Source organism: Manis javanica, chromosome 3, assembly GCF_040802235.1.
Source record: "Manis javanica isolate MJ-LG chromosome 3, MJ_LKY, whole genome shotgun sequence".
In the NCBI taxonomy this organism is placed as follows: Eukaryota; Metazoa; Chordata; class Mammalia; order Pholidota; family Manidae; genus Manis; species Manis javanica.
Genome location: NC_133158.1, coordinates 34,527,101 through 34,815,458, shown reverse-complemented (window position 1 = coordinate 34,815,458; position 288,358 = coordinate 34,527,101). Strand labels below are relative to the sequence as shown.

General features: G+C 42.7%; 6 protein-coding genes, 1 long non-coding RNA gene and 1 pseudogene across 13 annotated transcripts; 4 read left to right on the top strand and 4 right to left on the bottom strand.

Moving 5' to 3' along the window:
* Positions 1-6,252: 6,252 nt before the first annotated feature.
* Positions 6,253-7,165, bottom strand: LOC108401757 (vomeronasal type-1 receptor 90-like). The gene is given in 2 exon segments (XM_037024010.2): positions 6,253-7,057; positions 7,059-7,165. Coding segments are annotated over 2 exon segments (912 nt in total).
* Positions 7,166-33,246: 26,081 nt separating this feature from the next.
* On the top strand, positions 33,247-35,076 carry LOC108389016 (nuclear receptor subfamily 2 group C member 1-like; annotated as a pseudogene).
* Positions 35,077-73,504: 38,428 nt separating this feature from the next.
* On the top strand, positions 73,505-74,215 carry LOC108400074 (vomeronasal type-1 receptor 90-like). Its single transcript, XM_017665266.1, has one exon. The coding sequence runs from the start codon at positions 73,505-73,507 to the stop codon at positions 74,213-74,215; it is 711 nt and encodes a 236-aa protein (XP_017520755.1).
* Positions 74,216-78,251: 4,036 nt separating this feature from the next.
* CHCHD4 (coiled-coil-helix-coiled-coil-helix domain containing 4) lies at positions 78,252-91,116 on the bottom strand. Of its 2 annotated transcripts, XM_017665269.3 has the most exons (3): positions 90,865-91,116; positions 82,670-82,768; positions 78,252-79,377 (listed from the first exon to the last, which is right to left on the bottom strand). In XM_017665269.3, the coding sequence occupies exons 1-3, from the start codon at positions 90,884-90,886 to the stop codon at positions 79,082-79,084; spliced, it is 417 nt and encodes a 138-aa protein (XP_017520758.1). In that variant the 5' UTR covers positions 90,887-91,116; the 3' UTR covers positions 78,252-79,081. The 2 variants fall into 2 exon arrangements, with proteins under 2 accessions (XP_017520758.1, XP_017520759.1); XM_017665270.2 differs by lacking the exon at positions 90,865-91,116 and having other exon boundaries at positions 82,642-82,768.
* Positions 91,117-91,275: 159 nt separating this feature from the next.
* TMEM43 (transmembrane protein 43) lies at positions 91,276-118,705 on the top strand. 3 transcript variants are annotated; one of them, XM_017665268.3, is made up of 12 exons: positions 91,276-91,443; positions 105,350-105,499; positions 106,338-106,472; positions 107,098-107,192; positions 107,804-107,853; positions 108,119-108,188; positions 108,825-108,895; positions 109,770-109,891; positions 110,119-110,193; positions 110,700-110,801; positions 115,715-115,832; positions 116,753-118,705. In XM_017665268.3, exons 1-12 carry the CDS (start codon positions 91,432-91,434, stop codon positions 116,953-116,955), a joined length of 1,203 nt encoding a protein of 400 aa, XP_017520757.3. In that variant the 5' UTR covers positions 91,276-91,431; the 3' UTR covers positions 116,956-118,705. The 3 variants fall into 3 exon arrangements, with proteins under 3 accessions (XP_017520757.3, XP_017520756.3, XP_036879845.2); XM_017665267.3 differs by having other exon boundaries at positions 91,276-91,506; XM_037023950.2 differs by lacking the exon at positions 91,276-91,443 and adding an exon at positions 94,703-94,818.
* Positions 118,706-119,738: 1,033 nt separating this feature from the next.
* On the bottom strand, positions 119,739-177,986 carry XPC (XPC complex subunit, DNA damage recognition and repair factor). Of its 2 annotated transcripts, XM_037023948.2 has the most exons (16): positions 177,740-177,986; positions 173,502-173,697; positions 163,279-163,397; positions 141,432-141,555; positions 140,313-140,397; positions 138,637-138,794; positions 138,043-138,163; positions 132,489-132,578; positions 130,744-131,634; positions 129,162-129,322; positions 125,814-125,895; positions 123,025-123,159; positions 122,775-122,944; positions 122,169-122,262; positions 121,633-121,722; positions 119,739-120,578 (listed from the first exon to the last, which is right to left on the bottom strand). In XM_037023948.2, exons 1-16 carry the CDS (start codon positions 177,840-177,842, stop codon positions 120,366-120,368), a joined length of 2,832 nt encoding a protein of 943 aa, XP_036879843.1. In that variant the 5' UTR covers positions 177,843-177,986; the 3' UTR covers positions 119,739-120,365. The 2 variants fall into 2 exon arrangements, with proteins under 2 accessions (XP_036879843.1, XP_036879844.1); XM_037023949.2 differs by lacking the exon at positions 121,633-121,722.
* A 19-nt stretch (positions 177,987-178,005) lies between these two features.
* Positions 178,006-190,148, top strand: LSM3 (LSM3 homolog, U6 small nuclear RNA and mRNA degradation associated). Its single transcript, XM_037023951.2, has 4 exons — positions 178,006-178,147; positions 180,283-180,393; positions 182,353-182,448; positions 189,844-190,148. Exons 1-4 carry the CDS (start codon positions 178,127-178,129, stop codon positions 189,922-189,924), a joined length of 309 nt encoding a protein of 102 aa, XP_036879846.1. The 5' UTR covers positions 178,006-178,126; the 3' UTR covers positions 189,925-190,148.
* A 38,492-nt stretch (positions 190,149-228,640) lies between these two features.
* On the bottom strand, positions 228,641-280,957 carry LOC118973439 (uncharacterized). 3 transcript variants are annotated; one of them, XR_012129060.1, is made up of 4 exons: positions 280,688-280,957; positions 242,657-242,875; positions 239,219-239,413; positions 228,641-237,599 (listed from the first exon to the last, which is right to left on the bottom strand). It is a non-coding gene; the product is annotated as an uncharacterized lncRNA (long non-coding RNA). The 3 variants fall into 3 exon arrangements; XR_005062750.2 differs by having other exon boundaries at positions 228,641-236,887; XR_012129059.1 differs by having other exon boundaries at positions 228,641-239,413.
* Between the last annotated feature and the right edge of the window lie 7,401 nt (positions 280,958-288,358).

Sequence of the window (288,358 nt, the reverse complement as noted above, 5' to 3'; positions counted from 1 at the left end):
TTTTATGTACAATATCATGTCATCTGCAAATAGTGACAGTTTGACTTCTTCTTCACCAATCTGCATTCCTTGTATTTCTTTGTTTTGTCTGATTGCCTTGGGTAGGACCTCCAGTACTGTGTTGAATAACAGTGGGGAGAGTGGACATCCCTGTCTTGTTCCCAATCTCCGAGGAAAAGCTTTCAGCCTCTCGCTGTTAAGTATGATGTTAGCTGTGGGTTTATCATATATGGCCTTTATTATGTTGAGGTACTTGCCCTCTATGCCCATTTTGTTGGGAGATTTATCATGAATGGATGTTGAATTTTGTCGAATGCTTTTTCAGCATCTATGGAGATGATCATGTGGTTTTTGTCCTTCTTTTTGTTGATGTGGTGGATGATGTTGATGGATTTTTTAATGCTGTACCATACTTGCATCCCTGGGATGAATCCCACTTGGTCATGGTGTATGATCCTCTTGATGTATTTTTGAATTCGGTTTGCTAATATTTTGTTGAGTATTTTTGCATGTACGTTCATCAGGGATATTGGTGTGCAATTTTCTTTTTTTGTGGTGTCTTTGCCTGGTTTTGGTATTAGGGTGATGTTGGCTTCATAGAATGAGTTTGGGAGTATTCCCTCCTCTTCTATTTTTTGAAAACTTTAAGGAGAATAGGTGTTATGTCTTTTCTGTATGTTTGATAAAATTCTGAGGTAAATCCATTTGGCCCGTGGGTTTTGTTCTTGGGTAGTTTTTTGATTACCGATTCAATCTCGTTGCTGGTAATTGGTTTGTTTAGATTTTGTGTTTCTTCCTTGGTCAGTCTTGGAAGGTTGTATTTTTCTAGGAAGTTGTCCATTTCTCCTAGGTTTTCCAGCTTGGTAGCATGTAGGTTTTCATAGTATTCTCTAATAATTCTTTGTATTTCTGTTGGGTCCGTTGTGATGTTTCCTTTCTCATTTCTGATTCTGTTGATGTGTGTTGATTCTCTTTTTCTCTTAATAAGTCTGGCTAGAGGCTTATCTATTTTGTTTATTTTTTCAAAGAACCAGCTCTTGGTTTCATTGATTTTTTCTATTGTTTTATTCTTCTCAATTTTATTTATTTCTTCTCTGGTCTTTATTATTTCCCTATATCTGCTGACCTTAGGCCTCATTTGTTCTTCTTTTTCCAATTTCGATGATTGTGACATTAGACTATTCATTTGGGATCGTTCTTCCTTCTTTAAATATGTCTGGATTGCTATATACTTTCCTCTTAAGACTGCTTTTGCTGTGTCCCACAAAAGTTGGGTCTTTGTGTTGTTGTTGTCATTTGTTTCCATATATTGCTGGTTCTCCACTTTAATTTGGTCGTTGATCCATTGATTATTTAGGAGCATGTTGTTAAGCGTCCATGTGTTTGTGAGCCTTTTTGCTTTCTTGGTACAATTTATTTCTAGTTTTATACCTTTGTGGTCTGAAAAGTCGGTTGGTAGGATTTCAATCTTTTTTAATTTACTGAGGCTCTTTTTGTGGCCTAGTATGTGGTCTATTCTGGAGAATGTTCCATGTGCATTTGAGAAGAATGTGTATCCTGTTGCTTTTGGATGTAGAGTTCTATAGATGTCTATTAGGTCCACCTGTTCTAATGTGTTGTTCAGTGCCTCTGTGGCCTTACTTATTTTCTGTCTGGTGGATCTGTCCTTTGGAGTGAGTAGTGTGTTAAAGTCTCCCAAAATGAATGCATTGCATCCTATTTCCTCCTTTAATTCTGTTAGTATTTGTTTCACATATATTGGTGCTCCTGTATTGGATGCATATATGTTTATAATGGTTGTATCCTCTTGCTGGACTGAACCCTTTATCATTATGTAATGTCCTTCTTTATCTCTTGTTACTTTCTTTATTTTGAAGTCTATTTTGTCTGATACTAGTATTGCAACACCTGCTTTTTTCTCTCTGTTGTTTGCATGAAATATCTTTTTCTATCCCTTGACTTTTAGTCTGTGCATGTCTTCGGGTTTGAGGTGAGTCTCTTGTAAGCAGCATATAGATGGGTCTTGCATTTTTATCCATTCTATTACTCTGTGTCTTTTTATTGGTTCATTCAGTCCATTTACATTTAGGGTGATTACTGAAAGATATGTACTTATTGCCATTGCAGGCTTTAGATTCTTGGTTACCAAAAGTCCAAGGTTAGCTTGTTTACTACCTTACTGTCTAACTTAACTTGCTTATTGAGCTATTATAAACACAGTCTGAAGATTATTTCTCTCCCTTCTTATTCCTCCTCCTCCATTCTTCATATGTTGGGTGTTTTGATCTGTGCTCTTTTCAGGAGTGCTCTGATCTAGAGCAGTCCCTCTAAGATACCCTGTGGAGGAGGTTTGCGGGAGGCAAATTCCCTCAACTTTTGCTTGTCTGGGAATTGTTTAATCCCTCCTTCATATTTAAATGATAATCGTGCTGGATATAGTATCCTTGGTTCAAGGCCCTTCTGTTTCATTGCATTAAATACATCATGCCATTCTCTTCTGGCCTGTAAGGTTTCTGTTGAGAAGTCTGATGATAGCCTGATGGGTTTTCCTTTGTAGGTGACCTTTTTTCTCTCTCTGGCTGCCTTTAATACTGTGTGCTTGTCCTTGATCTTTGCCATTTTAATTATTATGTGTCTTGGTATTGTCCTCTTTGGGTTCCATCTCTCGGGAGTTCTGTGTGCCTCTGTAGTCTGAGCAACTATTTCCTCCCCCAGTTTGGGGAAGTTCTCAGCAATTACTTCTTCAAAGACACTTTATACCCCTTTTTCTCTCTTCTTCTTCTTCTGGTACCCCTATAATGCAGATATTGTTCCTTTTGGATTGGTCACATGGTTCTCTTAATATTGTTTCATTCTTGGAGATCCTTTTATCTCTCACTGTGTCAGCTTCTATGCATTCCTGTTCTCTGGTTTCTATTCCATCAATGGCTTCTTGCATCTTATCCATTCTGCTTATAAGTCCTTCCAGAGTTTGTTTCACTTCTGTTATCTCCCTCCAGATGTCTGTAATCTCCCTCAGGACTTCATCCCTTAGCTCTTGCTTATTTCTCTGCAGCTCTGTCAGCATGTTTATGATTTTTATTTTGAATTCTTTTTCAGGGCAACTGGTTAGGTCTGTCTCTGCATATCCTCTCTCAGGTGTTGCCTGAACTATCTTGGACTGGACTGTTTTTTTGCCTTTTCATGGTGATAGCAGTGGCTGTAGGCAGGTTGCGGGTGTGTCAGCTGGGAGAAGAAAGTCCTTTCCTGCTTGCTGGATGCTTTGCCCTTCTCCGCTGTCTGTGTTGGTTACCCGCACTCCTGGAGCAGCCACTGGGTTAATCCCATAAGCTGCTGTGGGCTGGGTCTCTGTCAGAGCAGCGCAGAGCCCTGTGGGTAGTGGCAGGCAAGCCAGGTGTGCTCCTCCGTGATAGTGGCGCCCCTGCCGGGCAGCTGTGTGCCAGCAGCAGCCTTTGGGTCTTGCCCAGGTGGCTGCGCATTGGGCTGGGATTCCAATCAGCTGCTGGGAGCACACCTGCTCCCTCTGGCTCTGCTGCAGGTGCACGCAGGGCTCTCCCACGTGGGCCTCTACCGGGCTCCTCTGGCTCCACTGCCACCGGTGCGCACGAGCCACACCCGGGCTCTTCAGTTGCGGCTGCTGCAGGCTCACACAAGCCTGTCCTGGTCCCCTCTGGTGCCGTTGGCGCACGCGATCTGCTCCCGGTCCCTTCTGGTGCCGCCGCCCCCGGCACACGCTGCCACTCTCCCGCTACTGGGCCAGTGTGTTGGGGTCCACGCTGGTTGGAGGAATGACTGGCAGGCTGCTTAGTGCCATGAGGGGCTTCAGAGCTGTGCTGCCTCCCTGGGGTTTAGGGTGCCTAAGGTTCCCCAGGATTCCCAGCTGCTGGCTAAGTGTGCCGGGATGACTTCTTCCAGCTATGGGGTCCCTGTCTCTTTAAGGCTTGCAGAAAACACTCGCTTTTCTTTTGTCTCAGGGGCACCATTTGTGGGGACCTGCCCACAGGTTTTGCTTTTCCGTTTCTCTAATATCCAGCCCCCGTGCACCTTGTGTCTGTGCTCTGGGTGTGGATTTCTAGAGCTGGTTGTTTAGCAGTCCTGGGCTTTCACTCCCTCCCCATTCCAACTCCTTCCTTCCCACCGGGTTCTGGGGTGGGGGAGCATTTGGGTCCTACCTGGCCGCGGCTTGTATCTTACCCCCTTTGTGTGATGTTGAGTTCTCACAGATGTAGATGTATCCTGGCTGTTGTACTGCATCCACTGGTGTCTCTTTTAGGAATAGTTGCATTTATTGTATTTTCATAAATATATATGTTTTGGGGAGGAGATTTCCTCTGAACTACTCATGCCACTATCTTCCCATGATCCCCCTGCAACTTTTTTGAAAAAGTTTATTTTGACAATATTTGCTACTTGTCTCATTATTTTTATGGAAGGGGGAATTTTCAGAGGTCCTTTTCTGCACATTTTTTGCTGACATCACTCCCTCTCCACCATCTTGCCAAATATTCTTGATCTGGGTCAAAATATAACCTGATTAACAGCATATCAGCTTGCATAAAGATGCTTCACTTGTTGTGAATAGCATGAACCTTGAAAATAGGTCTATATAGGAAATGAAAAGATATCATTACTCAAATTCTCTGAGGATTGTGTTGATTTGTGATTCTTGGCAACTTAAAAGTCTTGGTTCAGGCCCACAGCTCTGAGTCTGGTCTCTCCAGTCATCCTGCAACTACTGATCATCATGCAAATAGTTTCCCATTTGGTGCATCCCACATGTTCCCCAAATAATCGATCTTTATTATACATGTTATGTAGTTCTTACTATAAAAAAATCCAATTCATCTATGACAGATGTTTTGGGACTTTTTCTGTAACATCCCAAAGCCTTCAAAACTTCAGTAAAAGCAGAAGAAATGGAATGTCATCCTTATTTCCAGAGGAATGGTTTCACAGTAGAAACCGATTGGCCTGTGTATGATCAGATCCATTCAGTCAAGTTACTGTGGCCACAGCCATGGAGAACTTTCATTGTCCGGAACCATGTAATATCCTGTAACCCCCACTCATGGCTGACAATGTCAAAACAACCAAAGAAATGACTTTCCCATGAAAGAGGCTGATTCTCTTGCTAGAAAAATGGAGAAACCATCTTGGAAGGTAAAGTAAAATATGAACTATAACATCTGTGCGACTACAAAATGTTTCACAAAAATAATTCCAATATATTTAGCCCTAGATGTGTGGCTGTTGGGTCATTACATATAGGGCCTTGCCTGACCTCCTAAATCATCATGAGGTAAGCATACACTTTCATTTACACAAAAATCGTTATCAAGTTAAATGGAATGTGTGAAGTGTCCTCTATGACTTTTATGTACTTGGATAAGAGCTGAAAAATCACTTTAAAGTCTGTTTCCTTTAGTATTTGAGGAATCACTGGGGTGACTGTTCTTGTTTATGCAAGAGTTACTCAAAAATAATTTCCCTGCCCTGGATGGTGCAATAGATCAATAAGCATTTTAATGAATTCACATCATTTACCAGGTCACTTGGAACACACATACTGAAAATAATGGACAAGTTTTGCACGAGACAGGCACAGCACTGCATACTGAGGCCAGTAAGAAATCCAGCGCTGTCACTTGCGAGAAAGTATCTGGGAATAGATCATGCTGGACCAGGGCTGTGATACAGGACATGAACCCAGCTCTTCCAGGTGCACACTCTGCATACAGAAACCTTAGACAGCTTGATCTGGAACAACTCTTAACATATTTTCAAAAATTTTATTAGCATGGCAATTAGAAAGGAAGGCAAAGCCATTTCAAAGGGGGTTTTAAGTGAGAAAACTGACACACCCAGGAGAATACATGTGTACTACCTTGTCAGACTAAGCACAGCTCACTGAGAATAAAGGCTTTTAAAAAAGTGCCATGAGCCATCCAGCACCTGTAAGTAGTGTGACTAACCCAGGCAGTGACACATGAGAACCGCCCTGTGCCCTGTGGGTGTCTCCCTGCTTCCCCTGAACAGAAATATGAAAATCATGTGTTATGTCAGATAAGAACACAGTTAAATTATCTAGTATATACTTAGCAACATGTATCAGAGTAAGTAGGTTTAACAGAAAAACCTACCTCCACAAAATTTCATTAACTGAGCATATCATGAATGCCACGGATATTCACTTGAAAGCCACTGAATTCATTCATCTTTTGAAAAGTTTTCCACCACTGGATAATTTAACTATTACTTTCCTTCCCAACATGATTTAAAGAAAGTGATCATTCGATTTTTGGTGCTGATTAGCAGCAGAGGACTGATGGTGGCATAGCCATTGGCCATAAGAATCTGGACATACAGACGGACAGGCTCACTGTACCACACCGTCCTGGGGGAGGAGACAGCACAGTCCACACAGTACATGGCCACAAAGAGCCCCACCAGCAACAGGATGTTCTGCATGGCCCTCTTTTCGGGGGAAGCTTTTGAAGAACGTTTGGTGCTGTTAGAATGCAAGGTCGACTGCCTCTTATGCCTCCACAGGAGCAGCACCATGTAGCCACTCGAGAAAGCCATGAGCCCCAAGAAGGTGACGTCCTGGAAGGCCACCAGTGTGAAAAATATCTGCCTGAGGAAGTAGTTTTGGGGCCAAAGAGAGCAGGATACAGTGACAAGCAGAAGATGGCCAGAGGTCACATTAGGGGTGGCAACAGTGGACAGTAAGGAGCGACTGCTAATGGCCATATTGTAGACTCATAAGCAGAGAAAGGAAGCCAGGTTAGATCGTGAGGATTTACATTTGAACTTTGCCAGATAGGAGCTTCTGGGGCTAAGGATGACGGGCTGGAGCACGCTCAGCCAGCACGTGGTGCAAATGGAGAGGCCCCTCATCAGCTTATACAAGTAGATAAGTGACTTACAGTTGAAGTCGTTCCAGAGACTAGGAGACCCAAAAATACCCATGGCCATGTAACCCACAGTGATGAGCATCACCGTGTGGGTCCCAGCCAGATGAGCGATGGTCGGGTCGGTGGGCTTGGGCCTGTGCTCGGATGTGGAAAAGGAGGAGGACTGTGTTGGCCAAGATCCCAATGGCAACTTCAGAGAAAAAGGCATTTCTTACGCCAATAGTACTAGGAGGCTTGCTGTTTCCTCCCATACTTACAGGGAAAGAAACAGATAGTAAGTAACGGGAGAAAAATGGGGAAAATGATCTCTATCACGACTGTCGTTGCCTCCTCAGTCTCAGGTGCTGTAGCTGTTATCCAGCACGCGGACTGACCTGCTGCCTCATTCCCGCCCTGCAGCGCTCAGGCCACCCTCACACCCTCCGGAGGCCGTCCCCACCCTCTGCACAGCCCCCCACCTCCCAGCCGAGGCTGGGTCGCTGTGTCATTGCTGGGCTTCCCCGGGGCTACAGTTTTCCTCCACGTTAAAAGTTACTGTATACTGTGGGAAGCATTTCCTCATTTTTCAGGTTTTCTTTCCTGTGAAACAAGCCTCACACCAATTCAGTTTTAAAAATTGAGACTTAGAAACACACAGCATCGCAAAACTGATCAAGGGGCATGTTTTGGCCACTCTCAGTTGGAGTCTTGGACTGTGTCACTTTGGTTAGAGAACAGATTCTTCCAAATACAAGCGTTCAGGGAACGCAGGAGTTTGCAGGCGCTGTACGCGTGCAGTAATGTTCAGGAAATTGTGGCTGAGGCAGATGAGTCTTCAAACACCCAGGAAGGTCTTACCTTCCTAAGAAATAAATTCCACTGTCGGAGAAGAATATGCTGATCTCATTTCTCCAGAGCACTGAGTTGGGGAAGTGACACTTTGGTGCATCCGTAGGCAGCCAGTTCACTTGCTTCCATGGAGTGCCAGGAGAGACAACAGGAAATATAACTTGAAGCATACAGTGTTCTCCAAAGACACAGACCCCAGATACATGTTTCATAATTTCTGTATTATAAAATATTAGGTATTATAATATTATAATACCGCACTTTCTGTGGTAACATTTCTATGAGAAAACGTAGCCTGGAGAAAATGAGCATTGTATAACAGGCTAAACAGATCCTGTTGGTGCGTCTCCCCTGCCATGCTTCAGGCTTACCCACAAACTGCACACGACTGGGTGATAGACGGGGAACTCTGTCGTCAGCAGGCTGATCTAGGGGACCTTCCTCTCTTGAGGCTCCAAGGAGTGGTCGGTGCTGAGATGGGACCTGGATCTCCTACTATGACAGGCACAAAACTCTCATTTTACACACTGGAGAAAACAAACTGAGCTCAGAGAGACTTGAGGTTCTGAACATACTGCGATAAATCACAGAGAAAGTAACATGGCAAGAAAATTCTGAAATAGGTCACAGAGAGGCCACACTGTGAAAGAGGAAGGAAAGACTGCGTGGTCAGGTGAGGAGAGTGGAGCATAAATGGACTCAGAACTGGCCAGTGGAGCCCCGCATTTATCTTGAAATTCCCCACCAGGAGATCCCACGGTTGAGGGTGCGGGCTGGGGTACCTTCAGGAAAAGAGGGACACAGCTGACAGTCTCTTTAATAGTCTGGTCGAGGAAGCATTTACTTTAGACACTGTGTCATCCTGTGGTGACCCAAATCATGGGTGGTCACGTGATCCATCATATCGTTAAGTGGACTACAAGCTGGTGAAGATTGCTGAAGTCAGTACGTGGGGGCCCGTGGTCCGGAGACGGGAGAGTGCAATGTGAGGAGGGAACCCTGCCCCAGACTCCAAGGCAGACCTGAGTGCCTGTGGCCTTGTGGATGGGACAGATTACAGGGGGAAGGAAGAGACATCTGTTTTCTCATGTGCAGCAAGAACGTAATGATGCCTGCCTCTTAGGTGGAGATGAAGTGTAACTAATGTGATACACAGCACTTTGCGGTGTGCCTTAGCTACGTGAAAGAGTGTGCTTCGGGATGCTGTTATCATATAGGCCAGCTTCATCATCATCGTCATCATCTGTAAGTTAAAGTAAAAGGAGACAGAAGGATCCGGAGGGTGATACTGGTCATGCACACGGGTATGGGTTCAGGCTGTGCGCATACTGGGCAATGCGCTCTACCAACCTTATCTGGGAAACCGTGACAAGAACTATGGAGGAGCAGCCTGCACAGTCTGGGAAGCGAAATCATCACCAGCTAGATGTCACTGCTGTGTGCTGAGATATTTGTGCAATGTACAAACTCCCCAGAATGCAGACAAACAGGAGGAGCATTCGGACGAGGGCTGGCAGCTGATCCCCAGCACCTGGGTGAGAATTACCCAGTGTTTGCAGATAGAAGGGAGTGGAGGGGCCCACTCAGACTACTCATGGGAAATGTAGAGTGCCAAGACTTTTAGTCTGCTTTGAGACAAATCAGAAGAAAAAGTATTTTTCCAAAGAATACAAGCAGAAACCCTTGAGACACTTCATCACAAACACTACGCTGGCAGTGCTGGGAAGCCCAACAGGCCTGCTTGGGAATCTGCTTCCTGATCCACCCGTTAATGCAATAAGAGCAAACTCTGGCTTTCTTGCTAAACAGTTTTTACTTTTTTGTTTTATTCTTTGTTTCTTAATAACAATAAGTAATTCACATTTATCTGTTCATAATAAATACATTAAATATAGGCTGGGAAAAATATCCTAAAACCTACACAGAGATGTCAGAGCCAGAGGTGGTTTACCTGGTCCTAAATTGCCCTCCTAACTAATGGGTTCTGAAAGGGGAAAGGATATTTTTCAATATAGCATTGTAGTATACAAAATAGTATACAAAAATAAATCAACAAGTGGACACAAATACTCTTTCTTCTTGCCAAATTCCAAGAGACTATGTTCTTATGTCCTAGGAGCCAGTGGAACTATCACTTACTCTGTTTATTGTTAATGTAATTGCAGACTCATCCTCCTTGAGTCTTTAAAAATTTCCTACGAGAGCACAAGCTTAAGTGGTATGTCATTAATGCGAAATTGGTGAAATTAAAGCTGTGACAAGAAAAGTTTTCATGAGAACATCTGTTCAGTGTGTTTGGAATGTTAAACTCCTTTATAAAGGGATGTTACGAACAAAACCCTCTTTCCTTGTAAACAACTGAAAATCATTAGCTTGTATTCTTTTTTTAATTACACAAACCACTACATGGCACCTTGCGATAATAGTTCTATTAGTTTTTGAAGATGAAACCAGCAGAACGAGTATATTTCATTAAAATTGTCATCCAATCTGATGACTGAAAGTATGAATATGCATTAGTAAAGTCTGAGTCTAAAATGAGTAGACAATACAGTGTCTACTTAAGAACAGATACAAGTCAGTGAAATTAATTTTATTCAGAGAAATGAATGTGAATCTAAGATAAGTTATTTCGTATAAAAAAACAACTCGGGGAGCCAAGATGGCGGCGTGAGTAGAGCAGTGGAAATCTCCTCCCAAAAACACATAGAGCTATGAAAATATAACAAAGAAAAATCTTCCTAAAATAGAGACCACAGGACACAGGACAACATCCAGACCACATCCACACCTGCAAGAACCCAGCGCCTTGTGAAGGGGGTAAGATACAAGCCCCAGCCCGGCGGGACCCGAGCGCCCCTCCCCCCGGCTCCCGGCGGGTGGAGAGAAACCGGAGCAGTTTTTTTTTTTGGCGAGCGCTTTTTGGAAGCCTTAGAGGGACGGGCCCCCGTTGCTGGGGAGGCAGGGTGGCGGGACCGGTGAGGAGGTGCCTGGGAACGGCGCCGGAGGACAAAGAATATCCCGCGTTTCTCCCTGCGAGACCTGGGGGCGGGTGCCTGAGACCGGTGCCTGAGGACGGAGGAGGTCGCGCGTTTTTCCCCTTTTTTTTTTTTTCTCTCTTTATGGCAAGCGCTTTTTGGAAGCCTTGAAGGGACGGGGACCCCAGTGCTAGGGAGGCACGGTGGCGGGACTGGTGAGCGGGTGGCTGGGACCGGCGCCTGAGGACAAAGAATATCCCCCGTTTTTCCCTGCGGGACCGGTGGGCGGGTGCCTGAGACCGGCACTTGAGGACAGAGGAAATCGCGCGTTTTTCCCCTTTTTTTTTTCTCTTTTCTGCGAGTGCTTTTTGGAAGCCTAAAAGGGACAGGGACCCCGGTGCTAGGGAGGCAGGGCGGCGGGACTGGTGAGCGGGTGCCTGGGACCGGCACCTGAGGACAAAGAATATCCCGCATTTTTCCCTGTGGGACCGGTGGGTGGGTGCCTGAGACCAGCACCTGAGGACGGAAGAAATCGCGCGTTTTTCCCCTTTTTTTTCTCTCTTTTTGCCAAGTGCTTTTTGGAAGCCTTGAAGGGACAGGGACCCCGGTGCTAGGGAGGCAGGGCGGCAGGACTGGTGAGCGGGTGCGTGGGACCAGTGCCTGAGGACAAAGAATATTGAGCGTTCCTTCCCTGCGGGACCGGTGGGTGGGTGCTTTTTGGAAGCCTTGAAAGGACAGGGACCCTGGTGCTAGGGAGACAGGGCAGCAGGACCAGTGCGCGGGTGCCTGGGACCGGCACCTGAGGAAAAAAAAAAAAAAAATCGCGTGTTTTTTCTTTTTTTTTTCCTTTCTGTTCCCTCTCTCATTGTTGCTGTTGTTGTTTTGGTTTGGAGAGTGCTTTTTGGAAATCTTAAAGGGGCAGGACAGGTCACTTAGACCAGAAGCAGGGAATCTGGGGATCTCTGGGCACTCTAACCCCCTGGGCAGCAGGGAGCACAGAGGCCCCTTACGGAGATAAATAGTCTCCTGGCTGCTCCCCCTCTAACGGGGCTCCACCATTTTGGAGGAACAGCCCCAGCCAGGCCAAGCCCACAGCAACAGTGGAGATAAACCCCAAAGCAACTGGGCAGGAAGCAGAAGCCCTGTCTGCGCACAGCTGCCCAGCACAAGCCACTAGAGGTCGCTATTCTCCCAGGAAAAGGCTACAAACCAACAAGAAGGGAAGCTCTTCCAGCGGTCACTTGTACCAGCTCTGCAGACTATCTCTATCACCATGAAAAGGCAAAACTACAGGCAGACAAAGATCACAGAGACAACACCTGAGAAGGAGACAGACCTAACTAGTCCTCCTGAAAAAGAATTCAAAATAAAAATCATGAACATGCTGACAGAGATGCAGAAAAAAATGCAAGAGCAATGGGATGAGATGCAGAGAAAAATGCAAGAGCAGTGGGATGAGATGCAGAGAAAAATGCAAGAGCAGTGGGATGAAGTCCGGAAGGAGATCACAGATGTCAGGAAAGAGATCACAGAAGTGAAACAATCCCTGGAAGGATTTATAAGCAGAATGGATAAGATGCAAGAGGCCATTGAAGGAATAGAAGCCAGAGAACAGGAACGTATAGAAGCTGACACAGAGAGAGATAAAAGGATCTCCAGGAATGAAACAACACTAAGAGAAACATGTGACCAATACAAAAGGAAAAACATTCGTATTATAGGGATACCAGAAGAGGAAGAAAGAGGAAAAGGGATAGAAAGGGTCTTTGAAGAAATAATTGCTGAAAACTTCCCCAAACTGGGGGAGGAAATAATCGAACAGACCATGGAATTATACAGAACCCCCAACAGAAAGGATCCAAGGAGGACAACACCAAGACACATAATAATTAAAATGGCAAGGATCAAGGACAAGGAAAGAGTTTTAAAGGCAGCTAGAGAGAAAAAGGTCACCTATAAAGGAAAACCAATCAGGCTAACATCAGACTTCTCAACAGAAACCCTACAGGCCAGAAGAGAATGGCATGATATACTTAATGCAATGAAACAGAAGGGCCTTGAACCAAGGATACTGTATCCAGCACGACTATCATTTAAATATGATGGTGGGATCAAACAATTCCCAGACAAGCAAAAGCTGAGGGAATTTGCTTCCCACAAACCACCTCTACAGGGCATCCTACAGGGACTGCTCTAGATGGGAGCACCCCTAAAAAGAGCACAGAACAAAACACACAACATATGAAGAAGGGAGGAGGAGGAATAAGAAGGGAGAGAAGAAAAGACTCTCCAGACAGTGTATATAACAGCTCAATAAGCGAGCTAAGTTAGGCAGTAAGATACTAAAGAAGCTAACCTTGAACCTTTGGTAACCACGAATCTAAAGCCTGCAATGGCAATAAGTACATATCTTTCAATAGTCACCCTAAATGTAAATGGACTTAATGCACCAATCAAAAGACATAGAGTAATAGAATGGATAAAAAAGCAAGACCCATCTATATGCCGCTTACAAGAAACTCACCTTAAACCCAAAGATAAGCATAGACTAAAAGTCAAGGGATGGAAAAACATATTTCAGGCAAACAACAGTGAGAAGAAAGCAGGGGTTGCAGTACTAATATCAGACAAAATAGACTTCAAAACAAAGAAAGTAACAAGAGATAAAGAAGGCCACTACATAATGATAAAGGGCTTAGTCCAACAAGAGGATATAACCATTCTAAACATATATGCACCCAATACAGGAGCACCAGCATATGTGAAGCAAATACTAACAGAACTAAAGAGGGAAATAGACTGCAATGCATTCATTGTAGGAGACTTCAACACACCACTCACCCCAAAGGATAGATCCACCGGGCAGAAAATAAGTAAAGACACACAGGCACTGAACAACACACTAGAACAGATGGACCTAATAGACATCTATAGAACTTTACATCCAAAAGCAACAGGATATACATTCTTCTCAAGTGCACATGGAACATTCTCTAGAATAGACCACATACTAGCTCACAAAAAGAGCCTCAGTAAATTCCACAATATTGAAATTCTACCAACCAATTTTTCAGACCACAAAGGTATGAAAGTAGAAATAAATTCTACAAAGAAAACAAAAAGGCTCACAAACACATGGAGGCTTAACAACATGCTACTAAATAATCAATGGATCAATGAACAAATCAAAATAGAGATCAAGGAATATATAGAAACAAATGACAACAACAACACTAAGCCCCAACTTCTGTGGGATGCAGCGAAAGCAGTCTTAAGAGGAAAGTATATAGCAATCCAGGCACACTTGAAGAAGGAAGAACAATCCCAAATGAATAGTCTAACATCACAATTATTAAAACTGGAAAAAGAAGAACAAATTAGGCCTAAAGTCAGCAGAAGGAGGGACATAATAAAGATCAGAGAAGAAATAAACAAAATTGAGAAGAATAAAACAATAGCAAAAATCAACGAAACCAAGAGCTGGTTCTTTGAGAAAATAAACAAAATAGATAAGCCTCTAGCCCAACTTATTAAGAGAAAAAGAGAGTCAACACAAATCAACATAATCAGAAATGAGAATGGAAAAATCACGACAGACTCCACAGAAATACAAAGAATTATTAAAGACTACTATGAAAACCTATATGCCAACAAGCTGGAAAACCTAGAAGAAATGGACAACTTCCTAGAAAAATACAACCTCCCAAGACTGACCAAGGAAGAAACACAAAAGTTAAACAAACCAATTACAAGCAAAGAAATTGAAACAGTAATCAAAAAACTACCCAAGAACAAAACCCCGGGGCCGGACGGATTTACCTCGGAATTTTATCAGACACACAGAGAAGACATAATACCCATTCTCCTTAAAGTGTTCCACAAAATAGAAGAAGAGGGAATACTCCCAAACTCATTCTATGAAGCCAACATCACCCTAATACCAAAACCAGGCAAAGACCCCACCAAAAAAGAAAATTACAGACCAATATCCCTGATGAACGTAGATGCAAAAATACTCAATAAAATATTAGCAAACAGAATTCAACAGTATATCAAAAGGATCATACACCATGACCAAGTGGGGTTCATCCCAGGAATGCAAGGATGGTACAACATTCGAAAATCCATCAACATCATCCACCACATCAACAAAAAGAAAGACAAAAACCACATGATCATCTCCATAGATGCTGAAAAAGCATTTGACAAAATTCAACATCCATTCATGATAAAAACTCTCAGCAAAATGGGAATAGAGGGCAAGTACCTCAACATAATAAAGGCCATATATGATAAACCCACAGCCAGCATTATACTGAACAGCGAGAAGCTGAAAGCATTTCCACTGAGATCGGGAACCAGACAGGGATGCCCACTCTCCCCACTGTTATTTAACATAGTACTGGAGGTCCTAGCCACGGCAATCAGACAAAACAAAGAAATACAAGGAATCCAGATTGGTAAAGAAGAAGTTAAACGGTCACTATTTGCAGATGATATGATACTGTACATAAAAAACCCTAAAGACTCCACTCCAAAACTACTAGAACTGATATCGGAATACAGCAAAGTTGCAGGATACAAAATCAACACACAGAAATCTGTAGCTTTCCTATACACTAACAACGAATCAATAGAAAGAGAAATCAGGAAAACAATTCCATTCACCATTGCATCAAAAAGAATAAAATACCTAGGAATAAACCTAACCAAGGAAGTGAAAGACTTATACTCTGAAAACTACAAGTCACTCTTAAGAGAAATTAAAGGGGACACTAATAAATGGAAACTCATCCCATGCTCATGGCTAGGAAGAATTAATATCGTCAAAATGGCCATCCTGCCAAAAGCAATATACAAATTTGATGCAATCCCTCTCAAATTACCAGCAACATTCTTCAATGAATTGGAACAAATAATTCAAAAATTCATATGGAAACACCAAAGACCCCGAATAGCCAAAGCAATCCTGAAAAAGAAGAATAAAGTAGGGGGGATCTCACTCCCCAACTTCAAGCTCTACTACAAAGCCATAGTAATCAAGACAATTTGGTACTGGCACAAGAACAGAGCCACAGACCAGTGGAACAGATTAGAGACCCCAGAAATTAACCCAAACATATATGGTCAATTAATATTTGATAAAGGAGCCATGGACATACAATGGCAAAATGACAGTCTCTTCAACAGATGGTGCTGGCAAAACTGGACAGCTACATGTAGGAGAATGAAACTGGACCATTGTCTAACCCCATATACAAAGGTAAACTCAAAATGGATCAAAGACCTGAATGTAATTCACGAAACCATTAAACTCTTGGAAAAAAACATAGGCAAAAACCTCTTAGACATAAACATGAGTGATCTCTTCTTGAACATATCTCCCCGGGCAAGGAAAACAACAGCAAAAATGAGCAAGTGGGACTACATTAAGCTGAAAAGCTTCTGTACAGCGAAAGACACCATCAATAGAACAAAAAGGAACCCTACAGTATGGGAGAATATATTTGAAAATGACAGATCTGATAAAGGCTTGACGTCCAGAATATATAAAGAGCTCACACGCCTCAACAAACAAAAAACAAATAACCCAATTAAAAAATGGGCAGAGGAACTGAACAGACAGTTCTCCAAAAAAGAAATACAGATGGCCAAGAGACACATGAAAAGATGCTCCACATCGCTAATTATCAGAGAAATGCAAATTAAAACTACAATGAGGTATCACCTCACACCAGTAAGGATAGCTGCCATCCAAAAGACAAACAACAACAAATGTTGGCGAGGCTGTGGAGAAAGGGGAACCCTCCTACACTGCTGGTGGGAATGTAAATTAGTTCAACCATTGTGGAAAGCAGTATGGAGGTGCATCAAAATGCTCAAAACAGACCTACCATTTGACCCAGGAATTCCACTCCTAGGAATTTACCCTAAGAACGCAGCAATCAAGTTTGAGAAAGACAGATGCACTCCTATGTTTATCGCAGCACTATTTACAATAGCCAAGAATTGGAAGCAACCTAAATGTCCATCTGTAGATGAATGGATAAAGAAGATGTGGTACATATACACAATGGAATACTACTCAGCCATAAGAAGTGGAAAAATCCAACCATTTGCAGCAACATGGATGCAGCTGGAGAGTATTATGCTCAGTGAAATAAGCCAAGCGGAGAAAGAGAAATACCAAATGATTTCACTCATCTGAGGAGTATAGGAACAAAGGAAAAACTGAAGGAACAAAACAGCAGCAGAATTACAGAACCCAAAAATGGACTAACAGGTACCAAAGGGAAAGGAACTGGGGAGGATGGGTGGGCAGGGAGGGATAAGGGGGGGGAAGAAGAAGGGGGGTATTAAGATTAGCATGCATGGGGGGGAGGGAGAAAGGGGAGGGTGGGCTGCACAACACAGAGAGGACAAGTAGTGACTCTACAACATTTTGCTAAGCTGATGGACAGTAACCGTAATGTGGTTGTTAGGGGGGACCTGATATAGGGGAGAGCATAGTAAACATAGTATTCTTCAGGTAAGTGTAGATTAAAAATTAAAAAAAAAAAAAGAAAAGAAAGAAAGAAAGAAAAGGGGGATTACTCCTTAACAGGATAAAACTATTGGTAAATCAAAGATCAACACATGCTTTAAATATCCTTAATGTTGATCACTTAAAGGGTGTCAGATGATCAGCTATGGAGGTACTCTTTTCTGATAATATTCCTTTCTCTTAATTAAAAAAAAAAAAAAAAAAGCAGTTACTGTGTGCTGACCTCCAATGAGTTCTGCACAGTGGTATAGAGGGCATGTCAAAGTGTGGGCAAAGGGTCTGTTTGTTTCTACGCAGAAGATCAAGGCCTAGCTTGGATACCCAGAAAATGAACTAAGATACGATATGAGGAGGAGCTTCCGGCATCAGCACTCTCTGGAGGACTCGTGCCGGGGGATGATCATCAAAAAGCCTCCACAGGGATCCGGACGATGCTGCGGTTGTGGCTGCATCCAGCCCACCATCTCCTGGACTTGCCATGAGAAGGAGGAGGGAGATGTCTAGGCTGGCATGTGCATACAGTGAGACAACGAATTTGACCGGATCTGTCTGTTGGAACTCAACCAGGAGTTGGGAGGGGTGCAAGTTGTAGCACCCCAAAATCTCATGACTATAGACTATCTATGGTTAAAAGAACATATGGGATGTGAACAGATCCCAGAAATGGGCTGCTTTAATTTGTCTGATGGTTCAAGTACAGTTGGAAAATATCCATCATATCATAGATAAATTTTCACAAATGCCTAGGGTGCCTAAATGGTTTTCTTGGCTTCACTGGAGATGGCTGGTAATTATAGATTTGCTTTGTTTATGTCACCGTATTCCTATTATGTCAATATGTGTGTGCAAATTAGTTAGTAGTTTAAAACCTATACATACTTAAGGTACTATACAAGAAGATATGTCAAAGAAATAATCAATCCTCCCAAGTTTCCTTCATATGCTACATCTATAGCTTTTCTTCTTCCTTCCTAATTACAAACTTTAAATAGAATTCGTGCCTCATATCGAATTTACCGAGTATCATAATTCCTCCAGGTGGTAAAGATACCTCGAGACAAGTGCTGGGCATAGAAGCCACAGGGCATAAATCTGCAAAGAAGTAAAAAGCTAACCTTTGCAAACAATATGGCTTCTCTCTCACTTACCAACTTTACATTTCCCTGTATGGCCCCGGAAGATGACTGGTTAGCCAGAGACGGGTAAGATTCCTCAAGGGAGGAACAACCTAAGACAGGCACAGTCGCAGGGGGGCCATCAGGTGAGAATTTGGGGATCAACAGAGGTGAGGCTCAGAACCTCACCCCCCCTGTTTTGAGAGAAATCTTCTGCATCCGTGGATGTTTTGCTGCCCTTGTCTAGCCTGGATTAATACTTAGTCCATAGGCACACACCTGATCATCTGATCATCTACATTTGCCTTCTTACAGCACTAAACTATGTTTTCTACCTTTATCTTGCATCTACCTACCACTTCAGCATTTTATTAAAAATAAAAATAATAATAATAATAGGAGAAATGTGGGATCAACATATAAATCAAGTACAAAAATCAAATGAATATTCATATTTGACCTGATGGTTTATAGGTCATATTGCATGATCAAAACCGAAAGTTTCTGTGATGACTGCCCTTGTACTGTTCACCATGTAAGAATTTATTCACTCTGTAAGAATTCGTTCACCATGTAAGAACTTGTTCGTTATGCTTCAGAAGATTGGAGACTGACGAGAATTAGGCTTGAGATGGATTAATGATTGTACATTGAGCATTGACCCCCCTATACTGAATTTTATTGTTGTTAACAACCATTTGATCAATAAATATGAGAGATGCCCTCTCAAAAAAAAAAAAAAAAAAAATCCATCACTCAGATAATTACAGTAAGAATTTTTGGTATACTTTCTTCCATATATACATAATTATACTGTAAATATTCTGTCACTACATCTAATATTCCTTTTTAAATGCTGGCAGGTCTTGTTCATTTTTTTTAACAAACAAGAAAAATAAAAACTGCATCAGAATAATAAAAAAAAAAAAAAAAAAAAAAAAACAACTCATTTTTGTGAGTGTCACCAAATTAAGTGATGAACATATTAAGAAAACATCTCCACTGCATTCAAGAAAAAAAGAATCCTCTGGGCTGAGAAGGGTTGTCAGAGCTGGATGTTTACTACCAAAGCCTCACTATCAGACCCAGTCTACCTCCTTCTACCCCCTGCCTAGACCTGCCCCCCACCCCCGATTCTAAGTCTGTGGAATCCAGAGGCACTTACCCGCATGGACGTGTGGGGTGATCTGTGCACGGGAGAGCAACCCGTACGGTTTAAAGGCAAGGATGTCATTAGTTCATCCCTGTAATTTTCGTGTCTGTAAAAAGGTGAAAAGTTTCCGCTGGGGAGGACAGAACCATAGAGTCCCCCAGGGGAACATTTTTCTTGTCTCTTTACTTCATTCTGTCCTGGGAAATAAGTCTGTGAAGAGCTGAGCTCAAAACTTTTCCATCAATTCCCTTGCTTCATCTTTGTGGAGGGACAGGAGAGTCATGTTCATGGTAAACAATACTGAGTTCTCTCCTTCTGATCCTGAAATCAACTGAATACAGTCCCACTCAGACTTTACAGCTGCCACTGCTCTGAAGGGAGAGGGTCCTGGCACCCTACATGAGCTGGCAGTGGCTCCAAGTGTCCTTTCTTTACAGTCTGTGATGGGCACCCTTGTCTCCAGGCGGGTTCTTAGAGGGAACCAGGTATTATTGGTTGTGTATTCCATGATTTCTGAGCTCTCGGTTTTAGGTTTCAAGCTCTTGCAATTTAAACAAGATATAAAAGTATCCCTCACGGCCATAGGTGAAGGTAGCAGAATCCATCTGGAGCCAATTCCTTTCATTCTACAGGAATCCCTAAAGGTGATATTAATATGCATCCCTGCATACAGATGAGCCCAGGCCCTTTCTCAGACAGAAGAAGGCAAATGTCTGAAAGAGCTGTACCCTTTTGCATTCTGTGACTGAGCTACTGAGAAGTCTAAGCATTGAGCCCTCCAGGGCAGCAAATGAGAAGTACATCCTGAGGGGCAGGGGTGGTGCTGAGCAACAGGATTTCTGGCATTAAAAGAACCTCTGGCTTAAAATGTTCATGTTCTATGAAAGGAAAAATGCCATACACCTTGGTGTTGAGTGACTCTCAACTTGTTTTTATTAAATTCATTAGGAAGGGAGACAGAAATTTTTGCTAAGAATTAAAGGTATTTGAAGATCAGAGAGATAACTAGCTACGCCAAATATCAACAATTAAGACTATTATTGGTGTGATAAAAAGTGGCATAAACGTTTATGTTCCTGGTGGGCCAGGAAGTGACTTATTATGTGGCAGGGGGACTCTGCAGGCCACAGATTAGCTGTCATACTGGTCACAGTTTGAGAAATTTTCAAATGTTGAGTACTTACACAGAATAGAGTCTCCATACCTGAGTGGTAAGGGTGTACTACAAGAATAGACGGTTATTTTCTATATAAACATTTAATTGTTAGTTAATCGTAGATTCACATGTAAAAAAGAATACAGAGGGCTCCCACATGCCCACATTTATTCAGATGCCTCCAGTGGTAACATCCAGCAAACTAGAGAACAGACAGCCTAACAACCAGGTATTGTCATTGACAGTGAAGATACAGAACATTTCCACAGCTATAAGGATCCTTCACGTTGCCATTTCGAAGCCAATCCCACTTACCTCCCGTCCTCGCACACTCCTTAACCCTTGGGAACCACTGATTTGTTATCCATTTCTCAAATATTTTCATTTCAACAATGTTATATAAAGGGAATCATATAGCATGTGCCCTTTGAGATTGGCTTTCTTCACTCAGCCGTCCTCTACAGATAGCCACTGTCCTGTTGAGAAAGAGCTTGGCCTGCTCCTGGGCCTTACAGACTGAATGCCTGACCATGGGCCACCAAGTTACCATGCAATACGAACTGTACAGCATCAGGAAGATTGGTTATTTCAGTTTCACTTAGCCCTCTTTCTGGTGTTTGTGAGATTCGGGTTTGTACGAGGTTCTTTTGCCATTTCATATTTGTAATGAATCCTTTGGAATAATAACTTCCTGTAGGTGGCACCCTCTAGTGCCCAAAAGCTCTACTCTCTGGAGCTGCCTAGCACCTGGAGTGATGGCGAGTGGGGCCAGTGCCTGTTGGGAGGAAAGAGCTCTTTCATGCTTCCCAGTTGCAGTGCCTGCCTCCACTGCCAGGGCCATTGGGCTAAGAGCACAGAGAGGAGCTTCTGCATTATGCCCCTGTAGCTGCCATAGGCAGGGCCCCCCTCTGGCTGGCCTGGTGCAAGGTGGGGAGCAGTAGGTTTGTGAACTATTGCTGGCCAGGGGGAAGGAGCAGCAGGCTGCATATTGCAGTGGGCGCCTCGGCGTGCATCACCGACCAGGGGGATGGAGCACCTGAAGCTCCTGAAAGTTCCCAACCTGCTGGGCTGAGTGTGTTGGGACAATTTTATCCACCTGCCCTTTCTCCTGAGTGGCAAGCTCTGTGTAATCTTTGCCCCTTTAGCACCCCTCTTGCCTTTGGGAAGTCTTTCAAAGTGTTCACCTTTCTCTTGTCCTGGAGTGGCTGGTTATGGGTACCTGTTCTCCACAAGCAGCTGGAATCTAAGTCTCTTCAATTTTTGTGCCTGTCTTTGCTTTCTTACCTCACTAATCTCCAGAGCACCACGTTATGTGGGCTTGTGCTCCGGAGCAGATTTCCTGTGCTGGGTGTTCAGCAGACCTCGGCTTCTGCCCTCTCTCTGCTCCGTTTTTCTTCCTCCCACCTGTGAGCTGGGGTGGGGAAGGGGCTTGGGTCCCACCAGATTTCAGCTTTGCTACTTTACCCTTTTCTGTGAGGTCTTCTGTTTTCCCCAGATGTAGGAGTCTGTCACAGTCTTCTTTCCAGTTGCTCTTTCAGTTTTAGTTGTTTTTGGTGTATTTTCATATTGTATGGGGGTTTGGGAGGAGAATTCTGTCTCATTTCTCATGTTGCCATCTTTTCTTGAAGACTTTTCTTTATCTTTCATTTTCAAAATACAGTTGTGAAGTGTATTGGTGTAGATTTGGGGGATTATCTTTTGGGGATTTGTTCAGTTTCTTGTACCTACATATAGGTTCGTGTTTCTTGTCAACTTTGGGAAGCTTCAGCCATTTTTTCTTCAGTTCCTTTCAGACCTGTCCCCTTTCTTCTCTCTTCTCAAGCCTCTGATGACTGAATATTAGGTCTTTTTCTCAGAAAGGTGGAGTTTCCTGAAGCTGTGTTGTTGTTTTCTGTACGATTGGTGTTTCCTGGTTTCTGGCTTCTTCAGCTATAATTCTGGGACATATAAGGCAAAAGAAAACTCAAGGAGCACACCAATATATCTGTCTTAGGCTCCTGAGGTTCCTAGCCTGCCTTTCCACTCTCCACCCTCAGTCTTTTATTTGTTTTATATATAGTGCCTAGGGAGTTTATTTATACTTAATTGAAGGATAGGGAAAATTACATCTTCATTTTCCCTGAGGTGGAATTCTGAGTTTTTATTTAAATGTGCTGTGACTGATATAGTAAGGGCTACATAATTTCTTTGCCTAATTATTTGCTGGTGGAAGGAAGATTAATAATTACTAAATTGTCAGGATAATTGAAGTTATCTATTAAAGTTATTTAATAGATTGGGGAAGGAAACTAGGATTTGAGTCCCACCAAACTGTCATTGTGTTTACCTTTATTCCCTTCATTATAGCCTTGCCTGGAATCAAAGGCAATTCAAAACCCAAATGCCCATCACGTTCAGAGAGAAAAATGTCCAAAATAATTTCTATTTTTCCTGAGTTTTTTAGACAAGGCAAATAATTGTCATATTTTTCACATCATAGGCTTATTAACTGCCTAATATGTTTTTTCAAGAGTTGTACAGTTTCAAAGCTAATCAGATACCAACCAAATGTCCCTTTTAAAATTACAGTTACTATTCTCTAAATGTATTCAATTAAAAAATAACTTGTATGGATTATCATCATTAATTACCTCTCTAGATTTATTAGATTGTTAGATATATTCACTTTTTTATATGTCAAGATTTTTGCAGTTTTTCTTTGACATTATAGCATATTGTATTTTATGTGTTCCTGTCATATGGCTGTGTGAAGAACTAATCCCTAAAATTGGATCAACCAGTGAAAAATGGATACACCATTTAATTCTTTTGGCAAACTTTGAGGGATCAGTTGGTAGATCATACAATGTAAGGATTTTCACAGAAGTGACAAACTTGATGAAAAAGCTATAAGGAACAAAAGTCTCTTAGGAATTATAACATTAATAACTAACTATGGAAAGTTTTTGCCCTAAAGAAGTTGGAGTAAGCACACACTACCTTGTCTTTCTGCAAATATAAATCCTGAACAGAATGCATTTGAGTACTATTTGAGTTATTTAAAGCTATTTGAGCACTTTGAAAAGTAAGTGGTAGGAGGCAGATTGGGGAAGGAAACTAGGATTTGAGTCCCACCAAACTGTCATTGTGTTTACCTTTATTCCCTTCATTATAGCCTTGCCTGGAATCAAAGGCAATTCAAAACCCAAATGCCCATCACGTTCAGAGAGAAAAATGTCCAAAATAATTTCTATCTTTCTGGTCTGGTAGTGGGAAACTAGACTCCTTAGGATCATAGAGGGTAGGGAAAATATTTATATTAGTTCTTTATTTTTTTCCTTCTCTCCCTTGCAACCTGCCAAGCAGTATCATTTTCTTTGATATTGACAATGACATTATTGGTGACAAGCCAGGAACCTAAAATTATAATGAAGAAAACCTCTTTCTGATCATAGGAGCTGTGGTATCAATAATGTGTGGCATATTCCCATTGATTTTATCCTCTGTTCCTTTTCCCATTCCTTGAATTAGATGTGGACATAGTTGGAAGAACTACACAGCAGAGAGAGGATGCCAAAGACTCAAGTTTTGGGCTGGAAGACTAGAAAGAGAGGCTACATGGAGTAAGAAAGTGTAGAGTAGATTGCAGATTGAAAGGATATCAATAAAGTGATCCCACAGAGTAGTGTATGAACTTCTGATGTCAGTTCCAAATTGTACATGTGTAGATATATTCATAACTTGATAACTGAACTACAGGGCAGGTCACCCAGGCTCTACAACAGCAGTTGAGTAATGAACACAAAGGATTGATCTGAATTCATTCAGTATACTCTGAAACTGAACTGATATTATAATTACAGCCCACTGAAGACAGGTCAGAACTTGTGACTGGAACCTCATCCAGTGAAACACTTGCTAATTTAAAAAAAACCCACCATGCTCCTTAAATCTGAGTACAATTCAGGTACATATAATATTCAAGATGTCCAGAATCAATTGCAAGATTACCTGATATATGAAGAAGTACAAAAATCTCATCTCTGAGGGGACAGACAACACACCCCAACACCAAGACACTAAAGGTGGTACAATGTTGGGGATATCACATAAAGACTTTAAAACAGCTCTTACGAAAATGCCTCAAACAGTAATGGCATACACTCTAGAACCAGTGGATACAAAAGTCTCATGAAAAATAAAGCAGATGTAAAAGAGAAACAAATTTTTGAACTGAAAAACATAATAAATGAAGTAAGTTCACTGGATGGGATCAATAGCAGAATGGTGATAGTAATGGGAAAAATCAGTGAACTTTAAGACAGATGAAGAGAAAATTTCTAATCTGAACAAAGAAAAAAAAAGATTAGGGGAAAAAAAGTAAACAGGAATTCAGATACCTGTAGGAGAAAACCCACAGGTCTAATATTCATGTCATTGATGTTCAAGAAAGAAAGCAAAAATACAGGGGATCATAAAAGATAGTTGAAGATATAATAGCTAAAAATTCACCAAATATGATGAAAGGAATATTTTTATGACTCAGGAATCTCAGGTAACTTCACACAGAAAAAAACACAAAGATATCTGTGACCATTTATATCATAATCAAACTGCTAAAAATAAAGGCTAAGAAAAATTCTGAAGTCAGAGGAAAATAATGCACTTTGGGTAAGGGAAATACTATTAAAGAGATAATTAATTTCTAATTACAGACCACTGTCCAAAAGGAATTGGAATATATGTAAGGTGTTGAAAGAAAAGAACTGTTAATCTAGGATTTTATATCCAGCAAAAATATCAGGAATGAAGCCTTTTGGAAAAAAATATCCAAAAAATTCAGGAATGAAGATAAAAGTATTCTCATGAGAGAAAACTAAGATTTTTGTTGCAAGCAAACTGGATTTAAGACAAATACTAGAGGAAGTCCTTTATACAGAAGAGAAATATCAAAAGGCTATTTGGAGGTTGGGTCCAAAATGGTGGTACAATAAGAGCCTGAGCCCACCTTGCCTCACATACTCACTAAATCTACACTCACAGAGAAGTTCATCCTGAGGAAGTGCTTATGCCTGAAGGAATACCTTTGGCACAATAAGGGATACATAAACCATATTGAAAAATTGCAAGAAAGATGGAGACATGGTAATGGATGGAACTTTACCTCCAATGTGGCCCTGCAGTAGGGAAGAATATCACTGAGGAACTGGAATGAAGATTCATTTCCCCTGGGATACAGAAAAGGAAAGGCCACAGTTTAAAAGATTTAAAGGCCAACATTTTAACTGAAAAAAAAAAAAAACAATTTTCAGAATTAAAGCACCTGTCATTGGTTGGGGAACTGCTAGAACTCTCTCCAGGATTGGAGATGCTGATGAGCACCACTGTTTATGTTCCCCCTAATCATGGATAGGGCAGAAGGGGAGCAGAGTGAGTGTGATAGTTTCCTTCCCCATGAACATTGTTAATGTGCATAAAAGCAGGTTAGGCACCATTATTTAAATCCCCTCACACCCCGCATATTGATATGTGTGGATGGGAGCATGCATATACACTAACTCTAGACTTAATCAAAGCAGTCTTTTGGACCCCAGCTACACTCAAACTCACTTGTCAGAGATCCAGCTGGCATACCAAGATGGCACTAGCACAATGCCTATGTCACTTCACCCTGCCAGCATCCCTTTCATTCCCAGACACCCTGTTACCATGGCCCTGACTGTACCCACCTAGCAGACCTCCAGACCACACCCTCTGGCCCTGCCTATAAGCCACCAGGACATACTGGGGCAGCACTCCTCCACCTCTGGCCACCCCATAAACATGGTCCTAGCTGACACCCATGCAGAGGACCCCCAGACAATATACCCCTCTGGCACAGGTCACTTTGTCAGTGAGGTCCCAGCCCATTGCCCAACCAGGAGGCCTCAAGACCATGGCCATTTGACACTGGCTCACATTCCAGCATGGCCCAGGCTCTTGCCCACTTGGCAGACTTCCAAGATAATGCTTTGAAATCCCCAGCACCAGGATGCCCAAGCTCATGCCCACCCCACCTTCATCCAGCCAGCTAAAAGTGACAAGCACAAGCATTCTACCAAGGCAATGTTCCTACACAAGGCCATGCCTTCAAGACTGGGGGAGTATCCCTTTCACCTAATCTATGGACACAAACACAAAAGTGAAACAAAATGATGGGACAGAGGAATGGGCTTGAAGCAAAAGAACATGATAAACCACAGACAAAGAACTAAATGAAGAGTTAAGCAATCTACCTAAAAAAGTTTCAAGTAATGGCTATAAAGATGGTTACCACACATGAGAAAAGAGTGGATGAACTCAACAGATAGAAGCTATGAGAAAGAACCAGAGATGAAGAATACAATTAATGAAATGAAAAATACACTATAGGGAATCAACAACAGATTAGAGGATGCAGAAGGACAGACTAGTGATCTGGAAGACAGAGTAATGGAAAGCACTCAAGCTGAACAACAGAAAGGAAAAAGAATAAAAACAAATGAGGATATGTTAAGGGAGCTCTGGGACATCAGACATCCTAACATTCACATTATTGGAGTTCAAGAATAAAGGAGACAGAAAGGGGTAGAACACTTACTTGAAGAAATAATAACTGAAAACTTCTATAACCTAAGGCAGGAAACAGACATTCAGCTCCAGGAAACACAAAGAGCCCCAAACAAGGTGAAACCAAGGTGGTCCATTCCAAGACATCAGAAATAAAATGTCAAAGACAGAAGACAAAGAAAGACAGACTCTTAAAAGCATAGAGAAAAGCAGTGAGTTACATACAAGGGAAACCCCATAAGGCTATAAACTGATTTTTCAGTGGAAATTCTACTGGCCAGGAGGGAGTGGCCTGATATATTCAAAGTTCTGAAGGTAAAAAAAAAAAAACTTACAACCAAGAATACTCTACCCAGAAAGGTTATCATCAGAACTGAAGGAGAAATAAAAAGCTTCCCAGATAAACATAAGTTGTAAGAGTTCATCACCACTAAACCAGGCATAGACGAAATGCTAAAGGGACTTCCTTTATATGTGAAAGCAAACATATAGCAAAGGTAGTAGATCAGTCACTTGAAAGCTAGTATAAAGATTAAAAGACAAAAATTCATATGGAAACCCCAAAGACCCCGAATAGCCAAAGCAATCCTGAGAAGGAAGAATAAAGTGGGGGAGGGGAGGATTTCACTCCCCAACTTCAAGCTCTACTACAAAGCCACAGTAATCAAGACAATTTGATACTGGCACAAGAACAGAGCCACAGACCAGTGGAACAGAATAGAGACTCCAGACATTAACCCAAACATATATGGTTAATTAATATATCATAAAGGATCCATGGACATACAATGGGGAAATGATGGTCTCTTCAACAGATGGTGCTGGCAAAACTACACAGCTACATGTAAGAGAAGGAAACTGGATCATTGTCTAACCCCATACACAAAAGTAAATTCAAAATGGATCAAATACCTGAATGTAAGTCATGAAACCATAAAACTCTTAGAGAAAAACATAGGCAAAAATCTCTTGGACATAAACATGAGCGACTTCTTCATGAACATATCTCCAGGGCAAGGGAAACAAAAGCAAAAATGAACAAGTGGGACTGTATCAAGCTGAAAAGCTTCTGTACAGCAAAGGACACCATCAATAGAACAAAAAGGTACCCTACAGTATGGGAGAATATATTCATAAATGACAGATCCGATAAAGGGTTGACATCCAAAATATATAAAGAGTTCACGTACCTCAACAAACAAAAAGCAAATAAGCCAATTAAAAAATTGGCAGAGGAGCTGAAGAGACAGTTTTCCAAAGAAGAAATCCAGATGGCCAACAGACACATGAAAAGATGCTCCACATCGCTAGTCATCAGAGAAATGCAAATTAAAACCACAATGAGATATCACCTCACACCAGTTAGGATAACCACCATACAAAAGACAAACAACAACAAATGTTGGCGAGGTTGTGGAGAAAGGGGAACCCTCCTACACTGCTGGTGGGAATGTAAATCAGTTCAACCATTGTGGAAAGCAATATGGCGGTTCCTCAAAAAGCTCAAAATAGAAATACCATTTGACCCAGGAATTCCACTCCTAGGAATTTACCCTAAGAATGCAGCACTCCAGTTTGAAAAAGACAGATGCACCCTTATGTTTATCGCAGCACTATTTACAATATCCAAGAAATGGAAACAACCTAAGTGTCCTTCAGTAGATGAATGGATAAAAGAAGATGTGGTACATATACACAATGGAATATTATTCAGCCATAAGAAGAATACAAATCCTACCATTTGCAACAACATGGATGGAGCTAGACGGTATTATGCTCAGTGAAATAAGCCAGACAGAGAAAGACAAGTACCAAATGATTTCACTCATATGTGGAGTATAAGAACAAAGAACTGAAGGAACAAAACAGTAGCAGACTCACAGAACGCAAGAATGGACTAACAGTTACCAAAGGGAAAGGGACTGGGGAGGATGGGTGGGATGGGAGAGATAAGGGTGTAGAAAAAGAAAGGGGGCATTATGATTAGCATGTATAATGTGGGGGGTGCATGCGGAGGGCTGTACAACACAGAGAAGACAAGTAGTGATTCTATAGCATCTTAATACACTGATGGACAGTGACTGTAATGGGGTTTGTGGGGGGGACTTGGTGAAGGGGAGAGCCTAGTAAACATAACATTCTTCATGCAATTATAGATTAATGATTACAAAATTAAAAAAGAATTTCTATGCAAAAAAAGTTAAAAGACAAAAGTAGTAAAATTAATCACTTCTAAAATTCGTTAAGGTAATCACTAAATAAAAAGGTGTACAAGAAGACATCAAATACATGAAATGTGGGGGTGGGGAGCAAAACATATAGTGCTTAAGTGACCATCAACTTAGCACATATAAGACATCATATATAAACCCTATAGTAATCACAAACCAAAAACCTGTAATGAATACACGCAAAATAAAAAGAAAGGAATCCAACCACCCACTAAAGAAAGTCATAATGCACTAGGGAAGAGTGCAAAAGAAAAAGGTTGGAGCAGCAGTATTTATATCAGACAAAATAGACTTTAAAACAAAGACTGTTAAAAGAGACAAAGAAGGACATTATATGATTAAGGGCTTAATCCAGCAAGACGATATAACAATTGTAAATATCTATGCATTCAAAATAGAAGCATCTAAATATGTAAAGCAAATATTAACAGATATAAAGGAAGAAATTAACAATAATACAACAGTAGGAGACTTTAATGCTCCATTTACTTCAGTGGATAGATCACAAGACAGAAATTCAACAAAGAAACAGTATCTTTGAATGACATATTAGACCAACTGGACTTAAAATATGCAGAACATCACATCTGAAAATGTCAGAATTTGCATTCTCTTTTCAAGTGCACACGGAACATTCTCAAGCATAGATCATGCTAGGTCATCAAACAAGTCTGAATAAATTTAAGAAGATTGAATCATACCAAGCATTTTTTTTCCAACCCCAAAAGTATAAAACTGGGTTTCTAATACAAGAAAACACTGTAAAAGACATAAATATGTGGAGGATAACCAGCATGCTAGAAAACAACCAATGGGTCAACAAAGAAGTCAAAGGGGAAATCAGAAATACTTGGGAGAATAATGAAAATAGAAACACAATACTTCAAAATCTTTGAGATGCATCAAAAGCAGTTCTAAGTGGGTAGTTTATAATAATACAGGACTACCTCAACAAGCAAGAAAAATCTTAATCTAACCCTACACCTAACAAAGCCTAGAGTTAATAGAAAGAAGGAAGTATTAAGATCAAGGTCAGAAAAGGAATAAATGAAATAGAGACTGAAAAAACAATAAAAAATAAAAGCTCATTCTTTGTAAAGATGAACAAAATTGATAAATCATTAGCTAGACACATCAAGAAAAAGAGAATTCAAATAAATACAATTAGGGATGAAAGAGAAGTATAACTGACAGCAAATAAATACAAATTATTATAAGAAATAACTATTAAAAACTATATGATGATGAATTGGACAATGCAGAAGAAATGGATAAACTAGAAACATGTAATATCCCAAGACTAAACCAGGAAGAATAGAAAATATGAATAGATCAATTAATAGAAATGAAATTGAATTGGTAATCAAAAAGTTCCCAGAACTCCACAGCCAGATGGGCTTCACAGGAGAATTCTACCAACATTTAAAGAAGAGCTAATATGTATCCTTTTCAAATGATTCAAAAAATTAAAAAGGAAGAAAGCTTCAAAATTTATTCTCTAAGGCTAATATCACCCTGACACCAAAATGAGACAGAGACTACAAATAAAATTACAGACCAATGTCTCTGATGAACAAGGTGTAAAAATCTGAAACAAAATATTAGCAAGCCAAGTTTAAAAATAATTAGAAGGATCATTCACCACAACCAGATGGACTTTATTCCAGGGATGCAAGGATGGTTCAGTGACTGCAGATCAATTAATACACTATACCAGGTTAACAAAAGGAAGGATTAAAAACCATATGATCATCTTAATAGATGCTCATAAAGAAGCTGACAAAATTCAGTTTCCATTCATGCTAAAAACTCTTAACAATGGGTATAAAGGGAACATATCTTATCATAACATAATAATGCTTATATATGATCAATCCACTGCTAATATCATATTTAATGGGGAAAAACTGAAAGTTTTTCCTTTAGGATCAAGAACAAGAAGTGAAAGTCCATGCTCACGACTTTTATTCAGCATAGTACTTGAAGCCCTAGTCATAGCAATCAGACAAGAATAAGAAATAAAAGGCATCCAAGTTGGTAAGGAGGAAGTAAAATTGTCACTATTTGTAAATGACATGATACTATATATAGAAAACTCTAAAGACTCCACCTAAAAACTCTTAGGATTAATAAATGAATTCAGTAGTCACAGGATACAAAATCAATATATGGCAATCTGTTACATTTCCATATGCAAATAATAAACCAACAGAAAGAGAAATTAAGAAATCCATCCTATGTACCACTACAGAAAAAATATTAAAATACCTAGGAATAAATGTAACCAAAGAGGGGAAAGACCTGTCTGTATCTTGCAAACTATAAGACACTGATGAAATCAATTGAAGATGACACAAATAAATAGAATGATATTCAAAGCTCATGATTAGAAAGAGTTAATTGTTAAAATACCCACACGTCCCAAAGCAATCTATAGACTCAGTGCAATCCCTATCAAAAATACCAATGGCATTTTTCACTGAACTAAAGCAAATAATCCTAAAATTTGTATGGAACTACAGAAGACCCCAAACAGCCAATGCAATCTTGAGAAAGAACAAAGCTGGGGGTATCATTTGATACTCCCTGATTTCAAGCTCTACTACAAAGCTACAATAATAAAAACAGTATGGTAATGGCACAAGAACAGATATATAGATCAATGGAACAAAACAGAGCCAAGAAATAAACTCATGCTGATGTGGTCAATTAATATATGACAATACGTCACAAATATACAATGGGGAAAAATAATCTCAAATAAATATCATTGAGAAAACTGAACAGCTACATGCCAAAGAATGAAACTTGACCACTTACATCGTACATAAAAATAAATTCAAAATGGACTAAAGACCAAAATGTAAGACCTGAACCCATAAAACTCCTAGAAGAATACATAGGCAGTACACTTGTAAACATCAGCATTAGTAATTTTTTCTGAATGTATCTCCTTAGGCAAGGGAAACAAAAGCAGAAATAAAAAGTGGGACTACATTAAACTAAGAATCTCCTGCATTGCAAAGGAAACCACCAACAAAAGCAAAAGGCAACCTGCTTTATGGGAGAATATATTTGCAAATGATATATCCAATAAAGGGTTAATATTATGATACATAAAAAACGTATACAACTCAACACCAAAAAAAAAAAACCAAACAATCCAACTGAAAAATGGGCAGGAGACCTGAATAGACATTTTTCCGAAGAAGGCATACAGATAACCAATAGACACATGAAAAGATGCTCCACATCACTAATCATAAGGGAAATGCAAATCAAAATTACAATGTCACCTCACACCAGTCTAACAGCAACAAGACAAGAAATGACAAGTGTTGATAAGGATGTGGAGAAAAGTGAACCTTTGTACATTGTTAGTAGGATTGTAAATTTGTGCAAGCAGTATGGAAAAGCAGTATGGAAATTTTTAAAAACACTACCATGAAACCTAGAAATTCCACTTATGGGAATTTACCCAAAGAAAATAAGATCACTAATTTGAAAAGATATGTGCACCCCTATGTTTATCATATCATTATTTACAATAGCCAAAATATGGGAGCTACTTACATGTCCATCAGTAGGTGAATGGATAAAGAAGATGTGGCACCCACTTCTCTTTACCCTACCCCCTTGAGCTTTCTCCAACCTGTCTCTTCCCAGAACCCCCAAGCAGCCACCGCAGCAGGACTGTCCAGTCTATGTCTGCTGCAGAATGTAGCTTGGCTAAGAAGTGCCAGACATTTTGGTAATTAGCATGGCAACTATAGAAGAAATTGCACATTAAATTATTGAAGAGCAGATGGGAAAGATTGTTACAGAGCAGCAAACAGGCCAGAAAACCCAGGGCGCAACACTTGATCATAATACACAAGGCAAGCAGTTCATCCTGACAAATCATGATGGCTCTTCTCCAAGCAAAGTCATTCTGGCCAGGGAAGATTCCACTCCAGGGAAAGTTTTCCTCACAACTCCAGATGCAGCAGGTGTTAGCCAGTTATTTTTTACAACTCCTGATCTGTTTGCACAACACCTCCAGGAATAATAGCAGATAAAAAATTAGCACCATTTGCAATAGCTCTTAACAGATAATTCTTCAGCAGAACAAGGACCAAATAAGGTTTTTGATCTTTGCGTAGTACGTGGAGACAAAGCATCAGGGCATCATTATGGAGCAGTAACTTGTGAAGTCTGCAAAGGATTTTTTAGAAGAAGCATCCAAAAAAATTCAGTTTATTCATGTCGAGGATCAAAGGACTGTATTATCAATAAACATCATTGAAACCACTGTCAATACTGCAGGTTACAGAGATGTATTGCATTTGGAATGAAACAAGACTGTTCAGTGTGAAAGAAAACCCATTGAAGTGTCACAAGAAAAATCTTCTAATTGTGCCGCTTCAACTGAAAAAATCAACATCCTCAAAGACCTTCGAAGTCCATTAGCTGCAGCTCCAACTTTTGTAACAGATAGTAAGACTGCAAGGTCAGCAGGACTATTAGATTCTCAAATGTTTGTGAATATTCATCAGTCTGGAATGAAAACTGTGTCAGCTGTGCTGATGACACTAGATAAGGTTGAATCCTGTCAGGGAGATTTAAGTACCTTGGCCAGTGTGGTTACATCATTAGCGAATTTTGGAAAAACTAAAGATTATCAAAATAATAATGAAATGCGTATGATTGAAAGTTTAAACAGTGGTGATACCTCTTTGTGTGAATTTCACCAAAAACGCAGACCAATGGTGATGTTTCAAGGGCATTTGACACTCTTGCAAAAGCATTGAATCCTGGAGAGAGTACAGCCTTCCAGAGGTCAGTAGAGGACATGGAAGGAAGCGTACACCTAATTGCTGGAGACTCAAGCATAAGTTAAGTACATTGGAAAAAAAGGGGCCACTTCTAAGCAATTCACAGGTAGCTTTCAGCCTCACCATGCCTTCTCCTATGCCTGAGTACCTGAACATGCACTGCATCAGGAGTCTGCCTCCAGACTGCTCTTCTTATCAATGCACTGGGCACTTTCAATTCCTTCCTTCCAGGCTCTAGGGCAACAAAACAGCATATCATTGGTGAAAGCTTACTGGAGTGAGCTTTTTACTCTTGGTCTTTCCCAGTGCTGGCAGGTAATGAATGTGGCAACTATATTAGCAACATTTGTCAATTGTCTTCATAGGAGCTTTCAACAAGAAAGAAGAAAGTTATTGATGGAGCACATTTTCAAACTACAGGAGTTTTGTAACAGCATGGTTAAACTCTGCATTAATGGATATGAATATACGTACCTAAAGGCAATAGTACTCTTTAGTCCAGATCATCCAGGCCTAGAAAACATGGAACAGATTGAGAAATTTCAAGAAAAGGCATATGTGGAATTCCAATAACTAAAACATATCCAGATGACACCTACCGGTTGTCCAGACTACTACTCAGATTGCCACCTTTGAGACTGATGAATGCTACCATCACTGAAGAATTGTTTTTCAAAGGCCTCATTGGCAATGTATGAATTGACAGTGTTATCCCACATATTTTAAAAATGGAACCTGCAGATTATAACTCAGAAATAATTGGTCACAGCATTTGAAAGCTGAGAGATCTCAGTATAAACTCATTGTTCTTTCCCAGAACAGAAGACACCAAATTGAACTCATTGCTTCCAGAGCATCTGGAAAATTTGAGTGGAAAAGGGTAACCAAAAACGAAGGTGTTTTTATTTTGATTTACTTAAGAATAATTTTTGAAGTGCCGGACAGGTAACAGGAATTGATATTTCCCTTCCTGGCTTATTTAAGTAAATAGGGAACACTCTAAATTTATTCTGCCACATCTTAGTATCTAAACTAAGATCTCATTATATTGTATTTTATAAAACAAATAAATTAGACTTTTTTCTCAGAAAAAAAAGATATGGTACATATACACAATAGAATATTACTCAGCCATAAAAGAATGAAATCTTGCCATTTGTGACAATATGGATGGATCTAGAGGGTAGTATGCTACATGAAATAAGTCAGAGAGAAAAAGACAAGTATCACAAGATTTCATATATGTGAAATCTAAGAAACAAAACAAATGATCAAACAAAACTAAAATAGACTCATAATTGTAGGGGAGACTGGTGGTTGCCCTGGGGAGGGGGTTGGGGAAGAGTGAATAGGTGAGGGGAGAGAAATTGTAAGGTGTTTGGTGTACTGATCTTTGGGGCAATTACATGCATGTATACACATGTCAGAATTTATCATGAAGTACATTAAGATTTGTCCATTTTATTGTATGTACCTCAATTTTTAAAAAAAGATATTTGGAACATCTGTGTAGAAGAAAAATTATAAAAATGGTAAATATCTGGGTAAACTTAATAGAATGTTCATATCACATATTTCTCATATGTTTGATGTTGGAAAGCAAAAATTGCAGAATTACTTGGGATTTTTCCATATATATGGATATAACATTAAAACAAATACAACATAAAGGATGAGAAGAGGAAAAGGGATCTATATGGAGGTAAGTTTTATGCAGTCCACTGAACTGGTAAAATATTGGTTCAAAGTATGATGTGAATTCAATAATATATACTGTAATCTCTAGAAATCCAGGAAAAGCTCTATACAAAGATATAGTCAAAGACAACAGATAAATTAAAATTGAATATTAGAAAAAGTACAAAATACTGCAAAGATGAAAGAACAGAGAAAATAAGAGGAACAAAAGAGGGGGTATAAGGGAAAAAAACATAAAAGGTTAGGCCCAAACTGAAGCATGCAAATAATTGTATTAACTGTCATTTAAAAAGAGACATTGGAGAAAGGAGAGGCTTAAAGATGGTGGGGTGAGAACTGAGACAGAAACCTCCTCCCCAAATCACATATAGTATGGAAATACAGAAGATACAACTAATCCTGAAAAAGGGCTGGAAAGAAGACTGCAACAGATTGCCTACATAGGTAGAAAAGAGAAGACCTCACAGAAAAGGGCAAAGTAGCAACGGTGTGATCTGGCAGAACCCAAGCCCTCCCCCAACCCCAGCTCACAGACAGGAGGACGAGAAATGGAGTGGGGAGGGAGTAGAAGCCCAGAACTGCTAAACACCCACCCCTGGCGATCTGCTCCAGGAGCACAAACCCACATTACATGGTGCTCTGGAGATTAGTGGGGTTGGAAAGCAAAGCAGGCAGAATACTCAGATAGAATGAGATTCTAGCCATTTCTGGAGAATGGATACCCTCAAAAGGCCTCTTTGGGACAAAAGAAAGTGAGAGGGCTGCTAAAGGGGCAAGAATTGCACAGAGTTTGCTGCTCATGTGAAAGGATAGGTGGACAAAATTGTTCTGGCAACTCAGCCCAGCAGGTTGGGAACTTTCAGGAGCTTCAGGCACTCCATCCCCCTAGCTGGCAAAGCAGCCCTGAGGCCCACAACTGCAATACACAGCCTGCCTCCCCTTCCTGCTGGCTAGCACTTGCTCACAAAACTGCTGCCCCCACCATTCTGCCAGGACAGCCAGAAGGTGGCCCCAGATAGGGCAGCTACTAGCAGGGGTGTAGTACAGAGGCTTCTCTCTATGTGTTTGGCCCAATGACCCTGGCAGTGGAGGCAGGCACTACAACTGAGAAGCAGGAAAGAGCTCTTTCCTCCTGGCATGCACTAGCACCACTTGCCTGTGACCCCCACCATCACTCCAGGTGCTGAGCAGCTGCAGAGAGTAGAGCTTCTGGGCACTACAGGGGGCTGCTTACACAAAGTTGTTATTCCACATTGTTCATTACAAATATGAAAGTCAAAAGAACCTGGTACAAACCAAAATCCCACAAACTACAGAAAGACAGCCAAGTGAAACTGAAACCACCAATATTCCTGATAAAGATTTCAAAATAAGAATCATAAAGTGCTCACAGAACTGCAGAAAAATATTCAAGACCTCAGGAGATACTTCAAGAAAAAGATGGAAACTTTGAAAAATAGAGTATCTAAAATGAAACAAAATGGAGGGATTTAAAAGCATATTAGATGAGGTAGAGGAGATGGTAAATGAAATAGAAATTACAGAATAGCAATATGAAGAAGCTGAGGCACAGAGAGAAAAAAGAATCTCTGGGAATGAAATAATGTTAAGAGAACTGTGTGACCAATCAAAACAGAACAGTATTTGCATTATAAGGGTACAAGAAGAAGAAGAGAAAATGAGATACAAAGCATGTTTGAGGATATAATTGCCGAAAACTTGCCCAGTCTGGGGTAGGAAATAGTCTCTCAGGCCATGAAAGTGCACAGATCTCCAAACACAAGGCATCCAAGGAAGACAACACCAAGACATATAATAAATAAAATGGCAAAGATCAAGGAAAAGGATGGAGTACTAAAAGCAGCCAGAGAGAGAAAAAAGATCAGATACAAAGGAAACCCCATCAGACTTCTCAGCAGAAACCTTAAAGGCCAAAAGGGAGTGGCATGATATATTTAATGCAATGAAACAGAAAGGCCTCCAACCAAAAATACTATACCAGCAAGATTATCATTTAAATTTGAAGCAGGGATTAAATAATTTCCAGAGAAGCAAAAGTTAAGAGAATTACCTCCCACAAGTCATCTCTACAGTGTATTTTGGAGGGACTGCTCTGGATGGAAGTGCTCCTAAGGCCTAATAGCTGTCACCAGAGGAAATAAAGCCACAGTAAAGGAAGAAGACAAATTAACTCCCAAGAAAATACAAAATTAAATCAACTACCCCCAAAGTCAGTTGAGGGATACACAGAGTACAGAATATGACACCTAATATATAAAGAGTGGAGAAGGAAGTAAAGAAGGGAGGGGGGAAAAAAACCTTTAGACTGTGTTAGAAATAGCATACTAAGTGAGATAAGTTAGACTGTTAGGTAGTAAAGAAGCTGCCCTTGAACCTCTGGTAACCACAAATCTAAAGCCTGCAATGGCAATAAGTACATACCTATCGATAATCACCCTAAATGTAAATGGACTGAATGCACCTATCAAAAGACATAGAGTCACTGAATGGATAAAAAAAACAAGACCCATCTATATGCTGCCTACAAGAGACTCACTTCAAACCCAAACACATACACAGACTGAAGTAAAGGGATAGAAGAAGATATTTCATGCAAATAATAGGGAGAGAAAAGCAGGAGTTGCAGTGCTTCTATCAGATAAAATAACTTTAAAACAAAGAAAGTAACAAGAGACAAAGAAGGGCATTACATAATGATAAAGGGGTCAGTCCAACAAGAGGATTTTTAACCATTTTAAATATCTATGCACCCAACATAGGAGCAAATAATTATGGGAATCAAATACTAATCAAATTAAAGGGGAAAATGAAATGCAATGCATTCATTTTAGAAGACTTCAACACACCACTCACTCCAAAAGACAGATAAACCAGACAGAAAATAAGTAAAGAGACAGAGGCACTGAACAACATATTAGAACAGATGTACCTAACAGACATCTATAGAACACTCCACCCAAAAGCAGCAGGATACACATTCTTCTCAAGTGCACATGGAACATTTTCAAGAATAGATCATATACTAGGCCACAAAAAGAAAGTCAGTCAATTCAGAAGGATTGAAATTGTACCAACCAGCTTCTCAGACCACAAAGGAATGAAACTGGAAATAAATTATGCAAAGAAAACAAAATAGCCCACAAACACATGGAGGCTTAACAACATGCTCCTATATAACCAGTGGATCAATGACCAAATAACAACAGAACAAGCACCACATGGAAACAAATGACAACTATAACACAACACCACAAAATCTGTGGGATGCAGCAAAGGCCATGCTAAGAGGGAAGTATATTGCAATACAAGCCTACCTCAGGAAAGAAGAACAATCCCAAAAGAACAGTCTAAACTCACAATTAATGAAACTAGAAAAAGAAGAGCACATGAGGCCAAAAGTCAGTAGAAGGAGGGACATAATAAAGATTAGAGCAGAAATAAATAAAATCAAGAAGAATAAAACAATAGAAAGAATCAATGAAAGCAGGAGCTCATTCTTTGAGAACATAAACAAAATAGATAAACCCCTAGCCAGACTTATCAAGAAAAAAATAGAGGCTGCACACATAAACAGAATCAGAAATGAGAAAGGAAAAATTACTACAGACACCACAGAAATACAAAGAATTATTAGAGAATACTATGAAAGAAATATATGCTAACAAACTGGATAACCTAGAAGAAATGGACACCTTGCTAGAACAATACAACCTTCCAAGGCTGACTCAGGAAGAAACAGAAAATGCGAACAGACCAATGATCAGAAATGAAATTGAATTAGTAATCAAAAATCTACCTAACAACAAAATCTCTAGACCAGATGGCTTCACCACTGAATTTTATCAAACATTTAGTGAAGACTTAATACTCATCCTCCTTAAAGTTTTCCAAAAAGTAGAAGAGGAGGAAATACTTCCAAACTCATTCTATGAGGCCACCATTACTCTAATACCAAAAGCAGGGAAAGACACCACATAAAAAGAAAATTACAGACCAAGATCCCTGATGAACATAAATGCAAAAATAACAAAATATTAGCAAACCAAATTAAAAATACATCAAAAAGATCATCCATCATAATCAAGTAGGATTTATTCCAGGGATGTAAGGATGGTATGATATTCTAAAATCCATGAACATCATCCACCACATCAACAAAAATAAGGACAAAAACCACATGATCATATCCATAGATGCTGAAAAAACATTTGACAAAATTCAACTTCCATTCATGATAGAAACTCTCAACAAAATGGGTATAGAGGGCAAGTACCTGATCGTAATAAAAGCCATATATGACAACCCCACCGCCAACATCATACTTAACAGTGAAAAGCTGAAAGCATTTCCTTGAAGATCAAGAACAAGACAGGGATGCCCACTCTCCCCACTTTTATTCAACATAGTACTAGAGGTCCTAGCCATGGCAATCAGAAAACACAAATATCTAAAAGGCATCCAGATTGGTAAGGAAGAAGTTAAACTGTCACTATTTGCAGATGACATGATATTGTACATAAAATGCCCTAGAAAATACACCCCAAAACTACTGCAACTAATAACTGAATTCAGCAAAGTGCAGGATACAAAATTAATACACAGAAATCTGTGGCATTCCTATACACTATTGATGAACTAGCAGAAAGAGAAATCACAAAACAATTCCATTCACAGTTGCATCAAAAAGAATAAAATACCTAGGAATAAACCTAACCAAGGAAGTGAAATACCTATACCCTGAAAACTACAAGACACTCATGAGAGAAATTAAAGAAGACACCAATAAATTGAAATACATCCTGTGCTCATGGATAGGAAGAATTAATATTGTCAAAATGGCATGCTGCCTAAAGCAGTCTACAGACTCAATGCAATCCTTATCAAAATACCAATGGTATTCTTCAATTAACTAAAGCAAATAGTTCTAAAAGTCATATGGAATCACAAAAGGCCCTGAATATCCAAAGCAATCCTGAGAAGGAAGAATAAAGCTGGGATATTACGCTCCCCAACTTCAAGCTCCACTACAAAGCCACAGTAATCAAGACAACTTGGTACTGGCACAAGAAAAGGCCCATAGACCAGTGGAACAGAATAGAGAGCCCAGATATAAACCCAAGTATATATGGTCAATTAATATACAATAAAGGAGCCATGAACATACAATAGGGAAACGACAGCCCCTTCAACAACTGGTGTTGATAAAATTGCACAGCTGCATGTAAGAGAATGAAACTGGATTACTGTCTAACTCTGTACACAAATGTAAACTCGAAATGGACCCAAGACATGAATGTAAGTCCTGAAATCATAAAACTCTTAGAAGAAAACAGGCAAAAATCTCTTCTATATAAACATGAGCAACTTTTTCCTGAACACATATCCTTGGGCAAGGGAAACAAAAGCAAAAATGAACAAATGGGACTACATCAAACTAAAAAGCTTCTGTACAGTAAAGGACACCATCAGTAGAACAAAAAGGATCCTACAGTATGGGAGAATATGTTTGTAAATGACATATCTGACCAGGGGTTAACATCCAGAATATATAAAGAATCCACATGCCTCAACACCCAAAAAGGAAATTACTCAATTAAGAAATGGGTGGAGGATCTAAACAGACACTTCTCCAAAGAAAAAAATCAGATGTCCAACAGGTACATGAAAAGATGCTGCACGTTGCAAATTATCAGGCAAGTGCAAATTAAAACCACAATGAGGTATCACCTCACACCAGTTTGTATGGCCAACATCCAAAAGACAAGGAACAACAAATGCTGGAGAGGATGCGGAGAAAGGGGAACCCTCTTCACTGTTGGTTGGAATATAAATTAGTCCACTATTGTATAAATAAATATGAAAGTTCCTCAAAAAACTAAAAATAGAAATATCATTTGACCCAGGAATTCCACTCTTAGGAATTTACCCAAAAAAAACAACCTCCCAAATCCAAAAAGGCATATGCATGTCTATGTTTATTGCAGTACTATTTACAATTGCCAAGATAGGGAAGCAACCTAACTGTCCATCAGTAGATAAATGAATAAAGTACATATACATAATGGACTATTATCAGGCATAAGAAGAAAACAAATCCTACCATTGGATGGAGCTAGAGGGTATTATGCTCAGTGAAATAAGCCAGCTGGAGAAAGACAAGTACCAAATGATTTCTCTCATCTGTGGAGTATAACAACAAAGCAAAACTGAAGGAATGAAACAGAAGAGGCCTCACAGAACCCCGAAAAGGAATAGGGGTTACCAAAGAGAAAAAGTGGGGGAGGGCAGGTGTGACAGGAAGGAAAAGGGGATTGAGGGACATTATGATTGGTACAGATAGTGTGTGGGGTGGGGTCATGGGGAAGATAGTGTAGCACAGAGAAGACAAGTAGTGGCTATGTGGCTTCTTGCTACACTGATGGACAGTGACTGCAGTGGGGTGTGTTGGGGGGTACTCAATAATATGAGTGAATGTAGTGACCACAGTGTTCCTCACGTGAAACCTTTATAAGATTGTATATCGATGATCTCTTAAGAAAAGAAAATGCTTTAATATCTAAGAAAAAGAAAAGAAAAGTCTTCAAGGGAGCCAGGGTAAAGTGACAGCTAACCTATAAGGGAAAAAGAATTCAAATGACAGTAGATTTCTCATCAGACACAACTGAAGACAAAGAAGTAGCATAGTATTTTGGATTTACTAAGGATAACTGCACACCAAGAATCCTATACTCGGTGAAAATACTGCCTAGGAATGAAGAGGAAATGAAGATATTCCCAGGTGAAAGAAAATTAAGAAAATCTGTCACCAGCAGATCTACACTAAAAGAAAAGCTAAAGAAAATTTTCTTTTAAAAAGAGAAAAGGAATTATGACACCAAGATTCCACAGTAGGAGACCCCCGTCTCCTTCCCCCAACGTCGGTGGGTAGCCATCCTTACTGATGTGAGGTGATATCTCATTGTGGTTTTAATTTGCATTTCTCTGATAACTAGCGATGTGGAGCATCTTTCCATGTGTCTGTTGGCCATCTGAATTTCTTCTTAGGAGAACTGTCTGTTCAGCTCCTCTGCCCATATTTTAATTGGATTATTTGCTTTTTGTTTGTTGAAGTGCGTGAGCTCTTTATATATTTTGGATGTCAGCCCTTTATCGGATCTGTCATTTATGAATATATTCTTCCATACTGTAGGGTACCTTTTTGTTCTATCGATGGTGTCCTTTGCTGTACAGAAGCTTTTCAGCTGGATATAGTCCCACTTGCTCATTTTTGTTTTTGTTTCCCTTGCCTGGGGAGATATGTTCATGAAGAAGTCGCTCATGCTTATGTCCAAAAGATTTTTGCCTATGTTTTTCTCTAAGAGTTTTATGGTTTCATGACTTACATTCAGGTATTTGATCCATTTTGAATTTACTTTTGTGTATGGGGTCAGACAGTGATCCAGTTTCATTCTCTTACATGTAGCTGTCCAGTTTTGCCAGCACCATCTGTTGAACAGACTGTCATTTCCCCCATTGTATATCCATGGCTCCTTTATTGTATATTAATTGATGATATATGTTTGGGTTAATGTTTGGAGTCTCTAATCTGTTCCACTGGTCTGTGGCTTGGTTCTTCTGCCAGTGCCAAATTGTCTTGATTACTATGGCTTTGTAGTAGAGCTTGAAGTTGGGGAGTGAGATACCCCCACCTGCTTTATTCTTCTTTCTCAGGATTGCTTTGGCTATTCGGAGTCCTTGGTGTTTCCATATAAACTTTTGAATTATTTGTTCCACTTCGTTGAACAATGTTGTTGGGAATTTGATAGGGATTGCATCAAATCTGTATATTGCTTTGGGCAGGATGGCCATTTTGACAATATTAATTCTTCCTAGCCAAGAGCATGGGATGAGTTTCCATTAGTTAGTGTCCTCTTTAATTTCTCTTAAGAGTGTCTTATAGTTTTCAGGGTATAGGTCTTTCACTTCTTTGGTTAGGTTTATTCCTAGGTATTTTATTCTTTTTGATGCAATGGTGAATGGAATTGTTTTCCTGATTTCTCTTTCTATTGGTTCATTGTTAGTGTATAGGAATGCAACAGATTTCTGAGTGTTAATTTTGAATTCTGAAACTTTGCTGAATTCCGATATCAGTTCTAGTAGTTTTGGAGTGGAGTCTTTAGGGTTTTTTATGTACAATATCATGTCATCTGCAAATAGTGACAGTTTAACCTCTTGTTTACCAATCTGGCTTCCTTGTACTTCTTTGTTTTGTCTGATTGCCATGGCTAGGACCTCCAGTACTATGTTAAATAACAGTGGGGAGAGTGGGCATCCCTGTCTTGTTCCCCATCTCAGAGGAAAAGCTTTTAGCTTCTCGCTGTTCAGTATGATGTTGGCTATGGGTTTATCATATATGGCCTTTATTATGTTGAGGTACTTGACCTCTATACCCATTTTGTTGAAAGTTTTTATCATGAATGGATGTTGAATTTTGTCAAATGCTTATTCAGCATCTATGGGGATGATCATGTGGTTTTTGTCTTTCTTTTTGTTGATGTGGTGGATGATGTTGATGGATTTTCGAATGTTGTACCATCCTTGCATCCCTGGGATGAATCCCACTTGGTCGTGGTGTATGATCCTTTTGATATATTTTTGAATTCGGTTTGCTAATATTTTGTTGAGTATTTTTGCATCTATGTTCATCAGGGATATTGGTCTCTAGTTTTCTTTTTTGGTGGGGTCTTTGCCTGGTTTTGGTATTAGGGTGATGTTGGCTTCATAGAATGAGTTTGGGAGTATTCCCTCCTCTTCTATTTTTTGGAAAATTTTAAGAAGAATGGGTATTATATCTTCTCTGTATGTCTGATAAAATTCCGAGGTAAGTCAATCTGGCCCAGGGGTTTTGTTCTTGGGTAGTTTTTTGATTACCACTTCAATTTATTTGCTGGTAATTGGTTTGTTTAGATTTTGTGTTTCTTCCTTGGTCAGTCTTGGAAGGTTATATTTTTCTAGGAAGTTGTCTGTTTCTCCTAGGTTTTCCAGCTTGTTAGCATATAGGTTTTCATAGTATTCTCGAATAATTCTTTGTATTTCTGTTGGGTCCATTGTGATGTTTCCTTTCTCGTTTCTGATTCTGTTGATGTGTGTTGATTCTCTTTTCTCTTAATAAGTCTGGGTAGAGGCTTATCTATTTTGTTTATTTTCTCAAAGAACCAGCTCTTGGTTTCATTGATTTTTTCTATTGTTTTATTCTATTTAAGTCTGGGTAGAGGCTTATCTATTTTGTTTATTTTCTCAAAGAACCAGCTCTTGGTTTCATTGATTTCTTCTATTGTTTTATTCTTCTCAATTTTGTTTATTTCTTCTCTGATCTTTATTATGTCCCCCCTTCTGCTGACTTTAGGCCTCATTTGTTCTTCTTTTTCCAATTTTGATAATTGTGATGTTAGACTATTCATTTGGGATTGTTCTTCCTTCTTTAAATATGCCTGGATTGCTATATACTTTCCTCTTAAGACTGCTTTCGCTGCGTGCCACAGAAGTTGGGGCTTTGTGTTGTTGTTGTCATTTATTTCCATATATTGCTGGATCTCCATTTTAATTTGGTCGTTGATCCATTGACTATTTAGGAGCATGTTGTTAAGCTTCCATGTATTTGTGAGCCTTTTTGCTTTCTTTGTACAATTTATTTCTAGTTTTATACCTTTGTCGTCTGAAAAGTTGGTTGGTGGGATTTCAATCTTTTTGAATTTACTGAGGCTCTTTTTGTGGCCTAGTATGTGGTCTATTCTGGAGAATGTTCCATGTGCACTTGAGAAGAATGTGTATCCTGTTGCTTTTGGGTGTAGAGTTCTATAGATGTCTATTAGGTCCATCTGTTCTAGTGTGTTTTTCAGTGCCTCTGTGTCCTTACTTATTTTCTGTCTGGTGGATCTGTCCTTTGGAGTGAATGGTGTGTTGAAGTCTCCTAAAATGAATGCATTGCAGTCTATTTCCTCCTTTCGTTCTGTTAGTATTTGTTTCACATATGCTGGGGCTCCTGAGTAGGGTGCATATATATTTTTAATGGTTATATCCTCTTGTTGGACTGAGCCCTTTATCATTATGTAATGTCCTTCTTTATCTCTTGTTACTTTCTTTGTTTTGAAGTCTGTTTTGTCTGATACTAGTACTGCAACACCTGCTTTTTTCTCCCTATTGTTTGCATGAAATATCTTTTTCCATCCCTTGACTTTTAGTCTGTGCATGTCTTTGGGTTTGAGGTGAGTCTCTTGTAAGCAGCACATAGATGGATCTTGTTTTTTTTATCCATTCAGTGACTCTATGTCTTTTGATTGGTACATTCAGTCCATTTACATTTAGGGTGATTATCGATAGGTATGTACTTATTGCCATTTCAGACTTTAGATTCGTGGTTACCAAAGGTTCCAGGTTACTTTCCTGACTATCTAAGAGTATAACTTAACTCACTTAGTATGCTGTTACAAACACAATCTAAAGGTTCTTTTCTATTTCTCCTCCTTTTTCTTCCTCCTTCATTCTTTATATATTAGATATCAAATTCTGTACTTTTTGTCTATCCCTTGATTGACTTTGGGGATAGTCAATTTAATTTTGCATTTGCCTTGCAATCAGCTGCTCCACCCTCCCTACCGTGGTTTTACTACCTCTGGTGACAGCTATCCAACCCTAGGAACACTTCCATGTATAGCAGTCCCTCCAAAATAGACTGCAGAGATGGTTTGTGGGAGGTAAACTCTCTCAGCTTTTGCTTATCTGGAAATTGTTTAATCCCTCCTTCAAATTTAAATGATAATCTTGCCAGATAAAGTAATCTTGGTTCCAGGCCCTTCTGCTTCATGGCACTTAATACATCATGCCACTCCCTTCTGGCCTGTAAGATTTCTGCTGAGAAGTCTGATGTTAGCCTGATGGCCTTTCCTTTGTATGTGATCTTATTTCTGCATCTGGCTGCTTTGAACAGTCTGTCCTTATCCTTGATCTTTCCCATTTTAATTACTATGTGTCTTGCTGTTGTCTTCCTTGGGTCCCTTGTATTGGGGGATCTGTGGATCTCCATGGCCTGACAGACTATGTCCTTCCCCAGATTGGGGAAGTTTTCAGCAACTACCTCCTCAAAGACACTTTCTATCCCTTTCTCTCTCTCTTCTTCTTCTGGTATCCCTATAATGTGAATATTGTTCTGCTTGGATTGGTCACACAGTTCTCTCAATATTCTTCCATTTTTAGAGATCCTTTTTTCTCTCTGTGCCTCAGCTTCTTTGTATTCCTCTTCTCTGGTTTCTATTTCAATTATTGTCTCCTCCACTGTATCCAACCTGCTTTTAATACCCTCCATCGTGCTCTTCAATGATTGGATCTCTGACCTGAATTCATTCCTGAGTTCTTGGATGTCTCTCTGTACCTCCATTAGGATGTTGATGATTTTTATTTTGAACTCCCTTTCAGGAAGAGTCACGAGGTCCATATCATTTAAATCTTGCATTAATAATTTTACTCTGGACAAGGTTCCTTTGGCGTTTCATGTTTGTATATGGCACCCTCTCATGTCCAGAAGCTCTATTCTGGAGCTGCTCAGCCCCTGAAGCAATGTTGGGGTTGCAGGGGAGCAGTACTCATGCCTGGGGGGAGGGAAGAGCTGTTCCCCACCTCCTGGATGCTGTGCCTGTCTCCACTGCCTGAGCCAGTGGGCTGGTCATACAGATATGTTTTTGTCCCAGAGCAGCTGGATATGGATCCCTGCTTTCCACAAGCAGCCGGAATCCCAGTCTCCCCTGGAACTCTGCCTGTATTAACTTTCCAACCCGGTAGTCATGCGAGTCTCATGAAAGCACCATGAAATGTAGGTTTGTGCTTCCAGCACAGATCTCTGGAGCTAGATATTCAGCAGCCCCAAGCCTTCCACTCCCTCCCTGCTCCGTTTCTCTTCCTCCCGCCAGTGAGCTGGTGTGGGGGAGGAGCTCGGGTCCCACGGAGGCACAGCTCTGGTACATTACCCCGTTCGCTGAAGTCTGCTCTTTTCTCCAGGTGTGTGCAGTCTGATGCCATCCTCTTTCCTGTTGCTCTCTCAGGATTAGTTGCACCAATTAAATTTTCTAATTTTATCCAGTTTTAGGAGGAAACCTCTGTCTCTCCTCTCACGCCACCATCTTTAATCTCCACAGTGTCTTTTGATCCATGAAATTTTAAGTTTTGAATCCACTAAATGTATTTTTGTTTTGTTCCTTGGGCTTTGATGTTATATCTAAGAATCCACTAACAAGTCCAAGATCTTGAGGATTTACCACTATGTTTTTCTTTTAGGAATTTCATTAGCATTAGCTTTTACATCTAGGTCTTTCATCTATTTTGAGTTAATATTTATATATGATATGAGGTAAAGATCCAGATTCATTCTTTTGCATGTGGTTGTCCAGCTGTCCCAATATTATTTGTTGAAGGGACTGTTGTTTCCCCATTGAATGTGCTTGACACCTTTATCATAATAATTGATGTTAGCTAGTCATATGTTTGTTTCTGGACCCTCAATTCTATTCCAGTGGTTTCTATATCTATCCTTTTGCCAGCACAAACTCCAAGAAGGGACCAGCAGTAACAAAAGGGGATGGGTGAGCAAGGGTGGGTGGGTAGGGAGGGAGAAGGAGATTGAGGGGCATTATGATTGGCACATGTCATGTGGGAGGGTGACGAGGAAGACAGTGTAGCACAGAGAAGACAAGTAGTGACTCTGTGGCATTTTACTACACTGATGGACAGTGACTGCAATGGGGCATCGGGGGGGACTCAATAATATGGGTGAATATAGTAACCACAGTATTTTTCATGTGAAACCTTCATAAGAGTGTATATCAATAATACCTTAATTAAAAAATCATTTAAAAAATCAAGAATCATCTTGATTCCACCATGATCAAGTGGAATTTATTCCAGGGATTCAAAGATGGCTCAACATCCACAAATCAGTCAATATGATATACCACATTAACAAAATGAAAGATGAAAATCATATCATCACCTCAACAGATGAAGGAAAAGCATTTTTAAAAATTCAACATACATTCATAAAAGCTGTCAGCAAACTAACTCTCACAATAGGTTGGGAAGGAACCTATTGCAACATAAAAAGGCCATATATAATAAGCACACAGGTAACTTCATTCAAAACAATAAAAAGCTCAAAGCTTTTCTTCTAAGGTCAGGAACAAGAAACAGGGATGCCCTCTTTCACTACTTTTATTCAACAAAGCATTGGAAGTCTAGCCAGATCAGTTAGTCAAGAAAAAGAAATGGAAGGCATCCAAACTGGAAAGGAAGAAGTAAAACTGCCTATTTTCAGATGACAACCCTAAAGACTCCACCAAAAAAACTATTAGAATTAATAAAAAATTCAGTGAAGTTGTGGGATACAAAATAAATATACAGAAATCTGTTGCACTTCTATACATTAATAATGAACTATCAGAAAGAGAAATTAAGAAAACAATCCCATGTACAACTGCATTGAAAAGAGCAAAATGCCTAGGAATAAATTTAATCTAGGAGGTCAAAGAGCTATATGCTGAAAAGTGTAAGATACTGATGAAAGAAATGGAGGAACACACAAATAAATGGAAGATATTCTGGGCTCATAGATGGGAACAATTAAAATTGTTAAAATGTCCACATTACCCAAAGCAATTTTCAGAGTCAGTGCAATCCCATGAAAGCTCCATAGCATTTTTCACAGAAATAGAACAATATAAAGTTGTATGGAACCACTCAGGACCCCAAATAAGCAAAGCAATCTTGAGAACAAACAGCAAAGCTGGAGTCATCCCAGTACCTGATTTTAAACTGTACTAAGAGCTACAGTAATCAAAACGGTGTGGTACTGGCACAAGACTAGGTCAATGGAACAGAATAGAGAACCTAGAAAACCCCCAGGCCTATATTGTTAATTAATTTATGACAAAGGAAGCAAGAATATACAATGGGGAAAAGACAATTTCTTCAATATATGGTATTGGGAAAACAGGATTGTTACATCAAAAGAATGAGACTTGACCACTGTCTTAACACTATATACACAAAAGTCAAGTCAAATAGTAAAGACTTGAAAACCTGAAAGCATAAAACATAGAAGAAAACAAAATGGTGATGATTTTTTGGATTTGTTTCCAAAAGCAAAAGCAAGAAATTAAAAAATAAATGAGTGCATCTGCATCAAACTAAAAAGCTTTTGCTTGTAACAAAGAAAACCATCAACAAAATGAAAAGACAACAACCTATGGAATGGGAGAAAGTATTTGCAAGTCATATATCAGATTCAGGATTAATATCCAAAACTCAAACAACTCAACACCCAAAACAAAACAAAACAAAAAGCAATCCATTTAAAAAATAGGCAAAAGATCTAAATAGATACTTTTCCAAAGAAGACATATGACCAGCAGGTACATGAAAAGGTGCCTAAAATCACAACATCACCAATCATCAGGTAAATGCAAATGAAAACCACAATGACTTATCACCTCACACCTGTTAGAATGGCTGTTATAAAAAAGACAAGCAGTAACAAGTGCTGGCGAGGATGTAGAGAAAAGGCAACCCTTGTGCACTGTTGGTGGGAATGTAAATTGGTGCAACCACTATGGAAAATAGTATGGAGGTTTGTCAAAAAGTTAAAAATAGAACTACCATATGATCCAACAATTGCAATCCTGGGTATTTATCCAAAGCAAACAAAAACACTAACTCAGAAGACATCTGCACCCTTATGTTTACTGCAGCATTATTTACAATAGGCAAGATGTGAAAACAACTTGTGTCTGTCAATAGATGAATGGATAAATAAAACTGCTGTGTATATATTCAGTGGAATATTATTCCACTATAATAAAAAATGAAATCTTTCCATTTGTGATAACATGGATGAATCTTGAGGGCATTGTGCTAAGGGAAGTAAGTCAGACAGAGAAAGACAAATACTGTATACCCTCACTTATTCATGGAACTTCAAAAACAAAAAATCTGAAATTCATAGATACAGGGAATATGTTGGTGGTTGCCAGAGGTTGGGGAAATGGATGAGGGGGGCCAAAAGGGACAAACTTCCAATTAGAAAATAAATAAGTCATGGGATGTTGTTCAGCATGGTGACCATAGTTAATGATACTGTGTTGCATATTTAAAAGTTGTTAAGAGAATAGATCTTAAAAGCTCTCATCACAAGAAAAAAAACTGGAACTATTATGGGGATGGATGTTAGCCTGACTTATTGTAGTGATCATTTTCATAATATATACAAATATCAAATTATTATGCTGTATTATGCTGTACCTGAAACTAATACTATATGTCAATTATATCACAATAAAAGTAATGTCTATTAAAACAAATAAGCCTAACAGGTTCAGGGGAATTCCTAGCCTCAGCCACATACTATGCTAGGGCCAATAAACACAGCTGACTTTGTGTTAAGTCTTAGCTGCCTGAACAAACTTCCTTTTAGTGTATTTCAGTTTGAGGCCTTGGTGGCCAATTCCTAGCAGCAGATCAGCCAAGACCATTTTTACAATTTCCAATCTCTCTATAGAGATCGGCGAGAAAAACTTGTCAAGGCAGGAGCAGGTTCTTTAAGGTACCCTGGATTTCTATGTATTCATCCATTAACTTTTTAAAAATTTTTATTTTGATATCATTAATGTATAAGTATGTGACAACATTATGGTTACTAGACTCCCCCTATTATCAGGTCCCCCCAACATACCCCATTAAAGTCACAGTCCATCAACGTAGTAACATGCTATAGAATCATTATTTGTCTTCTCTATATATACTGCCTTTCCCATGTCCACCCCCCCATGCTACATTATGTGTGATAATCATAATGCCCCCCTTTTCCCCCTTATCCCTCTTATCCCACCCATCCTCCTCCATCCCTTTTGGCAACTGTTACACCTTTCTTGGGTTATGTGAGTCTGCTGCTGTTTTGTTCCTTCAGTTTTTGCTTTGTTCTTATACTCCACAGATGAGTGAAATCATTTGATACTTGTCTTTCTCCACCTGGCTTATTTCACTGAGCATAATACCCTCTAGCTCCATCCATGTTGTTGCAAATGGTAGGATTTGTTTTCTTCTTATGGCTGAATAATATTCCACTGTGTGTATGTACCACATCTTTATCCATTCACCTACTGATGGGCACTTTGGTTGCTTCCATTTCTTGGCTATTGTAAATAGTGTTGTGATAAACACAGGGGTGCACCTGTCTTTTTCAAACTGGGCTGCTGCATTCTTCAGGTAAATTCCTAGGAATGGAATTCCTGGGTCAAATGGATTCCTATTTTGAGTTTTTTGAGGAATGTCTATACAATGGTTGAACTAGTTTACATTGCCACCAGCAGTGTAGGAGGGTTCCTCTTTGTCCACATCCTCGCCAACATTTGTTGTTGTTTGTCTTTTGGATGGCGGCTATCCTAACTGGTGTGAGGTGATATTTCATTGTGGTTTGAATTTGCATTTCTCTGATGATTAGCGATGTGGAGCATCTTTTCATGTGCCTGTTGGCCATCTTAATTTCTTCTTTGGAAAAGTGTCTGTTCAGCTCCTCTGCTCATTTTTTAATTGGCTTATTTGCTTTTTGCTTGTTGAGGTGTGTGAGCTCTTCATATAATTTGGATGTCAACCTCTTACCGGATCTGTCATTTATGAATATATTCTCCCATACTGTAGGATGTCTTTTTGTTCTACTCATGGTGTCCTTTGCTGTACAGAAGCTTTTTAGTTTGATATAGTCCCACTTGTTCATTTTTGCTTTTGTTTCCCTTGCCCAGGAAGATATGTTCATGAAAAAGTTGATCATGTTTATGTCCAAGAGATTTTTGCCTATATTATTTTCTAAAAGTTTTATGTTTTCATGACTTACATTCAAGTCTTTGATCCATTTCGAGTTTATTTTTGTGTATGGGGTTAGGCAGTAATCCAGTTTCATTCTCTTACATGTAGCTGTCCAGTTTTGCCAACAGCAGATGTTGAAGAGGCTGTCATTTCCCCATTGTATATCCATGGCTCCTTAATCATATATTAATTGACCATATATGATTGGGTTAATATCTGGACTCTCTATTCTGTTCCACTGTTCTATAGGTCTGTTCTTGTGCCAGTACCAAATTGTCTTGATTACTGTGGCTTTGTAGTGGAGCTTGAGTCAGGGTGCATATTTCCCCCTGCTTTATTCTTCCTTCTCAGGATTGCTTTGGCTATTGGGGTCTTTTGTCATTCCATATGAATTTTAGAACTATTTGCTCTAGTTCTTTGAAGAATGCTGTAAGTATTTTGTTAGGGATTGCATTGAATCTGTAGATTGCTTTAGGCTGGATGGCTATTTTGACAATATTAATTCTTCCTACCCAAGAGCATGGGATGAATTTCCATTTATTAGTGTCCTCTTTAATTTCTCTTAAGAGTGTCTTGTAGTTTTCAGGGTATAGGTCTTTCACTTCCTGGTTAGATTTATTCCAAGGTATTTTATTCCTTTTGATGTACCTGTGAATGGAATTATTTTCTTGATTTCTCCTTCTGCTAGTTCATTGTTAGTGTATAAGAATGCAATCGATTTCTGGGCATTAATTTTGTATCCTGAAACTTTGCTGAATTCAGATATTAGATCTAGTAGTTTTGGAGTGAATTCTTCTGGGTATTTTATGTACAATATCATGTCATCTGCAAACAGGGACAGTTTGACTCCTTCTTTACCAATCTGGATGCCTTTTATTTCTTTAAGTTGTCTGATTGCCATGGCTAGGATCTCCAGAATTATGTTGAATAAAAGTGGGTACAGTGGGCATCCTTGTCTTGTTTCTGATCTTAAAGGAAAAGCTTTCAGCTTCTTGCCACTAAGTATAATGTTGGCTGTGGGTTTGTCATATATGGTCTATATTATGTTGAGGTACTTGCCCTCTATACCCACTTTGTTGAGAGTTTTTATCATGAATGTGTTTTGAATTTTGTCAAATGCTTTTTCAGCATCTATGGAGATGATCATGTGGTTTTTGTCCTTCTTTTTGTTGATGTGGTGGATGATGTTGATGGATTTTCGAATGTTGTACCATCCTTGCATCCCTGAGATGAATCCCACTTAGTCATGATGGATGTCTTTTGATGTATTTTTGAATTCGGTTTCTAATATTTTGTTGAGTATTTTTGCATCTATGTTCATCAGGGATCTTGGTCTGTAATTTTCTTTTATTGTGGTGTCTTTGCCTGGTTTTGGTATTAGAGTGATGTTGGCCCCATAGAATGAGTTTGGGAGTAATTCCCTCCTCTTCTACTTTCTGGAAAACTTTCAGGAGGGTGGGTATTATGTCTTCACTAAATATTTGATAAAATTCAGCAGTGAAACCATCTGGTCTAAGGGTTTTCTTCTTAGGTAGTTTTTAAATTAACAATCCAATTTCTTTGCTAGTATTTGGTCTAGTCAGATTTTCTGTTTCTTCCTGGGTCAGCCTTGGAAGGTTGTACTTTTCTAGAAAGTTGTCTCTTTCTTCTAGGCTGTCCAGTTTGTTGCCATATAATTTTTCATAGTATTCTCTCATAATTCTTTGTATTTCTGTGGTATCTGTAGTGATTGTTCCTTTCTCATTTCTGATTCTGTTTATGTGTGTAGACTCTTTTTTCTTGATAAGTCTGGCTAGCAGTTTTTCTATTTTGTTTAATTTATCAAAGAAGCAGCTCCTGCTTTCATGGATTCTTTCCATTGTTTTATTATTCTCAATTTTATTTATTTCAGCTTTAATCTTTATTGTGTCCCTCCTTCTACTGACTTTGGGCCTCATTTATTCTTCCTTTTCTAGTTTCATTAATTGTGAGTTTAGACTGTTCATTTGGGATTTTTCTTCTTTCCTGAGGTAGGCCTGTATTGCAATATATTTCCCTCTTAGCACAGCCTTCACTGCATCCCACAGATTTTGTGTTGTTGAATTATGGTTGTCATTTGTCTCTATATATTGCTTGATCTTTTTTTATTTGGTCATTGATCCATTGGTTATTTAGGAGCATGTTATTAAGCCTCCATGTGTTTGTGGGCTTTTTCATTTTTTTTGTGTAATTTATTTCTAGTTTCATACCTTGATCTGAGAAGCTGGTTGGTACAATTTCAATCTTTTTAAATTTACTTAGGTTCTTTTTGTGGCCTAGTATATGATTTATTCCTGAATGTGTTCCATGTGCACTTGAGAAGAATGTGTATCCTGTTACTTTTGGATGGAGTGTTCTGTAGATGTCCATTAGGTCCATCTGTTCTAATACGTTGTTCAGTGCCTCTGTCTCTTTACTTATTTTCTGTCTGGTTTTCTGTCCTTGGAGTGAGTGGTGTGTTGAAGTCTCATAAAATGAATGCATGGCATTATATTTCCCCCTTTTATTCTGTTAGTATTTGTTTCACATATGTAGGTGATCCTGTGTTGGGCACATAGATACTTATAATAGTTATATCCTGTTGTTGGACTGACCCTTTTATCATTATGTAATGTCCTTCTTTGTCTCTTGTTACTTTATTTGTTTTGAAGTCTATTTTATGTGATACAAGTACTACAACTCCTGCTTTTTTCTCACTATTAATTGCATGAAATATCTTTTTCCATCCCTTTACTTTCACTCTGCATCTGTCTTTGGGTTTGAAGTGAGTCTCTTGTATGCAGCATATAGATGGGTCTTGTTTTTTTATCCATTCAGTAACTCTATGTGTTTTGATTGGTGCATTCAGTTCATTTACAGTTAGGGTGATTATAGATAGGTATATACTTATTGCCATTGCAGGCTTCACATTCTTGGTTACCAATGGTTCACAGGTAATTCCCTTACTATCTAATAGTCTAACTTAACTCACTTCGTATGCTATTACAAACACAACCTAAAGTTTCTTTTTTTCCCTCCTTTTTCTTCCTCCTCCATTCTTTGTATATTATGAATCATATTCTGTACTCTTTGTCTATCCCTTGGGTGACATCTATTAACCTTAGGAATACTTCCATCTATACAAGTCCCTCCAACATGCACTGTAGAGTTGGTTTGTGGGAGGTAAATTCTCTCAGCTTTTTCTTATCTGAAAATTGTTTAATCCCTCCTTTAAATTTAAATAACCTTTCTAGGTAGACTATTATTGGTTCAAGGCCCTTCTGATTAATTGCATTAAATATATCATGACACTCCCTTCTGGCCTCTAAGGTTTCTGCTGAGAAATCTGATGATAGCCTGATGGGTTTTCCTTTGTGTGTGATCTTTTTTCTCTCTCTAGCTGCTTTTAAGTCTGTCTTTATCCTTGATCTTTGCCATTTTAATTATTATATGTCTTGATGTTGTCTTCCTTGTGTCTCTTGTGTTGGGATATCTGTGCATCTCCATGGATTGAGAGGCTATCTCCTTCCCCAGATTGGGGAAGTTTTCAGCAGTTACCTCCTCAATAACATTTTCTATCCCTTTTCCTCTCTCTCTTCATCTTCTGGTACTCCTACAATGTGAAAATTGTTCCATTTGGATTGGTCACACAGTTCTCTCAATATTCTTTCATTCTTAGAGATACTTTTTTGTCTCTGTGCCTCAGTTTCTTTGTATTCCTCTTCTCTAATTTGTATTCCATTTACCATCTCTTCTACTACATCTAATCTGCTTTTAAATCCTTCCATTGGATGTTTCATTTCAGATATGGTATGTCTTAATGATTGAATCTCCATCTTAAATTTATTCCTGAGTTCTTGAATATTTTTCTGTACCTCCATAAGCATGTTTATAATTTTCATTTTGAACTCTCTTTCAGGAAGATTGGTGAGTTCAGTTTCATTTGGCCCTTTTTCTGGGGTTTGTGAGATTTTGGTCTGAACCATGTTCTTTTGACATTTCATATTTCTGTGTGGTGAGTAGTAGTGCCCAGAAGCTCCAGTCTCTGGAGCTGCTCAGCCCCTACAGTGAGGTTTGGTGTCATGGGGGAGCAGAGCTGGTGCCTGGGGGGAGGAAGGATCTGTTTCCTGATTCCAGTCTGTGGTGCTTGTCTCCCATGTCAGAGCCAGTGGGCCAAGCATTTGTGCTTTGCATCTCTCGCTTTTGTAGGTGGGGCCTCCCTCTGGCTGGCCTCATGCCAGCACAGTGACAGCTGTTTTGTGAACCAGTGCCACCAGGCTAGGAGGAAAGTGCAGCAGGCTGTGTGTCACAGAGGGGGGCCTCAGAGCTGAGTAGGCAGCGAGGGGGATGGGGCCCTGAAGGTCCTCAAAGTTCCCAACCAGCTGGGCTGAGTGTGCCCAGACAACCTTGTCCAGTTCTCCCCTCCCCCACACAGAAGCTCCGTGGAAACCCTCTCACTGCTAGGAAGCCTCTCAGACTTCCTGCCTTTCCCTTGTCCCAGAGCAGCCAGATGGGGATTTCCTCCTCCACAAATGGCTGGAATCTCAGTCTCTCAAGCACTCCACCTGTCTGAGCTCCCTAACGTCCAGGGCTCCACAAGGTGTATGTAGGTTTCTGCTCCCAAAGCTGACCTCCAGGGTTGCATGTTCAGCAGTCCCAGGCTTCCACCCCCCTACCCTGCTCTATTTCTCTTCCTCCCACTGGTGAGCTGGGGTTGGGGGAAGGGCTTGGTTCCCACCTGATTAAGGCTTTTGCACATTATTCTGTTTCATGAGGTCGGGTCTGTTTGAGAGGTCTGTATGCAGTCTGGTTCAACCTTCTTTCTTGTTGGTGTTTTAGGTTAGTTTTATTAATTAACTCTATTTTAATACTATTTGTGGTGTTGAGAGGAGTTCTCAATCTCACCTCTCATGCCACCATCTTGAATCCTCACCCATTAACTATTGATTCTTAAAATAATAAAGAGAATATGCTCCAAAATGATTTTACTCTTTTTTTTTACAGTCTTCATTTTTTTTGAGAGGGCATCTCATATTTATTGATTAAATGGTTGTTAACAACAATAAAATTCTGTAGAGGGGAGTCAATGCTCAATGCACAATCATTAATCCACCCCAAGCCTAATTCTCATCAGTCTCCAACCTTCTGAAGCATAATGCACAAGTTCTTACATGGTGAACAAATTCTTACATAGTGAATAAGTTCTTACATGGTGAACAGTACAAGGGCAGTCATCACAAAAACTTTCGGTTTTGATCACGCATTATGAACTATAAACAATCAGGTCAAATATAAATATTTGTTTGATTTTTATACTTGATTTATATGTGAATCCCACATTTCTCCCTTTATTGTTATTATTTTTTTTAATGAAATGCTGAAGTGGTAGGTAGATGCAAGATAAAGGTAGAAAACATAGTTTAGTGTTGTAAGAGAGCAAATGTAGATGATCAGGTGTGTGCCTGTAGACTAAGTGTTAATCCAAGATAGACAAGGGCAATAAAACATCCACAGATGCTGAAGATTTCTCTCAAAACAGGAGGGGTGAGGTTCTAAGCCTCACCTCTGTTGATCCCCAATTTCTCACCTGATGGTCCCCCTGCAACTGTGCCTGTCTTAGGTTGTTCCTCCCTTGAGGAATCTTACCCATCTCTGGCCAACCAGTCATCTTCTGGGGCCATACAGGGAAATGTAAAGTTGGTAAGTGAGAGAGAAGCAGTATTGTTTGAAAAGGTTAGCTTTTTACTTCTTTGCAGATTTATGCCCTGTGGCTTCTATGCCCAGCATTTGTCTTGAGGTATCTTTACCACTTGGAGGAATTATGATACATGGTGAATTCGATATGAGGCACGAATTCTATTTAAGGGTTGTAATTAGGAAGGAAGAAGAAAAGCTATGGAGGTAGCAGACAGAAGAAAACATGGGAAGATTGATTATTTCTTTGACATATCTTCTTGTGGAATAACTTAAGCATGTATAGGTTTTAAATTACTAATTAAATTGTGCACACACATTAACATAATAGGAATACAGTTACATGACCAAAGCAGATCTATAATTACCAGCTATCTCCAGTGAAGCCAAGAAAACCAGTTAGGCTCCCTAGGCATTTGTGAAAATTTGTCTATGATATGATGGATATTGTCCAACTGTAATTGAACAGTCTGAGAGAAATCAGACAAATTAAAGCAACCCATTCCTGGGAACTGTTCACATCCCATATGTTCTTTTAACAGTAGATAGTCTGTAGTTGTAAGATTTTGGAGCGCTACAACTTGCACTTCTCCTAATTCTTGGTTGAGTTCCAACAGTATAGATCCAGTCAAATTTGTTGTTTTAATGTATGCACAGGCCAGCTTAGATATCTCCTTCACTCCCATGGCAAGTCCAGGAACCGGTGGGATGAATGGAGCTACAACTGCAGCATCGCCTGGATCTTTGTTGAGGTTTTTTGATGATCATCTTCTGGTATGACTCTTCCAGAGAGTGCTGATGTTGGAAGTTCTTCTTCATATCATATCTTTGTTCATTTTCTGGGTAGCCAAATTAGGCTTTGATCCTCTGTATAAACACAAACAGACCCTTTGCCCACACTTTGATATGCCCTTTATACCCTTGTGTAGAACTCATTGGAGGTCACCACACAGGAACTGCTTTTTTTTTTAAGAGAAAGGAATATTATCAGAAAAGTGTACCTCCATAGCCAATCATCTGACACCCTTTAAGTGATCAAAATTAAGGATATTTAAAGCATGCATTAATTGTTGATTTACAGTTAGTTTTATCCTATCAGGGAGTAATCCCCCTTCTCTTTCTTTTTTTTTTTTTTTGGTTATCATTAATCTACACTTACATGAAGAATATTCTGTTTAATAGGCTCTCCCCTATACCAGGTCCCCCCTATAAACTCCTTTACAGTCACTGTCCATCAGCATAGCAAAATGTTGTAGAATCACTACTTGTCTTCTCTGTGTTGTACAGCCCTCCCCTTTCTCCCACCCACCCCCATTATGCATGCTAATCTTAATACACCCCTTCTTCTTCCTCCCCCCCTTATCCCTCCCTACCCACCCATCCTCCCCAGTCCCTTTCCCTTTGGTACCTGTTAGTCCATTCTTGGGTTCTGTGATTCTGCTGCTGTTTTGTTCCTTGAATTTTTCCTTTGTTTTATACTCCACAGATGAGTGAAAGCACTTGGTATTTCTCTTTCTCCACTTGGCTTATTTCACTGAGCATAATACCCTCCAGTTCCATCCATGTTCCTGCAAATGGTAGGATTTGCCCTCTTGTTATGGCTGAGTAGTATTCCATTGTGTATATGTACCACATCTTCTTTATCCATTCATCTACCAATGGACATTTAGGTTGCTTCCAATTCTTGGCTATTGTAAATAGTGCTGCAATAAACATAGGGGTACATCTGTCTTTCTCAAACTTGATTGCTGCATTCTTAGGGTAAATTTCTAGGAGTGGAATTCCTGGGTCAAATGGTAAGTCTGTTTTGAGCATTTTGATGAACCTCCATACTGCTTTCCACAATGGTTGAACTAATTTACATTGCCACCAGCAGTGTAGGAGGGTTCCTCTTTGTCCACACCCTCACCAACATTTGTTGTTGTTTGTCTTTTGGATGGCAGCCATCCATACAGGTATGAGGTGATACCTCATTGTAGTTTTAATTTGTATTTCTCTGATAATTAGTGATGTGCAGCATCTTTTCATGTGTCTGTTCGCCATCTGTATTTCTTTTTTGGAGAACTGTTCAGTTCCTCTGCCCATTTTTTAATTGGATTATTTGATTTTTGTTTGTTGAGGCGTGTGAGCTCTTTATATATTTTGGACGTCATGCCTTTATTGGATCTGTCATTTACAAATATATTCTCCCATACTGTAGGATGCCTTTTTGTTCTATTGATGGTGTCTTTTGATGTACAGAAGCTTTTCAGCTTAATATAGTCCCACTTGTTTATTTTTGCTGTTGTTTTCCTTGCCCGGGGAGATATGTTCAAGAAGTGGTCACTCATGTTTAGGTCAAAGAGGTTTTTGCCTATGTTTTTTTCCACGAGTTTAATGGTTTCATGACTTACATTCAGGTCTTTGATCCATTTTGAATTTACTTTTGTATATGGGTTAGACAATGGTCCAGTTTCATTCTCCTACATGTAGGTGTCCAGTTTTGCCAGCACCATCTGTTGAAGAGACTGTTATTTCACCATTGTATGTCCATGGCTCCTTTATCAAATATTAATTGACGATATATGTTTGGGTTAATGTCTGGAGTCTCTAGTCTGTTCCACTGGTCTGTGGCTCTGTTCTTGTGCCAATACCAAATTGTCTTGATTACTATGGCTTTATAGTAGAGTTTGAAGTTGGGGAGTGAGATCCCCCTACTTTATTCCTCTTTCTCAGGATTGCTTTGGCTATTTGGTGTCTTTGGTGTTTCCATATGAATTTTTGAATTATTTGTTCCAGTTCATTGAAGAATGTTGCTGGTCATTTGATAGAGATTGCATCAAATCTGTATATTGCTTTGGGCAGGATGGCTATTTTGACGATATTGATTCTTCCTAGCCACGAGCATGGGATGAGTTTCCATTTGTTAGTGTCCCCTTTAATTTCTCTTAAGAGTGACTTGTAGTTTTCAGAGTACAGGTCATTCACTTCATTGGTTAGATTTATTCCTAGGTATTTTATTCTTTTTGATGCAATTGTGAATGGAATTGTTTTCCTGATTTCTCTTTCTATTGGTTCATTGTTAGTGTATAGGAAAGCTACAGATTTCTGTGTATTAATTTTGTATCCTGCAACTTTGCTGTATCCCGATATCAGTTCTGGTAGTTTTGGGGTTGAGTCTTTAGGGTTTTTTATGTACAATATCATGTCATCTGCAAATAGTGACAGTTTAACCTCTTGTTTACCAATCTGGCTTCCTTGTATTTCTTTGTTTTGTCTGATTGCCGTGGCTAGGACCTCCAGTACTATGTTAAATAACAGTGGGGAGAGTGGGCATCCCTGTCTGGTTCCCGATCTCAGAGGAAAAGCTTTCAGCTTCTCACTGTTCAGTATAATGTTGGCTGTGGGTTTATGATATATGGCCTTTATTATGTTGAGGTACTTGCCCTCTATTCCCATTTTGCTGAGAGTTTTTATCATGAATGGATGTTGAATTTTGTCAAATGCTTTTTCAGCATCTATGGAGATGATCATGTGGTTTTTGTCTTTCTTTTTGTTGATGTGGTGGATGATGCTGATGGATTTTCGAATGTTGTACCGTCCTTGCATCCCTGGGATGAATACCACTTGGTCATGTGTATCATCTTTTTGATATACTTTTGAATTCGGTTTGCTAATATTTTATTAATTATTTTTCCATCTACATTCATCAGAGATATTAGTCTGTAATTTTCTTTTTTGGTGGGGTTTTTGCCTGGTTTTGGTATTAGGGTGAGGTTGGCTTCATAGAATGAGTTTGGGAGTATTCCCTCCTCTTCTATTTTTTGGAAACCTTTAAGGAGAATGGGTATTCTGTCTTCTCTGTGTGTCTGATAAAATTCTGAGGTAAATCCGTCTGGCCTGGGTGTTTTGTTCTTGGGTAATTTTTTGATTACCATTTCAATTTCTGTGCTCATAATTGGTTTGTTTAACTTTTGTGTTTCTTCCTTGGTCAGTCTTGGGAGGTTGTATTTTTCTAGGAATTTGTCCATTTCTTCTAGGTTTTCCAGCTTGTTGGCATATATGTTTTCATAGTAGTCTTTAATAATTCTTTGTGTTTCTGTGGAGTCTGTCGTGATTTTTCCATTCTCATTTCTGATTCTGTTGATTTGTGTTGATTCTCTTTTTCTCTTAAGAAGTTTGGCTAGAGGCTTATTTATTTTGTTTATTTTCTCAAAGAACCAGCTCTTGGTTTCATTCATTTTTGCTATTGTTTTATTCTTCTCAATTTTGTTTGTTTCTTCTCTGATCTTTATTATGTCCCTCCTTCTGCTGACTTTAGGCCTCATTTGTTCTTCTTTTTCCAATTTTGATAATTGTAATGTTAGACTATTCATTTGGGATTGTTCTTCCTTCTTGAAGTGTGCCTGGATCGATATATACTTTCCTCTTAAGACTGCTTTCGCTGCATCCCACAGAAGTTGGGGCTTAGTGTTGTTGTTGTCATTTGTTTCTATATATTCCTTGATCTCAATTTTAATTTGTTCATTGATCCATGGATTATTTAGGAGCATGTTGTTAAGCCTCCATGTGTTTGTGAGCCTTTTTGTTTTCTTTGTAGAATTTGTTTCTACTCTTATACCTTTGTGGTCTGAAAAATTGGTTGGTAGAATTTCAATATTTTGGATTTTGCTGAGGATCTTTTTGTGGGCTAGTATGTGGTCTATTCTGGAGAATGTTCCATGTGCACTTGAGAAGAATGTGTATCCTGTTGCTTTTGGATGTAGAGTTCTATAGATGTCTATTAGGTCCATCTGTTTTACTGTGTTGTTCAGTGCCTCCGTGTCCTTACTTATTTTCTGCACAGTGGATCTATCCTTTGGGGTGAGTGGTGTGTTGAAGTCTCCTAAAATGAATGCATTGCAGTCTATTTCCCCCTTTAGTTCTGTTAGTATTTGTTTCACATATGCTGGTGCTCCTGTATTGGGTGCATATATATTTATAATGGTTATATCCTCTTGTTGGACTGAGCCCTTCATCATTATGTAATGTCCTTCTTTATCTCTTGTTACTTTCTTTGTTTTGAAGTCTATTTTGTCTGATACTAGTACTGCAACACCTGCTTTTTTCTCCCTATTGTTTGCATGAAATATCTTTTTCCATCCCTTGACTTTTAGTCTGTGCATGTCTTTGGGTTTGAGGTGAGTCTCTTGTAAGCAGCACATAGATGGGTCTTGTTTTTTTATCCATTCAGTGACTCTATGTCTTTTGATTGGTACATTAAGTCCATTTACATTTAGGGTGACTATTGAAAGATATGTACATATTGCCACTGCAGGCTTTAAATTCGTGGTTACCAAAGGTTCAAGGTTAGCCTCTTTAGTATCTTACTGCCTAACTTAGCTCACTTATTGGGCTTTTATATACACTGTCTGGAGATTCTTTTCTTCTCTCCCTTCTTACTCCTCCTCCTCTATTCTTCATATATTTGGTGTTTTGTTCTGTGCTCCTTCTAGGAGATCTCCCATCTAGAGCAATCCCTGTAAGATGCCCTGTAGAGGTGGTTTGTGGGAAGCAAATTCCCTCAGCTTTTGCTTGTCTGGGAATTGTTTAATCCCACCATCATATTTAAATGATAGTCGTGCTGGATACAGTATCCTTGGTTCAAGGCCCTTCTGTTTCATTGCATTAAATATATCATGCCATTCTCTTCTGGCCTGTAGGGTTTCTGTCGAGAAGTCTGATGTTAGCCTGATGGGTTTTCCTTTATAGGTGATCTTTTTCTCTCTAGCTGCCTTTAAAACTCTTTCCTTGTCCTTCATCTTTGCCATTTTAATTATTATGTGTCTTGGTGTTGTCCTCCTTGGATCCTTTCTGTTGGGGGTTCTGTGTATTTCCATGGTCTGTTTGATTATTTCCTCCCCCAGTTTGGGGAAGTTTTCAGCAATTATTTCTTCCAAGATACTTTCCGTCCCTTTTCCTCTCTCTTCTTCTTCTGGTACCCCTATAATATGGATATTTTTCCTTTTGGATTGGTCACACAGTTCTCTTAATATTGTTTAATTCCTGGAGATCCTTTTATCTCTCTCTGTGTCAGCTTCTATGTGTTCCTGTTCTCTGGTTTCAATTCCATCAATGGCCTCTTGCATCTTATCCATTCTGCTTATAAATCCTTCCAGAGTTTGTTTCATTTCTGTAATCTACTTTCTGGTATCTGTGATCTCCCTCTGGACTTCATCCTATCTCTCTTGTGTATTTCTCTGCATCTCTGTCAGCATGGTTATGATTTTTATTTTGAATTCTTTGTCAGGAAGACTGGTTAGGTCTGTCTCCTTCTCTGGTGTCTCTGTGATCTTGGTTTGTCTGTAATTTTGTCTTTTTGTGGTGATAGGAATAGTTTGCAGAGCTGGGACGAGTGATGGTGAGAAGACCTTTCCTTCTTGTTGGTTTGTGGCCTTCCTCTCCTGGGAGAATAGCGACCTCTAGTGGCTTGTGCTGGGTAGCTGTGTGCAGACAGGGCTTCTGTTTCCTGCCTGGCTGCTATGGAGTTTATCTCCGCTGTTGCTGTGGGTCTGGCCTGGCTCGGGCTGCTGCTCCAAAGTGGTGGAGTTGCGTTGGAGGGGGAGCGGCCGGGAGGCTATTTGTCTCCATAAGGGGCCTCCATGCTCCCTGCAGCCCAGGGGATTAGAGTGCCCAGAGATCCCCAGATTCCCTTCCTCTGGACTAAGTGTCCCGTCCTGCCCCTTTAAGACTTCCAAAAAGCACCCGCCAAAACAAAACAACGACCACAAAAAAAAAAAATTTTTTTAATGACCACTCATTTTTCTTTATTCTCCAGCACCAGCCTCAGGCACCCGCTCACTGGTCTTGCTGCCCTGTTTCCCTAGTGTTGGGGTCCCTGTCCCTTTAAGACTTCCAAAAACCACTCGCCACAACAAAACAACAACAAAAAAACAAAAAGCAAAAAAAAAAGTGGCCGCTTGCTTTTCGTTTGTTCTCTGGCGCCAGTCTCCAATACCCGCTCGCCAGTCTTGCTGCCCTGTTTCCCTAGTATTGGGGTCCCTGTCCCTTTAAGACTTCCAAAAAGCACTCACCACAACAAAACAACAACAAAAAATAAAAATAAAAAAAGATGGCCACTTGCTTTTCTTTTGTCTTCTGGTGCCAGCCTCTGGTACCTGCTCACCGGTCTTGCTGCCCTCTTTCCCTAGTATCCAGGGTCCCGCGCATGCACTGTGTCTGTGCTCTGGTCCAGATGGCTGGGGCTGGGTGTTCAGCAGTCCTGGGCTCCTTCTCCCTCCTCCTCTGACTCCTCTCCTCCCACCGGGAGCTGGGGGGAGGGGTGCTCAGGACCTGCCAGGCCGGGGCTTGTATCTTACCCCCTTCGCGAGGCGCTGGGTTCTCGCAGGTGTGGATGTGGTCTAGATGTTGTCCTATGTCCTCTGGTCTTTATTCTAGGAAGAGTTGTCTTTGTTATATTTTCATAGATATATGTGGTTTTGGGAGGAGATTTCCACTGTTGTACTCATGCTGCCATCTTGGCTCCGCCCTGATTTTACTCTTTTTGAGAAAATGACCTAATCATTTGTAAAATACTGCCTGTCATTTCCACTGTTTTACAAATGAGAATTGCTTACCTGAGAAAGTTTTTGTGGGACTTCAGCAAGATAATTTATGTAAAGAGGTCAGCAAATATATTACACACAAATATGTAATTAAATTGTCTAACCCCATACAGAAAAGTAAACTCAAAATGGATCAAAGACCTGAATGTAAGTCATGAAACCATAAAACTCTTAGAAAATAATATAGGCAAAAATCTCTTGGACATAAACATGAGCAACTTCTTCATGAAGATGTCTCCCTGGGCAAGGGAAACAAAAGCAAAAATGAACAAGTGGGACTGTATCAAACTAAAAAGCTTCTGTACAGCAAAGGATATCATTGGTAGAACAAAGAGACATCCAATTGTATGGGAGAATATATTCATAAATGACAGATCTGATAAGGGGTTGACATCCAAATTATATAAAGAGCTCACACACCTCAACAAACAAAAAGCAAATAAGCCAATTAAAAAATGGACAGATGAGCTGAACAGACACTTCTCCAAAGAAGAAATTTAGATGGCCAACAGTCACATGAAAAGATGCTCCACATCACTAATCATCAGGGAAATGCAAATTCAAACCACAATGAGATATCACCTCACACCAGTTAGGATAGCCATCATCCAAAAGACAAACAACAACAAATGTTGGTGAGGATGCGGAGAAAGGGGAACCCTCCTACACTGCTGGTGGCAATGTAAACTAGTTCAACCATTGTGGAAAGCAGTATGGAGGTTCCTCAAAAAACTCAAAATAGGAATACCATTTGACCCAGGAATTCCACCCGTAGAAATTTACCTGAAGAATGCAGCAGCCCAGCTTGAAAAAGACAGGTGCACCCCTGTGTTTATCACAGCACTATTTACAATAGCCAAGATATGGAAGCAACCTAAGTGTCCATCAGTAAATGAATGGATAAAGAAGATGTGGTACATACACACAGTGGAATATTATTCAACCATAAGAAGAAAACAAATCCTACCATTTGCAACAACATGGATGGAGCTAGAGGGTATTATGCTCAGTGAAATAAGCCAGGTGGAGAAAGACAAGTACCAAATGATTTCACTCATATGTGGAGTATAAGAACAAAGCAAAAACTGAAGGAACAAAACAGCAGCAGATTCACAGAACCCAGGAATGGACTAACAGTTACCAAAGGGAAAGGGACTGGGGAGGATTGGTGGGAAGGGAGGGATAAGGAGGAAAAAGGGACATCACCGTTCGCACACATAATGTAGCAGGGGGGTGGGATACAGGAAAGGCAATATATACAGAGAAGACAAGTAATGACTCTATGGCATCTTACTGTGCTGTTGGGCAATGACTATAATGGATTATGCGGAGGGGGACTTGATAATGGGGGGAGTCTAGTAACCATCATGTTGTTCAAGTAATTGTACATTAACGATATCAAAGTAAAAGAAATTTTAAAAACTATGTAATTAAATTATGGCTAATATTATTATGAAACAAACATTTAGTCATTTAGAAAAGTAGTAGTAGTAGATGTTTGGTGTTTTTTTCCACCAACCATTATTTCTTCATTTTTCTAATACATAATCCTTCTTTGTGGGCAGCGTGTTTCTGGATTTGACTGTGATTAACATTAACTTACCAAAAAGCAGAGATAAAGAGCTGTGAATCCATTCTGGCCAACTCGAGTTTCATTTGTTCTCACAATAGTGTTTAGTCAAGGGTAGGCACTTGAAAAGGGTAATCATTAGCTTCCCTGAAATTTTTTTAGACAAAGTTAATAATAGGTAAAATGCTCTCTTTGTACTGAGGTGGGAGGGAGAGAACCTTGGGTGACTGGTATTCAAACTCCTCACAGCTCACGGCCAAGTTAAGAGTCTTTAGTAGGTGGTAAAATGACCTCAAAGGACAGATTTGAGTGATGTAATTTCCATACTGGCTTTTTTCTTTAGGAATGAAAATACATCAGCTAATTACTATAAGTAATCTCCATCTTCTGGAAGAAGATAATTAAGATAAAACTATCTAAAGCCTTAATTAGATTCAAGTTAAACTCTTTCAGCAAGGCTCCCTCACGGTGGCTGCCTATGCACCCTGCATCGCATGAGGGGCCCTGGAATGTCTGGCTGCCCCCAGTCTCTGGTACTGGGATTGGTCTGATAGGTGGTAGCAGCTGGTCCCATCCATTCGAAGGGATTGCGTTACCCTTTGCTGCCAGGTGGCCCTGTACCTTGAGATATCTCAGTGCCATGTTTCTCCAGTTCCCCACGCACATTTCAGCTAATGGTTTCAGCCCCCATTTTAGCCCCTAAACTGATGCAATTCTTTCATTAGGGATTGTCAAGTGGTTACTAGATGCCACCTATTTTTTAAGTTTTCCCTTGATAACAATGATTATTTGGTTATCCTGAAGTGCATTTTGCTGTGAAAAGGTAAGAATAAATGTCTATTACTTTCCTTTAATTACTGACTTTAAATATAAATAATTGGTATTCACATGTAGTTATGGCCAATTAGTTTCCTTTCTTTCATGTCTTTGTATGGAAATTATTTTAATGTGGACTTCAGAAAATATATATTCAATGTTGATTAAATAAATTACTGTCATTTTTCCTTAGGATATCCAAATTTCTCCAGATGAGGCCTGTGGGGGCCCCAAACCTATCTTCATGTACATTTGAAACAATCCCATTAGTCTTTAAATGTTTGCTTGTGTGTTATTTTTGACACAGGATGTCCCAGTTCAATCTTACTTCCTGCTCAGAACCAATGTGGTTAGAAATCTCAGCCTGGCTACGTCTGTTCTTTGATATTGGGGTGCCATTGCTCTAACCTGTTTTCATTAGGCAGAGCTAAGATATTTATTTTTAATGTTTTCAATCACATATAAATCACATGGTTTTTTAGACTTCATCGTATTTTATTCCAGGTCCCATCAACTTGGTGTCTGTGAGAGGGCCCTTAGGTTTGTTCTGACTGGCATCTGAAGAAAACTGAGGCTCCTTTGGCCTTGGAAATTGAGAACTACACACAAAGACGTTCCCAACCAGATGTTGCTTGTTTACCATTTTCTGAGAAGGAAAGAAGTATTTCTCTTTTCCTCTGGGGACTCTCTCTTACCCTATGACAAGACAGGTATTGTCAGACTTCAGATGCAACAGCAGAACTACTGGTCTCCAGAGAGATGAGCTAATGGCATCTTTTTTATATATTTGTATCTGGTAGCCTCAGCTCACACAGTGACTGCTGCAAAGACCCAGGCGCGTAAATATCTTTATTTTTCAGATTTGGAAAATCTCAGTGGAAAAGGAAACAAAGGAGGCTCCTAGGCTTGCAGTGGAAGCAGATATTCTAAATTCTGGCTTTCACTAAATCATAACCAGGACACAGGTATTTATTTCTAATGGGCTACAGAACTTCTTAGAACTTGCACTGTGTTATTATTTCATGAATCTTAGGTGAGTGACTTTTCTTGAATAAACACCCATGTAAGTAAAATATTTCAAGAAGCCAGCAGTTCTTAGGGTTACATTCATTTCTATGACTTAATATTCCTCATATCCTGTTTTGGAATTCATAGGAAATATTTAAAAGTCTATTTAATATGGTTTATTTTTGGCATTAAGTTCAAATAAAATGTATAGTATGTATTGACATGAAACTGACATAACTGTATTCTCTTAAAATGTTCTTGACTGTGCTATCTCAGAATGACTAGTCTTCTTTCTCATGAGACACCTATTACGCTTTTTAAAACATTCTAATGTTATACAGAGACACTAAAATAATAGAATAAATTTAAATTTGTGGTAAAATAGTATTCTTCATGACTTGGCATAATGATATTATTACAGATAACCATAGGGACTCATTTATCTGGCTATAATTTACATCTCCTATGTTAAAGAACAGTTTTTCCTTGTAATCTGCCATATATGTGGAATTACCATCTGCTCTCAGCTGATCTGTTATTCTTTCCTCACGCATAATCATGGTGAAGAGGAAATAGAGTTTAGTTTCAAGTATTATTTTGAAATATTTTGTTTAATAATATTAAATTTACTAAAGACTGTAGAACTAAGACAAATTTCTTTGCTACAGTTTCACTGAGTTTTCTGTAATAAGCAATAGAAGTTCATAATAATTAAGAGAAAAACATTTTATCTTGTTAAAGACTTTTCTTTGCTCCTTTCTTCCAAATTTCAAATGATGATGTTTTCAGTCAGAACTTTCTTCCCCAAATATTTGCCAAGTAGAGTTTTAACCGAGTCATTGAATTACCACAAATTTCAAACTTGGGGTGTGTATATAAAGTAACTTAAGCATATTCTCCAGTAATTGAGTTTCAAGAGGAAAATGATAATGGTACAGCAGAGACTCTTCCCTTCCTGAGTATCTTCCATATATCTGGCAGTATGATCTTGGGGAACCTGGACAGATGTCCTGAGGGAGACGAGAGGCACAGGTTCCCACTCCTGGGCAGAGAGGTGTCTTTCAGGGCAGGAGTGAATCACGGTAAGAAACAGCTTAGGTAAACAATGTCCCGATAGCATTCAAAGAGGGGCCACGTAACCGAGAAAACAACCAGTTGTTCTTAAACTTAGTCATGTTGGAATATCTTGTCTCCCCACTGGCGACGCGCACACCAGCTGCAGCGATGGGGCAAGCGTGACGGGCTGAATTTCACTGGTTCTGTTTCCAATGCCCGGATTATACTTTTTAAATCCTTGGTTCTCTTGGAAATTGGCTGCTTTGTTCACATGTCATGAGAATGCGTGTGTGACCTATTCCCTTCTACCATCTGCTGAGATGCACAAGAAGTGGCAAGTTGTTTGTTAAAAGTCCCACGTTGTTCTTTGTTACAAAAAGATCTCCAGACTCGACGTTGTTTGGGTTTCGGCTAAATTGGGCATTGTATTTATGATAGGCCCCCCGTTTCCCCATCTCCTAACTCTGCAGTGCCATTTTCTGTCCTCCTACTTCTTCACAAAACACATACAAATGCCTTGGGGCAAAAGTAAATATTCCGTAAACAAGGAAGGAGGTTAGCTCCACCTTTCATTGGGTTCAGCCTCATTTGTTTAACCAAAAGTTGTGTCATCTTCTGTTTTGTTTTGTAATATAAAGATACATTCCATAAAAGATTTTGGAATCTTCCTAAAAACACAAGTGTTCTTCTTTCCCCAGTCATGTGGCACCGGCATATTCCAGAAGGGATATGTGGCCTCCCTTTACTATGCCAGTTGCGTTCCTCTGTATTTCTCTCAGTGGTTTTGGCACTGACGTCATGAGCATTGTGTCAAGGACGTGGGGTCTTAATACCTCTGGCTTCCCTTAGAAATGTATATTGATAAAATTAGAGGGTGATAATAGATCTTTAGAATCATTTATTCCATCACTCTTACTATTCCCATTGGAGGTTCTGAGGAGAAATATGATCACTTTCCCAGCATTACTAAATGATAAATTTTAAGGCATAGATTATATTAAATAGATTAAGCAGAATGCCTGACTTCAGGTCATGGCCCCTTAGTATTATTTTTAACAGGTCCCACAGAACTCTGTATAAATACTAAAGATTAATTAAGGAAACTCAAAGGCATGGGTTCCTGAGCAGCTGATGGTCTTCCAGGGCAGGACATCACAGTGCCCTGTGAGAGATCTCAGGCAGAGAATGCCTAATTGTTCAAATGGTGGAGGCATTTTTCTCTAACACACAGGTCTGAGAAAAATAACATAAAATGTGACACTTCTTACTACTGATAATGGAGGAGACCATGTTAGATAGTTCCCTGTTTCACTGGACTGGGTGGTGAATGTGGGAAATGTCCAGAACTACCTCTTGGGGAAAATGGAAAATAAGAAAAGCTAGAGTACTGCCAGTGCCCAAGGATCAAAGATTGTCAGAAGAGGTCATGTTATCATAGTGGTTCTCTCAGCTGTGAAACCCTCGATATACTACACTTATTCTCAAGCCAAAGTCAGGTGGTGCTAAACAACAAATCAACAATTAATACTTCTAGAGTGCATCATATATGGCAGGCATTTTCTAAATGCTTTTCATATATTTACCTATGCATTCCTCCAGCAGTGCTATGATGAAGTACTATGTCATCCCTCTTTTACTTACGATGTTAACTGAGACAGCAGTCATTAAGTGAGTTGACAATACTAACCCAGCTGGTAAGGGGTGGAATCTGGGTTTAAACAAAGGCCCTCTGGATCTAGGGTACAAACTACTAAATCCCTCATGATTCTGCCCTTCTGTAATTAAAACACAAAAATGGTCCTGCTGGAATTATTTACTTGGAAACTTCTCATCTCCACTAGTCCAAAATTTATACCAACAGGCTTTAGCGAGCAATTGTTAGGTAAGCAGCGGTGTTCCAGGGACCGTGTATCCAAAAATGAGTAAGTGCATCTCTGTCCTTGAGAAATTTGCAGGGAAGATAGAAAGTAAAAGCTGCCCATTAAATTGGGTAATGCGTGTTCAAAGGGAAGCATAGGTACTGCAGGCTCCCAGAGACGGGTGCGATGTCAGCGCCACCGTGAGGAATAATTTCCTTGGAGGAATGAGTGATGTTTGAGTTGAAATTTAAATGCTGAATAAGAGCGAGTCATATTTGTGTAGAATAATTTTGATTAAAATGATTCTAGAGATTGAAAAGCATGATGTGATGATTCGAAGTGCTAACCTTAAAGATGAAAGTTACAAGCAAAAGCGAGTTTATTAGAGAATAGCAGAAAGTTGCACTTACAGGCAAGTAAGCTTCAGCAAAGCTGTAGGGGGAAGACCGCTTTTTGACAGAGAAAGGGGGCCGGGATGAGGCAGCAGGTGCGTGGGACTGGAAGGGGCTGTTATAAACAGAAAGTCTATTGGAGAAAATTAGTTCAAAGCATAGTGGCTTCTCATTCGTTGGGTTGTGACAGCCACTCAGGCTGGGCTGTTGCCAGGAAAGGCTGAAACCTTCCTTCCTGCTGCTGGATAGTAAAGAAATTGCTAAAGCATCACCGCCTTGCAAGGTCCTTCCCTTCCTTTTGGGTCTGCAATTGATTCAAGTGGTGGGCATGAGCGCTCCCCCTGCTGGCCTTCCAGCTCCATGTCAGTGAGGCTTGGCTTTATCTTCACAGATGGTCAGTTTTCTCTTGTTTTTCTTTCCAGAAATACATTATTTGCTCTAAAATTCACACGAAGATGAACAAACATTCCAGTTATATTACTATAAAATATGCCGTTTACCCCCAAGCTTGCATAGGGATCTCAGCAAATACCTTTCTTCTTTTCCTCCACATTTCAATTTTCCGTTTGGGACCCAAGCCCAAGCTCAGTGACCTGACCATCACTCACTTGGCTGTAACACATATAAACATGCTCCTCACCGCAGGCCTCTTGGTGTCTATGGACATCTGGGGGACACAGGATATGCAGAGTGACTTCAGATGTAAGGTGATTGTCTTCCTCAACAAGGTACTGAGGGGCCTCTCCATTGGTACCACCTGCCTCTTGAGTGTGCTGCAGGCCATCACCATCAGCCCCAGAGGCTCCTGGTTGGCTACATTCAAACCTAAATCTCCAAACCCCATCCTATGTGTATTTCTCTTCTTGTGGGTCCTGAACACGTCCATCTGCAGCAACCTGCTTCTCTACACTCTGGCCACGCCCAATGCAACCCAGACTAGTCTTCTCTTCCTCACTGGGTACTGTTCCTTTTGGCCCATGAGCTACATGCACAGGGGCCTGTTTTTCACACTGATGACATTCAGAGATGTCTTCTTCATGGGGCTTATGGTCCTGTCAAGTGGGTACATGGTGATTCTCTTGTACAGACATAAGCAGCAGTCCCAGGGTCTTCACAGCAAGAGCCCCTCTCAAAGAAGCTCCCCCGAGAAAAAGGCCACTCAGAAGATTCTTCTGCTGATGAGTTGTTTTGTGATCATATATTGTGTGGACTTCATCACCTCATTCTCCATTGGCATGACATGGACAAGTGACCCAATCCTCACAGGTATCCAGATGCTCATGGCCAATGGCTATGCCACATTCAGTCCTTTGGTGCTAATCAATGCAAGGAGCAAATAATAAAAAGTATGCAACCCATGTGGGAGAAGAAAGGTCAGTGTTTAACGAAACAGCAATAGATATTAAGGAAAAAAAATTTCCCTCTCATATGAACCTTATGTTTCACAGAACTTTCTGAAAAAAATTAACATGGGATTTTAAGTTTTCTGTCATAAAGTAATACACACACACACATGCATTGTAGATAATTTTGCACTGTATCCAAATCATTTAATTTATATGCTTATGAATGTTTTGCCCATTTCTATTTGCATCCTCTTAGATCTTGATTCAGATATTATTTTCCTTCCTCCTGCATTACATTCCTTGAAAATTCTTTTAGTGAAATTCTGTTCAAGGTACATTGTCCCTTTTTTGTCTAAAAATGTCTTTCTCTTGTACTCACTCTTGAAAGATATTTTAGCAAGATACACAGTTCTATGTGGGCTGATATTTTCTTTCAGCACCTTGGAAAAATTATTACTGTCTTTGGCTTACACTGTTGATTTTAAGAATTATGTTTTCATTATGGATATTGTACTTTTAAAGGAAGATTCCATACATTCTTGTTCAGTTTTAATTTCTTGTATTAGTTTAAAGTATTATGTATTTTCACTAAAATATATCTACATATGGAAATCCATCTTACATTCATATTGTTATATGTCTTAGTTAAGCTGTACCGTATACATAATTATGTATTTTGAAGACCTATGTCTTTATCTCTTCCAATACTTGTTCTTCTTCCCCCCATTTACTACTTGTGAAATTCCAACTCAGTGTGTGTGAAACCTTATTTTATTCTCTATATCTCAATTTTTTATATTTTCCATTTCTGTTCTCTAAATTGCATCCTAATTTCTTCAGTTGAATATTCTGTTCACTAATTCTCTCTTCAGCTGTGTTTAAACTGCTGTTTCATACATCTATTAGTTGTGTATTAGATTTTATTTTTTTGTTCCTAAGAGTTTCGTGTTTAATCAGTAGTACTTTATAATTACATATTTTATTCATATTTTATTTTTATATGTCTTTAAGCATTAAAATTTTTTTCTCTACCTGATAACCAGAATTGATATCCATGGAAATATAATTTCACTTAAGGTCTTGATGGCTATTCTTAGCATTTTCTAATTTTAGATTATTTTCCTATTTGGCAAACTTTAATAGAGAAAATGAACATTCTAGTTGAGATGTATTTCTCCAGAGGGGATTTGAATTTTCTTCTTCCTGCTATATAGCACAAGTCTGGGGAATTTTCAGATTATTCTTTTGTTTAGATTTTTCTGGACTCTACACATGGTATACAGTTGATTTATAAACCAACACAAAAGCAAGATTTTGTTCCCCAGGGACCAAAGAAGTAGAAAGGTAATTTCATTGTTAACATCCTTTGCCAGATTTTCCTAGATCATATTTTTTGCTAAAGGCATGTATTAAAAGTATTTTGGAATGTATGCACCCAAGTTCATAGCAAAACTGTTCACAACAGCCAAAAGGTGGATATAAGGGACAGAGGCCCAGATGGGTGCCAAGTGAAGTAAGAGAGGAACAGAAAGACAAATGCTGTTTGATTCCATTTATATGTGGTCCCTAGAGTAGTCAACATCATAGAGACAGAAAGCAGAATGGGGGTTGCCGGGGGCAGGGGGAGAGGGAGTTACTATTTAATGGGTACAGATTTCCAGCTTCAGAATATGAAAAAGTTCTGGGGATGGACAGCATTGATGGTTGCACAACATTGTGAAAAAGTGAATATACCTAATACCACTGAACTGTACACTTGAAAATGGTTTAAATGGTAAATTTTATGTTGTGTATTTCTTACCACAATTTTCAAAGAATATTGATTGGAAGGACACACTCAGTTATGCTGATAGTTACCTCTGGAAGAGGCAGAGAGTGGGAATGGGATAAAGAGGGACCTCAATTTGATCAGCATCTTTCTAAGCTTTTCCCATTAGCCTTGATTTTAAGTGTTGCACTTTATTACAGCTGAGCCTTATATAGCCAGTATGTGGGACAAAGAAATCCTCTGGCTACTCCACCAACTTGGAGTAATGAGAATGGTTGTGGGGAAAATGGAAGTTCCTGTGGCCAGGATCCTCACCTGAACTTAAGCTACTTGATAATGTAATTGGCCTGCTGCTAGACTACTGCTTCCACACCCACAGGCAATAGCTATTATTGACTGAGTCACTATAGAATCTTTCCTCTAACCAAGTGGATTTGGGCAGACAGTTTGAGAACCTCTGTAAGAGTTGCCATGGTGTCTTGCCAATGGGTTTCAGCTCAGGCAAGTTCGGTATGGATTCAATGTCACCAAAGAAATGACAGCAAAACGTTCTTGGGGTGAAAGGGTTATACCCAACTTTATTTCCAGGTGGCAGGTCAGTCACTAGAATCCCATTCACTCAGAGAGAGTCTGCATGCAGCAAGCTGGTCTCTGCCTCTGGGCCCGTCTGCAGTCGTCGCGCCACAGCCGTCCTCTGAGCCTCTCTGCACAGTCGTCCTGCACAGCCATCCTCTGGGCCTCTGTCCTCAGTGCTGCCACCACTCCAGCCTCTGGTTTCCTGCAGCCTTGCAGCCCTACCATTGTGTCATGCCCAGAGCACTGGGCAGAGCTCTTTTTATAGAGTCAACAGCCATGTAGTGCCCACAGGTGTGCCGTGAACTAGTCAGCCACGGCCAGGTAAGAATCCTGGCCACAGGAACTCTCATTTTATCCACACATGGCTAGAAGATAATCTCCCGAGAATCCAGTGCCAGTATCTAGTACCCAACCTGTTTCTTTGGCTTTCTAGTGAGTGCTGGCTTCCTGACTGATTGTGTGGTCACACAGGAAGGGCCACATATGAATCACTTTCTCACATCCCTAGGACTTGGCTGTGTGGAGGTTTCCCAAATAGCCAAGTGAATGGGATCCATGACATTGTCACAAGGCAGTAACATCTCAGTGGTGACCAAATTTTTACTGAAAAAAAATGTGTTTTGTTCAATGTGCAAGGCTCTGTTTGAGGCTAAAAGAAGTTAAAAGGGTGCTTCTTGGGGCTGTCAGCTTCCAAACTTGGCCAGCTCCAGGTTTTTGCTCCTAAGCAAGTTTTTAAAATGTTCCAGATATGGATACCACAGTTCTCTACCTACCACCTCAAACCACATCTCCTCACATCCGATGGGGCTGTCAGGCTTCCCTGGGGCATTACCATGTTCTGTGGTGTGGCCAGCGACTTTCTGGTGCTCACGTCCTTGTGTCCCTTGAGTGTGGGCTGTGACTGACTTCCGACAGACAGAATATGGTAAGGTGACAGCATGTCATATTCGAGAGTAGTTTACAAAAAGCCTTGCAGCTCCCATCTCACTCTCTTGGCGTGCTCTAACGGAAGCCACTTGCCACGCGGGAGCTACCTCAGGGGAGGCCCAAATGACAGGAAACCAAGAGGGCCCTGGCCAACAGCCAGTGAGAAACCAAGGCCCTCAGCCCAATGCCCCACAAGGAACAGAATCCAGTCACAAGCCACCCAAGTGATGTGGAAAGGCTGTCAAGCCTGGAGAGGACATAGCCTCGCTGACACCGTAAGCACAGCCCCGTGATGCTCTGGGCCCGAGGACCCGGCTGATCTGTGCCCATACTCCTGACTAGCAGCAACTGTGAGAGAATAAATGTTTCAAGCTAAGTTTTAAAGTAATTATTTACATAGCACTAGGACTAATACACCTGGGACATGGGATAGATGTGGCACTACTGTATCACAGGCTGAAAACTGTCTGACAGTTACCTTGGGCAAGTCAGCCTGCAAGGGCGTCAGTCCCTTACCTGCAAATGGGAGGGGGTCTCCCCATCTCACAGGTGAACTGCAGTACCTGTAGGAAGGCCTCTTCTCACTGGCAAAAGCAGTTAACTTGCTATGAACCCAACAGAATTGTAACAGATTCTAACTGGCTTGCCAGTATCTTAAACAAGAAATTGAAGAGGAATTTCAATTGAATTTTCGATAATTTATAATTTCCTTTTATCAAAAACATTTTTAATTAGTAGAAACAAAGGACACATTCAAAATCAGGTAAAAATCATGTTTCCCCTTTTAATTGACTACTTAATTCACAGCACTTCCACTCTTGGTTGCTACTTTGGTAACAATTAGGTCCCCACCTCTCAAGAACACTGGGTCTGAACAGGCTGAGACAGAGCTAGTGTGAACACTGGCCCCAGAACCAGGGCTTTCGGAATAACAAGAACAGCGAAAACCAGCCTTTCTTCTAACTTAGAAAGGGATGATCAATCAGAGCATCCAAAGCTCTGCTTTCCAAACATGGAAAACCAGGAGCTCAATGTGAAAATGGGAACCAAAATATATCAGAAATGCAGTGCAGTATCTCAGTACTCTGGATGGAGAGGACGTTGGGGAAGTAGGCATCTGCCCACCTGGCCTCTGCATGAGGAATGGCCCCACTCCAGCATGTGTAAAGGAAGACGTTTTGCTTCTATTTGATTTCCTGAAGGGGTATACAATCCACTAAGAGGGATATACTTAATCAGGATGGATCAGCTTGCTCATGAGAGACACTCACAGATAATGACTTTGAGTTGCTGAGAATATTCAGCACATTATTTCAAAATGGCAAAATGCAGGGCGATCTGAAAATTCAAAAGTGACAGCTACATTTGCTGGCAGGTTTACGTAAGACACACGTGCACTACAACCCCATTTTTCCAGTGTATATGTCAAAGGCCCAAGACCCTTGATCATAAAAATAAGTTATTTTGTACATTACAGTGCACAGAACAACAGAGGAAAGACACTTCTTAGAGAGCGATGCAAAGGCATTCGGTAAAAGGTTCATGTCGCTCTGACGTGGAAGGACTGGAGCCAGGGCCTCATGGCCTCATTAGCTTGATGCCTCCTCTTCCTTGGCTGCCGAGGCCTCGGTGGGAGCCGACTCCTCTGAACGTTCTGCTGGCTTCTCCTCCTCCTCCTCTTCCTCCTGGGGATAGAGGTCAGGGTATTTCTGCATGCACTCCTGCATGGCTCGGAACTGGTCTACACAGTCTGACCCCTTCATGTCCTCTGTGCTGTGGTGGAAGCAGGAAAAGGCCGACTTGAACTGTTCCCCACAGGGGCCACTGGCCATTCCCCCAAGGCATGGGCAGTTCCAGTTAATGTCTCCATTTGGCAGGATCAATCCTGGAACAGGAAGATGGGTAAGAAAAATGTGAGGTTCCAGAAAAAACAAAATCAAAACCCAGCCCATCCTCACAGGCCACTCAGGAGGTGCAAGACAGTCTGAACTGCTGCCTGGGAGGCACCCGTCTGTGACCTACCTCTTGGCCTGGACTGGCTTCAGTGCCTGGCGCAAGCCCAGCACCCCTTGGCTCGGCGGGAGAGAAGCCACCGTCGGCAACTTTCTCTATGTGTAACAATGATCTACATTCTAAGTCACCTCCCAGTGTTGTCACAGTGGCTGTGTTCCAAGAACTAAATAGTGGAAACCATTTAATCTCCAAAGAAGCCATCACTTGGATGTTTAACACGCGCTGCGAAAGCCCACTTAAAGGAGCTGAAATGTTTATTCATCCCCACTGTTCACCCTCTGCTCCCCTCCCATGCAGAGCGTCAGCACCAGCTCCCACACCTGCATGGCCCCCTCCTCTTCAAGCCCCTCTCACTCTGCGGCTGCTGTTAAGCTCAGCATGAGGGCTGGCCCTCCTGCACTGACTGGGAAGATGTCCAAGACATGCCACACGGGGAAAAGGCTAGTGGCAGACCAGAGTGGTATGATTCCTGTAACAATGAGAAACCTGAGGGGTACCAACCATAACACCAAACTGTTAAGTTGCACCTATGGCTGGTGAGGGGGTGGGATGACAGATGGATTTTCATTTGCAGTATTATATAGACCCCTTACTTTTGATTTTGACACTTTTTCTTTGAACCTGATTCACATCTAAAGAGTATTTCCTGATTTTCCAACATGCTTTCAAGATGGCTTCCTTTTCAGCTTTGGGACAGACACAGAAATACAATTCATACAGAAGTTTCTCACGTGACTCCTCTGCAGAGACTAAGAGCATTCTTTAAGACAGACTCAAAATGCCCAGTGAAATCACACAACTTTTTGCTCTAGCTGTGGCACTCTGACCTAGTATTCAAAGTTCTAGGCTTGGGCTGAAAGCAGCTTCTGAATTCTAGCTCAGGAAGCTTTACTGATCAACAAAGTTGTGGCAGTTCCTCACTTGTGAAGTGGGCTAACGGTGGAGACTTTGACAGGAACTGCCCCTGGTGAGCGCTCACCACTAGCACCATTAAGAGCTGGGTGCAGCATCTTGAACGTTAAGCTCTATGTAGTAAATAGCACTTTTGACAATCTTCTGCAGGAGGTACTGGCCCCAGTTAGTAAGAGGTTGTTGGGATTCAGGGGTTCGCAAGTCAGGACTGCAGCTGGGGCCCGCAGGATTCCCAGCTGTTTCCCCCATCTCACCACCTCTCTCTACGCAGGCCGGCTCAGTGCTGGAACCATGCAGGCACACCTCAGGGATAGCGCAGGTTCAGTTCCCACAATAAAGTGAATCTTGCAATGAAGCGAGCCAAATGAATTTTTCAGTTTCCCAGTGCAAATCAGTTATATTTACGTTATACTGCAGTCAAGAGTGTAGCATTATATCTAAAAAAATGTACATATCTTAATTAAAAATACTCTATTGCTAAAAAATGCTAGCCAGCATCTGAGCTTTCAGCAAATCATACTCCTTTTGCTGGTGGAGGGTCTTGCCTCAATATCGATGGCAGCTGACTGATCAGGGTTGGGGTTGCAGCAATTTCTTAAAATAAAGTTTGCTGCATCAACTGATTCTCCCTTTCGTGAATGGTGTCTGAAGCAGACAGCAGCTTCAGAGTGTTAGATGAAGCCCAGATGCAATGTGGGTTCAAACATGCGATCAAAGGCCGGAGTTCTAGTTCACTAGCTTCCTTGGCTTGTACCCACCTCCACCCAGGACCTCAGTTTTGCCACTGGACCAGGTGATCTTTAAGGCCCTCCTACCTTTTTGATTCTATGAAAAGTAACTCTGCTGTTCCAAGAGCTATCTCAGCCATGGAACTGGGTGCTGGAGTGCAGGCAGTTGGCATAAATTGGCAGCCTACTTAGTCTGCATAGTATTTTTGCAGTTGAGAGCTCAGGACCTGGGTCCCAGATATCTTTTTTATACACTTCTTCATACATCTATTCACCTGAAGGGGCTGCAAAGGCAAATACCTATAGTGTCTAAGCAGATGTATTATAAATGACAGAAGCTTGGAGAGAAAACAAGGACAATAAAGTCTGGCAGGAACTGGAGGGGAAGGCATGCTCTTGAGGCAGCCTCATTCTGTTTAAAAACACTATGAGGCAGACAAAACAAAGCTGATTTGTCCTGCAGGCTTCTCAGTCTCTATCAGTTAATGAAATGTGCTTAATATGACGGACCTAAAGATAGGCCAAGCACTGGAATTTACACAATTTATTTTTCTTTGTAAGATGCTGATTCAAGATTTCTCCTGAGCTGTGGCTCTCAGAACGCTAACACTTCACATAACGTGTGCACTTCCCACTGTTCCAATGGGATGCAAAAGACGCATCCTTCGTTTTACTCTAATCCTTGGGAGCAGTCAGGGCAACATGTGAAGGGTCCTCTGAGGATGTACACTTTAGTAAGCACTTGGGAAATTCTCATCAGGAGCCCATACTTTACAAGCTCTTTCAACCACATCTATCACCTATCAGCATTGAAGGTTAATTAGTATCATGGTGTCAGAAATAGCTTTAGATAGTGAACTGTTTTACAGTATGTGGATGGATGTTTATGAATGCTGCACACACACCTGGGCCTCACATGGGCCAAGTAAGTTCAAGTGAGTCAGCAGTCTAAGCCTTTGTGTAAAACCCTATAACGGAGTTGTGTGCATAGTTCTGACACTGTGGGCTGAATCCTGCTGAAAAACCGGCCCTCTCCCCCGAATCAGCTTTTCCTGAATGTTGCTTGCTGGGGCTCCTACGAGGAGAGAGCAGCAACTGCACATCCAGCAGAACAAGGTACATGACCTCAGTGCCTGCTTGCTCAGAGTCTGTACGTGCAGCAGAACTGAGTCCAGCAACCAGGCCGAGTGGGAGGGTCCCTATCACCTTGGTCAGCACCTGCAGCTGCTGGAACCCACTGACACCCTCCCTCAAAACGTAATCATCAGGGAGCATCCGACCAGCTTGAGTCGGTGCAAAGACTCAGGAGGAAAAGAGGCAGAGACCTTCACTAAGGAGAAACCCAGCTGCCTGCCTAATGGCTGGGGTGCATCAGAACAAGGGCTGGAAGGCAGTCTACAGGGCCCGCACACCTGACAGCCAGTCCGCAGCTGAGGTGGACGCCTGGAAACCCAGCCGAGGCTGGGAGCAGACGGAACAGCTCCCTCAGTACGTGCCTGTGGGCCCCGGGAGGCCCCATGTTACCGTGCTCCTCGTATGGATCGTTGGGGTCATCGGCCACGAGCTCTGCGTTGCTTGGAGTTTCGTGGTCTTCTTTGGTCACAAATATGATTCGATCCTTCCCTAGAGTTTGGAGAACAGAGGAAGAAATGTTTCATCCTAAACACAAGGTAGCCACATAAGCCAAGTTTGAAGACTGTCCCACGTGAAACCTCAAAGTGAGGGGCCATCAGATGGGCCTCCTGGGCCGCGTTGCTGACTCTGAGAGATGGTCCAGCAGCCACCTCTCCTGAATGCCTGCAGATGACCAACTCCACCGAGGTCATGGGTGAGGAGGATGCCCTACCCGCCGTATGTATCCTCCAGGTGAGACCAAGTGCCCCAATCCAGTTGGTGCTGCTGCTTTCAGTCCCTACAGCTGCCACAACTCGTTTCTTCATCCCATCAAGAGAGGAGCTGTCCCCCCTCAGAACTCCTCCAACCCCGACGGTCCCAGGATTCCCCATCAACCCCTGGAGACCCATCTGCCTGCTGTGTCTCCCCTCCTCCCAGGCCTCACAGGGTCTGCAAGCAGCCTTCAGATGACACATGGGGAATGAAGACAACTTACTAGGCGGGGAGGGGGTTTGGAAGGCGTGCTGCTGAGCACCCCTGCCCCCCTCCACAAGCTGCTCTCATGCTGGAGGGCAAAGGAGTGGGAGGGACAGGAAAAAGCACAGAAGAAAGACTTGCTTCTTGACCCCCAGGGGTTACCCACAGGGTTCAGAATGCAAAGTGTGAGAAAGACAGAACTTTGACAAGGGGAGAGGTGCCCAGCTAGCAGCCCTCACAGCCCACAGCTCATGTAGCCACTTGATGTCTGTCCAAGGTGACATCCTGTGGGAAGAGACCCTGTCACAGCCTCTGGGAGGCTGAGGACACATGTGGTCTGGGAAGCCCATGGTCAAGACTCCCTCTAGGCTTGCTGGCTCCTAATCATGGCCTGGAGAAGAAAGGGATCATGACGGTGGGGAACACTGGTGGCTACCCACAGTCTGTGAGGGCTTGGGGCTATTTCCCAACAAGTGGAAGGGCTTGGGGCAAGAGGGACTATTTCACAGAGGTGCTGATATTAACTTCTGTGCCCATCTGCAGTTTGTTATTTTTTAGAATGCACACCCAATCCAAATATAATAGGCTTGGCAGTAGTGTCAGGACGGAGGCTCTAGAAGGCATCAGGAAGCCAGCCTTAACAGGGCCTGTGCCCTGGCCGACCAGAGTGCCCAGCCCCCGGTGCCTGGCTGCCAGAGGCTCCCGCCAAACGCGTACTTTGTGAGTCTCAAGGGCAGCTGGGTGGACACAGAAGGGAGAATCAGTGTTGACAACCAGGATGGGTGCCTTCCGAGGCTTGTTTCAGCTGGCCTTATGTAACCCTGTTAAGTTTTATCACCTTCTGCCTCATTTTAGACAACAGAAAACCAAGGCCCAGAGGCTACTCAATATCAGCCAGCCAGAAATGACAGGGCCAGCACCTCCCCTGTCCAACTCTCTCCCAGGCTCTGCCCCATGCCTTGTCAGCACACTACCTCACCTTCCTGAAGCCTGTGGCCCTCAGCTAACCGCCCGGCAGGTGTCCATCCCATATTCCTGCTGGGGGCGGGGAGCATCTCATCCTCACCCCGCACATGCTGCATGGCCATCAGTTTGCCCTGCAGCCCCTCAGGGGTGGACTGGGACCAGCCCTGCCGGGTCCTGCATGCCAGCTAGCTCCGCCGTCCTGTCACTACACTGAGAGAAGGCAGCAGGGGCCACTGCATGGTGCTGAGCCTGAGGTGGGACCCCAGCACTGCATGTCTCCAAAGACCACACTGTGGAGATCCTGGGCACACACACTCGCTGCCCACCCTACACACAGTAAAAATGACAGCTGCCACCGAGTACTTAGCTGGCATGTCACACTCTCCTGGGAGCTTTGGGTAGGAATAACTTTTGTATAATAAATACTGACCCTGACTCTACCCCAAGAAGCTTTAAATCCAAGGGAGTGTTTGCTGAGTGAATGGGCAGGAGTGTTTGCTAAGCTGCCAGGTATCCCTCTGATGAAGGGCAAGACAAATTCAGCAGCCCTACCGACCACCAGTTCTGACTCCGGAGAGCTGGTGTAATGGGACCCTCCTCTGGATGGGAGGGGCCTGGCCTTTAAGGTTTCTTCAGGCACCATTCAAATGTGCCCTTAGACAGGGCCTAGCCAGTGGCCTGGAGTGAGTTGGCCAGGGAAGGGGCAGAGCCGGCCTGCCGAAATGTGGCTCTCTGGCTATTTCTGACTATCTCGTACTGTTTTCCATTTGTACTTAGGAAGGCCAGTCACAGGCATGCTGGAAAAAGCTGGAGTACTTGAGGGAGGGGCTTGGGGAGAGCATGTGGGTGACAGCAAAAACCAGAGGACAGCTGAGGGGGCAGAGGGAAGGCACCCTGGAGCTTTACACCCTCCTGACCCCCACAGGGTCTCCCCCGTGGGCCAACAGTGATGACAGTGGACCCCTGGCTGAGCTGAGGTTTCTGTTCCCAGAGTGGGTCTCTGCCTCAACGCCTCACATTTTATCTCGGGAAAGACGGCTCTTCCCATGTGGCCTGGGAAAGGGTTTGGGCCAGGCAGCCAGGGCATATTAAAGTACCCAGTGGCCTTGTAATTCTGACCAGTTTTCAAACACTTGAAAGCCATCTGTAAGAATGCTGAATGCTAAGCAGAAGAAGCTGACCCGGATTTCTCAGCTCTGGCAGTTTTGCTCACCAAACTCTCAGCCTGGCCCTGGGTAGCTGGGTACTGGAGGCCTGCACGGGGTTTGTGAGGCAGAGGCCAGGCCGCAGCCAACAGAAGGTGCATCAAGGTCTCTGGCACATCCATTCTGCCCACTGGCTCCCTTGGTAACTGTCATACAGTCAGGTTGGGAATCACAGGCCGAGCCCATCCCACCGAGAATGTGCCAGGTCTCTCCCCCCAGGGGCAAGGCCTCTCATGCATCTTCCTGGACGTCACCCTTAGAGAATGGTTCTTCTGGATTGGTGGATGTGATGTTGTGATCTGTAATAAATACATTTTGGTCTCTGACCCTGTTTCTGGCACAGAGCTCCTAAAACCCTTGAAATGCCCCAGTGATTAAGGTGTCTTTTGATCCCATGTAAGGATCACCAGGAGAACCAGCCACGTGATTGAAGTGCAACTTTCACCCCCACTGGAGGGTGAACCAACTAACAATGATTCAATCAACCATGCCTGTATAATGAAGCCTCCATAAAAATCCACAAGGACAGGGTTCAGAGAGCTTCCAGGTTAGTGAGCAGGTGGAGAATCAGGAAGAGGGGTGCTCTTGAAGAGGGCACGGAAGCCCCACACCCCTTCCCCACACCTTGCCCCATGCATCTCTTCCATCTGGCCATTCATGAGTTGGGCCCTTTTATAATAAACTGGTAATCTAGTAAGTAAATGTTTCTCTGAGGTCTGTGAGCTGCTCTAGCAAATTAATGGAACCCAAAGAGGAGGCCTTTGGACCCTCAGGTCCGTAGCTGGTCAGAAACACAGGGGACGACCTGGACAGGCAGTGGCGCCTGAAGTGGTGGTGAGGGGCAGTCTCGTGGGACTGAGCCCTTAACCTGTAGGATTTGATGCCGTCTCCAGGTAGGTAAGAGTATCAGAACTGAGCTGAATTGTAGGACACTCTGCTGGTGCGGGAGAATTGCCTGGTGTGGGTTTGCACACTGGAATTGGAATTGTTGGCGGCACACCATAAGAACTTCCTTTTACACACACCTGGGCTCCCAGCAGTGTGTTTTACACCTGTCAGCTCATTTAATCCACTGTGGGGTATTACTGCAGCAAACATCATCTACCAGTTTGAATTAATGTTCTTACAGTGAATGCTGTCAGAATTCAATTCATCCGTCTGGTTTTGGAGTTAAGACTACAGGCAAGTGTTTTCACGTTTTAAGTGCAAGTTTCTTAGACATTTACATGGCAAAAGAAAAACAGTAAATCAATATAAGAATTTCTGTCCTTTGGACTCCATATATTTCTCAAACTTAAGAGGCAGTGGTCCCCCATGTTGGACTGACTATAGAAGCAGTAGCTTGTTAAAAGCATGGATCTGGGACTCGGGAGCCTTCACTCACAAGCTGACAGTGTGGCTCTTAAAACCTCAGAGACAGTCCACTCTCCCACTCCCCACTCTGTCCCTGAGGACCAAGCACACCCATCTCCATGGGGGCCCTCTACGTGGTCAGCTCACAGCCTGATTGCCCCACGTTCTGCACACCCGTGACTGGTTCCCTCATGCCTGTCAGACTGCGGCTCTCTACGTGGGCTGAGCTGTTCAGGCCTCCGTCCCCCACAGTGAACGCCCAGGATGGGCTCCTGGATTCCTCAACAGGCCAAGGCCACACAGCTGGCAAGTATACCAAGATGAACCTTGGGTCCGTCTGACTGCTGTTCTCACTGCAGCACAAAGGGGCCCCTCTGGGGTCCTTCACTGAGGTCTGATTCCCTCACTGGTCTGCACTTTAGTTCTGTAATTCCACAAACAAAAATAGCTTAATCAGGAGGATCTTCTGGATTCCTAGTGCCTTCAGTGCAAAGTACTGGACCTCCTAGCTCCTTGCCTCCTCCACTGTCTTTTTAACTTGATGATTTTTACACTTTTAATTAAGTTTATCCACATCTTTAGCTGACTTACGGTCAATTTAATCTAACTCTTGACCTTGTGGTAGCTTAATCTAACTCAGAGGCCTCATGGACAGAAGAGAAGTGTGGGAAGGACAGTCCGACTGAAATCAATCTGGCAGAGAATGCGATGATTCTGATCCTGACTGGGTGGTACTTTTCCAGGGCCACCACTGGATGGATCTGGATGGGGATCTGGTCCATTTGGGCTGCTATGACAAAATACCAGACTGGATGGTTTATAAACAACAGGAACTTTCTGCTCAGTCCTGGAGGCTGGGAGGTCCAAGATCAAGGCATGGGCTTGGCTGCCTTTTGGTGAGGGCCCGCTTTCTGCTCAAAGCTGGTGCCTTCTTGCTGTGTCCTTCCACAGTAGTAGGGGGCTCTCTAATCCCATTCATGAGGACAGCACCCTCATGACTTCAGCACCTCCCAGAGACCCCACCTACTACTACTACCAGCACCCTTGGGGGTTAGGATTCCTACGTAGGAATTTGGGAGGCACACAGTCATGCCATAGCACTTGGGGAAAGGTCCCCCAGGAGATCTGACTGTGGCCTCTGGGCAGGGACATCCCCAGTCCTGGTAACCCAGATGGTCACGCCTGTTGAATGGACAAATAACAGTAAAGGCTGAAAACCATCTGTAGAAAGAACAAAACCACAAGCCTGGGCCTGAGGGGCTGAAGGCCTTGGGCGCTCTGGCCCACAGCACATCAGTATTGCAGAGTCTGAGGACTGGGTCCCTCTCTTGGCTTAAGCACTTTAACAGATGTGGTCTCAGGAACCTTCTTGGGCCTCAGAAAACAGGCTCTGGCACCAGCTCAGACTACCTGCTTCCCATTGTGAGGGCAAAAATCAGGAGACTTCAGTAAACAAAAGGAGGTGGAGTGAGTTTCTGCTCTCACCTGAAATCCTGCTCAAAAGACGGCAGTTTTTAAAATGGCATCAAATGACAAGGATAAAATGTCCAGGAAAAGAGACAGAGGCTAAAGGTGTTAATAAGTTTTGGAAGTGGGAAAGTTAGCAGAGGACTGCTCTCTGACATATGAATAGAAAAAGCAGAACTCGAAAAAAAGTCCCAGGAGGGGAAGTCAGCTGGAAGAACCCAGTCCCCATGTGAGGACCCTGGTGAGGGCTGGGCACTGGAGGTCCAGAGGTCACCCTGAAGCAGGACTCGAGGTGGCACTGAGAAGAGAGCACTGCTTGAGCAGCTGGACACCAAGACACCCCCAATTCTGTACTCTGTGTACAGTCGTCCTTGACTCCTGTCTTTCCCTCACACCTCCACCATCAGATCCAGCTGGCTCTACCTTCAAGTACATCCAGAATGATCTGCATCCTTCGCTGCCATGACCCCATCTCCCACCACCCATGCATTTTGCGCAAACATGCTGCTCACATGCCTGGCTCTGGGCCTTGCACAGGCTGTTCCTCCCTCTGGAGCACTCTCCTCAGATGTCCTCACAGCCACCCTCTCCCTGCCTTTATGTCTCCTGCTCAGAGGCCACCTTCCTTATCCCCCTCCCTATCTCCTTACTCCCCTTCATTTTTCTCCAAAGCACTTCTCCTCACCATATTATATATTTGTTCGCCATCTGCCTCCCCCCATTAAAATGTCAGCTCCTCAGGGCAAGGATTTGTCTGTTCATTGCAGTACCCCAGAGCCTAGAACAGTGCCCCGAACACACTGGGTAATTAATATTGTTGAAAAAGTGAATGGAAAAACTGAGTTCCAGATTAGGACACAAGACTCCAGCCCCAGCAAAGGGCAGGAAAGATGTACCAGGCGAAGGGAACAGCCAAGAGGCCACCATGGCTGAGCAGTGTCAGGCTGGTTAGAGATCAGGCAGGGGCTGGATTACGTAAGCCCTTATATGACAAGGAGTTTGGAATCATTTCTCTAAGTATAAAGAATTCGTGTGTAGAAGTACAAAAGGCTGGGCATTTAGGGGATAGTCATATGGAAAAGATAAAAACTAGGGAAGCACTAAGGTGCTTTCAACTTGCATCCCCAAACTAAGAGAGATCTTTGACCCAGGAAAAGATAAGGATGGAAAGGGCCTCTCCTTCCCAGAGAACATGTGACTCCTATAAATCATCAAGGGCAAGGAAGGACCTTATTTGCACAGACTCATTATCCTGAAAAGCTCAGTTATTTGCTACATGAAGTTAAATTAGAGATTCAGAGAAAACGAAATTAAAAACAAGACCTGCAGCCTAATAAAGAGGTGAGGGCAAAGGACTTTTGTTCATGGCTCAGTTAAGTATTAATCAACAGATACGGTCCTCATTAGGGACATCAGTGAGTATTAAGGCTTTCTGAGGGGGGGGTATTCTAGAGTGACAGGGGGGTACTAGGGAAAGCATTTTAGCATTAGCATTTTAGTTTGAGCTGTTCCCCCTAACCAGCCGCATGACCTTGGGTAGGTCACCTCCTTCTCTGGCCTCAGGTTCCCTGAATTAAACTGAGAGAACTGGACTGACTATTCACCGAAGTGCTTTGGGTGAAGCCCAACTTTCTCTAGCTTTATAGTCTCAGGTGTCCAGTCATTACCAGGCCCAGAGAAGGTTCTTCAGGAATATCTGCTGAATGAATGAGTACCACCTTCTCATTTACAAGGTTGGAAACTGTGGCCTGGAAGGGTTAGGTGGCAGCTCAGGGACAAAAGAGCCAGTCAGTGGTGGTGGGTGGGGAGGCCCTCGAACTTCTGAGCTCCCCCATGGAGGTAACAAGGTAGAGATGGCAGAGCCCAACTTTGTTTTGGGATGTTGGGGCTTTTTTTCCCAGCTGAGGGCTCCCAGGAATCCAGGGGGTACCAGACTGGATAGTGCATTTCTAAAATCAGACTGCGAGACTCAATCCCTGGTTCTACAACTTATTGGCCGTGTGACTTTATCACCTCTGTGTTTTAGTTTACTTTTCGGTAAAACGCAGATAGTAACAGAGCCTGACTTAAAGAGGTCGCTACGAGATCAATGAGCAAAGACATATAAAGCTCCCCTAAAAGTGCTTGTGTGTAGTAGGGGCCCAATAAATGCTCCCGTTGGTGGTACTTGTATCAATCCAGCACAGCGCCTAACCCGAGTGGAAACTTTTCGGGACGTGCAAAAAAGTCGCGTGCAAATGGAAACACGTGCTGTGGAATTAGAACGATAGTAATAATAAATCCCCAAATACGAGCCAGAGGAAACGATCTCAGCACTTCCTGCGCCCCGTCCGGCCTGATTTATGAACTCCCCCACGTGCTGGTCCCTCTGAGGTCCGGGTTCGAGGCTCCCCCGTGACCTTGGACGAGCCTCGATCCTCCCAGAGTCTCGGTTTTCTCATTTGCAAAACGGGGGCGACGACCCCGCTGCCCAACCCGCCCGAGGCTCCCGGGAAAGGCACCCCGGACCGCGGTCGGGCTGCCGGCGCCTGCATTAGGGTCGTGGGGCGCCGAGGCCTGTGGGGGCCAAGCCGCACAGTCCGCTTGTCCCCTGCAGGCGCTCGTAAGCCGGTCTCCATGGCAGTCCGCCCTCCCTACCTTCCTGGCGGCAGTAGGCCATGGCTGCAGCCCTGCACTCAGAACCCGCAGTAACAGTGATAGCCGCGATAGCGGCTGCAGCTTCGCGCCGTGACCTCTCCTCAGGCTGGGCGGGTGGCTCCGAGGCCCGCGCGGTTCCGCCCCCTCCAGGCCTGCCCGCCGCGCGCCTCCCTGCGCGCCTTCCCAGCCGCAGCCCGACCCCCTAAGCCGAGAACTACATTTCCCACGTGGCTGCGCGCCGCCCAGCACTTCTTCGGGCTGTAGGAACAAATTTCCCGGAATAGCTTACAGTGCGCAGGCGCAACAGTGAGGTACAGCGCGCAGTGCAACTTTGCGGAGAAAGCACCTAACCCCGGACTACATTTTCCAGGAGGCCTTGCGGCGCGCGGGGGCGCAAAAGTTGGGCCCGCGGGGCGGTAACTGTATAACAAGTCCTCGCTGGTCCTGGGCTTCGCGCGGCTTTTCGCAACTCTCGGACACGGGAGAGGCCGCTGGACTCGGCGCTCCGGCGCTAAACTTCTTGCGTAGCTGGGTGAAGCGAGGTGGGGCTGTGAGCCGGGTCCCACCATGGCCGCCAATGTGAGTGCCTCCGGGGCCGCCGGGCCCCACCCAGACTTCCCTCCTTCCCGAAGGGCTGCTCAGGTCCGTTTTTTCTGACCGCCAGCCGTGCGGCCGGCCCCCGTCTCCCTCTGCATATCCATATCTGTGCCTCCGGCCGCGAACCCGCCTGCCCATCTCAGCTGTCCAGGCGCCTTTTGTCCATATTATTTGGTCCACCTCGTCTTCGGGGCGTGCGTTTGTGGGGAGAGCGACTCGGGATGTTGCTTTCGGCAGTGGGATGTCCTTGTGTGCGGCGCCTCTGCAGCCCGTCCTTTCATCCTTATGCTCTGCCTGGGTCCTTGGGGTTCCCAAATTTGCGGACTTTGAGGGCTGACGGGACCTCAGGCGGCCAGCCCGCGCGGTTAGGATGGAGAAGCCGATATCGCCCAGGTGGAGCTGTTTGACGAATAGCCGCCTGGGCGCAGTGAGCTAGCTCTCCGCCCTAGGGACTGTGTATAAACCGAGTCTGTGATGCTGCAAAGGGGCTCAGCCCAGATTGGGAGCCGAGGAGTTGGGATGATTGTGAGAGGGAGCATTTCCCCTCCTACTCCCGGTCCTCTCTTAACACTAGCGTGAATTTGGGTCTAGAGGCACCCAATCTTCGAAAGATTGCTGTTACGGCCAGCCTTTCCCCAGAACCCTTCTGTTTAACCCCCAACGTTCACTCAACAAACCGAGCAGCTCCTCCCCACTAGGGTTCTGGGTGTGGGAGAAGCTGGTGACTCACCACTCCCCGCCCCTGTGAAAATGCTTCTGGAGCCAACCTGGGTGCTCTGCCAGCCCCAGACACTCCCTCCCTCCTGCTTTGGTGGAGTGTACTAGCCTCTCTCCCCTGGCCTGTCACACCCTCTCTCTGGGCCCCTCCTCTGCCCCCAAGCGTCCTCTCTGCCTCCCACACCCACTGAGAAGCAGGGTTTGTGTCACCGCTGCCCTAATTAAGGTTGTCTGGGAAGCCTAGAAGCCTTGAACGCTGCACCTTGAAAAGCCTCAAAGGTGGTTCAGGAGACCCAGGGTCTGCCAGGGGCGAGGGCAGCTAGGAGACCTGCCTCCTCCCGTACCACCATATCTTACAGATGGAGAACTTCCTCTCAGGTGGAGGCACTTGCTCCAGGTCTGACAGCCAGCTTGGTGGGCTGTCCTGGGAAGGTGCTAACGAGGCAGGCTTTGTAGTGAGGCACACTTGGAGGCAAATCCAGTTTCTTCCTCTCAGTAGCTAATGTGGCCTTAATCTCTCTGGGTTTGTGTTTCCTCCTGAGACCGGTTACTGTGAAGTTTTAGGGCGACTGTGTTTAGCAGAGTTCCTGGTACATAGTAGGTACTTGATACATGAAAAAGTCTGTCTTCACAGTCTCACACAGATGGTCCTGGTGGGCAGAGACCATCTTGGGTATTTTGGGACCCGACCTTTGCCAAGGAACACAAATGAATTTTGGTATCCTCGGCAGCCAAGCCTTTGTTGATTCATCCAGTAGCCAGGCGCACAGTTAGTTACTGGAGCCACCAGGTCCAGTGAGGAAAAAAGCTTTGAGGATGGTGGGGTGGAGTAGGGAGGTGACAGAATTCTTAATCAGTTTAACAAGTGTTGTGGGAGGTACTGTTTACCATCTCCATTTTATTAGTGAGTAAACTGGATCGGAGAGGTAGAGCAGCTTACCCAGGGTCACACAACAAGTAATTTTCAGGGCCTGTGCCAACCTTTGTTCCTACCACTCAGTACTTCTGAGCCCAGAATGCTGGGATTGGGAGGGTATGTGTCACTGAGCATACATGCATGTATTCGGCACACATCAAGGAGCCAACATTAAGATAAGGGGCTCAAAGATGTCCTTGAAGGGAAGAAATGTATAAGGGCTGTTCCTCAGGCTAGGGGAGGAGAGGTAGGGAGGGTAGTCAGGGGAGGGCCCAGGGAATCTCTACCATCCCCCCTTGACTCTCCATATTTGCTGGGAGTTTGGTTCAGGTGGTGGGCTGGGTGTGTCAGGCCCAGGAGGAAGCCATGCCTTCCAGCCCCCAAGTTTGGGGCCGTGCTGGTTAACATTAGAACTGGTTTCTTTTTCTTTCACTATATGCAGCCAGCTCCCAATGTTCAGCTCTGGTTACAGCCCAAAAATTGAGGAATGAGGTCCAGAGTCAGGTGGTAGGAGAGTGACCTCCAGTCTACCCAGATTTTAGTCCTCATTACCACTTAGAGGCTGAGTGATCTGAGCTGATGACTCCCCCTCCTGAGCCTCAGTTTTCTCATCTCTGAAATGGACTAGTGATGGCACCCACCCCCTTGGGTGTGCCCATGATGGCTCTCTGATAGCCTGGGCTGTATGCCTTTTGTCATTAGGATGGTTGATGGTCACCTGCGTACCTGCAGAGAATTGCTCCACTAATGTTGCCAAATGGCATGCATTGTTGTCTTGCCACTGGGTTTCAGCCCCCGGCAAGGTCGCTATGGATTCAGTGTGACCAAGAAAATGACAGTAGAACCTTTCTTTGGGGTGAAAGGGTTTATTACCCAGCTTATTCTCCCGTTGTAGGTCGAGCACTAGCGTCTCTGCCTCTGCCCAGAGCACTGGGCCGAGCTCTCTGTATAGCGCAATAATAGCTATTGCCTAAAGGTGTGGAAGCGGTAGCCTGGCAACAGGCCAGTTACATCATCAGGTGGTTGAAGTTCAGTGAGGCCATAGGAACCCCAACTTCCCCACAGTTGTCACTACCATTTCTGAACACAGTGGATGTCTGGCCCCTGGCAGGCCTGGGCCAGTGGTTTTTGGGGGCAATCAGAGAACATGGTTCAGCCTTGTTCTAGCAGAGACTCTGACCTGACTCCCTCCACTAACTTCCCAGGGCCAGGATGGGGCCCGGCTCACCCTGAATGTTAACCTTGGACCCATTTTGCATCTTCGTGACTTCTGTCAGCTCATCCTCAGCCTTGGTTCCAGCCTTGGTATGTTAGTCACAGGGAAAGCTGATGACATTCCCACTAGCCAGCACTTGTGTGCACTTACGGTGCCCTGGGCACTGAGCCGTCTAATAATTAGGTCCTTTGGTTCTCACCACAACCCTGTGTATTGGTTTATTATCCCATTTGTCCCTGAGGAAATGGAGGGCATAAAGGGATTATGTTGCTCGCCCACTGCATGGCAGAGCCTGGATACAAACCCAGTCCTTCTGGCTCTAGAGCCCTGCCCCTGATAATGACACGCCTGAGCAGCAGTGAACACACTCCAAGGCATGTTTTTGTGTTTAGGTGGACACAGCCTGATCAACTGACTCTGGAGTTTGAGGCCTGCCGTGGACCTGCCTGTGTGCCTGGTTGCCCTCTTTCCCTCCTCATGCCCCTAACAACCCAGCCCAAGCAGATAGGTACCTGTTTCCCCAGGCCCCCTACCTGCTTGTCACCATTGCTCATACAGTTCCCCCTGCTGGGAATGCCCCTACTGCGGGGTCTGGTATCTCACTCACATGCCCCACTTCCAGGGAGCCTGCTTGATCTCCCAGCTGGAAGGGGTCATTCCTTTAGCAGGGACAGCAGGCACTCAGCAAGGTCTAACTCTGTGATTTGATGCCCCTAAAGCCTGTCTACCCCTCCTCTCACCCCTACAAGGTCCAGTATGGCCCTTGGGTAATGAGCCACTATTTTTTGAGGTGAATTAAAACTATATCTCTAATAACCTCTTTGTAAAACAGTTTGGCACTTTACAACCATATTCTCTCTGATCCATCAATTCTACTACTAGGTATATACCCAAAAGCAAGGGAAATGAAAACATTCATCTGTGTGAAGACTCATACAGGCATTCATAAAAGCGTTATTCGTAATAGTGGAGAACTAGCAAGCACCAAGATGTCTGTCCACTGGCGAATGAATCAACTAAAGTGGTAGACTGATAAATGGGACACTTCTCAGCCACGAAAAGGAACAGACTAATGATACACACCAGAACGTAGATGAATCACAGGACAGATGAATCTCAAAAGCATTGTGCCAAGTCAAATAATCTGGACAGAAGAGAGTTCATGTTGTATGGTGATGCTGTTTATATCAGGTTCAGGAAGAGGCAAAACGAATTATAATGATACAAATTCAAGTAGTTGTTACCTGTGGGAGGTTGGGAGAGGGGAGTATTGGCAGGAAGGAACACAAGGAAATTTTCTGGGGGAGATAGAAATGTTCCGTATCTTGATCTGAATGTTGCTCAAATGGGATATGCATTTGTCAAAACCCCTCAAGCTGTATGCTTTATATCTGCATTTTACCACACTCAATTATTATACTTTGTTGGTGGGGAGGGTGGAAAGCTAACTCTTTTTTCCTTTCACTGATTTTTTTGATTATGAAAGTATTACATTGTCACTATTTGGATAAAGATAAAACTGAAAATCTACCCAAGCATCACCACCCACAGAGTTGTTACTAACATTCACTGTGTATTTTGTATATTTTTAAAGGTTGTTTGTATATACAGTTCTTAGCCTACTTTTTCATTGTTTTTATTTATTTTATTTAGGTATATACAATAAGAGGCACAAATTTTAGTGTACACCCTGATGAATGTTAATGTGTGTATACAGTCATGGAAACAGCATCCGAGCCAAGACATGAAACATTTTCCCTAGTTTTTTCACCCTTCGCCTGTTTCACGCATCCCTCCTGGCCCCCATGACCACCACCAGTGCTGTATTTTCTGTATCTGTGACTCTAGTCACTATTTCTGTTTGGTTTGTTTTTTTAGATTCCACATATAAGTGATATTGTATGGTATTTGTCTTTCTCTGACTTCTTTCATTTAGCGTAATACCCTGTAGGTCCATCCATATTGTCACAAATGGCAAGATTTCATTCTTTTTTATGGCTGAGTAATATTTCATTATATATGTGTATTATGTAATCTTTATCTGTTCATCTGCTGATGGACATTTAGGTGGCCTCTGTATGTTTGGCTTTTGAAAATATGCTGTGATAAAATAGGAGTGCATATATCTTTTCCAATTAGTGATTTTGGTTTTGGTTTTGGTTTTGGTTTTGGTTTGTTTTTTTTGTGGGGTGGGGGATAAATTCCTGGAAGTAGAATTGCTGGATCATATGTCATTTAATTTTTGAGAAACCTCCATATTGCTTTCCATAGAAGCTGGGCTAATTTGCATTCTCACCAGCAATGTATGAGGGTTCCCTTTTCTCCACATCCTCATCAACACTTATTTCTTATCTCGTGATACTAGCCATTCTCACTGGTGTGGGGTGCCATCTCATTGTTCTGGTTTGCATTTCCCTGATGGTTAGTGATATGGAACATCTTCTCATGTATTGGCTGTCTCCGTGTCTTTGGAAAAATGTTTATTTAGGTCCTGCATCCATTTTTTAGTTGGATTAGTTGGGGTTTTTTGGTGTTGAATTATATGAGTTCTCAATATATTTTGGGTATTAGCCCCATAGTAGAAATATCATTTATATATATATTCTCCCATATAGTAGGTTGCCTTTCCATTTTGTTCATGGTGTCCTTTGCTGTGCAGAAGCTTTTTAGTTTGATGTAGTCCCACTTGTTCAGTTTTGCTTTTGTTTCTCTTGCCTGGAGAAATGTATCCAGAAAAAAAATTGTTAAGGCCATGGTGCAAGAGTATATTGCCTATGTTTTCTTTCAGAAGTTTTATGATTTCATGTCTTACATGTAGGTCTGTAATCCATTTTGAGTTTATTTTTGTGTGTGGTCTTAAGACGGTGATCTAGTTTCATTCTCTTGCATGTAGCTGTCTAGTTTTCCCAGCACCATTTATTGAAGAGACTGTCTTTTCCCCATTGTATATTCTTGCCTTCTTTGTCATATATTAATTGACAATATAGGTGTGCTTATTTCTGGGCTCTTTTCTGTTGCACTGATCTATGTGTCTGTTCTTATGCCAATAGCATACTATTTTGATCACTGTAGCTTTGTAGTATAGTTTGAAATTGGAGAGCATGCTACCCCCAGCTTTGTTCTTTCTCAAGATTGCTTTGGATATTTGGAGTCTTTTGTGGTTCCATACCAATTTTAGATTATTTGCTGTAGTTCTGTAAAAAATTACGTTGTACTTTGATGGAGATTGCATTGAATCTCTAGATTATTAGGGGTAATATGGCCATTTTCACAATATTAATTCTTCCTAATCATGATCTTGGAAAAGCTTTATTTATTTGTGTGTTCTTCCATTTCTTTCATCACTGCCTTACAGTTTTCAGCACATACATTTCACCTCTTTGGTTAGATTTATTCCCAGGTATTTTATTCTTTTTGATGCAATTGTAAATGGAATTGGTTTCTCAAGGTCTTTTTAGGTTATTTGTGTATAGAAATGCAACAAATTTCTGTATATTAATTTTGTATCCTGCAGTGTTACTGAATCCGTTTATTAATACTAACAGTTTTTTGGTGGAATCTTTAGTTTTCTATATATAGTATCATGACATCTGCAACGAGTGACAGTTTTACTTCTTCCTTAACAATTCAGGTATCTTTTATTTCTTTTTCTTGTCTGATTGCTATGGCTAGGGCTTCCAGTACAATGTTGAATAAAAGTGGTGAGAGTGGGCATCCTTGCCTTGTTCCTGATCTTAGAGGAAAAGCACCAGCTTTTCCCTATTGAGTATGACATTAGCTGTGGGACTGTCATATATAGATGGCCCTTATTATGCCTAATTTTTTCCCTCTTTTTCCACTTTTTTGAGAGTTTTTATCATGAACAGATACTGAATTTTGTCAAATACTTTTTCAGCATCTATTGAGATGACAACATGGTTTTTAAACTTTGTTCATGGGATGTAGCACAGTGATTGATATATGGTTATTGACCCATCCTTGTATCCCTGTAATAAATCCCACTTGGTTGTGTTAAATGATTCTTTTAGTACAATTTAAATTCAGTTTGTTACTATTTTGTTGATGATTTTTGTATCTGTGTTCATCAGAGATACTGGTCAGTAATTTTCTTTATTTGTAGTGTCTTTGGTTTTGGTATCAAGTTAATGCTGGCCTCATTAAATGGATTTGGAGGCTTTCCTTCCTCTTTGATTTTTTCGAATAATTTAAGGATAGGTATTAACTCTTCTTTAAATGTTTGGTGGAATTTACACATGAAGCCACCTGGTTCTGGAATTTTGTTTTTGAGGAATTTTTTAAAAATTCTTTATTCAATTTTGTTGCTAGTATTGGGTCTGTTCAGACTTTCTAATTCTTCCTGATTCATTCTTGGAAGAGTGCATGTTTCTAGGAATTTGTCCATTTCCAGGCTGTCCAATTTGTTGGCATATAATTTTTCATAGTAATCTCTTTAAATTATTTTCATTTCTATGGTGTCACTTGTCTTCTTTCATTACTGGTTTTATTTAATTGAGTCTTCCCTCTTTTTTCTTGATGTGTATAGCTAAAGGTTTACCAATTTTACAATTTTCAGAGAACCAGCTCTTAGTTTCATGGATCCTTTGTATTGTTTTCTGAGTCTCTATGTCATTTCCACTGTGGTCATTATTATTTCTTTCCTTATACTAATTTTGGGCTTAGTTTTTCTTCTCCCTCTTTTAGGAGTAGGGTTTGATTATTTGAGATTGTTCTTATTTCTTGAGATAGGCCTTTCAAGCCAAAAACTTCCCTCTTAGAACCTCTTTTGCTGCATTTCAAAGATTGAACTATTGTGTTTCTTTCTGCATTACTCTCCAAGTATTTTTTTTTCTCTTTGATTTCTTCACTGACTCATTAGTTCATTAATAGCATGCTGGTTAGCATTCACTTGTGTTTTTTCCACTTTTTTCTTGTAATTGATTTTGAGTTTCAAATGTTGTGGTCAGAAAAGATGCTTGGTGTGATTTCATTCTTCCAAAATTTATTTAGACTTGGTTTGTGGCTTAACAAGTGATCTATTCTGAGAATGTTCCATGTGCACTTGAATGTATGTTCTGTTTTTTTTTTTAATGTACTGTATATATGTACTGATTCCATTCGGTCTAATGTGTCATTCAAAGCCATTGTTTCTTCATTGACTTCCCATGTGGATGATCTGTCCATTGATGTAAATGGGATGTTATAGTCCCATGCTTTCATTTTGTTACTGTCAATCTCTCCCATATGTCTGCTAAGATGATATATTTAGGTGCACCTCTTCTGGGTGTGCAGATATTTACAATAGTCATATCTCTTGCTGGACTGAACGCTTACTCATTATATATTGTCTTTCTTTGCCTTTGTTACAGTCACTGTCTTAGTTTGACATAAGTGCAGCTACTCATGCTTTTTTATCCTTTCTATTTGCATGAAGTATCTTTTTCCATGTGTTCAGTTTCTATGTGTCTTTATGTCTGAAGTGAGTCTCTTGTGGGCAGCATATAGATGGGTCTTGTGTTTTTTCAATTCAATTACCCTGTCATTTGATTGGAGCATTCCATTTACCATTGAGGTCATTATTGATAAATATGTACTTATTGCCATTTTGTTAAGTGTTTTCTGGTTTTTATCATTCTCTGATCTTCTCTTGTTATCTTCCCTTGTGATTAATGACTTTCTGTAGTATTTAGGTAGAATTCATTTCTCTTTTGTGTGTCCATTATAGATTTTTGGGTACCACTGGGTTTATATATGACATCTTGTGTGTGTGTATATATATATACACACATACCAGTCTATATTAAGTTGGCCATTTAAGTTTAAATATATTTTGATTGCACTTTTTATTCCCCTTCCTCCATGTTTCATGTATATGTCTTCTTTTTTAATTAGAATATAGTTGATATACAAACCATATTGGTTTCAGATGTACAACAGAGATTTGATAATTATATACATTACTGAATGCTCACCATAGTAAGTGCAGTTACCCACTGCTGCCCTACCAAGATACTACAGTATTATTGATTATATTCTCTTTGCTGTGCTTCCATTCTATGACTAATTTATTTTATAATTTTTAGTTTTACCTCTATCCCGTTCACCTACTTCACCCTTCCTGCCTCTTTCCCTTCCCTGCGGTAATGGGTTTATTTCTTTTTTGTTTGCTTTTTAGATTGCACATAGAAGTGAAATCATTTGACATTTGTCTTTCTCTGTCTTACTTCACTTAGCATGAGACCCTCTAAGTCAATCCACAGTGTGGAAAATGGCAAGATTTGCTACTTTGTTATAGCTGAGTAATATTCCATTGTGTATAGGTACCACATCTTCTTTATTCATCTATCCATCACAACTGGGTTGTTTTCCATATCTTGGCTATTGTAAATAATGCTGCAGTAAACATAGGAATGTATATATCTTTGCAAATTAGTGATTTTGTTTTCTTTGGGTAAATTCCCTGAAGTGGAATTGCTGGGTTGTATGTATTTCTACTTTTAGTTTCTCAGGAACCTCCAGCTTTCCCTAATGGCTGGACCAATTTACATTCCCACCAGCAATGGAGGGATTCTCTTTTCTCCACATCTTCACCAACACTTGTTATTTCTTATCTTTCAGATAGTAGCCATTCTGACTGGTGTGAAATAATCTCATTGTAGTTCTGATTTGCAGTTCCCTGATGATTAGTGATGTGGAGCATCATCTTGTGTCTGTTGGCCATCTGTATGTCTTCTTTGGGAAAATGTCTATTCAGACCCTCTGACTATTTTTGATTGGGTTTTTGCAGAGGGGTTATTTGGTGTTGAGTTGTATAAGTTCTCTATGTATTTTGGATATTAGCCCCTTATTGGATATATCATTTGCATATATATTCTCCCATACAGTATGTTGCCTTTTCATTTTGTTGATGGTGTCCTTTGCTGTGCAGAAGCTTTTTGGTTTGATATAGTGCCACTTGTTTATTTTTACTTTTGTTTCCCTTGCCCAGGGAGACGTATCCAGAAATTGCTCTACTTCTGTGAAAAATACAATTGGTATTTGATAGGGATTGCACTGACTTGGTGGATTGCTTTGGGCAGGATGGCCATTTTCACAGTATTCTTCCTAATCATAAGCATGGATTCTCTCTTACCATTCAGTGTATCTTTATAATTTCTTTCATCACTGTCTTACAGTTTTCAGGGCTTTCACCTTCTTGGTTAGATTTATTCCTAGGTATTCCTTTTGCTGCAATTGTAAATGGGGTTGATTTCTGAATATCTGTGCCTTGTTAGTTCATTATTTGTAGATAGAAATGTAATAGATTTTTGTATATTGGTTTTGTATCCTGTGACTTTACAGAATTCATTAGTTCTGAGAGTTTTTTGCTGGGGTCTTTAGGGTTTTCTATAGGTTATATCATGACATCTGCAAAGAGTGACAGTTTTACTTGCCTTTTATTTCTGTTTCTTGGCTAACTGCTGTGGCTGGGACTTTCAGTGCTGTATCGAAGAAAAATGGTGAGAATAGGCGTCCTTGTCTTGTTCCTGATCTTAGAGGAAAAGCCTTCAGTTTTTCTCCATTGAGCATATTAGCTGTGGGCTTGTCATATATGGATGACCCTTACTATGTTATTTTCCTTTTGTACCCACTTCTGAGAGTTTTATCATGAATGGATACAGGATTTTGTCAAATGTTGTTTTAACATCTGTTGCAATGACAATATGGTTTTTATCCTTTTTTTCATGGAGTGTATCACAGTGATTGATTTGCAGTTATTGACCCCTCCTTGCATCCCTGGAATAAACCCCACTTGATCATGGATCATACTTTTTATCATGAATGATACTTTAAATGTATTTTTAAATTTGGTTTGCTAATATTTTGTTGATTTTTACATCTGTGTTCATCAGGGATATTGGTCTGTAATTTTATTTGTTGTATCATTGGTTTTAGTATCAAGGTGATGCTGGCCTTATTGAACAGACTGTAAACTTCCCTTCCTTTTCAATTTTTTGGAGTAGTTTGAGGAGGATAGGTATTAACTCTTTAAATATTTGGTAGAATTTACCGGTGATGCTGTGTGGTCTTGTTACTTTGATTCTAGGGAGTTTTTTGATTTCTCATTTAATTTTATAACTAGTATTGGATCTGTTCAGATTTTCTATTTCTTCCTGGTTCATTCTTGGGAGAGTGCATATTTCTAGGAATTTGTCCACTTCTTGGCTGTCTGGTTTACTGGCATATAACTTTTCATAGTAATATCTTAGTCATTTGTAGTGCTAGTTATAACTTCCTCACTCTCATTTCTGGTTTTATTTATTTGAGTCCTCTTTATTTGCTTGATGTGTAGCTAAAAGTTTATCAATTTTATTTTTTCAAAGAATCAGCTCATAGTTTCATTTTTGTATTGTTTTTTAAGTCTCTATTTCACTTATTTCCACTCTGATCTTTATTTTTTTTCTTCTAACTTTAGATTTTGTTCTTTTTCTAGTTTCTTTAAATTTAGTGTTTTATTGCTTACTTGAATTTTCTTGTTTCTTGAGGTAGGCCTGTATCACTGTAACCCCTCTTAGAACTGGTTCGACTGTTTCCCAAAGAGTTTGTACCATCGTATTCTTATTTTCATTATTCTCCAAGTATTTTTTTTTTTTTGCCTCTTTGATTTCTTCATTAACCCATTGGTTGTTCAGTAGCCTGCTGTTAAGTCTGCACGTTTGTGGGGGTTTTCGAGGTTTTTTTTTTTTCTTGTAATTGATTTCCAGTTTCATACCACTGGTCTGTTAATACGTGCTTTATGTATTTATGTTCTCTGTTGGGTGCATAGATATTCACAATTTTTTATCTTCTTGCTGGATTAAGCCCTTAATCATTATATAATGCCTGTGTCTCATGTTACAATCTTTTAGAATTCATTTTGTCTGATAAAATAATGCTACTTAACCCTTTTTATAATTCCTGTTTGAATGGAATAGCTTTTCCACCCTTTCAGTCTGTGTGTGTCTTTAGGTCTGAAATGAGTCTCTTGTATGCAGTGTATACATGGTCTTTTTTTTAATGTGCATGCCTTTTACACCTGTTTAGTGATTCCCTTAATTGTTTTTAGAGGTAGTTCATTTTACTACTTAATCTTTTAACCTATCTTAATCCATTCAGTCACCTTACATACTTTGGAGCATTTAGTTCATTTACACTTTAAATAAATATTAATAGGTATGTGCTTATTGCCATTTGGTTAAACATTTTCTGGCTGTTCTTGATCCTTCTTTCTCACTCACTCTTTTCCCCTCTACATGACAGCTTCCTGTGGTGGGATGGTTGGGTTGGTTTCTCTTTCTCTTTTGTATTTGTTATACATTCTTGGTTTGTAGTCACCATCGGGTTTATATATGGGGTTTTATGTATAGTAACCTATGCAGTTGCCTGTGTTATGCTGATGGTCACTTATGTTTGAGTGCCTTCTCACAGCACTACATTTTTTTACTCCATCTTGCATGTTTTATGTACATTATCTTCTTTTATACCTTTTTATTTAGTGATTTCCTTAACTATTTTTAGAGGTAATTCATTTTACAACTTTACCTTTTAACCTTATAGTATCTCTTAAGTAATTGATCTGTATTATCTTTGCTTCTACCAGTGAAATAAATGTTTGTCATAATTTTCTTGTAATTATGTCTTTCTTCCTAAAGAAATTCTTCTAACATTTCTTGTAAGGCTAACTTAGTGCTGGTGAAAGCCTTTTAAGTTGTGTTTATCTGGGAAGCACTTTATCTCTTCAATTCTGAATGATAACCTTGCTGGATAGAGTATTCCTAGTTGTAAGTTTTTTCCCTTTAGCACCCTGTGGCCTGTAGTTTCTGCTGAAAATCAGCTTACAGCCATATGGATTTCCTTTAGGTAACTCCGTGATGCTTTTCTCCCATTGCTTTTAATATTCTGTTTTTGACCTTTGACATTTTAATTGTTACGTGCCTTGGTGTGGATCTTCCTGGGTTCCTGTTGTTTGGGATCTCTGTGCTTACTGGACCTGGAAATGTTTCCTTCTGTAGGTTAGGGAAGTTTTCAGCTATAATTTCTCAAATAAACTTCCCACCCCTTTCTTCTGGGATTCCTATAATGCAAATGTTAGAACATTTGCTATTGTTCCAGAGTTCCCTTAACCAATCCTCATTTTTTATCATTTTTCCTTCTCTGTCCAGCGTGTTTTCCATCACTCTGTCTGACAAATCGCTGGTCCATTCTGTATCCTCATCTGCTGTTGATTCCTTCTAGCATATTTTTCATTTCATTTATTTTGTTTCTCATGTCTGATTGGTTCTTTTTGTTTTCTGTGTTTTTTTTTTTAAGTCCGAGTTCATCTGTTGATCTCAAGGTGAGCATCTTTAAAACCATTATTTTGAACTGTTTTTCAATTAGATTGTTGGCTAATTCCATTTCAGTTAGTTCTTTTTCTGAAATTGTGTATAGTTTTTGCATACTTCTCTATCTCCTCTTTTAGTGTGACTTCCTGTGTTTGTTTCCTGATTAGGTGAAAGCCTACCTCTCCCAATTTTTAAGGCTTAGCTTTTTGTAGAAAAGGCAGACTGCATGTTCCTGGAGGTTTGGGCTGGCTGGCTGGAGGCTGGGTGTGTGGGGCCCAGGAGTCCTGGTGCTGAGGCTCCCAGGGGGATGGCTGAGGGCCTGGTGGCAGGGCTGTCAGTGTCAGGGGTGCAGTGCAGTCTGTTGCACTCCCGAATGGGCAGTGGGCTGGAACCATGCTACAGTCAGCCAAGGCAAAAGGGGGACTCCTGGGTGGGCGCTGGGACAGAAGGGCATGCATCAGTGGTATAAATCTGCATGGTCAACACTCTAGTGTTGCCTTGGTGGGATGCTGGATCTCCGGTGGGTGCACCTGGGTGCAGACAGGGTCTGGGAGACTGCGTGAGAGACTGTATGGAGCTGGGGTGTTGCCATGACCCTGTCAGTGGCATCTGCACTGTTGATTTTACCACATATAAAATCATAGCAAAAGTCAATTTATTTTTTAAAAAACTAATTTTCATTTATTCTTTTTTTTTCAGTATTCCAGTACAAGTAACAGGAGAGAACATGTCAAAATTACAACAGCTCCCCAGCCAGGCTTCCTGGAGAGGCTGAGTGAGACCTCGGGTGGGATGTTTGTGGGACTCATGACCTTCCTACTCTCCTTCTACTTAATTTTCATCAATGAGGTGAGATGTTCAGGGTCTCCCCATGCTGTGTGATGGTCCCTGTTGTCTCGGAGAGCAAAGGCTATGAACACAGGGGCAGGATTTGCTAAAGGATTTAGATTTTACAAAAGGTGGCAGGGAGAAGGGGTGCTGAATTAATCAGAATTATTCTATTTTAACCTACCTCACAATTGATGGGAAGGGAATGGATCAATCAGTTCACATGCCTGAAAAGCTGTTGGTGCACCAACTTCAGGCATGGTTGGATCTGTGTTCAAGCTGGGCCACTAGGAATTTCCATTCCTCCATTTTGTCTGTTTTTCTCTGTTGTGGAAATTTTTTTTTTTTTTAACGCTTTTCCTTTGCTGTTGTAAAGGTGGCCCAGCAATTCCAGGGTCATATCCAACCAGCTTAGTTAGCAACCACAGAGAAAAGAGGAGTTGTCTCTTTTAAAATCAGTTTAGCACAAGTTGCAGAGATTTCTCAGTGCCCTGACTTGGGTCTCAGTCCTCTTTCTCTGAAGCAGTCCCTGTGGCCAGTGGACACACATTCTGATTGGCTGGGTCTGGGTCACATGATTTGGACAGCAGTGCAGATGGGCCATGTACAACCACATGTATGAGAGTAGGGGAGAGAATGTGGCAGAGCTGAGATGGGCAGTGGGAAGAGATCTGCCTGGGAAAACAGGAATCCAGGTTCCAATCCCACTGTGCCACTTGCTAGACCTCAATTTACCAACTAAAATGGGAGATCAGTCTTGATGCTCCCTGAGGCTCCATCCTGCCCTGATGTGCAGCAGTAAGCGCAGCCCTCAAGTCTCCCGAGAGTTGTTGAAATCCTTGCCCCCCTTTGGTGACAGGGTCGTGCATTGAAGACAGCTACCTCCCTGGCTGAGGGGCTGTCACTTGTGGTGTCCCCCGACAGCATCCACAGCGTGGCTCCAGAGAATGAAGGGAGGCTGGTACACATCATTGGGGCCCTGCGGACATCCAAGGTAGGTTTTGGAATGGTTGCTGACCTGCTGGAGGCTTGGGGCACAGCACTGTGTATTGTCTGGCTGAGGATTTTAAAAGCCTGGGTCTTTGTGGACACACATGGATGTGAGTCCCAATTCCACCACTCAGCAGCTGTGTGAGCCTCTCTCCCCTGAGTCTCAACATCGTCATCTATAAAATGGGGAGAATAACTATAACAAACTAGGGGCCAGCTTTAAAGATTTGGTGGGATTAAAGACCACCTCTTGATGCAGTGCTTAGCACATGGTATGAGCTTTACAAATAGGTGCCTCAGTGGTTATAGTTAGCATGCATGTCTAATGCTAGGCTGCAGAAGTACTCTGGCTACCGGACCTCACTGGTACCAGATACCAACACCAATTACGCTGTTGGCACCACGCTTGCAGCCCCAACCTGTATTGTGAGGCTCATGGTCACAGGCATCTGGGGAAGAACTCGGGACAGGCCACTTCACTCAGTCCTCCCACCCGCAGCAGCCAGTGGAATCCTGGCCTCTGTACCTGCTTCTCATACTCATCAGATGCCCGAGTTGGGCACTGGGAGGGGGGTGCTGTGAGTCTTATCCTTTATTTTTATTTTTTTGATTTGTCTGATTGTTTGAAGCTCTTGTCTGATCCAAACTATGGAGTCCACCTTCCAGCTGTGAAGTTACGGCGGCACGTGGAGATGTACCAGTGGGTGGAGACCGAGGAGTCCAGGTGAGGTGCTGGAGTGAAAAATCAACTGGGGGTAAGGAGGTGCAGATGTTAGAATGAAATGCAGGTGGCTTTCATTTTGACACTTCTGAAATTTAAAGTATCAGAGAAATGTCCAATTATCCACAAATTACTGGCCAGTGATCTTTTTTTTGAAGATGGCAGAAATCTAATGCAGAATGGTTCAAAGAGGGAGGGGAATTGACTATAGCTCCTTATCCGGGCCACTGCAGTGGGTGCTCGGCTTGAGGCATGACTGGATCCAGGCCACAGACAATGCTTTCCTGTGCATCGGTTCCATCCTGCAGAGGGGCCTCCAGGGTTACATCCCATCAGTTCCAAAAGTCCCAGGGGAGGCTGATTGGCCAGGACAGTCACCTGGAGCGGGGGTGGGGTCAGCCCCACCTGAGTGCATGGACTGTGAGGGAAGGGTGAGGAGGTGGCTGGGGCAGCAAGGCCAGCTCAGCCAGGCGAAGGGCCGCTGCAGGGGCCCCATGGGGATGTCCTAGAACAGAGGGTACGGCTGGCTCTCAGCACTGATGGCAGGGCTGCAGGCAGGGCCAGCTGCAGACAGATGGACAGACTGACTGGGGTTGACTGTGCTTCTCGTGCAGGGAGCACACCGAGGACGGGCAGGTGAAGACAGAGAGGAGGTACTCCTACAGTGAGTACCAGCCCATGCCAGGCACAGCCCCTCCCACGTGCAGACTCTGCTCTCAGCGGCGGCCTCGGCAGTGGGGAGGGTGCAGGACAAGGCGCCAGGATCCCAGTCCTCAAAGCTCTGCTCTCCCACCCATCCAGACTCTGGGAGCTGCCCCCTCAGCCCCGGAGTGGTCACCGGTTTGGACACGAGGGTGCGGGGTCAGTGGGCCTCAGACGTGTGGCCACTCCTGCCACGGCTGCTGACTTCTACCCTCTCCCCATGACAGACACTGAGTGGAGGTCAGAAATCATCAACAGCAGGAACTTTGACCGCGAGATTGGCCACAAAAACCCCAGGTGAGAGCTGGGCCCCCAGGCCTGAGGGCAGCCTCAGCTCCCACATGTGGCTGTGGGGCCGAGTTGCTTCAGCTCATGAATTGCTGGAAGGGTGGCCATGGTTCCGAGCCAGCTCCTGGGCTAGGCACTGGGCACTCAGGGGCAAGACCCGACTTCCCTGACCCCGAACAGGCTCCCCTCCAGCAAGTCAGGAGGATGTGGCCCAGACCAGTGCTGGTAAGTATCGGCATGAGCATTACCAGGAGAGCATTTTGTTCATGGTTGGCCATGGGGATGGGGGGACAATGAGGCAGGGGCATGTGGTCTGACCTAGGTTTTTGGTAGAGGGAGGTTAGTTCAGGGATGTGGGGGTGGTGAAATGGGCAGGACTGGGCCAGGAGGGTCAGGGTGTGTATGAAGTCCACAGGCGGCCATCTAATGGGTGGGGTGGGACCAGCTGGTAGGGTTCTAGGCTTAGGTGGACAGGAGACAGGAGGTCATCTGCCCAGGGGAGGGGCCAGAGCATTGCGGAGGGTCAGGTGGTGAAGACAGTATGTCTGCAGTACCTGAACTGGTCTGGACTTGCAGAAGTCCCCTGGATGGGGACCACGCCCAGCACAACCCAAAGGGACCCAGGCAGCTCCCTCTCTCTTGCAGCGCCATGGCAGTGGAGTCATTCACAGCAACAGCCCCCTTCGTCCAAATTGGGAGATTTTTCCTTTCAGCAGGTGAGTCTCCAGCCCCTTCACATGAGCCAGCACCTCCCAGAGACCCTGTGCTTCCACACCTCTGCTCCCAGGAACTGGGGCCCCGCTACTCAGACCTCAGCAGCTTAAAGGGGTCCCCCTGCCCTGGGCATGGGATCAGCTAGCACTTCCCCAGCGTCATGATGTGTGCTGGGTGCCAGAGGGAAGGCACATGTCCAGGAGGTAGGGGCGCATGTAGAACACCCCACCCAGCCAGCTTCCCTGGAACCTGGGTGATTCCCGAGCGGCTGCCATGCTCTGCTGCTGAGCCAACCAGGCAGAGCGGGAGCCCTTGCTTGGTGGCCCTCGAGACAAGGCTGCTCCTGGGGACCCCACGTGGCACCCAGCCCTGTGCTAGGGAGCGGGAGGGTCAGTGACTCTGGACAGGCTTTCAAGGAACAGTACCACCAGCCACAGTGACTGAGGAAGGTGGGGCAGAGGACACCTAAGGCCCCGAAGAGCCAAGGGGAGGGAGGAAAGCTGGTGCTCCAGGCTTGGCCTGTGTGCCACCTGCTGTCGCTCAGCTAGTGCCTGCTGTACCTGCCTGCCCTGGACCCAAGGTGGAATAGCCACAGGCCTAAGGCCACGCCCAGAGCTGCAGTCTGACTGGAGGGGGCGGGCACGGAGCGGACTTCCCACAGGGTATGGAGGCCGCGTGGGGCTGCAATGGGGAGGGCTGATGGCAGAAGGGCACTGCGGCAGGAGGGCGTGTGAAGGCCCCGTGGGGTGAGGTGAGTGACAGTGTGGCCAGGCAGAGGTGCATGTGAGGGCAGGAGGTGTGGAGGCTGTCAGGCTCAGGGGTCTGCACATGGGGGGGTGGGTTTCACACCACTGTTTCCACCCACCACATGCTCAGGCCTCATTGACAAAGTTGACAACTTCAAGCCATTGAGCCTGTCCAAGCTGGAGGACCCGCATGTGGACATAATTCGCCGGGGAGACTATTTCTACCACAGTGAAAACCCCAAGTATCCTGAGGTACATGGGGGCTTGGGCTGTCTAGAGTTAGGGGCTCAGAGAATCACCCCCTGGGCAACACACAGGAGTCAAGAATCCTGCTTCAGACCCTGAGTGGGTCAGGTGAATCCACAGCTGCTACTGGCCCAGTGAGGTGGAGGGAGGCACACTCCTGGGGACGGGACGGGCTGCTGTGGACCCCGGTCCTGCTGCAGCTCCCAGCCTCACCACTTCTCTCCCACCCCCAGGTCGGAGATCTGCGCGTCTCCTTTTCCTATGCGGGGCTGAGCGGCGATGACCCTGACCTGGGCCCAGCTCACGTGGTAATCTGCTTCCTGGGACAGGCGAAGGCAGGGCCTCCTAACCCCAGGCACCCTGGGCTCATGCCACTAGCACTTGGGGCCCTCCCCCGGAACCACGTCTGCACGCTTACAGTTGCAGAGGCCCTTGTCCTCACAGACTTGTATGTCTGCAGGTTGGGAACTGCCCTCTAGTGGGATCTCATCATTAGGCCTAGTGAGGGCTCCTCTATCCCATGCAGCCCTCCCCACTCAGCCCCCAGGTTCTGCTCCGCAGGTACCAGGCCCTGCATTCCTGACACTGTCACACGCAGTCCCCCCGCAGCCCCAGCCCTGACACATCTGCTGCCCAGGGTCCTCCGTGGAGTTCCCAGCAATGCAGCTCCCCTGAGCTTGGGAGCGGGTGCACCCCAAGGCCAGTGTAAGGGAGAGGCTCAGGGGTTGCACGGGTCCCCTGGCAGCACAGCATGGAGTGGCGCTGGGACCTGGCAGACTGACCCTTCACAGCTCTGACACTAATCTCTGACCAGGTCACTGTGATTGCCCGGCAGCGGGGTGACCAGCTTGTCCCATACTCCACCAAATCCGGCGACACTCTGCTTCTCCTGCACCAGGGGGACTTCTCTGCAGAGGTGAGCTGCGTGTGATGTGAGATCCGCATCTCCCTCCCTCCCGCTTCCCTCCCAGCAGGCAGGCCCCAGGGCTGGAACAGCAGGCAGAGCACACTCCTCCCTGTTCACAGGCTTGCAGGATCCAGGGGAGGGCTGATTTGGGTGTAAGAACACCTGGTGCCTTGTGAGGGGAAGAGATGCATTGAGGTAACCAGCCACGGTAACAGGACATGGACTTTGATAGTGGCCAGGGAAGGGCACTGAGTCCCAAGTGAAGAGAAGGGAGATGGGGTCAGAGCTGGAAGAATCAGGTCAGTCATAGTTGAGGCAAGAACGGCCAAGTCCAGGCAGGACACAGCTGACCTTGTTGGAAATGCCAGGGTAGGCGGCGGCGAGGTGGCAAAGGCCCTGGTGAGGGGCATGCAGTCTCTGTAGCAGCAGTGGGGACACTGAAGCATTGCAGCCACAGTCCTGGGATGGGTGAGTCCCTGTCTGGAAGACCAGGATGGTCATGCCTCACCCAAGTCCTAACCAGAAGGAGTGCAAAGAAGTGATTAGTTCAGTGTAAGCCTCTCTCTTCTAGGCAGGAAAACCGTCTTTTAACAAAACCTTGCTGGGTTTTTTTTGGTATCATTAATGTACAATTAGATGAGCGACATTATGGTTATTAGACTCCCCCCATCATCAAGTCCCCCCCACATACCCCATTACAGTCACTGTCCATCACTGTAGTAAGATGTTGTAGAATCACTACTTGTCTTCTTTGTGTTGTAAAGCCCTCCCCATGCCCCCCCACCCCACATTGTATCTGCTAATCATAATGCCCCTTTTCCCTCCTTGTGCCTCCCTTCCCACCCATCCTCCCCAGTCCCTTTCCCTTTGGTAACTGTTAGTCCATTCTTGGGTTCTGTGAGTCTGCTGCTGTTTTGTTCCATCAGTTGTTTGTTTGTTGTTATACTCCACAGATGAGTGAAATCATTTCGTACTTGTCTTTCTCCGCCTGGCTTATTTCACTGAGCATAATACCCTCTAGCTCCATCCATGTTGTTGCAAATTGTAGGATTTGTTTTCTTCTTATGGGTGAATAATATTCCATTGTGTATATGTACCACATCTTCTTTATCCATTCATCTACTGATGGACACTTAGGTTGCTTCCATTTCTTGGCTATTGTAAATAGTGCTGCGATAAACATAGGGGTGCATCTGTCTTTTTCAAACTGGGCTGCTGCATTCTTGGGGTAAATTCCTAGGAGTGGAATTCCTGAGTCAAATGGTATTCCTATTTTGACTTTTTTGAGGAATCTCCATACTGCTTTCCATAATGGTTGAACTAATTTACATTCCCACCAGCAGTGTAGGAGGGTTCCCTTTTCTCCACATCCTTGCCAACATTTGTTGTTTGTCTTTTGGATGTTGGCCATTCTAACTAGTGTGGGATGATATTTCATTGTGGTTTTAATTTGCATTTCTCTGATAACTAGCAATGTGGAGCATCTTTTCATGTGCCTGTTGGCCATGTGAATTTCTTTGGAGAAGTGTCTGTTCAGATCCTCTGCCCATTTTTTTATTGGATTATTGGCTTTTTGTTGAGGTGCATGAGCTCTTTATATATTTTGGATGTCAATCCTTTATCGGATATGTCATTTATGAATATATTCTCCCATACTGTAGGATGTCTTTTTGTTCTGCTGATGGTGTCCTTTGCTGTACAGAAGCTTTTCAGCTTGATACAGTCCCACTTGTTCATCTTTGCTTTTGTTTCCCTTGAGAAGTTGCTCATGTTTATATCCAAGAGATTTTTGCCTATGTTTTTTTCTAAGAGTTTTATGGTTTCGTGACTTACATTCAGGTCTTTGATCCATTTTGAGTTTACTTTTGTGTATGGGATTAGACAATGATCCAGTTTCATTCTCTTACATGTAGCTGTCCAGTTTTGCCAACACCGGCTGTTGAAGAGGCTGTCATTTCCCCATTGTATATGGCTCCTTTATTGTATATTAATTGACAGTGTATGCTTAGGTTAATATCTGAACTCTCTATTCTGTTCCACTGGTCTATGGGCCTGTTCTTGTGCCAGTACCAAATTGTCTTGATTACTGTGGCTTTGTAGTAGGGCTTGAAGTTGGGAAGCGAGATCCCCGGGCTTTATTCTTCCTTCTCAGGATTGCTTTGGCTATTTGGGGTCTTTTATCATTTCATATGAGTTTTAGAACAATTTGTTCCAGTTCTTTGAAGAATGCTGTTGGTATTTTGATAGGGATTGCATTGAATCTGTAGATTGCTTTAGGCAGGATGGCCATTTTGACTATATTAATTTTTCCTAGCCAAGAGCATGGGATGAGTTTCCATTTGCTAGTGTCCTCTTTAATTTCTCTTAAGAGTGTCTTGTAGTTTTCAGGGTATAGGTCTTTCACTTCCTTGGTTTGGTTTATTCCTAGGTATTTTATTCTTTTTGATGCAATTGTGAATGGAATTGTTTTCCTGATTTCTTTTTCTGCTAGTTCATTGTTAGTGTATAGGAAAGCCACAGATTTCTGTGTGTTAATTTTGTATCCTGCACCTTCGCTGAATTCACATACTAGTTCTAGTAGTTTTAGAGTAGAGTCTTTAGGGTTTTTTATGTGTAATATCATGTCATCTGCAAATAGTGACAGTTTGACTTCTTTACCAATCTGGATGCCTTGTGTTTCTTTGTGTTGTCTGATTGCCGTGGCTAGGACCTCCAGTACTATGTTGTATAACAGTGGGGAGAGTGGGCATCCCTGTCTTGTTCCCAATCTTAGGTGAAAAGCTTTCAGCTTCTCACTGTTAAGTATGATGTTGGCTGTGGGTTTGTCATATATGGCCTTTATTATGTTGAGGTACTTGCCCTCTATACCCATTTTGTTAAGTTTTTATTATGAATGGATGTTGAATTTCGTCGAACGCTTTTTCAGCATCTATGGAAATGATCATGTGGTTTTTGTCCTTCTTTTTGTTGATGTGGTGGATGATGTTGATGGATTTTCAAATGTACCATCCTTGCATCCCTGAGATGAATCCCACTTGATCATGTTGTATGATCCTCTTGATGTATTTTTGAATTCAGTTTGCTAATATTTTGTTGAGCAAAACCTTGCTGTTTTTATGGTGCCGAGACATTCTGTACTTGCCTTGAACAGGACTGCAGGACTTTTCAACCCAGGAGGTGGGAAAGGTAGAGGCAGCGGGCAGGGCGGCAGGGCTTAGCTGTGACCCTGTTATTAGGCTCTCGGCCATCAACCCTCTGGAGCTCCCAGCCTTTTGCATCTGGCCAGGACTAGGATGTGGCCAAACTGCAACCCAGGAGCCCAGTTACCAGCCTTGGGGTGGGGCTGCCACCTCCCAGCATGTGGCCTTGCATGACCCCTTCTACCAGCAGCTCTCACACCCCTATGGAGGTTCTGGAATTAGGAGGCCCTGTCTAGGCTCTTGAAGCCCCAGCCCCACCCCAGGTGTCTAGCCTCCTGCAGGCCCGGGTCCAGGTCTCAGCTGTCCCCGAAAGGAGTGGATAGGGTTTATGGCTGGATAACTTACAGGAGGGGAGGCTCAGCCATGCGGATTACCATGGGTCTCCAGCATGTCATCTTAGAGACTGCAAAGGCTCGAGCCAGGGCAGCCAGGGCCCTGGGGAGCAACCCAGACACTGTGAACCAGGATGCCAAGATCCCATCCTAGGGGTGGGAGCAGGTAGCATAGGACTGGAGATGGCCCCGGCCCTGCTGTTTCCACTGGCTAAGGAAGGGACCTTGAGCCAGTTTATCCTGATAGTAACAGTTATCTCTAACTCATTTAGTTGTAAAGATCATTGAACACATTTTTATTGAGCACCAGTGACATAGTGAGGGACAGAACAGACCTGGTCTCTGCCCTCAAACCTTTCTTTAACTTAGGTAACTGCTTGAGATGCAAACCTCAGCCTATTACTTATATTCTCAGAGCCTCAGTTTCCTTGCCTAAAAAATGGAAGTAGAAGTGTGCCAGCTCATCAAGATAATAATTGTAAACTGGTTAGGACAGTGACTGATACATAGTAACTGCCCAGTGTTAGTTATCATTGTTATAAAGATGGGAGGCTCTCTGAAGAAATGGCATTTAAGCCAAGACTAGAAGAAGTGTGGAGCTGGCCCAGCACCACTATGGGTGAATGAGCTCGAGCACAGCAGCTGCATGTACGAAGGCCCTGGGGCAGGGGGTCACCTGACCTGAGGTCCAGACAGGCAGCCCATGGGTCTGGGGCACAGGCGACAGAGCCTTCACAGGTGGCCATGTGGACACAATGTTGGCAGGACTTGGCAGGGGCCTGGATGGCAACTGGTGAGCAGAGGAGCAAGCCATATTTGGCACCCGAGTTTCAGCCTGTGCTGAGATGGAGACAATAGCAAGGAATGGGTTGGAGTGGAAGCCAAGACAGCAGTTGAAGATGTCACACAGGCAGTGGGAGCCTCAGGGGTGACCCAGAAATGGCCAGAGTTGCAGCTTTAAATTTGAGGCATGCTGGCTTATAGGAGCCAAGGCAGTGGGTGGGATTTCAGGGCTGCTGCCAGCGGTGGATTTCACGGAGAGGACCCCCGGAGGGGCAGTGGGAGCAGTGAGGACTGAGGGAGGAAACAAGGAGAGTAAGGTGCCCCCAAAGCCAGGAAGGTGAATGTCCAGGGCGACACTGCCATGCAACAGCATTCCTGTGGGGCCTGGCCTGCACACGTGACCATCACCACTGCCACCTAGAGGGCGGGGTCCATTCCAGACGTGGGGGACCTGCACAGCCAATCTTGTCTGCTTCCTCCTGCTGTGCCAAATGGCCTTGCTGGGAGGTGGGCCTTCCCTCTCTGGTCTGTTCAGAAATGGCCAGCTGGGTAGGCAGATGAGGACTCTGTCAGAGACACAACAGCCTCTCCCCACCTTGTCCTGCAGGAGGTGTTCCGTAGAGAACAAAAGAGTAACTCCCTGAAGACGTGGGGCCTGCGGGCCGCCGGCTGGATGGCCATGTTTATGGGCCTCAACCTCATGACGCGGATCCTCTATACCTTGGGTAGGTGTGTCGTGGGGCCCTGCCCAACTCCTGCAGCTCCACGGGCTGCCTCTGCTGCTCACACCGCCATCTGCCAGCAATTCCAGCCTTGTAGGCTACTCCCTGGGGCAGAGATGGGCAGAGGAAGGCCGGTGTGAGAGGTACGGTGGGTGGCCTAGCGTCACAGATCTGAGGGGCTTGCCCGGGGGCCCCTGGCTGTGCTTCAGCCCCAGTTGTATCACTGTGGTAAGGAGGCTGGGCTCCGTGCCCGCAGAGCTCTTCCCTTCAGTTTGCTCCCCCCACTTATCTGCAGAGTCCCTGAGACGGTCAGCAGACAGGAAGCGCTCAGCAGCTGGTGTGCTTCCTTCCCACACTAGGCCTTGGCTGACTTTGGGGCACCAACAAGTGTTGAACTCCTGGGCTTCACAGACCTTGTGGGTAAAAGGTTAAGAATGGTAGTAGTCCCGCAAGGTGGATGTAGGGATGTCAGAGGGTCACGGACAGAAACATGACCACAGTCTCTTCCCATGTGGCACCTGGGCTTGTTCACAAACGTGGTGGCCCCAGACCACCAGGGCATCCTGGAAACTGGGGGTCCCCCCCCCACCCAGTGGATACAGGTCTGGCATGCCAGCCTGAGGACAGGATAAAATTCCAGGGGACTTAGCTAGATCCCAGCCTTCACAATGGGTCAGTAGTGGCACCAGTTCAGGCTGACTTTCCTCAGCACCAGCAGAGCTGAGCACACAGAAAATCGGGGCGTAGGGGCCCCCTTGGTGTTCCAGCCCTCACCAAGAGGTTGGTTGCCTTCCACACAGAGCTGCTCCCTCCTTAGTCCCCTGGCAACAAGGGCCCATCTTTGTCTAGAGCCAAAAATGATGTGAGCTCGTGAAGCAGAGCATGTGGCTTGGGGAGCCTCACTGCCCTCTTCCTTCCCACAGTGGACTGGTTCCCCATCTTCCGAGACCTGGTCAACATTGGCCTAAAAGCCTTTGCCTTCTGCGTGGCCACATCACTGACCTTGCTGACCGTGGCTGCAGGCTGGCTTTGCTACCGGCCATGGTGGGCCCTCTTCATCGGCGGCCTAGCCCTGGTGCCCATCCTCATTGCTCGGACACGGGTGCCGGCCAAAAAGCTGGAGTGAAGCAGGTCCTGGCACCTGCCAGACCCCCAAGCAAGCTCTAGGACCCAGCTTGCTCCCACTTCTGGAAGAGCATGAGTCCTCTTCAGGTCTGGATCCTGCCCCAACGCCGCTCTGCAGTGGGCCAGACCTGGCGGCATGCATGCACGTCAGGTTTGGTGTCGGTGTCAGCAGTTCACGTCTTCCTGCCCCTTTTCTTGCCAGTGAGTAGCTTTGGGGAGAAAGTGGCAGCTTGACAAGCGTTCTGCTTGTTTCCTTCCCAGCTCTTGGGACTGTGTAGCTGCTTCACGTGTCTCACGTAGTTGATGGCTGCAGGTGAAGCAGTGATACTCCAGAGGCCTGCTTTCTTATCACTTACTGCTGCTCCTCACCGACCACACCCATGGTCCTAAAGGCCGCTAGTGTCGGGCCCCCATGAGCAGCCCCAGAGCACTGACAGATGGAACACACGCCTGCATGGCCGGGGCACCGCGGATAGCCTGCACCTGGAACTTGGTACAACAGGTCACCATGGTGAAAATGGACATTTGTTGGGCTTTCCTCATGTTCTGTGGTTTGGCAGAATGTCTAGTATGGAAGATCCAGAGGCCCTGCTTGTTAGGTTTCTTTTTGTTCCTTTTTTTCTTCCTGTGTGCTCCCCTCCCCTAAGAGGGAGTTGTTTCAAATAAGATTTTAAAACAAAAACACCTCCTGAATGATTAATATGTTTAACTGTTACAGAAAAACACCCTTCAATCTATAGTTGAAGTTAGTTCAGAGCACAGAGGTGATTTTTTTTTTAACCAGGTAAGTCACATGCCCATTTAACACCGTTGTCACTGTTCTGATCACTGGGAAGCTTTAAGATGCTTTTCAAACAAGTGATAGCAAAGGGATTTGTTTTCACTCTGGAGAGGATGGGAATCACTACAGGCGAGAGGAGATTCCCCTCACCCTCTGGCATCAGAAACTATCTATTTACTTGAGGATGAATTTGAGTTTTTAGCCACCATTCCAGGAGCGGCTGGAAGCTTGACTATCCTAAGTGGGCTCCTTCACAGTGAGCCCCAGTCAGCGCCAACCTGGGGCAGAGGCCTGCCAGCATGCCCTCATCTGCCCTGGGTGCTTTCTTCACGGGAGTGCTTTTGACATTAGCAGCTGGGCCTCCAGCGGCTGCTTCTGAGCAAGTCATTTTATCTAAGCATCCACAGCTCTCCTCCCAACCTGAACCTGCCCACACTTAACTCCACCGCATTCACCTCTCACACCCTTTGAAAGATAAAGTACGTTGGAACCTTGATGTCTTAAAAGATCCTTTGCATATTCATTATCTTTTTACTATTTGGAAATTGTTCTGCCTTGCTGGGAGTGGTTGCTTTAGCAAGTATTTGAGTAAGAGGTCAGAACTTCTGAAACTAGAATAATCTACTAACCTCTCCTGTCCTGGGATGTCTGTGATACAAATTGAGGGTCTCTGTGTCAAAAACAGCCCCAGAGATAATTTATCTGGCTTTAAAGATTTAACAGGGGTCAGGACTGCTTAGTAAATAAGCAAACAGTATAAATAGATGATGGCTAAATACAAAATCCTTGGGATTTGCTTTGTGTAATTTTTTTCTAGTACACATTTTAAATTACTGCCAATTTCAATAGTGGTCTTACAAAGCAGAATGTTTAGAAATATTGGAAGTCTTTGGAAAACCACCATGAAATTTGTATTGTGTTTTTGATAAAAATTCAAAATTCAAAATAAATTTAAATATCTGTTATAGGACCTTGCTATTACCTCTTTTTTTTTTGCATTCTTTCTGAAACTTGTATCTCAAACTCAGCCACAGAATAAGAACCACAGAAGTTTTACAACTTGGGTCTAGGTAGCTTTGAATGGCTAAACAAGGTTTCAATTTTTCTCAAAAGGGCAACTCACTATTCTTAGCACTTAGAAGCCTTATTTACCAAAGCCTTCTTTGTTAAAAAAAAAAATGAATGACTCACATTTCACCCATCTTCCAAATGTACTAGAAGTGGGATGGAGCCACATACGACAGTGTAAAAGGCATCATGAGCTCTGTGTGGGCAGATGAGTTCCAGTCCCAGGTCTTCTGCTGATGCAATGCTCTCTGAGCCTCAGCCTCATCTGTAAAATGGGCACAGTGCCTTTCTCCCTCAGAGTTGTGGTAAGACCAAAACAGATGAAGTCCATGCCTGACATGTGGCACATTAACTTTTCATTCTTCTGCATCCTGTTCTGAAGCAACAGACTGCTGCTAATTGTCCACTGAGAAGCTAACATTTTGAGTACTTTTTGTTACAAGATTTCAAGCAGGTAAGTGGTACCTTCCCCAAACCTCGTTTCTCAAACCTGATGTTTCAATTTCATTTCCATAATGCCTCTCAGGGCTGACATCTGCCCGAATAACAAGTTATTTTTCTGCAGTGACAGGGCAGTATTCTTGACTCAGTTCCCAGAAAACAAGTTGCTTACCTCTAGAAGAGCGACTCTGGTGCAGGGCATTTCCATGGCAACCCCAGTCTGTTTCTCAACAGGCACCTTCCAGCCAGGATCTTGCTGCATTATGAGTCACACCCAAATGTTCTGTTTCCTTGGATAAAAGTGACTCATACTCTAATGGTTCCTGTCGAAGATTAATACCTGCTCGCTTAAACAGAGAAAATTCCGTATATGTGATGAGTTTCCAGGCTGCATGAAGATAAAACCTGATATCTAATGCAGTTTCGACATGCTTATGCTTATGAATCACTCTGCCATCCCGGCATTCTTAGCAAGAAAATGTGGAACTACTGAATATTTTTAGATAAATGCTTTATTTTGTTCTCAAAGTTATAAAAATGATTTCTCCTGAGTATCTACAGTGCATAGAGCTTTATAAATTTATCCAGTAATGAATAAAATGTAGTTTAACACTGATCTACTTTTAGTAACATTATTTTCTCAATTAGCAGTTTTCTTTCCTGATCTCAGCTCTTTGCTCTAGACTTCTGTCATCCAGAAATGTTACTTCAAAAAGTAGATCCCCGTGGTACCTTACCCTGAGATGGCCTGTACTTCCCATTTGCTCTCTCCCATACTCCAAGGCAGCAGGATTAGTAAGCCTGATTCATGAGGGAAAATGAGTGGCCTGGACAGAAGGGATCCAAAATATTCCAGGGGTTTCTATGAAAGAACTAGTGTTTCCAAAGAGGAAGATCAAGGTCTAGGCGGCAGGAGAGCTGGGGAAGTGTTCCGTAGCTCTAAAGCTTTAGGACTGTGGCAGCGCCTCAGCTCACCTCTTCCTATCCTGGACCTCACCTGCAGCTGTGCCTTCCAGGGGGTGATGCCATCACCCTGGGCCTGCCTGCCCACCCCTCCACCTCCCCTGGGCAGGTGTGGGGCCTGCTCTGCAGAATGTACCTAGGACAGTTGGCCACTCACATCACAGCCTCTCAAAGGGGAACAAGTGGGAGGCTGCCTCCTTCCTTTCCCTTCTGGTCTTCCTAGGGCACGTGGGCTTCTGCTCTTCAGCCTCTCGGTTTTGAGGCCAGGAGGCAGCCAGTATCCTGGCCGCTTCCACTTGAGAGCTGCTCCCTCCCTCTTCATCAGAAGAGAGTCCACCTCCAGCTTGTGCTTGGGCAGCCACTGCCTCATTCTGGAGAGGAGACAGGAGCAGAAATGGGGGCCAGGGGTCAGCAATCAGACAGGAAGAAGCACTGTCAAGGGCAGAAAAGCTCCAGCGGAGCCTGCCCTAAGCCACCAGGGCACTGGGGCTGGGGAGCAGCCTGTCTCCCTGCTCTCTGCAGGCTGGGGGCTCATCCATAAAGGTCCTCGGGACCTGGTTATGCGCCTGTGCTGGGAATGCAAGGATGTCTGCACAGGACAGCCCTCAAGGAGGGTACAGCCCAATGTGGGAGGTAGCTAACAGCTGCTCTGCATGTCTTCCCTCATTTCTGAACGGAAGTGCACGATGTCTGTCCTTACCTGCCCAATGCACACTCCCCACTCCCATAGCCAGACGCCCCAAGGCAGCACCCCCTGTGCTGGCAGGTTCGAGTGCAGAGGGCGAGAGCACAGGGGTGGCAAGGAGCTAGTCAGAACATAAAGCCAGCTGCAGGGGCCACCAGACGGATTTGAGGGAGTATGATCAAAACACTTTTCAAAGGCTAAGGCAGCATGTGGGGAGACAACAGGTGTGGTCACAACTGCTCTCAGAACACGTCCGTGCTGTCTGACCCCATCCTGACCACAGCACACAACTGTGTGGGGCCTCTGTCCCAGGTGGAGTCCCCAAGTGGGGCTAGTCAGGTCCATACCCATGTCCACAGGCTGGCCTGGCACGGGACCGGTGCTATGGTGTGGGAGAACAGCTGCGAGCTTGAGGGACGGTCGCCGGCCCAGGGAGCCCCACAAGCCCAAGTGGAACACCAGAGCAAGGGAGGCTCCTCCCTGCCCGGGGACTGCAGAGATGTGCCCACAGCAGGCGCACTCGTGCCAGGGCAGGACTTGGGGCTGGAAGAGCCAGCTGAGGCAGACACCAGGGACACCGTTCCCAGCCAGGTAAGGATGCAGGGCTCTGGAGACACAGGACTGTGGTGTCAAAACATAAAGCAGCTTTGATTTGCTGTCTAGACAGAACCTGGGCCAGTGGTTTCTGAGTCCCCCTCTCCAACCTGGGTCAGCCATCCTTACAAAGGCCCCACACTGACCTTGGCCCCATAGCGAAGCTTCAGCCTCTCCCTGATGAGCAGCCCTTTGACCAGAAGCTTCCAGTTCCCCAGAGCCCGCTTCTCCCTTTTCTACAGGCAAAATGCAACAGATCAAGGGAACATCAGAAAAAAGTGCCAAGAAAGAAGCTGTGAGCATACATATATATAAATATTTTGGGTTAAAACAGTTTCTCAACCACACCAAGTCTGTTTAAAAATTGGTGTGATTTATAGTTATGTGACTTGACATTGTCAGGGAACAGGTTGTGCAGACGTGGCCATGGGCAGTTCCTCTAAACAGAGGTGAGTGTGAGCAGCAGGCACAATGCTCCTGGAGCTGGGGTGCAGGGGGACAGCGAGGGTGGATTGTGACGTGCAGGTAGGACCCCATTTAGCCAGCCCTAGGGTGCCTCCCACGGGGTCAGAGCCAGAAAGCACTCTGGAGCACATGTACCCTCCCAGCACACCTGGTGCAGGTGAGGCACCCATTGGTGTGCCTGCCTCCCCACCAGGCCCACCTTGGCCAGGCTGCTCACCTCCTTCTCCTTCTTTTCCATGAGCTCCTGCTCACTTTCCCAGGCAGCCAGGAGCACGTCTCTGTATTCCTCACAGACTATGTACCCGTCAGTGCTGTGGGGGCGCAATAGGAGTGGTTGTGAACCTTCCGCCTGCTCTGGCCTCTCCTCCCCTCTGAGGACACTGGGCTGCTCCCAGGCTGGAAGACTTCCTGGGTCAGCCAGCCACAATCCCAGCCACAGCTGCTAGCAGATGCCACCCACGCGAAAGGCAGGCCTGTGGACATTCCTCCCAGGCCTGCCTAAGAGAACTGGGAAAGAGCCCTTCTCTGCCCCCACGGATGGCAGGTCAGAGGTCACCAATCAGAAAGGATGCTGACCCGGCTCACTCCCCCGTGACCACCCCCAGGAAATGGCATTTCAACTAGCATTAACTGCATGCTGGTTTCATTGCTTTTGCTATGTCTGAATGGAAGCCAGGGTGAAAGGTATAAAAGGTAAAGTGTTACGGCTGATTTTCACAAATCCAGAGTAACACTTGGAAGATAAGACCCACTGGCCCTTAATCCCACCAGCCCCAGGTCAACTTTCCACCCCTTCTCGGTGACTTCCCGGCCCATCACGCACATGGGATGGGAGTAGCCTTTATGGAAATCAAAGCCAGTGACAGCCGGGACACAGTCGATGCCCAGCCTTCGAGCCACACGGTGCAGGTTGGGCAGGTTCAGCTGGACACAGCCAATAGGCATCATGCTGGGCAGGAAGAGGTATACATTCCCAAATTCATTCCGGGGGACCTGCGGGGAGGGTGGCACATCAGGTCTGGCCCTGCAGCATGAAGCGGTCTGGTCCTGACCCCACTGAGCGCTGTCCTCACCTTGCCGTCCATAGCCACAGGTGGTTGGTACTCCTCCGTCTGCCAATGGCCAAACAGGCCCAGGTCATTCTGGTCCTGCAGCTCAGGCAAGGCGAGGCGGGCTTTCCGGGCCCGGTTGGAATAGCCTTTCACCATCTACACCAGCAGGAACAGCCGATTTACAACAAAGGTGACCACTTCCTTCGCTCTTACTCCATAGTGGGCATTGTGCATAGGACTTGACACCTATTAACCTCGTTAAAGCCCCACCACAGACCTGAGATGGGTGTGCTTCATGTCCCCTTTCACAACTATGAGTACTGTCACCACAACTGCCACCATGCTGCTCGCTGTCCCAGGCCCTGTTCTTGGCGCTGTGTATTAACTGGTCTTCTCAACAAACCCAAAAGCTAAGTTCCAGCATTTTCTCCCTCTACAGATAAGCAACCTGGGAGGTATACATGGCTTACCTACGGTCACACAACTCTTAAGAGCCAGAGTCTGTGTGCTTAATGGTTCCATCTTCTAAACTTTAATCACAGAAGGAAATGGGGGCTCAGAGATGAAGTCACTGACTTCAGATCCCATGGCCAGGTGAGTGACAGGGCCAGGATGCAAACCCATGTAAGTGCGTCATGCTTGGGAGGGGGGCCCCCAGCACGCTCCCTGTAGACACCAACATTTTCACAGAGGACTGAAAGGGTGGAGGCGAGGGGACAGGAAGGAGGGGGCTGTCTAACCTCTACGAGGTGGCATGGCACAGGCCTGGGCTAGCATTGGCTCCTGGGCCCAGGCAGACGAGCTGAGCTGCCTCCGGGGCAGGGGTTGGCAAATGTTTTCTGTAAAGGGTCACATATAGCCTCTGTTGCTGTATATTCTTTCTCTTTTACAACCCTTAAAAAAATGTAACCCTTAAAAAAATTGTGACATCCGGGACCCCACCAAAATACAGGACCTAGGATGGAGGTGACCTGGAAGCTGTTGTCTGCTGACTGCCACTCCACTGGCCATCCCTGCCATGGTCTCAGGGCACACCATGTCAGTCACCCTGTGGGGCTGACAGTCCCTTTCTGAGGAAGCCATTCATCCAGCACGGAGCAGTCAATAGCCAATGAGTGTCTATTAAGACTGAACCAGGACACCAGTCACCAGGGGCAGAGAAGGGCAGCCTTTGCTCTTACGGAGCTGAGGCTCCTGTGGGGTGACAGAGACTATAATTCTGTGGGGAGTACTGGGTGGAATGGGACCCAGAGGCAGGGAGAGGTTAAGATGGGCTCCTCAGAACAGGCCCCATTGTTATGCTAAACCTACAAGGGCAAGGAGGGGACTGAAGGTCAGGTGAACAGGGCTGGGGAGCAGGGTGTTTGGGACTTAGGTCCTGGAGGTGTAAGCCTCGAGTATCTGGAGACTGGAAGTCGTATGGCACGACAAGGAAGCAGGGCCGAGAGGAAGGGGGCACTGGGGCACCACACATCTCTGTGCCTCGTGAAGGATGTGGACTGCAGGCAGGCGAGGGCGGGCTGTGCGAGGAGCGTCACACATGGTTGCATTTCAGAAAGACCCACGACTGCGAGGCGGGGAAGGGACTGAGGGGCTGGGGCCAGAGGCTGGGAAAGTGGGTGTGATGCACGCAAGAGATGCTGAGTCAGGAGCCAGAGCTGGGGCGGCGGGCAGCACAAGGGATGGACATGAGACCAGATTACTCCAGAACTGTGCTAATAGACAGCTGTCAGTCTATGTGGTCAGTCTGAACTGAGATGTACTGAAAATGAAATACACACCAGATTTCAAAATCTTAGTAGGAAAACAACTAATATAAAAACATCTCATTGACAAGTTGAAATGACAGCATTTCATATATACCTGGGTATCTCTAAATATATTAAAATTCCACCTGTTTCTTCTTAAGTTTTTGATGTGATTACTAAGAAATTTAAACTTGTGGCTCACTGTCTCCATGAGACAATGGGATTTCAGAATGAAGATGCTGAGTGTTTGGCACAGACCCTGACAGAAGATGAAGGGTCTACAGGAAACCCCAGTGGCCCTCCTGGGCCACGCAGGCAGTATAACCCACTCAAGCCCGCTTCTGGCATCGAGCTGCTCCCAAGGCCCACAACCCCCACCTACCAAATGGAAGTCTCCCCACTCCCTGCCCGGCCTCCCAGGGTTATACAACCCAAAAGGCTGCTGGGGATTGGACAGAGAAAAGCAACTGTCTCTGATCCGCCACTGACCTCTCCTGGTTGGACTGAGCTATGTGTCCTTCCAGAAACCATGCAGTATTGTATGGAATTCATGTTTCTGTGGGCAGCCGGCCTGACAGAGCAGCACCGTGTGAAAGAAAAAGCTCCGAAGTGGAGGCTGGGCCTGGGAGTCACGTGGGTGCTGCCATAATACTACCTGGGAAGCCGCGGACAAGTCACTTCCCCCTTTTGAGTTCTTGTTTTCTCATCTGCAAAATGAGGGTCATAATACAAACTGCTATGGCTGCTGAGGCTCCACAGAGATCACACATGCAGAACGTGCGGTGAGTCACCAAACAGAAGGGGCAACGGTGACTCGTGGTGGTCTTCATAAACCAGGTTTTGGCCTCTTACAGTAACTCAGTTAACGGTCCCCAGCTACTGAGCCTTTTAGCACACACCACCTAATTTAAGTGTTTTTCTCCCTCTCTAAGCCTCAAGCCAGGAAAGTCAGACCTGGATCCCTACCCTGAGCACGCCCTCAGCAGCCCTCATCGCCGCTCCCGTGGTCTCAGCTACTGCACCAGCCTTGGTCCCGAGTCTCCCCGCCACCCAGCTCCTTACCTTGTAGGGCACTTCTCCAAGCCTCACCACTCGCGCTTGTTTCAGCCACGTGTCCCTGGAGTGCAGGGTGTGCACGCAGTCCCTACAGGAGCCAGCAGGGGGAGACAAAGCACAGACTCAGATGGAGCCGGGCAGGCAAGGGGCCCTGCAGAAGAGCACAGCCTTGGCTTCTCTCTCTCAGCTCTGCCTCATGCCCTGCAGCAGGCCCTGCACCTGGGGGAACCTGGGGGCCTGCACTAGACAAACAGCTCTTGGACTTCCTGTCTTTTGGGGCATGTGTCCACTTACAAATCGTAACCCAAATGGAGTTATTTTGTCTGTCCGAGGCTTTGCACAGGGCCTTCGCTTCTCATCCCAGAGCGAGAGCCCCTCTGCAGCCTGTAGGGGGCGAGCTAAAAGCCACAGCAGTGCAGATGCATCTCTGTACCTCTGAGCAAGTGCCTGCCTGAGGGTCTGGTCAGGGGCTAAACCCCCAAGATGGGTCCAGGGAAGGGGCAGTTGACTCAGAAGACTACACGGAAACTATATTAAGCTAATCAACTACCACGTAAGTAAGTGATAAGGAAAAATTCTCAGACATCTTAACATTAAGAGCCATAAGGACCAGAGTATGGGGGAGAGAGACAAGGGAAGGTCATCAGTCAATAGCCATGGGCCGCAGCTAACCAGGAACTCCACCCACATTACTGTATGAAGTCATTCAACAAGCATCCAGAAGGTCCCCAGGGCCACTACATCCACCCAGAGTGTGACCAGTGCCCAACCATCATCACCAACCAGTCCACAGGCCTTCTCTATGGACTAAGCCCTGTCCCCAGGCGTTCCCACTTCACGTTAGCCCATCTTCCCTATCTGTAGCCAGTGTGAACTTAAAGAACTTTCTTTCCTTGAGACCCCTCATAAATGCCATTTCTTGAGTCTGGCAGATAAGCTGTTTGTGAACTGGCCTTGCTGCTGGTAAAAAATGCCTATCCCAGACTCAGTCTTTTTTCTGGCTAGCACCTGTAAAGGCTCAATAAACCCTTTTATTTCAGAGATCTCAATCTCTGGAGTTTTGATTTGTCTTAAGATTCATGTACATGAAACAGTCAGTCAAATATTTCCTGGCAGGCTACGGTTATGGGGAGAGATTCTATGACCTCACTCTTCTTCCAGAGCTAACAGCCTTGCAAATTCTACTTTCCACTGTTTCAACTGCTTGCCCTGCTAAGCCTTCCTTAAAAGGCTGCACCCATCTGCCTTAGTTTGCAGCCCTCAACTCTGCCCGGAGTGCGCAGCTCCGATGAGCAAGGGCCGTTACCTGCCGGTGCCGAAAGCAGGCCCTTCACCTACTGCCAGTCAGCGGCAGACGTTCCAGAGGATGGCGCACGTGAGTCATCTCTGTGCCACTGCCTAGCAGGGTTACCCTGAACAAGTCACTTTCCCTTCCTGAGCTTCAGTTTTGTCTATCAAGTAGGGATCCGTGAGCTCTGTGTTCTGCCTCGCAAGGTGGCTGGACAGACCAGACACTCCCTGGGTGTGGAACAGTGCCTCTCTGTCCACAGCACTGCTCTGTCTGAGCCAGGCGCTCCACCCACACTCCACTGCCCAAAGGAATGAGGATGTCATGGTCACGGCCCTCAGAGGGAGCAAGGAAGGTGGCAGGGGGTGCGGGTGGGCATCACCTACACATTCTTATGAAGAGCAGTAGGGAAGTAGATACAGACCTCAGAATAAACCTCAACTTCAAACCACTTTGCACCCATTTGATGGCTATTATAAAAAAAATAAAATAAAATAATAAAAAATAAATGTTGGCAAGGATGCTGGTGGGAATGTAAAATGGTTCAGCCTCTGGAAAATAGTATGACAGTTCTTCAAAAGGTTATGAATGTAGAATTACCATGTCACCGAGCAACTCTATTTCTGCGGCTACACCCAGAAGAATTGAAAGCAGTGTCTCAAAGAGCTATGTGCACACCCACACTCACTGCAGCATTACGCACAGGAGCCAAGAGGGAAAGGAACACAAGTGTCCAGCGATGTATTCCAGTCACAGCAGGACAAGTACTGTAGGATCCCATTTATATGTGGTCCCTAAAGACTCACATTCCCAGAGACAAAAGTAGAGTGGGGGCTGCCAGGGGTTGGGAGAGGGGGAGTTAGTGTGTGATGGGGACAGTTTCCATTTGGGAAGATGACACATGCTATAGATGGATGGTGGGCCTGGCTGCACAACAACACAAATGAACTTAATGCCACTAAAAGGACATTTAACAAATGGCTAAATGGTAAATGTTGTAATGTTTAGTCTACTGCTTTAGGAAGAATCACCCACCCCCAATGCCTCCTCCTCTGACTGCCCTGGTCCCGTGGACCCTGCCGGCATTCTCCCCACAGACATCCTCCCTCTGAACCACTTGGGGAAGCCTGGGTCTCATCACCTCTCAGGGCAGCCTGTGCCCAGGAGGCCTCTGGCTGTCAGGAGTGAGGCCCCGACCAAGCATGACCCTTCCTGACGTGGAACAGAAAGCTGGAGTGCAGACCCTAAATGCAGGGCCGACACACAGGCAGCCGCCCCAGGCAGAGGACGCAACCACCCCCTCGAGTGAGTTCCGCTTCGCCTCCTTTCTTCCTCTCTTTTCCCATATTCAGATCATGCTCAAGTTTTTGGCCTTGCTTTGCATTGTTTTAAAAAATGACTTACCTTCTTTTTGTTGCTAGTTCTTAAAGAAAAAATAAAAATAGAGGCAGAACTTTCATCTTAAATTTATATTAAAATTTTTTCAGTTGTATATATATTTTACATATATACATTAGAATATATTTTACATTCATTTTCTACTCTTATTCCCTTCCCCTCTTCTTTGGCAATTTTTTTTCTGGGGATGAAATATCTGTAACAAATTACCACCTTAACCTTTTTTAAGAGAGCAGGTCAGTAGCATTAAGTACATTCACACTGTTGTGCAACTACCCCCACCACCCATCTCTAGAACTTCAGCTTCTCAGAGGCTCTGTACCGATTAAAATACCCACTCATGCTAATTTTCATTAATCATATCCTTTATACCTTCCTTTTGTAAGTTTTTGACTTACATTTTAGGGGTGTGTTTCAACTGACCAGGTAAACAGGATTTGACCTACTTGTTATTTTTCCCCTGCTGGTCTTTCAATCCTTGTTCTAATTTTCAAGCTTTAATCTCTCCTACGCATCGTATCTCTCCACACAACAGCACAGGTACACACTACAAGTCTTACCTGTCTGATAAATGAGATGAGCTGACATTGCCAGCCCCTTGCCCAGAAGGCGGCTCCCAATCCCAGACCAGCAGGAAGCCCACAAGGCCACTAGGCAGCCTCACGCACCTGGAGTAGACGGCTTCTCCACGACAAAAGCCAAGGACTGTGGCGGTCTCAGGGTAGATGGCCTCATATTTCAGGAGATGCCTCTTCAGGGCATACAGAGGGTGGTTCTTATACAAACCGATGACCGTGGGCAAGGGCTGGTCTAGATGTTTTGCCTGAAACTGCAAAGGCCAGAGAAACAACACTGAGCAGGTTGTTTAGGGCAGGAAGTGAGTTTTGGAGTGGGTGATCCTTACCCACTTGTCCCAGGTAACAGATGGTGGAGCAGAGGTTTCAGAAGGACCAATCACTAATCCTGCATTTGCACCTCTGGTGTTAAGTAAGATTTAGATAAATCGAAAGCTATGAAGAACCAAAGTAATTCTGTGTGTCATGGCGACTTTGGAAAGTCATCTCACCTATTCTCAGCCCTCAGACACTTAGCCAACTTCAGCAGATCAGTGTCCACTCCATGAAAGAGCTTCAAAGAAGAAAGGCACGCAGCTTTCTTCAGGAAGGAGGCCTCACTCAGAGACAACACTGGTCTGCAGTGGAGGTTTACCTGACTAGGCTCATGCAGGAAACCCAACAAGCTGTCCATGCTTTGCAATGTTTCTCAGTCCGCTGTAACTGGGGAGTGATCCCTCAGCACTACAAGGATTCTGATTTCTCGGGGCAATCCCACTGCTGTAATCCACATCTTATTCACCCAAGTCTTCTAAACTCTCCCTTGGCCTCTCTTCAAAAACCCACAAGAGATCAGCAGGAACCAGCAATGTGAAATAGCAGGCAGTAGGAGGGACCTCCGCACGGTCCACTGCCACCACAAATACTGTAGTTAGGTGAGTCACGGTTCCTGTTAACCCAGTGTTTCTGAGTAAAATGAACCAGAACACGCCCATGGGAAACCCTCACCGCAGGATGAACTGCACTGCCACCGGGAACGCTAAGAAAACCTGTGTTTCTCCCTCCTGAGGACCTGGGAATAATTCTCCAGCAAACCTGGGCATGTTCCTACAGGAAATGCTGAGCCCCACCCAACACAACTGGCAGCCGTGCACCAGTGGCTTGCACCCTGCAGGTCAGTGGTGGCCCCAGCACAGGTAACACCCTGTTGTTTTACAAGTCTGCTTCCCAGCACACTACCTCAACACACTGAGGCTTCCTCCTCAGCCCAAGTCCCCTCCTTCCCAGGAGACGAGTGTTCTGGACCCAAGGACAGGTGTGAGTGTGTGTGAGTGTGCATGCTGAGAGGGGTGGGCCAGGGGGTGAGCCATTAATGAGATTTTTCTTCACTCAGTATGACTTATATGACTTGCATAAATTATTTTAAAGCCCCAAATTTATAACTAAGCAATAACTAAAAGTATACAGGCTTCAAAGCTGGAAACACCTGTGTCCAAATACCAAGTCAGTTCATCTCTCAGGTCCTAAGCTTTCAGTAAAATTAAGGCAACAGTAATTCCAGCTTTAGAGTTGTTGTGATAATTAAATAACACACTAAAAATACCCAACACGAGGCTGGTCATACAGAAGCTGCCAGGATGGGAATGATCTTAATGCCCTGCCTGAGTCTTGGAACCCAGGGCAGCCAGGGCCTTACCTCCAAGTCTTCTTCCTCCTCCCTTTCCACCAGCGCGCTCCGGTACGGCCTCAAGGTCTCAGCCCACCACTTGGCATCAACCCGGCACTTGCGGGTCACCGTCATCCAGACTGGGTCGTACCTCTGGGTGACATCCCGGACCGAGCCGTCACTGTCAATGCCCACGACATAGGTCACGGGTCTGGTGGCATATCTGTAACAGGTGAAAGCCTGGTCCACCACACCATGCACACAGTCCACGCACACCCACTTTTCCTCCTGCTCACAGAACACCTCTAGCCACTGGTCTACACCAGCTGCTTTCCCGTTCTCGGCCTGCTCGCCATCACTGGAAATTTTCTTGCCTCTCTTCCTCTTACTGCTTGAAGGACTCGCAGATGCTGCTGGAAAGCCAGGGGGCTTATGCTCGGGGAGGCTACCAAGTGGGGTCCTGGAGTCATTCTTGGACCCTTGCTTTGTCCTCTGGGGGGCCAGGGCCCTCCTCTGCCTTGAAAGGGCAGGCTCAAAATCCTCGTCCGATGGACAGCCCTCCACACTGGAGGGCTCGAAGTCGGAGCCACTGCTGGCCTCGCCACTCCCACTCTCCTCTCTGTAAGACAGCCTGGCGGCCACCCGCTGCTCCCGGCCCTTCCGACGGCTCTGGGGCTCCCTCTCCTCCTCCTCCTGCTCCTCCTCTTTCCCACTGGAGGAGGGCTCTCTCCGTCTCTTCCTGACTCTGGCTGCCTTGCTCCTCTTCCCTTTGGCACTTGGATCCCCAGGTCCCCGAGAAGTGTCCTCTTGTCTGGTTCCTCTGCTGGTCTTTGCTTTGGTCTGGTTGCTTGGAATGGGGCTGGAAGTTTCTGAGGGGCCTCCAGGGCCCACTGCGGGTCTCTCCTTGGATAGTTTCTTTCCCTTAAACACAACAGGAGATTTTGCTCTTTATTTTTTGCTAATGCTCTGATAGAGACTCTGTAATCTAACAGGGCTACATCGCTGGCTAGAGAGCCAGCAGACACAAGATGCCCCCAGCTCAGGCAGCGATGGACTGGCTATCCTTTACGGTTGTTTAGAAAGTATTCACTAAAATCTACAGCACCTTAGGTAAGGCCACAGTATAATTCTTTTCACTCTAAAGTGTCGTATATGAAAAAGAGCACAGGATGTGGAAACAAACATGGATTCAAATTCCAGTGCTGCTTCTCTTGCATGTTATGTGGTTTAGGTAAATTATATAACCTCTGAGTCTCAGTTTCCTCCACACTAGTAATATCCACCAGCTTGCACACATTTTACAAACAAATACTGATGGGCTTAATAAAGTTGTAATATTAAGAATACAGAAATTATTAAAATTAGCTCCAGGATGATCATGTTTTGGACAGTGCCAACACCCGATGAGTGCAGTGTTTAGCCTCCTTCTGAGATGGCTGGAGAATTCAGAGCTCCTCACCGGGCATCACCCCATGCTGCTGAGCAGGAGGACAGGTGCCACTCTGCCACATTACAGAACACAGGTGGAAGCACCAGGGAGCCAAGCCCTCTTACAGGTACCTTTGTGCAAACAAAGCTCAGCTTGCTGGATACCCACTTACGTGACTGGTTTTCCCAACACAGGATCTGTGCAAGACAGGCTCAAAGGAACCCAGGCTCCATGAATACTGGCCCTTAAAAATAGTCTAATGACAATTTTTTGTTGTTTCAAGTTTAATAATTTCTCATTCTCCTTGGGCAACTAACCTCCTCTCTTGAGGCCCCAAGAACCTCACCTTTGCTGCTGGTAACTTCAGAGGAATTGGCTGTAGAGACAATACCAGTCGGGTTGGGAGTTGTAGGGCCCGGAGGACCAGCAGAAATATCTACAATGAAAAAGAACACATATTTATCCTAAGAGAATTAAGGACTCAATTAATTCAATGTTGTCTGTCATGGTGCCTGCTTATAACAGGAAAAAGAAACCACCAAATGGTCTAATGATAGGAGTCTGGAACCTTCAACATTATTAAAAATGATGCTCAGAGATTTACCTTTATAGAAAAATGGGAAAATGTTTACCCTAAAGTAAAGCAAAAGGGAGGTTTGTTTTTTAATGTGTAATATTAATTTTACAAGATAAGATTGTATCTTATCTTATACACATGTCTAATGACAATTTTTAAACATGTACATATATTTGGAAAAGGATCCATATATTGGGTGTGGGTGTGTACAGGTGGCGATTTTTTTTCCAGGTTATCTATCTTATGATTGTTCTGCATTTAATGTGTTTGTGATTAAAACAGAATAAACAAAATATCACTTTAAGAAAAAATAGAAAACATTATCATCAGATCCCCAAAGTCTATTCCATGCTCCACTTTTCCCACAATGAATCTTCCAACTGGAGGCTGCAGTTTTAAAAATTCTGTTAACTTGCAAGGATGGGAGCCTCTCAGAGAAATTAACTCCAAACAGCACCAGTAATAAAGCACCTGAGCAAGACCTTCCTACACAGGCCTTAGTGGCCTGGTGTTTCTCATGCATGACTTCAATACCCTTCTAAGAAAGCCAGAGGTGAAAATCAGGTATAGGGAGGCAGATTTTCTATGAAAAGCCATGTTACATTAAAAAAAAAAAATTACTTTTGCCTTGTTGCCTTGTTTCTGCTGGAATAAAAACAGGGGGGATGAGAAAACATCAAAGAAACTGAAACTGAGGGACCCTCTACAAAATTCCTACAAAATTTGAAGCAGCACTCTTCAAAAATGTGAGGGTAATAAAGACATGGAAAGACTGAGACGCTGTCACAGACTAGAAGGGACTAAGGAAATACAGCAACTAAATGCAATGTCGTGCCCTGGGCTGGATCCTGCAACAGAAAAAGAGCATTAGGGGAAAAACTTGTAAAAGCCAAATAATAGCTACAGTGTAGCTGACAACATATTATTAATTAACTGGTACAATTAATATTATGCCAATATTAATTTCTTAGTTTCTCAGTGTATAGCATGGCATGGGAGACACATCTAAAAAAGCCTGGGCAACTGAGTTATCACCAACCAGCTGAGTCACTTCTCTAAACCTAGAACTCTTCATCTGTAACAACTGCTGCCTTGTCTTCCTCACAGGACGATAAGGAAGATCAAACAAGATCATGTATGTGACAGCACTCTGGAAGTGATCTAATGCTATACACATATACATGGTCACTGCCTTGCCAAGTAATCTGTCGATGTATGTTGCTCAAAAAAACAAATTCAAGTTACAAAACTATGATTCCTGCAGTGAAAATGTGATAACCTAGATGAAAGGGACAAAGCCTACAAACAAACAAATTACTAAAATGACTCAAGAAAAAAATAGAAAATCCAAAGAAATCTATAAAGAGACTCAATATGAAATCAAAAACCTCCCAAAGAAAGGAAGTCCAATACCAGATGGCTTCACAGGTGGATTCTACCCGACACTTAAAGAATTTACAACACTCCTGCTCAAACTCTTCCTAGAAATAGGAGGGAACACTTCCTAACTTGTTCTATGAGGCCAGCATTACCCTGATATGAAAGCCAGACAGATGTCACAAGAAAACTACAGACCAATATCCCTTATGAATACAGATGCAAAAATCCTCAACAAGATACTGCAAACCAAACCCAAAAGCACAGTAAAAGTTATACATCATGAAGTGGGATTTATTTCAGGAATGCAAGGGTGGGTGAATCTAAGAAAATCAATCAATGCAAATGATAGACTGTATTAATAGAATAAACAGAAGAAAAAACACAATTAGCACAGAAAAAATATTTGAGAGAATCCAACACACTGTCATGATAAAAGCATTCAGAAGACTAGAAATGGAAGGTAACTTCTTCAACATGATAAAGAACATTTATAAAAACCCACAAAGATGTCTTAGTGGCAAAAGCTTCCCCCACAAAACTGGAACAAGACAAGGATGCTGCTTTTACCAATGCTATTCTACACTGTACTGAAGTTCTAGCCAGAGCAATTGGGCAAGAAAAAGAAACAAAAGGCATCCACGCTGGTGGATGTAAAGCCTCTACTCACAGACAGCAAAATGTTATAGAAAATCTCAAAGAATGCACAAGAAAGCTACTAGAGCTAATAAATGAATTCTGCAAAGTTGCAGGGCATATAAGAGCAACACAGAATCAGCTGTGTTTCTATACACCTGCCACAAACAATCTGAAAAGGAAATTATGAAAACAGTAACATCTACACCATCAAAAAGAATAAAATACCTAGGCAAAAATTTACCTAGGAGATGAAAGACATGTACAGTTGACCCTTGAAGAACATGGGTTTGAACTGCCCAAATCCACTTCTATGCATATTTTTTTTCAATAAATATGTTGGAAAATTTTTGGAGATCTGAGACAATTTCAAAAAATTTTTTTCTGTAGCTGACTTTATTGTAAGAACACAGTATATAATACATATATAAAATGTGTCAGTTGACTTTATGTTATTGGTCAACAGTAGGCTATTAATAGTTATGTCTTCAATGAGTCAAAATTATACATAGATTTTTTTGACAGCAGGGAGTCAAGCACCCATAAACCCTGCATTGTTCAAGGGTCAACTGTACATTGAAAACTACAAAGTACAGCTGAAAGACATTAAAACACAAATAAAAGTAAGGATATCCATGTTTATGGATTGGACAACAGTATTTTTTACACAGTATTGCTACCCAAACCAACCTATAGATTCAATGCAATCCCTATCAAAATTCTAAGGGCTTTTTTGCCGAAATGGAAAAGGAGAACATCAAATTTACCTGAAATTACAAAGGGCCATGAATAGCCAAAATAGCACTGTAAATTAACAGAGATGGTCATACTTCCTGGTTTCAAAACTTACTACAAAGCTGAACAATCAAAACACCATGGTTTCAGCATAAGGACAGACATACAGACCAATGAAATAGATTTGAGAGACCAGAAATTAACCCATACATCTATGACCAGTTCATTTTTGATAAGGGTGCCAAGACCATTCAATTTCCATTGAAAAACTTGTCTCTTCAACAGTGAAAACGATAGAACAAAAACAACAAATACCTGAAAGAATAATTTCTTCAACAAACAGTGCAGGGACAACTGGACAGCCACATGCAAAAAGAATGAAGCTGAACACCTACCTCACATCATATACAAACATTAACTCAAAATGGACAAAAGACCTAAATATAAGAGCTAGAACTATAAAACTCTTAGAAGAAAATACAGTTAGAATCTCCATGACCTTGAATTTGGCAATAGATTCTTAGATACAACACCAAAATTAAGAGGAACAAAAGAATAATAGAAAAACTGGACTTCGTCAAAATTAAATCTTTTGTGCATCAAAGGACTTTTTCAAGAAAGCAAAAGACATCCTACAGAATGGGAGAAAATATTTGCAAAGCATGTATCTGATAGGTTTCTAGTATCCAAAATATACAAAGAACTCTTACAACTCAACAAGAAAAACAAAGATCCCAGTCAAAAGGATGAAAGAACTTGAATAGACATTTTTCCAAAAAAGTTATACAAATTGCCAATGCACACGAGATGTTAACCATCACTAGTCATCAGGGAAATGCAAATCAAAACCAGAATGAGACATCACTTTACACCTATCAGGATGACTATAATTTTAAAAATGGAAAATAGTATTGGTGAGGATTTAGAGAAATTGGAGCCCTTGTATATTGCTGGTGGGAATGTAAAATAGTGCAGCTGACACAGAGAAGACAAGTAGTGATTTTATAGCATCTTACTATGCAGATGGAGAGTGACTGTGAGGGGGTATGTGGAGGGGACTTGGTGAAGGGGGGAGCCTAGTAAACATAATGTTCTTCACGTAATTGTAGATTAATGATACCAAAATAAAATAAATAAATAAATAATAAATAATGAATGAATGAATAAATAAATAAATAAATAGATAGATAGATAGTGCGGCTGCTGTGGAAAACAGTTTGGCAATTCCTCAAAAAGTTAAATATAGAATTACCTACCATATGACCCAGCAACTCCATCCAAAAGAAATGAAAACAAATAATCAAATAAATATACATATACACAAGTGTATAGCAGTGCTCTTCACAGTAGCTAAAAGATGGAGACATCAGTTGATGAATGGATAGACAAAATGTGCTCTGTCCATACAATAGAATATTACTTAGCCATAAAAAGGAATTAAGTACTGGTATTTGCTACAAACAGCTAAATCTTGAAAATACTGTGCTAAGTGAAAGAAGGCAGACACAAAAGGTTGTATATCGTATGATTTCTTTTATATGAAATAACCAGAATATGTAAATCCAGAGACAGAACACAGACTGGTGACTGCCAGGTGCTTGAGGGGGTGGAAGGAGATGGCAGAATGGGAATAACTGTTTAATGGGCACAGGGTTTCCTTTTGGGGTGGCAAAATATTATGGGAATAGAGGTGGTGGTTGCACAACACAACACTGAATTGTTCACTTTCAAAACTTTTTTTTTTGCTTTAAAATAAAGAACCCCCAAAACAAATATGTATGTACACAAATAAACAGTAGCAAAGTCTAGGAGAACAATACACAAATAATGTTTTTCTCTGGGTGGTGGTATTATGGTGTAATTACTGGCCATGCCTTATATCTTAAGACTTTTTTCAAGCCAAATCACAAGAGGTAAAGTTGCCAGCCATTTGGCCTGTACAAGATATGAAAAGTCTGGTTTCCTTCCCTAAACAAACAGGGAATCTGGGGCTCAGATACAAGTGTACGCATTAATAGGAATCTTCTAGGGATAAATCATATTTCTACCTCTTTTTGTTTCATTCAGAGCCTTTCCTAATGGTGTATGCTCATGTGTTTGATAAAGCCTATCTACACAGAGTCCTCTTCACGATGACTCCTTTTGGTGGACGGATCGCTCCTCCCTGTATAGCCGCCTGCCAGCAGCACCATCCAAGCTGGAAGGTACTGAAACATTTTCTCAAGGATTCTGGCGGCCAATCTGAAAAACCACTTCCTTGGGACTTGTGAAAACCACTTCTGAATAGCTGATGGAAATAATTCCAGGGCACCTGACCAAAGTTTTAAGTGCATTAACACATCAGGTCAGCATGGGACAGACAGGAAAGAGAGCAGGCTTTCAGCTCACACACAGGTACCAAGGTTTACTGACTGAATGGCCCTAAGAAAGCTGGTTAGTCTCTCTGGGCTTCAGTACCTACTTTTTATTTTATAAAATATATGTAAAATGCCTGGAATGGCATGTGGCACATGGCTGCCACTGACTGTCATTACCTGACAGTACGAGTAACAGCACTGCCAGAAGAACCACTTACGTGGACCAGTTCTTCATCATCTCGCGCAGAGTAAATAGCAAATCTCCTCTCCAGCGTAGTCAGTAGGCCATCCTGCTCATTGATTGAAAGATCTGCATTAACCGTAAATGTTCCAATGAACCTGGAGAGAAACCAGGCATTCCCTTTTGTCAGAGGTCAGGACAAAGAGGAACTCTGTTCTTTCATAGCCAAGAAAACCGAAAGGGAGAGTCTTGGAAGGGAATCGTGCGCCTTGCCTGCCTCTCTTCTGCTCTTCCTGCCCTGGCTGGCTAACTCCTACTCCACACTGAAGCCCATCAACAGCACCTCCGGGGAAGCTTCCCAGACCCACCCCCACTGGCTGAGAGAAGTGCCCCTGCTCCATGTGCCTGTTCCAGAGCACCCAGCACATGACTCTAGTTAGCAAGGGTGTCTCTGTCTCCCCGACCAGCTGGGAGCGCTTCCAGGACAAAGATCATGCCTGACGCTTCTCTATCTTCAAGGTCATGCCCACAGCCTGGCAGAGGGTCACCGCAGGGAATGTCTGTGGACCTGACCTGCAGCCAGCCTGAGGGAACAGACCCTACGCTAGTCAGAGCGGGCAGAGGGCCATACCATTTCACCAGGTTTGACAGGTAGCCGATATCCATGGCCTCAGGTGGCACTCCAGTAAAGCGAGCTGGGATGATGGACAGGCCAATGGCAAGCAGATCTGGCTGGCTGCAGATGCTACTTCGATAGAAGCCATTTGCTAACAGGCACAGAAGGTGAACCTGGGAGGAAGGGGGAAAAAGGGAGCTGAAAACTAGAGGGATTTTTACTGCCAAATTACAAGACCTTTGTGGGCAAATCTGTTGTCATTTCTGCACATAAGAATGCAAAAATACTAACATTAGCCATTTCCCAAGACAGTCACCCACCTCTTCTCTCCAGATACACATTCCCTCAAAGAAATCATCAAATCTCAACACTCCAAAATATATATATATATATTTTTTTAAGAGGACTTGTCTTTCAGAGATAGATACTGAAGGATTCTGGAGTGAAATGCTAAAAATGCCTGGGATTTGCCCCACAATGATCAGGGAGAAAAGCGAGTCGGGGCAGGAAACGGCAAGCCAGCTCAAGACTGGTAATCGCCCCAGGTGGGGGACAGCTGGGCTCCCTGCACTCCATGTGGGCCTGACCCCCACTGCAGACCCCACTCTTCCTGTCTCCCCTGCTCTCTCTCATACCCAGCTCTGCATCATTTCCCCTTCAAAACCGGTCTTCCCTCCTTCCCACTTAGACCCTCCCTATTTCAGTTAATGGCACTGCCCTTCTCCCCGACTTAAGTTCCAAATCTTGGACTCTTATTCATTCTTCCCTCTTTCATCACCAACACCAAGAAGGAAAAGACACAGCTATCTCAGTCACTACCCAAGGCCTCTGTGAAGTGGGCATGACACCAGCCCTCTTCTCCCCACTGTCCTGGCTGTGGGCTCCTCCTGCCTCTAGATTTCTGGGGCTGCTGCAGACAGTCTCTTCCTTCTGTCCATCCCATCGCTACCCTGTCTGGCCACCCACTGCTGATCAGAGGAAAATCAGTCCTCCCTCCCCTGACTGGGTCACCATGGGTCTCCAACACCACATCCCCAAGAGGCAGGCACACTGGTTGTCCTGCCAGCCCCTCCATGACTCGGCAAGGGCGGTCTCCCCAGCCATCTCTCTATGCTGTCCTTTATCCAAGACCCAGCCCCAGTCCTTTCTCCTAAATAAAGCTTTCCAAGGATACTCAGACCCACACTGATCTCTTCTCTATTCTTAGTCTTGAGTTTCTCTGTTTTGGGGTCTTTCTTGTTCTGCTGGCAATATCAGAAACTCCTTAATGGCAGAAAATAAGCTTTGTACAAGTCTTTCCCACAATGCCAAGCACCTGGCCAGGTCTATGTGTTCAACGACTACCAGCTGAAGTCAAAAGCCACAGTAACTAGCTGAGATCAAGACTAATGGTATTAAATAGCTGAAACAAACTGGAAGGAGAGGACCTGTTAGTAGCCAGGCACTATGCTCCATGTTGAACTGTAATATTTGCTCATCCTCACATTTTGCCCTCCAAAGCAGACCCGATCATACCCTCCACCACTTCAAAGATGAGGAGACTAAGGCTCAGAGAGAATAAGAAACATGCCCAGGTCACAGAGTGAGTTCAAGAGCCAGAAACAAGACTGAGGTCTGGATGACTGAGAACTCATGTTCTTTCTGCCTTGACACAGAGGGACACCATCCTGCCCTCCGTCCCCTGTGCGCACCTTGTGTGTATCCTCATGGACTTCTTTATTGAAACGTTTCATCATCCTCCGAAGATGTGTTTCAAACTCCATTTTTATCTTTTCACTGCAAGGTATATCAAACATTTGAGAATGAAGTGGTAAACAGAAACCTGATCCCATTGCCCAGTCACTTCCTTTTACTTGTGATGACTCAGGAGTCACCCTCCTTGTTCTCCCACACAAGCCTGTGCTAACTCTGGCAACTCTACAAGCAAGCTATTTTCTGAACACTTTGCGGATCCTTCTCACCAGCATACCTTGGCTCAGGACATTCACCACCCAGACTCCCCTCCTCTCAACCTGCACCAAACCATGCCTCACAAACATTCTTCAAAGGACACAGCCTCCGGGAAGTCTTCTCTGACTGACCTCCCGACCACTGACTCCCTCCTTGGCAACAGCTACCTTTGTTACGAGAGGGCACACATTTGTATGATGCTGTTCTGGTAAAACCTCTTTCACGTCTGGGTCCCATGCATGTTTAAGAAAACATGACACTTCTTGCATGACTTATGCTCTCTCTCTCCTTCATACCTCAAAGTATGGCCATCACACAGCAGAACTCATTAAACCAATGAAACTACCAGGCACTATGCTCTGTATTCCCAAGCCACCAGAGGCTGCAGAGGTACTGGAGATACTGGGATGGACTGGGGCTCCCTACCACAGTGGGGCAGGGCCTCAAGCACAGCAGCAGGATATGGTGGGAAAAGCATGGGTGCTGAGTATGTGCGACAGGGATTCAGATCTTGGCTCATCCACTTACTGGATGAGTGACTCCTGAAAAGGTATATAACCTCACTGAGCCTCCAGCTCCTCATTCACACACTGTCCTAAAGATGAGGTAACATTTGCACAACCTGCTGAGTCCCTGACATCCAACAGGGGTTCAATAAATAGGAGTTTCTTCTCCCAGCCAGGACACAAAGTTTTCCCTCATTCAAGTCCAAAAGGTGAACCCAGAGCCCTCTCACCTAAGGTTCCTAACCACTTTGATACCCAGCCCTGGACTCCCTGTGTTTTTCAAAAGTTTTCACTAAGTAGCAGCTATTTCCGATAATATGTGACAGGAGCACAGAAGCAAGTGTCTGGTCTTACCTTCTTTTTCGTGCTTTCACCTGCTCTGGCGTTTCAATCTCTATTTCCACTGGCTTCATAGGCAGAACAGATTTAGAGAAGGCTGCATTTGCTCCCACATCAGCTGGCACAGGCTCACTAAGCTCTAGAAACAATAATTTTAAAATTATTATTATTATTATTATTATAGCTACTGTGCTGAACAAAATAGAACTCTGCTGGGGAGGAAGTGAGGAATGGATGTGAGGTAGAAAACCCATGGAGATCACTACTTCCACCATGCTTTAAGTACCTAAAAAAACACTAGGCACTGTGCTGTTTCACACTTTTTGTCTCATTTAAACCAAACACCAACCCAGAGAAATAGCCCTTAGAAAACTAAGGCATAGAAATTTGAGTTGAAATAGATACAGACCCCTAGTATCAAGGAACTGACATTCATGTGGCTGTTGTGAGAAATATTCTTCAACTAAGAAAAGAAAAGCCAAATGAGAATACTTTCCTAGTCTCTGTATTACTGCAATAATACTTGTTATAATTTGCTTTGCATAGAGCCATGACTTAGATTGTCTTCCATTCTCAATTGTAAACTTGTAAATGAAAAGGAATGAAATTTTTTCATCTCGTTATCCTCTCGGTTGCTTGTAACAATGTAAATAAATGATTTGCTGGACTGGATCTAACTGTGAACTTCACCCGCAAAGGCCCTTTTAAAGAAGCTCTGGACCTAGAAGCAAGGAAACACCACCGTCAATGAACACACCTAGTACCAGTCCCTCCTATGAGAACCAGGAATTCTTGGAGAAAGAAAGGCTGATTCCTGGTCTGGTGCAAGGAAAGTATAGGGTGAGTTCAGAACATCTTGTGCTAGAAAACAAAAAATGTTCTCAAAAACTACTGAGGCCATGTCAAAATGACATGGTAGCATAGCTAGCTCAATGGGGCTCCAATTAGCCAAATTTGGAACAAGTATAATGATGATAATAACTAATACCATATTTGAATTAAAAAAAAAATCTAAGTCCATAGTGATACTTACTGGATGACTAAGAAACAGCAGTGGACCTAAGACAACAGTACAGAAAGAGCCTGAGCCCACCTCGTTCCCCCCACACACACATCAAATCAACACAGACACATAGCAATTCACGCTGAGGAAGAACTGAGGCCTGAGTGAACTCCTTAGGCACAATGAGAGTAAGAAAACCACATAAAACACAGCAAGACAGACAAATACACAGTAATGGAGGGAGCCCCAAACCCAGCTCAGCACTGCCATGCAGAGGGATCTCACTGAGAGACCTGAGAATACATTCACCTGCCCTGAAGCACAGAAAAAAAAGCCATGGTTTAAATGGTATAAAGGGCAGCTCTAAGTAAAGGAAGCCAGTTTTCAGAACTAAAGCACCCACCAGACAGTGAGAGAGCTACTAAACTCTCAGGGGCTGGGGAAGCTGGTGAGCGCCACTGTTTACATTCCCCTACACCCTGATAATGCAGATGGGAGCAGGGTCAGGGTGCACACACCAGCTCCAGGCTTGACACAAGCAGCCTCCTGGCCCCCATCTACAAGAAAAAACACACCCACCAGAGATTCAGCTGTCTCAACAGAGTGATAGTAGTGTGACACACAAATTCACACTACCACACCCCTTGAATCCCTAGCTAGCCTGAGAGCAGGTCGCTCAGCCCCTGCCAGCCTGAGAGATGCCCAGCCCTAGCGCTGGGAGCATCAGCACTGTGATGCCCCAAGGAGGGCCACACCAAGACACATAATAATTAAAATGTCAAAGTTCAAAAACAAAGAAAGAATCTTAAAAGCAGTGAGAGAAAAGCAATGAAGTATAGAAGAGGGAAACACAATAAGGCTATACAGTGGTTTTTCAGGAGAACTTCTATAGGCCAGAAGGCAATAGCACGATACATTCAAAGTGCTGACAGGGAAAAAAAAAATCTACAACCAAGAATACTCTGCCCAGCAAGATTATTATTCAGAATTGGAGGAGAGAAAAAAGAGCTTCCCAGATAAACACTAGTCAAATGAGTTTACCACCACTAAACCAGCTTTGCAAGAAACATTAAAGGGATTTCTTTAATAGGACTAGAAAAGCCATAACTAGAATATGAAAAGAAAAGATTTCACTGGTAAAAGCAAACACATAGTAAAAGTGGTAGATCAATCACTGAAAAGCTAATATGAAGACAAAAATAGTAAAATCAACTACTTCTAAAAAGTAAAGGTATCACTAAATAAGGTTATAAAAAAGCATTAGACCAAATAGACCTAATAGATATATGAAGAACATTACATCCAAAAATAGCGTAATACTCATTCTTTTCAAGTGCACACAAAACATTCTCCAGGTTATATCACATGTTAACCCAAAAAACAAGTGTTAATGAACTTAAGTGTTAATGAACTCATATCAAGCATCTTTTCTGGCAACAATGATATAAAACTGGAAATTAATTACAAGAAAACAACTAGGAAAAAAACACAAATATGTGGAAGTTAAACAGTAAGCTACTGAACAACCAATGGGTCAAAGAGGAAATAAAAAATATTTGGACAATAAAGAAAACAGAAACACAGTAATTCAAAATCACTGGGATGCAGAGAAACAGTTGTAAAAGGTAAGTTTACACCATTACAGGCATATTTCAAGAAACAAGACAAATCTCAACCTAACCCTACACCTAAAGGAACTAGGAAAAGAAGAAAAAAGCCCAAAGGTAGAAGACAAAAGGAAATAATAAAATTCAGAGCATAAATATGTGAAATAAGAAACTGAAAAAACAAACAAATATTAATGAAACTAAGAGCTGATTCTCTGAAAAGATAAACAGTATCAATAAATCTTTAAGTTAGACTCACCAAAAATAAAAAAAAAGGACTCAAAATCACAAATAGGAGACATTACAACCCACACCATGTAAGTACAAACCATTTTAAGAGACTGCAACAAAAATTATATTCCAACAAATTGGGTAACTTAGAAGAAATGAATAAATTTCTGGAAACATGCAATCAAGACCAGGAAGAAATAACAATCTGAACAGTCATTACTAGTAATGAAGCTGAACTCAAAAAATTCCCAAAAAGCAAAAATCCAGGAGCAGATGGCTTCACAGAATTCTACCAAACATTTGAGAAGAGTAATACTTATACTTCTCAAACAATTCCAAAAAATGAGAGAGGAAGGTAAGCTTCCAAAATTCATTCCATGAGGTTAGCATCAAACCATGATACCAAAGCCAGATGGACATTACAAATAAAGAAAATTACAGACCACCTCTGATTAACATAGATTTAAAAATCCTCAACAAAATATTAACAAATTGAATTAAAAATAAATTAAAAGGATCACCCACCACAACCAAGTGTGACTTACTCCTGGAATACAAGGATGGTTCAATAGCCACAAATCAATCAATGCAACACATCAACAAAAAGAAGGATAAAAAGCCATGTGATCTTCTCCGCAGACGATGAAAAAGTTCATCTGACAAAGTTCAACATCCATTCATGGTAAAACAAAACAAAACAAAAAACCTCAACAAAGTGGGTATACAAGGCACATATTTCAATATAATAAAAGCAATAGATGACAAACCCACAGCTAATATTCACTCAATGGGGGAAAGCTGAAAGTTTTTCCTCTAAGATCACGAACAAGACAAGGTTGCCCATTCTCACCATTCTTACTCAACATAGTACTGGAAATCCTCACCACAGCAATGAGACAAGAAAAAGAAATAAAAGGCATCCAGAAAAGGTGGAGCCAAGATGGCGGTGTGAGTAGGACAGTGGGAATCTCCTCCCAAAAACATATATATTTTTGAAAATACAACAAATACAACTAATCATAAAAGAGAGACCAGAAGACACAGGACAACAGCCAGACTACATCCACACATGCGAGAGCCCAGTGCCTGGTGAAAGGGGTAAGATACAAGCCCCAGCCCGGCAGAACCCAAGTGCCCCTCACCCCAGCTCCTGGCGGGAGGAGAGGAGTCGGAGCAGGGAGGGAGAGGGAGCCCAGGACTGCTAAACACCCAGCCCTAGCCATCTGCACCAGAGCGCAGACACAGTGCATGCATGGAGGGCTGGAAACTAGGGAAACAGGGCAGCAAGACCTCTGAGCCAGTCCCAAAGCTGATGCCCCTGTGACAAAGAAAAGCAAGTGCTTTTTGAACGTCTTAAAGGGACAGGGACACAACAGCTGGACGGAAACAACCCAGGTCACAGCCCAGCAGCTGGAAATTCCAGGGAAACCCAGGCGCACTAACCCCCTGGGCAACAGCTCTGAGAACCCTCACGGAGGTAAACAGCCAAACAGCCCCCGGTCCATTACCCCTCCGGGGCCCAGCGATTGCAGAGAAGCAGCCTGAGGCTGGCCACGCCCTCAGCAAGGGAGCTTCCTCCATACCGGCCAGGCAAGACACAAAAACCCAGTCTAAAAGCAATTGCCCAACACAAGCCACTAGGGGTCGCAGTTGTCCCAGTAAAGAAAGGCCAGTAGCAAGTGGAAAGTTTGGCTCTCCCAGCTGACAGTCAATACCACATATCAACATGAAAAGGCAAAAGAAATTGATCCAGACAAGACTAACCCAGAGAGCTTCGGCATCTGCTACATCTTCCCCTGAGAAGGAACCTGGAGAGATAGATTTAACCAGCCCTTCTGAAAAAGAATTCAAAACAGAAGTCATAACCATGCTGATGGACTTGCAGAGAAATATGCAAGAACTAAGGAAGGAGAATACAGAAATAAAACAAGCTCTGGAAGGACTTCAAAACAGAATGGACGAGATGCAAGAGACTATTAATGGACTAGAAAACAGAGAACAGGAACACAGAGAAGCTGATGCAGAGAGAGATAAAAGGATCTCCAGGAATGAAAGAATTCTAAGAGAGCTGAGTGACCAATTGAAATGGAACAATATCTGCATTATAGGGATACCAGAAGAAGAAGAGAGAGAAAAAGGGATAGAAAGTGTCTTTGGAGAAATAATTGCTGAAAACTTCCCCAAACTAGGGGAGGAAATGGCCTCTCAGACCACAGAGGTACACAGAACTCCCATGACAAGGGATCCAAGGAGGGCAAAACCAAGACACATAATAATTAAAATGGCAAACATCAAAGACAAGGACAAAGTATTAAAGGCAGCCAGAGAGAAAAAAAAGGTCACCTACAAAGGAAAACTCTTCAGGCTATCATCAGACTTCTCAACAGAAACCCTACAGGCCAGAAGAGAATGGCATGATATACTTAATACAATGAAACAGAAGGGCCTTGAACCAAGACTACTGTATCCAACACGATTATCATTTAAATATGAAGGAGGGATTAAACAATTCCCAGACAAGCAAAAGTTGAGGGAATTTGCCTCCCACAAACCACCTCTAGGGCGTCTTACAGGGACTGCTCTAGATGGGAGAACTCCTAGAAGGAGCACAGAACAAAACACCCAACATATGAAGAAGGGAGGAGGAGGAATAAGAAGGGAGAGAAATAAAGAATCATCAAACCGTGTTTATAATAGCTCAACAAGCAAGTTAAGTTAGACAGTAAGATAGTAAAGAAACTAACCCTGGACCTTTGCTAACCACAAACTTAAAGCCTGCAATGACAATAAGTACATATCTTTCAATAATCACCCTAAATGTAAATGGACTGAATGCACCAATCAAAAGACACAGAGTAATAGAATGGATAAAAAAGCAAGATCCATCCATATGCTGCTTAAAAGAGACTCATCTCAAACACAAAGACATGCACAGACTTAAAGTCAAGGGAAGGAAAAGATATTTCATGCAAACAACAGAGAGAAAAAAGCAGGTGTTGCAATACTACTATCAGACAAAATAGACTTCAAAATAAAGAAAGTAACAAAAGATAAAGAAGGACATTGCATAATGATAAAGGGCTCAGTCCAACAAGAGGATATAACCATTATAAATATATATGCACCCAATACAGGAGCACCAACATATCTGAAACAAATACAGAACTAAAGGAGGAAATAGAATGCAATGCATTCATTCTGGGAGACTTCAACACACCACTCACTCCAAAGGACAGATCCACCAGACAGAAAATAAGTAAGGACACAGAGGCACTGAAAAACACACTAGAACAGATGGACCTAATAGACATCTATAGAACTCTACACCCAAAAGTAACAGGATACACATTCTTCTCAAGTGCACATGGAACATTCTCCAGAATAGACCACATACTAGGCCACAAAAAGAGCCTCAGTACATTCAAAAAGATTGAAATCCTACCAACCAACTTTCCAGACCACAAAGGCATAAAACTAGAAATAAACTGTACAAAGAAAGCAAAAAGGCTCACAAACACATACAGGCTTAACAACACGCTCCTAAATAATCAATGGATCAATGACCAAATCAAAATGGAGATCCAGCAATTTTGATCTCCATTGCTGGAGATCAAACAACAACAACACAAAGCCCCAACTACTGTGGCATACAGCAAAAGCAGTGTTAAGAGGAAAGTATATAGCAATCAGGGCATATTTAAAGAAGGAAGAACAATCCCAAATGAATGGTCTAATGTCACAATTATCAAAATTGGAAAAAGAAGAACGAAAGAGGCCTAAGGTCAGCAGAAGGAGGGATATAATAAAGATCAGAGAAGAAATAAATAAAATTCAGAAGAATAAAACAATAGCAAAAGTCAATGAAACCAAGAGCTGGTTCTTTGAGAAAATAAACAAAATAGATAAGCCTCTAGCCAGACTCATTAAGAGGAAAAGAGAGTCAACACAAATCAACAGAATCAGAAACGAGAAAGGAGAAATCACGACGAACCCCACAGAAATACAAAGAACTATTAGAGAGTACTATGAAAACCTATATGCTAACAAGCTGGGAAACCTAGGAGAAATGGACAACATCCTAGAAAAATACAACCTTCCAAGACTGACCAAGGAAGAAACACAAAATCTAAACAGACCAATTACCAGCAATGAAATTGAAGTGGTAATCAAAAAACTACCCAAGAACAAAACCCCCAGGCCAGATGGATTTACCTCGGAATTTTATCAGACATACAGGGAAGACATAATATCCATTCTCCTTAAAGTTTTCCAAAAAATAGAAGAGGAGGGAATATTCCCAAACTCATTCTATGAAGCCAACATCACCCTAATACCAAAACCAGGCAAAGACCCCACCAAAAAAGAACTACAGACCAATATCCCTGATGAACGTAGATGCAAAAATACTCAACAAAATATTAGCAAACCGAGTTCAAAAATACATCAAAAGGATCATACACCATGACCAAGTGGGATTCATCTCAGGGACGTAAGGATGGTACAACATTCGAAAATCCATCAACATCATCCACCACATCAACAAAAAGAAAGACAAAAACCACATGATCATCTCCATAGATGCTGAAAAAGCATTTGACAAAATTCAACATCCATTCATGATAAAAACTCTCAGCAAAATGGGAATAGAGGGCAAGTACCTCAACATAATAAAGGCCATATATCATAAACCCACAGCCAACATCATACTGAACAGCGAGAAGCTGAAAGCTTTTCCTCTGAGATCGGGAACTAGACAGGGATGCCCACTCTCCCCACTGTTATTTAACATAGTACTGGAGGTCCTAGCCACGGCAATCAGACAAAACAAAGAAATACAAGGAATCCAGATTGGTAAAGAAGAAGTTAAACTGTCACTATTTGCAGATGACATGATATTGTACATAAAAATCCCTAAAGACTCAATCCCAAAACTACCACAACTGATATCGGAATACAGCAAAGTTGCAGGATACAAAATTAACACACAGAAATCTGTGGCTTTCCTATACACTAACAGTGAACCAATAGAAAGAGAAATTAGGAAAACAATTCACAATTGCATCAAAAAGAATAAAATACCTAGGAATAAACCTAACCAAAGAAGTGAAAGACCTATACTCTGAAAACTACAAGTCACTCTTAAGAGAAATTAAAGGGGGACACTAACAAATGGAAACTCATCCCATGCTCGTGGCTAGGAAGAATTAATATCGTCAAAATGGCCATCCTGCCCAAAGCAACATACAGATTTGATGCAATCCCTATCAAATTACCAGCAACATTCTTCAATGAACTGGAACAAGTAATTCAAAAATTCATATGGAACCACCAAAGACCCCGAATAGTCAAAGCAATCCTAAGAAGAATAAAGTAGGGTGGATCTCACTCCCCAACTTCAAGCTCTACTATAAAGCCATAGTAATCAAGACAATTTGGTACTGGCACAAGAACAGAGCCACAGACCAGTGGAACAGATTAGAGACTCCAGACATTAACCCAAACATATATGGTCAATTAATATTTGATAAAGGAGCCATGGACATACAATGGCGAAATGACAGTCTCTTCAACAGATGGTGCTGGCAAAACTGGACAGCTACATGTAGGAGAATGAAACTGGACCACTGTCTAACCCCATATACAAAAGTAAATTCAAAATGGATCAAAGACCTGAATGTAAGTCATGAAACCATTAAACTCGTGGAAAAAAAAATAGGCAAAAACCTCTTAGACACAAACATGAGTGACCTCTTCTTGAACATATCTCCCCGGGCAAGGAAAAAAACAGCAAAAATGAACAAGTGGAACTATATTAAGCTGAAAAGCTCTGTACAGCAAAAGATACCATAAATAGAACAAAAAGGAACCCTACCGTATGGGAGAATATATTTGTAAATGACAGATCCAATAAAGGCTTGACATCCAAAATATATAAAGAGCTCACAAGCCTCAACAAACAAAAAACAAATAATCCAATTAAAAAATGGGCAGAGGAACTGAGCAAACAGTTCTCCAAAAAAAAAATACAGATGGCCAACAGACACATGAAAAGATGCTCCACATCGCTAATTATCAGAGAAATGCAAATTAAAACTACAATGAGGTATCACCTCCCACCAGTAAGGATGGCTACCATCCAAAAGACAAACAACAACAAATGTTGGTGAGGGTGTGGACAAAGACGAACCCTCCTACACTGCTGGTGGGAATGTAAATTAGTTCAACCATTGTGGAAAGCAGTATGGAGGTTCATCAAAATGCTCAAAACAGACTTACCATTTGACCCAGGAATTCCACTCCTAGGAATTTACCCTAAGAATGCAGCACTCCAGTTTGAAAAAGACAGATGCACCCCTATGTTTATCGCAGCACTATTTACAATAGCCAAGAATTGGAAGCAACCTAAGTGTCCATCGGTAGATGAATGGATAAAGAAGATGTGGTACATATACACAATGGAATATTACTCAGCCATAAGAAGAGGGCAAATTCTACCATTTGCAGCAACATGGATGGAGCTGGAGGGTATTATGCTCAGTGAAATAAGCCAAGCGGAGAAAGAGAAATACCAAATGCTTTCACTCATCTGTGGAGTATAAGAACAAAGGAAAAACTGAAGGAACAAAACAGTAGCGGAATCACAGAACCCAAGAATGGACTAACAGGTACCAAAGGGAAAGGGACTGGGGAGGATGGGTGGGTAGGGAGGGATAAGGGGGGAGGGAGAAGAAGGGGGGTATTAAGATTAGCATGCATAATGTGGGGAGTGGGAGAAAGGGGAGGGCTGTACAGCACAGAGAGGACAAGTGGTGATTCTGCAGCATTTTGCTATGTTGATGGACGGTGACTGTAGGCGGGGTTTGTGGGGGGGACGTGGTGTAGGGGAGAGCCTAGTAGACATAGTGATCTTTATGTAAGTGTAGATGAATGATAACAAAAAAAGAAAGAAAGAAAGAAAGAAAGAAAGAAAAGGGGGATTACTCCCTGATAGGATAAAACTAACTGTAAATCAATGATTAATGAATGCTTTAAATATCCTTAATTTTGATCACTTAAAGGGTGTCAGATGATCAGCTATGGAGGTACATTTTTCTGATAATATTCCTTTCTCTTAAAAAAAAAAAAGGCAGTTCCTGTGTGGTGACCTCCAATGAGTTCTACACAATGGTATAAAGGGCATATCAAAGTGTGGGCAAAGGGTCTGTTTGTGTTTATACAGAGGATCAAAGCCTAATTTGGATACCCAGAAAATGAACTAAGATATGATATGAAGAAAAACTTCCAACATCAGCACTGTCTGGAAGAGTCATACCAGAAGATGATCATCAAAAAACCTCAACAAAGATCCAGGTGCTGCTACAGTTGTAGCTGCATTCATCCCACCAGTTCCTGGACTTGCCATGGGAATGAAGGAGATATCTAAGCTGGCCTGTGCATACATTAAAACAACAAATTTGACTGGATCTATACTGTTGGAACTCAACCAAGAATTAGGAGAAGTGCAAGTTGTAGCGCTCCAAAATCTTACAACTACAGACTATCTACTGTTAAAAGAACATATGGGATGTGAACAGTTCCCAGGAATGGGTTGCTTTAATTTGTCTGATTTCTCTCAGACTGTTCAAGTTCAGTTGGACAATATCCATCACATCACAGATAAATTTTCACAAATGCCTAGGGTGCCTAACTGGTTTTCTTGGTTTCACTGGAGATGGCTGGCAATTATAGGTCTGCTTTGGTTATGTAACTGTATTCCTATTATGTTAATGTGTGTGTGCAATTTAATTAGTAGTTTAAAACCTATACATGCTTAAGTTACTCCACAAGAAGATATGTCAAAGAAATAATCAATCTTCCCATGTTTTCTTCTGTCTGCTACCTCTATAGCTTTTCTTCTTCCTTCCTAATTACAACCCTTAAATAGAACTCGTGCCTCATATCGAATTCACCAAGTATCATAATTCCTCCAAGTGGTAAAGATACCTCAAGACAAATGCTGGGCATAGAAGCCACAGGGCATAAATCTGCAAAGAAGTAAAAAGCTAACCTTTTCAAGCAATATGGCTTCTCTCTCACTTACCAACTTTACATTTCCCTGTATGGCCCCAGAAGATGACTGGTTAGCCAGAGACGGGTAAGATTCCTCAAGGGAGGAACAACCTAAGACAGGCACAGTCGCAGGGGGGCCATCAGGTGAGAAATTGGGGATCAACAGAGGTGAGTCTTAGAACCTCACCCCCCCTGTTTTGAGAGAAATCTTCTGCATCTGTGGATGTTTTGTTGCCCTTGTCTAGCTTGGATTAACACTTAAGTCTACAGGCACACACTTGATCATCTACATTTGCTCCCTTACAACACTAAATTATGTTTTCTACCTTTATCTTGCATCTATCTACCACTTCAGCATTTTATTAAAAATAATAATAATAATAATAATAAAAATAATAATAATAATAATAAGGGAGAAATGTGGGATTCACATATAAATCAAGTATAAAAATCAAACGAATATTCATGTTTGACCTGATTGTTTATAGTCCATAATGTGTGATCAAAACTGAAAGTTTCTGTGATGACTGCCCTTGTACTGTTCACCATGTAAGAACTTACTCACTCTGTAAGAATTTTTTCACCATGTAAGAACTTGTTCACTACGCTTCAGAAGATTGGAGAATTAGGCTTGGGGTGGATTAATGATTGTGCATTGAGCATTGAGTCCCCTATACAGAATTTTATTGTTGTCAACAACCATTTGATCAATAAATATGAGAGATGCCCTCTCAAAAAAAAAAAAACGCATCCAAATTGGTAAAAAAAAATAAAATGGTCACTATTTGCAGATGACATACTATATTTAGAACACCCTAAAGACTTCAAAAAACCATTAGAATAAATGAATTCAGTGAAGTAACAGGATACAGAGTCAATAGACAGAAATCTGTTTTTTCTGTATACAAATAATGAACAGGAACAGAAATTAAGAAATCCATCACATTTAAAATTGCATCAAGAAAGCACTATTGAGGTTCCTCAAAAAAACTCAAAATAGAAATACCATTTGACCCAGGAATTCCACTCTTAGGAATTTACCCTAAGAATGCAGCAGCCCAGTTTCAAAAAGACATATGCACCCCTATGTTTATTCCAGCACTATTTACAATAGCCAAGAAATGGAAGCAACCTAAGTGTCCTTCAGTAGATGAATGGATAAAGAAGATGTGGTACATATACACAATGGAATATTATTCAGCCATAAGAAGAAAACAAATCCTAACATTTGCAACAACATGGATGGAGACAGAGGGTATTATGGTCAGTGAAATAAGCCAGGTGGAGAAAGGCAAGTACCAAATTATTTCACTCATCCATGGAGCATAAGAACAAAGCAAAAACTGAAGGAACAAAACAGCAGCAGACTCACAGACTCCAAGAAGGGATTTGTAGTTATCAAAGGGGAGGAGTGGGGGAGGGTGGGAAGGAGAAGGGGATTGAGGGGCACTATGATTGGCCCACATCATGTTGGGAGAGGTCATGGGGAAGACAGTGCAGCACAGAGAAGACAAGTAGTGGCTCTGTAGCATCTTACTATGCTGATAGACAGTGACTGCAATGGGGCATAGGGGGGACTTGATAGTATGGGTGAATGTCGTAACCACAATGTTGCTCATATGAAACCTTCGTGCTTATCAATGATAACTTAATAAAAAATATATATGGCAGTTAATTAAATTATGTGGAGAGAGGTTTTTCTGTTAAGTCTACTTATTCTGATACATGCTGCTAAGTACATAGTAATTTAACTGTATTCTTATCTGACATAACACAAGATTTTCATATTTATATTAGAAGAAAGAAAAGGACACCCATGAGGTGGTTCTCAATTGTCACAGCCTGGGTTAGCCACACTACTCATATACACTGGTTGGCTTATGGCACTTTTTTAAAGCTTTTATTCCACTGAGCTGTGTTTAGTCTGACAAGGTAGTAAACATGTATTCTCCTGGGTATGTAAGTTTTCTCACTTAAAATCCTCTTTGAAATGGCTTAGTCTTTGGCTTCCTTTCATTAATAGTTATTCTCGATCAAACTGTCTAAGGTTTCTGTATGCAGAGTGCTCACCTGGAAGAGCTGGGTTCATGTCCTGTATCACAGCCCTGGTCCAGCATGATTTATTTCCATGAAATTTTCTCTCACGTGACAGTGCTGGATTTCTTACTGGCCTCAGTTATAGAACACTGTGCCTGTCTCATGCAAAACTTGTCCACTATTTTCAGTATGTGCATTCTAAGTGACTATAAAGGGTGTGTATTCATTAAATTGCTTATTGATCTATTACACCATCCAGGGCAGGGAAATCGTAGTTGAGTAACCCTTGCATAAACAAGAATGGTCACCCCAGTGATTCCTCAAATACTAAAGGAAACAGACTCTAAAGTGATTTTTCAGCTCTTCTCCAAGTACATAAAAGTCATAGAGGACACTTCATACATTCCATTTAACTTGATACCAATTTTTGTGTAAATGAAATTGTATGCTTACTACACAATAATTTAGGAGGTCAGGCAAGGCCCTATATATAATGATCCAACAGCCACACATTTAGAGCTAAATATATTGGAACTATTTTTGTGAAACATTTTGTTGTGGCACAGGTGTTATAGTTCATATTTTACTTTACCTTCCAGGATGGTTTCTCCATTTTTCTAGCAAGAGAATCAGCCTCTCTCCTGGGAAAGTCATTTCTTTGGTTGTTTTGACATTGCCAACCGTGAGCAGGGTTATGGCATATTACATGGTCCTGGATAATGAAAGTTCTCCATGGCTGAGGCCATAGTAACTCGACTGAATGGATCTGATCATACACAGGCCTATCAGATTCTACTGTGAAACCATTCCTCTGGAAATAAGGATAACATTCTCTTCCTTCTGCTTTTACTAAACTTTTGAGGGTTCTCAAGATGTTACAGAAAAAGTTCCAAAGCATCTGTCATAGATTAAATGGATCTTATTTATAATGAGAACTATGTAACACATATTATGAGGACTTATTTTGAGAACAGGTGTGATGCACCAAATGGGAAACTTATTTTCATGATGATCATTAGTTGCAAAATGACTGGAGAAACCAGACTCAGAGCTGTGGGCCTGAACCAAGACTTTTAGGTTGCCAAGAATCACATATCAACAAAATTCTCAGAGAATTTAAGTGACAGTATCTTTTCATTTCCTATACAGACCTATTTTCAAGGTCCATGCCATTCACAACAAATGAAGCATCTTTATGAAAATTGGTATGTTGTTACTCAGGTTATATTTTTTCTCAGGTCAAGAATATCTGGGAAGATGCTAGAGAGAGGAAAATGTAAGACAGAAGTACAGAATAGGAACTCTGAAAATTCCCCCTTCCATAAAAATAATCAGACAAGTAGCAAATATTGTCAAAATAAACTTTTTCAAAACACTGGAAATTACTGGGTGCTTGTAATAGTTAAAAGACCATTTATTCAAGAAAAATGGCTGAATTTCAGTAAGAGCAGCAAGCTTTATGGCATTTTAATTTTTCTTATTCCCATATCCCCCTCCTAGATCTGCAGTAGCCTTGAAAGCCAATAGCCCCAAATTATGGTAAACCAGGAGCTTAGACAGCCAAGGCGGTCAGAACAAAGTTGGAGTTCCTTTACAACCTCATTCTCAGAGAACTGTCAACATTCAACCTGCCTAGTTCCCTGAAAAACTCCACTCACAAAGCTGCTTTTATTTCACCTGACTCAGAGTGCTTCCAGTGAGAAAAGATTTTTCCTGAGGGGTAGCTGTCAAAAATATTCAGAGACATTGGTTTCACTTGGCAACTTCCGAAGCAGTAGACAAAAGTTGGGGCAAGCAACAAACAAAAGTCTGAAGACAAAGCTTTGGTATGAAATGTCTACAGTGGTTGTGAAAAGCTCCAAACACATCACGGACACCTGGAAGACCATGCACATTCATAGGAATGTGTGTCTGCGAGGTCTGTGCACATGTTCAGGAAAATAACACCTTAATGGTCCATGAGCTCTCGCCTCTGACTGACCCTGAGGCACTCTGCAGGCTGTCTGGAAGGCTGAGCAGAGCTGTCAGCTTAGCAAAGGATACTCACTGAAGACATGCCCCAACATGCCCACAGAGCCACCTGGTAAAACTGGGAGACCTATGAGTTCCAGACATTCAAGATAATCTCTGACCAAACATAGCTGAGCACTAAGTAATCCCACAGAGACTACACTGACCCTGAAGGAAACAGAGAAGGAACACTGCTGAAACAGTTTGGAAAAGCCAGTAAAAAAGAAACAAAGCAAATAAAAAGCAAGCAACAGTATGAAGTATGTCTGTGAAGGAAAGAATTCCATTTCCAGGGCTATCACATTATTTAAACTGTCCACTTTCCAACAGTAAGCTATGAGACCTGAAGAAAAATATTTTTTTTAAAAAAGAGAAAGAAAAAAGAAATTTGTAGTCAACAGAAACAGTCTATGAGGAGGTATGTATACTGGACTTCCTAGATTAAGACTTTAAATCAGCTATTTTAAGTATTAGGAATTAAGGGACACCACATTTAAAAATTGAACAGAAGTGACACCAATAATCCCCAAACAAAGAATATACAGAAAGAACACAATCCTTCTCAAACTCTTCCAGAAAGTTGAAGCCACAACAATTCCAAATTCACTTTATGAGGCAACCATTATTCTGACACCAAAACCGGACAGACTCTGCAAGGGAAGAAAATCACAGGCAAATTTCTGTGATTAACACAGATGCAACAAATACTAGGAAACTGAATGCAGCACTGTATTAAAAGGATGAGACACACAATCACATGGGATAATCACATGGGATTATCCCTGGGATGCACAGATGGTTCAATACAGAGAATTCAATCGATGTGATAACAGAATGCAGGACAAAAATCACATGACAATCTCAACAGATGAAGAAAAAGCATTTACTAAAACATCCTTTTGTGATAAAAATGCTCAGCGAACTAAGCATAGAAGTAATGTACAGCAACTAAGTATGGGACAAGTCCACAGCTGACATTACACTCAGTGGTGAAAAGCTAAAAGCTTTTCCTCTGAGATGAAACACAGACAAGGATGCCCACTCTCACCACTTTTATTCAACATAGCCCTAGAGGTCCTAACCCTGGCAATCAGACAAGGTAAAGAGATAAAAGGCACCCAAAATGCTAAAAAGTAAAACTGTCACTATTTGTATATGACAAGATACAATATATAGAAAACTCTAAAGACTCTATCAAAAACTAATTAATAAATGAATTAAGTAATAAAGTTGCAGGATACAAAGTCAATATACAAAAATCTGCTGTTTCCATACACAAATAATCTTTCACAGAGAGACAAATTAAGAAATCAATCCCACTTAAAATTGCACCAAAAAGAATAAAATACCAAGGAATGAATATCAACCAAGGAGGTAAAAGACTTGTACTCTGAAAACTGTAAGACACTGATGAAAAAAACTGAAGAAGACACAAAAAAATGGAAAGCTATTCCATGCTCCTCATTAGGAAGAATTAATATTGTTAAACTGCCTACACTGCCTAAAGCAATCTACAGATTCAACGCAATCCCCATTAAAATACCAATAGCATTTTTCACTGAAACCAAATAAGCCTAAAATCTGTATAGAACCACAAAAGACCCAGAATAGCCAAATCAATCTTGAGAAAGAAGAACAAAGCTGGGAATATCACACTCCGATTTCAAACTGTACTACAAAGCTATAGTAATCAAAATAGTATGGCACTGGCACAAGAACTGATACACAGACCAATAAAACAGAATAGAAAGCCCAGAAATAAGCCCATGCATATATAGTCAATTAATATATGACAAAGGAGGGAATATACAATGGGGAAAAGACAGTATACTCAGTACATGGTCTTGGGAAAACTGGAGAGCTACAAGCAAAAGAATGAAACAGGATCACTCTCTTAACACCATATGCAAAACTAAACTTAACATGGATCAAAAGCTTAAATATTAGACCTGAAACCATAAAACTCCTAGAAGAGTACATTGACAGTAAATTCTTGAACATCAGCATTAGTAATTTTTTCTGGAAATATCTCCTCAAAGGAAATAAAAGCAAAAACAAACATGTGGCTTCATCAAACTAAATGCTTCTGCACTGCAAAGGAAACCATCAGCAAAATAAAAAGGCAATGTAGTGTAGGGAGAATATACTTGCAAATGATATATCTGGTGAGGGGCTAATACACAAAATGCAGAAAGAACTCATACAACTCAACACCAAAAAACAAATTAAAGAATGGGAAGAGGACCTGAACAGACATTTTTCCAAAGAGGACATACAGATGGTCAGCAGACATGAACAGAAGCTCCGTATCACTATTCATCAGAGAACTGCAAATCAAAACCACCATGACATATCATCTCACACAGATCAGAGTGGCTAATACCAACAAGACAAGGAAAAACAAGTGCTGGCAAGGATGTGGTGAAAAGGGAACCTTTTGTAATGGTAGCCACCTAAATGTCCATCAAAAGATGAATGGATAGGAGGCGGAGCCAAGATGGCAGCGTGAGTAGAGCAGCGGAAATCTCCTCCCAAAACCACATATATTTTTGAAAATACAACAAATACAACTATTCCTAAAAGAGAGACCAGAAGACGCAGGACAACAGCCAGACTACATCTGCACCTGCAAGAACCCAGCACCTCGTGAAGGGGGTAAGATACAAGCTGCGACCCAGCGGGACCCGAGCGCCCCTCACCCCAGCTCCCAGTGGGACGAGAGGAGTCGGAGCGGGGAGGGAGAGTGAGCCCAGGAATGCTAAACACCCAGCCCTAGCCATCCGCACTGGAGTGCAGACACACAGTGCATGGGGTGCTGGATACTAGGGAAATGGGACAGTAAAGCCTACAAGTGAGTCCCCTCAGCCAGCGCCCCTGGGACAAAAGAAAAGTGAGTGCCTTCTGAAAATCTTAAAGGGAGAGGGGCCTCACAGCTGGATGGAAGCGCCCCAGCGCAATCAGCCCAGTAACTGGGAATACCAGGGAACTCTGGGCGCCCCAACACCCTGGGCAGCAGCGCAGCTCGGAGGCCCCTCACATTGATAAACAGCCTCCTGCCCATTCCCCCTCCGGCATGACTCCACCATAGCAGCAGAGGCCACACCCACAACAACCGGGCAGAGCTTCTTCCACAGTGGCTGGGCAAGAATCAGACACCCTGTCTGTGCGCAGCTGCCTAGCACGAGCCGCTAGGGGTTGCTGTTCTCCCAGGAGAGGAAGGCCACAACTAGCAAGAAGGGACATTCTCCCAGCTGACACACACACCAACTCCCCACAATTACCTCTATCGCCATGAAAAGGCAGAAGAATTTGATCCAGACCAGACTAACAGAAACAACCCCTGAGAAGGAGATAGACCTAACCAATCTCCCTGAAAAAGAATTCAAAATGAAGGTCATAACCATGCTGATGGATCTTCAGAGAAATATGCAAGAGCTAAGGGATGAAGTCCGGAAGGAGATTACAGAAATGAGACAATCTCTGGAATGACTTAAGAGCAGACTGGATGAGGTGCAAGAGGCCGTTAATGGAATAGAAATCAGAGAACAGGAACACAGAGAAGCTGACACAGAGAGAGATAAAAGGATCTCCAGGAATGAAACAATATTAAGAGAACTGTGTGACCAACCCAAAAGGAACAATATCCACATTATAAGGGTACTAGAAGAAGAGGAGAGAGAAAAATGGATAGAAAGTGTATTTGAAGAAATAATTGCTGAAAATTTCCCCAAACTGCAGGAGGAAATAATCGATCAGACCATGGAAGTACACAGAACTCCCAACAGAAGGGACCCAAGGAGGGCAACACCAAGACACATAATAATTAAAATGGCAAAGATCAAGGACAAGGACAGAATTTTAAAGGCAGCTAGAGAGAGGAAAAAGGTCACCTACAAAGATAAACCTATCAGGCTATCATCAGACTTCTCAATAGAAACCTTACAGGCCAGAAGAGAATGGCATGATATATTTAATGCAATGAAACAGAAGGGCCTTGAACCAAGAATACTGCATCCAGCACGACTATCATTTAAATATGATGGTGGGATTAAACAATTCCCAGACAAGCAAAAGTTGAGGGAATTTGCCTCCCACAAACCATCTCTACAGGGCATCTTACAGGGACTGCTCTAGATGGGAGCACTCCTAAGACTAAATAGATGTCACCAGAGAAAATAAAATCACAGCAAAGAAAGCACACCAACCAAATACTAACTAAAGGCAAAAAATAAAATCAACTACCCACAAAAGCAGTTAAAGGAAACACAAAAGAACACAGAATAAAACAACCAACATATAAAGAATGGAGGAGGAAGAATAAGAAGGGAGAGAAGTAAAGAATCACCAGACAGTGTTTATAATAGCTCAATAAGCGAGTTAAGTTAGACAGTAAGATACTAAAGAAGCTAACCTTGAACCTTTGGTAACCATGAATCTAAAGCCTGCAATGGCAATAAGTACCTATCTTTCAATAACCACCCTAAATGTAAATGGACTGAATGCACCAATCAAAAGACACAGAGTAATAGAATGGATAAAAAAGCAAGACCCATCTATATGCTGCTTACAAGAGACTCACCTCAAACCCAAAGACATGCACAGACTAAAAGTCAAGGGATGGAAAAAGATATTTCATGCAAACAACAGGGAGAAAAAAGATGAATGGATAAGGAAGATGTGGTACCTATATACAAAGGAATATTACTCAGCCATAAAAAGGAATGAAATTTTGACATGTGCAACATGGATGGGCCTACAGGGTATTATGTTAAGTAAATGAGACAAGGAAAGACAAATACCATGATTTCACATAGATGTGGAATCTAAAAAATAAAAACAAACAAAACAGAAACAGACTGATAGATGCAGAGAACATACTTAGTTGTCATAGGAAGGGGTTGGGAGGTGGGTGAAATAGTTGAAGAGGGAAAAATATTAGGGATAATCTTTGGTGTGTTGATCTTGGTGATAGCTACATGAGTGCATACACATGTCAAAATTCATCAAGCTGTACATTAAGATTTATACATTTTATTGGATGTACCTCAATTTTAAAGTCATTAGAAAACAAAATGACTACAATTCTTAAAAGGGAGAGCTTAGAGATCAAAGTGAGCTAATAAATATATATGAAATGACAGAAACAGAATATTCCCACTTGCAATGCTCAATATAATAATCTTTGATTCAATCAAGATTATCAATGCATGCTAAAACCATTAAGTAAATAGTTATTGGGAAGAAGATACACAGAATCGGAGTTCCATATGGTTAATTACAGAGGGAAAAAGTACCTTTATATTGGCACAACCTGGCAATACCACCTTACATGATGAAACTCAGTATCACTAGTAGGACAACCTGACATTATGTGCCTATTAACAGATGCAATATGAAGTACACAGCTATGAAGTATTCCTGTCAAAAAAAAAATTTAACCTAAATTCAATCAAGTCTTTGAACTTAACTGACAACTGAAAGAAACCAGGGGATATTGAAACAAGTTTAACACCACCATGTGATGTCTAATTGTTTACCAGACAGAACCAGAACATGAGACATCCTACAAAACAAGAGGTCAGGACTCTTCAGAAACAGCGATGTTTGAAAGTGGGGAGGGGAAGGGAAGGTGGCAGGTCAGAGGTACTATTCTAGGTCAAAAGAGACTAAAGCAACATAACTAAATATAAGGTTTACACCTTGATTAGATCTTGCATTTGGAAAAAAAAAAAAAGAGAGAAACCAGAAATGAAGGATATTTTTGTACCAACTGGTGACTTACTTTTCACTTCCTGGATGTGATACTATTTTATTATGCAGGAGAATCTTAGGAAATGCATGGGAAGTATTTAGAAGTGAAGTATCAAGATGTCTGCAATTTACTTTCAAATGGCTCCACAATGCATATTTACAAAGAGAAAGGTACATTCAATATGGCAAAATGTTAGAGTTGGTGAATCCAGAAGAAGAGGAAAGGTACACCTCAGAGATTTTGTGTGCTCAGGTCCAGACCACCACAAAGTGAGTCAAATGAACTTTTTGTTTTCCCAGTGCATATGAAAGTTATGATTATGCTCTACAGTAGTCTACAGTGTGCAGCAGCCCTGTCAAAAAAATCAGGGTACATACCTTCATTAAAAAGACTTAATTGCTAAAAATGCTAGTCATCTGAGCTTTCAGTGAGTTGTAACTACTGATCACAAATCACCATAACAAACATAATGAAAACGTTTGAAATATTTTGAGAATTATCAAAATGTGACACAGAGGCTATGTGAGCAAATGCTACTGGAAAAACAGCACCAATACACTTGCTTTTTCTTTTGGTGTTGCCACAAACCTTCAATTTGTAAAAAGTTTTTCTAGTAGGCTTGAACATTTTCAAAATAAAAAGCTGGGAAAAATCATGCTAGGCAGAAGGAATCAGGGATGGTAACATTAGCTACTATTTGAGTCGGGACGCACCATTACATTTGCAAACTTTTTCCCCCCACAGCAATCCTGGAGCATAGACTTGTGCTTATTCATACTAAGCATTCAATTTTTTACTGAATGTTACCAGTCGAGACCCTCAGCTTGGACAGCTGGGAGTTCCTTGCTCACACAGTTATATAAATGGCAAAGCTGGACTCTGAACCCAGGTCTAAATACCTTCAAAGCCTGTGCTCTTTCTATGAGATGCTGCTGCCTCTCTACTTTATAATCTACTCCACTGACAGCCACCAGAGGAAGAGAATATACAGTTTTCTTTGGTCATCTGGTCATGAATTCTTCCTTCCATCATAAACAAGTCCCTATTGCAACCTTATCTTCAGTTGTATTAGTTTCAAGGGTAAACAGGATTGTAGTAAATGACATGGCTCCAAACAGCGCCATACAGAAAAACAGAATCAAACCATTCTGAAAACAGAGAAAGATGTTTTACCTTCTACCTCTTCCCAATCATCTTCACTTTCCTCCTCCTCATCTCCTTCCCAGCTGCCTCCATCCACAGTGGCCTCTTTCTTTGGATGATGTGTCTTCTTGGGGGAACTTGAGAAGTCCCTGTGTAAAAATCACAGGAAGGAAGGTGCAGAAAGCTCAGACATCCTAGTGCTACATTTAAGTCAAATGGAATCTTCAGGACTCCTTCTTCTATGTACTGGAAATGTGCTGCAGTTATTTAGAGATGGTCTGAAGCTCTGAGCCTCATTTTCTCCACCAGCATGGGTCTCAAGTTCTCAGCAAGGTGTGCTGATTATCTAATACTAGACATGCTGTCAAAACGGAAAGAACACTATGAACCTGTAACCTAGAGCTGCATGAAGGAAGATACAGCTAGGCCTGGAAATGGTATGGGAAAAGTTAGAAGAAACCACAATAATCTGAGTTCCAGAACTAAAAGATATCATATCTGTGTGTCTACACATGCAGCTGGATGCCAGAATGAGGAGAAGGGAATTCACATTTGCTGATCCTACTGTGAGCCAAATCAGAAGATTTTCCACCACCTTTAAGAAATATGATATAAGGAAAACTGAAGTTGGTAAAATTCTAACTTCAAGATAAAAAGGGATGTGACTCTATACAGGTATGTCATAAATAACAGAAACATGGGACAGGTAGCTAGTTAAGTAGGTTAGATAAGTAGCTAGCTAAATATTGGCTCAAACTAAATGGTTGCTAGTATGTAATACATTTCTGCAAATTCATATATGTGTTTATAGAGTATTGAATCACTTTTAGTTTTTGTGAGGTGTGACACATGGTATCAACTGAGAATATTTTAGCACATTTAAAATAACCAATCCTCAGTTTTCAGTCCTAAAAAAAGACACACACTCCCTTTTTAGTCTACCACTTTCTCTCTATAGAAACAAAGAATTTCTCTTAGCAGAAATGTCCATGTCCATGGGTTTGATGCAGTCAACTCTCAACTGAGAGGGAAAAGGAGATCCAGAGCCTTCACTGCAGCATCCTGGTCTGTACCTGGGTTTCTCTAGAGAGAAGATTTCAACTAGTGGGGAGAGGCAACTGGAAAGCAGTAAGCTCAGAGGCGTTCTTACAAGTCTAAGGGAAAAGAAGAGATGAACCACGGTGGAGAATCTGCATGCTTTCTTGTGCTCCTTTCATGGCTGCCCTCTCCTGGACTACTGTCCCACGCCAGGAGTGGAGGCTGCTGGAAAAGCGGACATTGCCAAATGAAAGGTCCTGCCTAGAGGTCACAGGGCACACAAAAATGCAGGTGGCATGGTTCCAGCCCTCTGAGAGCTTATAGGGTAGTAGGCAGGGGTATATGCCATGGACACAAGTAGGCATAACACAAGGCAGACACAGCACTGTAAATGCTTAAGAGATGCTGCAAAAAATCAGAGGAGACTTCCTAAAATAGAGACCACAGGACACAGGACAACATCCAGACCACATCCACACCTGCAAGAACACAGCGCCCTGCGAAGGCGGTAAGATACAAGCCCCAGCCCGGCAGGACCCGAGCGCCCCGCCCGCCCTCCGGCTCCCGGCGGGTGAAAAGAAACTGGTGCGGTTTTTTTTTGGCGAGTGCTTTTTGGAAGCCTTAAAGGGACGGGCCCCCGTTGCTAGGGAGGCAGGGTGGCGGGACCGGTGAGCAGGTGCCTGGGACCGGCGCCTGAGGACAAAGAATATCCCGCGTTTCTCCCTGCGGGACCGGCGGGCGGGTGCCTGAGACCGGCACCTGAGGACGGAGGAAATCGCGCGTTTTTCCCCTTTTTTCTCTCTTTTTGGCGAGTGCTTTTTGGAAGCCTTAAAGGGACAGGGACCCTGGTGCTAGGGAGGAAGGGCGGCGGGACTGGTGAGCAGGTGCCTGGGACCAGCGCCTGAGGACAAAGAATATCGAGCGTTCCTTCCCTGCGGGACCGGTGGGTGGGTGCTTTTTGGAAGCCTTGAAAGGACAGGGACCCTGGTGCTAGGGAGACAGGGCAGCAGGACCAGTGAGTGGGTGCCTGGGACCGGCACCTGAGAATAAAAAAAAAGAAAAAAAAAAAAATTGCGTGTTTTTTCCTTTTTTTTTTCCTTTCTGTTCCCTCTCTCATTGTTGCTGTTGTTGTTTTGGTTTGGAGAGTGCTTTTTGGAAGTCTTAAAGGGGCAGGACAGGTCACTTAGACCAGAGGCAGGGAATCTGGGGATCTCTGGGCACTCTAACCCCCTGGGCAGCAGGGAGCACAGAGGCCCCTTACGGAGATAACTGGCCTCCCAGCTGCTCCCCCTCCAACGGGGCTCCACCATTTTGGAGGAACAGCCCCAGCCAGGCCACGCCCACAGCAAGAGCAGAGATAAACCCCAAAGCAACTGGGCAGGAAGCAGAAGCCCGGTCTGAGCACAGCTGCCCAGCACAAGCCACTAGAGGTCGCTATTCTCCCAGGAAAAGGCCACAAACCAACAAGAAGGGAAGCTCTTCCAGCGGTCACTTGTACCAGCTCTGCAAACTATCTCTATCACCATGAAAAGGCAAAACTACAGGCAGACAAAGATCACAGAGACAACACCTGAGAGGGAGACAGACCTAACTAGTCCTCCTGAAAAAGAATTCAAAATAAAAATCATGAACATGCTGACAGAGATGCAGAGAAAAATGCAAGAGCAATGGGATGAGATGCAGAGAAAAATGCAAGAGCAGTGGGATGAGATGCAGAGAAAAATGCAAGAGCAGTGGGATGAAGTCCGGAAGGAGATTACAGATGTCAGGAAGGAGATCACAAAAGTGAAACAATCCCTGGAAGGATTTATAAGCAGAATGGATAAGATGCAAGAGGCCATTGAAGGAATAGAAGCCAGAGAACAGGAACGTATAGAAGCTGACATAGAAATAAAAGGATCTCCAGGAATGAAACAACACTAAGAGAAATATGTGACCAATACAAAAGGAACAATATTCGTATTATAGGGATACCAGAAGAGGAAGAAAGAGGAAAAGGGATAGAAAGTCTCTTTGAAGAAATAATTGCTGAAAACTTCCCCAAAATGGGGGAGGAAATAATCGAACAGACCATGGAATTACACAGAACTCCCAACAGAAAGGATCCAAGGAGGACAACACCAAGACACATAGTAATTAAAATGGCAAGGATCAAGGACAAGGAAAGAGTTTTAAAGGCAGCTAGAGAGAAAAAGGTCACCTATAAAGGAAAACCCATCAGGCTAACATCAGACTTCTCGAGAGAAACCCTACAGGCCAGAAGAGAATGGCATGATATACTTAATGCAATGAAACAGAAGGGCCTTGAACCAAGGATACTGTATCCAGCACGACTATCATTTAAATATGATGGCGGGATTAAACAATTCCCAGACAAGCAAAAGCTGAGGGAATTTGCTTCCCACAAACCACCTCTACAGGGCATCCTACAGGGACTGCTCTAGATGGGAGCACCCCTAAAAAGAGTACAGAACAAAACACACAACACATGAAGAATGGAGGAGGAGGAATAAGAAGGGAGAGAAGAAAAGAATCTCCAGACAGTGTATATAACAGCTCAATAAGCGAGCTAAGTTAGGCAGTAAGATACTAAAGAAGCTAACCTTGAACCTTTGGTAACCACGAATCTAAAGCCTGCAATGGCAATAAGTACATATCTCTCAATAGTCACCCTAAATGTAAATGGACTTAATGCACCAATCAAAAGACATAGAGTAATAGAATGGATAAAAAAGCAAGACCCATCTATATGCTGCTTACAAGAAACTCACCTTAAACCCAAAGATAAGCATAGACTAAAAGTCAAGGGATGGAAAAACATATTTCAGGCAAACAACAGTGAGAAGAAAGCAGGGGTTGCAGTACTAATATCAGACAAAATAGACTTCAAAACAAAGAAAGTAACAAGAGATAAAGAAGGATACTACATAATGATAAAGGGCTCAGTCCAACAAGAGGATATAACCATTCTAAATATATATGCACCCAATACAGGAGCACCAGCATATGTGAAGCAAATACTAACAGAACTAAAGAGGGAAATAGACTGCAATGCATTCATTGTAGGAGACTTCAACACACCACTCACCCCAAAGGATAGATCCACCGGGCAGAAAATAAGTAAAGACACACAGGCACTGAACAACACACTAGAACAGATGGACCTAATAGACATCTATAGAACTCTACATCCAAAAGCAACAGGATATACATTCTTCTCAAGTGCACATGGAACATTCTCCAGAATAGACCACATACTCGCTCACAAAAAGAGCCTCAGTAAATTCCAAAATATTGAAATTCTACCAACCAATTTTTCAGACCACAAAGGTATGAAAGTAGAAATAAATTCTACAAAGAAAACAAAAAGGCTCACAAACACATGGAGGCTCAACAACATGCTACTAAATAATCAATGGATCAATGAACAAATCAAAATAGAGATCAAGGAATATATAGAAACAAATGACAACAACAACACTAAGCCCCAACTTCTGTGGGATGCAGCGAAAGCAGTCTTAAGAGGAAAGTATATAGCAATCCAGGCACACTTGAAGAAGGAAGAACAATCCCAAATGAATAGTCTAACATCACAATTATCAAAACTGGAAAAAGAAGAACAAATGAGGCCTAAAGTCAGCAGAAGGAGGGACATAATAAAGATCAGAGAAGAAATAAACAAAATTGAGAAGAATAAAACAATAGCAAAAATCAACGAAACCAAGAGCTGGTTCTTTGAGAAAATAAACAAAATAGATAAGCCTCTAGCCCAACTTACTAAGAGAAAAAGAGAATCAACACAAATCAACATAATCAGAAATGAGAATGGAAAAATCACGACAGACTCCACAGAAATACAAAGAATTATTAAAGACTACTATGAAAACCTATATGCCAACAAGCTGGAAAACCTAGAAGAAATGGACAACTTCCTTGAAAAATACAACCTCCCAAGACTGACCAAGGAAGAAACACAAAAGTTAAACAAACCAATTACAAGCAAAGAAATTGAAACAGTAATCAAAAAACTACCCAAGAACAAAACCCCGGGCCGGACGGATTTACCTCGGAATTTTATAAGACACACAGAGAAGACATAATACCCATTCTCCTTAAAGTGTTCCAAACAATAGAAGAAGAGGGAATACTCCCAAACTCATTCTATGAAGCCAACATCACCCTAATACCAAAACCAGGCAAAGACCCCACCAAAAAAGAAAATTACAGACCAATATCCCTGATGAATGTAGATTGAAAAATACTCAATAAAATATTAGCAAACAGAATTCAACAGTATATCAAAAGGATCATACACCATGACCAAGTGGGATTCATCCCAGGGATGCAAGGATCCTACAACATTCGAAAATCCATCAACATCATCCACCACATCAACAAAAAAAAAAGACAAAAACCACATGATCATCTCCATAGATGCTGAAAAAGCATTTGACAAAATTCAACATCCATTCATGATAAAAACTCTCAGCAAAATGGGAATAGAGGGCAAGTACCTCAACATAATAAAGGCCATATATGATAAACCCACAGCCAGCATTATACTGAACAGCGAGAAGCTGAAAGCATTTCCTCTGAGATCGGGAACCAGACAGGGATGCCCACTCTCCCCACTGTTATTTAACATAGTACTGGAGGTCCTAGCCACGGCAATCAGACAAAACAAAGAAATACAAGGAATCCAGATTGGTAAAGAAGAAGTTAAACTGTCACTATTTGCAGATGATATGATACTGTACATAAAAAACCCTAAAGACTCCACTCCAAAACTACTAGAACTGATATCGGAATACAGCAAAGTTGCAGGATACAAAATTAACACACAGAAATCTGTAGCTTTCCTATACACTAACAACGAATCAATAGAAAGAGAAATCAGGAAAACAATTCCATTCACCATTGCATCAAAAAGAATAAAATACCTAGGAATAAACCTAACCAAAGAAGTGAAAGACCTATACCGTGAAAACTACAAGTCACTCTTAAGAGAAATTAAAGGGGACACTAATAAATGGAAACTCATCCCATGCTCATGGCTAGGAAGAATTAATATCGTCAAAATGGCCATCCTGCCCAAAGCAATATACAGATTTGATGCAATCCCTCTCAAATTACCAGCAACATTCTTCAATGAATTGGAACAAATAATTCAAAAATTCATATGGAAACACCAAAGACCCCGAATAGCCAAAGCAATCCTGAAAAAGAAGAATAAAGTAGGGGTGATCTCACTCCCCAACTTCAAGCTCTACTACAAAGCCATAGTAATCAAGACAATTTGGTACTGGCACAAGAACAGAGCCACAGACCAGTGGAACAGATTAGAGACCCCAGAAATTAACCCATACATATATGGTCAATTAATATTTGATAAAGGAGCCATGGACATACAATGGCAAAATGACAGTCTCTTCAACAGATGGTGCTGGCAAAACTGGACAGCTACATGTAGGAGAGTGAAACTGGACCATTGTCTAACCCCATATACAAAGGTAAACTCAAAATGGATCAAAGACCTGAATGTAAGTCATGAAACCATTAAACTCTTGGAAAAAAACATAGGCAAAAACCTCTTAGACATAAACATGAGTGATCTCTTCTTGAACATATCTCCCCGGGCAAGGAAAACAACAGCAAAAATAAGCAAGTGGGACTACATTAAGCTGAAAAGCTTCTGTACAGCGAAAGACACCATCAATAGAACAAAAAGGAACCCTACAGTATGGGAGAATATATTTGAAAATGACAGATCCGATAAAGGCTTGACGTCCAGAATATATAAAGAGCTCACAAGCCTCAACAAACAAAAAACAAATAACCCAATTAAAAAATGGGCAGAGGAACGGAACAGACAGTTCTCCAAAAAAGAAATACAGATGGCCAAGAGACACATGAAAAGATGCTCCACATCGCTAATTATCAGAGAAATGCAAATTAAAACTAAAATGAGGTATCACCTCACACCAGTAAGGATAGCTGCCATCCAAAAGACAAACAACAACAAATGTTGGCGAGGCTGTGGAGAAAGGGGAACCCTCCTACACTGCTGGTGGGAATGTAAATTAGTTCAACCATTGTGGAAAGCAGTATGGAGGTGCATCAAAATGCTCAAAACAGACCTACCATTTGACCCAGGAATTCCACTCCTAGGAATTTACCCTAAGAACGCAGCAATCAAGTTTGAGAAAGACAGATGCACTCCTATGTTTATCGCAGCACTATTTACAATAGCCAAGAATTGGAAGCAACCTAAATGTCCATCGGTAGATGAATGGATAAAGAAGATGTGGTACATATACACAATGGAATACTACTCAGCCATAAGAAGTGGAAAAATCCAACCATTTGCAGCAACATGGATGGAGCTGGAGAGTATTATGCTCAGTGAAATAAGCCAAGCGGAGAAAGAGAAATACCAAATGATTTCACTCATCTGAGGAGTATAGGAACAAAGGAAAAACTGAAGGAACAAAACAGCAGTGGAATTACAGAACCCAAAAATGGACTAACAGGTACCAAAGGGAAAGGAACTGAGGAGGATGGGTGGGCAGGGAGGGATAAGGGCGGGGAAGAAGAAGGGGGGTATTAAGATTAGCATGCATGGGGGGGAGAGAGAAAGGGGAGGGTGGGCTGCACAACACAGAGAGGACAAGTAGTGACTCTACAACATTTTGCTAAGCTGATGGACAGTAACCGTAATGTGGTTGTTAGGGGGGACCTGATATAGGGGAGAGCATAGTAAACATAGTATTCTTCATGTAAGTATAGATTAAAAATTAAAAAAAAAAAAGAAAGAAAGAAAGAAAGAAAGAAAGAGAAGGGGGATTACTCCTTAACAGGATAAAACTATTGGTAAATCAAAGATCAACGCATGCTTTAAATATCCTTAATGTTGATCACTTAAAGGGTGTCAGATGATCAGCTATGGAGGTACTCTTTTCTGATAATATTCCTTTCTCTTAATTAAAAAAAAAAAAAAGCAGTTACTGTGTGCTGACCTCCAATGAGTTCTGCACAGTGGTATAGAGGGCATGTCAAAGTGTGGGCAAAGGGTCTGTTTGTTTCTATGCAGAAGATCAAGGCCTAGCTTGGATACCCAGAAAATAAACTAAGATACCATATGAGGAGGAGCTTCCGGCATCAGCACTCTCTGGAGGACTTGTGCCGGGGGATGATCATCAAAAAGCCTCAACAGGGATCCGGACGATGCTGCGGTTGTGGCTGCATCCAGCCCACCGTCTCCTGGACTTGCCATAGGAATGAGGAGGGAGATGTCTAGGCTGGCATGTGCATACAGTGAGACAACAAATTTGACCGGATCTGTACTGTTGGAACTCAACCAGGAGTTGGGAGGGGTGCAAGTTGTATCACTCCAAAATCTCATGACTATAGACTATCTATGGTTAAAAGAACATATGGGATGTGAACAGATCCCAGAAATGGGCTGCTTTAATTTGTCTGATGGTTCAAGTACAGTTGGACAATATCCATCATATCATAGATAAATTTTCACAAATGCCTAAGGTGCCTAAATGGTTTTCTTGTCTTCACTGGAGATGGATGGTAATTATAGATTTGCTTTGTTTATGTCACCGTATTCCTATTATGTTAATATGTGTGTGCAAATTAGTTAGTAGTTTAAAACCTTTACATACTTAAGGTACTATACAAGAAGATATGTCAAAGAAATAATCAATCCTCCCATGTTTCCTTCATATGCTACATCTATAGCTTTTCTTCTTCCTTCCTAATTACAACCCTTAAATAGAATTCGTGCCTCATATCGAATTTACTGAGTATCATAATTCCTCCAGGTGGTAAAGATACCTCGAGACAAGTGCTGGGCATAGAAGCCACAGGGCATAAATCTGCAAAGAAGTAAAAAGCTAACCTTTGCAAACAATATGGCTTCTCTCTCACTTACCAACTTTACATTTCCCTGTATGGCCCCGGAAGATGACTGGTTAGCCAGAGACGGGTAAGATTCCTCAAGGGAGGAACAACCTAAGACAGGCACAGTCGCAGGGGGCCATCAGGTGAGAATTTGGGGATCAACAGAGGTGAGGCTCAGAACCTCACCCCCCCTGCTTTGAGAGAAATCTTCTGCATCCGTGGATGTTTTGCTGCCCTTGTCTAGCCTGGATTAATACTTAGTCCATAGGCACACACCTGATCATCTGATCATCTACATTTGCCTTCTTACAGCACTAAACTATGTTTTCTACCTTTATCTTGCATCTACCTACCACTTCAGCATTTTATTAAAAATAAAAATAATAATAATAATAGGAGAAATGTGGGATCAACATATAAATCAAGTACAAAAATCAAACGAATATTCATATTTGACCTGATTGTTTATAGGTCATAATACATGATCAAAACCGGAAGTTTCTGTGATGAATGCCCTTGTACTGTTCACCATGTAAGAATTTATTCACTATGTAAGAATTCATTCACCATGTAAGAACTTGTTTGTTATGCTTCAGAAGATTGGAGACTGACGAGAATTAGGCTTGAGATGGATTAATGATTGTACATTGAGCGTTGACCCCCCTATACTGAATTTTATTGTTGTTAACAACCATTTGATCAATAAATATGAGAGATGCCCTCTCAAAAAAAAAAAAAAAAAAGTCAGAGGAGAAAGGGGAAGAATCAATGAAGACTGCAGAGTAGGTGGCTTGTGATCTGCATCTTCAAGGTGGAAGGATGTATTACAGGTAGAAAGAACATGAACACGACTCAGAGGTAGCCAGGTATGAGCATGTGTCCAGTGAATGACGGGAAGTTCCTGCTGGACAAGAACAGTTAGTGTACCTGAGGAGAGTAGTCCAAGAGAAAGCTGGAATGGCATGTAAATATTCTGTATATGGAATAACTTTGTATAGTAGAAAAGGCACTAGACCAGGAGTTAGAAAACCTAGGTCTCATCCTCATTTCTGCCACCCTCTAGCTGTACAACCACAAACAAATCACTTTCTGCAAGCTCTCATTGTCTTCATCTGGAAAGTTTGGAAGGAAGGCTCTATAATAGCTAAGATTCTTTCCAGCTTTTACTAGTGCTCTGAGCTCTAACTTGAAGAGTTTAAAGATCTCATTTTTTCCTCGGATCCTAGTGACAAGCAAAAAGAGCAGGTTTCCTTATTCATACTTCTCTGAATTAAGATCCAGTTGAAGCTTTTCAACCATCTCACCTGAAATCTTCCTCATCACTGAGGGCTTCATCCTTTATAACTTCGGGGTTTTCCGATTTAACAGTCACCTTGGCCACTTTCTTTTTTGCTGGGCTATCTGCTGGACCCCCAGGATCACTGCGGCCTTTTCTCCTCTTTCCTTGTGAAACTTTTGAGAGAAGGCTCTTTTTTAGAGGTTTCTCATCTTCAAAGACACCTAGAAGACCACATGGAACATCAGGTTAGGGACAAGAGGAAAGGTGGAGGCAGTGTGGTTTCACGGGCAAAGTCATGAGAAGACTTTTGTGCATCCTCCCTCCAAACCACATCTCTGTAACTAGTTCACCGTCTATATCTGGTCAACAACCAATTTCAGCCTCTTGCCACACTCAGTCTGGCCTCCACTCTTCTCATACAGTAAAAACCTTTTTCCTTTACAGGCATTTTATTCTTCTCCTCCTAAGACTACAAAGAGACCATCTCGTGACTCAGTATCTAACTTCAAAATTTTAAATTTCAGCTAATATCCAGCAAGGAAAATACATCAATCCATTAATTAACAACATCTTACTTTTTACCACCTGTCAAGACTATTTATTTTAGGGATAACCTACATTATTAAGCAAAATGCTTCAAGTTCATAAACATGTCCAAGTTTTACACTGTATTTCTATTAATCCATGTTTCTGCCATCTTTCAAAAACAAACTCTGCTCAAAACACACACTTTAACCTTTCCAATCTAACCCAAATGGCACTTGTATACCAACCACCTCAGCAAGCTGAGGGTTGAAAAAAGATAGTAGTAACTCAAAAATACATTTATTTTCTTAAAGTAATTATTTGTTGTTGTTGTTTAAGGGAAATATAAAAAATACATAAGCCAGTGGCTTTAGTTAAGTCTGGCTATCTAAAGTACAGTCTGTTTATTAACACAAATATATTGCTAAATTTAATAAACAGTTTATAAATATGGCAGGCGAGGATCTTTCTTTCAACAAATACATTCATACAAATAATCTTGAGTCTGAAATAAATCATCTCCTTTTGCGTGACTGTTTCAATTACATTTGTAAAACAAAAGTACCCTAGCCTTAATTGAGGTTCCAAAAGGAACTGCAATATCAACTTAAAATATCAACTTTATTCATTCCTTCCATTTATGGTTTGTCCTGCTGACTCTCTGGTTAGGTATTTATATTGCCCAAGAATCTACTTTTGCATGGGGAAAACACTCTCCTTTTTGATGTAAATAATAATTTTCAAAAATTTAACACTATTGGGGCATTTATTTGTTTTAATGCTCAGTGATATCATTGAATTCAGTTGTTTCTTTAATGTTTTATAAAAAGAAGGCATTTATGTATTCCCATGTTTTAGACATTGTAATGGAAACATAAAATATTTTAAAATTATTTAGAATCTGGAAACAGGTTTCTTATGTGAAGTCCAGAAGCTGCTTAAAGGTTTATGAATTGACATTTTGAGTAGAAGCCCTGTAAAGTCAGGATTTCTGGATCTTATGGTGGTTTTTAGCCCTCCATTAATTAGTAAGCAAAGATGTTAAATACTTAATTTTTACTAATCTAAAAATGCAGGTGGGAGGATACTTCAGAAGCATAGGTTCTCCCTGCCAAACTTAAGTGTTGCTTAGAAGCTACAGCTGTGTATTTTGTGCTTTGAAGAAAGAGATGGAGTTAAAGGGGGGGAGGGGAGGAAACTGAATAATAAAAATTATTCATGATATCATTACTTATAATATCCAAAAATGTTTTAAATCTGAGCTTCCAACCATGAGATAACCATTAATTAAAGTACAGTCACACAATGAAATATTAATCTATTAAGAGGAAGGAAAATAATATATGATAAAAAGTTAAACATGCAAAGTTGTTTTTACAGTGTGGTTTCTACTGCATAAAGAAACAGACTGGAAGGAAATATACCATCATTTTAGTGGTAGTTATTTCTGGACAGTAGAAATATGGATGACATTCTTTTTTCTTTATTCTTTGCTGTGTGGTTTTTTTATCCCAGAGAATCTAGAGGCTATTTTCCAGGACTCCCCAAGAAGTAGAGCTATCTAGTATGTCTAGCCAGCCTCTTGAACTCAACATAGTTATTTCAGGAAGGCAGGAATTACCACTGTAGCTTGTTTGGCCATCTATTGAGATTTAATAAAAATACCTGCTTAAACCTGCCAGTGGCACCTCCAGCACTCAGAATAAATACAAACTCTTTAGCTTGGTCTCCAGATTAAGTGTCCAGCCCACCTCTCCCACCTCAATTCCTACCACTTGCCCCCTCACTCACTGTGTCCAGCCAACTGCCCAAGTTCATTGCCTCCTAAGTCTTCAATCTTAGTGACTCCTCTGCCTATATAACTCTTTTCCCCAAGAACTTCCTATGAATGTCTCCTTCAGGATATTCAAAAATCGGCTGAAAATATCACCTCCTTGACCAATGATTCTGACTTAGCTGCTTCTTCCCCACTCCCATGTCAGTATTATATCAACCTGTTTTACTTTCTTCATAGCTCTTGCCACCATGTAGATTTATTTTTTAACTTGTTATTGTCTTCCCTACCTATCCATCACCAAAGATTAAAGGCATCATGAAGGCAGGGACCTTGCCTGTCCTGTTCTCTACTGTAATTCTAGTGCCTAGAACAGAGCCTGGAAATAAGTCCTTAGTATTTATTAAAGGAATTAATGAATTATGTCAGTGAAGGCATTAATTAACATAGAGAAGAAATATGAAGAAACTAGAGATATGTAGGGAAAAAGTCACCATGGCCAAGATCCTCACCTGACCCTACTCTAGTTGCCCACTGTGCACATGCAATGCTCACAGATGCATGTGCGCACACCTGTTGGTGGTGAGCCATAACTGTCTGTGTTGCTACTTAAGGAGCTCTGCCCAGTGCTCTCCCAGGGGTGGTGCAGAGGCAGAGCGGCCTGGGGGCAAAGACAGATTGCAAACTTGCCAAAAGCAGACGTGATTCTAGCCCTCCACCCACCATCTCAAGAATAAAGCTTGGCATAAACCCTTTTAACCCCAACTATCCATTGTTGCTATTCAGTCTCACCAAATCCAGAGTGAACTTCCTGGGGCTGAAATTCGCCTTTGGCAAGAAAAGATGCCCTAACAGAAACAAGGAAATAATGTGGAAGATTTTTCTTTGTCCCTAACTGGTGAAAGCAGCCAAGTGTCACCATTATTTGCATGCACTCAGGTGTTGTTAAACCCTACTCTTTTTACGCTGTTTGAAACTACACAGAATAGCCGCCAAATTAGTGTCACCTGCAGCCCAAACCACACAACCAGATTGCTCCTACCCCCACCCACAACAACGATCATAGCTCTTTCCGGAAGCTGCCTTGGGAACTTACTGCTAGCTCCTTGGGCTAGCAGAGTTTGAGTGAAGCTTAGGTGCATCCTTACCTACATTTAGGCTGAACTTATAACTAGCCCATCTGATTACCTAACATGGATCACGCCAGGAGCTTTATCTGCTATTTAGTTGAAAACTCACAAAGTACTATTACATTTCACCTGCAAGGTAGTATTATGTATCACAGACGAGGTTCAAAGGGGCAAAATCATCTATCCAAAATAATCTACCCAACTGCACTGAACTACTAAAAGGTGGAACTATACCAAGCTGGTGCCCAGGTGACGTGTTTAGCTACAAGAAATGCCCCAGGCAGGTGGCATGTCCATCAGATTAAAACATTTAATCTTTGGACTGCTGCATATTCAGAATACATTCCCTCTGACTATAATAACTCCCTTTCACAGCCATTTCCTGAAATATTACCCCTCTTAAAACTCGCTGACCAAACATAACATCCTAGTCTGTCCGTCTTCTGCAGACACAAAATAACTACAGTGCCTTTTCCCAGTTTGCCCTTTGCATCTGCCAGGCGGCTGGACTTTAACCTATGGGCAACAGGGCACAGAAAAGAGGCAGCGCAGGGGAGGTCATGGTCAGGTTGTGCCCCGGAGGAACCGCTCAGAGCGCATCACTCCTCGCGTGGAGGGCAAGGCGCAGCGACATCGGAGAGGACCGCGACAGCGGCACAACCGCCTGCCTCCCTTGGGCGCCATAACGTCGTCTCCTCAGCGCAGAGGGGCACGGATCAGCCTCCGCACCCACCACCTCCAGGAGCCGGCCTCGCCGTTCCCCGCACCCGGGCCTGCCTCCTGTCCTCTTTCACCATCTCCCCCTAAATAAGCCCGGCTCGGCCTCGCCCTCACCTGCCGCCTTCTCCTCACGCCGGGCCGTGCTCTTGTCCTTGGCCTTCCGGCTGCGCAGTATGCGTCCCCGCGGCTCCCTGCCGGCCGCGCGATTCCGAGCCATCCTGCCCAGGTCTCGCAAAGGGACGCCCTGGTCCCGGGAAACACCTCCCCACGGGACGCTCCGCCTCAAGCGCTGGGGCAGGGGTGGTTGGGGGCACGGTCACGCCCCTTCTGTACAAACCTTGCCTTCTTCCCCAGGTGAAGCTCCGCCCCTACCCCAAACAACCAATGCAAACTGCAGGAAGAAAGTGCAAAACAGATTTTTTTCAACTTCCGGTGATTTGCGGAGGCGGGAGAGGCTCGCGTGCTATCGCGAGAGACGGGAAAGAGCGGAGGGTTTGAAACATGGCGGACGACGTAGACCAGGTAAGTGTCTTCTGAGGAGCTCGCTGTAGAGTGGCTTCGCCATTCGTGGCCCGGCTGTGCTCGGCTTTGCGTGCCAGGCTGCTTTCCCCAAGCTCCTGGGAAGGAGGCCTGTCGTGCCGCCTCTTTCTGGGTCATCTCGGCGCTAATCTGCCCCTTGGTAACCGCGTCCCCGCCGAATTTTATCTCAGGCCCTCAGATCTTTTGCTGTTCGAAGCCCGCCTGAAAACTAGTTACTCCTCAAGCATGTCACTTCTTTTCTCTGCAGTCTCCCCCTTAGCTGTAGAATGGGGATAATTATCCCTGCCTGCTTCACGGAGCTGCCGAGATTCTGGCAGCGTGATAGTAAAGTTGAGTCAGTACCATTACCGAGCGCAGCGGGTACTCCTCGTTGAGCGTAACGCGGTGAGCATCAGCCCTGGGCGGCGATGCAGAAGAACTGTGGTTGGTGTGACGGAAGCAAGCCAGGAGCTAGCATACAGAATCACTGATGGCCCTACGGGCCGTCTCTCCCACCCTTCCCTAAATGTTCTACCTCAGATATCTTCGTGGATCAGGCCACAGCTTGTGAGCTTTCCGCTAAAATCTCACCTCGTCACAGAAGACTTCTCTGGCCACTTATGTAAAATAAACCTCAACTCAGTCTGCCTTAGTTTTCTTCGTAGCGTGTTATTTGTTCATATTAAGTATGTGCTTTGTTTAATGTCTGTTCCCCACCCCCACCAGAATGTGAGTTCCTTAAGTGCAGGCATTTTGTTTTGTTAGCTGCCCTGTCCTAGGGGTTTAGAAGTGCTAGAAACACTCAAGAAGTGCTTACTGAGTGACTGAAACCGGATGACCAGGGAGGCGTCTTTGAAGAGGGCACTACTGGGCGAAATGGGTGGGCAGTAGGCTTCCCACTGAGGCTAAAGGCGCAGTAGGACTTTGCCATATGTATATTCTTACAGTGTTGTAATTTTTTATATGACTGTCCCTGCTAAAATGCGTTCCTTGTGGGCAGGGACTGATTTCTCTATCCCTGTAGTCTAGTGGTTAGCTGGTCCTTAACAAACACCTATTTGACCTGGGGACCAGTTGAGGTTAGGATCCTCCCCACCCCCTTGCAGACACAAAATAACTACAGTGCCTTTTCCCTGTTCTTGAGCTTTCCACTAAAATCTCATCTCATCACAGAGGACTTCTCTGGCCATTTAGGTAAAAATAAAGCTCCCACCCACAGCTCTTTATAAAGTTGTAGAGCCTATTTAACATTCATTCACCTTCAGCCGCATATACTCACTGAAGAAGCACTTCTTAAATAATCTTACCAAGTCTCCTGGCTTCAACCATCCTTTCCATAAGGATGACCCCAAGTCATACTAGCCCTGATCTGAGACCTGTGTTTCCAACAGTAATAACAAGAACCATTTATAAAGTACTTTGTTTCCCAGGTACTATTCTTAAATACATTAATTAAATACATTAGATCATTTAATCCTCACAAGAATCATGAAGGGAAGGTTGTGGCTTTCTCCTTAGAGATGCTGTGATTTTTAATGTCGGTCCTTAAGTGTCAGAGTCAAGAATTGAAACCACACTACCTGACTCCAAATCCAGTGCTTTCAACCAGTGTTCTATGCTGCCTGCCAAATATATTCAGTTTATCGGCCAACTGGCATCCTAAACTCAACCTGCCTTGTACCGAACTCATAATCTTCCCTCTAACCTTCAAATATGCTTAGCTTTCTGATGAGTATGGGGCAGTCATTAAATGAATGTTTTTCCAATTACTAAATGGTATTTGAGGTAAGGCTAAAGCCCTGAGAGTGACTCCTTGTCGGCCAGGTGGTTTGGAGTTTGAGGAAACACAATACAGTCAGGATTATTTTGTTGTATAACTCCTTCCTGTGCATCTTATGTTTCAGCCTTCATTTATGTATCACTCATTTATGTACCGGGCACCGTTCTAAGCCTTCATATGTGTCATTTAAGCCTCACAACAACAGTATTAGGTAGGCACAATTGCTATCCACCATTTTACAAATTAGGAGACTGAGGCATACAGGGATTAAGTAATTTGCCCACAGTCACACAGCATAGCAATGATTTGAACACTACACTCTCTTGTTCTGTATTACTAAGCCTGTTTCTTTTACTAGCAACAAACTACCAACACTGTAGAAGAGCCCCTGGATCTCATCAGGCTCAGCCTGGATGAGCGAATTTATGTGAAAATGAGAAATGACAGGGAGCTTCGAGGCAGATTACATGTAAGTAAATTTATTAAATTACCTTGAAATGAGGTTCTTTTATTGTCATCCCTCCCTACCCCCACCCTCTTGAAAAACTATCCACTGTGGAAGAGTATTTTGAATGTAGGTAAGTGGGAGGTGGAAAGTCACCCATACTTCTACAAGCCCACTACAGCTGCATTTTATTCATATTCTTAACATTTTTTTTTCTCAACAGAAATTTGTTTATTAACATTTTCATTTCTTTGATTTTCTTTCCCTTCTGTTTCTTTGTAAATAATGTTTATTTGTCCTCCATCCTTACTTAATATTCTTTAAAATACTGGCATATACTTGAGTTTTTGTTTTCTTGTGAAAAAAACTAAATAGCACAGCAATACAAGGAGTAAAAGGTGAAATCCCATTTCTTCTGGTGGTAACCCCTGTTAAAAATAGGATACATGTAGTCTTCCAGATCTTTTATGTATTTGCACATGTTATATTCATAATACACATTTTATACATATTTCTTTGTACATATCTTTGTGCAAGTATTTCTATAGGATTGGTTCTTTGAGTTTGTACCATTTATTCATAAAGTATACTGACGCTTTTGTTTCTTCTTGAAAATTTGTTGTTTTCTTGAGTGTGTTGTTATTACTGCCCCTCTACTTTAAAATGGCATGTATTTATTGAGCATTAATTATATGCCAAATATAGTTACTCTCATTTAATCTTTATAACAGCCCTATGAGGATGCATACTCATTGTCTGTGTTTTGCAGTTGAAAAAGCTCAGGCTCAGAAAGGTGAAATTATTTGCTTAAGGTAACATCAACAGTAAGGGGAGGGCCAGGAAATGAACCTAGGCAGTCTGACTTCAGCCCCTCTTATAAGTACTATGATTCTACCTTCCATAAAACAAAGGCAAAGAGCCTCCTGTGCTTGGAAAGGAAGTGGGGACCTAGGGAGTCAGTAGTCTTTTAATATACAGCTAGCCTTAAGGGAAGAGGGAACCCCAGGAAATGGAATAGTGGAAACTTTGCCAAGAAAAATAGAATTGAGCTTAATCACATGGGCCTGTGGAAATGGAGAGATACGCAGGATTTGTTGCCTTAACTCCTATAGGCTTCTTTATTAGTTTCCTGCATAGGTTTGATTGTCTTTATACTGAATGGCCCCCACCTTTTTGTTTTCTGACCCTCCAGTATAGATTTTTGCTATCCTTAGTGTGCCCTGCCTGGTAGTTCCCCCCACTTGGCTGTTTGGCTACTTTTGATATGAGCTGGTGAACCATTTGACACTTTTTAGAAGTAAGCATACATAGGTTCTGAACAGGACCCCACCCAGAGGGTTACCTTCTGGTAAAATGCATGAGCCTTGGAGCTTGGATTGAGGCCATCCCTGAGTATCTGAGTTGCAACATTTATTGACTTACCTGTAGGTACCAAACACAGTAAGTTCTGGCTGGGTTATAAATGGGCAGATGGTTGCTCCTTAATTTACCTTGTGTTTAGTTTGGGATAGCGTGGGTTGAATGAGAGTGTCTTGTGCCTTTAGGAACTACAGTGCCATCACCTTCACAGTTAAAGCAAAGAATATTATGTCCTTTATCTTTCTTGTCATGCTGTTACAGATGGAATTGAAAGAAGGCTACTGAAAAGTGATGCATATGCTGTTTTTCATAATTATTATAATTGATGTGACTGCCTTGGATAACAGGGTGGATAACACTTTAAGAAATTTCAAGTTACTTTGAGTAAATTTATTTTTGACCATTAAAAAGTTTAGTATTTGTATCAGGTCCACTAAATTGTCATTGGAAATGATTTGGGAAGAAATAGTATGTTACTAATAGAGCAGGGTCATTTCTTATATACATGTAAAAGTTTGTAAGTATTGTATTACTTACAATTGAGCTGTTTGTATTTTGTAAACCCTGTTCATGATTTCCTAATTTGATTATTGAACTTTGTGGTCCCTCACCCTCCCACTTCAGGCTTATGATCAACATTTAAATATGATATTGGGTGATGTGGAAGAAACTGTGACTACTATAGAAATTGATGAAGAAACATATGAAGAGATATATAAAGTAAGTCATGCAGTTCTATTCATTACTTTTAAAATACCAATTTTTCTCAGCATTCAACAGCTTACCACTTATTTATGGAAAGCCTGTCACGCTTTGGTATCTACTCATGAACTCAGTATAGTGTAGCAATTAAAGACCTGGTTACTACTCTGCTGGTTTGGCCACTTTCTTTCTGGGGTACTTTGGGCAAGGGAATTAATTTTGCAGACTTAATTTTCTCGCTGGTAAATAGGAATAGTACCACTTACCTCATAGGTTTGTCAAGATTCAATGAGGTGACTGTGTAGGATGCTAATTTGTGCTGGTATATGACAGTAATACTGGATAATGTTGCTTTGATGTGAATTACTCAATACTTAATAGAAACTAAAACTGAGAAATTTAAAATATATTTATTAACTCACTAAAAATAACCTATTACATGTTAACATAAGTAACATTTTTATGAACAATAACTATTTTCTAAAATAAAATATTTAGTGAAAAGTGTCTTTGTTTACATTTTTGCAAATCTCTTTAATGCCTGGCTTAAGTGTTGACATCTAGATTCTCGCATCTTTTTTTCTGTGTTTATTTGATGTGGGTATGTTATTGTTGAAGAAATCTGACCCCACACAGACGGATAATTAAAAAAGGAAGTAGTATTTTTTCTGGCTACTTGCCTTTGGTGCTACCCCCAAACTCAGCAAGTGGTAGTTCTTAAAGGTTGGTTGCACTGTGGAATCCGAAGCCATATCAGTGAACTTTTCATACTTTGGTTATATGCAGATTCACTGGTCTACGTTGTGTTTCAAATGGATCTTTTACACGTGGATGATTTGTAACAAGCCCTAGTCATTTGGAAAATACTAGTTCACTGAGTTATGCAGATCTTCCAAATGTTGGCACATTTCATTGTTCAATATAAAAAAAGAACATCACATTCATTATGTCTTTTAAGTATAGTCTCTGACCCTTGTCGAGCATAGTGGTTTAAAATGTGGGATCAGATTTCAGGGCTGCCTGAATTCAAATCTTGACTCCCTTATTTACTGGCTGTATAACTGTACCAAATTACCCAACTTGCCTATAAGGAAGTTTCCTTGTCTGTCAAGTGGGACTGGTAATAGGACCCACTCTATACGGATATTGAGGTTACATGAAAAGCCTGCAGATTAGTAACAAATGGTGTTCAAATGTTAGTCTTTGTTGGTTTTTGTGGTTCTTCTTTATGCTGGCCTTCCTCCACTCTTCAACCACTCCTGACTCCTTTCCCAGTTTTCTTTATTCCTCCCTTAGAACATGGGCTTTTTTTTTTTAATCTGCTTCTCCCCTCTCTCCCCCACCAGATGTCATTCAGTGACTATTGTGTATTGTAAGCTGTGAGTCTATATAACAGTAATCAGTACAGCATTAAAGTTTGCACTCCTAACAGATCTGGGTTCAGATCCTGGCTGCTGGTGATTAGTCAGTTATGTGACCTTGGGTGAATTATAGAAACTCACTAAGCTTCAGGGACCTCCTCTGGTAAAATGCCAGTAACTTTGCCTGCTCCCCAGGATGTATTGAATAACACAGGTGGCATGTGGCAATTGGTGGTCATTATGATTATGGATAAATCTGTCTCTCTAGTTTTTTCCTTTTCTGAGCCTCACTCTCATTTCCAACATTCTTACTGAAAATATTTCCACTTCAGATGTTATCTCAAACTCGATATATCTAAAACTAAATTTCTGGTGTTCTTTGCCTTCAAAATGAGGTCATTCTTAGTTCCCTGATTCTGTTCATAATTTTCTCAGTTATTTAGACCAAAATCTCAGAATTTTCTTGTACTTCTCCCTTTCACTAACGCTGATAAGTAACTAATTCAGTTGATTGTTCCTTCACTTTGATATATGTTCCATTGCTTTTCATTCCCATTGCCATGACCCTAGCTCAGGCACTTCTCTTCATGTCCACCTCCATTCCAGCCCATGCATGACTGACTGCCAAAGCAATTGTCCTCAAACACTTCTGTCATTTGCCGCAGTCATGCTTAGAGACATTTAAGGCTTTCTGTGGTCTATAGAGCAAAGCAGAAATTCAGGCTAGGTTAAGGCCCCCTACAGTGTGCCCTCTGTAGTCCTGCTTTTGTGTCTTTTCCCATAATATTTCCCCTAGGTGGAATGTTCTCCCTTACCTCTTTCTTAAAAAGCATGTTTCAAGAACCAGCTCAGCCCTAATTCTTCTGTGATGCTTTCTCTGACCAACTTGACTTCATTTTCTTCCTTTGGTTGTTTCTTCCTTTGGGTGAATCTTCTAAATCTTGTCACCGCTTAGTTGACCCTAACCTTACTCACTTTTTCTTTTGTATATTCCTTTTCATCTTACAAGCTACTTGATGACAGAGACCAGGACATGTTTCATTCTCTTCCCGATAGTGCCTTGTTAGCTGTAGGCAGTAAGTATATGCTCAGCTTGAGAGAGGATAGAGGAGAGGGGAGGGAGTAGAGATAGTAATGAAATACAGATCCTCCTTGACTTATGATGGGTTATGTCCCAATAAACCTTTGCTAAATTGAGAATATCATAAGTCAAAAATGCATTTAATACACCTAATTTACCAAACATCATAGCTTAGCCTGGCCTACCTTAAACATGCTCAGAACATTTCCATTAGCTTACAGTTGAGAAAATGATCTTAACACAAAACATATTTTGTAAAATGTTAAATATCTCATGTAATATATTGAATACTGGGCTGAAAGTGAAAAATTGGTTGTGTGGGTACAGAAAGGCGGTAAGGGTATTGGTTGTTCACCATTGTGTTCATGTGGCTGACTGGAAGCTGTGGCTCTCTGCTGCTGCCCAGCATCACTAAGAGAGCATCATACAGCATATCGCTAGCCCAGAAAAAAAACAAAAATTCAAAATTCCAAGTATGGTTTCTACTTATTACATATTATTTTTACACTATCATAAAGTTGAAAAATGCTGTTGGTCCTTTCTATGTCAGGGACCATCTTTTAGTCTTATTAGAGAGGTAAGTGAGGTACGTACTATCAGTTAAGTTTTAAAATGAACTGGGAGATGGAAACAACATGATTAGGTGAAAAGTCAACATTCTGAGAATTCATTTTAATCCAGTTTCAACTTACAATATATAATTTGCTAATCAGTTTTATCAGGCTGTTAATACTTTGCCTTTTTATTGATCTTTTTGAGGATGTCAGTAGGTCTTCTTTCCAAGCTTTGACAGAATTATAGTTTATAATAGCACATAAGTCAGTTAGTCTCTCTATCTGCTTCCACAACTGAAAAATGAGGAAACATACACACAAATTTAATTTGAAGGGAATATTTTGTCATGGAACAAAAAAAAAAAGTAGAGAAAAAATATTTACTTATCCAGGAAGACAATAGAGAGAGGGAAAAGGAAACTAATATGTGTTGAATAACTGCTGTGTGCCCCAAACTTGCATATTTTATCTTATTTAATCTCCTCGTAACACTGAGGTCAGTGGTACTCATTTTCTAGCTGAGGAAAGCAAGTTCAATTAGGGAGAAATATAGTAGGAATTTCATTCCCAGGCTGAACCGGTTTCAAAGCCTGCAGGGTTTTTTTTCACTGTGTCAGGGCCCAGGGCTCAGAGTACTTGGTGATGGAATTGGTAGACATTGAAATCCTGAAGTTAGGGTAGCACTGAGTTCTGGATAGCTTAGCAACCACCAATCTAACATGGATAGACCAAATCATACAAATCTTCAGAACCTGGCCCTTGGTCCCTGCCGCTGTGGGCTTTAAAATCTTATTTGGAAATTGCCCAATACATAGAAAAATGGCAGGTACTTTGAATGTGAACAGTAAGGCAAAATATCTTGGTATATAGTAGATCTGAGAAAGTGTACTGTCATAACATGAACTTACTCTAATAGTAAGTAAGTGGAAATGGGAGAGGTTAGAGAACTAACCTTTGCCAAATGCCTGTCATGTGTCAAGCACTGTGCTATCCATTTTATAAGCATCATGTTTAATTCTAACAGCCAAAGTGAAATAGGCCTGGGTTAAAGCTAATCTGCATCGCTATCGCTAAGAAGTGTATAGTATACAGCATTTCCCAAACTAATATAACCATAGTACTTTTTGTCTTTAGAGTACATATTGCCACATAACAAATTACCTTAAAACTTAGTGGCTTGAAAGCACATACATTTATTAGCTCACGGTTTCTGTGGTCATTGTCCAAGCACAGCTTATGTGGGGCCTCTGCTTCAGGGTCTCCCACAAGGCTGCGCAAGGGCAGGGATCTCAACTGAAGGCTCATTTGGGAAAGGATCTTCCTTCAGGCTCACTTACGTGGTTGTTGGCAGGATTCAGTGCCTCAGTTCCTTGCCACAGCTCTTCTACCCACCTGCCAGTTTGCTTCATCAAACACAGCAAGGAAGTTGGCTGGCAAGATGGAAGTAACTGTCTTATGTAACCTAATCATGAGAGTGACATCCCATTACCTTTGCAGTATTCTGTTGGTCAGAAGCAAGGTACAAGTTTCACCCAGACGGAGAGAATTACACAAAGCCATGAATACCAGGAGGCAGGGATCACTAGGGCCGTCAATAGAATCTGCTTACCTTGGAAAATGCTGCTCATTTTCTCATATGTTCATTTCTGTTCACTGCATCTTCAGAAAACCTTAATTGAATCATTGGAGAATCATTATGGGTGAAATAGATCATATGAAGGGAAGGGACTTTTTTGTTCAGAAAATACGACCAATTGAGTAAATACCAGTTGTTTTGAAGAGCACAGATTCTTCACTAAACTTATCATTCTAGAACTAGATGCCTTTTGCAACTTGAGGGAAACCAGAAGAAAGTACTGTTTCATAACAGCAGACAGTAGACATAAATGATACTTGTTTCTCTGAGAAATTCTCAGTGTGTACCTTAAACCAGGAGTATTGACATCACCCTTGAGCTTGATAGAAATGCAAATTCATGAGCCACACCCTGACCTGAATGAGAATTTCTGGGCATGGAGCCTAGGAAACAGTTTTAACAAGCTATTAAACAGGTAATTCCTACATGCTTTAAAATTTGAGAACCACTGTCCTGAGGCAGTATCATCTAGGGAAGAGTTAGGTAAATTCATGAATGACAGATAAGTATACTGAATTTAGTGTTAGGGGTTCTCCTTTTATGTTAGTTCTGTTACAGGTTGAGTTCTCCTTTGTTCCTGTCCCTGCCAAAAGAATTGAAAGGCAGAGACACAATAGCAAAGCTAAGCAGAAGTTTTCTTTGAATACACTCCAAGTGGGCCATAGTCAAGGTAGACAGAGGCCCCCATCTTTTAGGGGAGGGTCTATCATGTCCAAGACAGGGGGTGCCTCTTGATTGACATGATGAGGTCGTTTGATTAACAGTTTTAGTTATACACCCATTTCTCTTGGTGTGCATGTCTTTTCCCAAATGCACAAAGAAAAACCCGGGCCGGTGGTGGGTTGGAGGAGAAAAACCACAATTTTACTTCAATGAAATTAGGAGGTGTGGTTTGGGCGGTTCTTAATTTTGTTAAGTTGAGCCTGTGCTGTGATCTGGTTCGTATCAGTTTGGCCTGGTCCCCATGGGCGGAAGTCTCTCTGTGCAAAACCGTTGTTGTCTAACCGGGTAGTTTTTTCCTTGAACCTTGTCTTCCCCTTCCCTGGCTTCTCATGTCTATCTTTCTACCTAACAGTCTGAGTACCCAAGAAGGTCATAAAACATAGTGTTTATGTCTTAAAAAATGTTATGAAAACACAGTTATTAAAAAATATTTTCAATCTGGCCAAGAGGCAGTTAGTTCTGTCAGATCTACATGTATACATTTTTGTAGCTAAAAAGGCTGAATTAATTGCCATTGCCCCTCCCACATCCACTTTAGCAGGGCAGGGACAGGTTGTTCGCCATAAAGACAACTTTCAGAAGAATGGCAACATACAACAGTTATTGGTCCTTAACCGTGGTGCATCCCCTGGGGAGGCAGTAATGTTCCCAGTCCTGGTAGTTGAAGAAATCCCTTGGTTAGGTCAAGTATGTCTCATGCAGTATTTGAAACACTTATATTTTAAATTTTGGTTTTTGTTTATCTGGATTTAAAATTAAATGGGTGACCTGTATTTTTATTGGGTAAATCTGGCAACCTCAAAGGCTTTTTAAGCCAGGCTATGGTTTCTTTATAATGCAATTTCTTTAAAAAGTTAGGACTTCATATGTGTCTGATCTGTTTACTTTCAGTCAATTCTGTGGACTGCTAACCTCAGTCAAACTTCTTTCCTGGATATAGCTTGTACATATCTTTATTTCTTTAGTTCCAAACATATTCCTCTCCCTCAAATTAATTCAAACTACCTTGAGGCCATTTGCTGAAGTAAGTGTGGGTGGAAAGCAAGTCCCTTAAACTAATCTTTGCCTCAGGACTGATTTTGTTTAACTGAGAAGTTTTACTGGGCTTTGTTCCTAAAAACTTTTTCTTGCTTACTGTATACAGTTTGGACTCTCAAAACAGTTTGCTTTTCTAACCCTGCCAATCCTATGTAATCTCTGCTAGAAAACCTGCTAGTTCTTGCCTGAGCTCATCTCTTTGTTATATTGCTGAAACATCAGGTTAACTGAAATTCCTACTAACATTTGGCATTTTCTAACCACTTCACCTAGAACCTGTAGGTTTGGGGGGTACTTGAACTATTTTCCAAGCCATTGCAGGCAACAGTTTTGCCTTTGTTTTTGCCAAGGCATAGAGGATTTCCAGCATTCCATATTTGTTTCATTACTGCATCAGGCTTGACCCTAGGCTAATGCCCCAAAGTATCCATCTTACTCCATATATGTGAATGCAGTAGTACATAGAAACAACATGTACTGGCTCTGCAGAACAGAATTTTCCCATCCACATAACAGTCCTGAGTGGGTCAGCACAATAGCTTTCTTTCAGGTGCTCAGACCAGGGACTCAGGCTTCCTCTGTTTTGTGGCTCTGCCATCCCCATGCTTCTCCATTATCTGAATCCATCCAGTGGTGGAGGCAAGACCACAGAAGGACATTTATGGGAGGTTTGTGGGTAGGTCAGTCACTTGTGTTCCTTTTCCACTGGTTAGAACCCAGTCCCGTGGCTGTATCTGGTTGCAAGGGAGCATGAGGAATGTAGTCTATTTATGTGCTAGGAAGAGGTGGAGAATGGATTTTGGTAGAAAGCTTCAGGCTCTGCCCCAATTGTTGATATCCAGGAAAAGTAAACAGCTAATAGATTGGTTCTTTGGGCTACAAAGGTAAGTAACCAGGGTTTTTGAATCAGTTTGTGTGATGGTGAAATCTGTGTTTGGTTTTGTTTTCAAATTTCTCTCTTAAAAAATAAATACTACATTTGTATAAATGTGTTCTGTTTTTTTTTTTTTCCTCTTCCAGTCTACAAAACGGAATATTCCGATGCTCTTTGTCCGGGGAGATGGTGTTGTACTAGTTGCCCCTCCATTGAGAGTTGGCTGAAACAAAGAATTTGCCCTGTGTGGAATATAGGACACTTTGTATGATTGCCTCTTTAAATGTAGAAGATATTCAAAAAGAGAAACCTTCATAAATTTTGATATTAAGAAATGACCAAGGATTCCTCCACTCCTGAAAGGAGTTGATTTGCATATATCTCACAAATTCTAAAGATAAATGGTATTTTTATTTTTCTCCAACCCTTTCAATAAATGTGATCAACAAGATGCAGAACTCTTTCAGGAGTTGATTTGTTCTGTTGTTTTTCCAGACAATTTCTGTTTCTTTTTTTCTTTAAATTAAATGTGATGTTTCCTTTTTAATTTTTTTTTAATGCAGTCTCCTGTCTTGTGAATTATTTAAGCACACATCTTACATCCACTTCATTTGTACACATTTATAGTGAATCTACAATGTTTTGAGGCACCAGGTTGAGTACTGGGAACTATGGTTTTGTCAATATGCTTCCTTCCCTTGAGTCTTCTGGGGAAGCAGGTGTTTAAACCAACAGTGAGGACAGTGAGATTAGTGCTGATAGAGTAAAGCATACGAACACAGAGAAGGACACCCAGACAGAACGGGGTGGGTGTGCGGGTGAGTGTGGTGATGGCGATAGGTCACTGTAAACATTAGCGTTGAGGTGAAAGATGAAGCAGGATTTCTGTTACTTCTCTCTTGCCTGATTCATTTCTGAGGTCAGGCTTCAGTGATTATATAATTGTAATTATATAATATATAATTTGTCTTGGTCATGTCTACCAGGACTCCAAATGTTTTATGACTTGAAGAAACCATTTTTCCACTTTTGGATCACAGGCCATTAATGATGAGAGGTCTAAAACAACATATCACAGTGGCACAATAAACAGGAAGTGGCTAAAAGCAAAGCTATTTTTTTATATAGCTTCAGTCAATCAGCACTTAATGCTTAAAATGTAAAGGGGAAACTTGCAATTTCAAAAACTTCATTAAGATGGGACTTAGAACCTGATATCCTCTAAGATGTATCCTTTTGGAATATAGAACATCCAGTATGTGGATGGCTTGTCTGTAAATATGCTGATGTATGTTAATCCATTAATAAGCACAATATGCTAACATGCATAATGTAAGCCATGCACAAGAAAGTTGCTTTTGGTAGACATTGTGTAAAATGGTTTTGTTTTCATTGCTTATCATACCTGCTCCTGCAAGTTAATGGAGATGGGAAAAACAAGTGTGGGTGAGCCACCGGAGGTGTTACAAGAGCACAGGAACCTCCTTTCACTTCTACCCCCATACTGTATCCTTAGGGTTTAATAGTACCCAGAGGTAACCTGTTTACAGCAACCTGCTCACTGTTGAAAAAGGGACTTGTGGTTCTAGTGGTAACAAGTGGCTGTTGGTTTAGATCGCCCTTTCTGTCTTGCCTAAATGATGAAGATGACGATACACAATATAATTACCGCCATTTGAACTGAGTGTAGCAGGCAAAGGCATTTTGTGTATATGTTCCTATTTAATCCTTACAACTTTCTCCTGCAGAATGTTGCTCACCTGTGGTCACACAGCCAGTAGGAGCAGTAGGTTTGAGTACAGACTCCTGCCTGTGAGTGTAAGGGGCGGATGTGCTGTGGAGACATTGGCTCTGGGTAGTAAATTGGCTTGTAATAACCACCACAGGCATGGCATGACTGGCCATCTGGCCCTCTTGCTCAGCCACATTTTTCCAGTTCTGTCCAGCATTGCACTTTTTTTTTAGTGTCTTCTGATATCCATGCTTAATTCCTGGATGCTTTTTTCTACTCTATTCTTGGTCATCTTTCTCCTTTTGCTCCTAGTACTGATAGATTGAACTAGAACTTTGGGTATGAGGACTCATTTATACACATGTAAAAACCATGAGCCTTAAAATCAGATATAGTTAACTTCGTGTGCACGTAAAACTCAGCTACAGCTACAAATGTCCATTTCACACCTAGCTGCTAGGATACGGGGGAGGGGCAGTAAGAGATTAAGTGCAGGATAACCATCTGCGTGTCACCGCATGGAGAAGCAGCAAGTGGGTTTTTGGAGCTCATGATACCTACCTGAAGGGGTGGAATCAGGACTCAGTCCACAACCTGGCAGCTCAATCTTTCACATCAAAGCTTCCTCCACGGTCTGCAGGGGTTATGTAGTCAGAGGGCCCCTGGGAGTGCAGCCTTGGATTTCCAAGGCTGCATGTCAGCTGTGGCCAGCTGGATAACCCATGGTCATTGGCGCTGGTGACTGGTGGTTTCTGCAACATGATGTCACATGGCTCAAGAAGAGCCTTCTAGCCATCCTTCATTTGGTAGCCTCTCAAGCAGATGCTGTACCCTGGATCCTTGTTCTAATGGTTTCCTGAAACAATTAGGAATTGTCATAGCCACCCACAAAGAAAGATGGACAGACAAAATGTAGGACCACAAATTCATCTTTGAGAAACTCATGTAATTTGGAGTCTCAAGTTAAACTAAAAATCATTAGCTACAAATGGACAATTTTCACATACTCCAAATAGTGATTTTTCAAGATCTGTACAAACTAGAAGCATCATCTTTTTGTGTACTAAGATATGGAAACCAGTTTTACACACCTTCTTATTACATTTAATGCTTAGTGCCCATGTGCTTTTAGCTTGCAGTTAGAAGGAGAGGAATGTTCCACTGTGTGAGCAATTGCCAACTGTGAACAATGCTCACTGGCATTGGACAGAGAAAGTAACTGAAAATTCCAGGAGTCATCCTGGCAAGATCAAGAGGCCCAACTGATGTTTCAGTCACTAAGTTCTGCTAAACTATGTAAGTTCCATTCTTGGACAAGCCCTACCGTGTACCAAGTCCATGGCTAGTTATTGCTGTGAGAACATCGAATTCTGATTGGCCAGTCTGAGTCACATGCCTATCCTGGAACAAGAGCAAGATTATCCCCACTTGAGCCATAGTGTCTGAGCATAGAGAGAGTAGTTCTCTAAAGGGAGTCAGAGGGGGAAGGATGGATGGGAACTGGAGACAATGCCTAGTATGTAAGGATAACTTGTAGGTTCCTTTGATTTACAGAAAAATAAGCTTCTTTGGTACTTGATTATTAGTAACAAAATTCTTGAAACAACCTCCTGACATGAAGCCATTATTCTGGAATCTAGGAGGAGTCATTGGAGCACCCTGGGGGGAATCTGAATGGGGCTTAGATTTGTTTGATGACTGGGCCCAATGGTAGCTGGAGCCCTCCGGGGGGTCTAAGTGAAGGACCTGCAACACAGGAGGATAGCAGGCTGAGACTAGGTGTTGGAGTCCTCAGAGCTCTGAGGAGGGCAGAATACTTGTGTGACGTGAGTGAAGAGCACAGCCCAGCAAACAAGTTGCTGTTTATGGGCAGAGATCTTAATTCACAGCCCCTGTTGTGGGGCCTGGCCAAGAGTTTGTCCTCAATGAATGCTGAATGACTAATTAAGAAAATGAGTGATAACACTACCAATGTAAGAGGCAAATGACACCTTGTTTCAGCTTTATTGAGTTATAAGTGACAAATTGTAAGGTATTTAAATTGTGCATTGTGGTGACTTGATACACATTACACATTGTGAACAGAGATCCTCATCCAGTTAACACATCCATTGCCTCAGATATTTTTCTTTTTTTCTGGTAAGAACATTTAACTTCTACTCCTAGCAAATTTCAGCTATATAATACAGTGTTATCAACTGTAGATGCCATGTTTTGCATTAGCTCCTCAGAACTCATTCACCATATCTGAAAGTTTGTGCCCTTTTATCAGCCTGTCCCTATTGACCCCACCCCCTAACTGCTGGCATTCACTTTTACTCTAAGAATTCTGACTTTTTCTTTTTTTTTAGACTCCACATATAAGTGATAACATGTGAAGCATTTGCCTTTGACTGGCTTTTTTTACTTAGCAAAATGCCTCAGGTCCATCCATGCAGTTGCTAATGGCAGGATTTCCTTTTTCCTCATGGCTGAATGATACATTCCACTACATACACCACAACATCTTGATCCATTCAGGGCAACTGGCACTTTCAAAGATGAACTTTGTTTTCTAAGTTACTTGTGATGTCCTCCCCACAATGGCACAGTGCTTCCCCCTTTCTCTCTTCTAGCCATCGTATTGCCTTATCATTTACCTGAGAATAGCCGTGTATACCAACTGTTATCAATTTACATAGCAAATTAACACAAGAAATGAGGAAGCAAAGGCCAAATGGTTTAAATTCCTTTTAGATCCATTGCTCAGTTTAATACCCAGAGCATATTAAATTCTTATTTTCTTGGCTGCTTCTAGAAGTTTCCTGGATGAGGAAGCAACATGCCCCACTGCAGCTTCTGATATTGATTACTTAAGAGGAATTCTGTTCTTGGCATTCATCCTACCCACCTACAGTGCCGTGGGGATCTGGCCTCTATGTGTTGACAGGTCTCCCAGAGTTGCCCTTAGTGGACTGGGAAATTGTCTATTACAGAGTCTGGAAGTACAGTGGAGTCAGACAAACCTGGCTTCAAATCCCAGCTGTGCCATGTACCAGCTGGGCAAATTATTTATGTCCTAAGGCCAGCTATAAGGATTGGAAAGCATTTGTATAAGAAACCAAGGACAATTCCTGGATTAGTGACACATCACAGTCACAGGAGTAGAGGCAGTATTGGGAGGCCAGTTCAGTTTGCCAAGGTCACTATTCATCTTATTCCAACTATAGTCAGTATTTTTGCCCACAGATGATTTTCTGAAGGATCTTGAATGTGAAATAATTTAATTCAGTCAATTAATAATTGTTGCCAAATGTCTACTAAACGCCATGCTTTCTCAATGAGGACTGAACAAAAACTGAATAGACAGTTCTAAGTGCTAGGAAAGGCAGAGCAAGGTGACAGGGCGTGACAGCAGCAGGGGAGAGGACCCATCACAGGGGCTCGGGAAGTTTGGTTAAAGAGGTTAACTGAGCAGACATCTAAGCAGCAGGAGGGAGCTGGCCCTGTGCGGTCTCTGCAAAGCAACCTTAGTCCAGACAACCGGTTCCTGCACAGAGGCATTGAGGCCAAAGCAGTTTTGCCTGATCACGGGTCAGCAGGGAGGCCAATGGGCTGGACGAGAGTGAGCTGAGGAAGGGCAGTGGGAGTTGTCAGAGAGGGGCCGATCATGGAGCCCTCAGAGGTCCAAGTGCAATTCAGCACCTTCGTTGTACAGATGGGAAGGAAGAGGTCAAGAGAGTGAAAGTGACTTGCCTGAGGCCACAAGCAAGTCAAGCTAATCTAGTTCTGAAACCTAAATTGGGGCGCTGCTCACACCATAGACCCTGGAGTTATGCAGTGTGTAGTTTGTGCGCAGTCCCCTTCCTCCTGATCAGACACTTTCACTTCCCTTTCCTTCTTTTGTATCTGAAATATGTTTGTTGGGTCGGTTTGCTGCTCATCTTGGCTGAGAGTGCTTATAGTGCTCCTTCCTTCTGAAGAAGCCTCCTCCTGTAGACTTTGCTTTTCCTCCTGCCGGCTGGCAGAGGGCGGTGAAGCGGCCAACATAGAACTACCCTTTGTACATGGCCAAGACGGTGGTGCTTTTATATCATGCTGGGCTTTTATATCATGCTGGGCTTTTCACATCCATGAAGTGGGAACTGGGCTCTGCACCAGGTGCTTCTTGTGTTTTCTGTCCTCTTCTGGAGAGGGCTGGGCTGGAGGAGAGCCTTCACAAGAGGCACGCTCTCCTGAGGAGGTGGTCGCCAGGAAGGTCACTTCCCTTTTCAAAGGAATGGGTCTTCTTTCTGAGTACCAGCTGCCATTTGGGCCAAAAATGAGCCGGTATTGCACGTTCACGAAGGGGAAAATGACTGAGCTTTCCTCCTCTCTGTTAGTTCAGGCAGGAATAACGCAGGGTTGAAACAAAACATTCAAGACTCAGCTCTCTCATCCCTTGTTTTGTGAATTTTGGCAAGCCTCTCACCCCTTCTGAGCTTCAGGTCCTGACCTGAAGGGAAATGCCTGGAGGAGTTACCCTGCAGGGGCTTGCTGTGCGACTAGTTTGAGAGGCGGCAAAACTTACACGTCTGAATTGTCAACACCAGATGGTGCTGTGCTCTTTGTTTATCAACTTCAACTTTTCTTGGTTTGCAGTCAACATGTATTAATACTGGCCAGCAAAGTCTTTATCGTTTATTTCCCTAAATCGGGCAGTTTGTGGAATTTCAACCCATTAGTACCCATTGCTGCCAGGAGCAAGGAAGGAGAGAAGATAGAACATGCTCTTTAGGCTCCAGGGAGCAAGTTGTAAGATAGAATCCTCTTCTAATTGCGCCCAGTCTTACTGAACTAAAATGAGAGAGTCAACAAAGCCATATTCCAGACAAGATGGCCTTTGTGAGCGCTTTGTCCTGTGAATGTAGTAGATGGCGGTTGGATGGAGCTTTTGTTGGGGTTTGTGGCCTGACACTGCCATTCCTTTTACCACCTCTCAGCATCAGTGTCTTCATAACCTTTCAGGTGAAATGTGTGTTGGGCAGAAGGCGTGGGATCATTGTTACTGATAAAAAAGGCCTAAGGTTGGAGTTCTTGAAAAACTCCTGGTTGGAGTGTCTGAAAGCCAACAATTGTGTGTGCTAGATAAAGAATATATATTTGGAGTTAGGAAGACTTGCCTTCATATTCCAGCACCACTACTTACTAGTTGAGTAACAGACACAGCCTCTCTGACCAAGTTTCCTCCATAAATTGAAGGTGATAGCAGTGCCCACCTCATGCAGAAGGGCTAAGGCTTAAATGATGTCCGTAAATGACCTAGCTCAGGACCTGGCTTCAGGGAGAAACTCTCCATATCTTTGTTTCACTTCATTCAACAGCAGCTCCGCATAATGTGCTTCCTGTCTCTGCCTGAGTGCCCTCTGGGCCTCTGTGGTTGGTCCACAATAAGAAAACACCTCTCCTAAATGTTTATCTGTCTTTATAACAAGGATCAAAGTCATTCTCTATGAGTTCATAGTTTCTGCCTGCTGAGTCTACTACAACATTATAAAAAATAATCTCATTGATCTCTTTTGTACTGTTTTTCTTTTATGGCTTTTTCAGTGTGAAGACTGCTAGAAAGTGGGTCAGATAAAAGTTAATCAGGATAAGGGTTTGGAAATCAGATGAAGGGGCAAGGGAGCTTCCCCTTTGCATAATCTCGACCCTTCTCCTCCTCAGTTCTCAGCAATGTTTTCCTCAGCCCAACTGTAGGGTACAAGAGAAATGAGTGGAACCTGCTCAGTGAACAAGGTCACCCAACAACATCACGAGATGATGACATCACTGTCAGCTCCTGCCCAGGAAAAACCCAGGGCTCAAATATCCGAGAGAAAGGGCAGGTCATCTTCATGGCAGGTTGACAGAACTGGTTGCAGGCCACCATCAAATATTGGGCCTAGGAGTGTTGCTAAAAATTACCCCGGGAGCCACACCTGCCTCTGTTCAGTTTGCCTTGGGCGCCTTGCCCTTGCATGCTCAGGACAGCAGAATATCACCAACGGGTTTTTTTTTTTCCATTTCCTAGAAGAAAGGTTACCAACTGCCAGAATCAAAATAGAATGTGAATCGTGTCACAGGAATCCTGTCCGATCCAAGCACACTCATATTGTGCAATGGCCTTGAGGGGATAGAGCAGATAAGCAAAATCTCAGAGTTTTTATCACTCTGTTGGAACTGACATTGCAGAAGACCTCTAGTCAGCCTCTCTCTCCAGGCTGGTTATGTCTCTACAATGCTGCATGTCAAGTGAATCACGCTTTTGGTGCCCTACAGGGACACTATTACCTAGGTGAACCTGATGCAAAAAGACTCCATGAAGAATCCTTTTGTTAAAGTGAGTGGTCATCTCCAGCTTTACCCATTTCCCAAGTTCATGGTTTTATACATTCTCTTTTTTTTCTTCATTCTTTACTTGAATTCTTTATTATTATTAATGATATGATATAACTTTCCACATAATAGTTAAATACCCATGGTAACTTCCCTGAAGAACAAATAAAAATTAACAAATAGAAGGATTCAGTGCTTTGCAAATTTGTCTTTTATATATATGATGAATATTATCTTTTTCTTCTAATTGTGGTTAAAAAACACATAACATAAAATTTACCATTTTAACCACTTTTAAGTATACAGTTCAGTAGTGTTAAGTACATTCACATTGTTTTGCAACATACTTTAAGTTTTCTTAAAGCATTCCTACATGTCTTTACCAATAATAGAGAAGTCCCTGTCCACTAAGTCCTCCCATGACATAATACTGTATTACTGTGCCTAAACTTAGAAGGATTTCAAAGCTTTGTGAAGTAATTCTAAACAAAAATCTATGGGAAATACTTAAAACATGGGGAGCGCTTAGAGAAGGCTGTGTAGCTATTTCATCTTTTCGTCATAATCCAAACTCATTTGAGTAGAATGCTCCTGGGCCAGAAGGAGGAGAGCAAGCCTTGAGACCGTCGTATCAGGGTAAGTGTTAAGGCATGCAGGTCACATCTTCTTGGCTTCAAGTTTCCAGGGCTTTCCATCTCATGGGAATAACCCCTACATACCTGATCCCATTCCTGCCTGTCTCTGACCCCACCTTCTGCCCAGCCACACTGGCCTCCTTCTTGACCCAAGAAAATGTCAAGCTCATTCCCCTTTCAAGACCTTTGTGTTTACTCCGACCTCTTCTTAGAACAATCTTCTCAACTTGTGCTGAGCAATAGAACCACTTAGGGAGCTCATAACATTCTCAACGCTCAGGCCTTTGCTATATTAATTAAATCATGACATTTGGGGCCTAAGAATCAGTATTTTAAAAAGAAAGAAAAAGAATCCTCCCCAGGAGTTCCAATGTGTAGCCATGTTTGAGAACTATGTCCTAGATGAGCAGTTCTCAAAGTATGGTCCCATATCAGCAATGGCAGCCTCACCTGGGAACTTGTTAGAAATGCAGGTTCTCAGTTCCCACCCTCAGTTTATTGAATTGGAAACTTTGAGTAGAGCATAGGAATATGTATCATAACAAATCCTCTAGGTAATTCCAATGTTCGCATAAGTTTGAAAACCGTTGTCCTACACCCTTGGTGCTCATAATGCAGCTTGTAAACCAGTAGTGTCCACGTCACCTAGCAGCTTGTTAGAAGAGCAGAATCTCTGACATCATCCCAGCTGTTGAACCCAACCAACTGAATCAGAATCTACACTTTAACACTATCCCCAGTGACTCATACACACATTAACGTTTGAGAAGCTCTCTAGTTCTGTCCCTTGAGAACCTAGAAGCAATGATACACTGGTAGCAGGAGCCCACCTGGCAACTAGATCTTGGATTCTAAATATTTTTTTAACTGTGGAAGGAACTGGGCACATTTGAGAAAAGGCTGATATTCCTGGGCTAGTACAGGGAAAGTGCAGGAAGAGCCTGAAACATCTTGAGCCAGAAAGCAAGGACATGCTTGAAGAATGGTGGGGACATGTCAAAAAGACAGAGCAGCCAGTTCAGAGGTGTTCTAACTGGCCAAGTCTGAGATGAATCAGATAGTATGGATCATATCTGTTGGATAAAATAAAAACTGACAGGTTCATAGGGCTGTAAAGAAACAAAGAAGGAAAATCTTCCTTGCAGTAGAATGACAGCTAGTAACTATAGAAGGAAAGCTGGAGTAGGAAATCGTCCATGAATGCTAAAACTAATGGGTGAAAATTTGAGAAACAAAATATTTGTATTTTGTTTATTGTAAAGTATATTGTATATTGTAAAGTACCTCCCTACAAATAACTTATTAGTAACAAGGGGGAAAACAGTAACTTTATAGTGGAGGAACCTGGCAGAGACCACTTTCACCCAACAAAGTTAACATCACCTATATGACAGACCAGCACCATGTGCCTCCACTACAGTGCACCGAAAAGGACACAACATCACTTCTGCCAAAAAAGCATTGTCTGAATCTACTAAGGAAGAGTCAGGAAGCCTGAGAGAGGGACACTTCACAAAACTGGCCCGCACTCTAAAAACGTCAAGGTCAAGAAAGATAGTGGCTAAAAATTTGTTCCAGATTAAAGGAGACTGAAGAGACCTGAGGACTAAGTGCCACGTGTGATCCTGGGCCTGGAAAATACATGTTTATTGTTGGAGCGATTCGCAACATTTAAATATGGACTGTCGTTATATAAGAGAATGTTCATATTTTAGGAAATACACACTGAAGTACAGAGTAATGAGGCAGTAAGTTTCCATTATGTACTCTCAAATGGTTCTGAAAGAAGTATGTGTATATGTGTATAATCTGTATATTATATATTTAAAAAGAGAGACAATGGGGGGAAAGATGGGTTTCTTGTACTATTGTGGAACATTCTGTATCTTTGAAATTGTGTCAGAATAGAAGTCGTGCCCCCTCCCCAATAAAGATATGAGGACAAATACCAAAATAAGCCCAAGCATAAGCAGTGTGCCAGAGCACTCTGGCTTCTAAGTTTAGCAGTGCTTTCTCCTCCTGGTCTTTCCGCTCCCCATGCCTTTGTCACCTCCTCAGAGAGGCCCTAGCTGGTCACCCCATACCACTACTGTCAGACCCTCTCTATCACATTACCTGCTCTCTTGTTTTCACAGCTTTGTTAGCATATACAATTATTTTTGTTAATATATTTGTCTATTCATTTACTATCTCCTCCCTCTAGAATGTAAACTTCATAAGCATAGAGTTTTTTTCTGTCTTGATATATCCCCCAGTACAGTGCCTGACATGTAAGAGGTACCTCAGGTGTGTATGTTAAATAAATGAAAAAACATCTGCATATCTAAGTCATTGTTCTCATCTGCAGGCAAGGGGCGGCTGTACAATGCAGCCACCCAGACTCCTTCCCAGCCCTGACACTAAGAGTCTAGCAGTTTAAGAGCTTACTGTTTAGTGAGCATCTAAAATATCCTAGGCTGTTATTCATAATCTCTCATTTATTCTTCACAATGATCCTGCAACACTGGGGATCCATTTATCCATTTAGCAGATACATACTGCTTACCTGGTATCTGTTAGGCATTAAGGAAATGCTATTTAACATGACAGACACAGCCCCTTCTCCCATAGAGCTTGCCAAGTTAGCAAGAGCTGGCTGAGAAAACCAAGACTCAGAGAGGTTGCCCAACTTGCTGAAGTCACACAGGAAGCCACAGGGCAGAGCTGGGAAGGCAACCAGCATCTCAATCCAAAGCCCATGCTCTCCCACTGCTGGTGACCAGCAGCCTCCAAGGAGGGGAGCTGCTTTAAGTCGGTCCACTCAGGTGGCTCCCTCAGAGCTGTCACATCACCTGTGTCCTGTGACCTTGACACTAATCTTCACTGTGCCTATTTCCTCTACACAGTAACAGAACGTGCTATATCTCAGCCATTTCTGATTATGTCTTTGATTATTCCGTGGCCTCTTGGTCCCATTTACTTCAGATAAGCAAGAGGCTGTTCTGCTTCACTGGGCAAAGGTCAAGTTCAATTCAGCCTGAGAAATAATCTAAGTTGGAGATGCAATCAAATAATAGCCTTGCCAGAAAAATAACTGAAAAAGCAAAAACTTAGAAACAAAAACCCACTTCAAAAATGTTTAATGAAGAGACTGAGCGTGAAGAATTAAAACAATGTAAGAGAGTGGGAAAACTTTCTAAAAGATGTTTAATCTTTCTTCAGCTCATTGATCCTCTCCCTCCTTGAAAGCTTTCTCTGCCAATTAATCACTCAACTTAGACCTATTTCCTAGACCCTATTTCCCTGTTTACAATTTTGAGCCTCAGGAATCCCTCTGTAAGGACCACAGTAAATTTTCCTGGTTAGCAAGACAAACATTTATCTAGAGGATCAGTTACTATACTGGGAGGTCTTAGATTCCTGAGATTTAGTGCATGCCTTTTGCCCTTGATTTGTTGGGTGACCTTCATTTCTCAGTGCCCCGGGTCTCTAAAGCTACACAAGGAAAACAGTGTTACCCCCTGAGTCGTGTCCTGAAATTGCTCTGGGTTCCCAGTTGGAAAGTAAAAGAGGGTATTTGGCCAAGAATATGATTTATCTATGCCCATAAATGCTTCTCCTCTTCCTTCTGGAAGCTAGATAATTATGTATAGAATTGAGAATGCATTCTCTGTAGGCATCTAAAGTAGATTCCTTATAGGAATGTCTAGCAGGTGATTGAATAAAAAAGACACATTAACAGAGTTTTGTTATTCTAGAGAAAAATGTCATATCTCTAATTTGGGGGGACCAAAAATTCAGAGTTGGGGTGGGGTAGACAGGAAAACAGCATTATTTATTTTTCTAACTATAGTTCACAGATAGCTTACCCATGAAAAAAAGCTTTTTTGCTGCTGAGTGCCATTTTTTTCAAGTAAGTCAGCTAACTGGTAACTGGGCTTATATGAAATGACCCACCTTTTCTTTTAGTGAGTTCCCCACCAGTGGAGGTAAGTATGGCCTGAATGAACCCTCAGCAGAGGGTGTGGTAGAGAAAGTTCAAGCACCAGAAGAGGGCTTTAACTAAGTACTGTTCATTCCTCTCCAACCCTGAGATTCTGGGATCCTAGTCCCTTTTGGTGACACATGCTCATCTGAATAGACAGTCTGAGCTGTGCAGCAGCACATGGGGACAAAGTGGTGATGGGTGATATTGTTGGAAAATTTGAGTTTCAAATCATGCAAAGAAAAGATGGCTTAATATCTGCTACAAAGCATGAAACAGAATTAGGATCCCAGGAGAAGAGGGTAAGTAGGGTATTGTGTATTTGAAGATGCATCATTTGTATTTGAGGACACACTTTTTCAGTAGGAAGAATTACACAGACCGTGGACTTTGCAGCCCAAAAGGAATATGGTACAGCCAATGAGATCCCTCTGATGTAGCTTTCAGCCATAGAATCCCCATCTTTGATTAGAGGCAGGAGGAACCCCAGCATCAGAGACCAGAGAAGATGAGCACAGTGGTAGAAATTGGGGATGGTATCAGTCTTTAACCAGGCACATCATTTTAGAGTAAATAACAACCACAATAACAATAAGAGCTGCCAATTATTGGTCACCTGCTATGTGAAGATAATGATGCATGGTTTGCCTACCTTAAATCTGCAGTTCTTCAAGATAGGTCTCTCTCTGCCTGTTCTGCAGATGAAGTAACTAAGCCTTCTAGGGAGACAAAGTAGCTTGCCTTGCAAATGGCAGCACCAGTATTCAAACTCAGGTCTGACTCAACATCCATGTTCTTTCCATTGCATCAACAGTCTTGACTTAAAGATAGAGATTATTAACTCTATTTTTGCAGATAGAAAAAAAAAGTGAGTTCAGAAAGTGGAGGAAATACCAGGCAAACTAAGGTTTGATTGGCTCTAAATCCCTGACAGATGTGAGAGGGATAGTTACACCTTGTAGAAGGTCAAAACTGGGGGCCTGCCCATAGGGTCATCTGATCGAATCCCTAGAGTCTGCAGAGGAAAACATGACTCAAAGGTAGTACGTGAGCAGCCAGGGGCACAAGGCAGCACAGTGGCAGGCTGGGCTAAGGGCTCCTGTCTCTAGCCTCCCAGGATGTGCTGAGTGAATTGCTTTCAGGTAGAGTGGGACTAGATCTGTGCTGACTGCCCCTGGATGCCTTTGGGTCTGCCAGGAATGTCCTGCCCCAAGACCAGGATGGAGGTGTTTCTAATACTGTAGAGAATATACAAGAGGCCAGGACAGTGGGGGCTGAACTTCTGACAGGAGTGCTGGGTTCCTGTGTGAGGACATGGACCAGGAGATAAAATCCTAGGGTCAAGGTGTCACCAGCCCAGCAGCTGCTCATGCTGATGAATCTGGGAAAGCTGGGGGGAATTGTGAGGGGCAGGGAACAAAAACAGGGCTTTATTTAGGAAGGTAAGCCCTTGTTCCATGACACTCCTGCTCATTTTGCACTTTCTTTAAAGGCTCTGCCTGTAGTCTAAAGCCTCCCAAAATCTGTACAAGCTCCCTTCTCCCCCTCTGGCTGCAAGAGCCTAATCCTGACTGTCATTTCTAGAAGCCACTTAGGTGCCAGACCCTAGGCTTGAATTCTACGTGCAAAATCTGACATTTAGTTTTCACAACAATCCTGTGACCATGCTGTAAGGAGCTAAGGCTCAGAGGGGTTAACTAACTTGCCCAAGCTCACACAGCTGTTAAGTAACACAGCCAGGATGGCGGCTCTGTTAGGTTAGGGATTTCTGACTCCTGTCTTCATTGCTATATTCCCAATGCTTGGCACATAATAGCCACTCAATACATATTCATTGAGTAAATGTCTAACTCCAGTACCACACCTATTGCTTTACACCTTGCTGCCTCTTGAAAACCCCCATGATTGAAAAATTCAATTTTGAGTGAAAACAGAGTTAGAGTGTATATTAATGATGCCCAAATTTAAAAAAAAAATTTTTTTTAAACAGAGTTGAAGGACTTCAGTCAAGAATGACTCCATGAAGTCCTACATAGGTACTTTATTTATACTCACCAAAATGTGACAATAAAAAAGCTCTCTGAGAAATGTAAATTAAAACCAAAATGAGATATCACCTCACATGAGTTAGGATGGCCAACATTGTAAAGACTAGGAACAACAAATGCTGGTGAGGACGTGGGAAAGGGGAACCCTCCTACACTGCTGATGGGAATGTAAATTAGTTCAACCATTGTGCAAAGCAATATGGAGATTCCTCAAAAAACTAAGACTAAAAATACCATTTGACCTGGGAATTCCATTCCTAGGAATTTGCCCTAAGAATGCAGCAGCCCAGTTTCAAAAAGAGATATGCACCCCTATGTTTATTGCAGCACTATTTACAGTAGCTAAGGTAAGGAAGCAACCTAAGTGTCCATCAGTAGATGAATGGATAAAGAAGATGTGGTACATATACACAATGGAATATTATTCAGCCATAAGAAGAAAACAAATCCTACCATTTGCAACAACATGGATGGAGCTAGAGGGTATTATGCTCAGTGAAATAAGCCAGGTGGAGAAAGACAAGTACCAAATGATTTCCCTCATTTGAAGTATAACAATGAAGCAAAAGTGAAGGAACAAAACAGCAGCAGACCCATAAGACTCCAAGAAGGGACTAGCGGTTACCAAAGGGGAGGGGGTGGGAGAGGGCAGGTGGGGAGGAAGGGAGAAGGGAACTGAGGGATATTATGATTAGTACACATGGTTTCGGGGGGTCATGGGGTAGACAGTGTAGCACAGAGAAAGTAGTGACTCTGGCATCGTACTACACTGACGGACAATGACTTCAGTGGGGTGTGGGGGAGACTTGATAATATGGGTGAATGTAGTAACCACAATGTTTTTCATGTGAAACCTTCATAAGAGTGTATATCAATGATACCTTAATAAAAAAAAAAAAGAAGGAATGAATCATCCAAAAAAAAATATTAGATCAGCACAACTCTTGTCTCCTTTTGGTCTACCCTCAAATGTGGTGATCATTATACCAGAGTGCTGTCTTAAACTCTAGGTTTTTATGTCATTTCTGATTTTCTGTCTTCCTTTGTAATTCTTGAATTTTTTTCTTGTCTTGTAAGTGCTTCCTGTGACTTTCAGTACAATGATGAATAAAGGCAGTAATACTGAGGAAAGAAAAGAAAAGAAAGCCCCCTGAATAGAACGTCAGGTGTATTGTGCACATTTTTACAATGAGTAATCAGGGCTGCTGTGAAATTAATTTCTTCCCAGGCAGGCCCAATGAGGTGCTTACTAGTTCATTTTGCTTTTTTGTTTGCCTGCAGACAACATGCACACCAACAGTCATTCATTTTCCCTCTCTCCAAAAGTTTAAAGTCGTTTTGATTTTACAACTTAGAGTTTATAAGTCACTTTCCTCAAATCATGAATTTCTGACTTTATAGTCAACCCATACTCTGGTGGTATAGAAAGGGTAATCTGTGTATCCTCAAATTTCCAAAAAGGAAACTCATAGCAAATTCAGCTTACAATATAGCTCCCTTTGTTGCCCAGCATGGTCCAAGTTCATTGAGTGTTCTTTTTACTGTCCATTCCACTCATGAACTCTTATTTTCAGCAACTGGAATTATATAAATTCCAACTGAACTCCATCTAAACTTTATTGACCATAATTATTTTTTTCTTTCGTGATTCAGGAGGTAGTGTAGATCTCACAGAGCCATTGGTCAAAATAATGAATTTTGAATTAAAACTTCTCAGAGCTGGAAAGGGATCATACAGATCCCCCAATCTAACTTTTCCCAGATTCTGTTTCACAACTGTCCAAGGTTAGTGTACCTACAAAGCTTTCCCTTGTCAAGTAAGTTTGAGAACTACTGTGTGCTTTTCCTCTCTGTTCAGGGGTCACAATGCATAAGAGCAGACTGGAGTTTCCAATAATTCCTGCAGTAACTATACTTTTGTTAACTTTTTCCTACCCAGTGTTCCCAAAATTACTGGACCAGGATTGGGGGTGGGGTTGTCTCCTTTTTTGTTTTTTTCTTTTTAACTTCTGAAAACTGCCTACTGGAAAACACCTTGGGAAATATCACTCTAGTCAGATACCCCCCACACACACCACCAGTTTTACAGATTAGGAAACGAGTGAGCTTCAGAGGAGGGAAAAAAGGCGACCTAAAGTTGTGCAGAGTTGATGGCAGATGTAGGCCTGGACCCCCTACATTTCTTAACTCCTATGTTCACAATTCTTATCAGCTACAATGCCCAGGTAAGACTGGCAAATGGTTGGAACAGAGATAGCCAAGTAATAAAGTATAGATTGACTGATATTTTATTGTACCAAACAAACTGGTTTTGAAGTTTATTGTATTGAAAAAGATAACTACAGAACAAGAAAACTTTGAGCCTGTCCCAGGCAACTTTATCCTTTCAGGAGTATGGGTCCTAATATTGATCTTGTACCTCTTATCCAGCTGTAGATTACTTCTTATAAAGCAAATTTGGGGTAGTTGGAAGAGGGGATAAGAAGCCTTATTGGAGTGATTGATTATTATTGTTAATAATAGCAATCATAGCCACTTCTGAATGGGGACAGGATACTGCAATGGTGACAGTGAGCTTGGAGCCACGCACCTTGGGTTTGAATCCTGACCCCATCACGGATTAACTTTGTGATCCTAGACAAGGAACTTAATCTCTCAGGGCCCCTGTTTCCCACTGTGAAACGGAGATAATAATAGCACCTACATTTTCCTGGCACTGCTCTCTAAGAGGATTTATGTCATGATTTCTTCATAAGGAACATTGGGTAACAAACACAATAGTTCCTGTCATAAAAGAAGGAGGTTTTCCAAAGATATACAGAGACTCACTTGGCAACTATCTCTCTTAAACCCTGGGGCAGTTTGAGCAGACAGCCCAGGAGGTGCCTGTAGGTTGGCATGCAGCAGTTAAGAATGGGGAGGGGGTAATAATTGGGGAGAGATAAGTAAAGAGACACCCAATCCATATAGAAGATGAAGGGCATATTTTTTAATGATAGCTGAGACAAAGAGCAGTTTTGGAAGACAGGTTATATTTACCAGATTTTTTTTATTGGCAATTGTAAAAATCAACTCCAACTGGCTTAAGGGAAAAAATGAGAAAATAACTATGGATATGCTGCTTCCAGGATCTCAAGTGGTATCACCAGGAATCTGTCTTGCCCCATCCCTTGTTCTGGCTTTACTTGCTGTTGACTCTGTTCACACCCAGGCACTCCTTCACAGTGGCAAAATACTGAGTTGCCATTCTACAGCTTAGTCATCCTGCCTCTTCCTCAATATTTCAACCCAAGTCCCAGGATTCACTAGGAATGGACCTGTCCCAGGTCATGTGCCCCTTTCAATTACTGGCACTAGTTGGCCAGGACTGAGTTACTTTCTTCCTCCTGGAAATACAGCTGATCTGGGACTAGGACCCTGGCCTCCTGCCTTTAGTTCCTCCTACTTCTTTCAGTTTTCCTGAGCCTTATCTCTGACTTCAGCTGGCACACTGCTTCCCAAGCTGCAAAACCACACCTCAATGCTGGCCCCAGATAAGAAATGGCCACATCATCCATCCAGATTGGTAAGGAAAAAGTTAAACTGTCACTGTTTGCAGATGACATGATATTGTACATAGAAAACCGTAAAGAATCTACCCCCAAACTATTAGATTAACTGAATTCAGCAAAGTTGCAGGATACAAAATTAATACACAGAAATCTTTTGCATTCCTATATACTAATGATGAACTAGCAAAAAAAGAAATCAGGAAAACAATTCCATTCACAATTACATCAAAAAGAATAAAATACCTAGGAATAAACCTAACCAAGGAAGTGAAAGACCTATACCCTGAAAACTACAAGACACTCATGAGAGAAATTAAAGAAGATACCAATAAATGAAAATACATCCCATGCTCACAGATAGGAAGAATTAATATTGTCAAAATTGCCATCCTGCCTAAAGCAATCTACAGATTCAATGCAATTTCTATCAAAATACCAACAGCATTCTTCAACAAACAAGAACAATCATTCTAAAATTCATATGGAACCACAAAAGACACCGAATAGCCAAAGCAATCCTGAGAAGGAAGAATAAAGCTGGGGGTATTATGCTCTCCAACTTCAAACTCTACTACAAAGACACAGTAATCAAGACAATTTGGTACTGGCACAAGAACAGACCCATAGATCAATGGAACAGAGTAGAGGGCCCAGATATAAATCTAAGCATATATGATAAAGGAGCCATGGATATACAATGAGGAAATGACAGCCTCTTCAACAACTGTTGTTGGCAAAACTAGACAGCTACATGTAAGAGAATGAAACTGGATTATTGTCTAACTCCATACACAAAAGTAAACTCAAAGTGGATCAGACCTAAATGTAAGTCCTGAAACCATAAAACTCTTAGAAGAAAACATAGGCAAAAATCTCCTGAATATAAACATGAGCAACTTTTTCCTGAACACATCTCCTTAGGCAAGGAAAACAAAAGCAAAAATGAACAAATGGGACTACATCAAGCTAAAAACCTTCTTTACAGCAAAGGACACCATCAGTAGAACAAAAATGCATCCTATAGTATGGGAGAATATATTTGTAAACAATGTATCTGTCAAGGGGTTAACATCCAAAATATATAAAGAACTCACATGCCTCAACACCCAAAAAGCAAATAACCCTATTAAAAAATGTGTGGAGCATATGAACAGAGAATTCTCCAAAGAAGAAATTCAGATGGCCAACAGGCACATGAAAAGATGCTCCATATTGCTAATTATCAGGGAAATGCAAATTAAAACCACAGCGAGATATCACCTCACATGAGTTAGGATGGCCAACATCAAAAAGACTAAGAACAACAAATACTGGTGAGGATGCGGAGAAAGGTGAACCCTCCTAACTTCCAGTGGGAATGTAAATTAGTTCAACCATTGTGGAAAGAAATATGGAGGTTCCTCAAAAAACTAAAACTAAAAATACCATTTGACCCGGGAATTCCACTCCTAGGAATTTGCCCTAAGAATGCAGGATCCCAGTTTCAAAAAGACATATACACCCCTATGTTTATTGCAGCACTATTTACAGTAGTTAAGATAAGGAAGCAACCTAAGTGTCCATCAGTAGATGCATGGATAAAGAAGATGTGGTACATATACACAATGGAATACTATTCAGCCATAGGAGAGAACAATTCCTACCATTTGTAACAACATGGATGAAGCTAGAGGGTATTATGCTCAGTGAAATAAGCCAGGCGGAGAAAGACAAGTACCAAATGATTCCCCTCCATTTGTGGAGTATAACAATAAAGCAAAACTGAAGGAACAAAACAGCAGCAGACTCATAGACTCCAAGAAGCAACTAGCAGTTACCGAAGGGGAGGGGTGGGGGATGGTGGGTGGGCCGGGAGGGAGAAGGGGATTGAGGGGTATTATGATTAGTACACATAGTGTGGGGAGGGGGTGTCATGGGGAAGACAGTGTAGCACAGAGAAGGCAAGTCGGGACTCTGTGGCATCTTACTACACTGATGGACAATGACTTCAATGGGGAATGGGGGGGACTTCATAATATGGGTGAATGTAGTAACCACAATGTTTTTCATGTGAAACCTTCCTAAGAGTATATAGCAATGACATCTTATAAAAAAATAAATAGAATGAGCCATACAACTGAAATAATACAAAATTGGGTAAAACATTATAGTATATAGCATTATTCTTGTGTGACCCTGTATGTAGTACCTGGACCTTTCTCTACATCAGTTTCCTCATTCATAAATTTATTATTTTATCATAATAAAAGCTATGCATAGATTAAAAAAAAAAAAGAAAGAAATGACCACATCATCTAGAGGGATCTTCTGGATTGATTTGGGCCTTTCTGTTGGACAAAAGTAGATTCAGGAGATGCCAGTTCAGATAGAGGGAAGCAGTGTGGTGTGTGAATGGCAGAGGAGTTTTCATTTTATGTGCCAATTATGATTAAGTGTGGCTATCATGCAGAGGGTGGTAAAACTGAACCCAGACAGAGGGAAAGAAGCCATGCTTGATTAACTGTGTCTTCCAGGAGCACTGGAGTAGGTAATGGTGGCAGGCATGCCATGTATTTGCCAAGCCTAAAACAACAGGGTGGACCATGGAATTCAGCAGCCACGTTTATAGTCACCTCTACCTCTTAGTCCTGTGATCACAGTGCAGTGACTTGGCCTTATAGGCAAGATTCGCTATTTGTAGAATGAGAATATTTATCCTGAAGAGCTTCTAAAAGAATCAATGGAGACAGTGTATGTAAGGTACTGACCAAGTTGCACCATAAATGGAGGATTTGGTTTTTCACAGAGGTAGAAAGTCCTCTCATTGTTCCTGAGGCCCCCTCCCAAAAATGCATTCATGGTTCCTCACCCTTATTCCATCAGGCCGTAACAGTTCATTGCATCCAGGCCCAACGTCCAGCAGCCAACATGCCTCAGCCAGCACCATCATCTGAGAATTTACAAAGGGTCCTGCTTATCTTATAAGATCCCCTCTAACCTTGTAGCACAGCAAGAGAGCCGCTTCATGACAGTGGGCCCATGGTCTGAGACCCATTGGCCTCCCTGTGGAGTGCACCGGCAGATGCCACTGTGGGCCTGCTGGAGTGTTGGCGAGGCCTCTTAGCAGCAAAGTCAAGATGCCAGCCTAGGGATGATATCCTGCAAGATTGGGGTGCACTGTATTTTTTTATTGAGGTGAAGTCACATGAAAGAAAATCTACCATTTTAGCCCTTTTGAAGTTACAATTCAGTGGCTTTTAGTACATTCATAATATTGTACAATCACTATCTAATTTCAGAATATTTTCATAACCCTGAAAAGAAACCCACCCATTCAGCAGTCAATCCTCATTCCTCCCTCCCCCCAGCCCCTGGCAACTGATTTCCTTTCTGTCTCTATGGATTTGCCTATTCTGGACATTTCATATAAATGAAATCATAATAGGTGGTCTTTTGTGTCTGGCTCTTTTCATTTAGCACAATGTTTTCAAAGTTCATCCATGTTTAAGAGTGAGTCAGTACTTTATTCCTTTTTATGGCCAAATAGTATTCTGTTATTTGGATATATAACATTTGTTTATCCATTCATCTATTAGTGAATATTGGGTTGTTTCTGCCTACGGGCTATTGTGAATAGTGCCACTATGAAATTCTTGTAGAAATTTTTCTCTGAACATTTGTTTTCAGTTTTTTTGAGTATATAGCAAAGAGTGGAATTGCAGGATTATATGGTAATTCTATGTTTAACTTTTAGAGAAACAGCCACTCTTTATTCCAGTGGCTGCACCATTTTACATTCCCATCAGCAACGTATTAAGAGTTCCAATTTCTTGATATCTTTGCTGACACTTGTTCTTTTTACATTTTTTTAAATCATAGCCATCGTAGGGGTGTAAAGTAGTATCTTAGTGTGATTTTGATTAGCACTTCTGTAATGATTCATGATGATGACCTTTTTCTCATGTGGCTACTGGCCATTTCCATATTTTCTTTGGAGAAATGCTATGTGTAAGTTCTTTGTCCATTTTTTAATTGGGTTGTTTGTTGTTGTTGTTGAGTTGTAAGTGTTCTTTATATACTTGAGATTTTACTCCCTCATCAGATACATGATTTTCAAATCTTTCCTCTCATTCTCTAGGTTGCTTTTTCACTTTTTTGATGGTACCTTTTGATACACAAATGTTTTAGTGTTGATGAAGTCCAATTTATCTATTTTTCTTTTGTTGTTTGTGCTTTGATGTCATATCTAAAAATTTATTGGCAAACCCAAGGTCACATTAACATCCATGTTTCACTTCTAAGAGTCTTACAGTTCTAACTTTTATGTTTATGTCTTTCATTGACTTTGATTTTATTTTTTAATGTTGCGTGAGGTAAGGCTCTAACTTTATCTTTTGCATGTGGTTAACTAGTTGTCCCATCACCACTTGTTGAAAAGGCTATTCTTTCCTAATTGAATGGTCTTAAAACCCTTATTGAAAATCTGTTGGCCATTGATTTAGATTTATTTCTGGATTCTAATTCTATTCCATTGATCTTTAGGTTTATCTGTACACCAGTAGTATACTGTTTAGATATCTGTAGCATTGTGGTAAGTTTTGAAATTGAAATTGGGAAGTGTGAGTTCTCCAACTTTATACTTTTTTTCAAGATTGTTTGGCTATTCAGGGTCCCTTGCATACATGTGAACTTTAGGATCAGCTCATACGTTTCTGCAAAACAGGAGGAAATTTGATAGAGCTCACACTGAGTCTGTTGATCATTTGAAGAGTATTGCCATTTTGGGGTGCTGGGTTTTTTTTCTTGACTAATTTACCTGGGTAGAACTTCCAATACAATGTTGATGAAGTGGTGGGAGTAGACATCCTTGTTGTTATGTTGTTTATGATCTTAGAGAGAAAGCAGTCAGTTTTTCACCATTAAGTATGATGTTAACTGTGAGTTTTTCATAGATGCCATTCCCGCTTTTAGTAATTTGAGTCTTCTCAGTTTTTTCTTAGTGTCACTAAAGATTTGTCATTTTTTTTTGTTTTCAAGGAACCAAATTTGATTCCATTGATTCTCATTATTGGTTTTCTATTCTCCATTTCACTTATCTCTCCTCTTATCTTCATTATTGTCTTCCTTCTGCTTGCTTTGATTATTTTCTTTTGTTTTTCTAGTTCCCTAAGGTGAAAAGTTAGATTATTTGAGATCTTTCTTCTTCTCTATGTAGGCATTTGCAGTTATAAGTTTCCCCCTGAGCACTGTTTTACTGCATCCCATACATGTGATTCTTCTTTGAGCCCAAACTTCTTTGGTTATTTATGAGCATGTTGTTTATCCTCCACATATTTGTGATTTTTCCAGTTTTCCTTCAGTTGATAATTTCTAACTCCATTGTGGCCAGAGAATATACATTTTATTATTTTAGTCTTTTAAAATGTATTGACAGTTGATTTTTGGCCTAACCTGTGATCTATTCTGAAGGGTGTTCCAAGTGCAACTGAGAAGAATGTGTATTTTGCTGTTATTTGGTAGAGTGTTTTGTTTATGTGTTAGGTCTCATTGGTTTACAGTGTTGTTTGAGTCTTCTATTTCTTTATCTTTTCTTTGTTGTATCCATTATTGAAAGTGAAGTGTTGAAATTGCCAATGATTACTGTAAGAACAGCCTATTTCTCACTTCAATTCTGTCAGTTTCTGCATTGTATATTTTGGAGGTCTGTTGCTAGGTTCATTTATGTTTATAATTGTATGTCTTCTTAATAGATTTACTCTTTTACCACTATATAATGTCCTTCTTTGTCTCTTGTTACAGTTTATGTCTTAAAGTCTATTTTGTCTGATATCAGTATAGCCACCTCAACTCTCTTGTGGTTACTGTTTACATGGAATATCTTTTTTCCATCTTTTTGCTTTCAACCTATTTCTTTTTTTTTAATTAAGGTATTATTGATATACACTCTTATGAAGGTTTCACATGAAAAAACAATGTGGTTACTACATTTACCTGTATTATCAAGTCCCCCCCATACCCCAATGCAAGTCACTGTCCATCAGTGTAGTAAGATGCCACAGATTCACTATTTGCCTTCTCTGTGCTACACTATTTTCCCCGTGATCCCCCACGCTATGTGTGCTAAACATAATATCCCTCAATCCCCTTCTCCCTCCCTCCCCACCTGCCCTCCCAAATCCCTCCCTTTTGGTAACCATTAGTCCCTTCTTGGAGTCTCTGAGTCTGCTGCTATTTTGTTCCTTCAGTTTTGCTTTGTTGTTATACTCCACAAATGAGAGAAATCATTTGGCACTAGTCTTTCTCCGCCTGGCTTATTTCACTGAGCATAATATCCTCCAGCTCCATCCATGTTGTTGGAAATGGTAGGCTTTGTTTCTTTCTTATGGTTGAATAGTATTCCATTGTGTGTATGTACCACATCTTCTCTATCCATTCATCTACTGATGGACACTTAGGTTGCTTCCATTTCTTGGCTATTGTAAATAGTTCTGCGATAAACATAGGGGTTCATATGTTCTTTCTCAATCTGAGAAGTTGTATTCTTTGGGTAAATTCCAAGGAGTGGGATTCCTGGCTCAAATGATATTTCTATTTTTAGTTTTTTGAGGAGCCTCCATATTTCTTTCCACGATGGTTGAACTAGCTTACATTCCCACCGGCAGTGTAGGAGGGTTCCCCTTTCTCCGCATTGTCGCCAGCATTCAACCTATTTAGTTCTTTGGATCTAAAGGAAACAGCATATAGTTTGATTATTTTTTAAAATCCATTCTGCCAGTATCTGTCATTTAATTGTAAACTATTTATATTTAATATAATTACTGAAGATAAAGGCCTTACTTTTAGTATTTTGCTATTTTTTATTCCTCAATTCCTCCATTACATTTCTGCCCTCTTTTGTGTTAGATACATATTTTCTAGTATACTATATTGATTCCCTTTTTTAATTTACCATATATTTTTTAGTTATTGTCTTAGTGGTTGCCTGGGAATTATATTAACATCCTATTTTATAACAATCTAGTTCAAGTTAATACCAACTAATTTCAATAGTATACTAAACATTACTACTATATAGCTGTGCACCCCCCCATGTTATTTTCACAGTTTACATCTTTATACATTGCCTGCCCATCATATTTCTAATCATTTTATGTAGTTGTTCTTTAAATTTTACAGGAATAAAAGAGGAGTTACAAACCACAAATGCCTTAATGCTGACTTTTATGTTTGCCTATATAATTACCTCTACTAGTGTTCTTTATTTTTCCATGTGGATTCAAGTTACTAATTGGTGTTCTTTCATTTAAGCCTGAAGGATCTCCTTTAGCATTTCTTGTAGGGTAGGTCTACTAGCAATAAAGTCTGTTTTTGTTTCTCTGAGAAAGTTTAATTTCTCTTTCATTTTTGAAGGATAGTTTTCCTTGTTATAGACTTCTTGGTTGACCATTTTATTCTTTCATTACTTTGAATATGTCATTTCACTACCTCTGGCTTACATGATTCCTGAAGAGAAATTAGTTGTTAATCTTATTGAAGATGTCTTGTATGTGATGAGTCATCTCCCATCTCTTTTAGGATTCTGTCTTTGGCTTTCAACAGTCTGATTTAATGTGCCTCAGTAAGGAACATAATGTTCATTGAGATTCTTGGATGTGTATGTTCTGTCTGCCATTAAATTTGGGAAAACCGTAGTCATTATTACTGCAAATGTTCTTTCTGCTTCTTTTTCTCTCAGCTTTCCTTCTGGGAGTCTCATTATGTAGTTGGTATGCTTGATATTGTCCTACAGGTCTCTTAGGCTCTGTTCGTTTTTCTTTACTATTTTTTCTTTTTCCTTCTAAGACTGGTGACCTATTTTCAAGTTTGCTGATTCTTTCTTCTGTCTACTCAAATATGCTGTTTATTCTCTGTAAAGAATTTTTCATTTTAGTTATTGTACTTTTCAACTTCAGAATTTCTGTTTAGTTCTTCTTATAATTTCTATCCCCATATTGATATTCTCTGGTTGTTGACACATCATTCTCCCGGTTTCCTTTAGGTCTTTGAGCATATTTTAAATAGTTGATTTATAGTCTAATTTTTAGTAAGTTGATGTCTTGGCTTCCTCAGGGCACATTTCTGTTCATTTCTTTTTTCCTTGTATGGACTATACTTTCTTACATGTTTGTATGACACATAATTTTTTGTTGAAAACTGGACATTCTGAGTATTTGGCAACTGTGGAAATCATATCGTACTCCCTCTCTAGAGTTTATTGTTGCTGCTTGTTGTAATTTTCTTGTGTGTGTGCTTGGTTCTGTTTTCTGAATTAATTTTGTAAAGTCTGTATTCTTTGTTGTGTACAGCTACTGAAGTCTCTGTTAGCCTAGTGCTTAGCTAGTGATTTGACAGGTATTTCAGTTGCCATACATGACAAAGAATATAGATTTGTACTCTTTGCCTAGAACAACAACAAAATCTCCCAACATAAATGGCCTTTATGTGTGGGTTAGACTGTACCTTCAGTTCTCAGCTAGGCATTTCACAACTATGCCTTAGTCTTCACTTCCTGCTTGTGGAGAGCCTCAAGGTCATCCAGAGTTGAGAGCTTAGGGCCTTCTCAGGTCTTTCCTGAGCAGCACCCAGCTCTGCATATGTACGTGGCCTTCTAGATGCCCAGCAACATGTAGGAGCTTTTCAAAACCTTTATTCCCCAAAGTGTCTCAATCTCCAGTCATTCCTCTCAAGCTTTGATTTGTCTAAAGTTTGTTCCAACTATTACCCCTTGCTTCAAGTGGAAGCAGCTAATACATTTGCCTTTAACTGTTTTTGACAAAATCCCCCTGGGTGATTACCTCAGTCCTGGGAGAGTTCAGTGGTAAGTGAAATAAAAATCCTTTGGGCTGGTCCTCCAGGCACCCATAAGACAGGTCAGACAAACAACTAGGATTCTTTGAGAATTAGATCCATTTTGCTGTCTTATGTATGAGGCACTTATACCAGGAATGTAGGCTGCTGTCTTTAAGGCCACTGCTGAGTCAGCCAAACCACCAAAAAGATCTATTATCAAGATTCTGGTGGGGTTTTCCTTGATTAAGCTTTCTCCTGGTTGCTGTAAACATTTCACTAGTTTCTCAAGTTCCTGTAAAGTTAATTCTCACAGCTTTTGCCAGCTTGCTTGCTCCTTTCGTAGAGGGATGACACTTCATAGTCCCTGCACTGTCATTTTCACTCTGGGTGCTGCCTTTTAAGATCAGTGTGCACTTCAAAATAGCTGCCCTTATGTAGTACTGGGGCCCCATCAGGCAGCTACATGGGAACCAACGAGTGGAAGTAGAAGAGGCCCTGTCACCCTCACACCATGACTTACTTAGCTAAGGAATGCCGGTAACTCTGGGCTCTGCTGGACTAGTAGTCTTGGTCACAGCATGGTTATGTGGAGGAGATACCTCTCTCAAGGACACCTAAAGCTACGGCTGCCCCTTATAATCTTAGGCTTCTCATGCCAACAGAGCTGTAGGCAAAGAAAGGAGTTCCTACACTGGCAGTGATATTGGATACTGATCATGAGGAAATAGGCTGCTGCTAGATAATGGGATCAGGGAAGTACATATCCAGAACTCATAGGATTCTTTAGGGTTTATCTTAGAGGTTCCCTACCAAGTGGCAACCAATATGGGCAACTGTAGCAATTATAGCCTAACCAGTCACAGTGACCAGGGCCTCAGATTACCCAGGGATGAACGTACAGTTTTCCCACCAGACTAGCAGCCTCAGTATGCAGGAGCACTGGTCAAGCTGAGGGTTGTCTGGAATGAGTAGTTATACAAGGGATGATGAATACCATTTAGGACCTTGGAACCAATTGAAGACCTGTAGCTTATCCCACAAGCCCTCTTTCTTGTCTTTGTAGAAAGTGTGACCAGCAAGCATCTAGAAGAATCAGTATCAAAAGGGAATGGACTTAATGTAGGGCATTAGTGTCCCATGCATGTCTCCCCACCTCTCACGATTTTAGTGCAAGCTGCCCTGATTTCTGCCTGCCAACACCTGCATCTCTACCTGAGGGCTTTCTCTGGCTGCTGGAGCCTGCTCTAACCACAAATATGGCTGTCTAGAAATACCAGAGTATTAATGCTATACCCCCAACAGCAGCCCCCAACCACTACCCACCTCAGGTAGGATATCATGGAAAATACCAGGAAAATATCACTGTATTCTATTCTGGAGCCCAGAATTCCAGGTGGAATTAGGCTTCAGTTGCCCACAGTGGTAACTTATGTGGTGTCATCTGCTTTATTGGCTTCTGCCCTTCCCTCTTTGTCCTTGGCTCAAGGTCTGCTGCTTGGGAGCCCAAGCTAAGACACACCATATCTGTCCTCTTTCCCTCAAGGAAGCTTAGTGTCTTGCATCTATCTTCCTTCTCTTTCAAGTGCAAAAATGGTGGGCATTTGTATGGACATAATGGTTTGCTCATGAAGGGCTGCCCATTGTACATAGAATAAAAAACAAAAACAGAAAGCTTCTTTAATGCAGTATACAGGACCCCTGCAAAATCTTCCTCTGTCTCTCCTTCAGCCCCTGTCCTCCTCATTCACTGGACCCAGCCCCACCAGCCTTCTAATTTTATAACATGCTATGCCATGTTCCACCTCACAGGCTTTGCACATGCTTTTCCACCTGCATTGTTCTTCCATCATTTATCATTTGGTGAATTGTTACTCATCCTTCACATTTTATTTTTAAAGCCACTCCCTCAGAAAGGTCTCTCCAAGGCCCTTATATAAACCATTTCCCTCCATTATTCTCTCTCAGAGGGAGGGAAGGGACCTTGCAAGGAGCACACAGATGCCAGGGACCTGCTCATCACTCCGGTGATGGAGATGTAGGGTTAGGGAGGGGCAGCATTTCCAGGAACTTTGAGAGCTGTCTTCTATCTTGACCCCATAACCCCCTCTAGCTAGTGCTTAGTTTCTCTGCTTCTCTAGATAGCAAAAGCCTTTTTAAAATTATATTCACCTCATGTCTCCAAAATTGCTCTCCTCCCAATGTAAAAATCAGTTTTTTGTACCCATTACTGCACTGAAACTGTCCATCAGGTCCAGCAATGACGTTCAAGCTGCTGAATCCCATGGTCAGTGGTCACCCCTCATTCTATCCTGACTAGTCAGCAGCAGTGGGTACTGCTGTCGATTCCTTCTTGAAGCCTTGGGGGCCGCCTTGACTCCTCCCTATATCTAATCCATCAGCATCATAAGAACTGGTCTCCCTACTTCTGCCCTTGGCTTCCTGCAGTCCTTTCTCAACCCCACAATCTTAGTGACCTTTAAAAAAGTGAGTCTGGTCATGTCAGTTCTTGGCTCAGAAAACTCCAGTGACTCCCATCCACTCAGAATAATCCTAAATCCCAGCAAAAGTGCACAAGGCTCTGCATGATCTGCCCCCATCACTCTCCCCTCATTACCTACACCTGTCCTCTCCCCAGGCTCCAGCCATACTGGTTTCCCTGATGTTCCTTACATAAACCAAGCTTACTCCTGCCTCAGGGATTTGCACTGTTTCTTTCCTGCCTGCCCCCTTTATTTCTTCAAATTTCTGCTCAAATGTCAGTTTCTCTGACCACGCTGTATCAGCAGCAACCCTATGTCCTCAGAATTTCATATGCACTTCATCTGCTTTCTTTTTTTTCAAAGTACCTATCACCATCTAACACTCTGTATATTCAACATTCTGTTTTCTCTATACTCTATATTCTCTACATTCTATATTCTTATTTCTTCATTATCCATTTCCCCCAACTAGAACATGAGTTCCGTGAAAGTGGAAGCTGTATGTCTGGTTCACCTCGGTAGCCGCATGCCTGGAACAGGGCCTGCCACAGTAATGAATGAGGCCATGCTCAATAAATATTTATAAACTAAATCAATGAGTAAGTGAATTTACCTTCATTCCCATGTGGCACTCAGGACATGTGGAACTCATCTAGTAATTAGAGTTGTGAACTAAGATTCTTTTTTGTTTGTTTGTCATTTGTTTTGTCATGAAAGTATTTTGTTTGTTACTCTAATGATGGGAATAAACAAATATTCATATATTTAATATTGCAGCTTGTTTTGGACACCACTATGAAGTATGTGTGGACCACAATTAATTCTAAGAACATCTTTACTCCTCAGGCTTTTAATTTCATTTATTTTTTATTTAGTAAGAGTGTTGATTTATCATGATGCTGTGCTTCTGTGAGATTTTTATGTGTAGTATGACCTCAAAGACAAATGATGTTTTCTTTAGAGTCATACTTTAAACTGGATTTATAATGACCTTCACAATAATGTCAGGCATATTACCTTTGGCTGAACGAACTTCAGCAATTTGGATTAAAAACTCCAACATCATTAGAAGTAACTACTTTTCTATTTGAATCATGTAATGCCATTGATATAAAACTATCATCCTCTAATAGTTTGCAACATTCTTCTAATGGAAACAATACTTGTCATTGTCATTTTATTCTTCATATGTACACAAGAAAGCCTGATACTGGAAATGAGTGAAATTATTTTTAAAAAATATGGACATTTGATATGAATGGAAAGTCATGCTTCAACTGGGATTTTTAAAGCAATAGCTCATCCCTGACTCCCTCTTTATATGTTTTAAAGGCAGAGAAGTAAAATATTCACACCCTCAAAGATCCTGATGCCCCTTCTCAAAGCCTGGTCCTGCTTGCTTACAGGGGTGAAGGCACCCTTCTCTTACTTGGAGGCCTGAGTCTCTGGCACTGTCTCCCTGTATGGCTTTGAGCAAATCTTGTCCTCTTGCTGGGTCTCATTTTCTCCCTCTGTGAAGCCTCCAAAGTCTTCCAGCTGTGGCGTTCCATGGTTTGTTTCCACCTGGGAAGATGGCCGTGGCACTCATGTCTGACCTCACTGGAAAAACATGTCAGATAAGCAGGGTCTGCTATCTCAGCGACCTTCATCTTCACCTCCATTTCTTCACGTGAAACCCAACACCAGAGTTTCTGGGACAGCCGCGGTCATTGATAAAGTGTGCCGTAACTTCTCAATGAGCCCACACAGTATAACTGCGATGATAATGAGCTATATCTGGCTCCCCCGGAATCCTGCCCATGTTCCACACAGCGCTGTGGCTATCGGTTATCTGCTGAGCATGAATGACCAAAGGCAGAAAAAGCACAAGGAGCCAGAGCTGCTGAGAAGTGGAAGTGATTAATTTATGTCGCATGCTCCAGCACTGGTCTCAGCAAATGATAGGCAGGATGTATGTTGACAGCTGCTGTGAAGTTCACACCACACCGTCAGCACTCTGCAGGAAACAGATGACTTCAGGGCGGCTCTCAAGCTTGTTGACAGCTCAAGCTTTCTGATAAAGGTGTCAGAAAATGAAAAGGACAGTCCTAGGAAGTCGAGAGTTTCCTGGCATTGGAGGTGTTCATGTAGAGGATAACTGATGGGTAGGATGTTGTAGAAGAGGTTGCAGATGCATTGAGCTGGGAGGCCATGCCTGTCCCATTCTCCATGATATCATCATAACCTAGCACAATACCTTTCTTCCCTGCCCGGGGGCTTGGGCCAATGCTTCTCTATCGGGCACCAGTTAGGGCCATGGGAGACACTGGAGCAAAGGGGAGGTAGGTGAGCAAGCTAGGATAACCCTTGGAAGAAGAGCCAGGACCCAAGTGTCAGAAAGGGGCCAAATCCAGAGATAATCAGAAAGAGGGAGGAATTCAGGACAGGGAGACAAGAATTCACAATTACGATGAGATAAAGTGAAAACAAGTCAAGATCAAATAGGATTGGAGGACAGAGATATTAAGTGGTCACTTTTATAAACCTGACAGGGTGTGATGCCTGGTGCACTGGCCGGCTTTAAAAATGTCCAGAAGTGGGGTGCTCACTAAGTTTTGCTCATAACACTGCACAGTAGAGCACAAGTGAGCCTCTGTTCATAAAGGCCAATTCAGAAAAGGTCAGAGATGCTGAAGGGTCACTCTCCCCAGTACACACACCTAATATGAAAATACCTTTCTAACTCCCTTGAAAAAATATAGTCTTCTAATTTTGATTTACTTTGACATACTTTCTAGGTACATTTGAGAAGAAGCCATAAAATGACAGCTTTTTAATCTTTCATCTCAATATAGCCCAAGCGATAAGCTATGTCTGACCCATGTGGTCTGTGCACATGATATTATCTGTAGAATTTCATCAGTTGAATTGCAGCAGCGGAGAAAGCATTTTAAACCATATGGTTGCATGAGGAGTCCACAACTCTAATACCACCTACTCGGCTTATTCTCTCAACAGCCCCACCCTTAATCTTTTTCACTTTGATTTACATGTAGTTCTCAGGCCAGAAAGAGCACTTTTAGGGCTTTTAGCTCTAAGTTCCACAATACTCCCATTCTACCCTGCCGCAAAAGCTCAAGCCCCATTGGGCTTTGGCATCTGTCTGAAAAGATCCTGTTCTCTTTTTCTACCCAGAGCGTGTCATAGGAGAGAGCTTGCCCTGGGTGGGGTGATTTGAGGAAACTGGATGACTTCCCAGCCTCTCATGAGTCAGGTGTTCATGGCCTCATTCTTTTGTTCAATGTGAATTCCTGGAACATAACCCGTTTTCTGATATCAATGCAAAAACACCTCCAGTGCCAAGTGGAGTCCTTTGGGGTCACATCAATGGACCCTCCAGGCAGCCTCCTCTTCAGAATGGAAGAGATGAGCTGGGAGAGGCAGGCAAGAGTTCATTTTTGCAGGTCCTTTGGGGCAATGGTGAGGGGTTTGGATTTTGAGCAATAGGAAGTTATTAGAGAGTTTAAAGCAGTGACAGGCTATGATTTAGCATTTTTAAAAGATATCTCTGTCAGCAGAGTGGCTAAGGGAATGAGAGGATGAGGGAAACTGTGAGGAGGCTACTGAAGTATCCATTCACTTATTCTTTCATCTATTGTCCATTGTCCAAATATGTGCTCCATGAGCATAAGGCACTGGGGAGAAGTTTCCTACCTTCCTGGAGCTTATGGGGGAGAAGGACAGTGACAAAGTAAATAAACAAGGAGATCAGTTTACACTGTGATAAGTGCTAAGCAGAAAATAAAACAGGGTGCTGTGATAAAGAGTGACTAGGGAGGGAAGCGATGGTCACATTAAATGGTTGAGGGGATGGCCTTTCTGAGGAAGTGACATTGTGCTGAGACCTAAAGAATGGGAATGAGTGAGTCATGTGAAAATGTGGAGTGGGGATGTGGAGAGTGTTCTAGGCAGAGGAAACAGCAAGTGCAAAGGCCTTGAGGCAGGAATGAGCTTGATGTGTGACTGGGGGATGGGGCGTGGTGAATGAGGACCCAGTCCCAAACAAGGGTGAGAGGTCAGCAGGGGGTAGCCCAGGCAGCTCCTTAACACCCAGGGTGAGGAGTGTGGATTTGAATCTGCAGGGATGAGGAGCCATTTCAAGGTTTTGAACAGAGAAACCAATGAACAGCAAACTATAACCCACAGGCCAAATCCAACTTGTTGCCTGTTTTTTTGTAAATAAAGTTCTGTTGGAGCCCAGTCTTGCTCCTTTTTCACACATTGTCAGTGTCTTCTTTCACCCTACAGTGGCAGAGCTGAGGAGTTGTGATAGAGACCACCTGAAATACTTACTCTATGGCCCTTTACAGGCTAGTTTGCTGACTCCTGATCTAATTGGTGTTTTTAGGAGGTTATTCTGGCTTCTGTGTGGGTAGCATCATGGTGTAGAGCCACAAAGCTATTGCAAGACACAGAGGAAAATGAAGCCTCTTCTTGACCTTGGTCCCTGTTGGCTGATGTTTTCTCCAACCTCAGAAAGAGGGAGGCCATGGCTTGGCCTGGTGGGCTCGCCTCTCTGGGTGCACACTGCTCTAAAGATGGAGAAGGTGTCCGCAGGAATGTGTCCTGGTGCACTGCGGCCAGCAGAGCAGACCCTGCTTCTCCTGGTGAACTTGGCAAGAGGAGTTCATCGCTGCCTGTGGGGCCCCCACCCAAACCGTGGCTGCCTGTCTTTTATCTGCGGCACCTCGTCACCGATCTGGGACTTAGAGACAGCATGGGCCAAGCAGCTGTTTCCCATTACCTGCTTGTCCCATTTCAGCAGCCCGTTGTGACTGCCAAACATGCCCACACCACTCCCAACAGAGAGCAGAGACACTGTGAGAAAGGGATCTCATTTCCACATTTTAGGGCAGATTGGTTTTGTGTTGTTTCTTGAGAAAAACATCAAATAAGTAAAATAGCTGAGCACTGTGTTAGAAATCTAACCCCAGACATCTGGCTTCTTTGTACCAGGGGAGCTTATTTTCATTCCTTTGGTTGTAACTGATAAATAGTCAGAATAATTGCATTAGTACATTTTTTAGAAGGAAAACCATTCATGTTACATGAAGAAATGGTGAAGATAAGGGCAGGGACAAGAAGAGAAAATTTGGGACGGTAGAGCAGCTATTGTCAATTAGCTCACTATTGGTGGAAGGTCAAAATGTACTTCAAATTTGTTTCAACAAGCATTTATTGAACACCTATTCTTTGCCAACCACTGCTGGGTGCTGGGGGATCTGAGTCAAACAAAGTAAGTTCCCTACTTCTGGGGCCTTATATTCTGGTAACAAATATAACAATGGTGAGATGACAAGATAACAAAAGCAAAACACTTGTAGTAGCTCTTTGATCCCCACAACATTCCTCTAACATAGGTATATATTAACATTCCAATTTTAAACGGAGACTTGAAGAGTAAATGAAGCCTTATTCATTTGCCATTAGAGCCTTTTGTTGCTCCTTAGATTGGTAGAACTAGATCAATTAATGTAAGTTCCATTGAGGTAGGCTTTGCCTTAGGAACAAAAGGAGCTACTTTGGAAGGTGATGAGCTGTTTGTCAATAGCAGTGTGTAAGTAGAGGCACATGGAGGCCTGGCTAGATCGAGAACCTCAGAAGAGATTGTCAGAAATTACTGTCTCTCCATGTCTTGGCTCTACTTTCCCCTCGTTTGGATTCCATATCAAATACTTCCTTCCCTACTAGTGGCCAGGGTGCCCTCAGCAGCTCCAGGCTAACATTCTATCTGCTTAGTAGCCTCAACAGAAAGAGGGAGTCTTTTCCCAATAGTTCCAGCAAAAGTCCCAGGATTTACCCTGACTGGCTTGGCTTGAGTCACATGCCCATCTCTGAACCAATCCCTGCAGCCACGAATGTGGGACTCTCATTGAGTAAACTCACCCAACCATACAGACTGAGAGCAGTCCTCAGCCCTCATCTCAGGAGGTCCCCCAACTCTGCTCTCCCCAATGACACAAAAACACCAGCAATTTTGGGTCTTTGGATGGGAGGTCCTGGTATCCAGCACAATGGAAGGAGGGTGTATTTGGAGATCAGTGGGCTTGACTGATCAATCCCTATGTGACTCTGAGTAAATACTCTCCTCTCTCGGAGCTTCCTTTGTACAATGGACATTCATGGAGTCTTCCTTACTGGCTGCAGGCTTGATTAAACTGGTGCTCACCACAGTGCTTGGCCCAGGAAATGATGCCCAACATTCCCAGGGAGGGATTTATGTGAGAGGGAATATGGGAGCTAGTCTCAGGACCAGGATGCAGGGGTGGGTAAGGTGTGGGTGGGGGGCCAGGGATTTGGCCAGGCTGATAACCATGAGGCCAGGTCTGGTTGTACGATGGATGATGGGTCTCCATATCGAGCTCCTGGGATAGAGGCCATTCGGACAAGAGCTGTTTGTAAAGCCCCAGTCACGCCTATTTGCCTCCCCAGCTTCTCAAACTCCAGCCAGATCACCAGAAAGCAACATTCCCAGAATGAATTGGCTCAGCTCCTTGCAGAAATGCTGCCAGAAAAGGACAATTAGCTATGGGATGGGTCCTTTGCTTTTGAAGGGTTCACATTAGAAACAGTTGAGTAGGAAGAAACACACATTGAGGGTCTTCTTTATGTCACCATTAGGAGTGGCAGCAAGTGTGAGACTCTGCTGCCAATCTGCCTGCATTTGAATCCTGGCTCTGTCGGTCACAAGCCATGTGAACCTCAGCAGGATCTGTTCTACAGTTTTCTTGTCTGTAGAACAGGGGCAATGAAGACAAAAGTTATATCTGCTTCAAAGCTGTGTTGTAAGGATTACACAAGTCATATATTAGCTCAAGCTGTTTTTATGAGTCAAAATATGGTTGTTGTTAGCAATTTCATATAGTTCAACCTTAAGTTCTTGACCCAGCGTAAGTGTTTAACTATTGACATATGCCATCTGTGGTCCTCACAATAATCTTATGAGAAGGGTGCTCCAGGCAAGAAACGTACAAGGACAGGACAAATTCCTAGGCTGGGTTTCCAGAGACAGGTGAATTTTTGTTATTTATTATAACTACTGCCATGGGGCATTTGTTATATCCAAGACATCTCACTAACGAGTCATATAAACAATTTCGTTGCTACTCAAAGTGTGGTTTATGGACCAGCAACAACAGTGCCACCTGAGAGCTTGTCCAATGTGCAGAATCTCCAGCTCCTCCTGAGACCCGTGAATCCAAACCTGCATTTTAACAAGATGGCTAGGTGACCTGTAGGCACACTTAATAATGGAGGCATCCTGCACCATGGCGTCTAATCTCCATCGCATCCAGGTACAGACTATTATCCCCATTTTACAGCAGTCAGGTCAGTGAGGTGAAGCCACCTGACTCGGGCCACACTTCGGGGATTCTGACTGATTCCAGAGCCTGCACTCTTGCCACTGCTCAGCCCTTGGGAAGTAGGAGGAAACGTCACAAGCAAAGGCTTAGAGGTTGGCAAAACTGAGAATCTCGGGACAGCCAGATCATCAACAATGTTTTTTGGCCAATTTAAAGCTCTGGGCACCTTTTCCAGAGTTCAAGGAACTTAGACCTGGCAGAACTCCTAAGTGCCCAAGTTCAGGTGACAGTCTGCAGCCCTAGACCCAAACCCCAGTGTGGAGGTGAAGAGGACAGGCTTTGGGGTCAAATCCAAACCCACTTGCTAAGCATTCTCAGGCCTGTTGATATAACCTTGATGAGCCTCAGTTTCTTCACTTGTAAATGGGGTCAAGGGTGGCCACTGTGTCAAATTATTAGGAGAGAAAACAGTCTCATGACAGCAAACTCCTGTATCTAGTGCATGACAAGCTAGTGTGATAAAAATTACCTGATAATAACAAATTAATGAGTGAATCAACAAACACATATACACATCAATACATGCACACACACACACACACACACACACACACACACACACACACACACAAGGAAGCTCTCTTATTCATAGCATGACATTCCCAACTAGGCACAAGTAATTTGAAACCAATGTAATGTGCTGAATTTTCCCCTATGAAAGGGAAATTGGGCAGCCAAATGTTCAGGTGAAAATGTAATCCTGCTCCTGAGCCTGCTGGGTAGATAGAGTATTCAGCTCCTCCCAGGATGCTTTGGTACTGTCTTTGCCAGGTTTGGTATCAGGGTAATGTTAGTTTTAAAAATAAACTGGAAAGTGTTCCCGCCTTATGATGATCAGTTCTATGTGTCAACTTGGCTAGGCTGCAGTCCCCAGTTAATCAAACACTAGGTGTTTCTGTGAAGGTATTTAGTAGATGTGATTAATATTCACAATCAGATGACATTAAATAAAAGATGCTATCCTAAATAACTCATGATGAATCAATTGGTTCATTAATTGAAAGGCCTTAAGAGCAGAACTGAGGTTTCCCTGAAGAAAGTCTGCCTGTGGACTGCAGATTCAGTTCATGCCTGAGAGTCCTGACAGCCTGCTCTATGGATTTCAGACTTGCCCATACTGCCCCCACAGTTTTGTAAGCTAGTTCCTTGCAATAAATTCATATGTATATCCTACTGGTTCTGTTTCTCTGGCTGAACCCTGAGTGGTACAAACTTTGGTACCAGAAGTGGTTCTGGAGGAACAGAATCTTAAGGAAGAATTTTCTAACTTGGTTCTTGATTTTCTAGAATTGGTTCTCTAATGTGACTACATTTAAAGACACTGATGACTCTATTTTCAGTGGCAAAGAGGATGCAGGTAGTCCATGGCATGATGTAGCAATAGAGATATGGAAAATATGGCCATTGGTTAAGATAAGAAAAAGTATATCTGGAATACAAGAGATCCGTTAAGATGGCTCCTAGTGCTTCCATGTCCTGTGATTAAAGTCAGTGGAAACTATGACAGCCCAATTCAGGCAGAACTACTAATGGACCAGACCCTCTAAGAATGAAGGCTTTGGGCCACCCCACCCAGTAAAGAACAATGACCAGCAGTGGGCAAAGAGAATATGGAATGGGAAGTAAAGGTAGGTAAATACCAGCCACATGACTACTTGCAGAATTGAGTACTGGAATAGTTACGAGTATTTCTCCCTTATTTTGTTATGAATATATTTGCATATATCTATTAAGCAAATATTTTTTTTGTTTTCTTCCCTCCCTTATCCCCTTACCATCTAAGATATTTTTATCATATTTAACTTTACATCACAGTATTTAAGTTCCAGAGTATCAAGTGGCAGAGTGACCATCACCCAAGGACTTAGCATTCTCTTTTGCAGAAAGGTTTAGTGTATTTTCAGTTGTATGCACAATAGTTTTATCATGATCATGTTAGGTGAAAGTATGATCTATTTTTTTTTAATATTGCGTGTGGTTTAAGGAGATATGTATGGGCTCCAAGTTGACAAGGGGTGGACTGTGATGGTCAGTTTTATCTGTCAACTTGGCTCAGCATTAGTCCCCAGTTACTCAAACACTAATCTAAGTGTTGCTGTGAAGTATTTTGTAGGTAGATTAACATTAATAATCAGTTGACTTTAAGTAAAAGAGATTATCCAAGATTAGCTGGGTGGGCCTGACTCAATCAATCAAAAAGTTTTATGAGCAGAACTAAGGTTTCTCTAAAATCCCACCTATGAACTACAGTTTCATGTTGTGGCCAAGAATTCCAACCTGCCCTTACTGACTGCCGACCCTATGAGTTTCAGAGTATGTAGCCAGCCGTCAAAATAGTACAGGTCAATTCTGTCAATAAATCCTTAATTATACACACACACACATTTTCTTTATCCACTCATGCATCAGTGTACAGACACTTAGGTTGTTTCCATGTCTTGGCTGCTGTAGATAATGTGATGAACATGGGAGATGAATATGTGAAAACATAAATGTATTAGAGAATGATTTCATTTCCTCCAGATATATATCAAAAGTGGAATTTCTGGATTATATGGTAATTCTGTTTTTAGTATTTTGAGGAACCTCCATACTGTTTTCCTTATCGGCTGTACCAGTTTACATTCCTACCAACAGTGTAGCCCCATTTGCATATTTTTGCTCTTGGTGTCAAATCTGAAAAAATCATTGCCAAGATCAATATTAAGGAGTTTATTCCCTATGTTTTCTTCTGGGATTTTTATTGTTTCAGATCTTATATTCATGTCTTTAATCTGTTTTGAGCTGTTTTTGTGTATGGTGTAAGAAAGGGGTCCAGTTTCATTCTTGTGCCATGTGACTGTTCAGTTTTCCCAACACCATTTACTGAAGAGACTGTCCTTTCCCTATTGTATATTCTGGGCTCCTTTGTTGTAAATTAATTGACCATGAATACATGGGTTTATTTCTGGGCTTTCTATTCTGTTCCTTTGAGCTGTGTCTTTTTTTAATGCCCATACCATACTGTTTGGGTTTCTATTGCTTTGTAATATAGTTTGAAATTAGGAACTGTGATGTAGATTTTCTCTACTTTTAATCTCTTTGATATCTGCTACTTATTAACTTATTCTTGCTTTATTAATTTTATTTGCTCTTCTTTTTATAAGTTCTTGGTATGGAAGCTTAGATTATTGATTTGAGACTTTTCCTCTTTTATAACCTAGGCATTTAATGCTACAGATTTATTTCTCAGGGCTGAGGTAGCTGTTTCCCATAAACATTGATATGTTGTATTTTTTCATTCAGTTCAGTGTACTTTTTATTTCTCTTGAGATTTCTTCTTTAATCTATGGGTTACTTAGAAGTATGTTTTTTAGTTTCCAAGTGTTTTGAAATTTTCATGTTATTTTTCTGTTATTGTTTTCTAGTTTGATTCCACTGTGGCCAGAGAACATATTTTATATGATTTTAATTCTTTTAAACTTGTCGAGTTTTTTTTATGGCCCAGCATATATTCTATCTTGATATATGTTCCATGGGCACTCAAAAATAATGTGTCTTCTGCTCCTGGTGGTGGAGCATTGGTTGATGGTGGTGTTGCATTCTTCTATAACCTTGCTGATTTTCCCTTTAGTTGTTCTAGTAATTGTTGAAAAAGGAGCATTGAAGTCTCCAACTATAAGTACAGATTTTTTTCTATTTCTGTTTTCAGTTTTTATCAGTTTTCACTTTCTCTTCTTTGGTTCATACACATTTAAGCTATGTCTTCTTGCTGGATCAATTTTTTTATCATTATATAGTGTCCCAATCTGTCCCTGTTAATTTCCTTCTCTGTAGAGTTTACTGGATATTAATATAGTTACTCCTGCTTTGGTTTAAATAATATTGCATGATGTATCTTTTCTTTATCCTTTTACTTTCAACCTGTCTATATTATTATTTTTGAAGTGAGTTTCTTGTAGACAGCATAGAGTTCATGTTTCTGAAATCCACTCTACTAATTACTGTCTGTTAATGGCATAGTAAGGTCATTTAAATTTAATATAAATGTTGATGTTATAGGGCTTTGGTCTGCTGCTTGATTTTTTATTTTCTGTTTATTCTCTCTATCTTTAGTTTCCTTGTTTGTTTTTTCCTGCCTGTGGGTTACTTGAGCATTTTTTAGAATTCCATTTTCATTTATCAGTAGGGTTTCTGAGTACATCTCTTTGTATAGATTTTTTAGTGGTTGCTCTAAGTATTAAATTGTACATATGTAATTTATCAATCTATGGATGTCATTATTTTACCAGCTGAAGTATAGAAACCTGAGTAACCTTTATGTCCCTTTATCCTCACCTATTTATAATGTAACTGTCTTAAATGGTTTCTTCTACACACATGTAGACCCATAGCAGCTAGTGTTATAATTTTTGCTTTAAACAGCAAACATAGTTTAGAAAACCCAAGAAGAGAAGGAAGTCTATTTTATTTACCCATATTTTTGCTTATTTTCTTTTATGTTCTTTCTTTATATTTTTCCTGATGTTTCAAAGTTCATTCTTTTAGCATTTCCTTTCTGTTTATATAACTCCCTTTATCCATTCTTTTAGGATAGGTATGCTGATGATGAACTCTCTTAGTTTTCCTCCATTTGATTTCCCCTTCACTACTAAAGAATATTTTATTGACAGTATTTTCTTTCAGCACTTGAAAAATACTCTGCCATTTCTGCTAGGCCTCCATGGTTTCTGAAGAGAAATCTGCTGTCATTCAAATTCCTTTTCCTCTATAGGTAAGGTGCAGCTTTTCTCTGATAGCTTTCAAGCTTTTTTCTTTATTTTTAGTTGTCATAAATTTAATTGTGATATATCTTATTGTGGATTTCTTTGGATTTTCCTATTTAAGATTTGCTAAGCTTCTTAAATCTGTAAGTTTATTTCTTTTGCCAAAATTGGGAAATTTTCAGCCATTATTTCATTTTATTTCTTCCAACTTTATTGAGATATATTTGACATACAAAAAAACCCTGCACATAACTAATATATATAGCTTGGTGAATTTGGACATATGTATATATTTGTGTAACTCTCACCACAATCAAGGTAATAAATATATTCATCACTTTCAAAAATTTCCCTGTGTCCCATTTTTGTTAATTTTTTTGTTTACTTGTTTGTTTTGTCATAAGAACACTTAACATAAAATATACCCTCTTAACAAATTTTGAAACTGTACAATACCACATTGTTTCTTCTAGTGCTTTTTCAGCCCCAACCTCTTTTTCTTCTCCTTGTGGGGCTCTGATGACACAAATATTATATTTTTATTATAGTTTCACAGATTCCTAAGGCTGTATTCTTTTTTCCCTTGCCTATTTTCCCTCTGTTGTTCCAAATGGGTAATTTCTATTGTTCCATCTTCCAGTTCAATGATTCTTTCCACTGTCCTCTCCATTTTACTGTTGAGTCTATCTTCTGAGCTTTTTATTTATGTTATTATATTGTATTTAGAATTTAAAGTTCTAAAATTTCCATTTAGTTCTTTATATCCTCTATTTGTTTGCATTTCACTTATTTCAAGTTTATTCATAATTGCTTGTTGAAACATTTTTAATGACTGTTTTAAGATCTTTGTCAGATAATTCTAACATCTCTGTCATCTTGGTGTTGGCATCTACTGATTGTTTCTTATTCATTCATTTTTAAATCATCCTGGTTCTTGATATAACAAGCGATTTTTCTATTGAAACCTGGGTATTTTGTATTATTTAAAACATCTGTTTAGCTGGGGCTTTTTTGACACCATTTCCACCAGGGGGATGTGAGGGACACATGCTTATTACTGACAGTAGGAGATAGAAGTTCAGGTTTCCCACTTAGCTCCCATTGACAAAGGAAAAGTTTCCTCATTACTTCTCAGTTGAAGTGACCAGCTCCCCATATGGTTTCTACTGACCCTTTGTGCAGGTAGCTTCATTAAAATACTGACTCTCCACTAGGGCTCTTCTGATACCACCCTAGTGGGAGTGTGAGGGGTACCTTACTGCTCTCAGATTGAGGTGGAAGTCCAGGCTCCTTACCACAGTGGGGACAGAGAAGCCTTAATGGCCAGAAGAGATGAAAGTCCCAGATCCCTACTTAGACTTCTTTGAAACCACCCCAGCAGGAATGCCTCAGTACAGGCTCACACGCATGAAAATCTAGGTCCCCTCACCCTTTCCTGAGAGGGTTTCTTTCCTGAGTGGGATTTACCTGGAGTTGAGCAGTTATTGTCTAAAAGTTTTCTGGCTTGTTAAGCTGACCATTCCCTGGTCATCTGGCTAGACAGAGCCGGCTTTTGTTGGGGCTTTTTTGTTTGCACCCATTGGTGTTTCCAAGTCACCAGCTTCTTTTGCTCCAAGTCTCTTCCCAGGACATCTTGCTTCCTGTCTGAGCCTGGGAGGTCTGTGCCCACATTACATAGGGCTGCTGTAGCAGCACTGTGAGGCGGTGTGGAAGGGCAGACTGCATGCCTGCTGTCTGCCTCAGGGTTTCCTGAACATGGAGAGAGAGAACCACAGTTTGCAGATAGGAACACAATGTGGATAACAGAGAGAAAAGTAATTTGTGCTTTCTTCAGTTATGGTTTCAGATATCATGTGTCCAAACTTTATTATTCTTTTTTGTTGTTGTTATGAGGAGGTCACAGTCATTATACACTCTCAAAAATGAGCAACTAATGTTAAGGAAAAAGAAAAAGTTAACCTATATCCTACCACCAGAGAGGGCTTGCAATCTTTTATTTTGAATATGTGCATCTAAATATATGTGCATCTATTATTCAAATAAAATACAATCGTTTCAAGTTTTGCATCTTGAAGTAATTTCAAACTCACAAAAAGTTGTAAGAAAAATACAAACTCCCATAATCCTTTACTCAGATTCACCAATTGTTTACATGTTGCCCCATTTCTGATAAGGGCTAATATCCAAAATATATAAAGGACTCATACAACTGAACACCAAAAATAATAATAATAATAATAATAATAATAACCTAATTAAAAAATGTGCAGAGGACCTGAATAGACATTTTTCCAAAGAAGACATACAGATAGCCAACAGGTACATGAAGAGATGCTCCACATTGCTAATCATCAGGGAAATGCAAATCAAACCCATTTCCTTTTTCTTTTTCTCTTTTCATCTTTGTATACACATACATATATTATATAGTACATACTATATATTATATATTTAATATATTACTTATATGATATCATATATCATGTTATATTGCATATTGTTATTTTTGATTTTGTCTTTTCTTAACCATTTGAGAGTAAATTGCAGACATGATGTCCCTTTACCCCTAAATACATCAGAGTATATTTTCTAAGAACCAGGACATTCAATTGCATAATCATAGTACAATTAACATTTGAACAATAATATTATCTACAAACATTGCCAAGCGTCCCAATAATATTTGTTTGGCAGGGTTTTTTTTTCGGGTCCAGTATCCAATCTGGAATCATACATTGTATTTAGTTTTCATGTTTCCATTAATCTGAAACAATTCCTAAGACTTTATGTATCCTTCTTGCCCAACATTTTTAGGGAGTACAGCCCAAGTATTTCACAAAATGTCCCCCAGTTTGGATTTGTCTGACGTTTCCTCCTAATTAAACTCAGAAAATACCTTTTAACAGGAACACCACTCAAGTGATGTTATGCATTCTCCATGCATCTTATAAGAGGCATTTGACATCAGTTTGTCCCATTATTGGCAATGTTAACTTCCATCTCCTGGCTAAATAGATATCTTCCAGGTTTCTCCGTTGTAAAGTTACTGTTTTCTCCTTTGTAATTAGTAGGTGACTTGTGAAGTGATACTGTGAGACTATGTAAATATCCTCTACCTCATGAAATTTTCACATACAAGTTTTAGCATCCATTGATGATTCTTGCCTGAATCAGTTGTTACTGTGATCATTGCAAAAAGGTTATTTTCTCATTTCAATCATCATTCTACATTTATTAGTTGACATTCTATTATAAATATTGGTTACTTTCTATATGCCTTCTTCACTTAGAAATTTTAATGCCTATTTTAATGCAATTCTGGCAGTAACCACCTACACTTATCACAGACTCCACAGGTTAGGTCACAGCCCTCAGTGAGACTGCCTTCACCTCAGATGCCAGTCACACTTTGGGGGTCCTCAGGCCACCCACTATTCTGATCAACTAGCTACAAATTTGGGAGGTTCTCATGCCCTCTCAGGTTTGATAATTTGCTAAGATGGCTCACAAACCTCAGGCAAGTGCTATACTTGTGATTACAGTTGCACTATAAAGGGTACAGATCAGGACCAGACAAATGAAAAGACACAGAGCGAGGTTTGGGAGCATTTCCTCCCTACAAGTCTCCAGTGATATCTGCGGTGTCAGGTCCTGTGCTGGGTTGGACGGTGGAGGCACAAGTCAGACCTGGGGAGCAGACCCACTGCCTACCAATGAGAGGGAGGGAAGACCATCCAGGCAGAGGGAATGGCATTGCAAAGACATGAACAATGTGGTGCAGTTCTTTGGCATGGTCAGAACATCAGCCAGAATGTTACATGTAATGCCAAGTGACGGAACGGTAGAGAATGAGGCACCTTGTCCTGTGGGCCATGAGAGAGCAGAGCCCATGAAAGGAAGTGAGCAGAGGAGTAACTGCATCATAACTATGTCCCATAATTAGATTGCTGCACATTGTAGAGGATGCATTGCTGGGAGAGGAGGCTCAGAGTCTGGTAGAGGTTTTTAAAGAAAAGGCATGAGATGATGAAAATAAAAACTAAGGTGGGAGGGATGGGCACGGAGAGCAGGTGTGGATCACAGTGTGGAGAGATGTTCCCAGAGAGCCGTCAAAGAGGCCACACTGAGGTGTCTGAGACCCCCTCCTGGCTCTGGATCCCGCTGATCAGAAGCCCTGTCACTGGCATCAGCCTTCCTCCTCTTCCAGTCTTACCTGATTGATAATTTTCCCAAACAGGACAAGTCCAAGGAAATCCACACAAAGGCACTTTGTAATTAAACTTCTAGAAACCAAAGGCGAAGAAAAATCTTGAAACTAGGTCAGATGCAGTGTAGTTGATTTACAGAGTTAATAATAACTCTCTAAGTGTGTGCAGAACAGCATGCTCTTCATTAATGTGATATTTTTGCCAGGTTTTTAATATCAAAGTTATGCTGATTTCATAAAAGGAATTTTGAAGCTTTTCTTTTTCTCTATATACTGAAATGCTTTAGATAGCATTGCAGTTATCAATCATTTCTCTAAGGATTTGGTTGAATTCACTTATGGGCCTGGTGATTTCTTTGCAATTTTTTTCTCTCATTTTTACATCTTTGTTAAGGCATTCCCATGAAACTATCAGCAAATCAACGTAACAGACTTTTTCATCAGCCCTAAAACTTCCTTGTGCCTCTTTGCAATCCATCCCTCCTCCACACTGTTCCCAGGCAACCCTGACCTTTCTGCTATTGTAGATTAATTTACATGTTCTAGAATTTATGGAAATGGGGCCAAATAGTAGGACTCTTCCTTTGTCTTCATTCACTCAGCATAATTATTTTGAAATTTGCCCATGTGGTGTATATCAATAGTTGATTCATTTTTATTGCTGAGTAGAATTCCCTTGTATGAATACACCACCATTTGTCTATGCGTTCAGCAGCTAAGTGACATTTGAGTGTTTTCCAGTTTAGGCTATTTTAAATAAAGCTGCTATAAGCATTCATGTACAAGTCTTTGTGTGGACGTATTTTTTTTTCTCTTGGATAAATACTTCGGAGTGCAAAGATTGGGCCATATGGTAGGTGTATATCTGACCTTTTAAGAAACTTCCAAACTGTTTTCCAAAGTGGCTGTTCCATTTTACATTCCCACGAACAGTGAACAAGAGTTCTACTTGCTCTGTATTCTTGCCAACATTAGGTACAGCCAGTCCTCCTATAAGTTTTTGAGTGGTTACGATCTAACAACTCTCAATTTCTTCTCTTTACGTTAGGCTTGGTTGCCTAGACCACAGAGTTGGAGGCAAAGTTTAGGTACCAATATGTCATTACAGGGTGCATGGTGGGGTACAGGAAAATGGAAGCCAATCAGGAAGGACAGAAAGCGAGCACAAGGTGGCACATGGCTGAGGCTGAGCTGGTCACGGCTGCATAAGAAAGCACAGTTGGTCACTCAGCCATGCAGTGTCTCCGAAGAAGCAACATGGATCTTAAAGAACTGGATGCCCTAGAGGAGTACATGGGAGAGGAACGGAGAGGAATTTATCCACTGACGGTTTTCCATCTCCCTATCTTTCATCTGGTCTGAATTTACACCATGGAGCCTTAACTCTTCTGAACATGTTGCATGGCTCCTTTGGACAGCTGCTGGTGGGGAAGCTAGCCAGATCTGCTATGCCCCAAGCACAGCACTTCACCTGAGCCTAGAAACAGGAACTTCTGTATGTCCACTTGAGTTGGACCAGAGCTCTGGGCTATGTGGTTTCTGCAGTGGAGGTCAGGCGGTGGCCATGCCAAAGCCCATACAGACTCTGTGGGAGGCTAAGCCCATAGCACACAGGAAATGAGCTGCTGGTGGGGCCAGGGCTCCCCTGAGCAAGCGAATGAGGCTGGAGTGGTGGCACAGCCAGTGGAGTTGAGTGAATCTGGAGAGGTCTGTGAGTTGAGCTGGGTACAATCTTGAAAGAGTTTAACATCCATTAGCAACTCTGGTTTTCGACAGCCCTGGCACATGGCAGGAATTTATAGCCCTGTGTTTCAGATGAAGAAATTAGGTCTTGCATCATATATCAGGTGGGTCATATGTTAGGGCCATACATCAGGTGAATGACACACTTGAGTCCTTGGACTCTGGTCCCAGTGCTTTTTCCATCTACTATGTAGGTGCCAGATATTCTCAGATACATATTTTGGGGATGATACTTTGTTTGGGGCACCTCCTGGAAGACAATGAAGCACATCCCGAATCTTATATTTGTTCTTTTTTCAGCCACTTTGGGGGATGAAGCAGCAAGAGGTCCAGATAATGAGGCTGCCATTGGGAAGGAGATTGGGGATTTGGGGGCCTAGTCCCATGAGCTAATGACTGTTCCCCCTGGGCCTCTGTTTACTCATTCAGCAAACTTTTGGTAAGAGTGTTTGCACTGTGTACCAGCCATTGCACTAACTGTCTGTAAGAATATGAAAATGAGTACAGTGGTGCCTGCTCTCATGAAATTTCTAATCCTGACCCATATTATATGGGAGAATCATTATTGTATATCTCACAGGGCTGTGGGGAGAATTAAATGAGTTAGTATGTGTAAAGCACTTTGTGCCTGCATGTCATAGATGTTCAGTAAACATGATGATAACAAAGACAGTGCCGACGACGGCGACGCAGCCTCATGGGAAGCACACCTCCTTAAGTTGCAGTGTGTGAGTGGGTGCAAGGGGTGGGCAGTACGTCCTGTGAGTCAGGAACACATGTTGACCATGGAGTCAAAACTGTAATTAATTATTAGCTTCTTGAGTAAGGTGGTCATCTTCTCTGGGCCTCAGCCTTCTTATCTGTAAAATGGGACTTCAATTTTGCTCTTTTGAGGATGAAATGAGACCATTCCTATGAGATGGATTGTTTGCAGAAATTGCCCCAATTTTTTCCCCTACATCCCTGCCTCCTGTCAAGTGGTAGAGTCTCTCCTCTCCCGTGAACACAGGATGGCCTTGTAACTTGATTTGGCCAACAGAATATACCTTCTTCCTTTGAGTGAGTGTACCTTCTCACCCTGGCACCTCAACACCTCCATATGAAGAAGCCTGAGCTAGCCCGAAGGATGATGACAGACACAGGGTCGTCCCCGCTGACCCACTGACAGTCACCCCCAGGGGCGGAGCCAGCCTGCCCACCTGCCTGCAGTTAACCCCAGTCACATTAGAAAGGCCACAGTCAACACCAGAACACCTGCCCGACTGAGCCCAGCCTGTTACCAACCCACAGAATAGTAAGTTAAGTAAATGGTTAAGGATATAAGTAACTAATTTTAGGCTGTTTCATTACATAGCAGCAGCTAATCAATATAACTTGTAAAATACTTAGCACAGCAATCACAGCTTGGTTGATGGAAGCCATGCCAGTGATGGTGACAGCGAGGACAGAGTCCATACCCAGGCCACTGCTGAGAATATAAGAAACGGTGGCTTCATGGCCTCTGCCCTAAAGGAACTCATGGCATTATATGATTCACAGGGAAGGAAAGGTAACAAACAGTTACCTCCAATGAGCTCTCACTTTATTCTTTTTCAAAGTCTCCACCAGTTATGAAGATCTCAAGCCCCTGCTAGGGAGACATGTCCTCATGTCCACTGGGAAGAGCTGTTGACAGGTTCTAAGCTGGGAGTGGTGGGTAAGAGCTAGTTTAGACAGCCACGCAGTGAGCAGGAAGGGCCAGAGAAGGTGGCCTGAGGGAGGAAGCATGACAACGCCAGCCTCCTTTGTCTTCTCTCAGTGCCTTTGCACAAGCTATGCTGGTGCCTTCCCCCACTTCCCATGTCACCTGTGCTCATGACTTATACTTACATATGTAATATATGAGTGATGATTCGATGGGTATCTACCTCTCACGCCAGACTGTGAGCTCTGCTGGGTCTATCTTGCTCATTGCTGTCCCCAGAGCCTGCAATGCCTGGTGTGTCCCAGGCATGAACAAAATAGTTGTAAAGAGTGAAAACCCTTTGGGGCAGAATATCCATGTTCATCCAGAATCTCTCCATCCTGAAATGAGGAGAGAGAGGAGAGAGAGAGGCCATAATCCTTAGAGCTCTTCCCTTGGGAGACAAATTGGTCTTTTCCTGGAAGTGTCCCCTAGGGTTCTTGCATCAGCTTTGTACCCAGAGGACACATTTAATCTGGGCAATAAATAGTCCATCCCACCAGCCCTGGTGGATGAACGGAAGGTCCTTAAGGAGAGACCAACACTGATGTGGAACATCAAGTTCCCCAACCAAAGGACACAGAATTCTCCTGCAGGGTTTTAATCATCTATTTGAACAAGGAATGCTTTTCCCAAGCCTTGCTTCATAAACAACTCTGTGAACAGAGGCAAACAAACAGCCCCTATGTAGACATCTGACGTCTGGAAGATTTCATCTGGGCAGCAGCAGGGAGATTTCACAAAGAAACACACAGAGCTGAAAGCAATGAAAACCTTTGTGGCCTTATCCTATTGTCCACAAATAGGACAGTCACTGACATCTCTCCCCTTCCTCTTCCAGAATCCCTCTTCTCAACTGGAATTCCTGGCTTACATATAACCATTTGTGGGCTTATGCATCCAACTTTCCATCTCTCCCACTTGATCGTAAGTTCTATGAAGGCAAGGAAAGATCTTGCTCATCAGTCAATTCCCCACGCACATTTCAGTGCTTGGTACAGAGCTGGCTCCATAAATATTTTCCAATTGGATAAACAAAGGCAAAAGGGCTGATCTGCAAGTGGATATGGAGGGGACAGTCTGATAATGGGCTCATGTGTATAGAAAGGTAAAGCTAAAAGCATAGTAGAGAAACAGAGTGGAAGCTGATGAGACTGGGAGCCTCTGGATCAAGCCATATCTGAAGCCCTCACCATCACTGGAGTTTTCAGTTATTTGCTCCAGGATATTCCCTTTGTTGATTAACCCATGTGCACACAATGACTTTTACATAAATGTTCATAGCATCTGCATTCATAATAGCTAAAAACCAGAAACAGCCTAAATATCCATCAGCAGGTGAATGAGTAAACTGCTTGAGATACATCCATATAACAAATCCATACAATGGAATTACTACTCAGCAATAAAAGGGACAAAGTACTCATACATACAACAGTATAGATGAATTTCACAGACATTATGCTGAGTGTGGTAAGTCAGATTCAAAGGACTGCATGCTGTGTGGTTCCATTTAAAGGAATTCTAGGATCACATAACAAAACTATGATGAAGGATTCAGGTTAGTGGTTGCCTTTGGGGAGGTGGGGAATGACTGGAAAGGGACATGAAGGCACTTTCTGAAGACCTAGAAATGTTTTATATTTTGATCTGGCTGGTAGTTACATGCATGTACAGGTATGTAAAAGCCATCAATCTGCATGTTTTACTGTATGTAAATTATATATATAGTTAAAGCATTGTATCAGATTCTCACAGAAGTCCTAATTCTCTTGGGTTTAGGACTCTGGGGTAGAGTACAGCTAATTGTTCCTTGTTCCTCTGGGTTCCTTTGGAGGTGGTGTCTTGTAGCTGAAGGGGCTCTAGGATAGGAATCCACAGATTTGGGCACCCGTGCAGCCAGGCAGAGTTGTAGGGGAGCAGAAACTAAGGATAAGCACAGGAAGCCAGCTGGTAGCAAGAAGAAGCAGATGCACATAAAAAAAAGAAGGAGAGGGAGGGAGAAAAAGAGAATGAGAGAGACAAGACAGAGAGACAGAGACCCACAGAGAGAGATAAGGAAAGGAACATAGATTACTGCCTGTGGCCCCAATGAGGTAGCCATTTGCCTTTTGCTGGATTTTCAGTGCTCACTTCCACATCCCTGCAAGGGCCACCTGGATGCCATACTCATCTTTGAGTCTCCCCAACCCCCAGCTCTGTCTGTTCCCAGTGAAGACCTGCTTCCCTTGTGCTGACTTCCTTATGTAGCCCTAAAAATCTCCCCCAAACTCTGTGGTCATTCCTTCTCTGTGTGTTGACCTCACCCCAAGGACATGGAATGCTGCGTCAGGTTCATCCTCCAAGTTTCCACACCACACCTGTCCCCAGCAAACGTGGGTCAATGGGGAGAGCTGATTCATTAACTCACTGTTCCTACCAAGAGGCATTCAAGGGCACCTTAATATACTCACACCCTTCAGCTGCACAGCCCCTGGGCCTTCCTGTCAAGTTCTGGTTGTGGGGCTGGACAAAAACCGATGGGAACGCTATCTGCCCCTGCCAGGGAGCTGTGCTATTATACAGGACAGAAGGGGTGATGAAATCAGGAAGCCCAGGTCAGAAAGCAGCAGAGGGTACCCTGCGTGCTGTCCAAAGCACAGGTCCTACATGGGAACGTCAGTCACACGGTGGGCCCAGCATCATTTGGGAAGTGGGGCTTGCTTGGGAAAGAGGTGCAGGGCTAAGACTGCGAACAAAGCAAAGGCGTGGGAGACCTGTTGGGGCTGGTGTGCCAGGGAGACCCAAAGGTGGACATGGTGTGTGTCTCCTGCACAGTTTCCCAGCGATCATTGAACGTGGGGACCAAGTGGCCAAAACCAAGAGCCTTTTTTCTGTGCCTTCCTTCCAGGCAGCTAAAAGGCCCATGTTCTCAGCTGAGTTGATTAACTACTAAATCATCACACAAGAAGCCCAGTTTAAGACTTAGAGGATGGTACTAAGTCTGGATTTTGCTAGAACTTCTCTCATCCACTGCCAAGACAGTTTCCTTTGAGGACAGCGCTAACCATATGTGGGCCATGCCTAAATCTGGTATCCAGAATGACAAGGAACGCGGCCCCTTCTAAGGATTGATGCTGGCCTAACAGCACACCCTTGAGATCTGGGACTTTCCCATCTTTTTGTTCCCAGACAACCCCATCTAAAGCCCTAGACCATTAGGAATGTGTTTTGCCTGGGTTCCGGGAGAGACACTAATGAGGTCTGAGCTCTCTTCCGTTCCCTCTGTCTGGGATGTAGTGCTGACTGTGGGTGGAGGAAGTCTTGTGTGTGGTTCTTGTTTGCACCTTTGGCAACCCTCCAGGAAGAAAGGAGGCCAAGACTTGGTATCTGTTCTAATAGAAGCTGCTCTGGGGGTTCTAATAGATAGGGAGATGGGTCTCTGGAGAACTGGGGAGGAAGCAGAACTAGTTTTACTTCTCCCACCTCCACCTTCAATTCATGCCATTGCCTTAACAGCCTGTCTTGGGGTAATTAAAGTCTTGTTTTTGATCAGATTCTGGTCTACCACTCACTCCCTGTGTCACATGAGGCCACACACTTACCATTGCTGTGCTTCAGGTTCCTCATCCAGCTGTGCCTCTTCCAACTTGGTGATTCCAGGCCTCTCCAAGCTCCAAACCTACCAGTCCTCTGAAAGAAATCAGTTTTCCTGGCTTTTCAAAAACAGAGGACATGAACTGATACACAGTTTTCATCTCCTCTCCCCAACAGTGAGCTGTGGTCTCTCAACAGGTGGAATTAGCGTGATGGTCCCCACTAGGCTGCAGAAAGGAAGAAATAGCAAGCTTGAAAGGGATTTGCAAGCTGAAATAAGCAATGCAAATACTTACAGCGGTGTCTGCCCCAGACTTCTCCCAGGCACCACGTGCTGTATCCCACCATTTGCCTGTTTCCCCACAGCGCCTCTGTACTCGGCAAATGTGTCTTCCCTCAACAGGGCAGCTGCGGTGGCCAATCCGTACATTCAGAGAACTTTGGGGGCACCTGGGCCTGTGCTAACTGGTATGCATGTGTGAACACATCCACTTTAAAGATGGGAAGACTGAAGCACAAAGAATTAGACAACAGGACTCTGAAACTCTCCCATGGTTCTTACTGCTCTCTGCTGTGCCTGACTGGTGTGAGCGTGTGTGCTGCCATGTGCATGTGTTTGTTAGTATACATTGTATTGGGTTTTCTGTGTGCATGTGTGTGTGTGTTGCAGCGGTTGTGCTGGGGTGTATATTGTGTGTGTGTGTGGTGGTGTGCCCATGTGTTACATGTATGTGTGTTGGTATGTGTGTGTCAGTGTGTGGCATGAATGAGCTACTACATTTAAAGTCCTGGGCCTGAAACATAAGTTCTTTATAAATGTGAGTCATTATGAAGACTTAAGACTTCTAATGTTTTTTTACCTGATTTTCTTTATCAAGGTATGATATTCAGTAAAGCACACAGATCTTAGTCATAGAGCTTGACTGATTTCTGCATGTACACACCTGCATGTAACCACCTCCAAGTCAAGACATTGGGCACTTCAGCTCCCCAGCAGTTCCCTCCAGATCAGTTCATCTACTCTTCCGACTTCTTCATCATAGACTAGTTGTGTCTGGTTTTGGACTTCACCCAAATGGAACTAAATAGTGTCTACTCTTCTGTGCCTGACTTCTTCAGTTCAATATATTGCCTGTGAAATTAATCTATATTGTGTTTAGCAGCCAATTTTTTCTTGTAACTTGCTGTGTGGCATTGCATTGTTCATACAATTTTTGCCTACCCCAAGATCATGAAGATATTCTTCTATTATTTTCTAGATTTATCATTTGACTGTATATCTATGATCCATCTCAAACTGATATTTGTGTATGGTATGAGGTTGGTTTATTTTTTTCCTCATATGGACATCCAGTTAAGCTAATACTATTTACTAAACAGGACTTCTTTCCCCAAATAAATTATAGTGCATTTTTGCTGTAAATCAGCTGATTGAATACTTACTGGTCTCTTTCTAGGCTCCTTATTTTTTATTTGACTATGATTATGCTGTACCACATTATCTTATCATCTGTGGATTTATAAAAACTCATGACATCTGGTAGTCTAAGTCCTTCAGCTTTGTTCTCTTGATATTGGCCTTTCCTATTCCAGATCCTTTGGGTATCCATATAAATTTTTAAATCAGTAATGCCATTTTGCTCAAAAATATCTGCTGGGATATTGGTTGGGTTTACATTAAATATACAAATCTATTTGGAGACAATTAACATCTTACTAATATTAAGTTGGCCAATCAATGAACATGGTATACTCCTCAATTTATTTAGGTCTTCTTTAGTTTCTCTGCAATGTTTTGTAGTTTTTAGCATAGAGATCTTGCTTTTTCATTACATTTATTCACAAATATTTGATGATTTTGGATCTTACTATAACCTTTAAAGATTTTGATTTTCTAATTGTTGCTAGTGTATAGAAATTCAGTTGATTTTTGCATGTTTGGATCTAGCAACTTTGTTAAATTTACTCATTCCAATAGTTGTAGATTATTCTGGATTTTTCCATGCACAATATTATCATCTCAAATAATAACAGTTTGTATGTTTCCTTTCCAATCCTTAATTGGTAGAAGCAGCAGTTTTATTTTTATTTTGTAATCATTTTATTTTTATTTCCTGCTTTATTGAAATGACTGGGTCCTAAACCTACCATACAATGTCAGATAGAAATGTTAGTGATAGACATTCATTTCTTGTTCTATCCTTCAGAGAAAAGCATTCAATATTTCACCACTAATGATGACATTAGCTCTGTGTGTGTGTGTATGTGTGTGTGTGTGTGTGTGTGTGTGTGTGTGTGTGTGTGTGTAACAGATACACCTAACAGATCGAAGAAGTTTTCTTTGATACTCTTTTTCTAAGAGTTTTTCTCATGAATGGGCATTGAATTTTAACAAATATTTTTCTACATTGTTGATTTTAACTTGCATCTAAAGCTGCAGCTCATTTGCAGGGAAGTAGTTTGTGGCTGGTCTCAGGCCAGAGGTTTCAGAGGGTGTTGTGCCCTAGTGGGAGCTGATGAGATGGCTGCAGGAGGGCCAGGAATGTGAGGTACTCCCAAAGAAGCAAGTCGTGACACTTGTGATCACCCATCTAGTCCTTGAAGCTTCTGTTCATTGTCAGTGAGGGATTGGGATCTGTTTTCTGAATGGACATCAGTCCCTTTTACACAACCCTGTGCCAGGCACTATGTTAGGCATCATAGAAGGGACACATGACACAAGTACTGACTCTCCAGGATCCTTGAGGGTCCCCATGCGTCATGCCTTCATGCAGCTCTTAGGAGGAACCAGATTTAGGCTAGAACCAGCAGGCCAGTGTCTCCCTCCTTCACTCCCACAGCATCTCCCTGCCAGGCACCAAAGACCCTTGGGAACAGTTGGACTGCATACCAACAGGGAAAAAGCAGTGGAAAAAGTATCAAATGATCCCCACCCTCGCCCATTTCATCCCCTGCCCAGTTGTCTTGTGGATTCTTGGCCTTCCCAATGCGGTCTGGGAAGACTTAGAAAGTTTTCTTCCAGAGCCCCAGGAAGCCAAGAACAGGAGCTGCCCCAGGCCATTTCTGTCCCTGGGTCTCCTTTCAAAGGATTTCTGGATAGATGAGAGAGATTGTGGCTTGTGGGCAGTCAGTGCAGAAGGCCTATCGTTTCAGATTTCTGCCTTGGCTCAAAGATTCAGACTCTAATTCCCACACTAGATGCCCCAGTCCTCTGGGAAAAATGGCCTTGCCTCCGAGGAACAGCAGCGACACTTGCTGCCTCTGCTGCCTCTGCTCGTCTCCCTCACTGCACCCCACTCGTCAGCGAGCCTCTGTCCCAGCCGGACTAGTGCCGAGGTCAGGAATCTGGGGACTACAAATGACAGGAACATATGGCAAACTAGCTCAACCCTCGAAAAGGGGGGAATTTACTGGTATACAGATCCAAAAAGTCTAGGCAGTAATGGTTTCAGGTGCTCAAATGTTGTCATTAGGAGTGTGATCCTCTCCAGCTCTGGCTCTGGTTTCTGCCAAATGGGCTTTATTCTCAGGCAGGCTCTTTCCTTGCAGTGGCAAAGAAGACCCAGCATACATCCTCCCAGTGTGGGTACTGCAATGGAAATACAACACACCTTTTCCACAGATGAGGCAGAACCCCAGGAAAGGCTGTCATTGGCCCAGGCCAGTTCACAGACACGTATTGAGAACTAGCCTCACTGGAGACATGTGGCCTGTGAATGCGAAAAGGGTGGATCCCGAGAGGGGAAATGGTCTGCAGCAGCATTAAATGTGCCAGGCAAGCAAAGTCACCAGGTGCCATCTCCAGCTGCCCCTGCCTAACTCCATGCCTTTGTTCACATGGTTCCCTTTCTGGAATGTGGCACCTTTCCCAGGTGTTTCCCTTCCTCCAATCTTCACCTCCCCTGGAAACCTACTCTGGCTGTCCAGCTCACACAGACCTCCCCCTTCTTTAAACTCACCATGTGTCAGTAGTCTATATATTTGATTTTACTTTAAAATGAATATAATATGATCGCTTTCTTCCCATTATATCAAAATGATACTTCTTGCCCAAACAAGAAAATACAAAGATGAAATCCCATAACCCACAGAGGCTTCTCTGGGGAGGTAACACTGTGCCCAGACCTGAAGCCTGAGTAAAAATCAGACAGGATAGGAGCAGAGCCAGGAGTGTTTCAGGGTAGGGAGCCAGCACACGTGAAGACTCCAGGGGTTTGAGGAGGTGACAGCAGCTCCGCAAGCAGACAGAGTGAGAGAGGGTCAGGGGTATGGCAGGAGGCTGGCAGAGCCTGGGGGCTATGGCAAGAAGGCTGGCTTTGATTCTATGTGACATAGAAAGCCACTGATGGATTTTAGTCAGGGGTGGAGGGGACAGCATGTTCTGGCTGACATTTGGGGCAGCTCTCTTGGCTGTGAGTGGAGAAGGCAGAGGGACAGGGTTGGAATTTGGGAGGCCACTGTAGTCACCCAAATTAGAGATGATGCTGGTTCTGCCCAAGTAGGTGGCTGTAGCGAGGGAGAGAGGCAGGTGGATTTGGAGGGGAAGTTAGGGTTGGGGAGAGCGATTAAGTGATTTCTAGGTTTCTGGCTTGAGCAGCTGTGTGGATGGGGTACATTGACTGCCATGGGGAAGACGGGGATATCAGACATTCTCTCTAGATGGACACCCAAAGTGGATTTATACTCACATTTTACTTAAGTTTAGTGGAATTGCTTTAATTAGTACTTTCTTTCCCCACTCCACTGAGCTCTTTCCATATCGATAATATATCTGCAGCATGCTGGCAATGCCTGCATACTCTTCCATATATATTCTATATAATTTTTTTAACCAATATGCCCAAGGTAGACTCTTCAGTTGTTCCTATACTACCCATTTAGTGTTTGATTAGCTGGCAGATTGCTTTGTTTCTCAGCCCTTTGTCCCTTTGTCTCATCTGCAACTTTCCCAAGTCCCGGAGCTGCAACCTCTCTGGACCTTCACTCGGTGTCTTGCATTTTGACCGCTAGATGGTGGTGTTGCATAGAATCCCCTGTGCTTCCAGCCCACTCCAGTGTCAGACTGGATGCGCAGGACACCCAAACTCCCAGCTCTCACCTCCAACCAGAACAGGGCTGCACAGCCTTCCCTAGAGATGCATGGGTGGGTGGACTTCACATTCTCAGTGCCTAGAGAAATCCTGCCCAAGGGGTGACCTGCTGCTCACTTGCAAATGGATGCTTCCTTGCTTCGTTCCCTATAGGAATGAGGGGTTGGCACTTTGAGTGGCTTCTGAAATGTGGCATCCAAATTGCTGATTGTGCCTAAGAGGGTTTGGGGAGGGTGCCAGGATCTACATTGCCAAAGCTTATTTGGTATGTTTTTAGAAAAACAGTGGTTTGTCCTTCAAATTCATGCTTTCACAGATGCTGTTATTGGTTAGAATAAGGTTAAGTTAAAAGAAAAAGTTTTAAAATCTAATTTAAATTTTAAATTTAAAGAAAAATCATAGAAGAGGTAGCACATAGACAAATCATTGATTTCATTGCAAATCATGAGGTTCCAGCTATGGGGTCCGGATGGAGTCATAAAATCTTAAAATGACTGAATTTAAAAACTTCAACCCTGGAGAATATCAAATCTTAAACTCTTGGAGCCCTACAAGTAGTCTTTGAACCACAGTATCTTTGATTGCATTTTCAAAAATACCATGGAAATACAATATTCAATAAAATAATCTTAGAATCCATGAGAACTTGGGATCATGTCATTTTAGATTGGATTTAGGCCCAGAACCCTAGTGGGAAAAGGTCTGCCTCAGAATTCTTCTTTAGCAGAGGAGGAAACTACAGCCCAAAAAGAGAGACTGAGTGACTCCCAGGAAGCCCTGCTGATTGGTAACCCAGAAGGCTTTTACTTCTTACTCCCCGCTTTTGTGTCTCCTTCCCTCGCGGCCTCAGATCTCTCTCTAGCCCAGGATGCTCAGGGCTTCCAAGTATGAGTTCCGACTGAGACACCCTCATCAAAGAAAGCAGCTCTTTCTTTCCCCTTTATCAACACTTACTCATCCCGCCTCCTCCAGAACTCCTCCTCCATACTAGCTCATCTGATGTGTTGGTCCATACTGCCTCATATGAAACTGCAAACAAGTGATTTATGTAAACACATGTCCTCCCTCGCAAGTAACATGTGCTTCCTACAGAATGTTGCCAGCTCCAGGGTGGCACTAATGTTGGAATGTCAGGCAGTACAGTCACTACTGAGGACAGTCTCTTGAGGGTCTGTTGTCTTTGGGTGCCTTTCAAATTACTACTTAGAGCCTCAATTTTTGCTCCTTGTTCCCCCCGCCGGGAATGAGGAGATTGGATTTGGGATTGTAGAGATTGGCCACCCATGGAAAACTCCTGGCTGTTATGTGTTTCCTGAGCTCAGTGTTCAGATGTCCAACTGGAGATCAAACTCAGTAGCTTCTGAATATTCACAAATCCTTACCATCTTTCAAGACTCAGCTCAGATGTCACCTCCTCTTGAAAGCCTTTCAGGATTATTCCCACCACAGAGCTGAACATCTCCAAGGGCTTCACATTGGTACCCCTCATTTGTTTGCCAGCTGTATGCTCCAAACTGTGTTCACTAATAGTCCCTATGGAGTGACTGTTCTCCAATGCCCTTCTAATGTCTTAGGATTAATAGCCCAGGCTTTGCCAATACAAAGTCCCACAGGGCCAGTTCAAAACACCAGAGGCTGCAGAAAATCAGCAATTCATAAGAGTGGTCACTTCTTACCCCAGCTAGTGAGGCCATCTGGGAATGGGGGCCCAATTTTACTAACTCTTATGGGATTTTTGGAAATAAGGATTTTTGAAGTAAAATCTACCAATTAAAAAATATTAATTATTATTTTTACATAGAAACCTCTCCTTTCATGCCAAATAAAACACATCAACAGATTTGGCCCTTGAACAAAGAGGCCTCTGCTTCAGGCCCTTGTTGATTTGGATGCCTTTAGGGTGGTATAGTCATAGATGACAAGGTACCTTTCTTTAGTTGTGATGCCTGCTTTTGCCACTTATTTATCCACTGCCTATCAAAGCATCTTGAACCTGACATTACTGACAGCTTGTTGCAGAAGTCAAGTGTGTCAAATTCTTTCACACTCCTTCATCAAGACCCAGAGTGTAATAACAAAGACCCTCCTTCCCCTTGAATATGGACCTCTTCATTACTTGACCAATAGAGTGTGGCTAAAATGACACCATGCCAGTTTCTGGGATACTAGCTCTTGGAATCCAGCCACTCTGCCCTGAGGAAGCCAAGCAGCCCAAGAAGAGGCCCTGCAGAGAAGAACCAAGAGCCTACCCTCAGCCCCATCTGAGCTCTGCCAAACAGCCATATGTACATCATTTTGGAAATGGATCTTCCAGGCCCCAGTCAAGTGACCCAGCTGCCACTACATTGGAGCAGAGACAAACTTTCCCCTCTTAATGCCTGCCCTAATTGAATACTTATGAGCAAAATATGTAACTGACTTTTTAAAAACTACCAAGTGTTAGTGTTGGGGTTGTTTGTTACATAGCAGTAGATAACTGGCACATGGAGAGAACTGGGTTTGAGTCCTGGTTCCCTCAGTCACCAAGTCTAGGATCTCAGACCTTTTTCCTCCCTGAACCCCAGTTTCCTCATTTAAGAAGGGAGGCTTTGGTCTGCCCTCCAGCATTTGGGAGAATGCAGATGATCTCGTGTGCAGCTATGTGGCAAAGTGGCATCGCCACCTTCAGAAGCAGGGGGCATCATCTGTGGAAGCCAAACTTCTCAGACCCTGAGGCCAACCTAGAGCAATATTTGCACCCAGAACAGCTGATTCTTGAGGGCAAACAGTGGGAAACGGCCCGGCCATCCGTCAACAGGAAAAGGGCTTACTGAAGCCTGGTTGGAGACTGGCAAAGAGCAGATTAGAGCTCTGTGGAGCAGTGCGGAACAGCCTCACTGCTTGGTACTGAGTCAGAAGAACGAGCTGCAGAGGGATTCCCACAGGGTAGTCCCACCTGTATAAACTGTGGTGACGTGCAAAACCAGCAGTGTTACCGATGCAGACGTATATGTGCAAACACATATAAGAAGAGTATGCTCCAGGTTTAGGGAGCGACTTCCCTGGGAGGGAGGGGGAGATGCAATTAGTGCAGGGTCCTGAGTGCTCCTTTCTTATCCCCAAAGTGACTTAAGAAGGGCGGGGAGAGGAGGAAGGGGAAGTGGTGGGGGGGAGGCATACGGAACTTAACGGAGCTGGGTGAGAAACTCATGGGCATGTGTTATATTATTTTATGTACTCTTCTATGTGTTTTGAATATTCCATAATTTAAAAGAGCAGAATCTGTACTTGAAGGTTTGAGGTGAGTCACCTGGGAGTGTGTGGCAGCCATCACGGCACATCTGTGCTCCCCACTCTGGCACACATCACACTGGCTGCACATTGCATCCCGCAACCCTAGAACTGAGTGAGCTAATATGGGATTCCCACTGTGGGTGCTGTGTGTGTGTGTGTGTGTGTGTGTGTGTGTGCGTGTATACGTGCCCCAGGGAGTTTCTCGCTCTTCCACCCACATCCCGGTCGTGAGGCCCTCTTCCCTCTGCACACTGCCACCTGGGGCCCTGCAAGAAGCTGCTCATGTGGCCATGTGCGTTCAGCGGACTGAGGAGCCCGGATCCCTGTGTGAGCCTTCTGGCTCTCTTGCCTAGTTGCTGTGTGACCTTGAGTTTTGGATCTCTCACTTGCAAGGTGGGTGTGGGGATAGGTCCATAATTCTCAAATTTTCTTCTGGGCTCTGGCATCCTATTAATCCCCATGTTCCAGACAGTTGCCCCCACCAATAAGATAATAATAAAAATAACAATTTCAGTCACTATTTACTGAGCACCTGGTTATCAGCACTGGTTATCATTGAATCCCCACAATAGGCCTCTGATAGGTGAGGAAACTGAAAGTCAGAGAGGCCCTGTAGCTTCTTCCCCCAGGAAACAGTGGAAATGTAGTGGAGGTAGTGCTTTCAGAAGTGGAGATAAGAGGGCTGCCTTTGCATTGACCTCTGCCTACCCAGCCTTCTAGTTACCCCCGACCACAATTCCTCCTATTCAGCCCCCCAGGCTCAAGATCCCTACTAATAGCCATTCCTTCTCCAGGAAGGCTTAGCCAGGTAGGGCTCAAGCCAAATGGACTTTGGCTGGCTGGGAGTTCTGGGAGCCAGTCCTGGGGAAGCTCAGGGTAGCTGATGGAGGCCCTGAGGTCCCAGGCATGCCAGACCCCTCAGCACCAGGTCTGCCTGCAATCCCCAGCCTCAGAAGTAGGGTAAGTAGGTGGCAGAGCATGCACATGGGGTCAGGATGCTGCAAACTTCTGAGCATCAACTGGCCAGGGCTGTCAGCCTCCTACATAGCACCTCACCCATTCGTCCTCTTGTGACATAACAGGATCAGCTCACATCTGCTGAGTAATCACCAGGAGCCAGTACCTCTGAGAATCTTATACATATTAACTAACTTCATCTTCTCAACAATCCTACCACATCTGCTCTGTAGTTACACTCATTTTACAGATGAGCAAGCTGAGGCACAGAGAGGTTAGGTTAGATAAATTCCCTAAGCCTCAGGGACAGGGAACCTTGGAGCCAGAATTTAATCCCAGGAATTCTGGCCTGGAGTCCACACCCTGAAGCACATGACACAGCCTTGTCCACAGAGTGGCCTGGCCTGGGTGGCTGGGCTCTGACCATCCTCAATACTCAGATAAAAATGCTAAAGTTGGAGAGTTTCTGCTCAAGACAAGGCTCATTGCTGGTCATGAGTAGCATCTGGCAACCACCATCCTACTGTCTGATTCTGTGAATTTGATTACTTTAGGGACCTCATATAATTGGGATCATACAATATTTGTCCATTTGTGACTGGCTTTTTTCCCTGAACACCATGTTCTCAGGGTTCATCCATGATATAGCATGTGTCAGAATTTCATCCCTTTAAAAAAAATAAAATAAGGCTGAATAATATTCCATCATACATACAGACTGAATTTTGTTTACCCATTCATCCATCGATGGACACTTGGGTTGCTTGAATAATGCTGTTGTTGATATAATAATATCTGTGTAACAAATATCTTTTTGAGTTCCTCCTTTCAATTCTTTTGGGTACATACCCAGAAGTGGAATGGCTGGATCGTATTCTATTTTTAAATTTTAGAGGAACTGCAGAACTGTTTTCCACAGCAGCTGTACCATTTTACATTCCCAGCAGCAGTGCATAAAGGTTCCAGTTCCTCCACATCCTTCCAACACTTGTTTCTTTCTGTTTTTTTCAATAGTAGTCACCCTAATGGGTATGACATGGTATCTTCTTGTAGTTTTGCATTTCCCTAATGATTAGTAATGTTGAGCATCTTTTCAAATACTTCTTTTCCATTTAAGAAACTTTTTTGGAGAATTGTCTATTCAAGTCCTTTGCCCATTTTTTAATCTAGTTGTTTCTGTTGTTTCTGTTGAGTTGTAGGAGTTCTTAATATATTCTGGACATCAATCCCTTATCAGATCCATGATTTGCAGATATCTTCTCCCATACTATCTATAGACTGCCTTCCTTTCATTTTTTTTATATAAACCTTTTTTATTAAAGTATAACATACAGAAAAATGCACAAAACACACAATTACAGCCTGATGAGTCATCACAAAAGAAGCATTCTTGTGTGACCAGAAGTCCCTCTCCTTTACTCCCCCCTGCCAGTCACTTCCCCTTCCCTTTTCTGCAGAGGGCACCACATCCTGACTTCTAACACCTTAGATTAGTTTTGCCTGTTTTAAACTCTACTAAATGGAATATCACAATATGTATTCTTTTTTATCTTTTCCTAGCTTCTTCTGCTCTTTACTTATAGAGATTGATCATTACACAAAACTGTAATTTGGTCTCCTTCATTGCTGTATAATACTCCATGGACAGGTCTGCCACATATGACCCTTTCGCATGTTGGTGGATGTTTGGGCAATCTTGGGTTTTGAAACTGCTGACTTCCTGGAGGTACTGTTCATGAGCCATCCCCCGCCTGTGCCTGTTGGAGCCCCAAAATGGGCTCTGGAAGGATGGCACAACTATGCTGTCACTAGAGAGAGGGAGGATGTGAGGGGGTACTACGACCACAGGCCAAGGCCAGAGCAGCAAGCTCTGTTAGGAAGTCCAGTGCCTACATGTGCTGCCTGCCAGACTCCACCTCGCCCCCTTCTCTCCGCAAGCCCAGGGATCCGCCAGGCTGTGGGCCTTCCTCCTCCTCCTCATGGGCCCAGCACAGGGCCTGGCACAGTGTCTGCTGTGTGGAGTTCTGGTAGGAGAGCCAAAGTGGAAATCAGTCTGGCCTGGGCAGGAAGTCCTGAGTATTACAGCGCTGCAGACCCTGGGTCCTTGGGCAAGTCCTTTCACCTCCATTCCTTGTTTTCCTCTTTGTACAATGACATTTTTGTGAGCCAGCGTGAGTTAGTCCCTGAGAAGTGCTTAGCTGAGTGGTGGGTGGGTCAAGTGTCTACTGTGGTGGTGGCTGTATTTATTACCTCTGCTTGTTGTTATCGTGGAGACAGAGGAGTCATGGCTGGGCCCTGCTAACTGGAGCCCAGGGCCCTCCCTGCCCTGTCAATTATTCTTTTGTGTTTCTAGCCTCCCTTGAGCTTAGTAAAATATTGACTTCCCAATAAAATCTTCATCCCCAGGAGACTGCCCCTCTCTCTTCTGGACTGACCCTTTGAGGACCTCTGAGCCAAACAGGTGGATCCTCTGTTTCCCCACAGCCTCAAGTTCCACTCCTACCTTTTCAAATAATTAAAAAGTTCTAAAAGGTGATAGATGTTCACAGCATAAAATTCGAAAGTCTCGAGAGGAAAACTGAAAAGTCACGTTTATTCTCCTTCTCACTCTGTGGCCCAGCTGCCCAGTTCCCCCCAATGTGGCTCCAATATTCCCAGTCCCTTGTGTAGGTTTCCAGAAATATCCTTTCCTGGACAGGCATTAGTCCTGCATTTACATTTTACACAAATGAGACTCTCTCCACACACATTCTTGACCTTGCTGTCATTGTTTTTTAAAGCAAAAAAAAAACTGAGCTTAGCAAAGCAGCCCCAAAACATTTGCTACCTTTTTATTTTTATTTTGAAATAGTTTAAGACTCAAAAGAAGTTGCAAAAATAGTACAGAGAGTTTCCATGGACCTTTCACCCAGCTTCCCCCAGCTCCCCTCAGTGATAACATCTTACATAATCACAATGCATTGTCAAAACCAGGAAACTGACATTGGTACAATATTATTAACTCAAAATCAGGCCTTATTTGGATTTCACCAGTTCTTACATGCAATAATTGTTTTGTTTTCCAGAACATAGTTCTATGAAACTTCATCACATGGATAGATTTTATAACTCTCAGGATACAGAACTGCTCCAGTCAACACAAAGAAACCCTCATGTTAACATTTTATAATCACACACTTCCCCAATCATATCCCCTACCAACCACTAATATGTCACTTTGACAGTGTCATATAAACGGAATCATGCTGTATGGAACTTTTTGAGATTTGCATTTTTTCCCTCAGCAGAATGCCCTTAAGATCAATTCAATTTGTTGTGTTTATCAAGAATTTATTCCTTTTTATTGTTTTGTAGTATTCCATTTAATAGATGCACCACAGTTTGTTAATCCATTCATCTGCTCAAGGGCATTTGTGTTGTTTTAGCTTTTAGTGATTACAAAGCAAACTACTATGAATGTTCATATACAGGTTTTTGCATGAATCTAAGTCTTCATTCTTCTAAGATGAATACTTAGAGGTACAATTGCTGACTTGTATGGGAAGTATATGCTTAACTGGATAAGAAACTGCCAAACTATTTTCCAGGGTGACCATACCATTTTACACCAGCAGTGTTTGAGATCCACTTGCTTTGTGTCCTTGTCAGCCTTGATATTGTTAGTATTTTTTTACTTTAGCGATTTTAATAGTAGTACTATTTTAATTTGTAGTACTATCTCCTCGGAGCTTTATTTTGCATTTCTCCAATGACTAATGATGTTGAACATCTTTTCTTGTGCTAACTTACTATCCATATATCATCTTTGGTGAACTATCTGTTCAAATTTTTTGCCCATTTCCTAATTGAATTGTTTACTTTCTTACTATTGATTTTAGAGCTTTCTTTATATATTGTAGATCCAAGACCTTCCTGGGGTATGTGGTTTGCAAATACTTCCTCCAAGCCTGTGGCTTGCTTTTTCATCCTTTTAACAGTCTTTTGCAGAACAAACATTTTAAATTTTGATGAGGTCCAATTTACCCATTTTAAGTTTTGATGAGGTCCAATTTAACTACTTTTTACTTTTTATGGATGATGTCTTTGGTGTCATGTTTAGACACCTTGCATTTTACTTTAATGTATCTTGTAGATTGCTTCCCCATTGCGTTTTTATGGCCACAAGTATGCCAACACACAAATAAAGTATGATTTATTTAACTAGTTCCCTGTTGGGGGACCTAACTGTTCAGACTTGTGCCCCTACAAACAGTGCTGCAAAAAATAACCTTGAGCGTGCACTGTTCTCAGCCTGTGGCTTCACCATGCCTGTGGGATAAATTCTGAGAAGTGGGCTGACTAGTCAAAGGGTTCAGGCATTTGTAATACGGATAGGACCTTCCCCTGGCCCTCCCACCACTGTGTCTGAGAGATTACTGTTCCCCCACCTCTCACCAACACAGGATTTTATCAGATTGTTTGTGTCTTCACCAGTTTGAAGACTGGTTTCTCCATGTTGCTTTAGTTTAGCTCTCTCTTTAAGAGCTTCCTGTGTTTTCTTTCCCGTGAACATTTGGCTCCCCTCCTGTCACGCACTGTCCTCTGGGGCTCTCGGTCTGATTGATTAGGAACCCACCCTTCATTTTTTTCAACAGGGTAGGCTGTGGGACACTCAGTGATGGGGCTCAGACCTTCATGCCTTGATCCTGACCTGCTACCATGAGTCTCTTCCCCTGTGGGTGCTCAGGGTACCCATCTATGAAATGGGGAAAAGAAGAGCATCTACACATAGGACTGTTGAGAGGATGTCTTGAGTAAATATACATGAGAGCACTGGAACATACTTGGCACACAGTGAGTGCTACAGAGGTGTTAGCTCTATAGTTAACTGTAGTTAGTAATGCCGTATTGTGTATTTGAAAATTACCAAGAGAGATCTTAAAAGTTCTCATCACGAGAAAAAAATTTAACTAAATGTGGTGATGGATGTTAACTAGACTCATTGTATTGATCATGACCCTATATATATTGAATCAGTATGTTGTATATCTCAAACTAAAATAATGTTATATGTCAGTCATACCTCAATTTAAAAATGATGTTAGCTCTTGTGTTATTATTATCACCCATAAGGACTATGTCATCCTACAGCGCCTCTTGAAGTGGTCATCCAGCCCCCCTGGACTCTCCCAGTGGCTCCAAGGCAGAGCTGTTCAACACAGAGGTCTGCAGACAAGTCCACACTGCCGTGGGCCCCCCATGAAGGCTGCTTCCTACTGCCAGCTGCAAGCTGTTGCCTTCTGAGTGCTCCGTCCTGGAGAGAGATGCCACCGCCCATTTCCCTCCTGAGTGCCCAGTGCTGTGTTAGGGACAAGCCTGTTTGAAGCTTGTCCCAGGACAGTGTGAGGCTGGGGAATTGTTCCAGGGAGAGAAGCTGCTTGGATGTGGCAGCTCAGGGCCCTGAGAGACCCTAAGCAAGAGGTTTGGGGTCTCCCTACTCCCACTGGCCTATTTTCTCTATGACTTTCTAGACCCCTCACCCTCCTAGAGGTGAGGGATGGGAGGTCGAAAGAGGACCAGTCAGGGAACCAGGTCAATGTCTCCACCAAGAGCTTGGGCTTGGGCATCTTGATATAAATCCTGGTTCTTGGCTGTGTGACCTTGAAAATTACTTATGAGAGTCTCAGAGTCCCCCATTTTCTCCACCTGTAAAATGGGGCAGACATCAGCATTTGCTTCCTCGAACAGATTGAGAGTTAAATGAGATGGCATCTGCGAAATGCTTAGCCTGGTATGTAGAGAGCACCCACTGAGGGAGTGGGGGTAGGGGTGGTTATTGAGCAAAAGTCTCAGGCCTTTATTCCTACCATGCCCTCTACCTGGAGTACCTTACTCATTCCCTCTACCTGTCTGATCCCATTCATACTTCAGGTCTCAGCCTAAATAAGCACCCACCATGTGCCAGACCCTGGGAACTTTGGAAGCAGCACCCTGCCTTGCTCAGGGAGCATCTTCTCTAGCTGCTCCTCACAGCTGAGTGGGCTCAGCCTGGGCTGGAATAAGAAGACCTGGGTTCTTGTTCCACATATTCTACTACCTTCTTAGTGCCTCAAGCAAGTCATTTCTCCTGGGCCTCAGTTTACCCAACAAGAGGTCTGAAAAGAGCCCTGCAACCTGTTTTTCCTCCCCACAGTTGGCACCTAGAGTACAAAGCACACACATCCCCTTCCGATGGTGGCACTGTTGGGCCAGAAAATTCCCAAACTTCCTTCACAAGTGTCTGCACACAGAATAGCTCTTCCTGGCATTTCCTCACTGCTCTGCTTTCCCAAGGGTGTCATCAATAACAACCCAGACTTCATTAATTCTTGGGTGTATCTGCATTATTTCATTTGCCAGAAATTCCTCACTGCCTCTTTATGGAGTGATGGATTTCATAGGAAGCCATTATGGTGGCCACATCTTTAGCAAGGTGAGTCTTAGTTCCCAAGAGTCATGGGGAGAATTCGAGTGTCTTTGAAGTCCTACCTCCAGGGCTTCCTGCCAGGCAATGAAAGGTTGTATTTATGCCCCAGCTTCTCTAGTGCATGAGTTGATTGTCTTGCAGTTTGTTGCCTGTGACAGAAGACCCAGCTCAAAGGGTGGAGGGTCATATTGATTCCTATAACTTGCAAGCCCTGGAGATGCAGGCATGACTGGAGACAGGTGCTCAAATGATGTCCCCAGTTGATAGATGGGGAAATTGAGGCATATAATTTGCCCAAGGGTACACAGCAAGAAAGTCCCTTCTTTTGACCTTGGGCTCCTCTGTGTTGCCTCATCTACAGGCAGGCTTACCCATGTTGATGGAAAGGGAGCCGCCAGCAGCTCCAGGCTGCATTTGACCATCAATAAGAGAATGCCTATTTCCTCCAACTGTTTCCACAGAAGGGCAGCAGACAGCCATCACTAACCATGCTTGGAACACCTGGCCATCCCTGAACAATGGACCAGGGGATCTGGCTCTATCACATGGGGCATCCAACTCACCTCTAATGCAGAAGCCGAGGGCTGCCCTACTGAGTCACCCAGAGATCTACAGCAGGGTCCAGACATATTGGGGTTGACTCCAGAATTCATAGTAGGGGGCATCCCTGAAAGGTGAATCACTGGGCTGGCGATGTTAGACAGCAGAGGCCTGGGAATGAAGCAAGAAGGAAGCGGACTCTGTGGGCCCCATGACTGGACTGGGGAGGGGGTGGTGGAAGGGAGTGGTTCCCCATCTTCTCAGGGACACACCAACTTCACACTACCTTCTCACACAGCATACACAACCACACCAACTGGGATGCAGCCCCTGGCATAGAGCAGGCATTTTTCACCACCATTTACTAGACACCTACCATGTGTAAGGCACCTTGCTAGGTGCCAAACATGCATTATTTGTAATCCTTGAAACATTCCTCGGAGGGATCAGGTATTTTCCCCATCTGACAGATAGGGAAGTTGAGGTTTATAGAGTTGGATTGCCCAAGGTATAGATAGTAGTGGGGTGTAGAGCCACACACAAGCAGATATATTGTAACTCAGTGTGGTCCAGGGACAGAATTGAAGCAGTTTGGATAGACGGAGGGTTTGCAGAGGAGGGAGATGACTGGTCAAGCTCAGGGTTGAGGGTGTGGGGGGTCAGGTGATGTTTCCAAGAAGAACACATGCTTCCGCACAATCTGGAAGGATTTTCACTAGAAGGGCAGTAGTGAGGAGGATGAAGGGTGTGCTGAGCAAAGGGCACATTGTGGACAAAGACCCAGAGATGAGACTGCATCAACTGTGTGCAGAGCTAGAAGCTGCTGGGGGTGAACACAGAGAGTGGAAGGGAAAAGTTGATGCAAAGCAGAGGGAAGGACCATGTCAGAGAGTCCCATGGTGGTGGCCAGCACAAGAGAGTGGCAGGAGTTGTGGGACTCTGAGGTCATTGCTAGGACAGGGAAGCAGGGGGACATAGGATCCAAGAGCTCGCATGTGTGGGATTTCCAGGTCCCCCTCCTGGTCTGGATGGGATGGGGAGGATTCCACATCCCTAGCAAGTGGCCCTTGGAGAACACCAGTCACTAATTGAGGCCCACTCTGGGCCCTGTACCCTCACCCCCTAGTAATCTGAATATTCTGTAGAGGTCCATAAAAGGGGTAGGTAATTATCTGCATTGTTTTTTTATTTCCTTGATTTTTTTAAATTGAAGTGTAGTTGATAATACAATATTGGTTTCAGCGAAAGAAAATTAACAAAATAGCAGTAGACTCATAGATGCTGAGAAGTGACTGGTGGTTACCATGGGGGACAGGCTGTGGTTGGTGGATAGGGAGGTGAGGGGGCTAAAGTGGCACAAAAATCTTAGTCGTAGTATAAGTTGTCACGGGGATGGTAGTACAACATGGAGAATACAGCCAGTGATTCTGTAACATCTTCCTATGTTGACTGATAGTAACTGCATTGGTGGGGGTGAGGATTTAATAATACGGTTAACTGTTGAACTACTGTGTTGTATACTTGAGGTCAGTAAAAGATTGTATATCAATGATAGTTCAATTTTTTTTTGATATCGTTAATGTACAATTACTTGAACAACATTATGGTTACTAGACTCCCCCGATTATCAAGTCCCTCCCACATGCCCCATTACAGTCACTGTCCATCCACATACTAAGATGCTATAGAATCATTACTTGTCTTCTCTGTATATGCTGCCTTCCCCATGTCCACCCCCCCTATATTATGTGTGCTAATTGTAATGCCCCTTTTTCCCCCTTATCCCTCCCTTCCAACCCATCCTGCCCAGTCCCTTTCCCTTTGGTAACTGTTAGTCCATTCTTTGGTTCTGTGAGTCTGCTACTGTTTTGTTCCTTCAGCTTTTTTCTTTGTTGTTATACTCCATAGATGAGTGAAATCATTTGATACTTGTCTTTCTCCGCCAGCTTATTTCACTGAGCATAATACCCTTTAGCTCTGTCCATGTTGTTGCGAATGGTAGGATTTGTGTTCTTCTTATAGCTGAAAAATATTCCATTGTGTATATGTACCACATCTTCTTTATCCATTCATCTACTGATGGACACTTAGGTTGCTTCCATTTTTTGGCTGTTGTATATAGTGCTGCAATAAACATAGGGGTGCATATGTCTTTTTCAAACTGGGCTGCTGCATTCTTCAGGTAAATTCCTAGGAGTGGAATTCCTGGATCAAATGGTATTTCTATTTTGAGTTTTTTGAGGAACCTCCATACTGCTTTCCACAATGGTTGAACTAATTTACATTCCCACCAATTGTTGTTGTTTATCTTTTGGATGTTGGCCATCCTAACTGGTGTAAGGTGATATCTCATTGTGGTTTTAATTTGCATTTCTCTGATGATTAGTGACGTGGAGCATCTTTTCATGTACCGGTTGGCAATCTGAATTTCTTCTTTGGAGAAGTGTCTGTTCAGCTCCTCGGCCCATTTTTTAATTGGTTTCTTTGCTTTTTGTTTGTTGAGGTGTGTGAGCTCTTTATATAATTTGGATGTCAACCCCTTATCAGATATGTCATTTATGAATATATTCTCCCATATGGTAGGATGTCTTTTTGTTCTACTGATGGTACCCTTTGCTGTACAGAAGCTTTTTTGTTTGATATAGTCCCGCTTGTTCATTTTTGCTTTTGTTTCCCTTGCCCGGGGAGATATGTTCATGAAGAAGCTGCTCATGTTTATGTCCAAGAGATTTTTGCCTATATTTTTTTCTAAGAGTTTTATGGTTTCATGACTTACATTCAGGTCTTTGATCCATTTTGAGTTTACTTTTGTGTATGGGGTTAGACAATAATCCAGTTTCATTCTCTTACATGTAGCTGTCCAGTTATGCCAACACCAGCTGTTGAAGAGGCTGTCATTTCCCCACTGGATATCTATGGCTCCTTTATCATATATGAATTGGCCATATATGCTTGGGTTTATATCTGGGCCCTCTACTCTGTTCCATTGATCTATGGGCCTCTTCTTGTGCCAGTACCAAATTGTCTTGATTACTGTGACTTTGTAGTAGAGCTTGAAGTCAGGGAGTGTAATTCCCACTGCTTTATTCATCCTTCTCAGGATTGCTTTGGCTATTCGGGGCCTTTTATGGTTCCATATGAATTTTAGAACTATTTGCTCTAGTTCACTGAAGAATGCTGTTGGTATTTTGATCGGGATTGCATTAAATCTGTAGATTGCTTTAGGCAGGATGGCCATTTTGATAATATTAATTCTTCCTAGCCAAGAGCATGGGATGAATTTCCATTTATTAGTGTCCTCTTTAATTTCTCTTAAGAGTGTCTTGTAGTTTTCAGGGTATAGGTCTTTCACTTCCTTGGTTAGGTTTATTCCTAGGTATTTTCTTCTTTTTGATGCAATTGTGAATGCAATTGTTTTCTTGATTTCTTTTTCTGCTAGTTCATCATTATTGTATAGGAATGCAACAGATTTCTGTGTATTAATTTTGTATCCAGCAACTTTGCTGAATTCAGGTATTAGTTCTAGTAGTTTTGAAGTGGATTCTTTAAGGTTTTTTATGTATAATGTCATGTCATCTGCAAACAGAGACAGTTGGACTTCTTCCTTGCCAATCTGGATGCTTTTTATTTCTTTGTGTTGTCTGATTCCTGTGGCTAGAACCTCCAGTATTATGTTGAATAGAAATGAGGAGAATGGGCATCCTTGTCTGGTTCCCGATCTTAAAGGAAAAGCTTTCAGCTTCTTGCTGTTAAGTATAATGTTGGCTGTGGGTTTGTCATATATGGCCTTTATTATGTTGAGGTACTTGCCCCCTATACCCATTTTGTTGAGAGTTTTTATCATGAATGGGTGTTGAATTTTGTTGAATGCTTTTTCAGCATCTATGGAGATGACCATGTGGTTTTTGTCTTTCTTTTTGATGTAGTGGATGATGTTGATGGATTTTCAAATGTTGTACCATCCTTGCACCCCTGGGATGAATCCCACTTGATCATGATGGATGATCTTTTTGATGTATTTTGAATTTGGTTTGCTAATATCTTGTTGAGTATTTTTGCATCTGTGTTCATCATAGATATTGATGTGTAATTTTCTTTTTTTGTGGTGTCTTTGCCGGGTTTAGGTATTAGAGTGATGTTGGCCTCATAGAATGAGTTTGGGAGTATTCCCTCCTCTTCTACTTTTTGGAAAACTTTAAGGAGGATGGGTATTAGGTCTTCACTAAATGTTTGATAAAATTCAGCAGTGAAACCAGCTCGTCCAGGAGTTTTTTTCTTAGGTAGGTTTTTGATTACCAATTCAATTTCTTTGCTGGTGATTGGTCTATTCAGATTTTCGGTTTCTTTCTGGGTCAGCCTTGGAAGGTTGTATTTTTCTAGAAAGTTGTCCATTTCTTCTATGTTATCCAATTTGTTACCATATAATTTTTCGAAGTATTCTCTAATAATTCTTTGTATTTCTGTGGTGTCTGTAGTGATTTTTCCTTTCTCATTTCTGATTCTGTTTATGTGTATAGACTCTCTTTTTCTTGATAAGTCTGGCTAGGGGTTTTTCTATTTTGTTAATTTTGTTGAAGAACCAGCTCCTGCTTTCATTGATTCTTTCTATTGTCTTATTCTTCTCAATTTTATTTATTTCTGTTTTAATCTTTATTATGTCCCTCCTTCTACTGACTTTGGGCCTCATTTGTTCCTCCTTTTCTAGTTTCATTAATTGTGAGTTTAGACTGTTCATTTGGGATTGTTCTTCTTTCCTGAGGTAGGCCTGTATTGCAATATATTTCCCTCTTAGCACAGCCTTCACTGTGTCCCACAGATTTTTTGTTGTTGAATTATTGTTGTCATTTCTCTCATATATTGCTTGATCTCTGTTTTTATTTGGTCATTGATCCATCCAATGATTATTTAGGAGCATGTGATTTAGCCTCCATGTGTTTGTAGCTTTTTCATTTTATTTGTGTAATTTATTTCTAGTTTCATACCTTTGTGATCTGAGAAGCTGGTTGGTACAATTTCAATCTTGTTGAATTTACTGAGGTTCTTTTTGTGGCCTAGTATATGATCTATTCTTGAAAATGTTCCATGTGCACTTGAGAAGAATGTGTATCCTGTTGCTTTTAGATGGAGTGTTCTGTAGATGTCCTTTAGGTCCATCTGTTCTAATATGGTGTTCAGTGCCTCTGTGTCCTTGCTAATTTTCTGTCTGGTTGATCTGTCCTCTGGAGTGAGTGGTGTGTTGAAATCTCCTGAAATGAATGCATTGCATTCTATTTCCACCTTTAATTCTGTTAGTATTTGTTTCACATATGTAGGTGATCCTGTGTTGGGTGCATAGATATTTATAATAGTTATATTCTCTTGTTGAACTGACCCCTTTGTCATTATGTAATGTCTTTCTTTGTCTCTTGTTACTTTCTTTGTTTTGAAGTCTATTTTATCTGATACAAGTACAGCAACTCCTCCTTTTTTCTCACTTTTAGTTGCATGAAATATCTTTTTCCATCCCTTTACTTTCAGTCTGTGTATGTCTTCGGGTTTGAAGTGAGTCTCTTGTAGGCAGCATATAGACAGGTCTTGTTTTTTAATCCATTCAGTGACTCTGTGTCTTTTGATTGGTGCATTCAAACCATTTACATTTAGGATGATTATTGATAGGTATGTACTTACTGAATTGCAGGCTTTAGATTCATGGTTACCAAAGGTTCAAGGATAATTCCCTTACTTTCTAACAGTCTAATTTAACTCACTTTGTGTGCTATTCCAAACACAACCTAAAGGTTCTTGGGTTATTTTTCCCTCCTTTTTCTTCCTCCTCCATTCTTTGTATGTTATGAATCATATTCTGTACTCTTTGTCTATCCCTTGGGTGACATCTATTTAGCCTTAGGAATACTTCCATCTATAGGAGTCCCTCCAAAATGCACTGTAGAGGTAGTTTGTGGGAGGTAAATTCTCTCAACTTTTTCTTGTCTGAAAATAGTTTAATCCCTCCTTCAAATTTAAATGATAACCTTGCTGGGTAGAGTATTCTTGGTTCAAGGCCCTTCTGCTTCATTGCATTAAATATATCATGCCATTCCCTTCTGTCCTGTAAGGTTTCTGTTGAGAAGTCTAATGATAGCCTGATGGGTTTTCCTTTGTGATCTCTTTTCTCTCTCTAGCTGCTTTTAAAAGTCTGTCTTTATCCTTAATCTTTGCCATTTTAATTGTTATATGTCTTGATGTTGTCTTCCTTGGGTCCCTTCTGTTGGGAGATCTGTGCACCTCCACGGCTTGAGAGACTATCTCCTTACCCAAATTGGGGAAGTTTTCATCAATTACCTCCTCAATGACACTTTCTATCCCTTTTTCTCTCTCTTCTTCTTCTGGTACCCCTATAATATGAATATTGTTCTGTTTGGATTGGTCACATAGTTCTCTCAATATTCTTTCATTGTTAGAGATTCTTTTTTCTCTCTGTGCCTCAGCTTCTTTGTATTCCTCTTCTCTAATTTGTATTCCATTTACCATCTCTTCTACTACATCTAATCTACTTTTAAATCCCTCCATTGTATGTTTCCTTTCAGATATGGAATTTCTTAATGATTGAATCTCTGACTTAAATTTGTTCCTGAGTTCTTGAATATTTTTCTGTACCTCCATAACCATGTTTATTTTTATTTTGAACTCTCTTTCAGGAAGACTGGTGAGTTCAGTTTCATTTGACCCTTTTTCTGGGGTTTGTGAGATTTTGGTCTGAACCATGTTGTTTTGACATTTCATATTTCTGTGTGGTGCCCACTAGTGCCCAGAAGCTCCAGTCTCTGGAGCTGCTCAGCCCCTAGAGTGAGGCTGGGGGTCATAGGGGAGCAGAGCTGCCTGGGGGGATGAGAGATCTGTTTCCTGATTCCCGTCTGCAGTGCCTGTCTCCGGTGTCAGAGCCAGTGGGCTGAGCACACAGGTGTAAGCCTCTGTGCTTTGCGTCTCTAGCTGCTGTAGGCGGGGCCTCCCTCTGGCTGGCCTGACGCCAGCACAGTGACTGCAGGTTTGTGAACCTGTGTTGGCAGGCCAGGAGGAAGGAGCAGCAGGCTGTGTGTCACAGTAGGGGTCCTCAGAGCTGAGCAGGCAGCCAGGGGGATGGGACTCCCAAAGTTCCTCAAAGTTCTCAACCAGCTGGGCAGAGCACGCCTAGGCAACCTTGTCCAGCTCTCCCCTCCCCCGCGCAGAAGCTCCGTGGAAACCCTCTTGCTGCTAAGAAGCCTCTCAGACCGCGTGCCTTTCCCTTGTCCCAGAGCAGCCGGATGGGGATTCCCTCCTCCACAAATGGCCAGATCTGTCTCTCAAGCACTCCACCTGTCTGAGCTCCCTAACGTCCAGAGCACCACACAGTATAGGTTTCTGCTCCCAAAACCAACCTCCAGGGCTGGGTGTTCAGCAGTTCTAGGCTTCCACCCCCGCCCCTGCTCTGTTTCTATTCCTCCCGCTGGTGGGCTGGGGTGGGGAAAGGGCTTGGGTCCTACCAGATTAAGGCTTTCATAAACTACCCTGTTCCATGAGGTCTGGTCTGTTCATGAGGTCTGTATGCAGTCTGGTTCAGCCTTCTTTCTTATTGCTGTTTTAGAGTTAGTTGTAGTAATTAACTATATTTTTGTATTATTTGTGGTTTTGGGAGGAATTCTCCGTCTCACCTCTCATGCCACCATCTTGGATCTATGATAGTTCAATTTTTAAAAACTTTAAAAAAATGAGCAACCAAGAAAGTAAGAAATGACTGGTCAGCTCTGAACATGAATCAAATGGAAATTTGTACTTTTCAACTCTAGTTCCATGTGCTTCTTTTTCATATCTTTCATTTCTCTTCATATTATGTATGTGTTTACATTCATTAAATTCTTGAAAAAAAATACTGGTTTCAGTTGTACAACATAGTGATTTGACAGTTATCTGCATTACTAAATGCTCACCATGATAAGTATAATTGCCATCTTTCACCATACAAAGATACTACGTTATTATTGACTATATTCCCTATGCTGTACTTTCATCTCCATGACTAACTTATTTTATAATTGGAAGTTTGTACCTCTTTATCCCCTTCATCTATTATTTAAAGGGGAGGCTGAGGGTCAGAGAGTAATATTAATAATAATATTGTTAATAACTTTGGTGACAGATGGTAAGTAGACTTGTGGTGAGCATTTCACAATGTATACAAGTGTCAAATTACCATGTTGTACACTTGAAACTAATATAATATCTTATGTCAATTATATATCAATAAATATAAAAAAATAAGTATAGTTGATCCTTGAACAAATGGGTTTGGACCACATGGATCCACTTACAACAGATTTTTTTCAATAAATACATTGGAAAATTTTGGGAGATATGGGATAATTTGAAAAACAATGATCTTATCTCTAGTCTGGTGTAAGAATATAGTATTTAATACATATAACTTAGGAAATGTGTTATCCAACTGTTTATGTTTTTGGTAAGGCTTCTGGTCAACAGTAAGTTACTCAGTTTTGGGGCTGACAGTTATCTCAGGATTTTCGACTGTGCAGGGCTTGGTGCTCCTAGCCCTCACGTTGCTTATGGGTCAATTGTGAAAGAATATTGACAAATTAAAAAAAAAAGGAACAACCTCAGGTGTGACACTTACCTTGGAGCCCTCCTATGGGGTCAGCCTGAGCTGCCGCTTTGTCCTGTCACACCCTGGCCTGTTTCCCCTCCTTCCCAGCAATCACCACACCTGCCCCCCACCCCACCCCAGCACTTCCATACCAAGTCACACAAATCCTGGTCCCAGGGGTGGCTTTTGTAGTAGACAATCACAGCAAGTTGCAAAAACAGCCCGTTCTTTCCCTTCCCTATGTCCATGCCCATGGCTCATCACTTGGCAGTGCCTGCCAGCCCCCACTCAGATGCTGGGTTTGGCCATGTGACTTGCTTTGGCCAAAGGGATATTAGCAATCAAGATACAGGCTGAGGCTTGAAAGTGTTTTTGCACAGTCTAGCTGCTTGTTCTTGTGCTTCTGCCATTGCCATAACAACATGTCCTGGATTGTGGGCTGGAGGATGAGACATGTGGCACCAAGCTGAGCCACCCCAGTTGTCCTAGCCAATAGCCAGCCGATCCCAGACACCTGAGGAAGACCAGCCAGGATAAGCAGACCAGCCTAGACCTACAGTAGCTGCCCCAGGGCTAGAGAGCAGTAAGTGCCTGTTACTGTATGCCACTGATAATGCTGGGGGTGTTCATTACATGGCATCATTATGGCACTAGGTGACTGATACAACAGCCTCACTTTCTACTGCCTCAGGTATCTTTTTGGTTGTTGGGTTTTACACATGTGAGAGCATAACTTCCATACTATCCTGGCTGCAGGCCATGCTTCTGCTTGATACTGTCTCAGACATTCTCCCCTCAGCACACACACATCCCTCTTCTTCCTGTTAATATCTTCATAGTCACCATTTATGTGGACATATCAGCTTATACCCAGCCCTTTACTGATGGGTATCTGGGACCTTACTGTATTTTCAGTGTAATAAACACCTCTGTATTGAGATCTTTGTGCACTCATCTTTAAGCCCTTATGTAAGGACCTCTGGAAGATAAATTACTTGCTGAGAACTTGAGGATCAAGGCATATCCATATTTCAAGGCTTGATAGATACTACTTAATGTGAAAGACTCAAAAGTCTCCAGCTACCTTCCAGCATTGAATCCATCAAGGAAAAAAGACAGAAGAAGCCTTGTGATTTAGGGGGTTATTTAGACATAGTATGCAAAGGATAAGGGCTTCTGGGTGTTTTTAGCATCAGTCTTTCGAGGTAGGGCAGGGACATGGGACAAGCATTATGATTAACTTTTCTTGTCTGCAATGAAAAATGCCAAGATATAAACAGTATAGTAAGAACAGGAGAGAACAGCGAGAGGCTGAAAGCTTTTCCTCTGAGATCGGGAACAAGACAGGGATGCCCACTATCCCCACTGTTATTCAACATAGTACTGGAGGTCCTAGCCATGGCAATTAGACAAAACAAAGAAATACAAGGAATCCAGATTGGTAAAGAAGAAGTCAAACTGTCACTATTTGCAGATGACATGATATTGTACATAAAAAACCCTAACAACTCAACCCCAAAACTACTAGAACTGATATCAGAATTCAGCAAAGTTGCAGGATACAAAATTAACACACCAATAGAAAGAGAAATCAGGAAAACAATTCCATTCACAATAGCATCAAAAAGAATAAAATACCTAGGAATAAACCTAACCAAGGAAGTGAAAGACCTATACCCTGAAAACTATAAGACTCAAAAATCTCCAGCTACCTAGAGGTCACTAACAAATGGAAACTCATCCCATGCTCCTGGCTAGGAAAAATTAATATCGTCAAAATGGCCATCCTGCCCAAAGCAATATACAGATTCGATGCAATCCCTATCAAATTACCAACAGCATTCTTCAATGAACTGGAACAAATAGTTAAAAAATTCATATGGAACCACCAAAGACCCCGAATAGCCAAAGCAATCCTGAGAAGGAAGAATAAAGTGGGAGGGATCTTGCTCCCCAACTTCAAGCTCTACTACAAAGCCACAGTAATCAAGACAATTTGGTACTGGCACAAGAACAGAGCCACAGACCAGTGAAACAGAATAGAGACTCCAGACATTAACCCAAACATATATGGCCAATTAATATACAATAAAGGAGCCATAGACATACAATGGGGAAATGACAGCCTCTTCAACAGATGGTGCTGGCAAAACTGGACAGCTACATGTAAGAGAATGAAACTGGATCACTGTCTAACCCCATACACAAAAGTAAATTCGAAATGGATCAAAGACCTGAATGTAAGTCATGAAACCATAAAACTCTTAGAAAAAAACATAGGCAAAAATCTCATGGACATAAACATGAGTGACTTCTTCATGAACACATCTCCCCGGGCAAGGGAAACAAAGGCAAAAATGAACAAGTGGGACTATATCAAGCTGAAAAGCTTCTGTACAGCAAAGGACACCATCAATAGAACAAGAAGGTATCCTATAGTATGGGAGAATATATTCATAAATGACATATCTGATAAGGGGTTGACATCCAAAATATATAAAGAGCTCACACACCTCAACAAACAAAAAGCAAATAATCCAATTAAAAAATGGGCTGAGGAGCTGAATAGACAGTTCTCTAAAGAAGAAATCCAGATGGCCAACAGGCACATGAAAAGATGCTCCACATCGCTAATCATCAGAGAAATGCAAATTAAAACCACAATGAGATATCACCTCACACCAGTAAGGATCGCCATCATCAAAAAGACAAACAACAAATGTTGGCAAGGTTGTGGAGAAAGGGGAACCCTCCTACACTGCTGGTGGGAATGTAGATTAGTTCAACCATTGTGGAAAGCAGTATGGAGGTTCCTCAGAATGCTCAAAATAGAAATACCATTTGACCCAGGAATTCCACTTCTAGGAATTTACCCTAAGAATGCAGCACTCCACTTTGAAAAAGACAGATGCACCCCTATGTTTATCACTGCACTATTTACAATAGCCAAGATATGGAAGCAACCTAAATGCCCATCAGTAGATGAATGGATAAAGAAGATGTGGTACATATACACAATGGAATATTACTCAGCCATAAGAAAAAAACAGATCCTACCATTCGCAACAACATGGATGGAGCTAGAGGGTATTATGCTCAGTGAAATAAGCCAGGTGGAGAAAGACAAGTACCAAATGATTTCACTCATATGTGGAGTATAAGAACAAAGGAAAACTGAAGGAACAAAACAGCAGCAGAATCATAGAACCCAAGAATGGACTAACAGTTACCAAAGGGAAAGGGACTGGGGAGGATGGGAGGGAAGGGAGGGATAAGGGTGGGGAAAAAGAAGGAGGGCATTACGATTAGCATGTATAGTGCGTGGGGGCCACAGGGAGGGCTGTGCAACACAGAGAAGACAAATAGTGATGTTATAGCATCTTACTATGCAGATGGACAGTGACTGTGAAGGGGTATGTGGGGGGGGACTTGGTGAAGGGGGGAGCCTAGTGAACATAATGTTCTTCATGTAATTGTAGATTAATGATACCAAAATAATAAAAAAGAAAAGAACAGGAGAGACTCCATCTTAAGACTAAGATTCCATTTTAAAAACCAGGTAGTCAAGAGGTAAGATTCCTAACATATTTTATGGTAATCAGACAATAACCCACTATATCTTAAGGCAGGGCAGATAGTCCTAGGTGATATGTCCCCACTGCTTAAGGATAACCACTACCTTGGAGAAGAACAAGATTAAGAAATTCCTTGTGTTAAGTTTATCTTACAGAGTATCTAGAGGACAAACTATGGATGGTGACATAATGTCTCTCACAGGAGATAGATATCAAGAGACCACATATCAAGTCTATGCACCACCCCTGCCCTCTCCTTCCCATTCTTGAAAGCCTTAAGAGACAGAATCCTAAGCCCTTAGGAGTGCGCCTCCTTTCTGAGGTTGCCCACACTCCCCTTTCTTTGAGTATGTACTTTAAATAAAGACATCTCACTGCTCAACTTACTGCATTTTGTCTCTGCACTCCTCAGGAGTAAGCGTCTTTGTCATTGTGCTATATCATTCAGCTTTCTAGACTTAAGCAAAAGCATTCACTCTCTCTGTCCTACTTAAGACAAGTCGGGAAGGGCTACTAAAATCTCTGATTGGGTTCGCCTGGGTGACCTGGACAGGACTGCAGCTGTATGATCACGCTCTTTAGTAGCCTGCTTGAATATCTCCTTTGTTTGCTTTGGGATGTTCTCAGCACATATCTCACTCTATCCAGTGCTCTGCAGCTCCCCCAAATCCTGGGGTTATAGGAGCTTTGTTCAGGCCTATAGATTCAAGTGAACACGGGATGTCAGGTGACTCTGGCTTTAGAAGTTGACCAGGGACCTACCCTATGCCAAACAGGAATTCAAGTAGCTTCCCTTTCCTTCCTCTGCTCTTCCTTGCTCTCAGCCTGCCTGCACAGCTGCTACCATTCACACTACTCTCACTTCAATGAATTCCTTCCTTACCTACTCATCCAACCTGTTTGAGATTTCTTTCTCCTTTGGAGTCAAGAACCCTCCCCTGTCCAGGCTGAGGTTTCACCTACTGTGCAGGGAGAGACCTCCCCAGACCCAACTGCCCAACAACTTTATCCAACAAATATTTACTGAGTACCTACATATGGTTCTGGACCGTGTGAGTAAAGCAATGACTAAAACAGACAAAAGTCCCCGTCTTGATTAAGCTTACATTCTATTAGTGATAACAGATTACACAAAACAAACAAGAATCCAAGTAACACATTGAAGATATTAGAAGGTGATAATGCTACAGAGAAAAATAGATAGGGAAAAGGGATAGAGACCATTGAAGAACAGGTAGAAGGAGGAGTCGTAATCTTTAAAAATATGGCAAGCAAAGTGTATTAGTTTGCTAGGGTGCTATAAAAAAGTACCAGGGACTGGGCAGCTTAAACAATAGACATTTATTTTCTCACAGTCCTGGAGGCTGGAAGTCTGATACCAAGGTGTTGGCAGGACTGGTTCCTTCTGACACCTTACTCCTTGACTTATAAGTGGCCACCTTCTCACTGTGTTCTCATATGTCTTCCCTCTGCCCATGTTTGTGTCCTAAACTTTTCTTAGAAGGACACTGGTCCTATTGGATTAGGGCTTCCCCACCGCATGACTCATTCTACCTTTATTGCTTCTATAAAGACCCTATCTCCAGTTTTGGTCACCTTCTGAGGTACTGAGGGCTAGGACTTCAGTATGAATTTGGAGGGACACTATTCAGCCTCTGCCATTGCTAAGCCTGAGGGTGAGGGGTGATGATGAGGGAGTGAGGCCCATGGATGCCTCTAAGATGGGCATGCCAGACAGAGAAGAACAGAAACAAAAATTGTGAAAAAGAGCATGCCTGGTGACCTTGAGACACAGCAAGGAGAGCAGAGCAGAGTGAAGTGAGCAAGGGGCCAGAGAATGACGTGAAGTCGGGGACATCCCTGACCTCCAGGAAGCAGATCATGTCTGATTTCATAGATCACGGTGGGGACTTCGGTATTTACCCTGAGGGAGGCAGGAGTCATAGGACAGTTCAGATCAGAGGAGGGATGCTACCTGCCCTCTGCTAACAGAATCCCTCCTGCCACTGTGTGGAAGAAGGACTGAAGGGGGGTGCCACTGGCATTAGCACTATTCACCAGGTATTTTCAGTCTGCACCAGAGCATTGCTTTTCCCAACCCCTTTAGAGTCAAGCAAGGCACACAACTTGCTGTAATCAATGGAGTGATGATTGCTTCTCGTGGAATGCGTAAGTGTGTACTCATGCCATGTTCTCTTTCCCCTTCCATGGTGACTGGCAGTGTTTTAGTCAAGTTCTAGACTGGCTGCCCCATCAACCCGAGTCCCAGATGGTAGACAGTGAAAACAGGAAAGACAATGAGAGCGACATGTAGCAACAGCAAGAAATAAAACTTTGTGTTTACACAACTGAGATGTGGGATTCTTTGTTACCACAACATAACCTAGCCTGTCCTGACTAACAGAAAAATAAAAATGGAAACAGGGACACGGTGAGGAAGCCATTGATTCATCCATATGAGAGATGAAGGGTCTTTGGGCATGAGAGTGCCAGTAGGGATAGTAAACATGTGGTTGGACTCTGGACATATTGTGAAGGTGGAACCAATAGGATTTGCTGACAGATTGTATGTGGGTCATGAGAGAGAGGAGTCAAGGTTTGTCCCCCGAGCAGCAGGAAAAATGGAGGAGCCATCAACTAAGTAGCACAGACCCAGGAGGATTAGCCAGCCCTGGGAGGCCTCCTGTAGCTCCCCAGGCCCCTGCCTCGCATGTGCCCTGCCTCCCTTCCGCTTGGCTTTGGCCACGTCTAGGTGGCTGAGCCAGGAGAGAAGCAGACGGGGGAGAGCCTCTCTCCCTGGCCCTGAGAGCTGTGCTGGAGCCAGGGCACCCTGAGTAGGCCTGCGGTGCTGGGAAGGCCGTGGGAGAGAGGCGGCTCCCTGGGAGGAGGGCCTTTTATCCGTCGGGACTGTCCAGAGATGAGCTGACTACCTGGGAGGAGCCCCACCCCCTACCCTGGCCACCAGTAGTGTCACCAACAAGTGTGGAAGTGGGGGAAGGTGCTGTAGAAGTGATTTTGAAGTCTGAGCATCAGTCTGCAGTGGTTTGAATAGAATTCCTGGACCCCGCCCCAGCAAAGCTTATTGTGGGGGATTGGGGGCAGTGGCTGGGAATCTGCATTTTAACCAGCAGCTCAGGGAATTCCCATGGGAACCACTGGTCTGGGAGCATCTGGAAATGTTTCCCAACTCTGAGGTTCTGGGAAACCATCTGTGCCTGGAGGCCAGGATCAGCCAAAATTACCCAAGAGCTGCTTAGCCCTCCCCTCAAAGCAAGGCCTCTGCAGAGTTATGGGGAGGGTGCACTGTGGGAGAAAGACAGTCTGAGTCTGGGGTGGGCCCGGAGGGGCAAGGAGAGAGGCCTGGGTAGGTGGGTGGAGTAGGGGTGGGTTCGCTTAATCCTGTGTTTAGCAACTAGGGAGGGGTGGGAGCTGATGGTGTGTGGGCCACAGAGATAAGTAGACTAGTCCTGCCTTCTGGGGACTCAAAACACATGTCTAAGGTTTAAACCTTAGCAATGCAAAGGGAGCTACAGGCCCATGGGGAGTGGGAAGTCACAAAAGTGAGTTTGCTGGCAAAGGTGGCCCGGGCAGAGCGCCTCCTGGGTGAAAGCATGGAGGGGTGCCCCAGCTTCGTGAGGGTGTGGTGGTGGGGTGGCAGTACAGGTGGGGGACAAAAGGAAGCATGAAGCATATGCAGTGGGGGTGGATGACGCAGGTGCGTTTTAAACAGGAAATGGCCTGATCAGGAGTAGAACTTGGAAATGTTGGTGCGGATGTGAAAGGGGGCCAGGAGCAGAGTGTCAGCAAGGGGCTGCCTGTGTGGGAAGGACAAGCAGTGACTTGAGAAATAGTTGGGAAGTAAAATTATGAGCACTTTCAGTGTTGGTGAAGGCTCAGTTGGAGCAGAGGCCTAAGACTCTTGTCTCTTGGGCCAAGATCTTTATATTAACTGCAGGTCAGCAAATACCTACTAAGCACCTGCCATAGATGCCTTCACCCAGTGTGACTAATGATGGACTTTCAGGCAACTTGACAAAACATTGCAGGAAATATTTGGGTCCAAGGAGCTTATCCCTGCCACCTGACCCTGCCTGGATCTGAGGAGCTTGTGCACTGTCCTCAGGAACCTCAAACCACTCTTGCCCTTGGATTCAGGAGAAGGCCCAGATGTGTGAATGAACTGCTTTGCAGAGAAAGCTTGGGAGAGTTAAAAACAAAAAGTCTAGCCACCGCCATGGATTGAGTCATGTTCTCTTTGCTGTCAGGCCTTGCTGTAGGGAGGGCATTACTTGCAGAGTAGCAGTCTGGAAGGACCTTGTCAGCAGAGCACTTTAGAGAGAGTGCTGATCTTGTCCCTCAGTTTAACAGAGAAAAGGTTACCAGAGAGGCCAGGAGACTGCCTGAGACCACACAGCAGCAGCTGACAAACTGTGATCTGGAACCAGGGCCTCCCACCTCTGAACCAGTGCCTTTGCAACAAGCAGCATATGCACAGCACAGAGCAGGACTTGATACTCGATCCCACTGCCTCAGGCCCGCTCGGTTTCTTAGCAGGTGCCTCTCCCAGACATTCAGTTTCGGTTTCAGAGGTGAAAACTACGTGCCATCCCTGCCTGGTCCAAAAGACTGCTCCCAAATGTTGTCCAGTAGAGGAGCCCACTGGGATTCTGGATTTTAAGGAACTTTTCTCTGCTCACTTTCACCTCAACCTTTACTCCTCAAGCCTGTGACAAGTCTCCTGCACCCTTGAGGAAGAGATGTACATCCTCCCCAGCCCCAGTGACCCCTCAGGGTATGAGGGGCCCCACAGGCCTGCAGCGGGGAGGAAAGGCAGCGGGAGGAAATGGGGGGGTCCGCTCTGCTCGCGACCATCAGTGCCAGGCACCCTACTCCCATATTCCTTTCTATAACAATAACAGCTACTCCATGAACCCCTTGAATTAGATGCAAAATGGCATGAGCTTGTGCTCCGGGGTGGGGGTGGGGGTGCTTAAGATTTCAGTCTTTTAATCAGATTCCCTGAATAGTCTGTGACTCTACAAGGAGCAGAGTCACTGATTTGCTCTCTCGTGTGCACTGTGTGCTGACACTAATGTGCCCTGTGTGTGGCACTGTGGGTAGGGCTCCTCTTCATAAGTGTTGGCGGTTATTAGCACCTCATGCCGCCACAGGATTCCAATGTCCAGCCTCTGCTGGGTCAAAGATGCTTGTGGCTGCAAGTGACCGAGCAGCCATCTAGGAGTGGTGTAAATGACAAACAGGGGTGCCCTCCTCATGACACATCCAGAAGCGGTCACTTTGAAGCTGGTTCTGGATGGCAAGGAGGTCCTCAAGGACTCAGTTTCCTTCCAGTCTCATGCTCTCCTCAGCAAGTGATGGGCATACTGAGGGGTGGGCCTGACAGGCACCCCTGGGGCCAGGTGGTCCATGCACTGTTCCTCACTGTTCATGGACAGAAAGTAGAGGTGCCAGGAGTATTTGAGAAGGTAGGAAGGGACCTCTCAAGGTACAATTTAGGATGGAGTGGACTTTCCTGCCCTCGACTTTGGACTTGACCATGTGATCTGCTGTGGCCCCCAGAAGGAAGCAGAAGTAACAAGGTGCCAATTCCAGCCCTGGGCCTTGAGGGACCTGTGTGCTCTCACTTGCCTCCTTGTGCCTTTGCCACCACCACGAGAGGAGCAGCTCCAGCTAGCCCACTGGTCAGGCAGGGCATACCCTACTCCCATACTCCCTGTAGAGCCACCATAGGCACCATGGGAGGGGGCAGAGCCCCCAGAAGAACCCAGCCTAGCCTGAACACGGGTCGACCCACACATCTGTGAGAATTAACAGCTCTTGTTTCAAAACACTGAGTTTTGGGGAGGTTTGATACATGGCATTACTGTGGTATCGCAGACTGATACACATCCTCCCTAGACAGGCTGCTATTCAGAGGTTATAGCAATCCCATTAACCAGCTATCTGGCTCCCCTCTACCTGAACTCCCTATTGTGAACCTATCCCCTCACTGATGCAGCCCTGGAGGGAGGCAGAACCCACCTCCCACTGTGGAAGCCGAAAGGGCAAGACACTCCCTCTCCCTCCTTCCTGGCAGCCAGATCATGGGCCCCTGACCCACGGGACTTCAACAGTTTGGGGACAGATACAAAGATGCAGGGCAGTGGAGCAACTATTCAGAGGCAGTGGTGGCCAAGATGATCCAGCAGTGGCACCAGTGCCTCCAGTTACACCCTTGGTGGTGCCCCTACCACCTTTCCTATCCTAGCTTCTCCCTGTGCTTCTCCAGCCTTCCTGAAGATCCCAAGAGCTGCCTGACTTCCTTCTAATAAACTCCTTTTCAGCTCCAAATGGCCAGACTCAGCCTCATTGGCTGCACCCATGAGCCCAACTGGTGCACACAGGAGGCAGGTTACTTAACCGCTCTATGCCTCAGCTTCCCCAGGTGAGATACGGGCATGATAATAACAGGACTGAACTGAAACAATCCAGGCAAAGAGCTTAGCACAGTGCCTGGCACACAGCAAGCACCCAGGAAATGCTAATTGTCATCACCACACATTCTCTAACTTCCAGGAAGCTCAAGGGAAAAAACAGAACTAAGATACTTGAGGCCAGATACACCTTTGTCTCCTTTAAAGTTACTTCAGAACCACAAAGTTCCAACCACCCGTCAAGGGTGGTGGAAGTGATGGGGATGGTAATGATGACAGCTACTCCTTGTCTCCTGTTTTCTTACTCCCAGACTCTGTTCTAAGTGCTTTTCAAATTGTACTTTATTTAATCCTCATACCCACACCATGAGGAGGAACTGTTATTTCCCCCATTTTACAGATGGGAACCCCTTATGAAGGCACAGAGGTTAAGTGACTTGCCCAAAGTCATGTGGACTATAAGCAGTGGCATCAAGGTCTGACCCCGGCACTCTGGCTCCAGACTCTATGGCAGCAGGATGAAGCTATAGAGGCCACAGTAGGCATTCAATAGTACTTGCTTGTGTGTAAGGTGGCCCAGAGAGAAGGCTGTTTCCCTTGCACTGGTCTGCCTCCATGCCCAGCAGAAGCAGCAGGCCTGGCAGCCTGGCTGAGTCAGCAGCTTTAACAACTGGGGAATTTGGCCCCAGAGTCAGAGTCAGCAAAGAGGGCTGGTCCTTGGTGTGAGAACATGGTTCCAATTGAGATTACTTCTGTACTACATGGCTGTTGCAGGTGTGGAGCTCCCGGCCTCACCCCAGGAGCTGGGACGCAGAATCTCCTCCCTCAGCCTCCAAGGAAAGGCGCCCACCTGCCCCTGAGTCTTTGGGTATGGCTCTGCTGACATCTGTCACCTAGACACTAGGTGTTGTGCCCAGGCAGTAGTTGGCAGCCAGATGTGGCCACTGTAGCTCAGAGGACTGAGGTCGCTTGCACAGAGCTTCCTAACTATGTGGTTGTAGAGTCAGGATTTGAACCCACATCTGCCAACCCCAAGGCCTCTGTGACTATAACCAAAAGGAACATATGTCATCTATTAGGCTCACATCTGACTGGCAGTGGCTTGTTTTTGTGTCCTTTTATAACAATAAAAACCAATCACTGACATTTATGGCATGTCAGTCACTGAGAGCCAGACCCTCACATGGGGGACATCATTCAGTCCCCTCAGTCGCCCTCAGAAGGCAGGACCATTTTCATTCCTGTTTACAGAAGAGAAACTGTGGCATGGGGAGGTGAAGTGATGTAGTGGATGTTCCTTTGCCTGCCTGCCTAGTGTTCTTTACACCTTTTTCTGGGAAGGGCACCCCAACTTCCTCTTGAAGACTTCCCACTGTCAGTGTCGTCAGTCAGGGCGAGACTGTCAGTCAGGGTGCCTTGCTTTCCTCTGGCTTGGCGATGGGCACGTGACCCAGGCTTGGCCAATCGGGCACCCTCTCCTGGGGCTTTGTTGAATCTTGTGGCATGTTTTCACCTTGAAAACTGTCTGCTGGTCCTTGCTGCAAGGCCCCCTCATCTGAGCCCTGCTGATCCTGAGACTTTGTTGCCAGGTGTGACCTCCTCTTCTTCCAGGAAGGCCCCTGTATCTTTGGCCCCTGAAGTCAGCTGAGGGGCTTCTATTGCTTGCAAGTCAGAGTGCTACCTGATACAAGGAAGCTCCCAAAGTTCACACAGCCGGCCCAGGCAGCCTGATGCCCAAGTCCCCTGTTAGCCACTGCCTGGGGTGGGACCTCACCCTGCATGGAACGGAGGACACACAATTCCAGGGGCCTAGAGACATTGCCCAAAGCAACTGTGTTCTCTACCACAATAAAGCCTTTGTGAAAAGGTAAAGTCTTCAACCATTTATTTGATTTGCATGGTCCTCACTCCTTGGGGCTTCACAAAACTCCCTAGACCAAATCCTGGTACCCTAAGAGGCATAAGTACCCCAGTTTGAGATATTCACCTGAAGGACACTTGGCTCCTTTGTTGCTGCCCCATGCCATTGCTCAGGACCCTTGCCTGCAGCTCCAGAATCTCAGAGTCCAGACCCCTCTCCAGGGCTCAGTGTGGCTTGTGTCCAGCATGACGTGTTTTGTTTTTGTTTTTGTTTTTTTTTCTTCTTAGACCACGGTAGGTCCACCCATCCAGAATTCCCAGCTTTGGCATTCTCATCCCTGTTCCACATTTTTATCTTATTCACATCCTCCTATACTATCATATTCTTAATATTTTGTGTTAAGTTGACATATATTTATTCTTTACTTAAAGTCACTACAAATTTTGGAAGACTTCTTTTCACTGCTGGACAGGACACTGGGATCACTGTGCACAAACAGAATGCAACAATGCCCAAGAACAGTGTGCATTACAGTTCAGCCTGCCCCTAGTGCCAGGTCCACCCGGTCTTTGCCTGGAAGGTCCACAGGGGTTAGCAAGGTATTCAAGGTGCCCAGCATCAATCACACTGAGCCTTCCTCCCTGGACATGATCTGAAAGAAGGCCTCAAAGGCAATCAGAAAAGAATCACTTTCTCCATGTGTGAGCTGCTGTTATTTAAGGCCATGTTATGAGTCACATGCTTCACATTTCAGGAAACACTGGTCCTCAAGATACAGGTGAAGGCAGAGAGAGAAAGAAACTTGTCCAAGGCTGCACAGCACATCAGAGAAAGAGACGAGAATGGGGCAATCCCACCCATATTCCAGTTATTTCCCTGGCACTTTGATTTTTCCCTTTAAAGCATTTCAGAGGCTCCCAGCAACTCCTGGTGATGTGGGACCACCTTTCTATCTCTGGCAGCCACTCCCCTTCCATCTGTTGGGTTTGGGCTCTCCTTCTCACCCCCCACACCTTCACTGCACCCCCAGCACCAGTTGCTTCGGGCTCTGCAAATGCAAACTCATTTAAATGTTACCTGGAGCAACACAGAGCTTGAAAGGCAAACAGATGATAAAAATAGACATGACAATCACAGTATCCTAAACTGTCCGATGGTGCTTCCAGACCCTCTTAACCCTTCCTGGAACAAGAATCACAATAATTAGGGACTCCCACCCAGGGAAAACTCAAGCACACATGTAATTTCACCTGTAATTTTGGAGGAGTCAAGAGACCATCCACGTCGATGTTCCATGTTTTCTGTCTCGCAGAGTAGAGTTCTAAGAAAGAGTTTGTTTGTAAAAAGTAATCCCATGCCAAGAATTTGGGAACTGGCCTCGATGATTTTTCAGGCAGCTCCCAGTAAATGAGCTGTGAAGAAAGGCTCAAGGCTAATTGAGAGCAGCATTTCAGTGCCGGCCTTTTGCAAGCAGAAACCTCACCCCCTGACTTATCTCTTTGGGAGGGTAAACCTTGGGGTTTATCTTAAAGGCAGTGTCAGTGAAATTCTTTGACCACTTTGAAGAGAATCCAAGGTGAAATTTCGGCAGGGGCGGAGATGCTGGTCTTGTTCCCAGCCTCCGCAGCCATGGCCTCTACCCGCTGCCTGCACAGTCCCAGGACACCATCTGCACAGAATACAAAAGCAGCCACGCCCTCGAGTTTATGCAACTCTGAGGTCCTGGCCAAGGTCCTGAGTGACCTTAATGTGTGCCTTGCTTTTGTCTTCCCAGTTTCCCCATCTTCACAATAGAGAGTAGATCCTTAGCATCCAGGACCAGACCCATACCATGCCTGCTTCCTTGTCTAGCTTGTTCTAGGACTTGGCATGCATAAGGTCTTGGCCTTTGAAATCTTTTGAACTCTTTGGCCTTTGAAATCTTCTCTGTTCTCATGGTGACTTTGTTTCTTGCAATCATTTGGGTAAACGATGTCTCCCTTGAAAGGAAGTGGTAGGGACAGAAGCTGAACAATAGGGCTGGAGACTGAGGCCCCAGGGGAAGGAAGGATAGATGATTGATGACTGGGAGTGAGAAACTGTTGGAAAGTGGCCTGCAGGGAGAGGAGCAAAAGTACTGATGGTATCTGGCTGCAGTACCAGCAGTTTGAGGGCTGGAGGAATGAAAGCCCATGGGGGGTGTCACGTGGTTGGGAAGGGGCAATTTCCACCTGCAACTGGGGGCTGCCATGAAACCTGATCAGTAGGCTTGTGGCATGGTGCTAATGGCCTGAGGAAGCTGGCATGGGACAGGTGGGGCTGAGAAGCCAGCTCCTGTGGCAAGCTGGGTCAAGAGGCATTTCATGTCTGCTAGGACCCTGCCACAGCCCCTTTGACCCCTTGGGTTTCCTGCACATATTTGCTATAGAACGTGCTTTCTGGCCAGGACTATTGGGCTCTGATGTGTCATCAAGCACAGAATCGAAAGAGAAATGGCCCCTACTCAACTGCCTCAGTTTTCTCATCCATGCTGTGAGAATAATCATCTCCAATGATGCTGAAAGTCGAAGATGGGTGGTGGGTGAAATGGCCCACCCAGGGTCAGGGAGCGGCCCACATGCCTCCTCCTTGGGGCAGCCTGCAGACCCAGTAGATGACCTCCTTGAACCCTCAATTCAGAAGCTGCAAACTCAGCTGCTTATAGCACTTGAAAATCAGGGTACACTGCTGTCTAGTGGTTGAATATTCAGCCCCAAGACCATTCCTTCCATCATTGAGAGGCAGAATAGATAGCAGCCATGAGCATAGACTTTGGAGCCAAATCTGGGTCCAAATCTTTGTTCTGCCCCTTACCAACTGTAAATCTCTGAATTTCAGTTTCCTGATATATAAAGGGATTAATAAATGACAAGATACATCACTGGCAACTAGCATACCTTCTGTTCTGCACCAATGGCAGACATTACTAATCGATCAAGACATCTGTTTTCTCCTTTTGCACCATGGAAAACACTGTGAATTGATTAAGATATTCTGTCTCACTGAGCCTCAGAATCCTTCTGTGTGTCCAGAGCTCCAGGCAGCTACTCCCAATAGATAAGATTTGGCATTTGTGATGAAAGTTTTATGCCATCTCTGTTATAATGCCTATAGAGCACAACTTGTGGCACATAGCTAGACTTGTATAAATATCAGTTTACCATTCAGTCTCTGCTTAGCAAAGAAGCCCTTATCCATTATCCCCAACTTCTGCTTACTCACCTCCAGTGACAGGGAGCTCACTACTTCCTCAGGCTGGCCACTCTATTGCTGGAGACTTCTGATGATTTGGAAGTTTAATCTCCCTCCATGCACTTCTTTTCTCCCTCAAACAGTCTATAGTTCTAAGACAAAATGTTCCCACTTTTCCTGGACTAGCTGTCATTACAGATTGAGGCGATTTATTTTTAGGTGTTAAGTTTGAACCACCAGATGAGTAAAACCTTCTCTCGGCTTGCATGTATTTGATCCCAGACTAACTAAGCAGCTTTAGCATTTGAGGGACATGCATGGGTGAGTGTGTGTGTGTGTGTGTGTGTGTGTGTGTGTGTGTGTGTGTGTGTGTGTTGGAATGTGTAGGTGAGGGAGAGAGACTGGGAGAGAGTGAGAAAGAGAATGTATTTTAAAGCCACATAATACACCAGGCCAACATTACTCCTTATGTAAGCCTAATAGCTTCTCTGAGGATTGGGGCTGCATAAGAGGCCCCATCATTAGCTGATTAAGGCTGATTATTCCAACAGGAGGGACATGAAGTTATGTAACTCTCCATTTATTTGGATTTAATCCATGCTTCTAAATTAAGAGCTGGAAGACTTCAAAAATGAGCCCTCATCATTTAGAGGTGGTGCTGGCCACAAGGGGAATATGGGTCTGGTGAGTGTTAGAGTCGCATGGTACCCACGGCTGAGATGGGGGTCCTTGCAGGGGCCGGCGAGGGAGGGTGGTTCACAGTGCCAGGAGCACTTGTGTGGGGAGCCAGTGCATTATGCAGTGGGCATGGGGGAAAGCGGTGGCACCTCAGGTGGTCAGCATGGTGATGAGAGAGGGAACTGAAACCCAATGTCCTGAGGGGCTGGGCAGTTCTGGGAAATCCTGGACAGTTGTGGTCATCCCTGGGGTACAGTCTGTTCATGTGTGTGATCTAGTATGGCCACTTCCAAACAGATCTCTTTTGTTGGGGCTCAGCTTTTTTGCTGTTCTAAATATTTAATTCAGGGGCATGGACAGTTACTGCATCATTCAGGTTATACACTTACACTGCATGCGGGCACTGCATCTGAGTGAGTACATCTCACCACAGACAGAGTGAAGATTCACATATGTATGAGGATAATTTTTCACAAATGGCCTCAAAGGATGTTCCAACAGAGTTATTAAAACATTTTTCTGGAAGCTGAAAGTCAAGTGTCTTGAGCAAAAGGAGCCTCTTTCTGATTTGCACAAAGACACTGTAAGGGCTGGCAGCAACCTGGCTCTATGCCCACTCGTCCACTGGTGCTGGTTGGATCCAACTCTGAGTACGAGTCACAGTGATCCTGTTCAGAAGAAGCTGCTGAAAACAGGATAAAGAGCAGCTACAGGGCTATGGCTAGCATTCAAGGTCTCAGAAACATTTCCTAGGCCGTTGCAAAGAAGTGATAACACTCTTTAATAGAACATGAGCTAAGGTGCAGATAAAAGCACTTTATTAACTGTGAAGAATCCACACCCTTTTTAGGATATGCTATCAAATGTGTTACAGTGGAACATGAGCCAGACTTGGGCTCAGCCACTTTCTAGCTCTGTAACACAGGATGAATCACTTCACCTTTCTGGGCTCCAATTGGATCAGCTGTAAAATGGAAACCAGGTGGCTCCATTGCCACTTAAGAATCAAATGGAAAAATGGCTATGAAAGGCCCTGTCCCAGAGCCTGGTTCATAGTGGGTACTCTATAAATGCTTGATTTCTCTCTCAATACTACTTTAAAGTATCCAGGCCATTTGAACACTGGAATGTGATTTTTTTTTTAATCCTGTGTACTTAAAACAAAATTCAAATTCAATAACTTGGTTTTAATAATCCCACATGTACCTTGCCCACCAGTCTAAGCTCACCCGCCACTCAGTCCCCAGCTCACTCCACTCCCTGAACATACCAGAGCCAGGCCCATCTCAGGACCTCTGCCCTTGCTATTTCTCTGACTGTTGTGCTCTTCCCTCATCCTCGCAGGACTGGCTCCTTCTTGCTCGTCAGGTCTCAGCACAAATGTCACCTCCTCAACGTAAAGTAGCCCCTGGTGCTTCCTCCTACTTTACCCTGTCTTAATTTTCTGCATTGTTCTTTACTGCTTTCTCATGCTCCATATCATCACTCACCTGTGTATTTTCTGCCTCCACCATGCAAATCCAATCAGCACAAAAGCAGAGAATTTTGTCTGTCTTGCCCACCTCTGTATCCTAAACCACAGGTGTCTACTAACTATTTGCTGATGCATGAACAATGCTTGTAAGGAGAAAGAAGAGAGGTCAGCTCCTTCCAAGCTTGCCGAGCCCGTCTGCACCTCATCCTGTCCTGCTCCCTTGCTCTTTCTCTTCTTCACCCCCGCTGTCTGTCCATGGGATGGTTTCTCTTTTTGTCCACATCGCTCTCCTCTTCCACTAGATGACTTCCTATGCTCTTTCTTGATTCCCTTGCTTGTCCTGCAGAGAGCTTAAAACATGTTCTATTTTCAAGAGTAGGGTGGTGTTAACCTCCCATTTTTCTCATCTTCTGGAATCTCTGCCTGTCAGCTTCGGTCCTCTGCTCTTTGACTGTGGGTGGGAGGCACAGAGAGACAGTGTGGCAGTCATGGGTGGGAGGAGGATTTAGATAAATAAGGGGCCTGCTGCCTCCAGAGGCAATGAGATCCTCATTCCCAGGCTGAGTGAGGGCCAAATAACCACTTCCTCGTGATGCTCCCAGCTGCATCCTTTGCAGAGGGCCACAACCCCAGATGCTGCTGCAGACAAGTTACTTCTCTTTACTTCTTAAAACAAGGTGTTTCCAAATTAGTTACTGAAGGGCTTTGGTGAATTGGTTTGGCTTACACCAACTGTTAAATGGACTAAAGAATTGGAATGGCATTTACTTCACAGTTTGCAAGTCTCTTTCATAGGTCATTCATTCGGCAAATGTTTAGTAAGCACCTACTAAATGCCCAAAATGGTTCTAAGTGATTTTCATACAATAATTTATTCATGAGGCAGGTGCTATTCTTAGCACTGTCCCCATTTTACAGAGGAGGTATCTGTGGCTCAGAGTTGGGTTGACTATAAAGCTCAGTGTCTTAGTCTGTTCAGGCTGCGATAGCAACATGCCACAGACTGGGTAGCTTATAAACAGCAGAAATGCATTGCTCACAGTGCTGGAGATTGGAAATTTGAGGTCAGGATGCCAACATGGTCAGCCTAGGGCCCTCTTCTGGGTCTCAGACTTCTCATTGTATCCTCACATGTTGGAAGGGACTGGATTGCCCTGTGGGATCTGTTTTATAAGAGCACTAATCCCATTCATGAGGACTCCACCCTCATGATCTAATTGCTTCCTGAAGATGCCATCTCCTGCTACTGTCACCTTTGAGGCTTAAGATTCAACTGAAGAATTTTGAGGGGACACATTCAGACCGTAGCACTCAGAAAACTTACATTTTCAGGGTATCTCCTGTGCACAGGCTCCTTCCTTGTTCCCAGGTGGAGCCCCAGCCCTATGTTCACAAGTCATGTGTACAAAATCTGCAAAAATAATATATTTCACCTGCAAACAGCTAAGATTGTCATTTCTTCCACTGTGAATCTCATCTGTCCTGTTCTCTCACATTGAGTTGTGTTGGGGTGGCTATGGGCATTTTGAGAATCTGGCTCAGAGAGAGTTAAGTTGGGATACATTTCATTTGAGTTTATTAAGATAAATGTATATGGTTCAAAGTCATTCCATGTACAGTTATTGCCAGTCATCCTAGTGTAGGAGACAGCTTCCAGGAACACCCTACAGCTCTCTGTGCCCACTTGCCTGGATTATGATTCAAAGATACTGTCCAGAGTTCATATCACCATATAAATATGCCCTATGTTCCCCAGCACAGAGAGTATGCAGACAGTGAAGGAAATTCAAGCCTGAAATGTAAGGAGACAGAATCTATTCTGTAGAAGGTTCTTCCTACCATTAGACATGTGAAGCTGTAATGGAGGATTTGTTTTTCAGTTCTGTCACTGATGCCTGGTCCAAACCAAAATTCTCTCCTGCAGGAATAGACTGGATAATACAGTATATACAGTCAAAAGCACAAAATGTTTTTTTCTTCTTTGAGGAAGATCATGCAAAATGCAATTTATCAAAATTTCAGTTTGTAGGGCACAAACTGATAGCTGTACTAAAAACAACAAAGGTGTCTGAAACAGGTCATATAAGAAAAAACTTAATGGAGATTTTTTCCATATTTAACAATGGTGCTAAAATGTGTGTGTGTGTGTGTGTGTGTGTGTGTGTGTGTGTGTGTGTGTGTGTGTTTATATAAAACATTTCTAAGTACATGTTGCAAAACTGGAAGAAACTTCCCTTAACAGTCTATAGTAATAAGAGGAAAGGCTGAATTATCTTTTTTTAATTCCCTATAAACAATACAACAAAATTGTACTTAGGTACAGTGATCAATGAAATAGTGGGGGAAAAGATTTATAGAGGTATGTCAATTGATTAATACAAATACAGCGTTACTTTTATGCATTTTGTGGTGTTTGTGGCATTTGTCAGCATCCTAAAGTTTCTAATTTTCCATGGCTCCTTTTCTCATTCTAAATAACACCTTTTGTACCTAGTTTTCTATTCTTTTTCTTAAAGGGGCCCCCAGATTCTATAGGCTTAGGGCTCCACTCTGAACTGTTTCTGTCACGTAGCTTCCTGGATAGGGCGTCGTCCTTATGCAAATACGAACTCATACAATCCCCCCTTTTTTTTCCCTTCCCTTTTAACACAAAAAGGAGCTTGTGACAATCATCCTGGCAGCTGTGGCGGTGCCAGCTGTGTAACAGGACGCGAGGGAGCGGCGGGACACTACTGCAACGGGGCGAGGGGAGAGGATAGTGGTTGGACACCCGGGGACCCCGGGGGTGTGGACAAGCAGCCGGATTTGGACTCAGTTCTGAAGAGTCCAGCAGAGCTGCTGACCAGGCAGGGGTGAGAGGAAAAGGAAGGCATGGAGGATGATTTCGCAGCTTGAGGCTGCCATTCTGATTTTCCTTGGGAGGCTGTGGCTTAGGGAGTCAGAGTTCTTGGAAAGGTCGCTGTGCGTGGAAGGGGGACACGCCTCTCACCGGCTGGCCGGCTGGAAGGCGCAGCACCGCGCTCGCCCAGCGCCAGCCCCGGGGCCCACGCCCACGCGGGGTCCCAGTAGGCCCAGGAAGCGCGCCGAGGCCGGCGCCCGCGGCCAGCCGCAGCCTGCCCGCCGCTCCCCGCGCAGGCGGCCTGGCGAGGGCGGACACGTGCGGCCCTCCCGTGGGCGCCCCACGTGCAGCCCCGCGTGCGCGCCCCAACCCCTGCCCCGCCGCCCGCGCGCGCCGGCTGCTGCCAGCTCGGGGAGGAGCAGACGCCTGCAGGCTGGCGAGGGCGGGGGAGCGCGGGGTCCTGCTTCCACCTCTGCCGCCCGGCCCGGCCCGGCCCGCTGTACGACCCGAGCCTCCCTTTCCCAGTTCAGGCGTAGGAGTGTCCCTACTGGGGCAGCCCGTGCTGGCTTGTTGAGCTTTTCCAGGGCAAAGCAGATGAGAACTACAGTGACACTAAAACAGTAATAATAACGGCAGACATTTACGGAAGGCTCACTCCGTGCCGGGCACCGCCCCTGTGACGTCAGTCCTTTTGTGTTCCCCATTTACGGATGAGAAAAC

Bases quoted from the DNA above. Each gene is read 5' to 3' on its own strand.
- TMEM43 (XM_017665267.3), top strand. From the start codon at position 91,432: ATGGCCGCCAATGTGAGTGCCTCCGGGGCCGCCGGGCCCCACCCAGAC. The intron at 106,473-107,097 runs GTAGGTTTTGGA...GATTGTTTGAAG, and splicing joins GGGCCCTGCGGACATCCAAG to CTCTTGTCTGATCCAAACTA. The intron at 109,892-110,118 runs GTACATGGGGGC...TCCCACCCCCAG, and splicing joins AAAACCCCAAGTATCCTGAG to GTCGGAGATCTGCGCGTCTC.
- LOC108400074 (XM_017665266.1), top strand. From the start codon at position 73,505: ATGCTCCTCACCGCAGGCCTCTTGGTGTCTATGGACATCTGGGGGACA.
- LSM3 (XM_037023951.2), top strand. From the start codon at position 178,127: ATGGCGGACGACGTAGACCAG. The intron at 180,394-182,352 runs GTAAGTAAATTT...CTCCCACTTCAG, and splicing joins AGCTTCGAGGCAGATTACAT to GCTTATGATCAACATTTAAA. The intron at 182,449-189,843 runs GTAAGTCATGCA...TTCCTCTTCCAG, and splicing joins CATATGAAGAGATATATAAA to TCTACAAAACGGAATATTCC.
- CHCHD4 (XM_017665269.3), bottom strand. From the start codon at position 90,886: ATGGCCTACTGCCGCCAGGAAG. The intron at 82,769-90,864 runs GTAGGGAGGGCG...TCCAAACTCTAG, and splicing joins GGCCTACTGCCGCCAGGAAG to GGAAGGATCGAATCATATTT. The intron at 79,378-82,669 runs GTAACATGGGGC...TTCCTGTTCCAG, and splicing joins CGATCCATACGAGGAGCACG to GATTGATCCTGCCAAATGGA.
- XPC (XM_037023948.2), bottom strand. From the start codon at position 177,842: ATGGCTCGGAATCGCGCGGCCGGCAGGGAGCCGCGGGGACGCATACTG. The intron at 138,795-140,312 runs GTGCGCACAGGG...CCTTCCTCCCAG, and splicing joins TCCATGAGGATACACACAAG to GTTCACCTTCTGTGCCTGTT. The intron at 122,945-123,024 runs GTGAGGACAGCG...CCCTCCCCGCAG, and splicing joins CTGTGGCTATGGACGGCAAG to GTCCCCCGGAATGAATTTGG.